The 258,731-nt window shown below is 51.0% G+C and overlaps 91 protein-coding genes across 91 annotated transcripts in view; 49 read left to right on the top strand and 42 right to left on the bottom strand.

Annotated features, from left to right (window-relative positions):
• BX661DRAFT_184284 (Muskelin N-terminus-domain-containing protein) overlaps positions 1–525 on the top strand; it is a 4,602-nt gene extending 4,077 nt beyond the window's left edge. Inside the window, exon 5 of the mRNA XM_051536445.1 lies at positions 1–525. This exon is cut by the window's left edge and continues 2,167 nt beyond it. Coding sequence (XP_051390773.1) covers positions 1–443 — 443 coding nt within the window. The 3' untranslated portion in view covers positions 444–525.
• Positions 526–527: 2 nt separating this feature from the next.
• On the bottom strand, positions 528–1,562 carry BX661DRAFT_184280 (Isoprenylcysteine carboxyl methyltransferase family-domain-containing protein). The gene has a single exon (XM_051536444.1). It carries the CDS (start codon positions 1,420–1,422, stop codon positions 565–567), a length of 858 nt encoding a protein of 285 aa, XP_051390772.1. The 5' UTR covers positions 1,423–1,562; the 3' UTR covers positions 528–564.
• Positions 1,563–2,032: 470 nt separating this feature from the next.
• BX661DRAFT_184279 (ribosomal protein S5 domain 2-type protein) lies at positions 2,033–3,105 on the top strand. The gene has a single exon (XM_051536443.1). The coding sequence runs from the start codon at positions 2,065–2,067 to the stop codon at positions 3,064–3,066; it is 1,002 nt and encodes a 333-aa protein (XP_051390771.1). The 5' UTR covers positions 2,033–2,064; the 3' UTR covers positions 3,067–3,105.
• A 41-nt stretch (positions 3,106–3,146) lies between these two features.
• BX661DRAFT_214219 (uncharacterized protein) lies at positions 3,147–4,049 on the bottom strand (the record flags this gene model as incomplete). Its single annotated transcript, XM_051538747.1, has 1 exon — positions 3,147–4,049. Exon 1 carries the CDS (start codon positions 3,999–4,001, stop codon positions 3,147–3,149), a length of 855 nt encoding a protein of 284 aa, XP_051390770.1. The 5' UTR covers positions 4,002–4,049.
• Positions 4,050–4,177: 128 nt separating this feature from the next.
• On the bottom strand, positions 4,178–5,374 carry BX661DRAFT_144299 (uncharacterized protein; the record flags this gene model as incomplete). The annotated part of the gene is made up of 1 exon (XM_051533038.1): positions 4,178–5,374. One exon carries the CDS (start codon positions 5,372–5,374, stop codon positions 4,178–4,180), a length of 1,197 nt encoding a protein of 398 aa, XP_051390769.1.
• A 7,689-nt stretch (positions 5,375–13,063) lies between these two features.
• Positions 13,064–14,062, top strand: BX661DRAFT_199136 (uncharacterized protein; the record flags this gene model as incomplete). The annotated part of the gene is made up of 2 exons (XM_051538301.1): positions 13,064–13,471; positions 13,565–14,062. 2 exons carry the CDS (start codon positions 13,064–13,066, stop codon positions 14,060–14,062), a joined length of 906 nt encoding a protein of 301 aa, XP_051390768.1.
• A 377-nt stretch (positions 14,063–14,439) lies between these two features.
• BX661DRAFT_184274 (glycoside hydrolase) lies at positions 14,440–18,060 on the bottom strand. The gene has a single exon (XM_051536442.1). The coding sequence runs from the start codon at positions 17,937–17,939 to the stop codon at positions 14,544–14,546; it is 3,396 nt and encodes a 1,131-aa protein (XP_051390767.1). The 5' UTR covers positions 17,940–18,060; the 3' UTR covers positions 14,440–14,543.
• Positions 18,061–18,438: 378 nt separating this feature from the next.
• On the bottom strand, positions 18,439–20,772 carry BX661DRAFT_199134 (uncharacterized protein; the record flags this gene model as incomplete). The annotated part of the gene is made up of 1 exon (XM_051538300.1): positions 18,439–20,772. One exon carries the CDS (start codon positions 20,770–20,772, stop codon positions 18,439–18,441), a length of 2,334 nt encoding a protein of 777 aa, XP_051390766.1.
• Positions 20,773–21,321: 549 nt separating this feature from the next.
• BX661DRAFT_199133 (thiamine diphosphate-binding protein) lies at positions 21,322–23,016 on the bottom strand (the record flags this gene model as incomplete). The annotated part of the gene is made up of 5 exons (XM_051538299.1): positions 21,322–22,017; positions 22,207–22,356; positions 22,573–22,653; positions 22,747–22,830; positions 22,912–23,016. 5 exons carry the CDS (start codon positions 23,014–23,016, stop codon positions 21,322–21,324), a joined length of 1,116 nt encoding a protein of 371 aa, XP_051390765.1.
• Positions 23,017–24,051: 1,035 nt separating this feature from the next.
• BX661DRAFT_35626 (uncharacterized protein) lies at positions 24,052–26,337 on the bottom strand. The gene is made up of 2 exons (XM_051539101.1): positions 26,300–26,337; positions 24,052–26,050 (listed from the first exon to the last, which is right to left on the bottom strand). The coding sequence occupies exon 2, from the start codon at positions 25,936–25,938 to the stop codon at positions 24,307–24,309; it is 1,632 nt and encodes a 543-aa protein (XP_051390764.1). The 5' UTR covers positions 25,939–26,050; positions 26,300–26,337; the 3' UTR covers positions 24,052–24,306.
• A 4,234-nt stretch (positions 26,338–30,571) lies between these two features.
• BX661DRAFT_184258 (uncharacterized protein) lies at positions 30,572–31,865 on the top strand. The gene has a single exon (XM_051536441.1). The coding sequence runs from the start codon at positions 30,666–30,668 to the stop codon at positions 31,803–31,805; it is 1,140 nt and encodes a 379-aa protein (XP_051390763.1). The 5' UTR covers positions 30,572–30,665; the 3' UTR covers positions 31,806–31,865.
• Positions 31,866–31,906: 41 nt separating this feature from the next.
• BX661DRAFT_206122 (uncharacterized protein) lies at positions 31,907–32,671 on the bottom strand (the record flags this gene model as incomplete). Its single annotated transcript, XM_051538614.1, has 3 exons — positions 32,128–32,671; positions 31,951–32,081; positions 31,907–31,923 (listed from the first exon to the last, which is right to left on the bottom strand). The coding sequence occupies exons 1-3, from the start codon at positions 32,595–32,597 to the stop codon at positions 31,907–31,909; spliced, it is 618 nt and encodes a 205-aa protein (XP_051390762.1). The 5' UTR covers positions 32,598–32,671.
• BX661DRAFT_184255 (uncharacterized protein) lies at positions 32,672–33,973 on the bottom strand. Its single transcript, XM_051536440.1, has one exon. The coding sequence runs from the start codon at positions 33,863–33,865 to the stop codon at positions 32,828–32,830; it is 1,038 nt and encodes a 345-aa protein (XP_051390761.1). The 5' UTR covers positions 33,866–33,973; the 3' UTR covers positions 32,672–32,827.
• On the bottom strand, positions 33,974–35,037 carry BX661DRAFT_184254 (PdxT/SNO family). The gene is made up of 2 exons (XM_051536439.1): positions 34,917–35,037; positions 33,974–34,771 (listed from the first exon to the last, which is right to left on the bottom strand). Exons 1-2 carry the CDS (start codon positions 34,945–34,947, stop codon positions 34,128–34,130), a joined length of 675 nt encoding a protein of 224 aa, XP_051390760.1. The 5' UTR covers positions 34,948–35,037; the 3' UTR covers positions 33,974–34,127.
• Positions 35,038–35,910: 873 nt separating this feature from the next.
• Positions 35,911–39,933, top strand: BX661DRAFT_184248 (uncharacterized protein). The gene is made up of 6 exons (XM_051536438.1): positions 35,911–36,297; positions 36,739–36,903; positions 37,066–37,079; positions 37,224–37,370; positions 38,089–38,412; positions 38,897–39,933. Exons 1-6 carry the CDS (start codon positions 36,224–36,226, stop codon positions 39,826–39,828), a joined length of 1,656 nt encoding a protein of 551 aa, XP_051390759.1. The 5' UTR covers positions 35,911–36,223; the 3' UTR covers positions 39,829–39,933.
• BX661DRAFT_184239 (Pre-mRNA splicing factor-domain-containing protein) lies at positions 39,934–40,970 on the bottom strand. Its single transcript, XM_051536437.1, has 2 exons — positions 40,122–40,970; positions 39,934–40,097 (listed from the first exon to the last, which is right to left on the bottom strand). Exons 1-2 carry the CDS (start codon positions 40,847–40,849, stop codon positions 39,965–39,967), a joined length of 861 nt encoding a protein of 286 aa, XP_051390758.1. The 5' UTR covers positions 40,850–40,970; the 3' UTR covers positions 39,934–39,964.
• A 24-nt stretch (positions 40,971–40,994) lies between these two features.
• Positions 40,995–41,642, top strand: BX661DRAFT_154506 (uncharacterized protein). Its single transcript, XM_051533261.1, has one exon. The coding sequence runs from the start codon at positions 41,233–41,235 to the stop codon at positions 41,560–41,562; it is 330 nt and encodes a 109-aa protein (XP_051390757.1). The 5' UTR covers positions 40,995–41,232; the 3' UTR covers positions 41,563–41,642.
• Positions 41,643–41,645: 3 nt separating this feature from the next.
• BX661DRAFT_184237 (uncharacterized protein) lies at positions 41,646–42,967 on the bottom strand. The gene has a single exon (XM_051536436.1). The coding sequence runs from the start codon at positions 42,837–42,839 to the stop codon at positions 41,670–41,672; it is 1,170 nt and encodes a 389-aa protein (XP_051390756.1). The 5' UTR covers positions 42,840–42,967; the 3' UTR covers positions 41,646–41,669.
• Positions 42,968–43,180: 213 nt separating this feature from the next.
• BX661DRAFT_184236 (uncharacterized protein) lies at positions 43,181–45,058 on the top strand. Its single transcript, XM_051536435.1, has one exon. It carries the CDS (start codon positions 43,333–43,335, stop codon positions 44,920–44,922), a length of 1,590 nt encoding a protein of 529 aa, XP_051390755.1. The 5' UTR covers positions 43,181–43,332; the 3' UTR covers positions 44,923–45,058.
• Positions 45,059–45,741: 683 nt separating this feature from the next.
• BX661DRAFT_144060 (protein pelota) lies at positions 45,742–46,932 on the top strand (the record flags this gene model as incomplete). Its single annotated transcript, XM_051533031.1, has 1 exon — positions 45,742–46,932. The coding sequence occupies one exon, from the start codon at positions 45,742–45,744 to the stop codon at positions 46,930–46,932; it is 1,191 nt and encodes a 396-aa protein (XP_051390754.1).
• A 685-nt stretch (positions 46,933–47,617) lies between these two features.
• On the bottom strand, positions 47,618–47,932 carry BX661DRAFT_128497 (cwf21 domain-containing protein; the record flags this gene model as incomplete). Its single annotated transcript, XM_051532508.1, has 1 exon — positions 47,618–47,932. A coding segment is annotated over one exon (315 nt), but the record flags the coding sequence as incomplete, so codon positions are not given.
• Positions 47,933–48,166: 234 nt separating this feature from the next.
• Positions 48,167–50,121, top strand: BX661DRAFT_184234 (acyl-CoA N-acyltransferase). The gene is made up of 2 exons (XM_051536434.1): positions 48,167–48,407; positions 48,542–50,121. The coding sequence occupies exons 1-2, from the start codon at positions 48,385–48,387 to the stop codon at positions 49,722–49,724; spliced, it is 1,206 nt and encodes a 401-aa protein (XP_051390752.1). The 5' UTR covers positions 48,167–48,384; the 3' UTR covers positions 49,725–50,121.
• A 171-nt stretch (positions 50,122–50,292) lies between these two features.
• On the top strand, positions 50,293–51,422 carry BX661DRAFT_199119 (uncharacterized protein; the record flags this gene model as incomplete). Its single annotated transcript, XM_051538298.1, has 2 exons — positions 50,293–50,590; positions 51,163–51,422. The coding sequence occupies 2 exons, from the start codon at positions 50,293–50,295 to the stop codon at positions 51,420–51,422; spliced, it is 558 nt and encodes a 185-aa protein (XP_051390751.1).
• Positions 51,423–52,343: 921 nt separating this feature from the next.
• Positions 52,344–54,710, bottom strand: BX661DRAFT_171792 (uncharacterized protein; the record flags this gene model as incomplete). Its single annotated transcript, XM_051533734.1, has 2 exons — positions 52,344–53,677; positions 54,521–54,710. 2 exons carry the CDS (start codon positions 54,708–54,710, stop codon positions 52,344–52,346), a joined length of 1,524 nt encoding a protein of 507 aa, XP_051390750.1.
• Positions 54,711–56,065: 1,355 nt separating this feature from the next.
• Positions 56,066–57,153, bottom strand: BX661DRAFT_184229 (uncharacterized protein). The gene has a single exon (XM_051536433.1). The coding sequence runs from the start codon at positions 57,033–57,035 to the stop codon at positions 56,106–56,108; it is 930 nt and encodes a 309-aa protein (XP_051390749.1). The 5' UTR covers positions 57,036–57,153; the 3' UTR covers positions 56,066–56,105.
• Positions 57,137–57,809, top strand: BX661DRAFT_184225 (uncharacterized protein). Its single transcript, XM_051536432.1, has one exon. The coding sequence runs from the start codon at positions 57,170–57,172 to the stop codon at positions 57,524–57,526; it is 357 nt and encodes a 118-aa protein (XP_051390748.1). The 5' UTR covers positions 57,137–57,169; the 3' UTR covers positions 57,527–57,809.
• Positions 57,810–57,822: 13 nt separating this feature from the next.
• On the bottom strand, positions 57,823–59,247 carry BX661DRAFT_184224 (Fibrillarin-domain-containing protein). Its single transcript, XM_051536431.1, has one exon. It carries the CDS (start codon positions 58,992–58,994, stop codon positions 57,987–57,989), a length of 1,008 nt encoding a protein of 335 aa, XP_051390747.1. The 5' UTR covers positions 58,995–59,247; the 3' UTR covers positions 57,823–57,986.
• Positions 59,248–59,754: 507 nt separating this feature from the next.
• BX661DRAFT_184223 (uncharacterized protein) lies at positions 59,755–61,068 on the top strand. Its single transcript, XM_051536430.1, has one exon. It carries the CDS (start codon positions 59,874–59,876, stop codon positions 60,921–60,923), a length of 1,050 nt encoding a protein of 349 aa, XP_051390746.1. The 5' UTR covers positions 59,755–59,873; the 3' UTR covers positions 60,924–61,068.
• A 277-nt stretch (positions 61,069–61,345) lies between these two features.
• BX661DRAFT_184222 (uncharacterized protein) lies at positions 61,346–63,844 on the top strand. Its single transcript, XM_051536429.1, has one exon. It carries the CDS (start codon positions 61,631–61,633, stop codon positions 63,707–63,709), a length of 2,079 nt encoding a protein of 692 aa, XP_051390745.1. The 5' UTR covers positions 61,346–61,630; the 3' UTR covers positions 63,710–63,844.
• BX661DRAFT_184220 (WD40-repeat-containing domain protein) lies at positions 63,844–65,173 on the top strand. The gene has a single exon (XM_051536428.1). The coding sequence runs from the start codon at positions 63,906–63,908 to the stop codon at positions 65,082–65,084; it is 1,179 nt and encodes a 392-aa protein (XP_051390744.1). The 5' UTR covers positions 63,844–63,905; the 3' UTR covers positions 65,085–65,173.
• On the bottom strand, positions 65,174–67,371 carry BX661DRAFT_154488 (kinase-like domain-containing protein). The gene is made up of 2 exons (XM_051533260.1): positions 66,861–67,371; positions 65,174–66,723 (listed from the first exon to the last, which is right to left on the bottom strand). Exons 1-2 carry the CDS (start codon positions 67,205–67,207, stop codon positions 65,202–65,204), a joined length of 1,869 nt encoding a protein of 622 aa, XP_051390743.1. The 5' UTR covers positions 67,208–67,371; the 3' UTR covers positions 65,174–65,201.
• A 1,169-nt stretch (positions 67,372–68,540) lies between these two features.
• BX661DRAFT_199111 (uncharacterized protein) lies at positions 68,541–70,496 on the bottom strand (the record flags this gene model as incomplete). The annotated part of the gene is made up of 1 exon (XM_051538297.1): positions 68,541–70,496. The coding sequence occupies one exon, from the start codon at positions 70,494–70,496 to the stop codon at positions 68,541–68,543; it is 1,956 nt and encodes a 651-aa protein (XP_051390742.1).
• Positions 70,497–73,368: 2,872 nt separating this feature from the next.
• On the top strand, positions 73,369–74,665 carry BX661DRAFT_35289 (uncharacterized protein). The gene is made up of 3 exons (XM_051539100.1): positions 73,369–73,604; positions 73,746–73,849; positions 74,051–74,665. The coding sequence occupies exons 1-3, from the start codon at positions 73,560–73,562 to the stop codon at positions 74,496–74,498; spliced, it is 597 nt and encodes a 198-aa protein (XP_051390741.1). The 5' UTR covers positions 73,369–73,559; the 3' UTR covers positions 74,499–74,665.
• BX661DRAFT_184217 (adenylylsulfate kinase) lies at positions 74,640–75,447 on the bottom strand. Its single transcript, XM_051536427.1, has one exon. It carries the CDS (start codon positions 75,343–75,345, stop codon positions 74,728–74,730), a length of 618 nt encoding a protein of 205 aa, XP_051390740.1. The 5' UTR covers positions 75,346–75,447; the 3' UTR covers positions 74,640–74,727.
• A 286-nt stretch (positions 75,448–75,733) lies between these two features.
• BX661DRAFT_154479 (putative nuclear condensin complex subunit Smc2) lies at positions 75,734–79,624 on the top strand. The gene is made up of 3 exons (XM_051533259.1): positions 75,734–75,973; positions 76,113–76,262; positions 76,381–79,624. The coding sequence occupies exons 1-3, from the start codon at positions 75,806–75,808 to the stop codon at positions 79,591–79,593; spliced, it is 3,531 nt and encodes a 1,176-aa protein (XP_051390739.1). The 5' UTR covers positions 75,734–75,805; the 3' UTR covers positions 79,594–79,624.
• A 2-nt stretch (positions 79,625–79,626) lies between these two features.
• Positions 79,627–82,898, bottom strand: BX661DRAFT_184215 (uncharacterized protein). The gene has a single exon (XM_051536426.1). It carries the CDS (start codon positions 82,802–82,804, stop codon positions 79,634–79,636), a length of 3,171 nt encoding a protein of 1,056 aa, XP_051390738.1. The 5' UTR covers positions 82,805–82,898; the 3' UTR covers positions 79,627–79,633.
• An 8,379-nt stretch (positions 82,899–91,277) lies between these two features.
• Positions 91,278–92,495, top strand: BX661DRAFT_133096 (kinase-like domain-containing protein; the record flags this gene model as incomplete). The annotated part of the gene is made up of 2 exons (XM_051532612.1): positions 91,278–91,768; positions 92,033–92,495. Coding segments are annotated over 2 exons (954 nt in total), but the record flags the coding sequence as incomplete, so codon positions are not given.
• A 4,837-nt stretch (positions 92,496–97,332) lies between these two features.
• On the bottom strand, positions 97,333–99,336 carry BX661DRAFT_184210 (ammonium transporter 1). Its single transcript, XM_051536425.1, has one exon. The coding sequence runs from the start codon at positions 98,882–98,884 to the stop codon at positions 97,454–97,456; it is 1,431 nt and encodes a 476-aa protein (XP_051390736.1). The 5' UTR covers positions 98,885–99,336; the 3' UTR covers positions 97,333–97,453.
• A 1,456-nt stretch (positions 99,337–100,792) lies between these two features.
• On the top strand, positions 100,793–102,218 carry BX661DRAFT_184207 (transcriptional regulator TACO1-like protein). The gene is made up of 2 exons (XM_051536424.1): positions 100,793–101,374; positions 101,518–102,218. The coding sequence occupies exons 1-2, from the start codon at positions 101,140–101,142 to the stop codon at positions 102,120–102,122; spliced, it is 840 nt and encodes a 279-aa protein (XP_051390735.1). The 5' UTR covers positions 100,793–101,139; the 3' UTR covers positions 102,123–102,218.
• Positions 102,219–102,688: 470 nt separating this feature from the next.
• BX661DRAFT_184204 (uncharacterized protein) lies at positions 102,689–103,696 on the bottom strand. Its single transcript, XM_051536423.1, has one exon. It carries the CDS (start codon positions 103,535–103,537, stop codon positions 102,923–102,925), a length of 615 nt encoding a protein of 204 aa, XP_051390734.1. The 5' UTR covers positions 103,538–103,696; the 3' UTR covers positions 102,689–102,922.
• A 473-nt stretch (positions 103,697–104,169) lies between these two features.
• Positions 104,170–105,971, top strand: BX661DRAFT_210269 (phosphatidylinositol N-acetylglucosaminyltransferase subunit C; the record flags this gene model as incomplete). The annotated part of the gene is made up of 2 exons (XM_051538716.1): positions 104,170–104,221; positions 105,023–105,971. The coding sequence occupies 2 exons, from the start codon at positions 104,170–104,172 to the stop codon at positions 105,913–105,915; spliced, it is 945 nt and encodes a 314-aa protein (XP_051390733.1). The 3' UTR covers positions 105,916–105,971.
• On the bottom strand, positions 105,972–107,725 carry BX661DRAFT_184202 (kinase-like domain-containing protein). Its single transcript, XM_051536422.1, has one exon. The coding sequence runs from the start codon at positions 107,348–107,350 to the stop codon at positions 106,028–106,030; it is 1,323 nt and encodes a 440-aa protein (XP_051390732.1). The 5' UTR covers positions 107,351–107,725; the 3' UTR covers positions 105,972–106,027.
• Positions 107,726–107,735: 10 nt separating this feature from the next.
• Positions 107,736–109,122, top strand: BX661DRAFT_184201 (thioredoxin-like protein). The gene has a single exon (XM_051536421.1). It carries the CDS (start codon positions 107,951–107,953, stop codon positions 108,959–108,961), a length of 1,011 nt encoding a protein of 336 aa, XP_051390731.1. The 5' UTR covers positions 107,736–107,950; the 3' UTR covers positions 108,962–109,122.
• Positions 109,123–109,511: 389 nt separating this feature from the next.
• BX661DRAFT_184200 (purine nucleoside phosphorylase-like protein) lies at positions 109,512–110,681 on the bottom strand. Its single transcript, XM_051536420.1, has one exon. It carries the CDS (start codon positions 110,513–110,515, stop codon positions 109,589–109,591), a length of 927 nt encoding a protein of 308 aa, XP_051390730.1. The 5' UTR covers positions 110,516–110,681; the 3' UTR covers positions 109,512–109,588.
• Positions 110,682–111,321: 640 nt separating this feature from the next.
• BX661DRAFT_171773 (tropomyosin) lies at positions 111,322–112,252 on the top strand (the record flags this gene model as incomplete). Its single annotated transcript, XM_051533733.1, has 3 exons — positions 111,322–111,339; positions 111,614–111,918; positions 112,090–112,252. 3 exons carry the CDS (start codon positions 111,322–111,324, stop codon positions 112,250–112,252), a joined length of 486 nt encoding a protein of 161 aa, XP_051390729.1.
• A 411-nt stretch (positions 112,253–112,663) lies between these two features.
• On the top strand, positions 112,664–113,266 carry BX661DRAFT_199097 (uncharacterized protein; the record flags this gene model as incomplete). The annotated part of the gene is made up of 1 exon (XM_051538296.1): positions 112,664–113,266. One exon carries the CDS (start codon positions 112,664–112,666, stop codon positions 113,264–113,266), a length of 603 nt encoding a protein of 200 aa, XP_051390728.1.
• A 6,977-nt stretch (positions 113,267–120,243) lies between these two features.
• On the top strand, positions 120,244–121,921 carry BX661DRAFT_184189 (uncharacterized protein). The gene has a single exon (XM_051536419.1). The coding sequence runs from the start codon at positions 120,339–120,341 to the stop codon at positions 121,863–121,865; it is 1,527 nt and encodes a 508-aa protein (XP_051390727.1). The 5' UTR covers positions 120,244–120,338; the 3' UTR covers positions 121,866–121,921.
• Positions 121,922–122,341: 420 nt separating this feature from the next.
• BX661DRAFT_184185 (kinase-like domain-containing protein) lies at positions 122,342–125,645 on the top strand. The gene is made up of 2 exons (XM_051536418.1): positions 122,342–122,924; positions 124,163–125,645. Exons 1-2 carry the CDS (start codon positions 122,377–122,379, stop codon positions 125,550–125,552), a joined length of 1,938 nt encoding a protein of 645 aa, XP_051390726.1. The 5' UTR covers positions 122,342–122,376; the 3' UTR covers positions 125,553–125,645.
• A 7,632-nt stretch (positions 125,646–133,277) lies between these two features.
• BX661DRAFT_35036 (uncharacterized protein) lies at positions 133,278–134,385 on the top strand. The gene is made up of 3 exons (XM_051539099.1): positions 133,278–133,735; positions 133,856–134,205; positions 134,296–134,385. Exons 1-3 carry the CDS (start codon positions 133,313–133,315, stop codon positions 134,330–134,332), a joined length of 810 nt encoding a protein of 269 aa, XP_051390725.1. The 5' UTR covers positions 133,278–133,312; the 3' UTR covers positions 134,333–134,385.
• A 95-nt stretch (positions 134,386–134,480) lies between these two features.
• Positions 134,481–137,384, bottom strand: BX661DRAFT_206088 (uncharacterized protein). The gene has a single exon (XM_051538613.1). The coding sequence runs from the start codon at positions 137,131–137,133 to the stop codon at positions 134,638–134,640; it is 2,496 nt and encodes an 831-aa protein (XP_051390724.1). The 5' UTR covers positions 137,134–137,384; the 3' UTR covers positions 134,481–134,637.
• Positions 137,385–137,820: 436 nt separating this feature from the next.
• On the top strand, positions 137,821–138,880 carry BX661DRAFT_184179 (mitochondrial substrate carrier family protein ancA). The gene has a single exon (XM_051536417.1). The coding sequence runs from the start codon at positions 137,885–137,887 to the stop codon at positions 138,800–138,802; it is 918 nt and encodes a 305-aa protein (XP_051390723.1). The 5' UTR covers positions 137,821–137,884; the 3' UTR covers positions 138,803–138,880.
• A 61-nt stretch (positions 138,881–138,941) lies between these two features.
• On the top strand, positions 138,942–140,715 carry BX661DRAFT_184178 (programmed cell death protein 2). The gene has a single exon (XM_051536416.1). It carries the CDS (start codon positions 139,036–139,038, stop codon positions 140,575–140,577), a length of 1,542 nt encoding a protein of 513 aa, XP_051390722.1. The 5' UTR covers positions 138,942–139,035; the 3' UTR covers positions 140,578–140,715.
• Positions 140,716–140,909: 194 nt separating this feature from the next.
• On the top strand, positions 140,910–141,899 carry BX661DRAFT_144117 (nucleotide-diphospho-sugar transferase; the record flags this gene model as incomplete). Its single annotated transcript, XM_051533033.1, has 1 exon — positions 140,910–141,899. One exon carries the CDS (start codon positions 140,910–140,912, stop codon positions 141,897–141,899), a length of 990 nt encoding a protein of 329 aa, XP_051390721.1.
• A 141-nt stretch (positions 141,900–142,040) lies between these two features.
• BX661DRAFT_35011 (HD phosphohydrolase domain-containing protein) lies at positions 142,041–143,735 on the top strand. Its single transcript, XM_051539098.1, has one exon. The coding sequence runs from the start codon at positions 142,181–142,183 to the stop codon at positions 143,693–143,695; it is 1,515 nt and encodes a 504-aa protein (XP_051390720.1). The 5' UTR covers positions 142,041–142,180; the 3' UTR covers positions 143,696–143,735.
• Positions 143,736–143,769: 34 nt separating this feature from the next.
• BX661DRAFT_184176 (translocation protein Sec62-domain-containing protein) lies at positions 143,770–144,865 on the bottom strand. Its single transcript, XM_051536415.1, has one exon. The coding sequence runs from the start codon at positions 144,592–144,594 to the stop codon at positions 143,869–143,871; it is 726 nt and encodes a 241-aa protein (XP_051390719.1). The 5' UTR covers positions 144,595–144,865; the 3' UTR covers positions 143,770–143,868.
• A 1,301-nt stretch (positions 144,866–146,166) lies between these two features.
• On the top strand, positions 146,167–147,356 carry BX661DRAFT_34997 (TEA/ATTS domain family-domain-containing protein). The gene is made up of 2 exons (XM_051539097.1): positions 146,167–146,560; positions 146,704–147,356. Exons 1-2 carry the CDS (start codon positions 146,434–146,436, stop codon positions 147,120–147,122), a joined length of 546 nt encoding a protein of 181 aa, XP_051390718.1. The 5' UTR covers positions 146,167–146,433; the 3' UTR covers positions 147,123–147,356.
• Positions 147,357–149,030: 1,674 nt separating this feature from the next.
• BX661DRAFT_184172 (clasp N terminal-domain-containing protein) lies at positions 149,031–154,100 on the top strand. The gene is made up of 10 exons (XM_051536414.1): positions 149,031–149,576; positions 149,739–151,006; positions 151,057–151,611; positions 151,646–151,765; positions 151,846–151,970; positions 152,008–153,032; positions 153,059–153,165; positions 153,207–153,464; positions 153,553–153,921; positions 154,003–154,100. Exons 1-10 carry the CDS (start codon positions 149,454–149,456, stop codon positions 154,028–154,030), a joined length of 3,978 nt encoding a protein of 1,325 aa, XP_051390717.1. The 5' UTR covers positions 149,031–149,453; the 3' UTR covers positions 154,031–154,100.
• A 1,468-nt stretch (positions 154,101–155,568) lies between these two features.
• Positions 155,569–158,273, bottom strand: BX661DRAFT_184170 (armadillo-type protein; the record flags this gene model as incomplete). The annotated part of the gene is given in 6 exon segments (XM_051536413.1): positions 155,569–155,667; positions 155,688–157,102; positions 157,118–157,157; positions 157,170–157,223; positions 157,573–157,677; positions 157,862–158,273. Coding segments are annotated over 6 exon segments (1,812 nt in total), but the record flags the coding sequence as incomplete, so codon positions are not given.
• A 5-nt stretch (positions 158,274–158,278) lies between these two features.
• Positions 158,279–160,414, bottom strand: BX661DRAFT_184168 (uncharacterized protein). Its single transcript, XM_051536412.1, is given in 3 exon segments — positions 158,279–158,538; positions 158,574–159,403; positions 159,421–160,414. 2 exon segments carry the CDS (start codon positions 160,085–160,087, stop codon positions 158,601–158,603), a joined length of 1,470 nt encoding a protein of 489 aa, XP_051390715.1. The 5' UTR covers positions 160,088–160,414; the 3' UTR covers positions 158,279–158,538; positions 158,574–158,600.
• Positions 160,415–161,203: 789 nt separating this feature from the next.
• BX661DRAFT_199084 (uncharacterized protein) lies at positions 161,204–173,988 on the top strand (the record flags this gene model as incomplete). The annotated part of the gene is made up of 21 exons (XM_051538295.1): positions 161,204–161,416; positions 161,582–162,106; positions 162,136–165,204; positions 165,228–165,357; positions 165,408–165,876; positions 165,918–167,281; positions 167,313–167,490; positions 167,523–168,386; positions 168,419–168,989; positions 169,019–169,242; positions 169,269–169,484; positions 169,519–169,947; positions 170,010–170,109; positions 170,148–170,435; positions 170,474–170,833; positions 170,899–171,834; positions 171,884–172,168; positions 172,195–172,223; positions 172,265–173,115; positions 173,175–173,380; positions 173,428–173,988. The coding sequence occupies 21 exons, from the start codon at positions 161,204–161,206 to the stop codon at positions 173,986–173,988; spliced, it is 11,868 nt and encodes a 3,955-aa protein (XP_051390714.1).
• A 171-nt stretch (positions 173,989–174,159) lies between these two features.
• BX661DRAFT_184162 (uncharacterized protein) lies at positions 174,160–175,761 on the top strand. The gene is given in 2 exon segments (XM_051536411.1): positions 174,160–175,469; positions 175,484–175,761. The coding sequence occupies 2 exon segments, from the start codon at positions 174,263–174,265 to the stop codon at positions 175,624–175,626; spliced, it is 1,350 nt and encodes a 449-aa protein (XP_051390713.1). The 5' UTR covers positions 174,160–174,262; the 3' UTR covers positions 175,627–175,761.
• A 1,842-nt stretch (positions 175,762–177,603) lies between these two features.
• Positions 177,604–178,236, top strand: BX661DRAFT_34808 (uncharacterized protein). Its single transcript, XM_051539096.1, has one exon. The coding sequence runs from the start codon at positions 177,703–177,705 to the stop codon at positions 178,183–178,185; it is 483 nt and encodes a 160-aa protein (XP_051390712.1). The 5' UTR covers positions 177,604–177,702; the 3' UTR covers positions 178,186–178,236.
• A 746-nt stretch (positions 178,237–178,982) lies between these two features.
• On the top strand, positions 178,983–180,669 carry BX661DRAFT_206075 (uncharacterized protein; the record flags this gene model as incomplete). The annotated part of the gene is made up of 2 exons (XM_051538612.1): positions 178,983–179,601; positions 179,996–180,669. The coding sequence occupies 2 exons, from the start codon at positions 178,983–178,985 to the stop codon at positions 180,490–180,492; spliced, it is 1,116 nt and encodes a 371-aa protein (XP_051390711.1). The 3' UTR covers positions 180,493–180,669.
• Positions 180,670–180,671: 2 nt separating this feature from the next.
• Positions 180,672–181,392, top strand: BX661DRAFT_184158 (Glyoxalase/Bleomycin resistance protein/Dihydroxybiphenyl dioxygenase). The gene has a single exon (XM_051536410.1). It carries the CDS (start codon positions 180,750–180,752, stop codon positions 181,278–181,280), a length of 531 nt encoding a protein of 176 aa, XP_051390710.1. The 5' UTR covers positions 180,672–180,749; the 3' UTR covers positions 181,281–181,392.
• BX661DRAFT_184157 (uncharacterized protein) lies at positions 181,393–183,142 on the top strand. The gene is made up of 3 exons (XM_051536409.1): positions 181,393–182,429; positions 182,480–182,506; positions 182,710–183,142. The coding sequence occupies exons 1-3, from the start codon at positions 181,725–181,727 to the stop codon at positions 183,043–183,045; spliced, it is 1,068 nt and encodes a 355-aa protein (XP_051390709.1). The 5' UTR covers positions 181,393–181,724; the 3' UTR covers positions 183,046–183,142.
• Positions 183,143–183,157: 15 nt separating this feature from the next.
• On the top strand, positions 183,158–184,126 carry BX661DRAFT_184155 (uncharacterized protein). Its single transcript, XM_051536408.1, has one exon. It carries the CDS (start codon positions 183,222–183,224, stop codon positions 183,735–183,737), a length of 516 nt encoding a protein of 171 aa, XP_051390708.1. The 5' UTR covers positions 183,158–183,221; the 3' UTR covers positions 183,738–184,126.
• On the top strand, positions 184,010–186,062 carry BX661DRAFT_194092 (kinase-like domain-containing protein; the record flags this gene model as incomplete). The annotated part of the gene is made up of 3 exons (XM_051537851.1): positions 184,010–184,044; positions 184,407–184,444; positions 184,945–186,062. 3 exons carry the CDS (start codon positions 184,010–184,012, stop codon positions 186,060–186,062), a joined length of 1,191 nt encoding a protein of 396 aa, XP_051390707.1.
• Positions 186,063–186,316: 254 nt separating this feature from the next.
• On the bottom strand, positions 186,317–187,889 carry BX661DRAFT_184150 (uncharacterized protein; the record flags this gene model as incomplete). The annotated part of the gene is given in 6 exon segments (XM_051536407.1): positions 186,317–186,701; positions 186,785–187,010; positions 187,067–187,153; positions 187,172–187,253; positions 187,280–187,392; positions 187,483–187,889. Coding segments are annotated over 6 exon segments (1,225 nt in total), but the record flags the coding sequence as incomplete, so codon positions are not given.
• An 826-nt stretch (positions 187,890–188,715) lies between these two features.
• Positions 188,716–190,761, top strand: BX661DRAFT_184147 (uncharacterized protein). Its single transcript, XM_051536406.1, has 5 exons — positions 188,716–189,011; positions 189,077–189,130; positions 189,265–189,404; positions 189,656–189,730; positions 189,938–190,761. The coding sequence occupies exons 1-5, from the start codon at positions 188,771–188,773 to the stop codon at positions 190,340–190,342; spliced, it is 915 nt and encodes a 304-aa protein (XP_051390705.1). The 5' UTR covers positions 188,716–188,770; the 3' UTR covers positions 190,343–190,761.
• A 1,827-nt stretch (positions 190,762–192,588) lies between these two features.
• Positions 192,589–192,962, top strand: BX661DRAFT_184144 (uncharacterized protein; the record flags this gene model as incomplete). The annotated part of the gene is made up of 1 exon (XM_051536405.1): positions 192,589–192,962. A coding segment is annotated over one exon (264 nt), but the record flags the coding sequence as incomplete, so codon positions are not given.
• A 541-nt stretch (positions 192,963–193,503) lies between these two features.
• On the top strand, positions 193,504–193,791 carry BX661DRAFT_126548 (velvet factor; the record flags this gene model as incomplete). The annotated part of the gene is made up of 1 exon (XM_051532469.1): positions 193,504–193,791. A coding segment is annotated over one exon (288 nt), but the record flags the coding sequence as incomplete, so codon positions are not given.
• Positions 193,792–194,818: 1,027 nt separating this feature from the next.
• On the bottom strand, positions 194,819–195,196 carry BX661DRAFT_171747 (uncharacterized protein; the record flags this gene model as incomplete). Its single annotated transcript, XM_051533732.1, has 1 exon — positions 194,819–195,196. One exon carries the CDS (start codon positions 195,194–195,196, stop codon positions 194,819–194,821), a length of 378 nt encoding a protein of 125 aa, XP_051390702.1.
• A 591-nt stretch (positions 195,197–195,787) lies between these two features.
• On the bottom strand, positions 195,788–196,731 carry BX661DRAFT_184139 (mitochondrial substrate carrier family protein ancA; the record flags this gene model as incomplete). Its single annotated transcript, XM_051536404.1, has 1 exon — positions 195,788–196,731. A coding segment is annotated over one exon (919 nt), but the record flags the coding sequence as incomplete, so codon positions are not given.
• Positions 196,732–197,371: 640 nt separating this feature from the next.
• BX661DRAFT_194090 (YDR353Wp-like protein) lies at positions 197,372–198,364 on the bottom strand (the record flags this gene model as incomplete). The annotated part of the gene is made up of 1 exon (XM_051537850.1): positions 197,372–198,364. One exon carries the CDS (start codon positions 198,362–198,364, stop codon positions 197,372–197,374), a length of 993 nt encoding a protein of 330 aa, XP_051390700.1.
• A 1,357-nt stretch (positions 198,365–199,721) lies between these two features.
• On the bottom strand, positions 199,722–200,811 carry BX661DRAFT_184134 (uncharacterized protein). The gene has a single exon (XM_051536403.1). The coding sequence runs from the start codon at positions 200,668–200,670 to the stop codon at positions 200,050–200,052; it is 621 nt and encodes a 206-aa protein (XP_051390699.1). The 5' UTR covers positions 200,671–200,811; the 3' UTR covers positions 199,722–200,049.
• A 484-nt stretch (positions 200,812–201,295) lies between these two features.
• BX661DRAFT_144056 (nucleotide-diphospho-sugar transferase) lies at positions 201,296–202,614 on the top strand (the record flags this gene model as incomplete). Its single annotated transcript, XM_051533029.1, has 2 exons — positions 201,296–201,681; positions 202,011–202,614. The coding sequence occupies 2 exons, from the start codon at positions 201,296–201,298 to the stop codon at positions 202,612–202,614; spliced, it is 990 nt and encodes a 329-aa protein (XP_051390698.1).
• Positions 202,615–216,790: 14,176 nt separating this feature from the next.
• Positions 216,791–218,855, bottom strand: BX661DRAFT_184123 (uncharacterized protein; the record flags this gene model as incomplete). Its single annotated transcript, XM_051536402.1, is given in 4 exon segments — positions 216,791–217,909; positions 217,924–217,969; positions 217,987–218,585; positions 218,853–218,855. The coding sequence occupies 4 exon segments, from the start codon at positions 218,853–218,855 to the stop codon at positions 216,914–216,916; spliced, it is 1,644 nt and encodes a 547-aa protein (XP_051390697.1). The 3' UTR covers positions 216,791–216,913.
• Positions 218,856–219,018: 163 nt separating this feature from the next.
• Positions 219,019–220,027, top strand: BX661DRAFT_199067 (uncharacterized protein; the record flags this gene model as incomplete). The annotated part of the gene is made up of 3 exons (XM_051538294.1): positions 219,019–219,398; positions 219,525–219,617; positions 219,667–220,027. The coding sequence occupies 3 exons, from the start codon at positions 219,019–219,021 to the stop codon at positions 220,025–220,027; spliced, it is 834 nt and encodes a 277-aa protein (XP_051390696.1).
• Positions 220,028–220,158: 131 nt separating this feature from the next.
• BX661DRAFT_199066 (HIT-like domain-containing protein) lies at positions 220,159–220,589 on the bottom strand (the record flags this gene model as incomplete). Its single annotated transcript, XM_051538293.1, has 2 exons — positions 220,159–220,332; positions 220,368–220,589. The coding sequence occupies 2 exons, from the start codon at positions 220,587–220,589 to the stop codon at positions 220,159–220,161; spliced, it is 396 nt and encodes a 131-aa protein (XP_051390695.1).
• Positions 220,590–220,676: 87 nt separating this feature from the next.
• On the bottom strand, positions 220,677–222,024 carry BX661DRAFT_184121 (uncharacterized protein). Its single transcript, XM_051536401.1, has 3 exons — positions 221,813–222,024; positions 221,189–221,549; positions 220,677–221,162 (listed from the first exon to the last, which is right to left on the bottom strand). The coding sequence occupies exons 1-3, from the start codon at positions 221,877–221,879 to the stop codon at positions 220,898–220,900; spliced, it is 693 nt and encodes a 230-aa protein (XP_051390694.1). The 5' UTR covers positions 221,880–222,024; the 3' UTR covers positions 220,677–220,897.
• Positions 222,025–222,292: 268 nt separating this feature from the next.
• BX661DRAFT_171740 (uncharacterized protein) lies at positions 222,293–224,296 on the bottom strand (the record flags this gene model as incomplete). Its single annotated transcript, XM_051533731.1, has 2 exons — positions 222,293–223,014; positions 223,237–224,296. The coding sequence occupies 2 exons, from the start codon at positions 224,294–224,296 to the stop codon at positions 222,293–222,295; spliced, it is 1,782 nt and encodes a 593-aa protein (XP_051390693.1).
• A 1,721-nt stretch (positions 224,297–226,017) lies between these two features.
• BX661DRAFT_199064 (cofactor of BRCA1-domain-containing protein) lies at positions 226,018–228,086 on the bottom strand (the record flags this gene model as incomplete). Its single annotated transcript, XM_051538292.1, has 2 exons — positions 226,018–226,671; positions 226,704–228,086. The coding sequence occupies 2 exons, from the start codon at positions 228,084–228,086 to the stop codon at positions 226,018–226,020; spliced, it is 2,037 nt and encodes a 678-aa protein (XP_051390692.1).
• A 305-nt stretch (positions 228,087–228,391) lies between these two features.
• BX661DRAFT_194087 (uncharacterized protein) lies at positions 228,392–229,435 on the bottom strand (the record flags this gene model as incomplete). The annotated part of the gene is made up of 1 exon (XM_051537849.1): positions 228,392–229,435. The coding sequence occupies one exon, from the start codon at positions 229,433–229,435 to the stop codon at positions 228,392–228,394; it is 1,044 nt and encodes a 347-aa protein (XP_051390691.1).
• A 701-nt stretch (positions 229,436–230,136) lies between these two features.
• On the bottom strand, positions 230,137–231,057 carry BX661DRAFT_144182 (Endonuclease/exonuclease/phosphatase; the record flags this gene model as incomplete). The annotated part of the gene is made up of 1 exon (XM_051533034.1): positions 230,137–231,057. One exon carries the CDS (start codon positions 231,055–231,057, stop codon positions 230,137–230,139), a length of 921 nt encoding a protein of 306 aa, XP_051390690.1.
• Positions 231,058–231,516: 459 nt separating this feature from the next.
• BX661DRAFT_206058 (uncharacterized protein) lies at positions 231,517–232,744 on the top strand (the record flags this gene model as incomplete). The annotated part of the gene is made up of 2 exons (XM_051538611.1): positions 231,517–232,153; positions 232,478–232,744. 2 exons carry the CDS (start codon positions 231,517–231,519, stop codon positions 232,690–232,692), a joined length of 852 nt encoding a protein of 283 aa, XP_051390689.1. The 3' UTR covers positions 232,693–232,744.
• A 7,532-nt stretch (positions 232,745–240,276) lies between these two features.
• BX661DRAFT_184109 (major facilitator superfamily domain-containing protein) lies at positions 240,277–242,282 on the bottom strand (the record flags this gene model as incomplete). Its single annotated transcript, XM_051536400.1, has 5 exons — positions 241,774–242,282; positions 241,648–241,744; positions 241,338–241,585; positions 241,105–241,308; positions 240,277–241,018 (listed from the first exon to the last, which is right to left on the bottom strand). Coding segments are annotated over exons 1-5 (1,318 nt in total), but the record flags the coding sequence as incomplete, so codon positions are not given.
• Positions 242,283–244,417: 2,135 nt separating this feature from the next.
• BX661DRAFT_171733 (ATP-dependent RNA helicase eIF4A) lies at positions 244,418–245,526 on the top strand (the record flags this gene model as incomplete). Its single annotated transcript, XM_051533730.1, is given in 2 exon segments — positions 244,418–244,544; positions 244,556–245,526. The coding sequence occupies 2 exon segments, from the start codon at positions 244,418–244,420 to the stop codon at positions 245,524–245,526; spliced, it is 1,098 nt and encodes a 365-aa protein (XP_051390687.1).
• Positions 245,527–248,662: 3,136 nt separating this feature from the next.
• Positions 248,663–249,628, top strand: BX661DRAFT_184104 (uncharacterized protein). The gene is made up of 2 exons (XM_051536399.1): positions 248,663–248,692; positions 248,717–249,628. Exons 1-2 carry the CDS (start codon positions 248,683–248,685, stop codon positions 249,457–249,459), a joined length of 753 nt encoding a protein of 250 aa, XP_051390686.1. The 5' UTR covers positions 248,663–248,682; the 3' UTR covers positions 249,460–249,628.
• An 840-nt stretch (positions 249,629–250,468) lies between these two features.
• Positions 250,469–252,542, top strand: BX661DRAFT_34507 (MCM2/3/5 family-domain-containing protein). The gene is made up of 2 exons (XM_051539094.1): positions 250,469–250,548; positions 250,603–252,542. Exon 2 carries the CDS (start codon positions 250,692–250,694, stop codon positions 252,447–252,449), a length of 1,758 nt encoding a protein of 585 aa, XP_051390685.1. The 5' UTR covers positions 250,469–250,548; positions 250,603–250,691; the 3' UTR covers positions 252,450–252,542.
• Positions 252,543–252,635: 93 nt separating this feature from the next.
• On the bottom strand, positions 252,636–256,574 carry BX661DRAFT_199055 (uncharacterized protein; the record flags this gene model as incomplete). Its single annotated transcript, XM_051538291.1, has 3 exons — positions 252,636–252,945; positions 252,989–253,065; positions 253,197–256,574. The coding sequence occupies 3 exons, from the start codon at positions 256,572–256,574 to the stop codon at positions 252,636–252,638; spliced, it is 3,765 nt and encodes a 1,254-aa protein (XP_051390684.1).
• A 245-nt stretch (positions 256,575–256,819) lies between these two features.
• BX661DRAFT_154419 (uncharacterized protein) lies at positions 256,820–257,866 on the top strand (the record flags this gene model as incomplete). The annotated part of the gene is made up of 3 exons (XM_051533258.1): positions 256,820–257,204; positions 257,302–257,390; positions 257,548–257,866. Coding segments are annotated over exons 1-3 (447 nt in total), but the record flags the coding sequence as incomplete, so codon positions are not given.
• Between the last annotated feature and the right edge of the window lie 865 nt (positions 257,867–258,731).

The following is a 258,731-nucleotide window of genomic DNA, read 5'->3' as shown; positions in this document are numbered from 1 at the left end:
CCAAGCGAGCGCCTTCACTGAACGCAGATACTGATGAGTCCATGGAGCACCAGAGCCAGCGACAAAGGATGGCAGTGACAGACGCCATGATGACAGCATCTACCTCGGGACCCTCGTCGTCCAAGGTTCCGCGGTTAGCACCTGAGCCTTCCTCGGTTGCGCCATGTACTGCTTTCACAAATAACACTACTCTTGCTCTAGAGTACTTGCAGCGCTTTGTGGCACCGCTGGTCAACCACAATGACCCCGCCGAGTGTCAGTCATTCCACGCGCTCAGCATCGCGCTTTTCCAGATAACCGCGAATGAGTACTCACGATCGTCTCCTGAAGCGCTGCGCAAGGCGCGGGGTGACGTTTTCGAAGCGTTGCTTGCGTACTTTTCTGAGCGCCAGCAGCAGCCGCCATCTCACCTGGATGAAGCAGTTGCAGTCATGCTCAACTAGACAGAACAATTGGGCTTTCTAATTTAATTTTTCATCTTTTTTATCTTATCCTTTAAATTAATATTACAAAAAGGCAAAAAAGATACAACCAGACATATATCGATGCGGCGAACAGCGCGGCTCACTTTTTTGTACTGGCGCTAGCTTTGCTTGAAGAAGCGCGTGCAGATATGGTTTTCGGCTTGGCAAACACCTGGAGAATCGGAATTAATGTTGAAGTCTGCTCCATGTACAGGGTGTATTTCTCGCCAAACAAAAACCTCAATGTGCGCTCTTCATACGCCACGCGCTTGCAGAAAAAGTAACTCAGTGCACCAGCAAACAAAATAGTTGACAGTGGGTTCTTGAGCATCAGCTGCAGGCCGACAGCCCACATGAAGAAGCCCACATATGACGGATGCCGCTCGTACTTGTATATGCCGTGAGTTATGAGCGTGTGGTCTTGCTCCCGGCGGTTAGCGATGTAATGGTTGAAGCTGGTCTTGGCCGTTATCATTGCCAGTGTCCGAATGAGCTGCCCAGCCACCGCAAATACCAGGCCAATAGCCGGGATCACACCGGGTGTCTTGCCGCCGCCTGCAAATAGCCAGCATTCAATCACATATTCCGCCAGCGACACTGCCAGTGCCACAGGATACAAACCCTCTCCGTCGGGAGAAAACATGAACGATTCCAGCTCCACGCGACTGGGATTGTACAGGGCCACACACATGTACTCAAGAACATGGTACAGCGGAACCAGCATACTGTATATGCCGAATATCCCTATATATGTCCAGCCGTTGTTCAAGGCAATGGTCAGCCCACATCCAAGGACTATTCCTAGTCCGCACGCTGTCAGCGCTATGTTGTGTCCTGAGTGTGTCTCGTACTCCATGGACACTACTGGTGTCCACCACTTTTCTGCGCATGCTGGCCGATTTCGCGATAGTCCGAGTTGTGACGCGAATTCTGCCTTGTCTTTTGTGTTTGCTGACATTCTGGGGGCCTGGAATATCGCTGCTGTTATTTTTTGGAAAATTAAATGTTGAATAGGAAGGAGAAAAATGGTTTACTTCCAATGTTAAATGTCCGAATTCAACAGGCAACAAAATTCAAAAACATTTGAGTTGTGAAAACATGAAAACAAATAAGGTTTTGTATTTTTTGTTTTACAGGGTTTTTGAGTTTGATTTTATCGGCCAAAAAAATTAAAAAAAAAATTTTGCGTATCCTCATCAGACCATGGTCTAAAAGATATATCAGTAAAAAATAAGAGTACGAAAAAGGACGCCTCCTTGGCTTTGCGCTTGGACGCGGGCTTGGGCTTGGGTGTGATCTTAGACTTGGATTTAGACTTGGACTTAATTTTCTACCTCTGGCGAAAGATGCCAATGCACTGTCAACCCACTTACCTTTTAACTAAATGTAAAGGTGTGTAAACACAATCTCTAAAGCTACCCAGCTGGTTGGAGATTTGTTATGATGATTCGATGATGCAGGTCAAACACGCGTGATTGGCACCCTTAATTATAATATCGATGCATCTGGCGGCGGTTCTCGGGGGGCATGCGTCGCCAGAACAGCGTGCAGACCATCATTTAGGTATTATTTAAACACAATTAATTAATATACGGACAACATGGAATTTAGCAGCGATGACAACAGACAGCGCCAGCAAGACGAGATCATGGCTCTGCAGGCCATATTCGGCGACTCATCGGTAGAGCTAGACCAAACGGCTGGACACAGCTCTTATTTGTTGCACGTACCACTGGACTGTATCGAGGCCCAGGCAGATATTCGCTTCCACTTACCGGCAACGTACCCGAGTGACGATCCGCCGATATTTGAATGGATCGGTGCAATCGACCTGAGGGCCAAGCACGGCGAGCAAACGCCCGGCTATATATATCCCATGAGACAGCTCGCACTCAGTGCCAGTATACACAGCAATATAGAGCAGGAGCTACACCGGATGTGGGACGAAGACATGTGCCGTGACGTGGTGGTATTTAGCTGGGTGGCATGGCTGGACGGCTATTTGTCCGAGCACTGGCCACAACCCTTGGACCCCATAGCATTGCCCAAAGAGGCGGAGCCCAAATCCACAAGCAATACTGGCACACCAGATGCCCAGGCAGTAAACGGCATTGATTTTAGCAAACCACTGGTGGCCAGTTCTCACGTTGTTATTAGTGGATCTAGTGTTCCAGAAATCTACACGGGGGCTGCGCTGGAGATGAAAAAGAGCGTTTTTGTTGCGCACGTTGCGCGGGTGAAGAGCGCCGAAGATGTGCAAAATGTGCATGATGCGCTTTTGCAGGATAGAAAAATTGCCCAGGCCACACACAACATCCTAGCTTACAGAATTCAGCTGGAAAATGGCTCTATTAGTCAGGATAACGATGATGACGGGGAGACGGCGGCTGGAAAGCGGCTGGGACACTTGCTGCAACTTTTGGAGGTTGTCAACGTGATGGTTGTGGTCACTCGGTGGTACGGTGGAACGCATTTAGGACCTGACCGGTTCAAGCTTATTAATAATGCGGCCCGACAGGCACTAGAAACAGGCGGCTTTATTTCCAACCAACCTAAGACCCCCGCTACGCAATCCAAACAGCGCGCCAGTAATAGCAGGTAGCTTGAGCAATTTATATATTTAAACTCGTTTTGCCAACCTAATTGTATTTGCAAATTTTGCTCAAATATTAATCATTTAGTTTAGTTTTCGTCGCTGTCCGAATCAGAACCGCTGTCAAATTCGCTCCACTTTGACTCTCTTGCATTATGTGGCTCCTTTGGCTGCGCTGCCGCAACCACTGTACTGTTGACAGCGGTTGGTGCATTTTGAATTTGAATGGTGCTTGCATTTGTGTTCTTTTGGGACAGCACTGACAGATCCTGGATGAGTGCTGGTGCGCCGACCTGCACTGACTTTGCAGATGGAATAGCGCGCGGTGCCTTGTTGTATGGTGCGTACCGCCCCGACCCTTCTGATATGGATTTTGGTTTAGATACAGACTGGGCAGCCTTGGAGGTAGGTAGGATGCTTGGCTTGCGAGTTTTGCTTAGTAAGTTTTCAGTCGCATCCCGATCTTGCTGGACTCGCCCAACGACAATACGATTCCCCTTGTCAACTCCGCGCTGAGGGTCCTGGCCATTGCTCCTATTACCACTATAATCATTATCCTCGAGATCGCTGCTGTCGCTGTCGATGTAATCGGCCCATTTGGACACTGATGAACCTATGCCCCTGTCAACTGGTTTCTGTGTGTGTGGTGATCTGGTTGTGCTGTCTGAGGGTGATCGCGCAATGGCTTGCTGCTGCTGCTGTAACTGGGTGAGTGCAATAGACATGGCATAATTCTTGGTTTCCTGCGCAACACCCCGATTCATGTTGAATTCCATGACAGCGGCACGGCAGTCCTTGGGCGCCGTCGATTCGAAGAACACTTGCTTGCGACTCTGCTTCAGCCCACATACCACGCACGCCCATTTCCCCGATTTCTTTTCTTGCTGACTTTGGAATTTTGCGCAGCAATCGCTGGCACAGCGCACGACCTGATAGTTTGGCATTAATTTGCTCTGATTTGAAGAGAGATGAGACGTTGCATAAAATGTTAAACCCAGCGTAGAAGAAAATGCGCAGCAAAAAAACATCATTATTAATATCTTGTCAAATCTACATTGCTATGGAAGGCGATTATGGCAAGTGGCTGTTGTCTACTTTTGGCCACACGGATCTCAAATGGTCAGACTGTGAGTAACGCGGACTGCTTTTTGCCGCGGGGATATACTACAAAACTGCTTGCAAACAGGCCAACCATGATGCTCAGCGACGTCTGAGCCATCTGAACCGCCAGCTGTGTGCTGGCCCCAGTTGTCGTCCCGCTAAACATCGACATAATGCCGCGGACACCAACACTACCAGGGACTAAAATCATCATTCCGGGCAGCATGATTGCGTAGGCGTTGTGCTTGAATATCTTGCTCCAAATGTTGGCTGCCAGCCCCAATACAAATGCAGATACAACAGGTCCGATGATCTGGAGATTTAGGTGAATGACAAGTGTCCAGAAAACCGCAAACATAGTGCCAGCAACGATGATGCACGCGTGCCACTGCCGCGGGTGAACGTTTATGAGCATGCAGATGGTGGATATGGCAATGGGGAATGTCAGCCACCACCACCACTGCGACACGGGCGAGCACACGGCTGTATTCATATCGGGCACGCGATTAGGTCTCGAAAAAATCTCGACAAAGATGTCGTTGCCAAGGCGGATGCCGAAAGCGATGACAAAGGCAATCATCAGCGCGTACGCCACGCGAGTGGTTCCCGCATTCATGTTGCGCGAGGCTAGCTCAATGATACCTGTTGTCAGAAGAAGGCCGGGCAAAAGCACAACTGTTGCTGATAGCGTCACCGCGCCAAAGCAAATCCACCGTTGAAAAACTGTGGCAAAGAAGCCGCACATGATGCTGACCATCACTTCAAACAAGTTTGTGAAGCCCTTGAGGCGGCTGGCCAGCAGATTGAGGCAGCCAGCGCCCAGCCCCAGAATAAACGCGGCCAGCGAGTCGACCCATGACCCACTAAATGCCAAAAGACACACTGACCACGAGGAGATGCCCCAAACAAGGAGCTGCCAGTACCAGGCAAACAGCGGCGGCGCGTTCATGATCTTGGTGAGCTGGCGGGTTCCCTCGCCAACGTCCATCTCGTTTTTACCGACTTTGCGGAACACCCGATCTGTTAGCTCTAGTCGGTGCATGTCATAGCCGTTGGGGCAGCGGATGATCTTGGTATCGGATGTGAATGTTGACGTGTCTTCAATCGAAATAAGCACAAGCCCGGGCATGGTCGTAAAAGTTGCCGAGATCTGGAGTCGGTGGGCCATGCGTGACAGATTATCTTCAAGGTGGTGGAGCGGTGCGCCATACTGCATCATCGATTGGGCTAAAAGGCAGATGAACCTCTGGTGAAGCAAAAGTCGGTGTATTCCATCCAAAAGCCTCGAGTGTTTATCGTTCAGCGCATCCTCTTCTGTTGGCATAAACTCACTAGCCGGTGTGGCCGCTGTAGCTGCTGTTGCAGCTGACATGTCGAGAAGGCTTTCCCTTTGTTTGAACCAACCAGTGAGATCGTTGATGCTGGGCGCCTGTGATGCCAATGGTGACCCAACCATAGACTGAAGTCCGGGCGCCGATAATGCATAGGGCAGAAACTGGGTCAGGTCCATGCCTACGAACGTATTCGAATTTGTTGCTCTGGCCAGAACGGTGCTGGGTCTCTGTGGCGAACTTGTAATATTATCGTCTGTTGAGGGGTATGCATGAGCCCCCACAAAACCAGCAATTGCTTCGCTTCTTGTCTGCGGGCCCTCAAAAGAAACAGCTCCGGGGGTCGAATGCGGCTGACAGGCCAGCGGGTCTGATTCTGCTCGAGGCTGCTCCGAGCCTGACAAATCGATTGAGCTCCTGCTTCTGGCACTGGAGTTGTTTCTACGGTAACGCAGGATTTTTGACCTTATAAACCGATTGCGAATTTGAGCGACCCTGTGGCCCCTGTTGGGTGTCTCATGGCTGTCAGGCTCTGTGTCTCGTATGGCCTTTTCGTTTCCTGCAGCCTGCTGTGCGGGGTACTTTTTTTTTTGCTTTTTCTCAAGCCGCTCACGCTGTTTATCAATGTCTGCGAGTTGTAGATAATGTGAGAGTAGGCCATGTCGCTCGGGCGCAGCGCTGCTCGGAGTACCAGTCTCTATGCTATGCTCAACCGCAGCAATATCCAGATGAATCTGAAGAGGCCGCTGCGGTTTAGTCGTAGTTGTTGCCAAAGCAGGTGTTTGTTGAATATTCTGGAGACCAGCGGCCAATTTGGTCAGATCGCGCTCCAGCGGCCCATGCTCTGAGATTGCCTCTAAAGTAGTCATGTTGTTCTGTTGATTTTGCTTATCGTTGTAACTATACTCCGACCCAAGATCATTTGAATAGCGTCGATCTGTGTTTTCATCGCCAGGTTGGCGGCGCTGTCGCTGCCTCGACCCGCGCATATGCAGCGTATCTGCATCCGTTTCTAGCGCCTCTTCGGTAAAATTACCCAAGCCACCCAGCGACAATCGGTTTTCTTTTGCATCTCGATTATCTGCAGTCATATTTTTGTGAGAAGGTAAAAAAAAATATTGTATTTTCTATTGAATAAAAATGTATCGGAGGCGTAAAGAACAATTAAAAATATTTGTGTTCTACCTTCGCGTGTTTATACGCTTTGAGGGCACGTTGGTAAAATTTTCTTAGCACAAAATTTATTTTTCAAACTCACAGTGTAGTTCTCCTTTTTATTCGATCGACAATTCCTACGCGAATTTTAGCGGTGCGCTAGTGGCTCCTGTGCCTTCAATCTGCATTTTCTCACGCTTTTTGCTCTGTTCTCGGAAATTTCTATTTGCTTTTCCATACCAATCATGAGACAACATTAAAACGACTCGGTTCAGGCAATACTTTTGTAAGCGAGCCAGACTGGCTATTTTGTATTGTCGTACATGGGTGATTTAAGCAAATGGCATCTAAATTCGTCATAGTTCATATTCGCAGCACGCACAGTTCACATATTTTGTTTTGGCCAACAAAAACAATAATAATAGAAAGTGATGGTATTACTGAAGCACATTGGTTTGTTTAGAGCGACCGTTACAAAAAATAGGAGTCAATTAGTTTGTGCGCCAGCTGTTAACCAGGCGGTGTTTCATAGATAATGCTGGTGCTAGTACCGGCCATACCTTTGGGATTGACATTCTCAATGTGACTAGACAAGTAGAACCATCAATTTTAGTTGTCCTTGGCAGAAGACGTAAATACACACTTATAATGTTTGCGTTTCATAAATAAAACCTTGCATTTTATATTTTTATATAAATCATTTTCAACGTTGGAGCAAAATTAACAAGGCCAGCAATACATTTTTAAAATTATTTGGGCAACCACACCCGAGTTTCAAAAGAGGAGTATTGAGTGTGCTTTCCACGGTTGATGTTAGAAGTGATTGCCAATTCATTTCCCCGCCACCGGTGGCCAGTGACGGAGGAATATAGAGTACCTATTAAAAAGTAACTATTGCAATTTTATTGCAGGCATATCGTATCATCGTATAGCAGCCGCCGAAGGCATCCTCAAGCTCCCTAGTGCTCTCGGGTGGCCCAGCCCAACAAAAGGACTCCAGTCAATCCCACAGCTATTAACATGACATGTACAACCAAAAAATTATAGATCTTCCAGCACCCCCACAACCTTGAATTGCTGCTTTGATTCTGGCGCCAGGGGAAGCTAAAGGCTTTCAGCCTAGCCAAGCAGCTTACCAAACCACAACTCAATAGAGCTGTGCATGTTGTGTACGGCCTTGCTCTTGCAAGGCAACAATTACGACGCCGCATATAGAACGCAGGAATCTTGCCCTACACCAGCCTCGCGTGATACTTGCGGCGCTTTCGTCAATCTCCACAAAAAGCAACACTCTCCGGTCCACTCGCAGCCCCAGCCGGCTGAGTGCTCGCGCATGGCCGGGTGCTTCCTTCGCTTCCACCCCCACTTAAAATAAGGGGCTTGGCTCCGGATGAAAACCATCACACAAAGCTGCTCAGGGCTGCCAAAGTGGACCATTGATATGTGATAAAAGGAAGCAGATCAACAACAATGACAGCGGCCAAGAAAGAGACAACACAAAACAGGAGACGAATGCGCAGCCCTAGTAGGCGCTGAGTGGCGCACATCAAACACAAAGTTGCCGGAAGCAGAGGACCACCCACTTCCACATTGACTCAGCAGGGGCCGGAAGCAGATTATAACACACTTTCTATTAAGCCCAGCAAGGGCCAGGCGCGTCGGATTTCTGAACAACGAGCAGTTCTACTGGACAACACAGCACAAATGCCACGAGGTCTAATACCGGGACAATGATGTGGGGTGCCAAAGGTTGTATAGTTGGTTGGTACATTTCATACGTTCTTTGTGCATTACCTTACGACACAGTTGTTGAAGTGAGAGACGATCATCAAATAAAAGGGAAAGTGAGGCAACCTGTGTGAGGAGAAGAAAAGAGAACAGAGAGAAAGATATGGCCAGGAACTGGTCGCCCCCTTTTTATAGCCCTCCTATTTCTGCTTTTTGGCGACCAGAAAATATTTATTCATTTTCCTTTTTTACATTATTTCTTTTCTTCTCGTATAGTGCGAAAAAACGCGCACGCGAAAATAAAGAACTGAATAACGCGTGATGCACACGAAAATGAATTGCTTTTTCCGCTCTCATTATAATTGCATTTAAAATTTTGTATTCGAATGAAGCAGCTCGGCTACAGACAAACAATGAGTATAATTTATTTCGTTGTAATTGTTTGGAGTGGTCCTTTTTTGCGCGCCAATATACCAGGGAAAGGGGTGTCTGCGTTTCCTAACATAACCTCGCCCAACGAAAAGTGCCGTTTCAAATATAAAGACAGTTAATAATAATTCACACTGGCTGTTAGAAAAAGGAAAAACCACCGCTCATCCTCACCAGAACAGAAACACATGCGGTACTTAAATACTTGCCATGTGCAGCCTCGCAGATGTGATAGTATATTTGCAGCCAGTGGAATTGTCTATGTGTCGACCACAATTACAGACATAATACACAGCAAACATGGAAAAAAGAAGTGAGCTTTTCGCGTGCACTTACCATCACTCATTGTTGATATTGGTTTTAATTGGCACACAGCAATACAATGCTCGAGTGCCAGCACAACTTTCTTAGATATAAACTGACCTTTGCGTTTTCTCGGTGGGCAACCAATGCTACAGCTAAAGTTCAATTAAATAAAACTGTTGTCAAGCACCAGTTAAAAAAGGTATATTTCCATTTTTTAGTGATTGAAGAGGCATGCAGTGTCGATCCATATATATTTGTATATTTGTATATTTTCACTTTTGATATCTACTCCCAACAAAAAACAAAGAGATGATAAAATTACATGGTATGTGGCTATGTAGATAGTGTAAAGTGTAAAGTGTATACAGAAGTACAGCCATTTGATTTATCTTTAGGATTCTTGATGCACAATAGGGCGGTATGCGTCGCTTTCAATCATGGGGTTAGTCTTTTTCTTTTTTTTGCTGCTTGACAAAATTGTTTAATTATTCAGTCCACAATACCAATGTGATCATAATAATCAGAGTATGGCCCGACACATCGTCATTGCCTGACAAATATACGTTGTCAATATTTTTTATAAAAATAAATCCAACGTGTTTTTGCTTTACGCGTAGGCCTAGTGCCGGCCATATATTCATTTATAATGTACATTGCGCACTTGGCAAAAAAACAAGGCTAACAACCTATCATGCATAAATATCATGGCTAGGCAAGCGGTGCCGTATAAAAAAATATATTTTCAGTCCATGCACCATGAAACGCGTAAAAAATATCTGTAGAGCATGGTAATTGGGTTTCTTCGCAGCATGCGCAGGGTTATACCGAGCTGGCAGTTCCAATAAGATAATCCGGCTCTGTTATTAAATTTGATGGGTTGGAGAATAATTAAGATTAAAAGAATTCCGCTTATGTTGAATATCAACAGGCAAACTGCAGCATTTACCGATCCAAAATTGCTGAATGTTGTGACATTAAATGGGATGGGATGGGATATTAAAGCGGGTTATCTTGAGACAAAATAGCTGCTGCTGTTCGATGCTCGTGGCCAACTGTGAAAATAAATAAATATTTGTTGGTGGAGCTGCTACACTTTTCACATTTTCTTCCTCAATTTTCCTTTCATGTTTAATAGTCAATAAAATAGTTATACTTACCCAAATTACTCAACTCACACGTACACACACAACACAACGCCCAACATTTTAACTAACAAAACAATATAAACGTTTAACACGCCCCTTCTAACACACACTTGCACACAAACGCACGTGCGCCTAATTCACATTTTAGCCCTTTTGCTCTTTTGCTCTCTCTTTTGCTCTCTTCTTTTTTATTGTATATTTTTATCTCGTATTTGCTTTTAAACTACACAATACCTTCCACCATAAGTCTTTTTATTTGCAGCAGGTCTGCCAGCTCTGCAGTTTCTCGCGTGTCATACAAGGCTTCGGTTCCGCCTGTGTACATAAAAACCAAGCAATCATCTGCTATCCGCTCGGAAAAACATAGAGCCAAGCCGTATATTCCCACCATAGCCGAATTGTTATCCACTTCTGTACCCAAATACTCCTTCTCTTGCATGCGCCGTGTTGTAACCACTGCGACCAACAGCATTATTGCAGAAAATACCAGCACTAAAAACTCGGGCAATCTTGCCACGGTTAGCAAGCCCAGTACCAAACGGCAGCACAGTAAAATAGCCAGCGTGGAGCCCGAGCAAAAACCTGCCAACCGTTGCCGCTGCTACCGTACAGCATCATCTGTATTGTCAAAAGCCCTTTCTGCATACCCAATTACTCCAAGCACACCTTCTCGCAAGCGTTAGTCTGTAGCTACAGTGGCAATTCCAACCATTAAGTCATATTCCTGGACGGGCGGTATGCCACAAGTCTCAAGTTCTTTACGCACAACGGAGCGCCAGTCTTTCATAGACTCTGCAGCTTCAAGCCAGGCTGGTCCTGTCCGAAGCAGCCGCCAGAGACTCGGGGCCATTGAAATAAAGGATAGTGTGAACGAATTGCTTGCTCCAGCCGAGAGAGCAAAAACACATTCGGTATCTTTTTAGTTAATTGTTTATTTTATCTTTAAATTCAAATTCAATTATTTTTTACAAATATATAATCTTCCTCCCAAAAGTGGAAATACATAGTACTATTCTGAATATAGCCGCTGAGCATATTGGCTTCCAAAATATATGCAAGTGAGAATTAATATGCAATGTACTCTTGATATCTACGAAAGCGTATCATTAACTATTTTACTTTTTCTGGTCCGGTATCTGCAAACACTCAAAACAATTAATTTTGATGAATAAGCAAAAGAACGTTGAAAATATAATAAAAAGACTCTCTCATTGCTCAATGCATGTGCTCACAATGGCAAGGCCCATATCTTCAGAACATGGTGGTTGTAGATCAAGCATAACAAAACAAACTGATATTAAACGTTTTTGCCGATGCTATTCCACCTGGGCCAATTTGTTATTCAAGTCCCAGGGCGGATAGTAAGAAAATACAGCCAAACAAGCAATGTTTGGTTTTTCTGACGACGATTGGTTGATCTGGTGCGTGCCAAATGGTTTGAATTTGGCCATCTTGTGAAATGGCTCTGTGGCTTTTTTGCTCCATGTCTTTTTTTAATACACAAAAGTCGTCCCCTGTGCAAACCGAAAAATACTGGCCCGTAGCAACTGCCTCCAGCTTTGGACCTTGCGCTCTTTCTTGGTTCCATATGACAAAAAGGGACCTAATGCAATACGCATCCATGTTTTCCCATCATTCTATTTTTAATCACGCACTCTTTTTTACCCTCTTACTCGTTTTTTCTCACTCGGTGCAAGCATTGTCAATGGCAAACAAAAAATAAGTTTTCAATTCGACCCCCCCTTGGTTTTACAGGATGTCGTCAACAATTGTTCAACTAAATACGGATATCAATGCCCTTCCGCGCTCCATCCGTGATAATTGTGGTGACGGAAACGGCCACAATTTTCTCGATGTTTCGGATGAAATATTCTTTTTTATCCATTATCTGTTTTGGTTTTTTATGTGCATGGATCTTGATGCGCAAATGAACCTTTTGCTACCATGATTGCTGTAGAACCACAGTGAAAAGGAAAGAAAACGCAACAATGGCTCAGAGCAATCCCGGCCTTTACCTTGGGAAAAAAATAGCAAATTTCTTTATTAGCCGACACGTAAAAATATGACTCTATTCTCCACGCCTTACTCGCACCGTTACCGCTGCCAAGACGAAGAAAAACATGCTGCTGCTACTTTGTTTTTTTTCCTGCATAGCCTAAACGTGAGCCTGACAAAAAAATTATTTTTACAGATAGCCACGATTATTTTGGCTGCAAAACCTATTCAGACTGATATTGAGCACACGTGGTCTTGCCCTCCAGCAACTATGGTTTGAAAAATATCGCAAAAGTGACTGCAGATCAATATGTGCATATATTGAAATATTGTGATGGATGTTAAATCCTGACAATTTCAAAGCCTTGATTTTCGGATATTGCCGATCCTCACACGTTAACTCGTGGGGGGGGAAACCTGCCTTCACGAAAAAGGGAAACAAACGTAACGAAAAAGCCCTCTTGAAGCTTCCACCCTGCTCCAGCCGAAACCAAATGGATGATCCGATAACATATGGTCCGTTTTTGTGAAGAGCAAGAGAACGCATATATTTTTGCACAGCTCAACCAGCGTAAAACAAAAGACGAGCAGATATTTAAATAACGCCTATTTCCCGCCCCTTCCAGCGTCTTTATTTTTTTCCTCTAACACCACTAGTTAACTTTTCCTCAACACCACCACGCATACTTTTCTCCACCAACACCAGCACCACCAACACCACCAATACCACCTTAGTACTTTGCCTTTTTATATTATTTTTATCTTTATTCTTATCATTCCTCTTTTATTATTCTTTTATTATTCATCTTGCTAACCATGCATTTCCGTATGAAGACCATCGCGCGCAAGATGTGCTCAGCCCTGCGGCAGGCCGCTACTACTCCTGCCACAGCAACACCTGTCGCGTCGACTACCTCAACCGCTGCATTGACCATCGCATCAACCACCACATCGACTGTGTCATGCACAACCAATGTGCTTCGCCGGGCCTGCCGCGCCGCGTTTAAGTTCAAGTCCAAGGCCGACAACGACAACAACAACAACAAATCCTCTCGCACAATCTACGAGCTCCAGCGCGCCCTTGCGGAAGAGCGCGCCGCCCGCTATGTGGCTGAGGCCACCCTGGATGAGGCTGAGGGCGCACTTTCCGAGCTGAGAATGGAATATGTGAGTCAATACGCGGCCTGCTTTGTGGCCGAAAGCAACCATGCAGAGACGGATGCTGTAAACTCAGCTCTCCGCGCTGATGTTGACGCGCCTCACGCGCAGCTAGATGCTTCTTGCCGCGAGACCGCTGGCATCTGCCGCGATACCTAGGCAAGGCTCAAGGAGCTGGAGGCTTTCCGCGCCCAGGAGGAGGCCGGCCGAGTTGCAACTGAGTCCGCTTGCGCCAGCATGGGCGTCGCGGTGGCAAATCTGGAGGCTGCTCTGAGCGCCGCCGATGCCGCGCATACCGAGTCAATGACCGCTTTTGCTGAGGCACTTGAGCTCCACATAAAGCTCGCAGATACGAGCCGCACTGCCAGCCAGCTTGCAGCCAAGAGCGGAATTGACCAGCAGCACCAGCTGGCCGACGTCAACGGGCAGTTGGACGCTACCAAGCAGACAAACGAGCTGCTTCAAGATCAGGTGCAGGAGCTGCAGCGCGGCGCCAAGAAGCACTTTCTGGATCTCGATGAAATCCACAGCGAGCTTCTGTGCCTGAGGAAGGCAGTGGCCAACTACCGCGTGGCCACGGCTGGTGGCCACCAGATGTGCATCTACTGCACTGCTACACTCGGTGCTGCCACTGCGAGCGAGCTGGTCAGGCGCTGAATCGACGCAGGCACGCACTTTTATCTATTCTTTCTTTTTTTCTTTTTTCTCTTTTTCGTTTCTAAAAATTCAAATAAAAATTGAATAATTGAAAATTAAACATGCGCAGCTGAAAAAAATCAAATACCACATTGCAGCAATTAAAAACTAGAGCTTAGACTTGTTAAATGTTGTCATTACTCCTTGTATTTATGCCATTGAACAGAATTTGAAGTATTTGCCAAAAAAAGAAAAAAGCCCGAGACAACATTGTTTTATACATTAAAATGATTGGACGACAATATAATAATACGTTTATTTGTATTATACGCTTGCAGTGATATGTTGCAAAAATATTTTTTAATACAGGAGAATCAATTAAAAAAGTTGACCTAGATTTATCTTTCAATTTTATACTAGCAAACCTCAAAGCCACCGTCCGCTTGATTAATTCAAAAAACCCCTCTCCAAATTCTGGCCGCAATATTGTATAAATTTATTATTAAAGTAACTCTATGCGAACATGAAGGCCGGCAATCAAATACGCCTGAAGCTTCTCGACAACGCCCTGGTCGACCATCACAACCGGCATTGTCACTGAATGTTGCTTCTTGATATCTGATTTGCGCCTTTGCGAGGAGGAAGAGACACAGCTAGAATCTACATGTTTGCATAAGCACATTTGCTCTTCATCACGCAAACTTTGCACCAACACTGGCCTCCTGCGCACACATTGGCCCAAAGTTGCACAATGGCTGTGGCCGTCATCTGCATCCCCCGCGTTCACCAGCAATGCTTTGGCACTTGCGCGCATTGCCTGAATGGCCTTCATCCACACTGTGCAGCCGCCGCCAGCGTGCACAGCAACTATTTTCCCCCGAACAAGCTTTTTCTCCCACGGCGTATACTCTTCACAGCCATACACCGCCGAGGAACTGAATAGATGGGGCATGACCAATGTCGTCGGGCGTGGCACAAGAGGCAGCGAGTATCTGCTGTACAACGATATCTCGGCAAACTCTGCCAACCGCCCCGAATACTCGCGTCTACGATGGGGGTGGTCCGAATTGGGGCGGTACTTGCTTTTAGCATTCTGCTCTTTTATATCGGCATTTGCCTTTGCCTTCGCGCTGATCTTAGTAGCAATGTCTTCCGGGATGCTTACAGGCGCCGGGCTATCAGTGCGGCTAAATAATTGTGCCCACGTGCGCTTGGTAGCATGGCTGGTGTCATTGTGAACGGGGACGGTGCGCACAAAGTCACGCAATGAGACATCCGTGCTGACCCGAACAACAACGTAATCGGTCATTACCTGGCCGGCTCCATTCGTAATAACCAGCTGCTGGTTTGGAGACAACGCGCCGTTTTTCCCGCCGCTTAGCTGGTCTGCTAAACTGTAGCCGCGGCGTTTTGGCTGCACGGTATCCTTGTATTTGTTTGGCAGCAGCGATGCTGTTGCAATCGGGTCAATGTCTTTGTGAAACTCGGTTGCCATATGCTGAGAACGAGCATTGGTCTCTTCGCTGTCCCACAGGTCCTTCAGCAGAGGCACTCCGTGGCGGGCTCTTGGTTGCGGTGGGATAATATGCGATGTGACTTCCCCGTTGACTGCACGAGAAAGCACAAACTCCATAAATGAAATCTGCCGTGTATTGGGAGTCAGCCACGTCTCCGCAAAAACCGGCGGATTGCGCAACCCCTGGGCATCCGCAAAGTGACCAGCCTGGTCCAAAGCCATGGCCATCCACCCGTTATGACGCTCTGAAAGGTACAGATTTGCTGACAAACTGCACATGCCGCCGTACTCCATGGCCATTTCCAGCGACAAATCAAGCACCGCCGTCCCGTTTATCGCATACTCAGAGTTGTGACCGCCGCTGACCAGCGTGTCGATGTTATAAAAGTCCGCGCGCAGGGGCATTGTACAAGCGCCCCGGTTAACAAGAAGCGCGGATAGATACTCTCTCTCCTCAATATCAGCCGGACTACGACCGGTAATTCCGTTTATCGCGCGGGATAGCTCTTGCATGGCGTACAGCTGCGCCAAGGGGCTCTGCAGATGTGGCTGGCTCCATTCAACAGCAAACTGTGCGGAGACGGGTTCGGCGCCGCTTGTTATTTTGGCCGACCCTGTCTTCACTATGTTCAGGGCCCGCGGAACCAAGCACTGCCGGCTCATGCGTGTGTGGGCTGCTGAATCAAAATTATCGGCATCGGAATCATCAGCCAACAAATCCGATGCTGTGAATTTTGGCAGCGCAAACATGTCGTCAGGGTGAACGGATTGCAGTTTTTGCCGGATATTTGTCGTGCGGTAGATCGACGGTTCCATTTTTCGTGGTGGGCGCTCTGAATGAAGTAGGCTTCGCCTACTGAATGTGGACTCTGACGGGTATTGAGCCAATGAGTTTCTGCCCACGGGCGAGAGAGGAAGAAGAACATGGCCCTCGGTTGTAAAGACAAAGTTACTGTGGTGTTTGTGAAGTGGGTTTTCCTCGTCGAACAGCAAAAATAGGTATTTTAGCGTCTCGCTGAGAAAAAAACTTTCCATGCGCTCCTCAAGCTGGCGGGTAAACACGCTTTGCATCGACGCGTAGCCACAAGAAGTGCGAAACAGCGCGTTTATGTCTGCAAGCACCATTTCGCCGATGTCCAAGTAAAAGGGGTCGTGGGTCGCCCGGTACAAAAAGTACGTGCTTTCTATGAACTCTGGTCTCAGCGGATAGAATGCAATGTCTGGCTCGCGCAAAAACAAGTTGAATCGCTCGGGCATAGCACGGAACCGCCGCCACAAATGGTAATACAGCATGTAGGCCGACTCTGCACTGTCAACGTCGCCGGCAAGTACCATGAGTCCCGGGAAGTATGCCGACAGCGAGTCAATCCACGTGCTGGTAACCTCGGCTGAGTGCATGTCAACGTTGAAAAACGCATAGCCGCCCATCGTGTCTCGAGCATGCTGCAACAGCGCGCTGTACGAGACCTCAAATGCTTGCAGGTACTGCTGGTCGCCAAAATATACGTAGCTCTTGAGCATGTACTCGTACAGAGAATCTATACCTGCGCTGACGCCGGCGACTGTTGACTCCCACTTTTGCTTCTCAAGATCGTATGTATTGCCAAACAAGTTTTTCTTTGACCGCTCGACCCACAGCTCGTTCAGTGCATGACGGGCCAGATCCTCGAATATGGTCTCGTTGGTCAGCCGGCTGAGCGTGCCAAATTCAAGGAGCAACGTGCCCACGCCAGCGGCACACGTGTTGGAGGTCTCGCCCTTGGGAAACCCATGCTTCAGGTTGGTCCTCGGGTATGGAATCCCAGTCGGCGACGCCTCAAATGCTGGCAACAGGCGATAGCCCAGGTCTCTAGCAAGCCGCAGCAGCTCGCCATTGTACGCGGTGCCGTTTCCGCCCTTGTCGTTATCCAAGCGCATGCCCAATGTGTCCTTCTCGTCGGTTGCAATAATGTGTGCGCTGAGCAGGCCGCCGAGCATTCTGATGGTGACTTCAAACACCTGGACATGGCTGTCAATATCAAAGTCCGGCAGAAATTGAATAGTTTTGGCAACCGCATTTGCAAACTCCTCCTTGTCTCCTAGAACCGCGAGCATGTCCAGTGTGTCGACCAGGGTCAGAAGGTAATCGCCCAGCACGTCGTTGATGTTGATGTTTTTAGGAACCATTCTGTCACGCCCCCGCCCCGTGCAAGTGATCGGGTTAAGCTCATCAAATGGAAAGGCGTGCTTCATATAGCCATTGTATGCGTGATAAAATGACTCCTTCGTTTGGTTCCTGAGTTCAAGTCGTCGTCTTTTCGTCATTCCGAGAGCTTGAATTGCGGGCGACAGGAGAAAGAGAATGCCCGATACTAGCAAAAGTGGCAATGTGTCAACAAGCATTGCATTCAAAAGGACAAAAATGTGAAAGTACAAATGAATATATTCTATTGAATTTAATTGAATTGGTGACAGAAAAGATATTTTAGTGCAAATTCAAAATGCAAAATGCACATGCAGTCCGAAGGCGCTGTCCGGCATTGTGGGAATTGTGTCGCAATTACTATTTCAAGGTATTTTAATCCCCGAAAAGCGTTGCAGCGCATTAAGAATAAAAGGCATACATATCCATTATCGCCGCCAACTTCATCGTCATCGTCATCAATCAAAAAAGCATCGGCGAGAATGGAAGCGAGTTGAGGAGACGCCAGTTCTTCAACAAAATTTTTAACTTTATTATTTTTCTCTTCGTATTTCAAAATTTTCTTCCTCTCTCAAACGAAAAAGAAGATGGAAACGAAAAATAAACTTGGAGCGAAGAAAAAACTACGAGAAAAATAGCGACGGCGATAATGCCAGCCACAGTGGGATACCAAAAACAAGAGCCAAAGTTGAAAAATCATTAAATTTGTTCCTCGACCATATTATCGACCATATTCTCGATCATTGAGTCGCGTCTCAGATTATCGAGTTGCTCGCGCTTGGCGGCGATCTCGTCGGCGGTCGCAGTGTAATCGTTGGCCGACGCAACCGGCACGGCGGTCTGCTTGTTGGCGATATCCTTCTTCACGGCCTTCTTGGCTGCTGTCTTGTCGATAGCAGCCGGTGCCGACTCCTGCACCTTTCCCTTGGTCTTGTCGCCCTTACTGCGCATATTCTCAATCTTTGTCTTGCTCGCCTGGACGCCCTTGCTGGCCGCGCCCTTGGCCGAGGTGAATGCCCTCTTGCTCTGGTTCATAACCATGGCCTGTGCCGCATCGCCATGCTTGGCCATTAGCTTGTCGCCCACGACTAGGTACTCGGTCAGTGACTTGGCAATGTTTTTTGCAATCAGCTTCTTGGCAATAGGCTTTATCAGCAGGATACCCAGGGTACTGCTAATGTTGTGCTTGTTCTCGCGCACGCGGAAGTCAAGGTCGTGCAACTTGACCTTGACATCGACAATATCCAGCTCGCGTGCTGCACGCGTACCCTTGTCGGCGGCAGCTTCGGCTGTAATACCATCCTTCATGGCGCGAGTGCTGCTGCCGCTGGTGGCCGAGGTCTTTTCGAGCGGCACGCGGGGCTTTTCGCTGTTGTGCAGCTTGCGCACCCGGATAACAATGTCCATACCACGGCCGCCTATGACCAAATCGGCGATGCCCTTCTCGGCTACTCTAGGCAAGCCCTTCTTCTTCTTGGCGTAGAACGCAACGCGCTTGGCCACGCAGTTCACTCCAGTGATGGTCAGGTAGAAGAACTGCTCGGCCTTGAAACCCTTGTGCGAGTGCATGGCCCGCGTGTCCTTGAGCATCCCGGCGCGAGGGTATATCTCACTGTGCATGTCAAAGCTCATGTGCTCGGGCACAAAGTGCTGCAGGTCGAGGACAATATTGTCAGCGGCAAACTCCATTTCGTCGTTCATGCCGGCCACGCGCGGCAGGGGCACGTAGCGAATTGTCTGCATCAAGATGGGCAGGTTGGCCATTAGGTCCTGGCGCAGGGCGCGGTAGTGCTCACGGCGCTCCTCGCTGTTCAGGTTGTTGCCAGCGATTGCGTGCATCAGGCCAACAACAGAGTCCTTGTAGTCAACAAGCACAGGGTTGCTCTGCACCGCTTGCATGTAGTGGTCCGCCTCGGTCGTCACAACGTCAACGTTCTCACGGTCCCTCTGCGTCAGCACATGGCGGCCCTTGTCCAGCAGATTCTGGCCGCGGCTCTCAAACTCCTCTGAGGTCAGCTTTTCCTCGTCAACGTTGATGGCCCAGTCGCCGAACGCCTTGGTGTCAGCAACCAGCTGCTCAACGTTTTCGTTGTCGCGGTACAGCACAGCCAGGGCGCCCAGGGCACCGAGCATTGGGCTAAGATCGTAGCCGTTTCCCAGGCGCTTAAACAGGTCCTCGGTGTGGGTGCGTGCGGAATGCAGGTCTTCGACTGCAGGGTGCGAATTTGCCTTTTCTTGCGCGGTATTCACGGCCCTGGCGCCCTTGCTGTACACACTGGTGTACAGAGAGTTGAGCGAGCGCAGTGACTTGAGAACATCATTGTTGTGGCGTACCTCAACAATCAGGTTGCGCACGCGGTCAATCAGCGGCTCAGACTCCTGCTCAGTGGGCTCCTTGTCCTGGATCGTGGCCCTGACCAGGCTTGTCAGGTCAGAGATGGCCTTACGGAAGGCTGATGAGGTGCTGATACCGCTGGCCAAAACCAAAAAATCCTTGCCTGCACTGTTGGCCATGTCCTTGGACTCCTCAGCGCTCTTTTTGACCTTGTTTTTCAGCTGCTGGCGGTCCTCGGCACTCTTCTTGCGCGCATTGTCGAGGCTCTTGACAATATGCTGCGCGTTCTCATTGCCGTTGACATCCTCAAACGCTCTGATGCCGCTTTTGGTTGAGCTCTCCAGGTTGTCAATGACCTTCTTGCCCTGGTAGGTGGTGGCGTACTCTCTCATTTTGTCAAAGTTGATGGTGTTGATGAGGTGGACCATCTGCGCGGTCGGCGGTAGGTCGCCATTCTTGATCATCGAGAGGAGCTGCAGGAGTGACTCCCTCTTCTGCACAGAGCTGTCAAACATGCTGAGAGCACGGCCGCGCGAGTCGTGGGTGCTGCGGTAGGTGTTGGCGAGCTCCTCAAAGCGAGCGCGAGTGGAGTCGGGTTTGAATTCCTCACTCAGTGGAACAAAAGTATCGCCGGGGCTGATGTCAGTCGAGATGGACGCACGCCTTGCAGCTCCTCTACTAAGATTGGGGGTCGACATGGACGAATAGAATAAAATAAAATAATGAAGTTACGAGTTTGATGTCTTGTTAAAAGATATTGTATATGTATAATATTGCTACTGATGTTGCGTAGAGGATTTGAAGAATAAAAATCTTTAAAAAGACATCTGCTGGAGAAACATTTGGCAAGTCAGAGTCTGCCTTATATATGTGCCCTGTTGTGTCTTGAAATTATCCACAAGTGTTTAAACCCTCGAATTTTTTTGCACGACAAACAAAACAAGCGGTGGAATCATTATCATCGATCTAGATCCATGACGCAACACAAGGGACGAGTTTATCAGAGTTTTTTAACTATATCATTGGGTTTATTTATTTGCATGTTGTGTGTGAGGCGCCGAATGCATATTATGCATCATCATCTGTTTACTGGGCACGCCCCGTTGATTCTGCTGCTGCCGCCTTCGTGGTATTTCAGCCTCAATCCATGCATTATTTATGATCGAAGATTTGATTGGTTTCAATCAGCTCATAGAAAAACTATTTTGTTTGTTTGTTTATCCAAAGCACACTAGTTTCCGGCAGTCTTACTCAATGTTGAGAACCCGCTTGACCTGCTTGTAGATGACCTCGGCATCGGGGAGGGCAAGGTTCTCGAGGTTGTGGGCATATGGCATGGGCACATCGGCGCCGGTGACTCTGCAGACGGGGGCATCCAGATGGTCAAAGGCCTCAGACTCCATGATCTGCGCCGAGATCTCGGAACCAACACCGAACTGAGGGAAGCCCTGCTCAACAGTCATCAGGTGGTTGGTCTTCTTGACCGACTTGATGATGGCGGCGAGATCCAGGGGGCGGATCGAGCGAAGGTTAATGACCTCGACGCTGATACCCTCCTTGGCCAGGAGCTCGGCTGCCTCGAGGGCAAAGCCAACGGGGCGCGAGTAGGTGGCGATGGTGATGTCAGTGCCCTCGCGGGCGATCTTGGCCTTGCCGAAGGGGACAACAAAGTCTTTGCTGGCTATTTCGGGGCTCGATGGGAAGCTGACACCGTACATGAGCTCGTTCTCCAGAACAACAACGGGGTTGGGGTCGCGGATGGCCGCCTTCATCAGGCCCTTGGCATCCTCAGCATCATAGGGGCTGACAACCTTTAGACCGGGGATCTGTCCGTACCACGAGGCGTAATCCTGCGAGTGCTGAGCGGCAACACCGGCGGCGGCGCCGTTAGGACCACGGAAAACGATGGGGCATTTGGCGAATCCACCCGACATGTAGTGCGTCTTGGCGCCAGAGTTGATGATTTGATCGATGGCCTATACTTTAAAATCAAAAGGTTGCACAGATATTTAGACGGTAATAAAATAAACATGCACATGTACTCAGATTATACACACGTATGTTGCAGACGGATCAAGTCAGCCTGCTACCAATGATGCTGGCGTAGTGTGTGTTGTATTGCTTATTCTTACCTGCATGGCAAAGTTGAAGGTCATGAACTCGCAGATGGGCTTAGTGCCGTGGAAGGCGGCGCCGATAGCGATACCAGCAAAACCCATCTCGGTAATAGGAGTGTCAACAACACGCTTGGGGCCGTACTTGTCCAAAAGACCCTTGGAAACCTACAAACAAAAGAAAAATGACAACAGTAAGGTAACGATGCATGAAAAGCCTTGAGTTAGCGCACTATTGAGATTCAATTCTCGACATTGTCCAGATTTCCTGGCAACATTATAAAAAAGCGTCCTAGTCAGCCCAGTTTATTTTCCTTCCTTTTTCAGTTACTGCTGCTTGTATGCAATTCGAATTCGGTAAATCCACACTCCCAGAAAACGTACCTTGTAAGCACCGTTGTACTGAGCAACCTCCTCACCGAGAAGCCAGACAGACTCGTCGCTCTCCATCTCCTCGTCAATGGCCTGGTTCAGAGCCTCGCGAACAGTAATCTATAGGAATGCCAATTCAAATGACCAGAATGCGCTTGATTAGCAAATAGTAACAAAAAACAAGACTTTGTCAATTTGTCGCCGCGTAGCGTGCAGTGTGCGCGCCTGTCTAAAGCGTGTGCTTGTCAGGGGGATCGCACACTTGGAAAGCTCAGTGCGCGACACATGCACAAATAAGAAAGCAAAGTAACAAAAAGTTTGGTCAAGTAGGATCCCTCGCTTTATACTTACGGACTCGCCAGCAGCGCTGGAGTTGTGGCGGACGGCACGCGGGGTGCAGGTGGCCAGGCGGGCCGCAAGGGGCTGTCTGAAAAAGGTCTTGAGCATGGCAGACATTGCAAAAATAAAAATGTATTCAATTGAAATTAGGCAATCAGTGTGTAAAAGAAAAAAGAAAAAAGAGAAAAAGAAAAGAAAAATTGATGCTTTGGGGATGCAAGCTCGGAACCTGGCTCAAAAAATAGTACCTGGAAGCACACATTCATTTTTTCATAAAATAAAATGATAATTTGCAGCGCCGTTTGCTCGGGTTTGCTTAAAATATTTTTTCTTGCTGTAACTGTTGTTGCGTTGCGCGTGGCTAGCCACAAGCAGCCGATTTGGCATCCGTTACATTGCTGTCGTTGGCAGGATAAATACCGACAAGGATAATTAAAGCGACACTCTGTGCACCAAAGTGGGTGCCTGACAGGCGGAAATTTAAACAAGAGAAAAAACCGCCACCTCACAGGATTTCAGCTTTCAGCCTTAAAAGCGGGGGATCAGATCAAAAAGGCACTTCACTCAATATCAAGGAACGCGCTGGGACAACAAAAAAATGAGAAGGCCAATTTTTGGCACAAATTTCAACTAATGTCACCACTTTTGGCGCCTAAGAAAGGAAAATCTAGGCATGAATGTGCGCGCGAGCAGTTAAAAAAACCCGGATATTTGGAAATCGCACAAACGCAAAACATCGGGTGTCATCGGCTGTGTCGTTGATGCGATCAGTCTGATTAATCCTGCTGCTGATTTGCTGGATTAGTTTTGAATAGATCTTGGCGTAGAGAAAAGACCAAAGCGGAAGGCACCCGCTGTGACTGGTCTGTGCGCGACTGTGAGCTTCTGTTGCTGGCATCAGACTTCCTCGTCAGCTGCCTTGTAATTTATTATAGTGCACGTAGTAGGCATTGCGAAAATCGTTTTGAGTTTGTCGCATGAAGACCACGTTTTATTTATTTGTCGGCTGCAAAGACCCGTGAGTGTGCACGCACAGATATTTGCGTATTTTTCCCAGCTTATCGATAAGAATGAAATACAAAAAACAGCAAAATTGCTATCTTCCTTCACTGAGCTAGCGGCTGATCACTCGGGATGACACATGCCGTTTTGAGAATCAAATATCTCCAAGTGTGCAAATGGCCAACGCTGAATACCAGCGCGTGAAAATATGTATGGATCCGATTCCAACCGACAAATGTAGATAAATTGGAAATTGTCGCCGCCATTCCTTCCAAACATTGCTCAATTGCGTGTCGCTTTCATGTGCAATGCAAGCAAAATTTGTTGGTGTAGTAGCGACATTCGATAAAGGAATTGTGGATGGAAGAAATACAATATTTGCTGGGCTTGTTCATATTTTGGAATTCAGCATAAAAGAAAGTTGACCTTCATTGAAGACGGGTCAGCAGGCAATGTTGACGATGCTGATGATGTCGACGATGATGAGGCAGCAAGCGGCCTAGACTGAGCATTGGATGTGGCCTCATCTGTTGACTCATCTGCCGACATATTGTAATATACAGATGTTGGCGTGGCTATAGCTATGTGCTGCTGGTCTAATGGCTCATCAGAAACAGCGTGCCCTAGAATCCTGCTGTGCGAGTGGAATGGGCTAAACTTGTCAAAAGTTTTTGGCTGATGTTGGTTAACCCGCGGCTGGTAATCGTGGTGGCAGTCTTGCGAACCCTCCTGAAAACCCTGGTCGTGGCACTGCATCTGCAGCGTGTGCTTATTCAATCCATGATGCTGTTTTGAACTTGTCTGTTTCCGCACCCCAGCGCTGGCGGTAAGTTGGCGAATGTACTTGGCGGCAGCCTCAAGAATCTCGAGCTTTTGGATTTTTCCAGGCTTGGACAGGCCTGGGACAATGTTTTGTAGCTCACTCAGCACGGAATTTGTACGCTCACGACGCCGTTTCTCGATGGCCGAGTGAGACACCTTACGTTTTATCTCCTTTTCCTCAGCAGTCAGCGGGCGGCCAGGTATTTGCATAAATCCGGAACCCTTGGGCGCTGTGGGCGAGGTGGATGTCGACAATGATAGCCTTCCGGGCCGCATGTACAGCGGCATCCCGGGCTCTCTGCTGTTATGAGCTGCTGCCGCTGCTGGACTGTGGTAGGCTTGACCTGCGCGTGGTGCTGGTGGATGTTGGTAATATCCGTTTTGATACTGGGGCATGGGTGTTGGCCCTGGGGGCAATGATTGCTGATGCTGCTGGTAATGCATTGGTGCTGAGTGCTTAGTGGAGTGTAGGGATTGAATGTCGGCGCGAGTCGGAGGGTTGTAATTAAACTTGGAGTTATTATAAGCAAAGTTGGTTTGCGGGGCAGTGTTTGAATTTCCGTTGCTGGCGCTGGACAATGTGCTTATCTGCTGCTGGGACTGCACAGAGGGCTGGCTGAAATACAACATCTTGTTATCAGTAAAGGCGGGCATGGGAGCGGCATTTAAGGCTGGGGCTGACTCTGAAGGGTGTTGTGGCATATTGTGGCAATACACCTGGCTGTTCTCAGAGACAGAAATAACGGAAGCTGATGAGGTAAAAGACTCAGCTGTGGAGGCAGCAGCAGAAGGGGGCTGGAAATAAAAGTAGCGACCGTGTTTGTGTTTGCGGAAATCTAGCAATGAGGTCTCAGGCAGGCCGGTGGTGTGGGGTGCACTTGAATGGGAATAATGGTGGTAAGGTGGCTGTCTGTGGTGCTGATGGCACTCCTTGACACTATGCGCGTGTACAGTGGCGGCTGCAACAGAGACAGGAGCGGCTGTGGGGTGTTGGATGTATGTTTGTTGCTCCTGGCTGTAGATTTTAATTTGCAGGCGTTGCTTGAGGCCAATTTCTTTGATGTCGCTAGCTGGTGTGCAAGTCCTGTGTTTCAATCCGCTGCCATTGACCACGCCATCTTTGTTTTTGATGCCTTGAGCATCAGTTGCGATAATGTGTTCCTCGAGCAGCGTTGTCTCTCTTTTTGGCGACTTTGCCTGATGCGGCCCCGGCATTTTGTGACGTAGCACGATTTGTCTTATTTGCGGCGAAAGCGTGTATTAAACTCGCAATCTAATATACTGGTGGCGTCAATAGTTCAGGCACTTGGTACTTGCAATAAAAAATCTAAAAGTTGAAATATCAGGGAAAAATTCTGAACGCGGAACGGAGAATAAGTAGTCACAAATGAGTTAGTGAGTAGCTGCAAGTGCATAACTAATAAGAATAATATAAAAAGTAAACAAGGAAAATGACAGGAACAAGGCGTTGCATTTGAAAAAATTGTCACATCTAGTCACAAATGCTTTTACTTTGGTTTGGACGCAAAACCCCGCCTGCCTGAATAGTCAAGTGCGCAAATTTAACAGCATTTACCTTTAAGGGAGAACTCCCTTTCGGACAATAATGCTAGGAAATGAGGCGGATTACGCTTGCTTCATTAATAATATATAGAATACGTACCAAAAAGTGAACAATAAAAAACGTTTAAAGTCTCGGTGCTTTGTAATCAGGACTTACGCCCAAGGATTTGGCTGGGGAAAATGTAATTTTTTGGACCAAGCTTCAAACAAAATAAGCCGAAGGTAGAGAAATATAATGCAGTGCGTATTTAAAAAACAGCAGCGAGGTTTTCACAAGTATATAAATGTTGCGTCTAATATTTTTATTTTTAAAAATCTTATACCGGATTATTACTTGGGAAAGTAAGGTGAGGACACGACAAAAATTGTAGAGGGAGGAGAAGACCAGGGAAACGGATCAAGTTAAAGTGCTGTTGACAAAAAAATAGACTGACATTTATAGAAAATCCCTCTCCAGCTAGTCTCCCCGCTTTAACGGCATGCATATCGTGCCATCAGAAATTCACACTTTCTTGTGCACAAAAAATCTCACTACTTTTCTACTGTTCCCCATTTGTAAAAACCCACCATTCAGGCATTTGAGGGGAGCTTCTTTTACTTGCTCCACGCATAAACACCTTGTATTTACGAATGCACTCTGAAAAGTGCGCCTTGCTGCCATATCCGCATCCCCCTTTTTGGAATTTTAAGTGGAAAAAAACCAAGAAATGATAAAATCCATGCATAGGCAAGGAATGGTGAATGAGTTTGACAGTGAATGTGGGGGGATTGTGTGCACAACCTCCCTCCGATACACAGGTTTTTACTTGCATTTTTGCTTGTAGATAAATGATCGACGGCCTTTATAAAGTTGGGTTTAAAATTTTTAATAAAAATGCACTCTTATTTTTATCGGCAGCTAATCTTTAACAAGAAAACCGATTCTTGCGACTCACTTGTTTGGGGAAGGGCAGGGTTTGCTTATTGATATTTCATAACTTGAATTGCTTCCGAATGCAGAAAATATTTTTTATTTTGTTTTGTTTCATTTGAGAATATTGTTTGTGGTCATTCTTACAATTAATGCAAATGAAAATGTGTTAATTTGAATTATATTAACAAGTATTTTGGCATGAGATTGAACATGAAGCGCATTGCGCACATTGTCAGCGCCATTTCTATTACTAAAAATGTTTATTTATGGCAAAGCATGTGGTAACAACCACCATATACATTGACACATACAAGTGGCCGCATTACAGTTTAAGTGTCTGCCGTTGTTAACTGCGATCGTTGGCATGAGGCAAAAAAATGCCAAATTAATTGTTTTGGCGCTACATATGACGCTCATACTTGTAGAATGCCTGTTTAGCCGCAAGTTCTTTACGGGTTATTAGGACGCATTTTTAATTTATACAAGGATGCACATTCTATATTGAATGCAACGGCGGCTTGTCCAGCGTCTTACTGACGAGGTAGAATTGACCGTCACAAATGTCATCCACTGCCATTATAGCGATATATTTTGGAAATGGAGAAAATGTAATTTTTTAAACCTATTTCTCAATCGCCCCATAGAGCCACGTTGTTTTTGCTGCAATGCGGTGGCTGAATGACAAGTGCACAGTGATTTATACAGCATAAACATTGACCAAATAGACGATAGCCTGTTACACCATTTTCACTGCCCACAGTGTGAAGATTTGAGTTGTTTAATGTCAAAGATTTTATGTTTTCCCCCCAATTTTTTGCTTGCCATTTAGCCAGGCTGCAAAAGGAAAGCATGTGATTTGCTTGCATTCACTTTATTCGATATATCGTTATTTGGCAGTTAGCGCACAGGTCAGCTTTTCTCTGCAATTATATTAACAGGTTATCTGCGGAGCATCGAAGGTATTGTCGTGGTACGTGTGCCGATCATCTTTAAAGGTGCGTCGATCTATCCAAAGACGACGTAATGCAGATCCGTTGGTTTTGCCTTTGTCAAATGTTTGTGCAAAACATTTCTGGATCATTATATCTCGTTTCTCAGTGGAAAAAATGGCCAAGTCATCACCATATTTTTAAGCTTTATTTGTAAAAATTAAGCTGGAAGGAACTAAGGGCTGCGCTTATCTATTCACCCTATTAATCTCACGTATAAACGCCAATGTAATTTTGCGTGCGACTCACGGGGATGGCAACATGGCTAATCACACAGTCTAAAAAAATCGAGGCCAAATGGAATTGGTCATTTCTAAAAAAAAGGGCTTCTTCCGCGTCCTTTCTTGCCCAGGCGTGAGAATGTATTTCCCCCTTAAAAATGTACACTCACACACATTAAAAGGATTTATATTTGAATATCGCACGCTGCATGAAGGCAGTTGCTAAAAAGGGTTATCAAAAAAATTGCACATGCGCGATCGACAGGCACCGCGCTAGATTGTTGTGAAAATTCTCCGAAAAAACCGTTTGTTTTGCCACACGTGTTTCTAGCAATATAATTTTAAAAAATTATGTGCCGACATCCTCCGACCAATTTGAAACACGCAAAACAGTTTTTTTTTGGGGAGGGGGGACTGTTTCGAATTACTTGTTTACCGCAGCTTGCAATCAATGTTTGACTGATTCAGCTGCAATGCGCCTGCTGCAGCATCGCGCGCGCGCAACCAGGCAATCCGAACCGCGATCGTTGTGTATGCACGCACCACCCTTATCGTTTGACTGGTTTCCAAGGCATTAATTGGCAATATGTGGGAATTAAAAAACTACTATACCATCATGGAATTAAGCTATGCGGGCTCAAATGCAGACTGTCGCCTGCCATATCCGCTTATCCCCTTCCTGCACTTTGACGCAAAGATATTCGGAATGCAAATGACAAAATGACATCTGTTTTAATTGGCGATAATTGCGTTGGGCAACCCACCAACGATTTGTGTCGTGAGAAAGGCAATGTAATTTCAAACAAGGCAAGTTGGCCTTATCGCTAATGCACATGTGCTTATGTGCGTGCGTCCCAGCAGAAAAGATATGAGCATGAAATAACATATATCAAACATTACTTTCGCAGTCACGCACAATATAACAAGGACACACACACACGCTGCGTCACAAGGGTGCATATTCCGGCTCGCATGCGGCAGCAGCAGCAGCAATAGAGATGTCGCCGCATACTAAGTGCTCGAAACAAGACACTTTTTTTTAGAAAAAGCAAAATGAGCGACGCTGCCCAATATGCAAATCGCGTCCTATGCATATCGCAGCACAAAAATGATTAAGGATATCGTATTTCCCGCCCTGTGCTGGTATGTGTACAGTAAAAAATTGCAACATTTGCCTGTATTTTTGCATATTGCACAAAATATATTGAAAATATAATGATGGAATACAATACCAGCTGTTCGACAAATAAAAAAAGCAAAAATATAAAGATAGGAAAGTAAAGCTAGTTTACACTAGAAAAAAAAAAAAGAAATATGCTCCGCGCCATTGTGATCACGTTGCCAAATAATGCCCAGATTGGCAATACCAAATGGAAGCTATCCATTAGGCCGGCTGTTTCGGAAACGCTATGCCTTTATCTCCATTTGTATTTCACTGCAAGTATAAGGGGGATGGATTTTCATACTAACCTGCCCGAAGTAGCGCCTTTTCAATAGTAAAAAATTTAGAATATGCCATGCTGCGACGGAAAGAGTTTTGTCATCTGTCCATCGCATGTGAAATGAGAATGACAGAAAACACAAAACAAAACATAACAAAAACTGAAAACTGAAAACTTGTCCATCGCCAAAAAAAAAACTGCCAGCGTTTTAACTGGTTTTTCTCCATATCAATTCCCAAAAGAAAATATTGATCTTTGCAGACAGACTGGCAATGCTGCCGGTTTTTTCTCCCACCATATTTCTCCGCAATGCGCACACGCCCTCTAAATCTCGCCACTCCCGATTTGCAAATCTGTTTTTAGACGTGCCCGACAAAGCATCTCCTCCCTCCCAACCCACACGCAGCAGCACATGTCACAGCTTTACAAAAACACCAAAATAATAGGATATAGTAAGAAACAAAGATAGCATCAGCACACTCAATTTTTTTTCGCTGTTTCCTTTTTGGCAATTTTTTTTGATGTCACGTTCGCAACAAGACGGGGTGCGTCCGTTACCACCAGCACCAACCAATGTACCTTAACGTTTAGTCAGAGAGTAAATACAAATCTTGTCCCTGTTACCGCTATTAATTTCCGAGCATGTGCAATTTTGCCCTTTTTACATATAAATGGGCAGATGAGCGGGATATTTTTTTAGGGAATTTGAAAACCTCTTTTTTTCCCCTCAACCTTCTACCTCTCGCAAATTATATATATATTTTTTTTACACAAGCTGACTATCATTTATACATATTTTTCTTTACAACTCAATATGACCGTTAGCAAAGGAAATATGCTTCCATTTGTTCCGGTTCAAGCTGGATCATGCCTTGCACCCGCTAATGCCCGGCCGCAGGCTTCTTCTCACAGCCCAACCAGCCACCCAAGCTATCACGGCGACTCATTCGCTGGATATTACAATATTGCGGCTAGTAGCATGTCGCCACTGACACCACATCAGCCCATTTATCTAGCCTATAATCTTCAAACCAGCCCAATTTTAACATCAAGCACACACCACCACTATAGCAGCGCCCCCTACAGACCCCACTTTCATCCATACATGGCCCCCACCGCCACGTCGGCTCAAATGGAGGCCAGCCCGTGGAATGACAGCAGCGTTATGGACAGTGGCTACCCATGCACAAGTCCAAAAGCTGCCGAGGAGCGTGAGCACAAGCGGCGTAAATCGCATTCTCAAATGGAGCGGCGGCGGCGCGAGCGCACAAATGCCGTTATAAATGATCTCAAGGCACTCATTCCATCGCTCCAGAACCGCGACAAGCCGCAAAAGCTTGAGGTTCTGGAGAAATGCGTCCAGTATATCAGAGAGCTCCAGTCAACGGCGAATTTCCCGTTGTCTTCTTTGAAGCGTCGAAGACATCGAGTTCAGTCGTTTGACAGTAAAGTTGAGCGTTTTGACCAGGAATCGGATGATGAGCGCAATAGCTGTACTTCTCACTACCTTACCTCGACATCACCCTTTCAGCGCCGCCGGCGTCTGTCAGTCACTGTGAAAAATTCTGCTTCTCTTTCTTCTCCTTTTTCTTCGATGCTGCCTTCGGGTGGTGGTGCTATTTGGTCGAGCACCATGCCGCTTTCAAATGCTCGTGCTGCAGGTGACAGGGTCGTTACTGCTATCGACGCAGTTAGCGCTGATACATGCACGGAGGACTGGGGTGCCTTTGGTCGGCAGCTGACCAGTAACAATCTTCCGGATCTTGCTGTGCATTCCGCTGCGTCGTCGTCTAATGCATCACCGATTAAATCCAATATCGTGCCATTCCACAGCCCCCTTCCCATGATTGGCTGCGATTCTGATTTCAAAAAACTCGCTAGTGCCAACACCACTGGCTTGTCGCGCCAGTCGTCTCCAGGTGGGAAGACATCCATTGATTTTCTGATTACTTGAACCAGTATTTGTAGATTTTTTTGTGCTTTGTATCAACTAAATGTAATATGTCCAAATTAATATTTGAAAATGCGTGTGCAGAATTTTTTTACTACTCCAGTTTATTCATCGGCCAGCCCTATAATTAAAGTACACTTATTGTGACCTTGTTTCTCACGAATGCGATTGATGTGGTCCAGCGTGTTGTTGACCAGTGCCCAGAGCCGCCCCATGCTAATGACATTGAACACACAGATACATTGAATGGTTAGTGTCAATTGCATCTTTAATTTTAATCTATATTTTGGCCAAGCATTTGTGCTCATTTGATCATGGTGCTTACCTCGATTCGTCGGCAACCGCGTCAAAGCCATCGATAAGCATGTAGTCTGGCGCCCAGACAGCATCAGTCACCGCCAGGCTACCGTTGGACTCGGGGGTCGCGTTCCATATCAGGAAATTGCTCTCTGAATACGTCCGTGTCTGTCGTTCCATGCCGCAATGCCACGCAGCAAATAGTGCTCGAAACATGTCTGGTGAAGTCACGTATTTTATCGAGATGCGATCCAACCCAGAGTGGTCAACAATTGGTTCGACACCAACGCTTTTCACCAGATGCTTTCGCGGCCGGCACTCGATGAATGTTATCTGTAGGTCTGAATTTTCGGCTGCTAGTGCTGCTGCTTTGACGAAAAGATGTCGGCTGATTTCACTGCTGCTGAGGCCGGACTCGACCTGAGCGTCCTTGACGTAGTCTGCAAAAAGAGCGTCTATATCCACACGATATCTCGGGGTACCTTGAGTATCCGGCATTATTTGTTTACAAAAAATTTGGAGGAAAATAGTTTATTAGACAGGTTAATTGGAATGTACAGAAAATGCGCAGCCACAAGCTGCGCCCCCCCCCCCATTCTTTGAAATTTTTCTGCTCATCTGGTGCCAAGAAGAGGGGCTTTCGTTTATGGAGAAATTACAAATGTTTGCTGCGCACTACTTCGATTTAAAAAATATTTGTATACATTTGCAGCTTCACTTCAAATGTATCAATAGAGCTTGACATAGTCCAGCGGCGAGTAGCTTGGCCATACCATTGTAACCGCGTCGATATAGTGGCACCCGTTGCTCAATGTGTGCAGCGTGGCCTCAATAATAAACCCGGGGCGCAAAAACTCGAGACTTTCGTATCCAAAGCGCAGCAAGATGGGTTCCTTATCCTCCTTGTCAGCCATCTTTTGGCGGTCAAAAATACGTACCAACACATGCACGTAATGCTGCCGCCCTGACGCGTCCTCGGCGCCCGCTGCGCCAACCGAATCAATGCGGATATCCAAGGGGCAGCTGCTTATGCACACCGCGTCCAAGGGCACAATATCATCAACGAGCTGGCGGGCCTCATCCAACGACATCTCGGACAAGCACTCTACATGGGCCTGGCTATTGAGCGTCTCTTCGGCTACCACCCACTTGGGCTTGTACATGTCAACGTGGGCATCGCGCAGCTGGCCAGCAAACAGCAAGCTGCACGCAGAGCTGAATTTGCCCGGAAGCTGCTCGGCCAGTGCACAGGATGCCGGCAGCTCATCCCGCGCGGTTTGCAAAATGCTATGCAGCTCCGGCATCTGGTCTGCTACCTCGTGTATGCCTGCGTCGGCCAGGGCATTCACCCATTGCTTGGCAATAACGACCATGCGCTCGGCGCCAGCGGTTCCAAACACGGGTGACTCGAGCAAGATTATGAATGAAAGCAGCCACTTGAGTCCCCACTGCATGTCAAAGGTGCCCAGCTGCGTGATCTGGTCCTGTCGAGCTTGGTACTTCATGCGCACATCATGAGTGATATCCTGCTCACCTGGCTGCCCGTACCTCTTCAGCTCTTTCTTTGTTGCTTGCCGCAGCAGAACGCTGACGTTTGCGACGTGTGATGCTATTTCTAGCATCTTCTTGTCCTGTGGGTTCTCCAGCTTTTTGTAAAAGGCATGTGTTGCCAAGTCCATGCGCAGCAGCAAGGATTCGTTAGAGAACATGCGCGTGTCGATTGGTGTGTCTCTGGACAGCGCCGGCCCTCCACTCCCAAAGCTCATTGTGGTCTGATTCAAAGTGTGAATTTCGAAGGGAAAAAAAGAAGCGTGAGAAATAAAATATGAAATGCGATTTTTTTTAAAATAAAAAAGAGAATAAAAATAAAAAAATCGGAAAACAAAAATAAAGATAAAAATAAAAAATAAACGCTGATTCAAATCATCACTCGTTCCATTTGATATTGTTTTTCAAGCATCATGATTCCAGATCAAGATGCACTTTTCCTGCCTTTGCTTGCCTTCTTTGCTGCTTTCAAAGACTAGCCTAGTTCTTGCCAAGTGCCATGCGCACAAAATACTGGTGCCACCGGTTGTCATCAGTGAGCTCAGGGTGGAAAGACGTGCCCAGCATCTGGCGGTACCTGACAGCTACCAGCAAGCCGTTCTCCGAGTCCTCTGTCTGCCCGTATCCCGGCGGCAACTGCACCAACGGCAGCACTTCAGGATCGTCCACAGACACAATAGCCGGCGCACGAATAAACACATACTCGAACGGGGCCCTATTGCCCTCCCCTTCCTGTGCGCCAATATCATCGAGGCAGGGCGAGCTGAGCTTGATCGTAAACGAATCCACCTGGCGCCCAAACTGATTGCGCGACACCGTCACTGGGAGTGCGTCAAGAAGCTGCTGTCCGCCCTTCTTCATGTGCGTGGCCTTTTTGGCCATCAGGATGAGCCCAGCACAGGTGCCCCATGTGGGCTTTGTGCGGGCAAATTCGCGCAGGTCGTCCAGAATACCACAGCGCTCGGCGATCAGCGCAATTGCTGTTGATTCGCCACCGGGGATGATCAGTGCATCGACGGTGCTCAGCTCCTCCTTGGTGCGCACCTCGACGATGTTGCCGATTTGCTCAACATTGCGCAGCGTGCTTAGTGCATGGATGTGCTCAACAAATGCCCCCTGAAGCGCTACAAGATGAGAATATCAATGTGGGTTTTTGTGACTGTTTGATTTTTTTTAATTCATATTGCGTCCCTTATCAAAAAAAGGAAGAAAAAGAAAGCCTCATATTGAATAAAAAGAAAAGAGACGATGTCATATCCGCTTGCTTACCGAGAACGCCGATCCGAAGTGTTTTGGTCATGTTGTGGAAGAAGAAAAAAAAAGAAAAAAGTGCGAATAATCACAGTTGAATTAATACGCAAAGATAAAGGAACTGAGGAGAGGAAGAGAAGAAAAAGAAGGCGAGTTTGAAGGCGATGGCGTCGAGTTCATTTCGTTTTATATCCGCTGCCGCCACTGCACGCGGCGCGGCGCGGTCAGTGTTCGCCCTTGCTGCGCCCAATGGCTTGTCATTTCTCATCCGCCCCGTCTTTTCTCATTAAGCGCGGTCCCCCCCCCCACCACCTCGCCTCGTCTTGAATAAAAGTTTTATGCACATGCCGCTCACGTCGCCGTCGATTCGCTTGGACACAAACCAGTTTGGCTGTGGCGACAAAGCTGGAAAGCGTCACTGTAGCGCAAACAGGTCTGGTGCCAATCACTGTGGTTTAAACTGGGAGTAAGCAATGCCTTGGTGACCAGTCATTACGCACACGCTGACAGCTGGAAAAAGCAGACTCAGCCACTTTATTTCTGACGGTGGCTTCCATATGTTCTGGGGGGGGGGTGTTTTTTTTGGTGTCCGTTATCCAGATCATTTAGAGTGCGGATTCTGTGAAGCGACAGGAAATGCTCTCGAGTACGCAAATGATCGTCAGAACGGGGGGAATATGATACCAGATGAGTTGCCGCTCCACAGCTCACAGTGAACATACCAATTTTATTTAAGCTGATATACCGGCTGAAGTGGTGTGAGCCATGCAAATCATTTTTTTACTTTGCAAAAAAAACAACAAAAAAACGCACTTTGACAATCTTGCTTCGGCACTTTTGTCCTCTGCTGGGCGCAGTTTGGTATGCACGCGAGGGCAAACAGAGATTTCACAAAAGGAACAAATTAGCGGTTTAGGCAGGTTGATAAAAAATATACAAAAAAGCACAATGCGCCAAATGTTGACAACCATGCGGTTCAGTTTTTCAATTTTTTTTGCTAAACAAAAAAATAGTTAAGAGACCTTCCATGTGGTCAATTTTTCAATTTTTCAATATCTCTCTTCTCTTTTTTTTTCCTTGTTTTTTCTCGTCATATTTTATTTACACTTTTATTTTACTCACGGCCATCAAGCTTGACGTGTTTTCTTTTTTTTTTGACGCTTATTTTTGGTTACTCGTTTAATTTTTCTTTGACGTCACACATATTTTCTCCACCTTTTTTTTTGGCTGACACGCACATACACGCATACCCCACCAACACACAGCACTATATTCCTCCGGCAGCAGCGGCAGCAGCATCAGTCGCGCTTGACCTTTACGCCAAAATGGCTTGCAAACTGAACGACCCGCAGATTTTTAAAGCCTACCAGCGGATTCTCGACAATGATGGCATCGACTGGTATGTTTACATCTCCGCACACAATGCAATTATGAACACTGCGGAGTGGCTTCGGGAGGGAGGGAGGGAAATCCACAAAATCCACAAAATCCACACAAAAAAACTCAAAAGCACAAACATTAACTTTTTTGAACTTGGCCGATTGAAAACAGCAGGATAAAAACAAGAAAAACAAAACAAATTCAATAATAAATCCCTGAGGCTGCTAAGCCACACTCTATTCTATTTTTCTTTGCACTTTGGAAAATTAGTATTCTATTCCATGCTGCAGTCCGCGATAGTGTTTGAATATGAGGCGGATTGCGTAGATTCCAATCGAACGATTTGAATGAGTATTCTTGCGGCTAACTCCAAACTCTATTGTTTTTTATTTACTAATTATGCACAGCCATTGCTCTTAACCATTTTATCCACTTTTTTGTTGTTGTTGTTGAAATCTAGGATGATAATTGGGTACGGCAAAACGCGCGACGTGTTGAGCCTGTACTCCGTGGGCGACGGCGGAGTTGTAGAGATGGCACTTTGTGTGCCTGACGAAATTGTTTTTGGCTTTCTGGTATTCGAGAGGACGAATGTGCTGGTCACCCATGTCTCCGAAAAAATTAGGTAAGCTTTTTACTGCTGATGTTTTTTTTCAATAGTTGCCCCATATCTTGGTGCGCTGCTCTCTAAATCATTTTTGAAGGGATGCTGTTCATTAACCTTAATTGTGCACTCCTTGCTACCCTGTGTTTTGCATATATCGATATGTGCCGGCCAAATGTATAGTGGAGTTCAACGAGGTAAGCCAAAAGAATGCATAGGTCGGACATTTGCCACAAAGCACAACTGCAACCACATGCCCATCGGCTAGCTATGTTATTCTTTAGATTTCTTTTTATCTAATATGGCTTTTGCTTTGTCCTTGACTTGATCAAACAATGTAGCTCGCGGACTTGCGCACAAAAGCACAGTTGCCGAGTTTCTTAACCGTCATGATATCACCATCAATACGACCAAGCCCACCGAGTTAACACCCGTTCTGCTGCGCAGCAAGGCCAGCCACTTGGTCAAAAAGTCGGTTCCCATGGTCAGTAAGTACTACAAAAACAACAACAAAAACAAAGTCAACGCTGCATCATGTTATTTTCTTTTTGAAAAAATTCAATTCGAGCATAACAAAATGCGCTCTCAGCGTGCGCTTGCTTTTTGTTTTGTTTATTTATTTATTTATTTATTTATTTATTTATTTGCTGTTATTTTTTTTCCAAAACAATCACGATTATGCGTGTGAATTTCTTTCACGAGCATATGTATCACCCTCCTTCCTCTATTTTCTCAAATAGAACAGAACAAATTTACTTCTCTCACGTTTTGGGAAGAAACGATTCTATGCTGAAAAAAAGGGTGTGCATCCATCTGGGTGTGATGTCAGAACATGTGTGAATAAAATAATTTTGTAAGGTTAGAGATCCCCCCCCCACCCCAAACGTTGATTTTCTGCAGACTACATTTAAATGTTCAACATAATAAATTTTTGCACATGTTTCCCTTGCTCTTGCTGCATCTCCCGAGTGAGGGCAATCCTTATTCTCTCTTTCGGTCTTATGTATTAATTGATGAGCACAAAGAAAAACAGAATGTTAAATTGGCATCCTGCTGCTGCTCTCTTCCCCACTTTTTTTCCCTCTCCTTTGCGCAACTATTTTTTTTTCTTCCACATTATCAAATTTATATATTTATTGCACAAAGCATTAACATTAACCAAAATGCCCGTTTTCAATCGATTTCGGGAACTCTTCTCCAAAGTAGCCAGGAGTCTCGGCCGCTCAGACTCTATTCGGCAACAGCAGCAACAGAGCAAGGTGCGGTCCACCATCTGGCACCGCCACTCGATGTCTATGAGCCACGCCCCCTCGTCATCTGTGACATCGCTGGCCAACAGCCCTCGCTCTCCCGGCAGCCCTGCCAGCCCCGCCAGCGAGGCAGACACAGATGACACACCGCTTAAGCCAAAGCCCCCAGCCATGGGCAGTGTTACGGAAGAAGGCAGCCAGCCGAATCCCGGCGAGCAAGTGGCTGTCTCCTCGGTTGTTTCCTCAGTAACTGGCTTGGATGCATTAAGCAACGAAGATGGTAAGTTTATTTTCCTATTTCCATCCGTTTTGAACTGTTGTCTTGCTTTTTGATTTTGCCCAAAAAAAATTTTGTGCGATGGTTTCTATATTTGTACTTGCGCATATGTGCATGTGGGGGAAGGCTTTGCTGCTTCTGAGTGAAGCCGCAACACTTCCAAGATTGTTTAATAAAGGTTTTTTTTAGCTTTATTAGCTGATATCCGGAAGTCGCTGGCGACTATTAATTAAGTGCTATCCCTAGATTGCTGCGCATATATTGGATATTTTACTCTTGTCCGAGTTTTCCGATTCTTACCAGACTTTGTTAAAGATGCGAGCATTCTTCATTTCTCCTTTTAATTACAAGTCTGTACTTCTTTTTTAAATACTTTTTGAAGCGCAATACCCCCGGGCCACCATGTATTCAATATTACCACACTTGGATATATTGCATTTTAAACACTATGATGCCGATTTCTTTCTCTCCCGAATTTGTTAATTAGTAGCATTCGCCCGCTCCAGAAATGCCGCTTCAACATCGCCTTGCAAAACCGCAGAGCCCACATACGAGTTGCCTCTCGGCATGCCACCCACGCCAAAATCATTGAACGGCGGCCTCTCTGATATCCAGGAGTACGACAACCTGAATCGAAGCAGCAGATACAGCCACAATGTGTTGATTGCGAACGAGTCAGCCATGCTCACTGAAATTGTAATCCCACACTACTCAGAATCAGAGCGCTCGCTGGCCTCAGATGCGATGATAAGCCCTATTTCTCCAATTTCGCCCTCGACATACGCCGGGAGCGGCAGCATGTGCAGCAAGAGGAGTGGTGCATTTTCGGACAGCGGCATATCCCCCACTGTCGGAACGGCTAGTCCCGCGAGGCCCACATACCACAGGTACAGCTTAAACTGCTCGCCCGACAGGCAGTCAACCAGTATCTCGAGCAAGCGCAAAAGTAGAGTCTGCATCGCCAGCTCGTTCAAAAAAATACCAGTGCCTGAGGTGGCCCAGTTAATGGAGGAGGTCAGTGAGCACCGCCGGAACACAGCAGAGCTCGCCCAGAGCTCGGGCTTAATGGGTGATAAGTTCTTCCGGTGCCTGCGCGGGTACACAAGCATCCAGGAGCCTTCCAATTCGTTCTGGAAGCGCCGGTATTTTGTCATTGCCGACGAAACATTGTTCATGTATACGAATGAGTGCTCACGCACGCCAACTGACTTTTGGCCCCTGAGTTCAATTGTGCGCGCACCGCGCAATGCCGAGGATGACGTGCTTATGGCGCACTCCTTGGCTATGGACTTTGGAGCCGGGGAGCACTTTTTGTATTTTGATAACGCTCAGATGCGGCAGGCTTTTGAGGGCGAAGTATTAACGTCCATTAGTGCCACTGCTGCCACTGCTGCTGCCGCTACCATCACTGCCAACTAATCCATTTCAATTGTTTTTTTTCTTCCCCCACTGCACTTTGCATGCTACTTTTTTTTTCTCATAGTCATAATTTTACAAAAGCCATATTTACAAAATTTCAGTATATTCATGTGGAATTATTGACAATAAAAATGATTCAATCTCTTGCTGGTGAGCGGGACCGCCGTGATCGATGGGATGGTGAGCGAGACCGATGCGAGCGCGACTTGTCGGACCGATGGCTGCGCTTATGGTGGTCTAGAGAGCTCTTGTGCTCAGAGTCACGGTGGCTTTTATGCTTGGAGTCTCGAGAGCTCTTATGCTCGAAGTCGCGAGAGCTCTTATGCTCGAAGTCGCGAGAGCTCTTATGCTCGGAGTCGCGAGAGCTCTTATGCTTGGAGTCGCGAGAACCTCTGTGACGTCGACCGCTATCCAAATCATTTAGCTCGCGTTCCCTGGAGCGCGATCTGCGCGCACTTTTGCTCTTCTTGTGTTCCTTGCGCTCCTTGTCGTCACTGCTTTGCTTCGATTTCTTCTTTTCAGAATCCCTGCTCACTGTCTGTTTCTGCCTTCCAAGCATCGCCTGAATGGCAGCCTGCTCGCGCCGTTTGATTTCCATCATCGGGTCCTCCATGCTCTTTGCAAGCGAGTCCTTGTCGCTATTAGCGTTTCTGTTGGAAAAAGCAAACAGCCCGCTTTTCCACTTTTCCTCCGGCACCGCTTTCTCCTCTTCCTTCTGCTTTAGCATAGTGCTCATGTCCTTTTTGCCCAACAGATACGCCTCCAAGTCTTCTTGGTTCTGCTGCTGCTGGTGTGCTGGCGCGTTGTACATCCACTCTAGCTTGTTAATTGCTTTCTTGTTCACTGTGGCATTTAGCATGTCCATTTCCTCACGCTGGCGCTCTTCGCGCAGCTCTTTTAAGATGTTTGCGGTTCGCCGGGCTTCGTCTTCGGCTTTGCGCTTCTCGTCAGCAACCCGCAGTTGGTTGGCCCGAGTCTGCGGATGCCACGACTTTTTCATGTTAAGGTCGCCGCTGCCCATTTTGTAAATAATATGCTGCTGCTGCTGCTGCTGTTGCTCTTGCGCTTATACAGTGATCTATATTATTTGGTGGGTTGTAAAACAAAAAAGTGTGAAATAAAGATAGTAAAATGGTAGCGTTTTTTCTCTCCTTTTTCTAATTCGCAACAAAATAATTTTTATAATTAATATAATTTTGTACGAGTTAAAGATCCTTGTGAGCCCTCTTCACGTGAACACGCGTTTGTCATTACATTTTTTTTGACAAGGCGTCGCCTTCTCACTGAATGAAATGGTATTCAAAACCTTTCAGTTCCGTATTGCTCAGTTCAATTTAGTTCAATTCAGTTCACTTTAATTTCACATTTCTTTGTATTACTTATAATTCCACATTACAGATTAGAATGGCGGAACAGGCAGACCTTTACAAGTACTTTGAGCCCACAGTGCAGCTCAACACACTGGCGTTGTCGAACATTCACACCTTGACGTCGTGGGGCGTCGGCACAGCAGCGGGCATTCTGGGTCTGACTGGGTGGAACGGGTTCATATTCTTCCTGATAAACTGGGTGGTCATATCAGGACTTGTGTTTTTTGTCAAGTGCAAGAGCAAGCCGTCGGTGTACTTCAAGTCGGGCTTCATGGATATTGCCGGATCGACCGTGATGAACACCTTGCTGTCGTATGTGCTCGTTTGGACGCTGATGCACGCGCTTGTGTATGTTTATGACTGAAATACACGCACTTTTTTGTTTTAAATATACCTCGCGACTTGGATTGATAGTACAAAAAAATATATATATATAGAAATAGGAGTTGGTCTATCTTTGTCAGCAAACGGTTACAGTGGATACTTGGTCGGCGGCCTGGGGCGCGTGGATCTGGCCTGTGCAACAAGGGCAGCAAATGAATCTGCATATTTTGACGTATGATCGGTGACCGCTCCGGGAGTGGCAGGAGGTGGGGCCCTGAAAGGCTCAGGCTGGCGAGCCATGGCATCCTCCCATGTGGCCAAACGCCGGAGCAATACGCTATGGGACAAGGGTGTCTCTGAGTCCGTGTTGGCCATATACATGTTGACCCACTCGACGTGGCGCGCCTGCATCTGGTGCTTGTCGCCTTTAGCTGGAACCCCCAGCTCGCGCAGGGTTCGCCGCAGCTTGGCCTCGCTGAGCAAACTGTAGGCCAGCTTGGTTGGTCGTGGCAGTGCAAATTTTGCCAACGTGCCTGTCAGTTGGAGCCTTGTTGCTGTTGGCCAGGCTGTTGACTCAGAAGCAGCAGCTGCTGGTGGGGGCTCATCTATGGACTTGCCGGAGAGGCATCGGTCTAGGTGCCAGTTGATTTTGGCCGAACGCACTTGGCTCTGGCAGTTAGGGCAAAGCACAGAGTTTTCGTGAGATGATCTTGTATGTGATTTGGGCGCACAGCGTCTGCTGCCGATAATATCACTGGGCATAAAGTCACTGTCCCCATCATTTTCCGTCGATGTTGGTGCTGTTGGCGTCATGCCAGAGTTTACTGTAGCAATTTCAAAGTCGCTCATGCTTCTCATCTGCTCAATATCGGATGAGGTCAGGTCAATGGCATTGTCAGTCCCCAATTGCTCATCGGAGGCCATTGTATCAACATCCATATTTTTCGCAGCACTCCTTGTTATGATCCGCGGACGCTTACGCTTTGCCTCCACCGGCTTGTGCGTATTTGCAGATCTGAGGGTGGACAAGAGCTGCGGCCGCCCGTGCTTGAATTCTCGCAAAAGACTGTCAACAAGCCGATTCGGGTGCAAATCGCCCTCGGTTGTCGATGCCCTGCACGAGGGACATTTGGTCTCTTGAGTCAAGCAGCGTCTCACGCAGAGTGAGCAGAACGTGTGGCCGCAGTTGGTGACTACCATGGGTGTGTCTAAGTACTCCTTGCACACGGGGCATCGTAGGAGCTGCTCGAGCTCGCGCAGGTGTGGGAAGTCTGCGGGCCAGTCGCTTGGGTCTTCGATATCGAGAAACGCATCCATAAAGGCTGTGAAGTATTGAAAGGGACTGTGCGAGCGAAATGCGAGGAATTCGCAGGTAAGGAGAGAGAATTAGAAGGAAAAAAAACAAGTTGGTAAAAATTTTTTATTTAAAAGATGGTTGCCTCTGCGGATGCAAATGTAGATGATGCATTTAATCGCACTGTTTGTGCGATCGTCTTGGCGTTCGTTTCGCGTGGCAGGCTGATCATGATCAATGTAGTGGCTGCAGATCAATTGATTATAAAGGGCAGAGTTTTAAAACTCGAGGGTGCGGGTTGAGGGGTTTGGGCCCTTCAGAGCCTTGATCGTGTCAGCCCACTTTTGAATTCAGTTATCTTTTTTTTCTGTTGTTAAAGTTCGCGCCTTTCTTTTTTGTTGTTCATTTTTTTCTTCCAATTCCACCACAGCAGAACATTTACCGCGCGAATTTATATTGTTGGACAGATTCTGCCAAATCAAAAACGCTTTTATTTTGCAACTACAAAGATTCAGAATGTTTGGACGTATCGCCTCACCGCTGACACGGCAGCTGCGGACTGCACAGCTCGCCAAGGCTTCAGCAGCAAACATGACTCCGCGCGCGTTGCAGCTGCTGCGGAGCCAGAATCTCAGCACCACTAGCCCGGCGATGATTCGCGTCAGAAATCCGTCAGAGAGCATTCCTGAGACACCTGAAAAGCCCGCTAGCGACGAGTCTTCCACAAGCGACAAGCAGTCAACAAATCAGGGTGATAGCATAGCTGCAGAGAAGCCCGAGGCAGCTGCCGAGTCGCAGGCCGAGCAGTTCAACGATGCCTCTGCAGCCAAGCAGAAGCCCTCGACGGCATCGCCATTCGGATTCTCATCGACGGGCAGCGGCATGGCCAGCGGAATTCTTGGCGAGGAGCCTGTCTCGGAGGATTCCCAGGCAAAGGATCATCAGCAGCACCGCGACGGCATGAGCGCGGCCGAGGCCAGGCGCGCACGCCGGCAGCGCGCAGACTTGCCCCCGCTGGAGGACGAGCCCAAGATCAAGGCTGCAAAGTATATTGGCACTGGTCTTGTTTTTGGCCTACTTATTGGTGGCATTGGGTACTACGGCCGCCCGTTCACTGCTGCGGATGCAGAGAAGGGCCTCAAGGACGACCCGGAGAAAAGCGCAGTGCAGCAGCTGTGGCACCGCGCGACCACACGTGCCGGCAATACGTTCTCCTTCCTCTCGGAGCCGGCGACCGAGAAGCTGCTGCCGGACCAAAACGAGTACACTATGCCCTACACGCTGGTCCTCTGCCTGGATGACATGCTGATCCACATGGACTGGACCAAGGAGTACGGATGGCGCATCGCCAAGCGCCCCGGATTGGACCACTTTTTGGCGTACATGGCCAGTATGTTTGAGGTTGTAGTTTTCTCGACGCAGCCCAGCCACAGCGGCATGACGGTGATGGAGCGGCTCGATCCGCTCGAGTACGCGCCGTACAGGCTGTACAAGGACCACATGCGCAACATTGACGGCAAGAACTACAAGGACCTGAGCACAATCAACCGCGACATGTCCAGAGTTATTATGATTGACATCAGCCCCGAGGCGTTCACCATGCAGCCTGACAACGGGCTTCTGGCCAGGCCCTTCCGCGGCGAGCCCAGCGACAACTGGATCAGTCAAATCACTGAGTTCCTCGAGTACATCCACATGATGGAGCCCAAGGATGTGCGGCCGTGGATCAAGACATACAAGGATAAGGACGCCGCTCAGGAGTTTGTGCGGTGGGAGGACTCGATCCGCCAGAAGTTGGTCGAGGACTGGGAGGAGAAGCGCAAGACCGCAGGCAGCTGGAAGTCCCTGGTCTTTGGCGGCGCCCCTGCGGATACTGAGAACCCGCCGCAGCCCGAGTTTGACCAGATGCGCAAGATGATGCGCGACAACTTTGAAATTCAGCACAAGGAGGTCTTGGCGATGATTGAGAAGGAGCGCCAGCAGAACGAGGAGGAGGTTAAGCGCCAGATGAAGGACATGACTCTGTGGAAGATGATGTCGCAGAGTCTTGGAAATGGGGCTGCGCCCGACGCTAACGCCGCTGTGACTGGGCAGCAGCAAAAGTAAAAAAAATAGAGAGACAATAGTATTGTTTTAAGAGCTTGGACAAAATTTATTAGTATTATTGAATTCATATAAAATTATTTATTGTTTTGGAGCGCAAAACTGCCTTCGTATTTGTTTGGTTAGTATTAAAAATAGGCCGAGAGAAAATCAACATAATAAAAAAGACTTCCCAGCAGTGGGTAGCGGGGCGTCAACAACCCGAAAAGCAGGGTGACTATTCAAAAAAAACCGGGCATGCAGTCGGCAGGGGGCAAAACAGGCCCAGAGAAGTGGCCTATGGCGGCTGACTGGATCACAGAGAGCTGTCGTCACTTTCTGTGGGAGTCTGTTCTGACAAGATCTCGGAGAGATGAAAGCGGAATGCAAAGCACAAGGAGGGCGACATTAAAGCGGCAAGGTAGCGCTGCAGTGCGTTGTTGTAGGTGGTGGCGAAACGGTTTCAGGACCAGCGTGTAGCATTGTAGGCTTCATCGTCAGGGGTCCAGGCCATATTAAAAATCAAGGACACCCACAGAGCCTTGATCTGATCAAATTTGTTGTTATAATGGTTAATTATCCCCTTTTCCATCAAAAAAGTATGAGAAAAAACTGACTCGCAACACAACCGTGTAAAACTTTTTTTATATTTTTGCAACACAAATAAAAACACGTGCCAGCGATGGCGACTGAGCTCATCCCCCAAAGTCACTCACTGCGCTAAAAAGGCACAGCCCTTTTGCCAATTTTGCTTCTTTTGTTTGTCCGCTCCTTTCCTCTTTCTCTTTTCTCTTAATATTAATTTTATCATAAATTCATTTCACTATATTTTATTTCTCCATTATGAAGCTAATTAAGCAGGACATCGAAAAGGACAACTCGGGGTATGTGCGCCTCTCGCCCGAGGAGCCCGAGGACATGTGGCATGTCTACAACCTCATCCAAAAGGGCGACCAGCTACAAGCATCAACTATACGTGGAATTAAAAGCGAAACCACCACGGGGTCCGTATCCACAGATCGCATACGGCTCAAATTGACTATTTCCATTGAAGACGTGTTTTTCGACGTCCAAGCGGGCGCCCTGCGCATCAATGGACGCAATATAGCCGAGAATAAGCACGTTGGAATTGGCCAATACCACACGCTGGATCTTGAGATGAACCAGCCGTTCACATTAAGCAAGTCCGAGTGGGACATGATTTCCTTACAGCGCGTCAAAGATGCTTGCGACATTACGCGCCAGGCAGACGTCGCGGCAGTTACTATGCAGGAGGGCTTGGCAGTCATCTGCCTGTTGACACAGTATATGACCGTGGTCAGACAACGGATTGAGGTTCCGATTCCACGTAAGCGCAGAGGATCGACGGAAAACTATGAGAAGGGCGTCCAGAGATTCTACGACCAGATATACCGGGCCATCAAGCAACACATCGACTTCAGCGTTGTCAAGGTTGTTATTCTGGGCAGTCCTGGATTTGTGCGCGAGCAGTTCTACGATTACATGCTGGCCCAGGCGGTGAAGACAGAGGATAAGGTGATTATGGAGAACAAGTCAAAGTTTTTGCTAGTGCACACATCCTCGGGCCACAAGGGCGCGCTAGAGGAGGTTATGCGCGACCCACAGATCAAGGCGCGACTGGCTGACACCAAGGCTACGCAGGAAGTCAAGGCAATGGACGAGTTCTACCAGATGCTCAATAACAAACCGGATCGCGCATTCTATGGCTACGAGGATGTGCGCAAGGCAGCAGAAAATGGCGCCATCAGGACATTGATGGTCACAGACGAGCTCTTCCGTGCCGCCGACGTCCAGACGAGGAGGAAATACATCCGGCTCGTTGAAGACGCAAAGGCAACAAGCGCGGACGTACTGGTCTTCTCCAGCCTCCACGTTTCTGGAGAGCAGTTGCAGCAGCTGACGGGCGTAGCCGCTATTCTCAATTTTCCACTGATTCTTGACTCTGACACTGAGTACAGCAGTGCCGAAGAGAGCGACCAAAAGGAATCCTTTGACGAGGAGTTGTGCATGTGAATTTTTTTATTTATTTATCCAATATGGCGTGTAATCGACGCAATATTTCAGATCAGTCTGTTGCGTCAGAGGCGAAAGACAAGCCCATATCCTCAATCTCGCCTGGTTCGCCGTCCTCGACGGGCCGGACCTGGCGCGTCGAAGGACCGTCCTCCTCCTTCATTTCACCCTCGCTCTCACTAGAGTTGCCACCACTGGTGTTTGCTTTGGCTGTATCTTTGATTTTTGATTGTGAAGATGCATGTTTGCTGCTGCTGTGCTTCTTGGGGCTGCGGAACCTGCCATTATCGCCATCTGAGCTCAAAAGTCCCTCACTGCTAGAGTCACTGTTCGACCCACTGCTGGAACTACTTGATCTGCTCGAGCTCCTTGACCGACGCCTAGTCCTGCGCGCCCTGCCTCTGTGATAACTGCGGATTCTATCACTTTCCAACCCGCTCTCGTCAGATCTGTTGGGTGACCTACTCCTCCTGCGACTCATCCGCTCCTTCTCTAAATATCTCTTCCGCTCCTTCTCCAAAAGACGCTTTTGGCGCCTGAGGTCCTGCAGCTCACGGTCAAACGCCGACCCCTCTACATAGCCATCCTCCACCCTCAGCGCCCTAGCCAGAACCTCGTTCTCCTTACCCTTGGCCTCTGCCAGTCTCTGTGTCTCAAATGATTTGATTTTCTTGCCACCCAAAAGATCCAGATTATCCAGGTTCTTGAGCAGCTGTTGCCGCAGCTCGTCTACGCGCTTGTCGGTTTCATCCTCGTCTAGGCCCTGAGCCTCAAGTTCATCCTGGAGCTTCAGGCACTTTATTTCCACTTGGCGCTTGCGCTCGTGCTCAAGAATACCCTTGTCTATGGGCTTGGTTTTGATGGGCCGGTCGCTTTCGTACTGGTGCATTCTTTGTGAGCTGCCGCCTGCCTGCCCTGGCCTCAGCGATGACGCGTTTCTAATTACGTGGCCGCTGGTGCCACTGCCGCGGGGAGTGTTCAGGCCGATTCCGTTGTACATCCTGTATCCGTATAATCGAGGGGTTTTTATGGCAAAGAAAAATAAATATTAAAATGCGCTGCGGCTGTATCTGGTAGGAATAAAAAATGCGCACGTCAGCGCGAAAACGAATATTCATGGGCCATTGCTGCGACAAAAGCGTGCGCTGTATGGTTTTACACGTGATTATAGCAAACACTGCAAAGTCTATTTTTGTCATTTTTCATTTTTTAGCAAAAAAAAATTGACTCAAGACCCGTTCTACTTATTTATATATTTTTGTTTGCCTATTTCTATTACTTCAATCCTAAAGCGAAATTTCTGCTCTTTTTCCTTCTCATTCTACTCCGAATCCCTTGCACTCTTCTACACACAACCTTCATTGGCTGCTGCTGCTGCTGGTTTCCTTTGCTTCTGCTTCTGCAAAAGACGGGCTGAGCAGCGCGGGAAAGGAAAGAAAATAAATATATGAAATGGTTAAACGGATAGCCAAGAGGTAAGTCAACCACAAACTTCTAAATAATGAGAAGGTACTCAGTTAAAGCGCTTTACAGCCACACTTGTTCTGTTCGTTACACTAACTATGGCGGCGGTTTATTTGTGTGCGCGTATATTTTTTCACAATTGTAGCGAACAGCCGCCTGTACATAGAAAAGCGACCAAAACGACAGCAATTACCAAAACAAAAACCAAAGCAATAACAAATGGCAATAAAAAGCAGACGGCTAGCTTGGATTCGGAGCCAAAACACAAGGGTGGGTCGCAGCTGGCCAGCGAGCCGACAGGCACAGCAGCAGAAACAGCGGTGTCAGCGGTAGCCAAAGAGGTCCAGCGGATAATAATAGGCAACTACAGCATTGCCGCCTGGTATGCGTCGCCATACCCCACCGAGTATAAGCAGGGGCCAGATCTCTACATATGCGAGCATTGCCTCAAATACATGCGATACCGGCGATCGCTCCTCACACACAAATGTGGGGACCCGTTCCCACGCGGACGGTTGGTGTATGAGGACACGGCCGCAGCACTGTACGAGGTGGACGGCAAGGAGCACATACTGTTTTGTCAGAACTTGTGTCTGTTGTCCAAGCTGTTCTTGGACCAAAAGACCATTTACTACGACATTGCCAGCTTTTTGTTTTACATTTTATTAGTCAAGCCGACGGCTGGCAAAAAGGGTCAGCAGCAGCAATTCAGCTTTGCTGGATATTTTTCTAAAGAAAAGGCCTCAGTCGATCAAAACAACCTCGCGTGTATCCTGGTGTTGCCTCCGTTCCGCGGCCAGGGCTATGGCCAGCTGCTGATAGAGCTGAGCTATGAGCTCACAAAGATGGAAGGCACGACCGGTGGGCCGGAGCAGCCATTGTCATCGCAGGGGTTTCACAGCTACCGGTCGTATTGGCGGCGCACCCTGATGCAAGCTCTTCTTGGCGAGCTGCCCTCGGTCGAAGAGTATTTGCGGCAAATTGCGCGTCCCCTGCAGCATCACTCGCATGGCTGGGAGAGCAACCAACGGATATTCTCGCTGGATCGGCTGGCACGGTTAACGGGGATTAGAATCGAGGATGTGCTATTTACACTGGATGACTTGGGATTGCTGCAGTTTTGGCGAGGTCGGCACATTGTTTGCATTGCCGACGAGACTATTCGCAAGATAGTCGCTGAGCGCCGCATACAGCTGGATCTGAGAATGGATCTGGACGGACTTCTGGTCGGCGCCGACACGAGTTCAGAGTCTGAACGGGAAATGAGTGTCGACGGCAGCGATGTTTCGGATAGCAATTCGGCAAACAATGCTGATGACAGCGACTAGGCGAACTAATGAATGAATGAACAAATTGGTACATTTTGTCGGACACTTTTAAAAATTAATATTTCTTTAACATTTGCATCTTTGCGTGTATGCGCAAGCATGCATGGGCGCTAAATATGACGTATGTTCGATTTTACTTCTTTTTTTTGTAAAGACAGCCGAGCCTTATATATGTGCAACTGTGGCAAAACATGTGTTAATAGCACAGTTGCCCCCTTTCCTATTTGAATAATAGGAAAAAGAAGGTTTTCTAAAATAAATAATTTTCTATTTACTGCCTGACTTTCTTTCTAGTATCGCAAAAAGAGCCTCAGTCATCCTCAAGTCTACTTGCAACAAAAAATTATATAATCATCTTCAAGAGACGTGACTGAACAAATTGTATTTTTTTCTAAATGTCAGCGTTTATTTTTATATTGTTATTAATTAGCATATTAAATACTTGTAGTCTAGTTTTTTTAAATAAGGATATACATTTATATATATATATCAACATGGGTTTATCAGCGTGACCAATTTTTGTTTTACATTTATCAGCGTAGCGACGTGCTGGCTTGTTGGCTCAAGGATGTATGCCAAGTACAAGACAAAACTCGGCAAAGGAGGTGAACGCAACAACCAGGGCAATGAGCTGGGCGCTGTGGTACGCAGCCGCAGTAGTTTGGATATCGACCTGCCGGTTTATTCGCCGCAGACTAAGCCCCCGGTCTACACTCAGGAAATCCAGCAGCCGTTGCCACCTAAATACCGCTTGTCCATGATACTGCCAATAGCCAATAAGTACAAATTTAATGACGGGTCTTTCAAGTATGAGCGCCCGTATAGACACACAATAGCGCTCCCGCTGCCTGTGGCCCATGTTCAGGGTCACTGACATTTTCTTTTAAAAATAATGTATGTGCCAACATTGGCATACAAGTTGTGTATATTTCAAACAAATAAATAAAAATATTCTTGCGTAGTTTCTCACCAACAATATTGAAATTATAATTAGCAGGGTGGATATGTTTTGTCAATTGCACTTTACTATTTTATTTGCTGTTTTTGTGCAAGTGCTAATTTTATTGTTGATTTATATAATTGGCGAGATGTTGGCTTGTGGGCGTGTGCAATGGAGCATAATGGTTGGATTATAAAAGAAAAATACAAAGAGCTGCAATGAAGTCATTTTATTTTATTTTTGCTTTTTACATTTTTAATAAAAAGAGCCGCAAAGCCTCTAGCAAAAAAAACAAAAAAAAAACAAGAAAGGATGCTAAATTACTGATTTAGTTGGGTTTTTTTAGCTGTTCCAACCTAATATTGTCTTGTCTTTTCAAATAATTACACTTTTCTATTTTCACTTTTCTATTTTTATTTACATTATATACGATGGCTCTATCGGTGGGAGGCATAGTCCTTACCTTCCTGGCAGTATTAGTTAGCGTGTGTGTCGCAGGGTACCTGGTAATTTTTTTCTACAAGAACCACAAGGAGAAGAAAAAGGCTCTCGAGACGCAGGAGTTAAGGAATTTGGCAATGAGGCATGAGAGCATAGAAATTGACCTGCCGGTTTACTCGCACGAAACCCGTGAGCCGGTGGCTGAAGGCTCAGAAATACTTCCTCCGCCGCCTGCGTATCGCTCAGATGTCGCTCTGAACATGTCGCGTATGGACTCAAAGGCGTTGGAGATTTGTGACACGCGGCCGGTATATTGATTGTGCAATGCTCATAACTTGCTAATATGTATAATAAATAACAAAGGCTGCAGTGAACCGCGCCGAGTCGCAAAAATAAATATATTAACATATAATACTTTCATGTATGTACATGTACATATTAAGTTCTGCTTTATTCATTTTTAATTTTATATAGAAACATTAATATAAAACAATTCAAAGACATGTGGGCAGCAAAACATTCAATCGGTCAGTCAGCCAGTCAGTCAGCCAAGTCAAAAAGGAGGAATGATGGCAGCAGGCTAAAAAAACGAGCACGGGTTAATAAAGGACAACTGCTTTGTGCATTTTTCTCTTTAGCCCTTCAATTTCTCTACATTATTTAAAGTTTCAATAAAACAATTTTATTTCGACATCTTTCTGCCTAAAAAGTAAAAGAAATAAAACAGTATATTCCCTGCCCTTATTTTTTATAATTTTTTATTTAATGAACCACTACAGTTTAAACAACACATGGTGCTAAACACGATCGAAGGGTTGCTATTATTCACAGGATTAGTACTGCTAGGCTGCCTAACTTGGCTCATAGTAGGCGTCTATTTCATGGCCAAACGCCGCAAAGAAACACAACTCGAGCAACTGTTGGAGTTGAACACTGACAGTCAAAGGTGCGACAGTATTGTCAGCGAACTGCCGCTTTATACGCCACGGGCAAAGTCGCCTGTGCGGTTTCCAAAAGTATATACGCCGCCGCCTTCATATCGCTCGTCCGTAGCGTTACCTGCGGCAAGTCCGTATTGGCTGCTGGACGGTCCCAGTGTAGGGTCGAGTCAGCATCGACACACAATATCGTTACCATCGCGCATAATTCCGAGAAACTAAGGGCATATGCATGCATTTGGGACTTTAGTTTAGTATATTAAATCAACGTGTAATATTAACAGTATTTAAAAATATAAATTAGGTCCTGCGAGACAGGACAGAATACAAGCTAGTATGCGTGGGGTGGGAAAATGACTCGTCAGATGACTTGAGCTGCGGAGACCCCACCGGCGACGCATACGGGGTAGGCAACGGCGTAACCTCGGCCGAAGCGGGAAATACAATAGGGCGGCGCAGGAAATTATGCAGCGCAGTGGGGTGCACCAGCGGACGACTCTCATCAACCGTGTGGATAACCACGCTCGCGCGCCTATCCCTAGGCGCATGCCCTACAGGGTCCTCATTAGCAGCCATCTCGTCGCTATGTACAGATACACTCGAGCTATCCGTGGGCGTAATACCTTCGGTTGATTCGGACAAAATCGAGGAAGAGGCGCGCGAGAGAGACTCGGAGATGGCCACGTCGTAGGTGGGTGGTCCGGGGTCGAGCGAGGACACGGCAATGCGCTGGTCCATTGCCGCATTAGCGTACGTGGGGAGCTCGGCGCATGGACCGTGCGCTGTGTCCAGGATCGTCGGCACTATGGAGATCGGCACGCTGACCCAGAGTGTGCGCGGACGGCCTTCGTTGTCGCGGAAATGGATGGAGAACTTAATCTTATGCGTGACTTCAATGTACGACGACAGATGGTCGCATTGCAGCCGCTTGGGGTCGGCGGGAATGGCCAGCTGCAGGTGCTCCTCGATGGCGTGCGTCAGGTCGACGCCGCTGCCAGTACGGGAAAATCCTGGGGATGGCGCCATTGACCGCCCGGCGACAACCACAGACTGCCGTCTGCCCAGTACGCTCTCCTCCAGCCTTTCATCACCTTTGGCCACAACCTCCACCGACGCTGCCACCCTTGACACAGTCTTCTCGGCCTCGCCCAAGGGTGTATGGCATCTGACATACTCCTTCAGCACAGCGCCGATCTTGATCAAGTGAATATGCTTGACCAGCGGCTGGAACGTAAAGTGCGCCTTCAGTTGATCTCCCGGCGTAAACGTGTCGGCGTCTGAAATTACCCGGAACTCGAGGTCATTCCGCCACCGGTTCTCAACGTCGATAGCGCCGGTGCCGAAGCTCCGGTCAATGTTCAAGTCGCGCTTCACTGAGAGCTCCTGTTGTGTGGAGAGATTTGCCATGATGCCTGTGCGCCGGAGCGTGGCTTTGAGCTGGTAGGATACTTTGGCGTACGGCAGAGTGATTGTCTCAGGCATATTGCCTGGGAAGACGACAGAGAAGGGGAATTCGTGACGGCCAGCTTCCCATGTCTCTGCCTTTCTCCCATCGCTGGTTGTGAAGAACGTCCATTTATGCGTGATTGGTGTGCTTTCGCGGTGGAACACTGTTGATGCAATGCCGTTGCTCTCTAAAAAAGGAAAGTGGCACAGCGTAAATGTTGATGTGGGTGTGAGTGTGTGTTCGTTATTAATAAATGCACAACAGTAAACAGATTTAGCAACAATGAAATTTTAACGCGGCATACAGACACTTTTTTTGGCATCTTGCATATGCTCAGGCAAAAGCAAAAACAATCTAAAAGAGATAGGTTGCCCATGCAGCCGAAATCTCGTGGCCAGAAAGACAAAGACAAATAAAAGGTGCTTTTTTGCTGCCAAAACGCGGGTGTGTGTGGGTGTGTAGGTACTATTAAAAACAAAGTAATTAATGTACCTACGGAACTGTGCAGATATAAACACGCATTTGCAAAAGGCGAAATGGACAAGCAAGCATACTCGTCGTACTGATTTTTTTGGAACAACCAAAGACAATCAAGGAGCTCTTTTGGTTTTTTTTTTCTTGAAGCATTGTGATTGTTCAAGGGTATTGGTAAAAGGTGATTTCGAAAAATATGAAGAGGCGCTCTGCATTAACAAAACCCACCCTTTCAAACAATTTGTTTTGCTGCGCAGTGCATCACCAAAAGGAAAAGAGGGCAGCAAAGGCAATGTTGTTTAAATCCGACAACGCCATATTAGGCGATAGAAAAAGGGGGTGGGAAAACAAAGTGATCACCGTTGCCCCTTTTGTTGCTGACGAAGAAAAAAACTTGAACCCAATATTGGGGCAAAGAAAATGAGAAGTTTTGCGAAAGAGACGACGAATAACACGTAATTGGATACGTCCACAAAAAAGATGAATCAAGGTTACAACAAAAAACGTGTGCTCAATACACACCATTGTCTACACGGTTTTTAAAGTTTGTACTTACGATATTCCCATTCAAGACGCTCATGGCCCTCAAGAACCACCTTGAGTCCCTTAACGCGAATCGGCTCTATCAGGTTCACGACCAGTCGTCCTGAGAAAAGCGTGCCTGGGGCGTCATCGATCATACCCCGCAGTACGATATCAGGCTGATCCAGTTCGAATTCTAGCCGGTTGCTGTTTCCTCTGGTCATTGTTGTAACAGACGGTATCGTAGTACAAATAATTGATTTAATATGACTAAGGTTATTGACTATAAAGTAACCAAATAAGAATATAAAAGTATAGGAGAGAATGGAAAAACGATTAAAGTTGCAAATGGCTTAAAAAATTTATTGGGTTGCTCGGATTCCAGACTCTATATATAAGTATTTCTGTTTGTGCTGGCCAGCCAGTCAGTCCTGTATAAGAAAAGGGCACTCTGCAATTAAATGAGGGGCGAAAGACAAAAAAAGGGATGATGGACGGCCTGTGCTTGCTGCCCCGCTAATGCAAATTTTTTATTTTTGGGGGGCGGTGGAGAAAGACAAAAAATGTTTCAAAGTGAAAATACCAAAAAAGTGGTGTCAAGAGTGTTGAATATGCAATTGGTTGGGATAAGCAAATAATAAAATTAAGTAAAACTAAGAAAAACGAGGGTAAATGGCAGAGGACGTCAGTATATGTACTGGAAGATAAAAACAAGATGTATAAAAAAATCCATAAAAATAAGGCACAAGGCGTAAAAAGAAAGTGGCGTTGTCATCAAAAAGTTTTTTGTGTGGTCATACTTTAATGCCACATTTATTGATTCTCCATTGAAAACACGGATGCCGCTTTTATTTCACCTAATACTAATAAAAAAGCAATAAAATTAAGATAAATTGGACATAAACAGAGCGACACAAAGTACAAGCACATGACAAGATTACAAAAATTGTGGAAAAGTGAGAAATTCTAAGAAAAATGACTTTTATTTTAGATTATATATTAAGGCCAAAAGATGGAGAGAGGTAAATGTGCGCGGCGAATTTATTTATTGCTTATCTCGAGAGTCTAGCTAGAATGTTAAAGTGGAAAATAACCGGAGGGGTGTGTGGTAGTGCAACCTAGAATCAATTTCATGCTTGGTGAATATGTGGGTGGAAAAATGACATAATTAAAGATCATTAGCGCAAAAGCGGCAAGATTAAAATATAATGACACATTGCTTTTGCAAATAAATGGCATTTATGCATTTTTTTTACTTTTAATTTTGATGTATAAATGTAGGTTTCTCAGCCACATGGTTGCTGTTTCAAGGAAGCAATAAAAAAGGATCATTCGCAGAAGAATAATGGCCAGGTCAGCAATGCCAAATACAATAAGGCACACATACAGACGCCTCGTTTCTATTAGCCACTCGCCACTCGCCACCTTTTATATAAACTCCCCCACTTATGCCATGCGTGCTGCACACTTCTTTTCAATAAAGGGTTTGCATAGAGAATATGTGGCTAAGACACCAGAGAAGACAAGGAAAAAAGTTTGTAAAATATTTGGATTAAAAATTGAATAAGAATACATAGTTTGGTAAATATATAGCAAAAATGTTCTTGAGAAAGGAGCTATTAGGCATCCCTTTGGTTCTCCCACTGGGTGACCTGCCACATGGGCACGACCCGCGGCGACACATGGTATGTTCTTTTTCCAAACAGTCTAATATCGCCATAGTCTGACCGACACACCTCATCAATGCTCCTCGACCTCCTCGGCACTTTTCTCTGCCCACCCTCTGCAGTCTCGGGAAACTCTGGCGCGCTGAGTCCTTGCACCAAAGATGCGAAGAACTTTTTCTTATGCTCCCACCACCCCAACCGGCGCACACCTCCGTCGCAAACGGGTGTTAATATACCACCACGGTTCCACGGGTGCTCATTCCAGTGCGCCTGCAAGTGCTCAAAGTGCTCAAAGGAGGCCCGGCACAGCGCAATAGGGCAGGTGTAGGTGTTGCGTATGGTTGGTTTACCATCCATCGTGGCCACACGAAAGTAGTCATGGCGCAGTTTGCGCTTCCCAAACGAATCGTTGGTCATGCTGTTGCGCGCCTGGGGACTGGCCGTCTGCCTAAAGGTGTCTATAGACGGGCTGCACGGCGGCCCCAGCGAATCTGTCATGCATTCCATCCCCACGCTATTGCGGTTAACGGCCGTGCGCATGGAAAACCCAGACATTATGCTTTGGGGCGAAGCGGGCGGCATCGGTGAGCGCGGGGAGTCCATCATATGCTCGTCTTTTAGGCGTATTATTTCGCCAATATCCAGTCCTGCCCGAAGATCTATCGGCCGGATCCATGGCTGGTCTACCCGCGTGATGACCAGCGGCTTTGTTGTCGACATGAGGGATGCTGAAAAGGGGTCCGTGCAGCTAGAGATGTTTCGTGGCTTGCGCATATGCCACAGTTTCCGGATAAGCGTCCCCGAACCGTCTGTGTCCATGGGTGTTTTTAGGTCAGTGTAGCTGGCTTTGGAAGCGCTGCGGCTTGGTAACGAGTTATACATTTTGGTGTTTTTTGTATAGGTTATTTGTAGGTTGCTTATGTTTTTTGTGCTTTTTGTGTTGGAATATATGAATAATAAAAAATGGTACGTAAAATGCAATGGAAAAATGAGAGAGAAGAGTAAACCGGGTGAAAATGTTTTATTGTGTATTTTGTCTTGCTTTTTTTGAAGTTTTTTACTCCTTTTTTCCTTCGGCGTTTCCTTCGGCGCTTCTCTCGCATTTTTCCTGCTACTCTCCTGTTCATCCGCGGGATTTTCTTGTAGCGCATTTTTTTATTCAGTCGATGTTCTTGTTTTCTTTTTGTTCTTCTTCTTCTGCAGCAGACATATGCAAACACAGATGTCGGGGTTTTCTGTTGCATTGTCAATTTGTACTACCATTGGTGGGGGGTAGAAAAATATGCGAGGAAATGGGCATTATCTATGTTTTTGTTGTTGTTTTCCACTTAGGACTTGAATTAAGAAAGCCACAATGTTGCTACCCTTTCTAGCTATCCATTCGATGTGATCGTTGAAAGCGAATTGAAAAGTATATTCGGAACTGGTGGTTTTGGTCTCAGAAAGGAAAAATAGCGAACACTTGGCGACATTTTCCTCCCCAATTTTGCATTGCTGCAAAAAAGTAAACATTTCCAAAAAAAAGTTTGCTAAGCGCAGGTGGCAGATGCAAGGTCTCGTTCACGTGCCTGCACAAGAAAATGGGCCGCAACCAGTCGGCTTGCCAATATATTATTTTTTCCTTCCCATTCACTGATTCAGTGATTTACTAAGATCAATCGCAAGCGAAACTGAGGGAAAAAACCGAAAGAGTAAAAATTTTTTGTAATGTGAAATTGAAGAAAAAAATAAAGTGGAAAAAGAGAAGAATTCAAAAATGATGTATAGAAACGCCAAAAAATAGTAAACAAAAGAATTGGCGTCTCGCCAACGAGAATCAGTTTTCAAATCATTTTAGTTGTCCGGGCGGTAGACACCGATAACCAGGGCGTGATCGCGCTCATAGGGCTCAAGGGTCAGCTGCTCCTTGGGCTTGATCTTCTCCTCCTGCAGCTTCTTGACCTCGCTGGCGAAGACCTTGGAGGCCTCGACGGTGGAGTCAATGCAGTTAGCCTTGATGGAAATAACAATGTGGCCGCTGTTCTTGAGGAACTGGTGCGCGTTGAGCGCAATGATGCGGGCCTGATCGGGCTGGGCAACATCAGCAAAAATGACGTCAACCATGGGCACAAGCATGCGGTACTTCTGGGGGTAGCGAGCATCCTCAACAATGGGCACAACGTTGGTACGCTTCTTGGCCATGTTGATCAGATCGCGGCCCGACCGGTGTGAGAACTCGACGGCGTAGACGGCACCCTCGGGGCCAACAATATCAGCAACGTGGGAGACGGTAGTGCCGGAGGCGGCACCCAGGTAAAGCACCTTCTTGCCGGGCGCAATGTGGATGTGGTCAACACCGCCAAGGATACCGGCAGCAATCTTGGAGCGGAAGGGGTTCCACACGCGGTACTCAACCTTAGTGCCATCGGGACCATCAACGGATATCCGCTTCTCGCCATAGACGGCCTCGCCAGGAACCAGGTTCTTGGTGACCAGCAGATCCTCCTTGCCGCGGGCAACAAAGATACCGGCATGACGATGGGGCTCAACAATAACCTTGGCTCCGCCACGGGCACCGCCGCGAGCGCCACCACGGCCTCCACGAGCACCACCACGACCACCACGGTCGCCGCCAAAGCCACCACGGCCTCCACCACGGCCGCCAAAGCCGCCGCGGGCACCGCCGCGACCACCACGGTCGCCGCCAAAGCCACCACGGCCTCCACCACGGCCGCCAAAGCCACCACGGTCACCACCAAAGCCACCACGGCCTCCGCCGCGACCACCGCCGAAACCACCGCGGGCACCACCACGACCACCACGGTCACCGCCGCCAAAACCACCACGCTGAGGGAAACCCATTTTGATTTATATGGAAATTTGATGTACTTGTGTTTAAAAAACAGAAAGGGAAAGTTAACAGGAGGGAAGCTTGTAATATAGTAAGATCGTGCTTGACTACAGTTATAAACTACCAACAAGAGCAACTAAAAAAAATAGTGAAAGTACAAAAAAATAAATATTATTATGAGACACAATGAAAATAAGAGAGAAGAAGTGGAGTAAATACAAGTCCAAGAAAATTTTCCTTTTGTTACTTTTTGCCCACCAGTCTGAAAAAAAATTATTGAAAACTTTTTTTTCTTTTTTTACGCTCTGAAATGAATGCTATTTTTCACACAGATCAATTGAGTAAAGTTTTTGTGAGGCCTCAAAAATTTTTTCTTGCGTGATTGAATTTCTAAATCACCATGATCTGATGATTGAGACATTGTTTTTGGATCAATTTTGAATTTTGTTGGTTTTGGCTCAATCCACTCTCGCCTCTTTCTTTATTTTTGTGTGTATCGCAGAACGGAACGGTTGGGGAGGAAATAATAACATATGTGTTTGTGCGAGCAAATATACAATTTAAAAATGTTGAGCGCCTCCACAAACAAATAAACAAATATACGTCGTGCGCAAGTGATCTTGTGTTTTTTGCTGTACCATGTTCAAGTTGTACAAAATAACAAACATATTGATAAAAAATATTGTGCCGCTACACATTCTTGGTTTAAATAGCACATGTTGCGCCCGGCACAGCAAAAAATAAAGTATAAAATTTAACGTATTTTCATCTTTATATTCAAAAAACACGACAAAATATCCTACATTTTTAACACAAATTGTTTCCACAAAACACATTCCAGATAGTTTTGTAATTATACCCGCCAAAATCTACAGCCAAATTTTACAACCATGATGCTTGGCGGACTTTTGGGCGGAGGCCTCATACCTTCACAAAACCTCTATGACCCAATATCGTCGCAGCGGATAGTCCTGCAACGCAATGCCAACTACGTACTGCGCGTGCGCGCAGGACCTGATATGCAGCACCTCGAGACTATAGACGTCAACTACGAGCGAACACCGATGCTGATCGACACGCCGCACTTCAAGGGCTATATTACCGTGCGCGTCTTTGGATTCAACGGACTCATGTCCGATCCATGCCACCCACCGCCCGCGCAGGCCGAGTACTTTGCCAACGGGTTCAGCCGCAAGGCCCTCTATTCAATCCAGGTTGTTGGCCAGTTTATAGGCCACGGGTTGACCGCCGATAATATAATGTTTGGCAATTATTTCGATCAACGTCTCCCGCTTCCGCCCTTCACGGGTCTTTTTGAGTGGTTCATGAGGCGCATGGACCGGACTCTTGTCCTGGACATGAAATCTGACACACCCTCGGCTACCAGCCCGCTGCTATCCACCGTGCAAAAGCTATCCTACTGGAAGAGCGACTTGCATGGCTCAGAGAGAGAGCAGGTTCCCGAGATAAACAACAAGATCATCCGCCAAATCCAGCCCATCGACGGCGCCTTTGACTCGGACGGTCGCGTAGCCGAGTACTTCCCCATCAAGGATACGTTGAACAAGGACAGCAAGAAACGCCGCCGACATTTTGAGAAATCCTCCCGCCGGCAGCGCTGGAAGATCAAACCCGATGAGACATATGCGTTTGATTTTTATTCGCCCTTCATTGATGTCAACCACCAGTGCGTTCGTATGCCTAATTCAGTCGTCGAGCCAATGCCATTTTTCAACGGCGATATGCCCTTGCGCTATGAGTGCCGCACGAGGGATAATCGCCGGACATTCTTTATTGTGCAGTTTGAGCTGATCCCGGCTTCGAGGACCCGACCACTCAGCTCGCTCCACCATGGCGATCGGCCCAGGCGCCAGTACCGCGACAGTGGCTATGAGAGAGAGATTCTTGATCCCCCTCCTCCGTATACTGAAGAGGCGTAGATTAGATCAGGCGCTTGCATGTGGGTGGCCGCGGAATGAGTTTTTTGCGTGTCTATCACTCACGTGTAAAAAAATAACAGTAAAAATAATCGGGAATACATTTTTTTAAAAATTCATGTGAATATCAATTTATCAATTAAAATAGTGCTGCCGGATCATCTGCTCCGAGAATCGGCAGCAGCAGCTGAAAGCGAGAGAATCCATTGCACCTTGCCAGCAATTTAAACATGAGGGCCAGGCATTGTTTCCATTATTGTGAGAGAAAAATAGGGTGGGGAAACGATTGGCAATCCGCATCGGCTATCTGTATCGTTTAAATATTGCATTTGTCAAGAATTTTCACAAGGCAAGAAAAAATAAAGCGATTGTGGAAGCGGTAAGATACGCAAGCACATGCTGCTACTTGTGGATAGGATAAATAAATAGCATTCGAATAACGGCGTAATCATTCAAATTTGGTCACTGAATATTTTCTATATCAACCCAATCTCTCCTGTCCCCTTTCTACTTCTCTCACTATTAATTTTTTTGTTTGTTTTCGTAAACTTTGCCCTTTTATACTCTTCAACTCTCAATACTCCCCCTCCTGTCCCCCAGACACAGAAACATACAGAAACACGTAAACCAACAAACCAACAACTGTAATTTTCTTTTTTTTCTCTATTCATCCATCCACATTCTCACATCCTTAATATTATCACTCGCTCATGTCTCCTCCAGCCAAAGAAACAAAGTCCTACCGCGTCCCCAACTCTGAGGTTCCGGGAAGCACGTATATTCTGCGCAACCACCTCACCAAGGACTCGCCTGAGATGCCGCCCCACCGCGAGGTGCTCCCCGACAATGTGCTCGGCATGCTGCAGTACTCCGCCAAAACTCACCCCAACGCCGATTTTCTCGGTCGGCGCGTGTACAACAAGGATGCAAACAAGTTTGGCGACTTCCAGTGGATGACGTACGGCGAGGCCTACGACCGGTCGCTAAAAATTGGCAGCGGACTCGTGCATTTAATGCAAAAGCACGTGCGCCCCGACTCAGATATAAGCGCTCTGACCAGGCTACCCATGGGCTTATATGCAATCAACCGGGTGGAGTGGGTGCTGGCGGATTACGCAGCAGTGTCGCAGAACTGGTACTCGGTCGCGCTGTACGATACGCTGGGCGCGGATTCAATCGAGTATATTCTCAATCACGCAGAAATTGAAATACTTGTGTGCTCCCTTGACAAGGTGCCCAAGATCCTCAAGCTGCGCGAGAAGCTGCCGAAGCTCAAGGTTGTTGTGTCGCTGGACAGCTTTGCGCCCGAGACAAGGGAAGAGTCCCTCCCGAGCCCGTTCAACACAAGCAGCGTCAGTGTGCTGATGCAGTGGGCGGACGCCATGGACATTGCGCTCTACGATCTGGCGGCCGTCGAGGCACTGGGCGCCGAGTCACCCGTGCACCCTCGCACGCCTAAGCCTGATGACATATTCTGTCTCTGCTACACATCGGGAACAACGGGCACACCTAAGGCGGCGATGATCCTGCACAGAAACATGGACTACGTGCAGCGCGTCGCGCCTTTCCTTATTCCGCTCAAGGGGATTCCTGTCGCCCTGGCGTACCTGCCCCTGGCACACATCTACGAGCGGTTTGTCGAGGTGTACATTATGTCTGCGGGCGGGCGTATTGGCATGTACTCGGGCAACATCCTCAATGTCGTCGACGATCTCCAGACGCTGCGTCCCAATGTTTTCACCAGCGTGCCGCGCCTACTCAACCGCATCTACGACCGCCTAGTAGCCGGCACTATCCATGCGCCAGGACTGACGGGCGTCATTGCGCGCAAGGCAGTGGCCGACAAGATGGCCAATTTGGAGGCTGGAAAGGGCAACACCCATATGTTTTGGGACCGCATACTGTTCCGCAAGATTGGCGCGTTACTGGGAGGCAACCTCGAGTTTGTGCTCACAGGCAGCGCGCCCATCGACAAGAACGTGCTGCAGTTTCTGCGCATTTGCTTCTGCTGTCTGGTCACCGAGGGCTGGGGCGCCACCGAGACCTGCGGTATGGGCGTTGTCAATGTCAGCACGGAGAACCAGGCTGGCCGTGTCGGTGTTCCGCAGCCCGCGATGGAGCTGAAACTTACAGATGTGCCCGACATGAACTACCTGTCGACGGACAAGCCTTTCCCACGCGGCGAAATGATGGTGCGCGGACCTTGCGTTTTTGGCGGATATTACAAGGACGCAAAAAAGACCGCCGAGACCATCCTTGAGGGAGGATGGCTATCCACGGGCGACATTGGGCAGATCAATACCGACGGCACGGTTTCCATCATTGACCGCAAGAAAAACATTTTCAAGCTGTCCCAGGGTGAGTATGTTGCTCCCGAGGCTCTTGAGAATATCTACGGGAAGGACAGTCTTGTGCAGCAGATGTTTGTCCATGGCGATTCGCTGCAGAGTTGCCTTGTCGGTGTTATTGTACCGGATCTAGAGACATTCGAGCCCTGGGCCAAAAATATTGCCAATATCAGCGGCCCTGCGGCTACGCCAGAGGCGCTTTGCGCTCATGCCGAGGTCAACCGTGCACTGCGCGATAGGCTGGCCGATGCTGGGCGCAAGGCCAAGCTACAGGGATACGAGATCCTTAAGGCTATCAAGCTCGACCACAGACCGTTTGATATTGAAAGTAACGGCATACTGACGCCGACCATGAAGTTGCGCCGCAATATTGCCGCAGACTACTACCGTCCAGATATTGACGCCATGTATGCGAGCATCACAGGCACTGCAAAAAAGTAATAAGTCCGTGTAAATGATATTATGTATACACGTGATGTATGCCATACTCGAATCCGCTTGTTGTATTTGCAGCTCAATAGTACATAAATAAAATCAATTATTTTTAAAATTAATATTATCCGACGTTGATCCGCGTTCGTACTCGTTCAATTCATCGTTCATCGGTCTTTTACTTTTTTTGTTGATAATATTAATAATGGCGCGCTTTCCAGTTTCACTTGTCGAAACCAGCTCGCAGGGCATTGTGGTCTTTGTGTCAGAGAACAACTTTTCAGTTGCCGACAGCGCGGGCAAAATAATTGCCTCGACATCCGAGTCCCAAGCCAACAGCAACAATGTGACCAAGATTTCCGGTCCCAGCGACGTCAACAGCAACCCAAGCGATACGACGATTCGCGCAGCCAGTTTTAGCCGCGACGGCCGGCTCTTTGCAATCTGCACGGCAGACAAGGGTATCATGATCTACGACACCAAGACATGGGCGGTGCAGCGCCAGCTCAAGACGGAGAAGCGCACTAATGCGATTTGCTTTGATCCACAGGGCGCCTTCCTTGTGACAGCTGATAAATTTGGCGACTCCTATCGCATCCCCACGGTGTCCGAGGGTCCTACGGAGATGCTCCTGGGCCATGTCTCCATCCTGTGCTCCCTCGGCTTCTCGTACGGATCCCCTACGTATGTACTTTCGTGCGATCGCGACGAAAAGCTGCGCGTGAGCAAGTACCCGAATGCATACAATATCGAGGCATTCGGTCTGGGTCACCGCGAGTTTGTCACCAGTGTGGCGACCGCTGAGTTTGCGCCTACTGTGGCTGTAACCGGATCCGGCGACGGCACTGTCAGACTGTGGCGTATTTCCACAGGTGAGCTCCTGCAGACCATTGAGCTTGCAGAGTACCTGCATGTGTATTACGAAAATGGCAAGGCTTTGTGCGGTGAGAACACATTCCATGATCGGTCGGCTGCCACCGAGCGCTACGGTGTGTTGAGGGTCAGAGCGGTCGAGGCTTTGGGTGCCTTTGTGGTGGCTGTGGAGAGGATCCCGGCGCTGCTTGTGTTGCCCATGGCGGAGAACAGTGGATTTGGCAGACCGATGGTCGTGGATTTGGAGGCGGTCCCGACGGATGTGGCTGCGCTCGGTGACCGTGTGATTGTGTCGTTTGTTACTCGTACGGACCAGGGCGCCCTGGTGACGGCTATCAAGAGGGACGGCGAGGCGTTTGGCGTGGATGGGGAGCTGGCTCGGGCGCTGGCAGAGAACATTGTGACTCGTGAGGCTGAGAGCGTGCCTGAGGTGCAGTCGATCTTTGTGTGGGGCAACAAGATGTTCTTGGAGCGTCCCCAAGAAGAGAACGAGGACGAGGATGCCGAGTAAACAGTGCTGAATGTCACCAAGCACGCACAAGTTGAAATAATGGTAAATGGAAATTTTTAATAGAATATGAAAGAAATATAGAAAAAAGAAAGATGGAGTTTTGCACATGTTAAAGTTCTAAGAGATGAAGCGGCGCTTGAGCAGCGTGGCCTCGCCCATGTTGAGTGAGAACAAGTTTCTGCCGTCCGAAGTTGTGGTCGCAGCCGCGGCGGCCAACAGGGCAGCCTGCTTGGCCGCGCGCGTCGTGACGCCATTATTTGACCGGTGCTTCTTGATGGGCATATCGAGCACGCGCGAGATGAGGTTGAGATCAGCCTCAGCGGCGTGCAAGTCAACAGGGCTTCCCAGCGTGGTACCCTGCCAGCAGTGGCGCTGCTGTATAGGTGTGGCTACAGCCTGAATGTTGACCCAGCCTGTGGCCAGGTTCTGCGTGCGTGGCGTCGGAGGCTCGCGCGGCCTGGTTTGACGAGTCGGGAAATTGGCGTTTAGTGGGCCGGGGCTCTTGATGCCGTGCTGGCCAAAGGCCTCTTCCCACACAGGTGTGCTGGCATAACGTTGGAAGGCCGACTCGTCGTCGCCGAGTCGCCGCATAGCGTATGCCAGGTCGTATGCGTGCTTCATTGTGTTGCGTGGCGAGAACTGGCCCTGGTGCAGCTGCTGGTTGTTGAGCATAACCTGGTTCAACACAGGCTGTCTGCCGAGCCCATTGAGCTGCGTCATGCGGTTGCGCCTCTTGTTGACCGATGACCGCGCGGCAGCCGCGACAGCTGCGTTGTCGTACATCTCGTCCAGACCCTCGACCACCCACGGGTGTCGCATAAAGTCCTGAATGGTGAAGCGGCGCGCGGGATCCAGTTCCAGAAGGTTGCGGATCAGGTTCTTGATCTGTGGGTTGACTTCATCCCACCACGGCGATAGGAACTCGTACTGGCCCAGTGCCACCTTGCGCGTCAGCACCTTGACGTCCTCGTCGTAGAACGGTGGGAAGCCGCACACCATTGCGTACAGCATGCAGCCGATGCCCCACATGTCGACGGACTTTGTATACAGCTCATCGCGCACGACCTCGGGCGCCGCGTACCCTGTTGTGCCACACGGCGTGTGCGTGGCCTGGTTCCACACAACCTTGCTCAGCCCAAAGTCAATTAGCTTGACGCGCCCAATGCCGCCGCCACCGACGCCCGGCACGAAAAGGCCCTCCTCGGCCTTGTCGCCCGTGTCGCCCTGCCTCTTCATCTCTTTTGTGCCTGTCGACACCACCGGGATAGGCTCAAACACCACGTTTTCCAGCTTCAGATCGCGCTGCACAATGCCGTTAGCGTGCAGGTACTGCACTGCTTCGGCTACTTGAATGATAACGTGGCGCACCAGCCGCTCACTGAGGTACGTGAGCTGCAGCACGCGGTCAAACAGCTCGCCACCCTCGGCGTACTCCATCACCAAGTAAAAGTAGTCGTGCGACTCGCAGAACCCGTGCAGCTTGATGATGCGCGGATGCCGCAGGCTGTCCATGATTGCTACCTCCTTATGGATGTTGGCTGTCTGCACTGCCGTCAACCCGGTCTTGCAGATCGCCTTGATGGCCACGTCCTCGCCCGTGGCGTTCTGCCGCGCGCGGTATACCTTGCTGAACGCGCCTCTATCATGAGTAGAAAAATTAAATGGCGTGTGAGGCGGTATTAAAATTAGTAAATAGCCAATATGTACGACATTTCTCACATTTATGTCACAATTAAATACAAGCAACTGCCCAACATTCAGCATTTTATAACTTACTCTCCGATCCTGCCCATCACTGTGTATCCTTCGATTGTTGGGAACCCGTTTCCGTCCGCGTCGCCCTTCGCATTGACTCCGGCATTTGAGTTGCGGCGCTGGCGCCCGGCTGCAGTATTCTGCTGCTGGCTGTCCTCCTCGTCACTGCTTTCCAGCGAATACATGGAATTTTTCAGCTCGCCAATAGATCTCCGCCGGCGCCCGTTGACGCCCGAAAAGCTGTTTGTTGTGCCCATCGTGTTGCTCAGTATTTCATGGTCCTCGATGCTCACAAGGACTGTCGCTCCGTTATCCATACCGATGCCCGGCTTGTTTGCATCGTTGCCTCTGCTTTTGAATATACCCATTATGTTAATTATTGTTGGTTTGGTCGAAGTGATATATTATGTGTGTTCGTGTATGTGTATGTTCGTGTTCGTGTTTGTTTATGTGCGATAATGAAGAAGAAAATGCCAAGTGCTCGAAAATAAAAAATGTAGAGAGAAAAAAGAAGCAATTTTATCAAAAGAAGATGCGAAAAAATAAGGGAGCAAAAACTCTCACCTTGCATATATACATTTGTTTTTTTTGCTTCACAGCGGCATCACATTTGATAATCACTTTGTAATGGTGTTTCACCTGCTTATTCCCAGACGAAGAAACAGGATAAAAAAATTATTTTTTAAATTGAGCAGAGCAAAAAAAACGCCTAATGTTATTCTTGGAAAATTTTCTTCTCTTGCTGTTTTGGAAAATAAAATTTTTTACAAAGGAATTCAGGGTAAATCCTAAATTTTCTATAAAGGAATCAGTTCCCTATATTATTTCCCTTTACACATTTCAGAGTTTGTAAGCTCGTTTTGTTTTGCTTTTTGCCTTTTGTTTTTTGTTTTTTGTTTTTTGCTTTTAGGGACCTTTTTTCCTTTTCTCACTCAGTCTGAGCGTCTTATCAGGATACCCTTGCTCTTTTCAATGTGTGCGTTTGTATTGTGTGCAATTTAAAAATAGAATTGGATTGCGAATTGATCTCATCATTTAAATTGATATTTCTGATTGGACATTAAAGACTAAATGCCGCATGAGCAACAACAATCGTCATTAATAATTACAATTACCAGATTAATAGCACATATACAAGGGCGGCACTATCGCCGGCAGCCTGCACAGGGTGGGAAAAAGTGAAAAGCCGCACAATAACCCAGTTCTAGTGCTCCAAGCGGATCGTCGAAAACTACGGCATCGAGCACCTGGCTATCAAAACAATTGAGCCCAGAGCAAACCTTGCACATGTTCGATTGCAAGGGTGCAACTTTGGAGGTCAAGAGCGAGCTCAGCACTATGTAAAAAAACTGTTAATGCTGCTCTCGAGAACGAACTCTAGAGATACGTGAAACGAATTTGCTTACGCAAAAAATCATTTTTCCTTTCGCCGGTGGTTCCCTTTGCGCTGTCATTACAGCTGACTTATTTTACCACCCCAAGTTCCTACAGCGCGGCGCTTATATTTTTCCTCTTGTTTAGGCGCCCAACGCTAGCCATTACGCGACAGTCATTTTGAGTTTTGACAATTCAGTAAAAATGCAGAAGAGAAAAACTGAGACCGACCGCTTGCAGTATCCGTATATTTGAAAATATTTGATATTTACAACACAAACCAGAGACACAAAATAAAAGATAAAATAAGAAAAAATGTATTGCCAACTAATTGGTATCTGACGGGTCGTTGGGCTTGGACTCTGAGGCATCACCAAACGTAAAGTACGTCGATATGTCGCCAAACTCTCCATCTTGCGCCTTTTGTCGTCTCGCCATCTGCGAGTCATCCCCGGCGTTTTCCGCCTCATAATGTTCTTTTTCAACCATATTTCTGGTGGGTGTTTTAGTTGCCACAGACTCTGACAGCTTCCCAGCACTCCTGCTCTCGGGTGAAGCAGTCTGGTATTGCTTCTGCTTCACGATATTTGCAACGTTCTGGTGCGGCGCCAAGAGGTACTCGGGCAACGACGGCGTTGGTTTGACTAAAAGGTGCGATTGCAAGGACAGTTGCTCCATTTGCTTGTTCGTGACTGTGTTGCTCCTGCTACTGGCAGAGGCGGTGTCGGCACTAAGGGGAGTGGCCGATTGCAATGCTGGATCGGCACCCGCAGAGTTGTTGATTCCCAGAAACCCGGCAGACGATATTCCTCCGTGCAAGTGCGGCTGGATCGTCGCAGGCTGAATCGTATGAGCAGTCCTGCTCGCCGCATGAGAGCGTACTGATGATGGCGGCTGGAGAGGAGCCATGATGGGAGTAGCAAATGAGCTAATCATGTTAAACATGTGTGGGTGGTGCGCCTGCATATGGTTGCTGCTTATATTGTAGTGCGGTGGCGGCGGTAGTGGCGGCATCCCGGCCATTGAGTATGGCTGATATCTGTGGATCGGGGATATTTGCAGCGATGCTCGACGCAATGCGTGCGCTCCGCCAGGTGTCAGGGACGATGATGCTGGGGAAAGCCTGGGCATCATATCAAAGTCGCCTCCTACCCTTGATGCCATACCCATCATCAACGAGCGACTCGCCGAGAATCCATGCTGGTCACCAGAAAACTGACTCTGCTGTTGCTGTGGCGCAAGGCCCATTTGGAACCCTCCACCAGCACCCATAGGCACGGCGCCGGCCGACAATGATGAGGACCCCATCGAACTCATCCCTGCTGCGCGAGACCCCGCCTCGGGACCATCCAGCGTAATATGGGGCAGCGAATACCGATGAGGCGGCGGCTTTGGCCGATTATGCATGGTTTCTTCAAGTACAGCCAGATCAACCGTCCAATACGCGCCCTTCCCGGGCTCGTTGACGGGCCTCGGAATGCGCACAAAAGTCTTATTAAGTGACAAATTGTGCCTGATAGAATTCTTCCACCCAGTGCCAGCAGTCTCAAAATAAGAATACTGCCCCATGACCCAGCTATATATCTCGCTGAGCGTCATTTGTTTGCGAGGGTTTTGGAGAATCGCAAACGTTATGAGCGTGGCGTACGAGTATGGCGGTTTTCCTGTGGTGCCTGGTTTTATGCTGATGGCGCCACTCAGGAGGAGTGCAATGTCGGAGAGATTGGAGCCGGATGTTGCTGCTACTGCCGCTTCTGCCGTTACTGGTGCTGCCGCATCGTTGTTGTTGTTGCTCGTGGGCGACGAGGCATCGACTGGTGAGGCAACTTCTTCAACTTTTGCTGTGGCCAAGGGCGCAGCTGGGGTTAACGCAGGTGCTCCCGCGGATGTTGCTGCCGTCGGTGTTGGTGTTGGCGTAGCGTGCAGTTGAAAATTATGTTGCTGCTGCTGGGATGTTATCGGCAACATGCACAGGTCAAAAGACTGACGCTGCATCCCGCCGCGTCCAAATGAGCTCGACCCGGGCTGCGACAAACCGTGCACAGGCGTCTGCGTAGAAAATATATCGTGGGCATTACTAGCGACCCCTGATAATGGATGTGGCCTCCACATCGTGGCATTAGTATTATCAGAAAACGCTCGCAACGATAAAGCAGGGGACGCAGCAAATGGGTTGGTAAATGAAGGGTATAGAGACCCTGGCACAGCACTATTGGTGTGGAACTCTCTGCTCTCTTCAATGCTGCTTGAGGGTTGCGACGATGATGAGGGCGTGTGATCCATGGCTGAGTGAATCGGTACAATTGGTGCTGTGTACAGAGCCCCGCTTGGGATCATCGGGCGTTCTCTGGTCGGGTGAAAAGGGGGGAAGTGTGGGGAATAAAAGGCTTGATAAGCACGAGCGCCAAAAAGAGGGAGCGTGCGTGTGCTTGTAGAGAGAGAAATAGAGAGAGTGAGATTGTGAAAGGGTTATAAGGTAAATGAGAACCGGTGGATGTTACTTATTCGTGGTACTATTACTAACGCGACTACGGCGACCACGGCTGCAACTATTGGTCAGTGGGATAATTACAAACAAAAAGAAATAATTGAAACGAGCATTGTTTGAACAGAGACAATAGAAAATTAATTAGTAACGTTGGTGTAAAGACGCACGTCGGCAACAAGGACAAAAATATTTGACATTAATGGAAAAGTAAATGAATGAATGTCAATTTGTTTTAACTGATAAAATGACATTAACAGAGCGAAATCATATCACATTGTTGGCCCCTCCTCCATGGCTTAAAATGGTAGTTTGCATCCAATCTTTCAAAAAGAAAGCAGAAATTACATTGCCCGGTTTAGAAACTTGCATTTTTCAACAAATTTTCAATATTCTGGGTGACCGCGTTAGCCAAAAATTAAAATAGAAAAGGAAGAACAGCACTGCAGAAATGATTGCCATGCACATCGACATTTAGCACTCTTCAAATGCGATTTGCGAGAAGCGAAAACTGGGCCAAGGCAGGGGAAATAAAAAATTTTCAAGGGAGCAAGGAATGTGCATCCAAAATTAAGGTGTTTCGTATTACAGCGAGGGATTGCAGCACAGGGAAAAAAAGTACCGGGTAGACATAAAAATACAAGGCTAATCATGCACGCACACTCGCAATACCAGGACAGAAACGGAAAGGGAAAAAAGAAAAATGCGGCAGCAGCACGCAAGCAGCTGCGGTTCATTTCAGGTTTTTTTATGTTGCTGCGAGAATAAAATAGCAATGAAAAATATAAACCTGTTTTTTCAATTATTGCGCTTTGTGTGCCTGTTGGTATCGCCGCAGCAGACAAGGCTGCTTTTAAAGTATGATGAAAAAGAGTGCGGGCCAAACATGGCAGTGACTAGCTGTAGCGTGCAGCCCAATGTACAATAACAGCGTGGTCTGCTGATAATTCGCAGCTCCAAGGCACAGGGTGCGAATACAAGCAATTATACAGAAAGAGACTGCTACTTGTATTGTAGATAATAGAAGGCAAACAAGGAAGGGTAGCACAATATGTTCGGGGAATGCAGCACTACTCATCCCACGCGGCAAAAATAAGCATATTGTCACCTGTGCTAAGGAAAAAATTGGCATTTTCACAAAAAATACGTACCTAGATTATTTGTATTCCGCAAGAGCAAGCGGAAAACAGCGCCGGGCGTCAAGCAGAGATATGTGCTGAGACGCAATTATACAAACGAGAGGCGGAAAAGAAAAAAAACTGAAGAAAAAACGCTGCAAAAAAATTGATGGCAAATGCAATTCTATTTGACTAATATAGATAGATTCCAAACAGGCGACTAATAGAGCAGTAATAAGCAAAAAGGGCAGCGCAATTGAAATTAGTCCAAAATGGAAAAGCTCTCCCGTATATCAATGTTTGGGTGATCTTGCGGGAGACTAGGGCGATATGATGAGAAGGAAATAAAGAAGACTAAAAAAATGTCTTTTTAGTAAGTAGAGAAAATATTGTAGCGGAAATGGTGCAGTGGAAAGGAAAGAACCGTCGTTGTGTGGCCAAGAAAACTCGAATCTAACTAAAATCCCAGTCTTGAATGTTTGAACTTATTTCCAGTCCGCTTTTCTTTTGAAATGAAACAAAAAACGCATACTCATCACTCCCGCCTCTTCGATAGCTCTCCCCCTTTCGCCCCTAGCAGAGAAGTACAAATAGTCTTCCCAATGGCCTGCATATTGACCAGCCCAAAAAAGAGTATTGGAATTACTATGTGAGGGATGCCTTGTCACCGTTCAAATCGCCTCATCCGCATCCACCCCACCCACGATATCCCGCGCCTCTTCTATCACAATCAAGCACGAGTACGCCACCAGCGGCGTATCCCATCGGAATATGGTGCGGGAAATAACATGAAATAACACGGGTGAGCAGGATTGCACTAAAAGCCGAGTTCAAAAATGAAAAATGGCTTATTACCCCAAGTTAATGCAAGGGGGCGCATTGGCTTGGCAGCAAAGCACGAGGAAAACGAAAGGCCAACTAACAGCTGCCGATCATGCATTAATGATGATGAGAAATATGAATTCTCCCGCCGCATGCTTGTTATTTCGATCGCGGCAGGGCCGCTGTTCATGCTTCACGCTCACAGCCAAACCCAAACCCAATATCGATAAATGTCGGCCGCGATCGCAAGGCATAAAGAGGCTTGGCCAAGCCTTCTTTTTCGCTTAGGTATCCAACATTTGGCCGCCCTATCCTGGCGAAAGAGATAAAAACCCATGCATGCTTGTTGCAAGGCCAAGACGGACGCGACATCATCCCAAAGAGAAAGTGCGAACTTAGGATTGTATTGACAAACAAGATTATCCACAAGTGCACTCAAGCAGTCATCAATATTCTCGATCAGGTCAATATGAACACACAGTATACCAATCTGTCGGAATATAGGGAATATCGTGGTTGTGCGTTTGTTTGTACGCATTGTCTGTTTCCACACGCGGGCGTTTAAAAGTAAAATATACTAGATCGCCAGATATCTGTAAGGCCGCCCCTGGTTACTGCGTTGCAAAAAGAGTAATATCAAACAAAGAGCGGTAGTACAAAATTGGCCTTTGGTCGCCAAGTCCATCTCTTCAAAAAATTCCAACTTGTTCTATTGAGCCGAGTCGGGTTTTCACTGGGCCTTTTTTTGGCGTAGTACATCGAGCCGACACAATTTTTTCGGCGCACAGAATTTATGTATATTTTTGAAGCTCCTGCCAACTACCACCACCAACACCGCGACTTTGTATTTTTCCACCTTTTTTGTTGGTTGAACGTTTTAGCATTCATTACTATTTTACTATACACACGCACACTAATCAAATGTCTGAAATCGAGAACCAGAACGCCGCCGCCACCGGGAACCAGGTAAGAATATGCATATGAATGTATTTGCATTCGTTGCAATTCACCGCGAACTGGTCACAATTTGACTGACCTTTGCAACTGTTCGACTCACACAGACATTCTCACTAATGCGCATTTGTCTGAATGCCATTTGTTTTTTAGGAGGAGATTGTCGATAGCCCCGACATTCACTTCGAGCCCATTGTCAAGCTTGAGGATGTTGTCGTCAAGACGCACGAGGAGGATGAGGAGCCCATCTTCAAGATGTAAGTTTACATTTATTAAAAAAAAACATGCACGCGCGCAAGCTACTGCGCACTGACTCTAGCGTCCAAACAAATGGTTTGGAATTCCAAAGTTTGCTACGGCTCTGTCATTCGAGTTTATATGAGCCAAAAAATAATACCTAATTCAAAAACCTATTTATATTAAGCCCTACTTTGCATCTGAATTTTGAAAACCATTAGGCGTTCCAAGCTGTTCCGCTTCGATTCTGAGGGCAGGGAGTGGAAGGAGCGCGGTACCGGAGATGTCAAGCTCCTTAAGCACAAAGAAACCGGCAAAATTCGCCTGCTGATGCGTCGCGACAAAACCCTCAAGGTCTGCGCCAACCACTACATCACCGATGACATGGTTCTGTCGCCTAACGTCGGCTCTGATCGCAGCTGGGTCTGGAACGTTGCTGCCGATTTCGTTGACGATGAGGTCGAGCGCCAGCTTCTGGCCATCCGCTTTGGTAACTCTGAGAACGCCAACAAGTTCAAGGAGGCTTTCGAGACTGCCCGCGAGAGCAACAAGAAGTTCGCTTCGGCTGAGGCTAAGGAGGAGTCCGATGCTGAGGAGTCCGATGCTGAAGAGTCTGACAGCGAGGAAGAGGCTGAGGAGGAGGCCAAGGTCAAGGAGAACAAGGACTAAGGTTTTGCATTTAGCATTTCCCTTTCCATTCTCTATCTTTTTACCTTGTCATTGAGTTTTTTATCCGTTATAAATACAAACAAATTTGGTTCCTTTGTTCTATTTGAATACATTGCTTGTTTTGCCATGTCCTATCTGGGCTATCTTTTAATTTAGATTCATCAAACACAAAAGATGACAGCATGTGTATATACTTAGCCATTATATTAAAATAAAAAACTTTATGACTCTAGATAAGCTGGTTGGCAACAAGGTACGCGAAAATCTGCTCGACAGCCTCGGCAATGCTCTTCTGGTCGGTGCGGATGTGAATCTCGGGGCTCTCAGGCGCCTCGTACGGGGCACTGATTCCAGTGAACTCCTTAATCTCGCCAGCGCGGGCCTTCTTGTACAGACCCTTGGGATCGCGCTCCTCGGCAACGCTGACTGGCACATCGGCAAACACCTCAACAAAGGGAATCCCAGCGTCCTGGTGCAACTTGCGGGCGCTGTCGCGGTCAGATCGGTAGGGCGAGATAAAGCTAGTGATGGCAATGGCGGAGGAGTCGGCAAAAAGCTTGCTGACCTCGGAAATACGGCGGATGTTCTCCGTGCGGTCCTCGGGGCTAAATCCAAGGTTCTTGTTCAGGCCAAAGCGGATGTTGTCGCCGTCCAGGCGGTAGGCATTAATACCCTTGTGCAGGAGGTGCTGCTCCAGGGCGCTGGCAATGGTGCTCTTTCCGGAGGCCGACAGACCGGTGAACCAGATCGTCAGACCCTTCTGTTTGAGCAGCTGGACGCGCTCGTTGCGGGAGACATCGCCGGCATGCCATGTGATGTTGGTGGAGATTGCAGTGCTGGAGGACATGTTTGTAAGTGAGGAGTAAATGTGGAGAGTATTAATAATTAAAGTGGCTTGTAAGAAAAAGATAAGGAATTCTTTAAAAATTCTTTGACTTTTTCATGGTCGGGAGCCTTGTACTTTAAGGCCTGGGGTGAACATTTGGTACCGGTTAGTGCGGGTTATCCTGGGATTTCATTGGCCAGTTATGACGAAATTTTTGTCGCCATTTTGTGTGTTGCTGCAGCTGTCGCAATATCATCGATATCGATCGCCACCACAAGAATCTGTTAAATTACTAATACTCACGTGTTAATTAATCCAATCCTTCTGATTTTGTGTCTATGATTAAAAATAAAGTAAACAGTCGATTTGTGTAGTTAATTGCTTCTTTTTTTTCGTTCTTTTTTGCTTCGCTCCAATTCGTCATTTTCTTGTTTGTTTGTTTTTTATTTATTCGCATTCTATTTATTTTTTGGTTATTTCAATGTTCGTCGAAGAGCTTATTCTCGACGGCTTCAAGTCGTACGCCGCGCGTACGCACATCACAGGTTGGGACCACGAGTTCAACGCCATTACCGGGCTGAACGGCTCGGGCAAATCCAACGTGCTCGATGCAATTTGCTTTGTGCTTGGCATTCGCAATTACAAGCTGGTAAGAATTAGGACTGCGCTACCCTTTTCTGGTGTACTTTGCACAAGAGAGAGTTATTTCTCAGCACTGCTTCTTTGACAACTGAACCCGATATATATATTTTTCAATTTTGTGACAACGCATTTTTATTGCTGAGTAGTTGCGCGCAAACAATCTCCAGGATCTCATATACAAGCGTGGCCAGGCGGGAATTACCAAGGCCTCGGTCACGGTGGTGTTTAGAAATGACGACCGGAAGACCAGCCCTTTGGGATACGAGGACTACAAGCATATTTCCTTGACGCGACAGGTAAGACACGGATACAATTATAGCACTCACGAAATTCACAACATAAAAAAGTTCAAAGTCTCAGCAGCTAACAGCAACAAAAAAGCGGCGCTTGCTCATCAACTTTCCGAACTTGTAGATTATGGTCGGCGGCAAAAACAAATACATGATCAACGGACACACAGCGCAGGAGCAAGCAGTGGCCAACATGCTGCAGTCAGTGCAACTGAGCATTAACAACCCGCATTTCTTGATCATGCAGGGAAAGATTACGCAAGTACTGAACATGCAGCCGCCCGAGATTCTGGCCATGATCGAGGAGGCCGCCGGCACGCGCATGTTTGAGGAGCGCAAGGACAAGGCGCAGAAGACTATGGCGAAGAAGGACAAAAAGACCGAGGAGATATCGGCCATCCTGGCTGAGGAAATCACACCAAAGCTGGACAAGCTGCGCCACGAGAAGCAGGCATACCTGGAGTACCAAAAGGTCGAGATTGAGCTTGACCGCCTGCGCCGCCTCACTGTCGCCTACGACTACACCAAGTGCGAAGAGTCAGTCAACAACGGCAGCACGTCGCTGGTCGAAAGCAGGTCGCGTTTGGAGCACATGACAGAGCAGCTAGAGACACTCAAGGGTGAGATTGCCAATATTGCTAAGAACAAGGTGCAGACGGAGGAGAAGCGCAAGGGCGAGATGATAAAGAACGGCGAGTTCAAGTCCCTGCAGGCGCAGGTCGATCAGCTGTCCAAGGAGCTTGTGAGGATTAAGACGCAAAGCGACCTGAAAGTGACATCGATCAAGGAGGAGCGCGCAACCAAGGCCAAGCTGCTCGAGTCCAAGAGCAAGTACGAGGGCGAGCTGGCCAAGCGCGCTCAGGACTTCCAAAATCAGGCGGCAAAGTACACCGAAGAGAAGCAGCTCTACGACGAGCACATCAAGGACGTTGGCCAGCTTGAGGAACTGTTGCAGTCGCTGACCACCGGTGTGGCCACCGACGAGGGCCGCGAGGGAGGTTTTATGCAACAGCTGCAGGAGGCCAAGAAGGAGGCCAGCGACGCGGCGACAGCCATCGAGCAGGCGAAGTTGCGCATGGGCCTGTTGAACGACGAGTCCAAGGATATCAACGCCAGCCTGAAGAAGGCGCTCAATGACAACTCGAACCTGCTGCAGGAGAAAAAGTCCTTCGAGGCGCACATTTCCAAGGTCAACCAGCGCATGAAGGGGCACGCTTTCAAGCCAGAGGTCAAGCGCGAGCTGGAGCAGAAGCGCGGCGAGGTGCTCGAGCAGCTCGAGTCGGTCGACGAACACCGGCGCAGCCTGGAGGCGCAGTTGAGCAACTTTGACTTCCAGTACCAGGACCCAGTACGCAACTTTGACCGCGGCAAGGTTAAAGGACTGGTGGCTTCGCTGATCAACATTGATGACAAGAACAAGTTTGCAGCCATTGCACTCGAGATCACTGCGGGCGGGCGCATTTATAATGTCATCGTCGACGATGACGACACTGGCTCGCTGCTGATCAAGAACGGCAGGCTCAAGCGGCGCGTCACGATCATCCCACTGAACAAGATTTCCGCGCAGCAGCTTGGCCAAGATGTCGTGAATTTTGCCAAAAACCTGGCCCCAGGAAAGGTTGACACGGCACTGTCCCTGGTTGGCTACCCATCGGAACTGGAGAAGGCCATGGCGTATGTGTTTGGATCGACGTTCGTCTGCAAGGATCCACAGACCGCAGAGCAGATGGCGTTCCACAAGAACATCCGCAAGAAGGCAGTCACGCTTGACGGCGATGTGTATGACCCGGCAGGCACGATGCAGGGCGGCTCCAAGCCGTCGAGCGCCGGCGTCCTCAACCGGCTGCAGGACCTCAAAAACGCGCGCATGGATCACGCCGAGCTGCACAAAGAACTTTCGGCCATCGAGGCCGAGCTGTCGGCTATCGACGAGCTGCGCGACGAGTTCTCACAGCTCTCGCGCGAGCTCGATCTGTCCAAACACAAGCTGTCCTTGGTCGAGCAGCAGCTTTCCTACAGCTCATATGCGCAGATGTCGTCGAGGCTGGAGGAAATTTCGAAGGAGTTGGCAGAGCAAGAAGCTGCGGTCCCCGAGGCGACCACGCGCCACGGCCTGGCTGCAGAGCGCGCGCGCAAGATTGAAAAAGAGATGGGCGAGTTCAGCCAGGACAAGGGCGGCAAGATCAAGCAGCTCAAGAAGCGGCTGGCAGCGCTGAAACAAGCGCTGCCACGCGCCGAGGAGCGTATGAAGGAGTGCCAGCGTGTGACGCAAGAAGTGACGCTCGAGAAGGAAGAGATCGAAAGCGAAATTGGGGACCTTGAGAAGCAGGCCGGAGACAGCGATGCGGCCATTGCGGCTCAGGAGGACGAGCGACAGGAGATCGAGGCCACGCTCGTACGCACCAAAGAGGAGTTGGACGTAAAGCAAGCCGCAGTCAGCCGACTCGGCAAAAAGCTCCTGGTATATGATAAAGAGATTGCAGAGCTGGACCAGCTGCATCGCAACAAGCAGACGGACCTTACGACAGTGCAGCTTGAGCGCGAGCAGTTGGCCCACGAGCTTGAGCGGTTTGAGTCGGCCCAAGGCAAGAACAAGCGCACGCTTGAAGCCCTTATGCGCGAGCACCCGTGGATTGTCGACCAGAAGCAGTCGTTTGGGCAGCCCGACACGCCGTACGACTTTGTCAAGAACAACCCTGTGCAGGCTAAGAACCAACTGCGCCATCTCGAGGACCAGTTCGCGTCGATGCGCAAGACGACAAACACCGCGGTTATGACAAACATCGAGAATGTTACCAAGCGCGAGGCCGTCCTCAAGCAGATGCTCAAGACCGTCATTCGCGACAAGCGCAAGATTGAGGAGACTATTTCGTCCCTGGACAAGTACAAGGTCGAGACGCTCGAGCGGACGTGGAAACTCGTCGACAAGGACTTTGGCGCCATTTTTGGCGAGCTGCTGCCCGGTAACACATCCAGGCTCGAAAAGCTTGAAGGTCAGCCGTTGTCGGCCGGTCTGGCCATCCGTGTCAACTTGGGTGGCGTGTGGAAACATAGCCTGACAGAACTCAGCGGTGGTCAGCGCTCGCTGATTGCGCTATCACTTATCATGTCACTGCTCCAATTCAAACCGGCGCCCATGTATATTCTTGACGAGATCGACGCGGCCCTCGACCCGTCGCACACACAGAACATCGGCCAGCTGTTCCGCACGCGCTTCAAGGGCTCGCAGTTCATCGTTGTGTCACTCAAGGAGGGCATGTTCAACAATGCCAATGTGGTCTTCCGCACGCGCTTCCGCAACGGAATATCAATGGTCGACCGCATTTCACACAATTAAAATTTTTTACATATCAAAATATTTGTTATCTATTTCTTGTTCAAATATATTTACCCCAGCTGGTAACGAATTTCTGCATCTCTGTCGACATGCGCTTGATGTGCGCGCGGTACGTGTTCATGCGCGTGCGCCGGATGCCCACGCGGTACAGATGCTGCTCCTGCTCCTGCTCCGCCAGCAGAGTCGATGCAGCAGCCTTGTCCAGCGCCGGTGGCTCAGCTTTACCCTGATGCACCCAGTCCCAAGTGACTATTGTCGACAGGTAACCAGCAGCCTCTGCGACGCGAGAGTGCCCACAGCGCTGAGGCTGCAGGCCAGAAAATTCAAGCGCTCCAAAGAGACCACTTTGGACTGCGTCCTGTACTGAGATGTCAGCAGGAGGCACGTCGGGCTGCTTGACGCCCTGCGCGGCCATCATGAGCTCGATACTGCCACTGCAACCGTCGGCCCGCACGGTAACCAGTCTATTAGTGGCTGAATCTCGCAAGTAGCGGTCAATCTCGGCGCACGTTTGCTGACTGGCAGAGTCGAAGCTGTCCGGTAGTACCGTGTCATTGTAGCGGGTGAGCACGTCAAAGTCGAGAAGCAGGTAGTTGACGTCGAGGCAGTTGTCGGTCATGGGTGCGACAAATGAGTACATGGGCTCTCGCAAGCACTCGTGCTGCGTCGGCGATTCGCTTGTGACAGCTCGGGCCAGCGAAAGCGTGTCCAGCGATTCTGCCACCGCGTTGAGCTGATCCAAATCCGACTGGGCCAGATGGCTGTGCCCTGGGGATCGGCCAGCATCGGGTGCACCATTGCCATGCTGGCTCTGGCTGGCCAGTGATGGCAGAGCGAGCACCGGCGGGACACTTACTCCTAATGATGGCCGATTGGCAGATGCAATGGGCTCAACTGTTCGAGCGTGCTGAGAAAATAACATGTTTTGCATAGCAGGAGCAAGAAGCGTCGTCTCCGTGCTTTGAGCCACTGGCGGAGGAGCATCAAAGGTCGGCGGCGGGTCGGGCCACAGGTGAAACCAGTTTCGGATGCAATCGGCAGGCTGCGCTGATGTGACGAGCTCCATCCAGAATCTGTACCGGGTGTCGGGCGTCTCTCCGGGTTCCAGCGGATTGAACAGCCACGTCAGCGTTCCGCCCAAATCCAAGTCCAAATTGATTCCTGTAGAGCTCAACGATGTGTCGTCACATGTCAGTGACTGCGGTAGGTTGGCCCGTCTGACAACGACCTCGAGCGCACACAGAATTCGATTGAGATCGCAGCCGGCGTCGCGGCACATGTGCGCCAGATCGGCCGGAGAGACCAGGGCTCCCTCTGCCAGACACAGCATAAAGCAGTACGGGACCAACAGGCTCTCGCTCGGCCGGGAAAATCGCAAGACGGAATGAAAGATGAGCGTCTCCCAGCGCACACACGCGGCTTCCGTGCATGTGAGTACAATTGGGCGGCGGCTCTTGAGCGCCAGCTGCTTGAGAGCTGGCCAGAGCCTGAGGTCTTGCTCGAACAGCACGTCGATCTGCTCAATCAGAATCAACATCTGGTTGACCCTGGTTGCCGCCTTGCCATCGGAGTTGCTGGTGGGCGCTGCAATCGTGTGGCTCAGTATTACATCCTCCAGTATTGCCAGCACGTCCTTACCGCTGCGTCTCTGCCCCGGGTGGATCTCGCACACCTCAAAGCCGCTCTCCTCGGCGCAGGCGTACACCGCTGCCGTCTTGCCCGAGCCCGACGGCCCTTCAAGCAAAATCACGTTGGCAAATGATTCTGTGTCGCTCGAGGTACCGTTGCTCCCCTGCCGCTGGTGTTTCATCAGCCTTCTGGATTTCTTATCGCGCATAGTGTTCAGCGTGCCGTCGCTCTGCGCCCATGCTATGACATCTTCCAACTCGTCCTTGCTCTTGATTTTCTTCTTGCGTCGCAATGGCTTTCGCGGCATAAAGTCATCGCTGCTGTCCGCATCATCTTTGCCACCGCCCATGAAATATGTGTATTCGGCATTAGCCTCGCTGTCGTCTTCGTCGCTCTCTATAGTGCGCCTGGAGACGCGCAAGGTTTTCGCAGACGACCTGTCAAAAAATATCATTTTTTCTGTTGGAGCTGCCCTTTCAGGAACTGGCAGCGCGCGCTTGAGCCGCATGCCTTCAATCCATGAGTGTAGCTGGAGAACCACGCGCCGGTTATCAAGCACTTCGCAGGCTCTTTTGGGGCGATAGCGCGAGGACAGCAACTGTGTATTGAGATTGCTCGCGTCCAAGGGTTCTGCTTGACCACAAAGAGCACTGAGAAAAGGCACGGCAAACTGAAAATGTGGCGGCACTCTCGGAAGATTAGCAGCGCCGCGCGTAAATTTGACCGATGCTGCCCTAATCGCCCTGTCTGCGGTTGAGCGCGAAGACAAATATGTTTGAAATTGGGTGCTGATGCGGCTGCTGAGTTCCTGTTGCCACTGCATACAGCCGCTGTCGATATTATCCTGGTGCTTGCTGCATGTAAGGTTTGCCAGCGACCTTTGGGCTGCCGCTATATCAATCGCATCGACTGAAAACCTACTGTTCTGTGCGCGGGCCACCGGCTCAAAGGGGACCTGTGCTGGAAGAGGGATGTGCGTGTACTCCGATGGATACGGCGCAGGGATGCCAATTGGGCGGAAAATTGGTCGCTGTGCCTTTTGTGCTCTGATCTCGGGTTTTGTGGACGCGGAAAACACAGAGACAAAGCTATCTTCTTTGCTGACTGTGTTCCTGCTAACACTCATCCGGCCATCGACAGCGGCAGTGATATCGACATTGTCACTGGGACTTTCTTCATGCTCGTCGTTGTCGTCGTCATTACTGGCACCGTCATCGACGCCATCATCATTCAACTCCAGCAATACTGGCACCTGGTCATTCAAGCGTTTTGTGCTGACCGCAAAGAACGAGTGTATTTTGGTCGACTGCGGGGCTATTTTTGGCTTGCGCCCGCGCTTCTCTCCACCCACAGACTGCCCAGCGGCGACCTTCTGCTTCTGGCGCTTGCGACGCTGGGCCTCTGTTTCAGCCGTTGTATCATCGGACTGCGTGTCATTGTCTCCACTACATGTGTGTGTTGCGTTTATGGCACGCTTGGTAGAGGGTGGCATGAAAAAGGGGTGCACTACAGTCGTGACCGGCACCCGGGCATCGATGCTAGCATCAGTCTGCATAGTTGTGCGACTATCGCCGTCTGACATTGCGGCTTGAAAAAATTGCAAAGAAAATTGAAATGGTTCAAAATAATGGAATGAAAATGCAGTTACTCGAAGAAAGGTGAGTTTGGCGACCCGTTTTCCGCTTTGATGTCAGAGTAAAGCCTGCCGCAGTTTGGGACCACGAGCCGCACGCGTTCCCCTTCTTTTTTTGCCCGACAGCGCGCTCGCGCAAACCAAAGTGCATGAATTAAAATGTAGCCAAATCGCATCGCTGATTTGATCAACGCCGATTATTCATCGCCCCATTTGAATGGATATATTGATTTAAAGCTGCTATGCGGCTCTGCGCATTGCAACTACGAAATCAAGTATATAGGGGAGTACAGCCCCGCCTCATTATTGTTTGGTATTCCAAAGGCAGAGAAGAGACCCCCTGAGCATTTTCAACACACTTCTGCTGCTGCTGGGTTTTCTTCCGCCGAGCCCGCAGCGACAGCGACAGCTAATTCAATAAAAAAGGATGACTTGACTATGCGCTTGGTTTTTTGACTCTGTCACAGAAATAGCTGTCGTTTGGGTCTTGAATGGATAGGTTTGTTCAGACTGTGCACTCAAGCTCAATATCTCCGCTGATTCTAGCCTCTAGATGGCCAATTAAAAGGGCTTGCTTTCCACTAAGATTGTCGCTCCCATTTACTTATATGCAATGGGGTTTTTAAATGGTTTTCATCACAACCGTGTGATGCAATACTCGAAATGTGACACGCGACCAAATCTGAGAACCAAACAATATGGCTTTTTTATTTCACAGCTTTGGGCCTGCAACTTGTCATGTGCGATTTATAAGTTGTTGAGTCCGTGACCCCTTTATATCCCTCCATTTTTTGCTTGCAGGCAAACAATGCGAGCAGTGTCACGCACACTTGGTTGTTCTCTCGCGTTTCAAAATTGTTTCGAAATAAGTGTTGGAAAAAAACGCGGGTGACCACTCTGGTGTCTATGAGCCCTGACCCTCTTCAACCTCTAAGCTTCAAACGGCCAAAGCAGGAAATGGCATCATCAAACTATTACGCAAAAAAGCGCTTTAGAGCTACGAAATTAAAAAGGCCCAGAGCAAATGTCTTTTTCCGCGTTCCTTATGCAAGGAGTGCCGATTTTCATGCAATTCTGGTCGTGAGTGTAATACCGAGTTGAATTTCGAAGAGGGCGATTTTGCACCAGTTTTGCCCAAATATTACTTACCTGGTTGCTTTATCTCTGCAACGTAATTGTTGTCACACCACTACCACCACCACTGTTGCCGCCGCCGCCGCCATCATCACCAGCATCTACCAATCAACTTTGTGATTTTTGTTTTTTGTTTTTTCGTCTTCCGTTATTTATTTTTCACATCTATACGCTGTATTTTTGGGGTTATTCTGTTTTGTCTCGATAGTTGGTTTTGGTATTCATTGTTGCTTTTCTTCTTCTACACACACAACACGACCACCCAACATTTTGACAAAATAATTTCTATAGTTCAAGGCCGGCCTTTATTTTTGTATTTTGTATTTTGTATTTTTTTACTTGTACTCGCACTTCTTACGGCTCCAAACCTTTCTCGTTTTATTGTTCGCTTCACATCTTCCCAGTTACTGAAGGGGCAATTAAAGATTTAAAAAAAAGTCAAAGCTTATTTTTGTCCAACAATCAAACATACGCACACACATATCCTTCGCACACACCCCACCCACCCTACCCAACATCTCGTGCAGCCAAAAATAGGCAGGCGTATTTTGCGCTGCGAGCATTTTAAAATTCTATTGGCCGTCACTGTTGCAAACATAACATGTGGTTCTAAACATCTCGGCTTTTTATAACATATTTCAAAAAGGGTAATTCTTTATATTCTTTATTATTTCTCTCGCACCACTTTTTTATTAATATTTTCGAATTTCTAAATTCCCAACACACGAACTCCATTGTCAAGCCATGAGCGACGCACCTCCAGCAACGCCAGTGGACAAAAACAAGCAGCGTCTGCGCAAAAATATCTTTGGATTCTTCAATATTTTCGGGTTCAACACCGAAACCAGCGACATAGAGTTCAGGGAAGACATTCCGCCAGATGCAAACATCGGAAGCGGTGATAGCGGCTCGAGCAATAGTGATGGAAGCCAGAACAACAGCCGACGCACAAGTATCAGCAGAGAGAACTGCGGAGAAGCAGCAAGCCAGCCTCACGGAAAGCAGCCTGAGCGCATTGCCAAGGGTTCTAAGGGCAGGGGCAACACGCCTGTGCTTGTAGCAGGTAAGTATTTGTCTTGTTGACTTTAATTACAGTCCAAATGGTGGGGACGGTTGGCAGGCGAAAATGTCCCCATGACCTGTTTTTGGCCATGGCTTGGGCACACACAAGTCCAGTTTGCTTGGTTTCAACATTTGGCTTTATGTTATTGATTTTGATTTTAAATCTAGGTTTACACTGCCAATTACGCTCTTCGCACTAATTAGCCAACACATGATTGTCAAAAATGACGAAAACATTACTCTTCCATTAGATGGAGTCGCTGGTAGTCACAGAGCGGCCCATGGTGCCGCAACTCAGCAGGCGACGGCTTGTGCGCCGTCAGGTGCATACCCCAGTGATGGTGTCGACACGACAGCCACACAGCCAATCAACATTGCTAGCAGGTGCGACAGCTTGTACAAAGAGGGTGGCAGCGTCGACACGGGGTCCGAGTTGTCGGGAAGCAACACATCGAAGATAACTCGCGGGGGATTGTCACAGCGGCTTCCTCAGCGCCAAGGGTCGCTGATCCGCACCTGCCCAATTCCCGAAAGACTGCGGATGCAGCTCATAGAACCGAATTTGGAATATCCAGAGTCCCAGTCTTCGACCATCACGCCCAACTCTGCCCGCATGCCGGTGGACTCGTCGCGCAAATCGTTTGAGTCGCATGTAAACAGACGCAGCACGGTCGGCGGTTCGAGCGGTAGAAACATCAGCCATGACTCGCGCCGCAACGTTACTGGTTTTGAAAACCCAGCGGGCTCGGGGGTTTTTTTGGCGGGCGATCCCCCTTTGCGCACAAAAACCCCCGATACAAGCGCAGCGCTGGCTCGCAGCAAGAGCTCGACGCACTCGTCTTGGTCGGCGGCGACCCCGGCATCTGAATTTGGCCCGGCTGTCAGTGACGATCCGCTGTCAGCTGTGTCATCGCACGTCGACTATGCCAGCCCCATGCATGGCTGGGACCACCACCGGCAGCAGCAGAATTATCAGCAGTCGCCGACCCCATTCAACCGAGGTGCGAAAAACAGGCGGTACAGCGTATTTGATCTTTCGTTTGCTAGCCAGCGGCCAGGAAACTCGCCCTCGACACAGCCCAACATTGCGCCGCTGACTCCCGATAGCAGCAGTAATCTCCGCAAAAGGTTATCTCGGAAGAGTACGACCGGTTCTGTAAACCCAGTTGAGGCTACTGTAGCCTCGGCGCGGCGTGGTCATAAAAGCAGTGCATCGAGTGCGCCCTTGACCCGGCCGCGACAAACATCACATTCGCAGGCTGCAATGTCATCTGCCGATAATCAAGGCTCAGCATCAGCTTATCCTATTGCCTTTGGTGAGACCTTATCGCCCGAGTTTATGACAATGTTCTCAAGTAGTAACAATGGGGCGGACGACGACGGCGATGATTTGCTGCAGGCCTCGGGGTCCCAGACACCAGGATCCGAGCGTAGCAGCATTATTGGCCGAAGCCATCAGCAGCGCCGCAGGCTGTTTTCCACGAACCACTACGACCAAGACTCGTCGTCAGGGCAGTCAACCCCCAACCAGATCTTGTTTACCAGGATGCAGCACAATTCGTTACGCAACATCAAGTTGAGTGGCACAGACAACATGACTGGTGCCAATGGCGCAGCCGCTACCATGTCCACATCTCAGCAGTCTGGCCGGACATGGCGTGGCCCAGCCTATGCCGACTATTCTCCGCAGCTCGTGCAGGAGGGAGATGGCGTGTATGCCGACAGCCCGCAGCCTGGATCTGATGCGGATGATCTGGATACCGCGTACTTGCGCATGTCGACATCTGTGCCGGATCTTTTGTTTATTCCCGTGGTCTCGTACGTTAGCGGCCAGAAGCGCACAATTAAGCGTCCAGACTACTCCTACGAGCGCATGCTCACGATCTCCCGCAATACAAAGGCACGGCGCTGGAAGCAGAGTAAGGGCAATGGCAATGGCAAGGGCGACATGGAGCAGGACGGAAACGGGTATTCGCAGCCCAATGCTAGCGCATTACCATCCCAGCTCCCCGGCCTCACGCGCAGAACCACTTCTAGTACCATCATCAGCCAGCTTGTCAGTGTTGGTCGCCGGGGATTCACACAGCAACAAGAGACCGAGTTACCAGAGGCAGCGTCCAAGAGGAGTCACGCCAAGACGCAGAATAGCGAGGGCTACCCTTCCAGCACCATTGTCTGGGTCGATTGGATTGACGAGATTCCGAGCCACTCGCGCTCAGCAGTGGTTCAACACGTCGTCTCTACGTGGAAAGGCATTCTGCGCAGTTGGCACAAAACTCACAGAGGTCGTGTGGGCTCATTTAACTGCCACCGCCGCGGCAGCTCGACAAGCCATGTTAGCAGAGACAGCAGCATTATGTCTAAGAGCCCCATCATGCTCTCGGCCCACAGCACGTTGAAAAACAACAGCTCAGTCGATTTTGGCACATATTCTCCGAGCAGCGTTCAGTGTGCGACTGTAATGATTGACCCATACCTGGCCGATCCGACGCACTTGCAGCGCAGAATTTCCGAGTCTGGCCGACATGCGTCTACAAGCAATGCCTTTTCTACAATTTACCAGATGGCGACTAGCAGCAGCTTGGGCAGTCCATCGGTTCCCAATAGTGCAGAGACTGTGGCCAACAGAAAGGCTGGCCCGGACGACGTCGGCAGCATACTCTCTCCATTAATGCCAAAACCCAGCACGCAGATGCCGCCGCCTCGGCAACAGCAACAGCAGCTTCAGGTTTTGGCGGCACCGCACCGGCGACTCAGCGTTATCAAGGGCCAAGAGTTGACCAGCCATCGGAATAGCGGCACATCAACGCCTCAATTGTTGCTGGTTTCTGGCGATAACTTCAATTGCGAGAGCCCAGAGTCCCCTGTAGGGTCCTCTGAACGGAGGCCTTGGATGATTGCCAAGCTCGACGATCCAAATGAAGCAGTTGAGCTTCTGTTGTCTTTCCAGCAGCGGCTGCGGGCGCGCCTGAGCAAAGCCAAAGCGGAGAGTGAGCAGGAGTTGGTGAAAATCATCCAGGACCTTAGTGAGTTTGTCGAAGAGGGTTTGAGCTACGTCAACGAGGATCTAAGTGGCGACAGCGACAGCTATAACGAGGACAGCATCACTTCAGATGCCGAGTACTCTGGTGATGAGCCCTATGCCTCGGACGAGAACGCTGTGCAGACACCTGGGCTGAATATTTCTGCTAGGCCATCTCCCCATCTGGCCGGCAACGTTGGAACTCATCAGAAACACATGTTGCATGCGCACCCGGGGGACCCAGCAGCAGCATGGGAGCTTAAGAGTATCAACAGACGGCTCCAGGACGTTCTCAGCTTGCATGGTGATAGCAGTGCGACTTATTTGCCGCACGTCAGGGGCAATCCAAACTCAGAATCTGGCAACCAGGCTCCAGCCTTGGGTTTGGCGAATGTAGAAGCTGCTCAAGGGGGCTTTGTAGAGCCTACTAGGAACAGTTTGACAATGCCGCAGTTACTGCGCCGGGTCACTCGCTCGCCTTCAATCCGCCGAACCACCTTTTTGCGCGCGTTGTCAGGTGAAGGCAACGGCCACTTTAATGCAGGGACCGCGAGCAAGAGTCCAGCTGGATCGCACCTTCATTTACCATCGGATTCCAATACTGATTCGCCTAGAGAGGTTGATACTGCTTGGGAATATAGCAACGGTGGATTAATGTTTGCAGATAATACTTGTGCACTCCGCAGACCAGCTACCGCCGAGTCGCCACTGTGCAGTGACTACTTTTCTAACAGTCCCAATGCGCCAGTCGGCGGGCTTCAGCTGACTCTGGGTGGTTCAACATTCCAATCATCAAGTGAGATGCCTTTCCCTTGTCTCAAGGCCGACATTTATTTGCACAATTTGGCAGCTACGAGCGGCAGTATATCTCCAGGCACTTTGGATTCACATAACACAGCGGGACGCCGTTGCAGCAGCATTCATCATAGTCTGAAAGAGCGAAGCTTGTCGCGGGCATCTGTATACTCGTCTAGCTCAAGCAAATCCATGCTGACAACGCCGCTGATTGCAGAGGACGAGTTCAAGCCTACACCGTTCCTTGCAGCCATCATGGATCTGGTCAGCATTATTGGACACGTGCTGGGCCTGTCGGCCGAAGACATGCTGCGCCCAATCTCAGGACAGCTGCTTGAAGAGGCGCTGGCACACGAGTTGGAAAACGGTGACGGTATCCCGGGGGAGGAACGCCAGCACATAAAGGAAATGCTGCCGACAGAATATTTGGCCCAGCGGCTGGATATATTGGGAAATATGTGGGAGCAGTCGCCATCAAAGCCCGCATCCCCGCCACTGACGGGGTCGAGCGCCAACGCTGAGACTTCTAAGCAGCAGCCCTGGCCGTGCCGCGGACTTTTTTTCCGCGCGCTGCTGGCCATCTCATTACTCAATCGGATTGTCATGTGGTACGTGGCAGTGGTGTCGACATACAGCGATAATATTGTAGAAGAGCTTGGCCGCAGATCAGGGCTAATGCCGGGCTCGAGCAGCAACAGCCAACACAAGGAGGGAGTCGCAAGAGCCAATGCGACGGAAGCTGGCGAACCGATGTCTGTTAGTCATAAACAGGTGCCCAGCGGGAGTCATATGTTACTAAGCGACTCGCCGAACGCACAGGCTCCATCGGTCATTTCGAGGGCGCAGTCGGCCGACAAGCGATACTTGTTGCCGCAAGACATTAGCGACAGTGTGACCGGCGAGGACCGCCAGAACACGTGGCAAGGCTACCAGGCCAGCCATCCGCCGCGCTGGTACGGGTCCACAGGTCCGCTGCAAAATACAACAGCCGTGGACAAGGGGCTAAACATGCTGCTCGAGGTGGGCCTGGACGAGAGAATCCGGTATATCAGCCCAACGTGCCGGCGGCTTCTGGACACCGACCCGACGTCTTTGATCGACCAGCAAGCAAAATTGATCTTTGGAGAGAACGACGTGCCGATCCTCCGCTCTGCTGTCGAACAGCTTTTGGCTGATGGAACCCGTACGGTGGAGATGAATGTGCAGCTGCAATCTCCGAATCTGACGCGCGCGACCATTGTTGAGGCAAAGGGCATGTTGATTTATGACAGACTGCGCAACAAGCCGAGCCACGTGCTCTGGGTCTTGCGTTATGTGTCGACGGTGTGGCCCTTGTCGCAGCGAGATGTGCCTGCAGACGACGCAGCCGAAGCGTGGTCCAAGAGCTTGCCTGGCGTGGCCGAGATTGACGAACCTCCCAAGTCGCCGTCACTAATGGAGACCATCACCTGTCGGATTTGCGACCGCGAGATCCCCGAGGCGTACTTCGAGGAGCACACGTGGCTTTGCGCGCAGTCGCACCGAGCAGCCATGGACGTTGAGCATCAGAATGACCGGCTCAGCGATATCAGGGCACAGATCCAGGCGTGGTACCCTGGATGCCACATCGAGGAGCTGGAGGATCTGACGCACGGTGGCACGGACGCCGATACTCTGCGCGGTCGCGCGCAACAAAAGGCAATTGATATTGGCAATCCAACGTGGCAAAAGTTATTGGACGAATCGAGCATTTCAACCCAGTCGATGGCGAAGATGTGTCTGCAAGCAATGGCGCTGGACGATGCAGATGCGGTGCCCAAGTGTGAATGGGGTGCTGGCAGGAGTGGCAAGGCCGACTTGACGGCCGACGTCGACTTTGTGCGGTCAAACGCCTGGGTTGAGGTGGCCAACTACAGGGTTCCGCAGCTGAGGTTTAGAGACCTTGCGCTGGAGGCCTTGGGCAAGACAATAGTTGCAACTATTGCCAACAAGCTGTCCGCCATCGACGACCTCCAGTACGCAATTGTTGAGTCATCTGAAGCTTACAGCAAATGGGTTCTTCCAGAGGACAGCCGGATGGCTCTGGACACGCCGGGTTTGCCTGGGTACCCAAGCTCTGGGCAGGCGACCGTCATGAGCGGTGGAGACACTGTGGTCAGGCAGACCGTTCCAAAGACAGATTCGGAGAGCGATTTGCAGCGCGCGTCAGCGTCGCCTTGGCCCGAAAATCAGAGTGAGCCTTTTCAAATGGGGCAGGCCTATGTGCAAAAGAATGTTTCCATTTCATCCAGACGGCAGGCGTCGATTTCAAGCAGCACGTCGTCGACAGCAATGGGGGCAGCGGTGCAGAAGGCATCGATGTCGTCGTCGTCAACTGCGGGACGCATGGGTCTGAGCGAAGGTAGCAGCGCCTTTTTGGCGACGCCAACCATGCCTTCGATAAACGACTTTACCCTGCTCAAACCGATCAGCAAGGGCGCATACGGATCGGTGTTTTTGGCAAAGAAGCGCACAACGGGGGATTACTATGCGATCAAGATCTTGAAGAAGGCAGACATGATTGCCAAGAACCAAATCAGCAACGTCAAGGCCGAGCGGGCAATAATGATGGCGCAGACGGGGTCGCCGTTTGTCGTGCGTCTTCTCTACACATTCCAGTCGCGAACGAACTTGTACCTTGTAATGGACTACCTAAATGGTGGAGACTGCGCGTCGCTGATAAAGACAATTGGCGCGCTCCCTCTGGATTGGGCGCGGCAGTACTTAGCCGAAGTGGTTTTGGGCATTGGGGATTTGCATGGGCGCAATGTTGTGCACCGCGACCTGAAGCCGGACAACCTGCTGATCGATTCTGAGGGGCATCTAAAGCTGACAGACTTTGGGCTATCCAAGCTTGGATTTCTCGGGCGCCGCGTCGACCAGTACGCACTGCATCCTGCGCAGGACGCACCATTATTGCCGTCAGATGTGGCGCTACACATTCCCAGCAGCTGCGTGTGGCAAGAGTATGTGGATATTCCTCGGGGCATGGCTGAGCTACAGGGCCAAGCCTCGGCACCAAGTAAGCGCATTGCAGAGCTCAAGGAGGTGCCGGGGTTGGCCAGTGCACATGCGGTGGTCAGTTCTATTGCCGATGCAAGTTCCAGCAACAGCAGCTCCAGCAATTTAACTTTGCCCGCGGCAAGCCAAGCGCAGCCACACAATCACGCTCTGGGCACGCCTGACTACATTGCTCCCGAGAGCATTTTGGGACTAGACTCGGGAAAGAGTGTCGACTGGTGGGCGCTCGGTGTTATCTGCTACGAGTTTCTATTTGGGATTCCACCGTTTCACGATGATACGCCAGAGATGGTCTTCCGTAACATCCTGTCTGCAGAGGTCGATTTTTACGACGAGCTTCGCGAGCAGCTTGCTCAGGAAGGTGGCGACGACGACAACGCCGTTCCCGAGATTACACCTGAAGCGCGCGACTTTATAACTCGACTGCTGTGTCGCGACCCACGGCGGCGGCTAGGATACGGGGGCGCAAGTGAGGTCAAGGCACATGCGTTTTTCTATGGTATCGACTGGACCACTTTGCTGGAGACACAGCCGGCGTTCGTGCCCCAGACTGAAAGCATGGAAGACACGGAATACTTTGACGCGCGAGGAGCCACATTGGACTTGGGCCCAGAGGCAGATTCCATTGCTGAGTGTGGGGCTGGCTCCATGAAAGAGACCATATCGCGATCGCTAGAGGAGCTATCTGTCGCGCCTGAAATTGGGCAGAGCGTGCCCCTGCGCCGCCAAAATACCGTTCCACTGCCACTGCCCAAGTCGCACGAATACATTATAAACGCCGCCGAGACTGCAGATAATACTAAACCGAAAAACACCGCGATAGACGAGAACCCCGAGTTTGGCACGTTCACTTTCAAAAATCTCCATGCACTGGAGAAAGCGAACATGGATGAGTTGTATAAGTTACGCCGCCGAAATACGATGCTGGACACTCCGTCGAGCCCCCTATATCATCCTGAAACGCGGTCGTCATTTGGGTACGGATCAAGCTCAGACATTCCAACCGTGCCCCCGCTGACCCGCCGAAATCGCTCACAGACGGAGCATAGTCCATTGCATTTTGAATTGCCGCCTTTTCAGCTTAGCAGTAGCACTGGTTGGCACGGTGCCCACGACTCAGGTCATTCCCAGTACCACCGCGGTAGCCTTCTTAACCCCGGCGCAAACGTCTCTTCTATTTCTTCGCACGACTCTCACAGCAGCAACCGCCAACCCTCACGCACCTCTGAATATTTCCCCGATGTTTCGCTTCCACCTACGCCCAGAAAGCAAGACCCAGCCGACATACTATTGCCGCCGTCGATGGGACACACATACTCAGCCAGCAAGGCCATTGTAGAACCGGAGATCAATAATGAATATCTGCAAAGCAAAGTGTGTTTGGTTGCTGATGATAACCCGGTGTGCTGCAAGATCATGGATATTGTGCTTCGCCGTCTACACTTGGATTGCATTGTTGTTCGCAATGGCGCCGAAGCCATTCGCTGCGCTATGGGACGCACTGTGTTTCGTGCTATATTTATGGATACGGGGATGCCAATTGTCGGCGGCGATGAAGCCACCCGCATGATAAAATCCACGTACAATGCCAACAAGGAAACACCTATCATTGGCATGGTCGTGTACGAGGGCGAAGCGACAGAAGCCCTTTACGACGGCACTATTGTCAAGCCTGTCACATTTGTTAATGTGAAAAAGTGTTTTTCAGTTCCAAATGAGTAGATTAAGTGCAATTGCTTTTGCTTTTGCTTGTGTATTTTTGTCAACATACATTTTGCAATATTGAATGGGAAATTACTTTATCTCAACTATTAAATGCTTTGTTTGCGTTTCCTTTGCATCATATCGACCACTTGTAAAAGTCTGCATTTTTTGCGCTGTCTTTAGTTATTAGTAATGCAACGGGAAAATCATTGGGCTAAGAACAAGTGGGAATTCAGCCAGATGTGGCTGCGTAGATGTATTCTAATTGACTACCATGCACAGCTTGACAAAAACGCGTTAAATGACAAGTGCAACTGGTATTTTATGCTATCCTGATTTATTTTTCTTCTATTATCTCACTAATCTCACGTACCGCTCACGTCGAAATTTAATACCCGCTCCATGCAACCAATGTACTGAAAACAGTGTTTAAACCAAATATAATAAATGCAAAAAACCGATGATGCTGGATGCAATATTTGTGCCATGTATCTGCTGTGCTATCCAAATGTCTAAAGGATATACTCGGGATCTGAAAGCGAGGTTTGCGATTAATATTATAGCGGCTAATGTTTGGCTCACATTTTTTATTTTCCTTGCTCCCTCCCACGACCCTCGGCGCGTAAAAACAGCTAAAGGCAAAAATAAAAAAGCCATCGGTCAATGTTGGAATAGTTGTAGTTTTTTATACTATTTTGTTGTGTTGTGTTGTGGGCATGTACTTGGGGTCATTAGAGAGTCTGGGAATACCTGCCATAGTTGCTGAACATTTTTTTAAATATGATTACCTCTGCTAACAAAATGGTTGCAGGCATAATAAAGAACAAGGTAATCTGACAGCAACTGTGGTAGATGCACTCAACTCACCCCGTTTGGACAATTTTTTTCCTGCTTGTTTGATTTTTTATTAGTTTATTACCAATTCTTTTATTTTATGCTGTGGGGCAAGTCAATCATTAAATTCAATTTTCAGATTAGCTCCTTCCATATCTTTTATTATTAGCACCCATTAAATATTTTCCATATATATTGGCAATATGCATATATCACAAGAGCTTCATATTGAATTTAATTTGCGTCAAGCATCCTAAAGATAAATCAAATGGCCGTACTTCTATATACACTTTACACTTTACACTTTACACTATCTACATATCCATATACCATGTAATTTTATCACCTCTTTGTTTTTTGTTGGGGGTAAATATCAAAAGTGAAAATATACAAATATATATGGATCGACACTGCATGCTTTTCAATCACTAAAAAATGAAAATGTAATTTTTTTAATTGGCGCTCGACAACAGTTTTATTTAATTGAACTTTACTTGCAGAATTTGTCGCTCACCGAGGAAACGCAAAGGTTGGTTTATATCTAAGAAAGTTGTGCTGGCACTCGGGCATTGTGTTGCTGTGTGCCAATTAGAACTAATACTGACAGCGAATGGTGGTAAGTGCACCCAAAAAGTTCGCCTCTTTTTTCTATGTTTGCTGTGTATTATGTCTGTAATTGTGGTCAACACACAGGCGACTCCACTGGCTGCAAATATACTATCACATCTGCGAGGCTGCACATGGCAAGTATTTAAGTACCGCATGTGTTTCTGTTCTGGTGAGGATGAGCGGTGGCTTTTCCTTTTTCTAACAGCCAATGTGAATTATTAACTTTATTATATTTGAAACAGCACTTTTCGTTAGGCGGGATTATGTTGGAAATGCAGACACCCCTTCCCCTGGCATATTGGCGCGCAAAAAAAGACCACTCCAAACAATTACAATGAAATAAATTATACTCATCGTTTGTCTGCAGCCGAGCTGCTTCATTCGAATACAACATTTTAAATGCAATTATAATGAGAGCGGAAAAAACAACCTGTTTTCGTGTGCATCACGCGGTATTCGGTTCTTTATTTTTGCGCACGCATTTTTCCGCACTATACAAGAAGAAAGGAAAAATGTAAAAAAAAATGAATAAATATTTTCTGGTCGCCAAAAAAGCAGAAATGAGAGGGCTATAAAAAGGGGGCGACCAGTTCCTGGCCATATCTTTCTCTCTCTGTTCTCTTTTCTTCTCCTCACACAGGTTGCCTCACTTTCCCTTTTATTTGATGACCGTCTCTCGCTTCAACAACTGTGTCGTAAGGTAATGCACAAAGAACGTATGAAATGTACCAACCAACTATACAACCTTTGGCACCCCACGTCATTGTCCCGGTATCAGACCTCATGGCATTCGTGCTGTGTTGTCCGGTAGAACTGCCCGTTGTTCAGACAGCCGACGCCCCCGGCCCTTGCTGAGCTTAATAGAAAGTGTGTTATAATCTGCTTCCGGCCCCTGCTGCGTCAATGTGGGGGCGGGTGGTCCTCTGCTTCCGGCAACTTTGTGTTTGATGTGCACCACTCAGCGCCTACTGGGGCTGCGCATCCGTTTCCTGTTTTGTGTTGTCCCTTTCTTGGCCGCTGTCATTGTTGTGGTTGATCTGCTTCCTTTCATCACATATCAATGGTCCACTTTGACGGCCCTGAACAGCTTTGTGTGATGGTCTTCATCTGGAGCCAAGCCCTTTATTTTAAGTGGGGGTGGAAGCAAAGGAAGCACCCGACCATGCACGAGCGCTCAGCCGGCTGGGGCTGCGAGTGGACCGGAGAGTGTTGCTTTTTTGTGGAGATTGACGAAAGCGCCGCAAGTATTACGCGGGGCTGGTGTAGGGCAACAGTCCTGCGTTCCGTATGCGGCGTCGTAGTTGTTGCCTTGCGAGAGCAAGGCCGTACACAACATGTACAACTCTATTGAGTTGTGGTTTGGTAAGCTGCTTGGCTAGGCTGAGAGCCTTCAGCTTCCCCCGGTGCCAGAATCGAAGCAGCAATTCAAGGTTGTGGGGGTGCTGGAAGGTCTATAATTTTTTGAATTGTTTTATAATCTCTATCCAGTACCTCCGGTGAGTAAAACGCCAAAACTAGAGAATAAAACCAATCCCCAGGTTTGAGAGGGTCGCGATGTTTTTGGTTGTGCATGTCATGTTAGTAGCTGTGGGATTGACTGGAGACCTTTTATTGGGCCGGGCCACCCGAGAGCACTAGGGAGCTTGAGGATGCCTTCGGCGGTTGCTATATGATGATACGATATGCCTGCAATAGAATTGCAAGAGTTACCTTTTAATAGATACTCTAAATTCCTCGTCACTGGCCACCGGTGGCGGGGAAAATGAATTGGCAATCAAATCTGACATCAACCGTGGAAAGCACACTCAATATTCCCCCTTTGAAACTCCGGATTTGCTCGGCCGAATAATTTTAAAAATGTATTGCTGGCCTTATAATGTTTGTATTCCGTAAAAATGGTTTACACTTTGCACATTTATTCAAATTATTATCAATGTTGGCAGTATTGCAAATACATTGTTGCCAATATTTAAAGCCGGGCTGCACATAACAAAATATTCTCCAACCACAACAACGAACAATGCATGTCATGTATGTAAGAAAGATTGGATGGTGTCAGCGATTATTTTTTTAAAATAAAATACCCTGTTTATATAAATAAATATTTTTCAAGATATTATAATTATCAAATGATCAAATTATATTTGTTAAAAATAGTGATTATAGTTTCAAGTCTATGGCGCTGGCAAAGCTTGTGTTTTTCGTATTGATATTCTGGCTTTTGATTATACTCAACAGCTGTGCCAAAAAAATTATGGCATGCGTTAAAGTGCGCTGATTAAAAATGGACGTATGTTTGTGTGAATGTATGAAATAATGAATTAAAATTACAGGTATAAAATCGATAGATGAAAATGTACAATGCACGTGTATAATGAGGCGTAAGCAAACTTGCTACTTCAGATTGCCCTCACAGAAGGTGTGGCAGTCAATAGACCCGACGACACAGACTCTTTGATCAGCGGCATGTCCTTGTGTGGATGCTTGATAGAGTCGGACTCTTGGAAGCTGCGCGCCTGCAAGCGGGGGCTCTGCGACTCGCTGTGCATTTGAGCAATCTCGTGCATAAAGTTGTAACCAGCCTCGCCAAGCTCAGTAAAGTCCAGTCCGTGTTCCTCGGCGTCGGGGTGGACGCGGAAGCGGAACAAAGGAATGTAGTTCATTATCTTGAGCACGATAAACGAGACAGTAAAGGACCAGGCCGCGCAGACGCTCAAGGCAGCCAGCTGAATGTACAACTGGCGGCCGTTTCCGTTGATTAGGCCACCGGCCGATGGAATGCCGTCGAGCTCAATGATGTTCTTGTCAGCAAAAACACCGGTCAGAAAAACTCCAAGAAGACCCCCAATGCCATGGACGGCAAATACGTCAATGCAGTCGTCGATACCCAGACGCAGGGCAAGGCCAATAGCGTAGTAGCAGCAGACGCCAGAGATTACGCCCATGGGAATGGCCGCCCAGGTGGCCACGTAGCTGGCTGCGGGCGTCACGCACACCATGCCGGCCACAGCGCCCGAGCAAAAGTGAAAGCTTGAAAACTTGTGCTCCACACGGAAGGCCAGACCGAGCCAGACCAACCCGGCAACAGCACCGGCCAGTATGGTGGTCATAAAGGCGATGCCAGCACGTCCTGACACTAGCGACGCAGCACCAGCGTTAAATCCAAACCAGCCAAACAGGAGGAAAGCGAAGCCCAAAATGATGTTGAGATAATTGTGCGGGTGCCACTTCTCCTCGCCAAATCCGCGGCGCTCGCCGAGCACAAAGTAAAAAGCCAGTGCCGCAAAGCCTGACGCTATCTCAACGGCGCAGCCGCCGGCAAAGTCCAGCACACCCATTTTGCACAGCCAGCCGTTGGGCGCCCAAACCCAGTAGGCAATGGGGTCGTACACGAGCGTCGTCCAGATGAACGTATAGACAATAGTCGGCAGCACGCGAATCCGCTCAGCTGCACCGCCAATCGCCAGTCCTGGTGTCAAAGCAGCAAACATGCACTGGTAGATGGCAAACACGATTCCGGGTACTGTTGGTGCGTTTGGGTGCGGTTTATAGTTGACATCCAAGAACAACCAGTGTGAGAGGTTGCCAATAAAAGGGTTTGTCGATGTCTCCGAAAGAGCGAGCGAGTAGCCCCAGATCACCCACTGTAATGTGACGACAGCCAGCGCCAACATGCACATGAACACTAGTGACAGGGCATTTTTGCTACGGACCATGCCGCTGTAAAAGTAGCCGAGACCCGGGATCATCATAAACACGAGCGCTGTGGATGCAATCATCCACACTGTTGTGCCCATGTCGATGTTGTCGACGCTAGTTGTGGATGCCATTTTTGTGAAAAATAAAAAAATGTGAGAAATACAACGGACAAAAAACAAGAAAAAAACGTGTGATTGCGCGTGCGTGCTTATTTGTATGGAGGCAGTGTGGCTAATATAAATATACAATATTGATTTGATCGCCAGTAGTAACCTTAAAAATATTAAAATATATGAGAGATGGTGCTAATGATATGATCAGAAAAAAAGAAAGAAAAAGAAAAAAGAAGGCCGTGCGATGAAGGGAAATTAGGAAATGTGTAGAAAAAATAGAAAAGGGTAACACAGGCTGTAATGACAGCTAATAGACTCGGTTAACTGCACGCAAATAATGTCGTTATTCTCTACAGCAGCTGGTAATAAATTATAAAAGCAAAAAGCATGTGTGCAGTCCTCACATGGGGGCGACTGGTTGTTTTTATATACAGGCGGAATAGACAGCGCAGTGACTGGGCTAAAAAAAATACAACACAAAAAACGCTGCGTCCGCGGATATGATCTTTTTGAGATGTTGGCACAAGCGTACACAAAATGACAATCATCCATCATCCACCCGACACAAGCAAAGATTCGCCGTATCCCCCTATTTTTTCGGGAGCGGCATTCTCAATCGAGAGCTCATCAGAGGCATAAGAGTGGACAGACCAGGAGGAAATACAGTTTACCAAATCGGAGCGGTTGGCGACTGTGCAAATCCCCTTATTTTCCTGGGGAGGAATAGGCCACTAATTAATAAGCACCCACTCCGCTACTATGTGCGAGCAAAAATAACCCAACCAGCTCTCCTATCGGTAACAATCGCAATACTGAAAAATTCCCTGGCCTTCGATCGAACGTACTTATCGCAGTCGCATCAAAAAACATCTATTGGCCAGAATGTGTCCATAGAGGCAAAAGTAAAGGCAATGTGCTAATCGATGGCGGCGCGGGCAAAAGATAATAAAAGCGCACTGTTCCTCTTTTTTGCTTCTTGATTGTGGTTGCTGCGTCATAATGCCGCATGTTTTATCAGCAGCAGCGCGTAAGCCGCACGGGCACCACCCACCCCTTTCACCCAGCAACCGCAAGCGAGAAATAGTGACTGATGGCGCCTGATAAACGACGCCGCTGGTTTGTGCCCTCCTCCCCCTCCCCCCCCTCCCTCTCTCCCTCTTATTCTCCACATCCGCATGGAAATATCACGGTCAGGCAGATTTCCAATCGAGGATATGAGCGCAGCGAGGCGTGGGGGTGGCGAGAATCACGATGTTATTATTTTCGGGCGTATCCGGATGCAATTAGTGGAAATGTGCACAACACCCAATATCCAAGGACAGCGTAATTTGTATTTGTACATGCAGGACGGTCTGGAGGCGTGTGCTTTGCTTTTTAGCTGTAAATGCCAAATACTTTTTTGGCGTACTTTTGGTCTGTGGTACCCGTGCGGAATAATTATTTGTCCTCAAATTGACATACAGGCCGACTTTGTTCCGAGTGGCAAGTGCGCACAACCCCTTCATAATTGGCGTCCAAAAGTCCAAAAACAAAGCATAAGGATGGACATTGCGCACCTTTTACGAAGTCCAGTGGTGGTCCAAGCGCATATTAAAAAAACATAAAATTTATGCGCTAATTCAAGCCGACCCCTCGCGTGTTGGCGCTGTTGAGCCTGGAGCCTCTACAAGCAAGCAAGCACATTTCATATCGATTTTATATTTTGCCTCACGTATTTTTGGCAGTGCCATCGATAGCAAGATGAAAATGCACACTCCGTAAACGCGCGTGCACCTACAGTATCGCTTCCCATCACGACCATTTTTTCTATTGAGCTTGTTCTATTAGTGCTTCTTTTCAGAGATTCTCTGGCTTTGTTAAAAAAGCTGAAGAATTGACAACTTGCATACGTAATTTATATGCCCGGCAACTGAGTTGAATGTGACTGCCTATTTTTATTATTCCGAACCACTTTCTGCGGCTGACATCTGAATTGCTAGGCAATCCAACAACCCTGTCATCGATAAACGCACTCTGAGTCCCATTATCGGATTTACCATCGTCTCGCCTCTCTGCATCGCACAATATTGGATTAAATCACCACGAGAAACTCTGGCACGTTCCAATCTCCCGTCTCTTTTTATTTTTTATTTTTCCAAAGCTCCACGCCCTGTGCTTATATTAGCATTTGTATTTTTCGCACACTCTCGTTTTCATTAGTGTAGATCAACTTGCGTTATACAAAGGCGATTGTCCAAAGGGAAATCAGATACACTGGTCGAACTCTGCATAAAATGGAGCTGCTGACATCGATGATATCTGTACTCCGGCATGGCTCCTCGGCCTTTGGTGCCGTAGCCCCAGCAACATCAGTCGGCGGCGGGCGGCTGGCCGCTTGTCTGCTGATGCCGAAAAGGCATTCTGGGCACAGCAGGTGGGCCAAAATACGCCATTCCAAGGGCGCCGCGGACGTGAAGAAGGGCCAGATATTTGCGTCCATTTCAAAGGAGATCCTAGCCGCGACAAAAGGTAAAAAAAGATAAGCGGAGTGAATGTTTTTATATGAATATCATAACTTTATCCTTATCTTTTGTGGACCCAAAATGGCTCACTAATATGTTCTCCCCTGATTCGTTTGTCGTGTCAGGGTGTCCTTTTATTCTTTTGCGTAGAGGGCGGCACGGATATGAAGTTCAATCTGCGCCTTGCTGCTGCTATCAAACAGGCCAAGCAGGCAGACATGCCCAAGGAAAACGTTGAGCGTGCGATCAAGCGCGCGGCATCCAAAGAGTACTCAAACGCAGAAAGCGTCGTGTACGAGGGGCTGGGTCCCCATGGCATTGCTTTCATGATCGAGTGTCTGACGGACAACAAAAACCGCGCAGTCAAGGCCCTGCGCAACAAGTTCAATCGCATGGAAGGGTCAATGACCTCCGTCGGATACATGTTTGAGATGAAGGGATGTATTTGGTTCACAGCGGGCGAGACTGGCGATTCGGAGGATATCATGTTTGAGAAGGCAATCGAGGCGGGTGCGGAGGATATTGCAGAGCTGGGGGATGGCAGGTTTGAGGTCACTTGCGAGTTTAATAAGCTTAGGGTTGTGACCCAGCAACTGAGCGAGTCCTCGGGGTACACGATAGAGCGCATGGCTGGTGCGTACATATCTACGACATCGGTGGATGTGAATGAAGAGCAGGCCCAAGAGCTGCTTGCAATCATCGACGATCTTGAGGAGCTAGATGATGTTGTCAAGGTATACAGCAACATGGCTTAGTTTCTCTCATTAGTTTTTTTTATCTTACAATCATATTTTACTTGTTACTAATGTTTAATTTTTTTTATACATTTATTAGATATTTCAAACAATAAAAAATATACTATACAATACACACAAAATTCGCTCTTGTTTGTCGGATATTAGTCAACACATCCACGAATAAATCAAACCTATACTAATAATATCATAAGCAAAAAAAAGACAAAAAACAATGACGTTTAGTGGCAAGTGTATCAAAACAACCAACAGTTTGTAGTTTAAACTCATAAAGCAAAAGGTACTTTTAGGTAAAGGTCAGTGATAATGCACTTTCATCTCCAGAAGACGATAATCGATTCTAAGTATTTCGTCCTACAGAACAGGTCTGTGTATTGTTCATCATGCCTAAAAAGTACTCTTGCAGTAAAAATATATAATTCAAATTTAAAAATAATACATACCTTATCGCAAAACACACAAACTAAGAATACAACATAAACAAATAAACAAAAGACGGAGATAAGAAAAGTGAAGACGAAAGAGGGCTTTATAGCAAGCTGTCGCAGGGATTTTATACCCCATGCCCGACTTGCCAACCGAGGAAGAAAAAAAGTTGCATCAAGCTGAATCCACATCCCAACGAGAAAAATTTTTCCATCAGCGATCAAGTAAAAAAATAAAGGTATAATAAAATTCCACGATCAAATCATGGTAATCAAATAGGAGCCATTTGTGATCACGCCATCGGCTAGAATAATTCAAGTTTTGACTGCAAAGCTCAACCTTTACATATATATTTGTACAATTGTCTACATCTTTCACATTTCTAACAAAAGCGTCAACTCAAGGCACCCAGTCGAGTTGCGCCGGCTGTGTCTCCGAGGGCGAACAGGTATGATGGATGCGGTAGATAAGGCCGGCACGCTGGTTAAATTGGCATCAGCAATAATGTCAATTGGAAGCAATGACAGCACTGGCGGAGATGTAATAACCCTTCTTCTCGAGCTCCGCTGACTAATCGACAGCCGCGCAATCATTGGCCGATGCATCCGGTTATAAATGATGTTTTCAGCCTGATCCAGTATGCCCAGAGGCGTGTTGTTGATAGGCACTCGCAGGCCGTATTCGAGCGCCTTGATGTGGAGGGTTTGGAGGGCTGGGCAGGTCCTTTTGTTTGCTGGGAGCACCCCTGTTTGCGCGTTGTTGCGCCGCGAAAAAGAGGTCATGGTGTTTGTGCATGTGGGCTGTTGCTCGGAAATGTTTTCCTTTTGGCTGGTTGCTGTGAGCACTCGTCTTTTCCTTGGCGGGGCTGCTGCGCTTGGCTGGCTGAGCGGTTCGAGGATGCTTCTTCTGCGCTTAAGGCTTGGGGCGTTTGTTCGTAGCGTATTTTCTCCGAGTGAGTTGTGCGAAAAAAAGGAGCTGGCTGAAGACATGTTGGTTTTTTTGTGAATATAAAAATACCGGGTAAAAACGACAGAATTGGTGGAAAATGTTGATGAGTATAGAAGAAAAAAGCAACCCTGCCTAAAAATGTCGAAACTTTTTTATGAGAGCACTGCTTCTTCTATCGTGCGGGCAGCAGGGCGTAATGCTAATAAATAACGGATGAAGCAAACAAGCAATCCAAACATTTTTATTGCAAATTCTCTGGGCATGGTCAGTGTGCAGAATATTTAAACATTACTGCGCTGGACAAAATGCGCCAGTATGGAGGCCTCATATCTAGGTTTTTTTGACTGCGAGGGCAAAAAAGTGGAAAATGCAAAAACAAAAATCTCAGATCGGTTTGTATGTATGCGCGTATGTGGGGGAGGGGGCAGAATAAAAATGGTGCCAAAATGAAAATGACAGTCATCCAAAATAGTTGCATGTAGCAGCAGGAAGCAGCAAGCCACATTGTGGCCAACAGTTTCAAGACTGTAAATTACGCAATTTGCGAATGCACAGATTGAGTGGGTGAGTAACGCGGGATTGCCTAGGTACATACATGCACCGAGGTAGAAGGGGTAAAGAAAACACGAAACGAACACGTATTGAAGGCGGGTACTAGTTGGACTGCATCAAAATGGCAATTCGCAGAATGCGTTTGGCAAAAAATAGCAAAGATCACAGTGCAAGTAAAAAATAAATGGCTGGGAGATTGTAATCCGTTGCACATTCCGTCGCACATTATTTGTTTTACGGTCCTAATAATGCTTTCCTCGGGTAAGCCAGGTGATTCTCGCAATGTGAAGAATGGGCAACTCTCCTAAGATGCAAAGAAGCAGTCCGCTTTCAACATATTTCCAGCTACCCAATGGCACTTTGACATTTGGGTTTAGAAAATACACAACCAAATCGCATCATGCCCGTGATGGTGCTCATCAATTTAGGTGTTGAAAGTATATCAATCATTGCTGTCGTCACCATCACCAACACTAATTTCTTGTGATTTGATGCGTGAATCTGTAGAGGTCGATAGATTAGCAATGATGCCACAAAGCATCAAATGTATTTAGCATAAACATGTTTGAGCTTACCAAGCCAAGTCTTGGGAGACGCACATCTTTTTAGTATTCACATGCATTTCACTTCTTTTATTTTTTTGCATTCGGTCTCTTCAATTCCAATTCCAATTTTCTTTTCACAATTCGCCTACTTTTTTCAGTAAAGGCAAGCAACGCGGAAGGCAATGAAGATAGTGCCGACGCGGATAGGTGTGTCGTTCCTCAGTCGGCGGCGCGAAACTTCCGCCTCCCCTGCCACCAGCACCAGCACCAGCACCAACACAAACAATACACCAGCACAACTGCACCTCGGCAATGGCCCAAGCGGGCGCAGCAGCACGCTGGTCCCGGAGGCGCACGCGGGAGCAGACGCTACATGTTGGCCGGGGCTGTATCTACCGACGTCGGCCTTGGCGTCCGATGGCACAACAGGTGGGCGGCCAACGGGTGTGCGTGGGCGGCGACCCTGGCGCAAGCTGCTGTACATAAAACAGGAGTACCCGGATGACTATGTTGATGAGACGTTTCTCATGGAGCTGCAGAAGAACACCAACGTGAGGATGTACGACTACTCGACAGTCGTCATGCAGACGGCCGTAGTCACGCAGCACATATCGAGCATCATGGTGTTCATCGCAGTGTTCATCAGCCTGTACCGCGGCAGCCTCACAGGCCAGGTGCTCCTGTGGTGCTCGTCGGTATCCACACTATTCGGGTTTGTGTTCTGGGATCTGCTGAACATGTACCTGCGCACGCCCGAGCAGCGCATAGTCCGGTTCAAGCTGATCAAGGGCGCGGTGCTGTTTGCGCTGCTGCTCTTTGGCCTGTCGCCGATCCTGCGCACGCTGACGGAAGATACGAGCAGCGACACGATCTGGGCAATGACCGTCATCTTTTTTTGCGTTAACCTGGCATTCCACGACTACAGTACGGGCAATCTGACCAACATCCGTTTTCCGGGCAGTGTGTCTCTCAACGCCGCCGTATTGGGCAGTGTGTTGCTGGCGTCGCAGCTGAATAGCAACCTGAGCGTGTTTGCGTTTCTTGCGTTTGCGCTCAAGTGGTTTGCGCTGTTTCCGATTTTCAGGCGGTACCTTAAGCGCATTTCGGCGGCAGCGTCCATGGCCATGGCGATTGTGCTTGCGTTGATCGCAGCAGCGATGTTCTTGTATATTTCGCGCGCTATCGCCATGCTGCACGTGTTCATTACGCTGTTCATTACGTTTGGCTGCCCACTGTGGCTGATCTGGGTCCAGCGGTACAAGAACGAGATGCACGGGCCCTGGGACGAGGCACGGCCGATTGTCCACCACTACTACCTCTAAGCCCCACTGCCTTTTTAATGTACTTGACAATACCTAATTATCACATATATTTGAGCATATTTTCATTTTCATTCCACTAAACGTCACACTGCAATATTAAAAAAAGATCAGCTCAGTTCATCTCCACATCGCCAGCTAGCTCCCGCTCCAGCGCCGCAGCATCGCTGGCGCTCATCAATCCAGACTCGTCGATAAACTGCTGGTGCTGCGCTGCCGTTCCCGGCTCGTAGCTGTCGTCGACCGACCGGTACTCGCGCGCGCGGGCAAACCCATCATTGGCGGGTATAGCGTTCGGATCAGCATAGCCATCCATATAGTCGGATATCTCTGCGGCGGCGTCGTTGGTCTCCTGGACAGCCTGGCGCTTAAAATCAATGACCTCGTCGATGATCATGCGCTTAACGTCGGGCATCGAGGTGACGGCCTCAAAGGACATATCGCAGGCCACTGGGCACGACACCTCATCATCCGGGTTGTGGTATGCCTTGAGATACGGGTGGGCAAGCACCTCTTCAACGGTAATGCGGGTGCTCGGGTCAAAGTCCAGCAGCTTCTCGAGCAGGTCCAGCGCCAGGGGCGTGGCGCCCGGGAAGATGCGCTCCCAGGGAACTTTGGGCATGTACGGCAGCGAGCGAATGTACATCTGGGCGCGCTCGCTGCCAATTCGCGACAGCGTGGCGTCGTCGGGAGTGCCAAGAATCTGCAGGATCTGGTTGAGCTGGTCAACGTAGTCACGGCCCTTGAATAGCGGCTTGCTGCCCAGGAGTTCGGCAAAAATACACCCCACAGACCAGATGTCGATGGCCTTGGTGTACGAGAGGAACGAGAGCATGATTTCAGGTGCGCGGTACCAGCGGGTGGCCACGTACTCGGTCATAAAGCCGATGTTGCCCTCGGGGGTCTCAGCCAGCCCGCGTGCCAGGCCAAAATCGCAGATCCGCAGCGAGCAGTTTGCGTTGACCAGCAGGTTGCTGGGCTTGAGGTCACGGTGCAGGACACCGGCCGAGTGAATGTACTTTAGGCCGCGGCAGATCTGGTACAGGAAGTACTGGAAGTGGGGGTCCGTCAGCGGCTGGCCGGACTTGATGATCAGCTGGAGGTCGGCCTCCATCAGCTCCTGTATCAGGTAGATCTCGTTGAAATCCGGGCTGTTGGTCACGTCAATGTCCAGCAGCGAGATGATGTTCTCGTGGCCGCTGAAGTGGCGCATTAATTTGATTTCTCGCAACGACCGCTTCGCCAGTACCTCCTTCTCGCCGACGCGCGACACCTTTTTGATGGCGACATGCTGCCCGGTCTCGATGTGTTCGGCCTCGCAGACTAGGCCGTAGGCGCCCTGGCCGACGTCACGCACGATTTTATAGGCGCTGTCCAGCGAGGGCGGCAGGCGCATGCGGCTCTGGCCGCTTCCTGAGGTTGCAGGCTGCTGAGACATGTGTGCAGTGTGGTGTGGTGTATGGTATGGGGATGTGGCTGGGCAAGCTGACGCAAGGCTCTTTTGTTGTTGTCGTCGTCGCTCGAATGTGTCGCTGGTGCGTCCGGAGTTTAAACCTTAAAGTGTGACAGAGCGAGTATAAGCAGCAAAAATAAGGAGCCAAAACAATAAGCGGACAAAGGGAGAGAAATGGCTTGCTTTGGTCAACTATTTTGAGCACAGAACAAATTGCCACCAAACTCGAGGAGTCGGGCGGAAGCCGAAACAAAAAAAGCAAACAAGCGGAGTGGGGTGGGGGTGTGAAAAAAGAGCGCATGAGCACAGAGCAAACATGCGCACCATCGTCGACCAGCTTGTATGCTTTGTGCGCTGCCTCACCTTGCCTTGCTTTTGTTTTTTATTATTACTTTCCCGTGTATTTTTAACATTTTTATCTGTCGCTCAATTGCTATTTTTGTCTGTTTATTGCTGCTCAAGCAAGCACAATTCAACAGACCTCTTCTTTTTTCCTTCTATTTTTGTAATTCCAGGGAAACTCGCCCTTACTGGCCACTCGTCCAGCCTTGACATTGCATTCAGAGCGAGAAAAAAAACGCAGAAATGGGGCTGTCCAAAGCGCTTTACCGGCGCCGAGTCCTAGTTATACTTGTGCTAGCACTCTTTGCACTGTTCCTGCTATTCAGGCGCAGCGAGCCGGCCACCGCCGCTGACAACCAGCCGGTACATATGGAAGCAGCCAAGAAAATGCAAGTGGCAAACCTAAATGAGGTGCCCCTCAGGGACGGGTTCATCAAGGACCCGACAGAGTACTTTGTGCAGTCGACGCTGCGGGACAACCATGTGGTGATTTTCAGCAAGCCCGAGTGCCCACACTGCCGGGCGGCAAAGGCGCTCTTGCAGTGGTATCGCGACCAGCGGGGGCTCCGGTATATTGTCATTGAGATGAGTAGTGAGAAGGATCTCCAAGGCATTCGGCAGGCGCTGAAGAGCCTGTACCAGCGCACGACGTTCCCCAGTATTTTTATTGATGTGCAATGTGTTGGCGGGAACGAGGAGCTGCAGCAGCTTGAGGGTAGTGGCCAACTGGCACAGATGCTGACAGATAAGGGGTTGCTCACGGCACTGCTTGCCGACCGTCCTGCCAACGCTGCTGCTGCGCCTGAAGCTGCAGCAAAGGATAAGGTAAAGGTGGTTGAGCCTGTGAATGAGCCTGTGAAGACGCCAGCCAACGAGCCAGCGAACCAAGCCATGCAACAGGAGGAACAGGCGCAGAAGCCAGCGCCCTCGGCGGCAGAACGCAAGGTGCGCACGCTGATCAAGAAGCACCGCGTGATGGTGTTTTCCAAGACGTACTGCCCGTACTCACGGCGCGCCAAGCAGCTGCTGTCGCAGTACCACGACGGGCGCGGGCTGGAGTTCACCGTGCTGGAGGCTGACTTGGAGGCGGATCCAATGGAGATTAAGGCCGCGCTGGGCGCAGTCTCCGGCCACTTTACGTTCCCGAACGTTTTTGTTGATGGAAAGAGCATTGGCGGCAGCGATGATCTTGCGGCGATCCACGCCAACGGCGAGCTGGCCCTGCTGCTGAAGGAAAAGAGTCTGATCGTGTAGATTAAAACTCGCTGATCAGATCGGCTCTACTAGAGCTTTTTCCCCTGAAAAAAAGGCGGCTCACGCAAAGTTTTTTTTTTCCATTTTTCCTCTCCGCCCTGCAATCTCGTCAAAATGAAAATCAAGAGTTTGTTTGCCAAGCTTCTTCTCTCTTCTTGCTAAAATTATTTTCTATTTTTTATATAGCTGTTTGAATAGTGTGGTAATGTGATAAATTGTAAGTTTTTGTTTTGCGTTCTTTATTATTCTTGCGACTTTGACCGCAACCTTGATGATGAAGCCTTAATATTTTTTGCACGTCAGTCAGATTGCTCGGTCCGTCATTTATGGCGGATTGGGCCAAGTGCTGAAATTTTGACCGTATATTTTCTGAAAGAAACACAACTATAAAAAATAGATGTGTATATGTTGTTTTGCAGCTTGTCTTTTTTAGACGATAGTTCGATTTTTACTAATTCTTCTTAAATCCTGTAACTCTTTGAACAACGCGCTGTAGGAATTATTGGTACGACAAGCAGATCCGAGATATGCGTAGTGATGTGTAGTCTGTATTTTATATCGTATTGTAATTGTAAATAAAAATATACTATTTAATACACACCCTCAAAATGAAAATAATTAAATTGATCAAATGTCCCTGATAATGCTCCGTACAAACTCCTGGATGACAGGGGTGCGCGCGGCAGCAGCAGCCATGACCTCCTCATGGTGCGGGAACTGCTCTGCAACAGTAACCAGGGGCTGGCCAGCAAGCTCTGCAGCCACAACATCGAGAGAGCTGGGCTCCCTGCGGTCAACGCACTTATTGGTGACCAGTGACATGGCCAGAACCTCCATGCCACAATGCTTGGCCACTACAGCCTCAGGCACAGTGCTCATGCCCGCAAGATCAGCGCCTAGCGTCTTCAGCGCGCGCAGCTCGGCGCGAGACTCAAAGCACGGGCCGTAGCACCATGCGTAAACGCCCTCATGCACGCGGAACCCCTTGTCCTCGCGCAAACTGGGGTTGGTCAAGTAGATGCGCGCGGCGATATTGCGCAGGCGCGGTGTGTACAGGTCCGAGATAGATGGGAAGCGCAGGCCGAATTCTTCAATGTTAGCGCCGATCAGGGCGTTGGCACCGGCAATGCCCGGCAGCGACAGGTGGTCGGCGATCAACGTCACATCGCCGACCTCGTAGTTGGGGTTGATGCCGCCGGCGGCATTCGTCACCAGCAGGACACTCACACCCAGGAGGTGCATGACGCGTACCGGGAACGTCGCCTGTTGCACGGTGTATCCCTCGTAGCAGTGGAACCGGCCCTGCATGCACACCACGCGCTTGCCCGCCAGGTCGCCAAAGACGAGCTGGCCTGGGTGGCCCTCCACAGTGCTGCGCACAAAGCCCGGGATCTCGTCGTACTTGACCACTGCCTTGGTACGCTCAAATGTTTCGGCCAGGCAGCTCAGCCCGCTGCCGCAGATGATTCCAATTTCGGGCTGGAAGCCGTTGATCCGAGTCTTGATGTATTCAGCCGACTGTACGTATGTCTTGTACGGAATCTGGTTCGCCATATTGTGGATACTATTTATTTTTTAGTGCGAGGATAATGCTATGGAGTGGGTTGTAAAACAGGAATTTGAAAAGAGAAAAGAGAGTTGTAGTAGTGATAATGAGAGCGCCCAGCCTGCTGGAATATATACGTAGTGGTAGTTACTTTTTTTATGCTACAGGGCTCGAGAGTTTTCAACTGCTTGCACACGATCCTCCTCCCTCTCTGATAAACAAAAGCGATGGTTCCCACAGTCCAACTGCTGGAAAACCTGTGATCACGCAAGCAGTCATTTTTGTGCTGTGATAATTCCTGCATTTGTACTTTGGTCAGGAGACGCAGCATACCAAGCCATAAGAAAAAGCAATAAATATGCTTGAACCGAGTCGAGAAGTGAACCATCCCCATGCCAAAACATCAAAATCCAGGAACTGGGATTACTTTTTGCACAAACAACAACAAACTTGCGCTGGTGCAAAAAATAGAACAAGGCGGAGTTTTCCCCTATTCCTAGAGATTTCCCCAGTCTGCTGTTTTAGTGCAAAAAACAAGAGTGCTGGTCGTTTTGCGCCTCGCGGCTGTCAAAACACCAGCAGATTGGATGAAAACAATGACAAAGAATAGACGACAGGCAAAAATGCAACAGCATTGGCAAAGAAGCAAAAGGAACTAGGAGCAGCTTGCCACACTTTTATATAACCATTCGCTTATTCTATTTGTCTCCTTTATTTTGTTCACATACCCTAGCACCCTTCTTTTCTACTCTTTTCTACTCTACATACCCTTTATTTCTCTTTTTAATACACATTTACATTTCCAACTACAAATATGGACAAGGCCCGCGAGGTACGTATTATTTTTCAAACCCTTCAAGAACTTTTTTGTCTTTGTGACAGTAGCGGTTGCCTCCCGAATCGCCAGAAATGCTTATTTTAGCGACTGGTGGCGCCACTCGCAGTTAAAGCAGACACTTTTGCATGACGACCAAAGATTGCAATTCCAAACTCCATCTGCAACACTGACCAATGTTTATGCTTTTATTCCCATTCGACTAAACTCTGTATTGCATTCGTGTTGTCGCACATTCCGCTTGCACCCTCCATCTTTTTCCCCTGTGTAGAAGATCAACGCATACCGTGCCGAGGCTGAGGCCGCCAACGAGCGCGCCGAGGCGGCCGACCAGCAGCTGAAGCTAGTTCTTGCCCAGCAGACCGAGCGCGAGCAGGAACTAATTTCGCTCCAGAACCGCGTCCAGCTGCTCGAGGAGGAGGCCGATAAGCGGGATGCCCAGCTTGCCGAGGCCAAGCAGATCCAGCAGGACAACGCTGCCACGCTCAACCAGAGCGACATTGTGCTGAAGAACGCCAACACTCAGGAGGAGAGGATTGACAACCTTGAGATTCAGCTGCGCGAGGCCATAAAAAAGTACGATTCTGCACATGACGCCTCGGCTGATACGCCTTCTGCATATGCTATTTGTATTGGTGTCTTTAACTGGATTACAAATGTTTGCTTATTTATTGTATGGGGGTTTATACTAAGTTTTATCTTTTTTATTTGTTTTTTTTTTTATTTTTGATATTTTTGATAATGTAGCACCCAGGAGCTCGACCTTCTTAACGAGGGCCTGCAGCGCAAGCTCACCCAGAAGGAGAAGGACGTGGAGACCGCCGAGACCGAGTACGAGACGCTGAAGGAGACTTACACTGCCCTCAAGAACGAGTTCGAGGAGGCCATGAGGTCGCTGGACGAGATGTAAATCGGTTTGTTTTTTTCATTCTCATTTTAATACAAACCAAAAAAGTTTTTTTTTTGTGGAATATAAAATGTACTTTTCTTCTGCTCATATATTGAGAATAAAGTGAAGCAAATTGCCAAGTTATAAGGAGTACTTCCTGGCACGGCTGGTGCTGTTGACAAAGTTTAGAGCCATTCAGGTGCACCAGTAGTACTATCAGTAAAATTAAAAAACATTGCGACTTGTCGCGCTGCCCATACTCGGCTTGTCGCCCGCAAAAATACAAAGTTAAAAATTGGCTTGCCGCTTTGGTAGCCCAGGGGCTAGTTTCTATTGGCAGGCTCTTTTAACGTCAACACCAACATCATCACTTTATTGAAATCACCCACACATACATCCACAGATTCACACATCCACACATCCACACGAGCCATGGACGACTCAAACATTGTCGAGCTGGAAATGCTGCGGCGGCAGCTCCAGCAACTGCACGAATCATTCACAGTGGTCATTGACGAAACACGGCCAACACCAGACAACCCAAACCTGGTGTCATGGCCGGACCTTCTGAGCAAATTCAACATTCTGGCGGCCAAATACGCAGTGCTCAACCAGGCAGTCAGCAAAAAGCACGCGGCGCTGCTCAAGGAAATGTCAGTGGCGCCCAAGACGCGACCGGGCAGCATCCACGAGCAGAATATCATCTCGGTGCTGCTGCGCACAAAATTGGCGCCCGAGATTGAACAGGAGGAGGAGCTTATCTGGGCGCAGGTCGAGGCCGAGTCGCAGCAGGACAAGCGGCTGGATTGGGCGGCGCGGGCCGAGAAGCATGAGTCGCTGGCGGTTGCCGCGCTCAACACATTTATTGAGCATCGGAGGGGACATGCAAAGACCGTGGCTGGGCTGGTCAAGCAGAGGATGGACGAGGCGGAGGGCGGGCTTGATGCGTCGGCGAAGGAGGCGGTTGGCAGCAGCGACTCGAAGGTTGCGCTGGAGGACGTTCTTGCGTTCATGTCCTCCGGAATTGAGATTTGAGATGGGTGTTGCACTGGTCACAAGCACAAACACAAATATATGTACTGGCCTTATTTTTTGTTTTATTTGTTTTTCAGTCCTTCTTTGTCGCGCTTGGCTGCGGGATGACATGGGGAGCAGGCCACCTGCAGCCATACGACAATTTAGTGAGAAAAGCATTTTTAATGCAAAAAAATATGCAATGCAGCGCAGTGCACTACGCTAAGAATAAGCAAAACAAAAATAGGCAGATGCGTGCTTTCAAGCTGCATCTTTGCATCGGTGTCTACGTCTATGTTCAGGATTTGCCCTACTGGTGAGCTGTTTTGGTTCCAGCACTAGACACCAAGAAAAATGCACATTCAGTGTTGTTGTCCGATCCATCGCTTTGTTGTGCAGTTCGCTTTTTGCGTTTATTAATTGTACCTGTTTGTGTATGTTTGCGTGTTCGTGAGGGGAAGTGAGGTTGCAGAAAGAAATCTGATGAACATGACACTGCGATAAAAGTGTGCTTGCGCAAATAAAAAATTCTGCTCCAGAAAAGGAAACCCAAAGGCAGAAAATATGTACAAATTGAGACGATAAAATATTCCGCTTGGGTTAAATCCTGGCCCTTCTTTCTTTTCGTTTTTTTTTACCCAACTTGTTATAATTTTGTTGCACTTTATATTTTTTCCACTGATAATTCCCTTTCACTATATTTTTTTGTATTTTGTTGTTATTTTTTTACTTGGTTGAAGAGACGAAAGCAACAGCGCAAAATACAAACAACTCAAGGACGTCCGATCTTAATTATCTTTTATTCGGAGGATTCGCCCTGTTATTGTTTCCACTTGTTTCTGGTACGTTTCTTTTGTTTACAATACCAATAGTATTGATGCCCATTTGTGCATAAACATATTTATACCAACTGTGAGCAAAAAGGCAGCAAAGGACTTTTGTTATTACAAAAGAAAAAAACTTGAATTTCGAGCATTTTGAAAAGTCCATGTCGGCCCTTGCCTCTCTTGGAACCAACATGACGGCAACGATGTCAGGGATATGCGCAGTGAAACCGGAATCCCCCATATCCCCTCTCCACCTCACTTTTCAATGACTCGTTGTTACTGGTCTTTACGCAATTCTTCCCCCATTTTGAAGTGCTGGATTTGGAGTAGTAACTTTTAAAATAAAGTCTCAAACATGTTTGCCCCTTTCTCTCCTCTACTTTATGCTTAGTCTCATGACTCTACGCTGAAACTTCCAAACATTCCTTCAAAGCGGGTATTGCTCGCGCATTTAATCCTGCTTTTAGCATCCCATTAGCAAAAACTAGACGTGAAAGAAAGAGGGAGTTGGTGATTTGTTTGTCTGTTTGCTTTAATTTTTTTCAACCCTTTGTGTTTTTTATTTTCATTCCCATCAATTATTTTTTGCTTTGCATACATTTGCGTGTATTTTTCTTTTACATCAATTATTAAACTTGTTTGTAGCTTATCCACCACACATAGCAAACAACCGTAGCAAATACCCCATACCATTATTTTACTTTAATTAAACGACACCGATCGCAATGGACACGGTTATCGATCAGGCAACCATCGACGAGCTACCGTTTGTGTACCAGGTGCGCATACGAGACATCGAGCAAGAGTACAAGGACGGCGATATCACGCAAAAGGGATTGGCCAAGCGGATGGCACAGTTGATGCAAGAGTATCAGTCCAGTACAGACAATGTGCGGAACTCGATATTGGCCGCCGGGTACGACGAAGACGTGCTGCCGGGTGCTAGAAAAATGCAGTTCGACTCACCCGGCAATGGCAGCAGTGGCAGCAGCACAGTTGACAGTGGCGTAAACCCAAAGCCTGGTGCGCACAGAAGCAGGGGAGCGGCAGACGCAGTTGTTGGTGTGCGCAGCGGGTCGACAAAGGCCAACTACGACGCGCGCAAGTCTACGGCCATGGGATTTAAAAAGCCCGGAATCAACTTTGAAGCCCTGCTGGATGACTTTAGCAGCAGCAGCAACAACAACAATAACGGCAGTGGCATGGACGACTATGGCGACGATATGCACCTGTCCCACCAGCAGCAACGGCAAAAGCTGAGTGTAGAGACAGGGTATTCGCGCGAGGAAAGCGGGCCGCTGTCTCCGCAGTTTGGATTCAGTCTGGGGTCGCCGATGCACTCGATGCCACCAATGCCCACAGTTGCGCGGAGACAGCAGAACGCAGGCTATGGCGGCGAGAACAGCGGTGATTTCGACGAGATGACGTCTGGGCGCGCATACGACGTGCTCAGCGACATGATGGATCCCTATACCGCGCTGTCATCGCAGAACAACCAGGAGCTGTACTCGGACAACAGCAGCAGCAACAGCATCCTGGACGAGATCAGCGACCTGGAGCCCACAGGGTACATGGCGGATATGGTCGGCGCGCAGAGTACGACACAGCACCCGCATGAGCTGACTGGACAAGATAGGATGGCAGAAGTGGCTGTTGGCAGCGCACTGGCGCATGCACAGAGGGATTTTAGGCCGGAGCCGATCCAAATTGCAGCGGACCGGGGCAACGTGCAGCTGCCGTCTCGCTTGGGAGCACCCAGCATGCCATCAGCGTCTCAGCTGCTCACTCCCGATACGCCGACCGTAGGCTTGTTCATCCACCACGGCATTGATCCGCAGGCAGCCGCAAGAGCGGCGCCAATGCAGGAAAAAAGACCGGTGCCGGTGCCACACATGCCCTTTAGCGCTGCGGCTGCGGAAACCTTCTTGTCGCCGGTGTCGGGCACGCACGAGACACACGAGTTTGACGCAGAGGAAGAGGAGATGTACGCGTCGTTACGGCAGCAGAAACAGCAACAGCGGCCACATTCGGCAAGAAGCAGTGTGCTGGCGGATACTGGGGCGGCCAGCACCATTCGCGGCGGCACGATCACGCTCAAAGACATGGTTTTGGCTGACACTGGCTTTGGTAGCGATAAAGGAAGCGCAGCAGTAGCGGCGGCGGTGGCAGCGGCAGCGGCAACATTTCCTGAACCGCCGGTCTCTCCGGGGCGGGTCACTAGCCACTTGCAGCAGCTTAAGCGCAACAGCATACAAAGCGCGGCGTTCGGCGGCGGGCTTCAGGTTGTCAACAGCAACGACAAGTTACGTGAGGTGGCGTTCCCCGTCTTGGACGAGGTTGATACTGTGGAGCAAGCGCAGCAGATGCAAAAGTCAGTTGCCGCACGCGCTGTGTCTCGGCGGCCGACATATGGCACGCGCTCTGCAGGGTGGAACGCGGTGGCGGCTAAAAATGCGGCGCGCATATCGTACTATGAAGCAGAGCACGAGTCTGAGCTTGAGGTCCCTGCCAACTTCGACATGATGATGCTGGCGGCCGAGCAGATGCAGATTGCCGGGCCGGTCGAGTCAGAAGGGGGCCGCCAGCAGATGGGCGCCAACAACCGTCAGTCACTGCAGTACACGTTTGAGGAGTCAGCGGCAATGTCGATGGATGCGCAGACGTACCTTGAGATGACTGCGCCGGCAGAACAGGTTCCCATGCTGGCCGAAGAGGACCCGGATATGGCGACCAGGGGACACACGAGCTATTTGTACGAGGGCCCGCTGGTGTACGAGGACTGGGATGCGAGCATGCAGGCTGGCGGCGAAAATGGGGCGGCAGAGCACCAGATGGTGGCTGCGCCCGAGGGTGGGTACATGGAGACGATTGTCGAGGGTAACTATCTGCAGCCGACAAGCCAATCTCAGTCCGACTATCAGCAACAGCAGCAGCAACAGCAGCAGCAACAGAAGCAGCAGCAGTCGGCACAGCCACCGGTTCAGCACCAGTACCACGGACCACCCGCCGAGGACGAATTTGGCAGTATCGGGGCGTTCATCAGCCCGCACACGATCCCAGCTGAGGCGCACTCAGCCAAGCTTAAGCACCTGATGGAGTCGTTCAGTAGCCTGGCAGCGATCCTGCGGCACCGGGCGCGCAGCTCATCGCAGAGCATTGCGTACTCGTGCGTGGACACCAAGGGCAAAGAGATCGGGTCATGGACATGGAGCGGGCTGCACACACGCGCGCTGCAAATCGTTGCACTTCTGCGGCACAAGGGCGTGTGCGCGCCGGGCTCTCGCGTGGCGCTGGTGTACCGCAAATACGAGATGCTGGACTTTGTCGGCAGCCTGTTCGGGTGCTTCTACGCCGGCATGTGTGCTGTGCCGGTGGTCGCCGGCGACTCGTACGCGGAGCTGGCGCACGTGCTCAACTCGACAGGCGCGGCGCTGGTGCTCACGACCGAGCTTAACACGCGCGCGCTCAACAAGGACTTGGCGCAGAACAACGTCGGCCCCGGCTGGCCCAGCGCCGTGGCGTGGGTGCGCACCGATCAGCTCGGCGGCCACGTTCTGTCAGCAGTCGGCGCTGGTAACGTGTCGGCGCAGCACGTCGCGCGGCCGGCGACAGCAGCAGGATCGGCAGCGGACCATGGCGACGAGAGCATCGACCGGCTCACGAGCGGCGATGTCGCGTACATCGAGTTTAGCAAGAGTCCCAACGGCGAGCTGAAGGGCGTGCAGGTGACGCACGGCGAGATCATGCAGCAGAGCGCTGTGTGGATGATGAGCACAGGCATGCTGGACATTGGCCGCAAGTACAAGCACCGCGTCGAGCTGCAGCAGGACAGCGGCGAGACAACCGACTATGCGCTGGCGCTGGACGACGAGAGCCAAAGCCAGAGCCAGAGCCAGAGCCAGAGCCAGAGCCGGAGCCAGAGCCAGAGCCAGAGCCAGAGCCAGAGCCCGAGCCACGGGCGGTCGCCGCAGCTGCCCATGCTGAGCGTGTCGCACACCGAGCCGCTGGACCTGCTAGACCAGCCGATGCCGTCGCCGACGCAGTCGTCAAAGCACCGCTGGGGCAGCGGCGGCGGGTTCCTTGACCGGCTGCGTAGCGCCGGGTCGCTGCCGCGCATACGGCGCGGGTCGCGGGCGCGCGACTCGGCGAGCATCGTGTCGAGCGAGGGCACGGGCAGGGACGCCGACGCCATCAGCATGCGCACGCGCGCGGCGTCGAACCTGTCGACGCTGGGGCGCGAGATCATCTCGGCGCCCAGGCCGCTGCAGGCCCCGCCGCCGGCAGCCCAGGCCGAAGCCGCGCCGCCGCAGGACACGGCGTCGGTCGCGGTCTTCGAGGACGTCGTCGTCACGTACGTCGAGCCGCGGCAGCACCTGGGGCTGGTGTACGGCGTGCTGGGCGGGTGCTACGGCGGGCACCAGACGGTGTACGCCAGCAGCGCGGTGTGCGACACAGCCGGCGCGTACATCAACGTGCTGACGCGGTACTGCGCGACGGTGGCGGCCGGCGACTACACCGGGCTGCAGGCGGTGCTGTCGGCGGCGACCGACGAGCCGGCGTCGATCGGCGCGTTCAGCAAGAAAATCGCGCCCAACCTGGGGCGGCTGCGGCTGCTGCTCGTCGACACGCTGTTCGTCGACGGCGCATTCCACGCGGCGTTCAACCGCAGCGTGCTGCACCCGTTCGGCTGCCCGTACCGCGCGATCGAGGACACCGAGGGCCACGCGGTGGTGACGGCCGTGTGCACGCTGGCCGAGCACGGCAGCCGGCTGCTGGCCATGCACGACTGCCTGCAGGCCGAGGCGGCCACGGCTGCGGGCGACGGGCTCGTGCTGGACCGCGCGGCGCTGCGGCTCAACCGCATCGAGCTGTGCGCCGGCGGCGAGCCGGGCGCCGAGCGCGTCGGCACGGTACGCGTGCAGGCGTTCGGGCGGCCGGCGGCCGGCGCGGCGGTGGCGGTGGTCGACCCCGAGACGCGCGAGCTGTGCGCCGGCGACGCGGTCGGCGAGCTGTGGGTGTCCAGCGCCGGCGGCGCGTTCTGGGGGCTGCCCAAGCTCAGCGCCAGCATCTTTGCGGCGCGCTTCACCAGCGGCGGCGGCGCGCGCGCCAGCAGCGGCGCGTTCCTGCGCACGGGGCTGATGGGTGCGGCGGTCGGCGGCCGCGTGCTGGTGTTCGGGTTCTACGAGGACCGCATCCGCGCGCTGGCGCTGGGCGGCGACGGCGGGCCGGCGCTGTCGTTCCACTACGCGGCCGACATCAACGCCACGGTGCGGCGGCTGCTCCCGCAGGTCGGCGAGTGCGCGGCGTTCGAGATGTACGCCAACGACACGCACCTGGCCGTGGTGGCGGCCGAGGTGCGCAGCGGGTCGGGGCTGCACGCGCCGCTGGCCGACGAGATCCACGCCGTGCTGCGCGCGCGCCACGGGCTCAGCGCGTTCGCCGTGGCGCTGTGCCCGGCCGGCGCCCTGCCGCGCGCGTTCCAGTACGGCAAGCGCGCGGTCAACGCGCAGCTGTGCCGCCACCAGTTCGAGAGCGGCCGCGTCGGCTGCAGCTTCGTGCGCGTAGCGACAGCCGGGCTGTTCCTCAACCTGCCGCCGCCGGCCGCGCTGGCCGCCGGCCGGCTGCCGCCGCTCGCGCGCTGGACGCAGCAGACCAGCCTCGAGCCGCCGCCGCCGCCGGTCGACGAGCGCTCGGGCGCCGACCTGGGCGCGTTCGCCACCATCGCCGAGCTGCTGGCGTGGCGCGGCGCCGCGACGCCCGACGCGCCGGCGTACGTGCAGCTGGACGCGCGCGCGCGCGCCACGCGGCCCGTGGCCTTTGCGCAGCTGGCGGCGCGCGTGGCGGCCGCCGCCACGCTGCTGCTGGACAAGCGCCGCGTGCGCGCCGGCGACCACGTGCTGGTGGCGCTGGCGCCGGGCGTCGACTTTGTGGTGGCCGTGCACGCCAGCCTGGCGGTCGGCGCCGTGCCGATCGTCGTGGCGCCGCCCGACGCCGCGCGGCTGGCCGAGGACCTGCCGCCGCTGCTGGCGGCCGTGCGCGAGTTCCGCGTGGCGGCCGTGCTGGTCGACGCGGCCGGCGACGCGGTCTTCCGCGGCAAGGCGCTGGACGCGGCGCTGCGCGTGCCGGCGCTGCGCGCGCTGCTGGGCGGCCAGCGCATGCCGCCGGCGCTGGCGCTGGACCGCGCGCCGGCGACCAGGAGCGTGCTGGGGCGCGGCGCGCTGCGCTTCGACTCGGCGTGGGCGCAGGCGCAGCGGTCGGCGCTGGTGATGCTGTTCGCCGGCGCGCAGGCGTCGACGCCGCGCTTCGTGGGCTTCTCGCACGCGGCGCTGCTGCGGTTCTGCGCGCAGCAGAAGGCCGACTTCCAGATGCGGCCGCAGCTGCCGCTGGTGGCGTCGGTGCGGTCGTACAGCGGCTACGGGCTGCTGCACTGCGCGTTCCTGGGCGTCTACGTCGGGTGCGCGACGCTGGTGGTGCCGCCGCCGGTGTTCTTTGCGGCGCCGCTGGTGTGGTTCGACCTGGTGCAGCGCCACGGCGTCAAGGACGCCTTCGCCACGCTGCCGATGCTGCAGCACGCGATGAGCGCGCTGGCCGCCGCGCCGCCGCCGCGCGGTGCGCTCAGCCTGGCGTGCGTGCGCAACCTGATCGTCGCCACCGACGAGCGCATCGACCCGGCCGCGTGCGCACAGATCCGCGACTTCTTCGCGCCGTTCGGGCTGGACGCGCGCGCCATCAACCCGCTGTACGCCACGCAGATGAACGCCTGCATCAGCACGCGCGCGTACCTGGGCGTGCCGCCGCTGACGCTGCGCTTGGACCCGCACGCGCTGCGCCGCGCACGCGTCGTGGCCGTTGCCGCTGACGCCGCCGCCGACGCCGACGGCATGGCCGCCGGGCTGCTGGTGCTGCAGGACTCGGGCAAGGTGTCGGGCAGCACCATGGTGGCCATCGTCGACCCGGCCACGCGCATGCCGCTGCCGGCCGGCGCCATCGGCGAGGTGTGGGTGTGCAGCCAGAGCAACGCGCTCAACCGCCGCACGCCGCTGCCTGGGCTTTCGAGCGGCGCCGTGGCGATGCCGATGCCGATGCCGGCCGCTGACGAAGCCGCCACCGGCTTCCTGGCCACGTCGCGCGACTGCGAGTTTGTGCGCACCGGCGACCTGGGCTTCCTGTATCTGCAGCCGGCCGACGAGGCTGCGGGCAGCGCCCCGCCCGAGCCGTACCTGTTTGTGGCCGGCAAGATGGATGCCACGTTCACCGTCGACGGGTACATGTACTTCTACGCCGACATTGAGCGCGCCGTCGAGGACCCGGCCGAAGACATCCTCCCGGACAGCTGCGTGGTGTTCCAGACCACGTTTCCGCCGCTGGCTAATGCAGACTCGTCCGCCTCTGCCGCCAGCTCCAATTCGCTGCGCCTGGTCGCCGTCATCATGATGCGCCAGATGCCCACTGCCGACTCGTTCCTGCCCAACATCGCCTGCCTGGCCTTCAGCAGCGTGCTGGACCGCCACCAGGTGCTGCTCGACGAGATTGTCTTTGTGCCGCGCGATGCGCTGCCCCGCTCGCGCATTGCCGAGAGGCGCCGCCGCACTGTGCGCGGCATGTACGAGTCGGCCAAGCTCAATGCCTTTGTGAGCTTCCCCATTTTGAACGCCACCACCACCACGTTGCCCTCGGGCGTGTCGAACCCAAACAACCGCCTGTCGTTCATGGGTCCAGCCAGCCTGAACATTTCTAGTTCGTTGATGCAGCAGCAGCAGCAGCATCAGCAGCAGCATCAGCAGCAACGCTAATCCTGTGTATTTTTATTTTTATTTACATCTCGATCAGCCTTTTCGCATCATCGTCGGTCGGTGTCAATGCCGCCCTCATTGTTTGCGTTATTTTATTTCTTTTAGCCTTTCCAAACAACATAAAATATAATTCCTTTTTTTTTTTGCTCTTTTATTTTGTTCCTGTTCTAATCCTTTTTTTTATTTGTACTTGCTAAATCAACAAACTATAAATTCTGTTATTTACTTTTTATTTCTCCCATGTCTTGGCTACGCCCCAGTAAGTACTGCCACCGCCACCGCCACCACTATGTTATTGTGGCAACGACCAAGACGCAACACAATAATTTATATAAAAAAAATTAATTTCTAATTTCTCCTCCAATAACTCAATCATCCCATCGTTATTATGTGCACAACTCATTACCCGCAAAATATAGAAAACAACTCGTCTGCGGCTAGCTCCAAAGACTCTGTTCCGGCAAACCAGCCCTTGTCCGGAACTGCGTCTGGCTCGGGCTTTTTTAATTCTATGAGACAACAGCAGGCCCCTCCACAACAGCAGCAGCAGCAGCAGCAGCAAATAGCCAGCTCCATCCGCGGCGGAATCCCGCAGTACCCCGGTCCCAACGCCGCTCAGCACTCTGCATACTCCCAGCAGCAGCAACAGCTGTTTGCATCCATGTCTATCGACAATACCCACAGCGTCAATAGCTCCGGATCATCAATGCGCTCTCCCTCAGCCGCGTCCAACCAAAGCATCAACACAGATCCCTCCCAGCAACAGCAACAACAACAGCAGCAGCAGCAGCAGGGTATGGCTACCAATGGCCTGCCCAGTGCCAACCAGAACCCTGCCTCATCGGTCAAGCGTTCCGGCATTCTGGTCATCCGCGTTATGGAGGCGCGCAATCTGGTTTACCCGCCTGGGTCTCAGCAGCTGATGGCTCGCTACGCTCCTTACAAAAACGAAGCCCATCAGCGTCCATATGCTGTTGTCGAGTTTGACAAGAACGAAGCTGTTGTTACCAGTCTTGGTGGTGACATGCAAAATCCTATTTGGAAATACCGTGTCAGTTTGTAAGTTTTTTCACCTTCTCTCTATTCTCCCTGTTATGTTTCCTTTTTTCTCACATCCCCCCTTTTACCCCCTCCTCCTTGTTTCTTTTTCAATTTTTGCTTTCTTTGTCTGTCTCTCTGTCTGTCTGTCTGTCTGTCTATCTATGTCTGATATGCTGTATTGCCGATCCCAAAGTTGTTTATTCTTGTTTTATTTTATACGCTTTTGCATTTTTGCATTTTTATCTTTCTTTGCCACTATTGCATGCTGCTCTGCTCTGTTTTTTTTCTTGGTTAATATCAAGAGACAGACAATGAATGTTATTTTGAATGATGTTTACCCGCATCACACGTCTCTCACTCACTCACTCACTCACTCACTCTTCAGACTCTGCACATATTGTTGCACTTTTTGATGTGGTTTTTTTGTTCATGTCATCTTTATTGTTGTTGTCATAAACAACCCCCCCCCACACACACACACATGATATAGAGTCCTCGTTGCTCATCCTCAACGCCACTACTAACAAAGTAAATCCACATCTCGTGCACATGTTCATGTTCATGTTCATGTCCATATTCATGCATGGTGGGTTGGGCAATACTAGGTTTTTGTTTTAAAATCCTAACTCATCAAAACACATGTCAATCTGAAGAAAAATAAGCTGAGCTTTAAACTTGAGTGCAGTCTGTTTGTATATTTCCCTCTCTCTCTATTCATGCCACAACCATCTAACAACAAAACACCTGTTGTTGTAGTTGCAATGCTGCATATCCCATTTGCATCCGCTCTCAGCTATCTGACCACAACACTTGCAGATCTTCATTTTGCTTTTTCGCTGTACAGCTTAGTATGAGCCAATTAAAGACCCAGACTACAAATGATCTGCATCCAATTTGTGTTTTGTGTTTTTGTGTTTTTGGGCTCTCCCTCTCCGCATCCTTAATGTCTCTCATATCCCTATAAAAAACGACCTTCATTACAAAAATACTCGACCATTCACTCTGCGCGCCTTATTTGTTCGCAACTCCCGAAACAGGTTTACATACCTGCCTGATCCCTCTCAATCGCACTCGCACTCGCACTTGCACTCTCTCGTGGATATACCTTGTTCTTTGGTTGGGAATTCCTGCGATTCCAAGCAGATCGCCCAAATACTGGATCACATTAACACCAGATCAACTCTTTTTTCTTAAAAAAAAAACTAATCCTAATAACTAAATTTACCTGCTCAATCATTATTCTCATTTGCCTGTAGTGATGTCTCGCGCACAAGTCCTGTGATGGTCTCACTCTACCAGCGCACGGCCGAGCTGCAGCACCAGCGCACCCCCCAGACCCGCGGCTTCCAGAGGTTTGGAAACGGAAACAGCACCAACGCTGCCAATGGTCAAGGACGCACCACACAGCAGCAGCAGGTGCAGCCTACCAACAGCGGTCAGTCCCAGGCCATCACCACGGGCGCCATCTTCCTGGGCGCCGTGCAGATCATGCCCGATTTTGCCGACAACCGCCTCTATGACGACTGGATCCCGCTGCTGGGCGGCGCCGGAAACTCTGGCCACATTCGCGTCCAGTACTGCTTCAACAAGAAGGACTCGACCCCCCTCAACATTGAGCAATTCGACCTACTCAAGGTCATCGGCAAGGGCAGCTTCGGAAAGGTCATGCAGGTGCGCAAGCGCGACACCAACCGCATCTACGCAATGAAGATTCTGAGCAAGTCAAAGATTGTCATGCGCTCCGAGGTTGCCCACACTCTGGCCGAGCGCAACGTGCTTGCCAAAATCAACCATCCCTTCATTGTGCCCCTCAAATTCTCGTTCCAGACACCCGAGAAGCTGTACCTCGTCCTGGCTTTCATCACTGGTGGCGAGCTCTTCCATCACCTGCAACGCGAGGGCCGCTTTGACCAGCACCGCAGTCGCTTCTACGCCGCCGAGCTACTCAGCGCCCTCGACTGCCTGCATTCGTACAACGTTATCTACCGCGATCTCAAGCCCGAGAACATTCTTCTGGACTACAGCGGCCACATTGCGCTGTGTGACTTTGGACTGTGCAAGCTGAACATGGGCGATAACGAGACAACAAACACGTTCTGCGGCACCCCTGAGTACCTGGCCCCCGAGCTTCTGCAGGGCCGCGGCTACACGAAGACCGTCGACTGGTGGACCTTTGGCGTGCTGCTCTACGAGATGATGACTGGCCTGCCGCCCTTTTACGACGAGAACGTCAATGAGATGTACCGGCGCATTCTCGAGGACGAGCTTGTTTTCCCCGAGGACATGGGTAACCGCGCAAAGTCGCTGCTGCGTGGCCTACTCCAGCGTGACCCGCGCCGCCGCCTGGGCAACAATGGCGCTGCCGAGATCAAGGAGCAGCCGTTCTTTGCCGAGATCAACTGGGACTATCTGATTGGCAAGCAATACGAGCCGCCATTCAAGCCCAGCGTGGCGTCGGCTAACGATACCAGTAACTTTGACGAGGAGTTCACTGCTGAGCCTCCCAAGGACTCGTACATCGCTGACTCGAACCTTTCGGAGACTGTTCAGGAACAGTTTGTCGGATTCACTTATGATGGCAGTGGCGGCGCCATGTCACTTGCACAGAGCATGACCATGAACAATATTGATAATTACCGCAACTAGATTCAAATTTTTAATATTTCAATATTAGCACCATTAATTGTTGCATTCTTTTATTTCAAAAACATTTTTTAATTAATTTTTTATACAATTCTCTTTTGAAATGTCTAGACTCGAAAAAAAAATGTCTCACTCGTGTCCAGTCTACATAAACACAAAAAAAAATTCTTTTGTTTTGTGTGGATCAAGCATTTTTATTTTATTTGTTGCGTAACATTATCCTCTTTTATTTCATTTTTGGATAAAAACATTTTTAAAAAAAAAACATGTTTAAAAGACACAGTATCAAGCAGTCTAACGAATGGCAACTATCGCCAAACCACCCGATATTGGACCTAAGCGATATTGATCCGTTGCCAGCGACATTCGGAAGCATCGACTCATTGCCACTGGACCACCAAATCCCCGTCCAACAAGTATTTATCCAAAAGCTGCAAGAATCAACTGTAGATAATCGCCGGATATACCTGAACTGGTTCAACTCTAAACTTCTTGCAGGAGTTCGTCTAAAGGGATTCATGAATTTCACAGGTAAGTAATATTTTATATTTTATATTTTATATTTCATTGTTGTTATGAGTATATATTTTCGTTGTACTAAAGTAATACAGAATTGTTGTTCTTTTTTGATATATGGATAGAAAAGTGTAAACCTAATGAGATGGTCTGGGTGTACGCTCGGTTTCACGAAGTGGCATTCAGTATGCTCAGCACTGCGTTTGTCAACGAGGTCGACTATCTAAACTGTAAGTTAAAATAAAAAATAAAAAAGTTATTGACAAAACAATAAATAAAACAGACATCAACTGAAATAATTAAATATTAAATATCAGCTATTTTGTGTATATGTAGCACTTCCAGAGAGATTCCTATCGCCCACCAACCCCGCCATGGCAGACCTCTGGGTGCCCCTAATGTGCTTACACAAGACCATCGAGCTCCTTCCAAGACTAATATCCACAGGATGGCACAAGACCGAGATCGAAAACATACTGATTATTCTGCTCGACCATGGAAACCACCAGGATGTGCGCATGCTTGGGCTCTACACCCTGTGCATTTACATTGTCGCTATGAATGGGAATTACTCTGACAGGACGATTGATCTGTTTACGAACGCTATTTGTCTTCGTGCTTTTTCTTATGTTGACAGGCCAGGGGCGTCCCAGGTAGTTGGTCAGATTATGAGCGCTATTGCTGGCGGTATTGATATTCCTGGAATCGGGTGTGGCCAAAAGGCGATAATAGGTAAGAAGTTGGTCCAATACGTGTGCAAAAGAGAGAGAGAGAGAGAGAATGTGTGTGTGTGTGTGTGCGACATACCTTTATATTTATGAAATAATATGGAAATCAATCAATAACCAATTACCAATATTAACATTTATTTCTGTCTATATTTAACAACAACAAAAACAACTGTTTAGGGTTTCAAAATGGTCGCGCTAGCATTTGCCCTGTTCTCCTGGATACCGCGAACCCGATAAGCCCACAGGGAATCATGTCGCTGCGCATGATTAAAGACGTCCTTGGTCTTATCATGTACTTGGCCAGCCTTATCCCCGAACCACAGGCAGCATACGTCGAGTACATTGGCCTTGGCTTTATCTACAAGCACAACAGGCCGTTCCACTTTCTCAAGCAAAGGGTCAGGGATTCCAATGAGTTACCGCTATTTGCTCCCATGTTTGCGCTGAACCATGCCGAGGTGCAAGCATCCCTCACAAATCTTTATCAATTGTTTCGCAAGGCATATTTGTCGTGGATTTTTCCATATGAATACGGTAAATTCAACCAACATTTAAAAAAGAGTCCAAAAAAACAACTCTGACAAACAACATGATGTGTGTAAGTATCCTGTATATAACATATAATTTACTAACCAAAAACCCTTCATTGGGTTTTTTTGTCTTTTGTATCGAGTAGATGTGCCGAAAAACAAGAATGTGCGCCAGATCCCCGTGATGGGTCTGCGAGTGTTTATCAACTTTATGACCGAGTGCATGGTTTCGCGGCAACCACACATGCTCTTAGAAAAGGAGTTCTGCATGCCCAACATCAACAGCCGCCTACCAGCCTTTAGCAACAAAACAGCAGCGCTGGACGAATCAACCATGGACGACAAGCTGGCCACCGGGCTCGAGACCATGTCAACCCGCGCATACGGTGTGCTCCGCCACATTATTCTCGACACCGATCTCAAGTCCACATACTTTTTTATTGACGTTCTGCGGCTTTCGCTCCAAGCCATGCCGAATATAGTCAATAACGGACCAGGAAAGGACTCGCATGAGTATACGGAGCTTTTGCAGACTAGTTATGAAAACTGTCTTGGCGTGCTGACGGTTGTGCGTATGTGGCTGGCTAGCAGCGAAGAATATCGGCCTGTTCGCTTGTTTAGTGACGAAGCCGGCGATGCGGGGACGCTTCTCGCTGTAATTTCTGACTGCATGGATTACGTGTACACCTTCTTGGACTGGCTGGTCGACGATGTTAAATGGGACGAGAAAAAGGTAAATATATATATATATATATATTTGTGTGTGCTCCTATTTGTAGCTGAACAACTTTTGGCACGAACAAGCAAAAAAAGAAAAGAAATACAGAAGCTGGGAGAGGGGGGGCAATACGTTAATATGCCAAAGTGCCATTACATTTCCAATTTTACTAACATTCTACATTTTGTTTTCTTTTATTGCGTTTTACATTTTAGCTCGTATTGCTTTACAACACACTCTTGATCCACCGGGCGGTATTGCGCCTCTACCGCCACCAACTGCCGAGAGAAGTTAAGCGGGGATTTTTGGAGACACTGCAGGGCATAGCAATAATGTTCTTATCAAAAAAGCCGTACAAGGAGAGCGATGCTAGCGACACCCACTCGTACCCAAGCCGAGCGTTGACAATGATTATTGAGGTACGTAAAAACGACATTTAAAAAATATTTTTTTCAAAGCTTGCTTGTTTTTGCATCGTTGAACTGACATTGTGTGTTTTTTATTTATTTATTTATTCACAACTGTCAAGTTTAGTGCCTGATCTCCGGATGGTTCATCCTGGGCGAGATGCCAACTCTGGTTACCAACAGGTGCCACGAGCTATACAACACCACAACCGTCTGGGTGAGCCATCTATACGTGTGGTGCAATGTCCTCCGCGCGCTGACAATTGCACGCGGGCGGCATATTCTCCAGGTCGATGAGCGCACGCTGATACAGGAGAGCAAGTTTTCGGGCCAGCGTCAGCGTAGAGGGATGAACAGGGTTGACGCGTACCTAAATGAGTTACAGAACCCCAAATACCACTTGGATGTCGACACTTCGCACGACATATTCGAGACAGCGACTCCGTTTAGCATTATATCGAATCTTTCGTGGGACAGCATGCGCAAGGTGTTTTCTCGCATCCAGTGCTCAGCAGAAGAGGTCAAAGGTTTTCGAAAAACATGCCAGCAGCAGCATGGACATATAAACGACTATCTTCAGCCGGGCATTTCTAGCGACAAGCGGCGCCCAGCTGTGCTCAAGCAGAACCGCAGTGTTTACACACACGTGATTTTTTCATTGCCAAGAAATCTGCAGCACATTGGCTCCGCACTGCCCAAAGATTTGATGGCAAAGGCACGCCAGAACAACATCGAGCCCGCGCGAGTGTTCAGGAAGACGCCTGATTTCCTGTCTCTCAGGGACAGTGGCAGTGGCGGTGGGGGTGGGATGCACCCAATGCTACACAATGCCGACGGTATACTCCAGCACTCATCTAGCTCTGGCGGCATAAACGGGCACTTCGAAACAATTTCGCCGCCGGCGTCGAGCAACGTCTGGCGCAAAATCACGTCTCCGTTCCGCAGGAGGAAAAGCATTTTGAACTCCAGAGACACTTCGCTCCAAGGCAGCCCTCCAGCCCACATTAACCAACGCGGGGGGACTGACATTTCGCAGGAAGGGTCGCTAAAACGAATTTCGTCTTGCAATCCCGACGCTGTACACACATTTGACAACACGAGCGACAGGCAGACTATAGGCGCGTTGAGCACTGATCAGAGCAGCAGGGGATCTGAGAGGCTGGAGGCTGTGTCATCGATGCATATGCAATACAGGGAGCCACCCAAAAAGGCAATCGGGCCGGCGGATTTTGCCGACAACACGACTGATAAGGCGACTATGCGCAAGCTAGCGCAATTGCACAAGACCCTACCTCGCACCGCAGACATTGTTTTACAAAAGAGTGAAATCATCATTTCCAATGGCAATGTAAGTGTGAACGATTCATTATTGTTGTTTGTAATGAGCGCCATTCCATTGCACATATGTATTCTTGGACATGTCTTTTTGTATTATTTGCTGACAATGTGTTTTTATGCTGAATTTTTTTGCACAAATAGGCTGCAGCTGAACTTATCGATAACATGATGGTGCGCATTTGGCAATCTGAGGCTGTGTGGGTTGACTTTCACATCAGCGAGTTCGTCCTCGAGCAAAACAACCCCGTTAAGGACTTGCAGAAAATATGGCTCGACTGGATCGGTCTGTTGGGCACGCCGTCCAACGCGGAACTCGCCAAAAGCAGGATTATCCTCCGTGGTCTAGTTGGCTCGTGGGACGAGTATAGAGCAGTTCTTGATTGCTCTCGATACACTCCAGACAACGACGACGTGCTTTTAAGCACATCGTGGTGGGTAGCAGAAATGGCCACGAGCTTTAGCATTGACGACGAGCGAGGGCGCACTGCACAAACCGCCATTTTCAGAATGGGCTGCCGCTGTTCTGACCACATCAACAGCCGGATATTATTCTTGCGATCCCGCTTTCTACAAACTGCACTGATCACCCTTTCGCCGCTAGCCAAGGGCATGGATATCAACATTGGCCAGGTCCAAGTGTTCCTAGTCGAGTGTCAGCTTCTTCTGTCCCTAGGCATTTCAGGGTCGCGGATGCTGCTGCTGGCCCTGGATAAGGGTCTTCGGCGCTTGCTTCTAGAGGTTGACTCTTACCAAGGCGAGTTATCTGAGCCGGCTATCCTGGGCGCAGTGACCATGCTGACATCTATAAGCACGCTTTTGAGTGTCGGTCGTGTGCTCAACGCCAACCACAAAAACGTAAAAATCCGGGCTCTAACAGACTCAAATACCGCGGAGCCGACAGAGCCAGCGGGAGGGGCAGAGATGCTGGCGGGCGTTGTTCCAAACATTGAGCGCACGGAGTATCCGATCATCCACGAAGTTCCGGGGGTCCGCCAGTATCATGTCGAGTGGGAAAAGGGCGGACCAATATTTGGCAGGACGTGCGAGACATTATGGCGGCTTCTACTCAGCCCTAGGTCTTTGACGAATTTCAGCCAAAAATGCAAAGCGACCGTCGAGTACTCTGCAATCTCTGGATTAGCGCTGATAGGCTTTACTGAACTTAAAATATCCGATAAGCGGTAAGTCAACGTATATGTTTTGTGTGTATGTGTTATTGACATTTCTAAAACTACTTTGCTAACCAAAGTATACAATGTTGTAAGTTTTTATTTTATCACTCCTCTCACACAATTATTTGTAGGCTGCAAAACGACATGGTTATCGACAACTGTTTGACTGCTATCTCCAGTCGCCTATTCTCTACAGACCTGGAAATTGTGCGCATGGCAATTTGCGGCCTGTGCTTGTATATTATCGGACACCCGGACATGATGAGGCTAGTGGGTGTGGTAAGTTGTTGCGACATTTCATATTGCATATCAATACAATATGTTATGATAATCAGATTAAAAAATCAAAAAGGTTATAAATCAGTTAACTGACACTCTTTGCTCAAACCAACAACCATCTCGCGTGCAAACATTAACCTGTAGGTTCGAGTCAGGACATTTGTCATGAGGCTCATGTACGCCATAGTCGAACATTTTGACAGATTCTCAGATAATATAACCACGGATGGCGGTAAGTATTGTCAAAATTGTCTGCACCCATATGACGCAAGTAATGCGTGCTTCTCAGACTAACATACTAACAGCCTCGCAATTTTGACCAATAATTTAATGATGCTTATACTTGTAGCTCTTGTAATACGAGAGATGGTCCTCATGCTCAAAACGATGCTGATAAAGACGCCAGAGCTGATTACGCGCGCCGATACGTTTGTCGAAGGGGCAGACGGCACCAGCATCCGCGATTTCTTAGTCGAAAAAATAATACGCAGTTGTGCGCACCCAATGTCGCCGGAGTCAGCATGTGGCCACAAGTACAACCATGAGCTAAGTGGCACCGAATCAGCCGGTAAATTATTTCTCTCTCTTCAGCCATCGAAATACGAGTCGCCGCCGCAATGTTTGCTAGACACGTTTCAGAACATGCCCGAGGATGACGAGTATGCCAAGAGCACCGCCATTGACTCTATAAAGGTAAGCTTTAATGTGCATAAACCAATGTTGTTAGAGCTTTGGTTTAAATAAGCATGCACTAGCGCAAGAATGAACTACATTGTTAAAGTTGTTTATATTTTGTAATACGATGTAGCAAATTGGCGAGGTGCTATACATAAGCTTGCTGCTTTTCTTCGACGAAGATGACAGATACCGACACCTGGGCGCTCAGTATAGGTAATTTTGCGAATACATGGATGAGCAATAATGCTTGTAAATAACTTTACATATTTACAGAGCATGTTTTTTGCAACTTTGAACCAAACCACTAAAAGTGCAGATTATTGTTATTCTTGTTTTGCATAAATTCCTAAGAAACCCACTATGTAGCGACTTTAAGCAGACACACATTGATCCCTACGTGGGTGAGCGCTTTGACAACAGCCATACATTATTTTATTCACACGGAAACAACATTATCACCATTTACAGGGAGCCAGGGACCGAGAGTAAGCACTATTCTCATTTTAAAATGATGTTTGGTTTACAAAAATATGTATGATTATGCGTGGCTGACATATTTATTAACTTGTTATTAAGCTTTAAATACGCGCACTTCTTTTTTACACACACAAAATACATATAGATTGTCGCAGTACAACTCGCTATTGCGCCGGACAAAGCGCTGTGAGATTTTATTTTGCCAGCGAGAGCCGCGTCCTGGAAACAAAAGACAGGTGCGACTCATATGTTCTCACGGCACCATGCCCTCAGATAAACGACGGAGATGACATATATGTTAAAGACGACACTCGCAGACCATTGAAGGTTATAAGGTAAAGAAATATCAATATAAAAAAATCAACCATGATTCCGATTGACCAATGCATGAAACACAAACATACCAGCCATTTGCTGAACCCGACATCCCTCCCTAATCAATGATTGAATGGAGATAGCACACTGTCTACAAGCAAACTGCTCAGCGAGAAGATTCGCTTCAAAAGTACCCACGGTGTCGATATCATGGCCCCAGAAGATGCTGAGATCGTCAACACTAGCGTGCTAAAGCCGGATGACTATAAAATTATCAACAAGATCGAGGCATTTATCGACAAGGAAGCGCAGGCATGCGAATCGTTACACAGCGCTAGTGGTCTGGAACCCAGTAATTTATTTGACTGCAGCTCTAACCAAAAAGCCAGCTCGATTATCAGCCATGGGGGAAAAGGAGAAGCGAGCACGATTGACAGCCTGGCCAATGACATCGACCAGTTAAAGTAAGCTTTGAAAATGTGTCTGGAAAGTGTTGTTTATTGGTCACAAGCAGTTTACGCCACATCTAACAAATTTATTTCCAAAAATGTTACATTCGCAACTCAACTGTATCGGATTTTTACCTTTGTAGCCCGCTAAAGATGCGTATGTTCTGCAACATTATCCAGCACAAGGTTGACTTTGACTCGCAGAAAAACAGCCTCAACTACTTTCTCCCACTGGTAAAGTCCGAGGCGCTGTACCGGGACATTGACGCGCTGGACCGGATACACGCAAACGAAACCATAAAAATTGCGATTATATACGTTGGGCCGGGGCAGTGGACGGAGGCAGAGATTTTGTCAAACTCTTTGGAAGATACGAGCCTGTCGTACAGAAGCTTTGTAAGTGGTCTGGGTTGGCGAATCGACTTGAAAAAGTTTACTGGATTCACAGGAAAGCTCGAGGCAGACGGTTCAGACGGCGCAACGTGTCCCTACTATTCTGGACAGGGGCTCGACGTTGTATTCCACGAGGTTGTTTCTATGCCCACAGACACCAGCGACCCACGCCAGATAAAAAAGGTAAGCCAAATTGTTTTTCCATCGGGCATTAAGCGAATTTCAACTGAATGTCAAATTATTGCATAAAATTGGCAGGAACCATGGCTAAAAACTTGTTTATATTATCATTGCTACACTTAGAAACGGCACATTGGAAACAACCACGTCCACATCATATGGAACGAAAGCCACCACAACTACAGACCCGAGACGATCAGCGGGGATTTTGGAAACGTCCAGATCCAAATTCGCCCGCTGGAGGTCGGCGAGTACGGAATTTTGGTGTATTGCGAGCCACAAATCAAGCCGTTTGGTCCTCTTATCAACGGAATGGTTGTCTCGACTGACGCGCTTCCGGATGCAGTGCGTACAACCGCCATCAACGGGTATCGGCACACTATGCAAGTCTACTTCAAGGCATTCTCCCACCCTTACGCAGTCCGCCAGCAGAGTATAAATCGCATTGTTGAAAGGCATATCGACCAGTCATGGTAAGCACACTAAAAAAGGTTATCTAAAATACGTATGATTGTTTGCCAATACTAATACTAATATTTGTCTTTTTAACTGCACATATTTAGGTTGGATTCGATGCCCACAAACAAAAAAAGAATATGAACTAGGATAGTCTCCTGTCTTTAGTTTCTACTCAAAATGTGTTTTTATTATTAAGTTGTCAATCTTACAACCAACATTGTATTTGTCCACGTGCATGAAGACGTGGAACAAGGCGCACATGCACGTGTAAGTGTACTTTTACATCTATGTCTATGTATATTTGGATTGAAAATATAATAAAATGCAATGATACCAAAATTTGTTACGCACAGAGCGTTTATCGAATGGCATAGCCATGCAAACGCATGACCTGAACATGGTTGTTTGTGTGCTAAAAACCTGCCAAGCTTGGAGCTGGCGTCGCTTTAGCCAACATAGAACAAAACCTGCTTGCCCTTTGACTTGTTGCGTGGCTGCCTGCGATCTCCAGAGCCCTGCTGCGACGAGCTGGCACTCGATTGCTCATCCGATGCACTCCAGGCAGAGGAGGCGTTAGGATTGAGTGGCGCTATTTTGACTCTGGCCACCGAGGGGGGTGGGAGGTCGGGGAACAGAGAGCTTTCGGCTCTTGGGGGTTTTGCAGCTCTCTGGGATCCACTGCCACCAGAAGTATTTGCAGTCTGTATAAATTTGCCCGTGTATGAGTTGTGGCTGGGGCTAGCCAGCGAAGGGCTGATATTCATTCTGGATACCATTGGATTGATGGACGGCGTGCTCGAGCTTGATCCCAACGATGGGAATGTCGTAGACGATAGCGGCGCAGTTGAGGACGCGCGCTTAGACTCATATACCGAAACTTCGGCTCTGGAGCGAGGCGAAGACGCTGTAGGTGATGTTGTTGAGGCCTGTGTAGGCTTGGTCCATCCAGCACGGCTTGCACCGCCACCACCGCTGCTGCCAGCCGCTTGTTTAATGACCAAAACGCGCGCAGTAGAGCCATTTGCCGACAAGCCCCCCGATTTCGTGCCGGAGCCAGTCAACGGAGTGAGCGCAGGGAACTGCTGCTGTTTTATGCGGTGCTCGCCTAAGGCCTTCAGCAGCCTTTCCTTCTGATTTGCTTCTGGAAGAAGGCTGGACACAGCCTTTACTGTCTTTTGGATCATCTCCTTGGCGTTCCTTCCGGGGACAGTCAGGAACAGAAGCCAGCAGTTTTGGACATAGTCCTCGGCAGAAACCTGGTTGTTCTTGTACTGCGTCGTCAGCTGGCGGAAACGCGAAACAGGCTGATCGCGGTGACTGAGGTATGCGGAGACACGCTGCAGCAGCTCTTGGTGAGAGGCTATGGTCTCCTCGCTGATCGCAGTGATGGTAGGGTCTCTTGCCCTGCCTCCTGCTGACTCGGACAACCGGCCAAACGCTGTCGGTGCGCGATTGCGCATGGAGCCGGAGTCAGTTCCCAGAGTGGGCCAGAGCGTGCTGGCTTCTGGCTCTGGCTCAGGTGACGTGGGCCTGGAGACTGGCGCCGACATAATGCGGCTATAGCTGTTAGACACTGGCTGCAACTGTGTCCGCGTCTGCGTCTGCGCCTGCGCCTGGGGCTGGATCTCGGAAACATGGCCAAATCCACTGGGCCGTTGGCGACCGGAAATGCTGACGCCGGTGGCGTCAGGCCCGTTTACGGCCATTGCGCTGGGGCCGCGCTGCTCTGTGTTCTGCCGCGACTTGTTTTTGTTCCTGCTGCCGCTGCCAGAGGCAACGCCAGAGTTAGAACTTTGCCCAAAGCCGCTGGCATTTGCGTTGCTGCCGCTGCTGCCGCCCTGCTGCGTGGACGTCTGGAAGTTGACGTTGATGTGTTTCGCGTCACGCCGCGCCCTTTGGCCGACAATGGATCTACTGTGTTCCTCCAGATCATGGCTCTGCAGGTCAATGTCGTTCTCAAAAACAACAAACTTCTTCTCGAGGCATTCAGGCTTTTTGCAAGGGAAGTGGTCGCGGTTAAAGTGCTCTTCCAGCGTGTTGTAGTTGGCAAAGTACACATGTCTGCCAACGCCACTGCGCGTGCAAATAAAACACTGCTCGTGCTTCTTGCGACAGTGCTCAAAAAGCTGGTCGTTGTCGTAAAAGGCGATGTGGCAGAACTGGCATTCTGGATGGCCAGTAAACCCGATCCCGTCGCCACGGGCAAAGTGGATTCGCAGCTGCGCCTTTGTAAACAGCCTGTGCTCGTGGGCAAACGCCATTTTGTTCTTCAGGCACAAATCGCAGAACTGCATCACGTGTTTCTTGCGCGTGTGGTCCTTGAGGCCCCTCCATCCTTCTGCGTCGGCGTACTCGCACTGGGTGTGCGGGCAGTTGAACTGCAGTGTGTGCATAGTATCATCGTACGCCTCTTTGCAATCGAATTTGATGCCCAAGCTTTTGTCAATGTATGGCAGCGGCGCCTTTAGCAGCTCTTCGTACGGAGTCTCGACTTCCCGCGTGTAAACAACCGACTCGAGCTCAGTTTTGCAGTACGGGCAGGCCTTAGACTTGAACAGTGCGCGAAGGCGGAGGTTGCATAGGGAGCAGGTCCGGTGGCCGCACTCTCCCACAGCATAATATTTCACATTATCTGCGCAAATGAAACAGACGACCTCATCGCTGTTATCCTCAGCTTGCTTCTCGTTGGCCTTGCTGGGCGCTTCAGCTTTCAAGCGCGCATCAGACCCTGTGCTGTTGATGCGGGACCTGTTGGAGTCGCCATTTTGGCCATTTGCTGTGCCTTGGCGCGGATGGAACGACGGCGCGGTTTTGTTGATACGCCCACGCCCCGACTGTCTGGCACGTGGAGAGTTTGTTCGAGCCTGGGCATTGTTCTCGCTGTCTCTAGCCGGAGAATTGTTAGATTTCGCATTGTGCGCGGGTCCTTCGGGGGTCGACATTGCTTGGTGGAGCGGCGGTGGGCGGTGAACGGGCAGCGGCGGAAAAAAAATACTGTTGGTGTTATAAAAATGGATAGGGTATAGCAGAGCCAAAGTTCTAAAAAGAGAGAAAAATAGCTGTTGTTTTTTGTTTTTTGTTTTTTATTTAGGTTTTGGTGATCAGCGAGATAAATGACAAATGGGAAGCTCGGTTGAAAGAAAAAACAAAGTTGAATTGAGGCAACTTAAAAATGCCAATGGGCTCTTTTTTTATCGCTGAACTTTGCTTAGCTAAAAAGGGCCGCAGTCTTTGTGGCAACTTTGCATGGTATATGGTATGCCTTTTTTCTTCTGTGATTGTGGCCGCAAGCAAGCAGAGAAAATGCCCAAACATTCCGACCAGCATCACTGTTCTCCGAATGGAGCCGCGGCTCAGTTGCGCACCTCCGCTACCCACCTGCCAGTCACAAAGATAGAAGAAACCAAAAAAAACAGTCGCAGGGACAGGCAGGTGCTGAAAAAAACATTTTTGCAATACCGTGAGATCCCAATAAAAATGTTGGGGGTGATCAAATCACAGAATTAGTGACTGCTGCCTGAGTGTTATCAGCTTGCAACTAAAATTTTTTGATGTTTTGCTTTTCCGAAAAACGAGAGCACATAAGATTGGGGTGAAGAATGTTTTCACCCTTTTTCTTTTTTCCTTTCCACTTTATCTTGCACTATTTTCACGATTATATAAATCTTTCTTTAGGAAAAGCTTCAGGACAAAATGGCCGATACCAAGAACTCTAACAGCCAGGTGCTTGGCTTTGTTGCCGACCTCGCCGCCGGTGGCATCTCCGCTGGTGTCTCCAAGACCATTGTTGCCCCCATTGAGCGCGTCAAGCTGCTGCTCCAGGTCCAGGCCTCGTCTGACCAGATCACCGCTGACAAGCGCTACAAGGGCATCATGGACGCCTTCCGCCGTATCCCCGCCGAGCAGGGTGTTGGCTCGTTCTGGCGCGGTAACATGTCGAACGTCATCCGCTACTTCCCCACGCAGGCGCTCAACTTTGCCTTCAAGGACAAGTACAAGGCTATGTTCCCCAAGTACAGCCCCAAGACCGACTTCTGGAAGTTCTTCGGTGCCAACATGGCGTCGGGCGGTATGGCTGGTGCCACCTCCCTGATGTTTGTCTACCCCCTTGACTTTGCGCGTACCCGCATGGCCGTCGATATCGGCACTGGCGCCAACCGCCAGTTCACCGGTCTCGGTAACTGCATCTCCACTATCTACAAGAAGGACGGCATGGGCGGTCTGTACCAGGGCTTCGGCATGTCCGTTGTTGGTATCATTGTCTACCGTGCCGCTTACTTCGGTGGTTACGATACCCTCAAGCAGGTTGTCTTCGGCAACAACAAGAACCCCAACTTCTTTGCCTCGTGGTTGGTTGCCCAGACCGTCACTGTTGTCGCTGGTCTTATCTCCTACCCCTTCGATACCATCCGTCGTCGCCTCATGATGCAGTCTGGCCGTGCCGTCAAGCTGTACACTGGCCCCGTTGACTGCCTGCGCAAGCTGTACGCTGAGGCCGGCATCAAGGTCTTCTTCCACGGTGGTCTCTCCAACATCATCCGCGGTACCGGTGGTGCTCTGGTTCTTGTCTTCTACGACAAGCTCCAGGAGTGGATGGGTCTCAAGAAGTAAGCGAACTTTTAGCCATACCATTTTTTTAAAGTTTGAAAATTTTTTGTTTAAATATTCTGCTTGAAAATTCACATAAAAATTATTTGTTTGCTGAAAGGAAAATACATGCTTGAGAAAATGCTTTTTCTTTTTTTCCGTTCAAAATTTTTCCAACTTTTTCCAACTTTTTCGTGGCTCTTGAATTTAATTGTACTTGACGCGGTCAGACTCAAATACGATCTTGAAACATCAACATGAAGAGCCAGCAGACTGAAACTAAGGCCCAGGCAGCCATGATGCTTGGCTACTCGGACGGACCCATGGAGGCAGCCGATGACAGCAATCCGTTTGCGTGCAAGCTGGGTGGACGGCCACTGTGGTTAGACTCAACATCTGCAATCCCGGACTGGTCAGCAGCCATGTGTGGACACTGCGGCAGCAGCATGATCATGCTAGTGCAGGCATACGTGCCGCTGAACGACTCCGCGTACGACCGAGTGATCTACGTGTGGGCCTGCAACCAGCGCGCGTGCACAGGCAAGACCGGGGCGGCCAAGGCGGTGCGCGGTCATTTGCTCAACAAAGAGTATGCGCTAAAGCTGGTTAAGCGCCAGCGCGACACATCGGCCAAGAAGAAGGAAAAGTTGGTGCTGGCAGCAGCAGCGACAAAACCTGCGCCTGCCGCGAAGCTCGACTTTGGCAGTGTCTGGCGCACGGGTGGATTTGGGTCAGCAGGATCTGAAACAAGTGCATTTGGCAGCTCGTCAGAGTCGTCGCTGTTCTCAGGACCGCTTTTTGGAGGTCAAGCATCACAGTCTGACTTGTTGAGCTTCTCTTTCATGGGCAAAGCCGAGAAACAGCCGGCGTCAAACAAGCAAACAGAGACAGCAGAGACAACGGAAGAGCCGGACGAACTGGGCGAAGTATTGGATACACAGCTCGAGCAGCTGGCCATTTCGTCCGAGCCAGATGAACAGGTGAAGCGGGTCGAATGGCCAGAGACGGCTGCTCACGTGCCGGCACAGTATCTAGAGTTTGACAACGAGAAGCTGAGTGACAGGAAGATCGAAGAGCGATACAGGGCCGAGATTGAGCAGGCCATGGAGCTGGCCGCAGAATCAGCCTGCTCGCGGGGTAAGAAGGCAGCAGCATCAGCAGCTGCTGCTGGCGGCGGCGGCGGCGACGAGTGGTCAGACGAAAAATACGAGCGCTCAGCGCAGCCAAAGGGCACCGACGCAGGCTTTGAACGGTTTGTATGCGTAACATCTCAGAATCCCGAACAAGTGATGCGCTACCAATTTTGCGGTGAGCCGCTGCTGTACACCAAGCAAGACGCAGTCGCTCAGCAGCTGGGTATCCAGGCTGATGATGCCAACGATAGCGATGAGAGCGATGGTGATGTGGATGACGGGGATGCCGTAGACTTGGTGCCGAGGCTGCGCCGGCGTGGGTACTCGGCAGAGAATCTGCCTCGCTGCGAGCACTGTGGAGGGCGGCGGGTGTTTGAGTGCCAGCTGATGCCAGCGCTTCTTTTAGTATTGCCGCTGGCTGCGCACGCTAAGCCTTGGACTGGTGGCAATGGCGGCGCGCGGCTAGTCGGTGGGCAGCTGCTGCATACCGTTGACCTGGGCTTGGAGTTTGGCACGCTTCTGGTGTTTGTTTGTGAGAACGACTGCCACGGCGGTCGCACCGGTACCGGATACCTTGGCAAGAGTGCCGCGTCTATGGACCGATACGTCCCAGCCGCATACTACGAGGAACTTGTCCTTGTGCAGCTGGAAAACCACCAGTATTGAGCCACGGCTGGCCGTGAGTACCCCCGTGCCCTGACCCATCAGCAGCGCACGCACTCCCAGCGCTCACACAGTTAAGACAATTAAAATACAAGCTCGATTTGACAAGTGCCACACGACTTTTTGTCTTTTCAACTCCTTCATTATTTTTCCTGCTGCGTATTTTTGTGTGTAGCGTCTGTCTCTTCGTGAAATAAATGACATTTAAATTCGCAGCGCTCAATCTGTTTATAGGCCTGCTGCTGGCCCTGCTCATGCGGCAGTCTGGCAACATGTCTGCATTGGCACCAACCCTCGCACATCGCGCTGTGACAGCCGACAGCATCGATGCAGACATGTACTTGCCGCACGTGGCCAAACCAGTGCGTGCAGCGTTTGTCGTGCTCGTGCGCAATTCGGAGCTCGTTGGAATGAAGAAAGCAATGCGGCAAATAGAGGACCGCTTCAACGGCAAGTTCAACTACCCATATGTGTTTTTGAACGACGTGCCCTTTACCGATGAGTTCAAGGCTGAAACGACAGCAATGACCAAGGCTAACGTCACATTCGGCGAGGTGCCGCAGGAGCACTGGTCGTACCCAGAGTGGATCAACCAGACATATGCGGGCGAGTGTCGACAGCAGATGCAGGAACAGGGTGTGTTCTACGCGCTGAGCGAGAGCTACCGTCACATGTGCCGCTTCAACAGCGGCTTCTTTTTCCGGCACCCGCTGCTCGACGATATTGACTACTACTGGCGCATTGAGCCCGACGTCGAGTATTCATGCGATATTGACTATGACCCCTTTTTGCTTATGCAGCGCAAGGGCATCAAGTACGGCTACACGATCGCGCTGCACGAGTACCCAGAGACCATCCCGACGCTGTGGGACACGGCCAAGGCCTTTGTGAAGAGCAATCCTGGTTTCGTGCGCCACCTCGCCGGCTACTCGTGGCTATCGAACGACGGTGGCGAGACATACAATGGCTGCCACTTTTGGTCCAACTTTGAGATCGGGTCACTTGCGTTCTTCCGTTCTCCCGAGTACCTGGCCTACTTTGACTATTTGGACCGCGCCGGCGGCTTCTTCTACGAGCGCTGGGGTGATGCACCTGTGCATGCGATTGCGGCCGCGCTGATGTTGCAGAAGGAAGAAGTGCACTGGTTTGAAGACATTGGCTACTACCACAACCCGTGGTCTAACTGCCCGTTGAGCCCAGAATCGCGTTTGCGCTGTCATTGCGATCCCACCAAAAGCGCTGTCCACCACTACTGGGCATCGTGTACCCAGAAATGGCTGGCACTGCCTGATAATAACACGACTCTTCTGGCAGGCGTCGAATAACAACGTTTAACAGGTTTGATGCTGTGATGCTGATGTTTTGGCAAACCTCCTTCATCTTTAAACGTGGTCATCATCAACAGGGGTTCTTTGATAAATATATACCTCCGCATTTTCATTTTCATTTTCACACACACATGCATGCATACGTATATATATATATGTAATTTTGCGTGGGTGTCTTGTGGTGGTCTCAGCTGTCTCATTTAATTTACTTATCTTTTGCTTTCACTTTTCACTTTTCGCTTTCATTTCCCCTTTTCCTTTATAATATCTTACGAGCAATGAGTGCACAACAGCATCTATTACGTAGAAACTTCTCCCAGCACAGCGACCTTGACTTTGGTGCGGCCAGCAACCTGGACAGGACCAAGTACATTAACGACCCCATCCACGGCTACATCAACCTGAGTGAAACTGCACTGCAATTCATAGACACTCCGCAGTTCCAGCGCTTGCGGTACCTGAAGCAGCTCGGCACATCGTACCACGTCTTTCCCGGAGCCAGCCATAATCGATTCGAGCATTGCATCGGCACGTCTTACTTGGCTGGCAAAGTGGTCCAGGGGTTTGCGCAACACCAGCCGGAGCTGGAGATCAACGAGCGCGATATTCGCTGTGTCACGCTAGCCGGCCTTTGCCATGATCTGGGACACGGCCCCTTCAGCCACGTCTTTGACAACGCGTTCATCCCGCGCGTGTGCCCCGATGTTGTGTGGTCGCACGAGAAGGGCTCCGAGATGATGCTGCACCACACCATCGACGAAAACAACATTGACATTGACGAGTCCGACATTTCATTTATCAAGCAGCTGATTATAGGATCTACTGCGCGTGTTCCCGGCGAAAAGATGTTTCTCTTTGACATTGTGGCTAACAAACGCAATGGCGTTGACGTGGACAAGTTTGACTACATTCAGCGAGACTGCTACAACGTGGGCGTCAAGAGCAGCTATGACTTTTCGCGGCTGATGCTTAACTCGCGTGTCATTGACGACGAGATCTGCTACAACCACAAGGAGACATACAATTTAACTGAAATGTTCCACACCCGCTACAGCTTGCACAAGCGCCTATACAGCCACCACGCTGCCAAGGCCATCTCGCTTATGATTGTGGATGCCATGATAATCGCCAACCCTGTCCTCAAGATATCAGACGCCATTCGCGACCCCCGGCTGTACCAGGATCTCACTGACGATATATTGCGCGACATCGAGCGCTCTCGCGACCCAGAGCTCCAGCCGGCCCGCAACATTATCTCGCGCATCCATACTCGTGATCTGTACAAATTTGTCGACGAGTTTATCCTCCCGGCAGACCTCGACTCGTTAGCCAACAGCAACAACATAAATGAGGCCGCCATTGTTGGACTGCGCGCCGATGGCGACGACTTTGTCGAGCGGGACGTGCTGATAAACTTTTGCCGCATCCACTACGGCATGCACAAGGAGAACCCAGTCGACCACGTCGGCTTTTACTCAAAGTACAACGTTTTCGAGAAGCTGTCCATTTCCAGTGAGTTTATCAGCATGTGCGCCCCGCAAAAGTACGAAGAATGCATTGTGCGCATCTTCACCCGCACGCCCAGCAAGCGCAAGCAGATTCAAAGGGCGTCGCGCAAACTGATGGCCAACTTCAGCCAGCGCATTAGGAGCGTCAACTCGTCCAACTCGCCGGTACGTGCAGCCGTGTCGCCGTCAAACATCAAGCCCAACGTCGGACTGACACTGCCCGACAATATGGCTGATTTCTCGACCAAGAAGTGCTGTCTCGATTTTACCAAGCATAAGTGCTGATCACCCCTCTCCTCGAGTTCCAATGAACTGGTAGTATTATGATTCATTGATTTTGATTTTGTTTGATGCGGACATATTGATATTTAGAAATCTTTGCAAAAAAGAATATAAAATACTCAAAACCCCATGTTGCAGTAGCAATAGTATTTGACCTCAGCTCATGCACATGGCACCTAGTCAATCTTCTTTTGATCGACCCCGGGTCCTGAATCTGCAGCATTTCCAGATGGGCCCGGTCCGCCTGCCTTCCCGCTCAAAACAGCATCCTTTGGAACTTCCCAACCGTATAACGGAACAAAGCTCTCGAAGAATCCCACGTCCTCAAAAAGATTGGGGAATATCCACAGGCCCTGCGGTGCGGCGACAAGCGATATGATGTAGACGATTAGGCGCACAATGGCAGTGGCAAACAGCAGGCCAATGAGTCCAAGCGCCAACATGGACAGGTACCAAGTGCCATTCCGCAGCACCGACGGCCACAGCGGGAACATGACTCCAGCCAGGACGACGGCTACAACACCGATTCCGCCAAGAATGACAAACATCTGCGACCCCTCGTACAGCCAGGCGTAATAAGCCTCTTCTTCGTAATTCTGCATTGGGTTTACGCGCAGCTGCCGAGATCCATCGCCGACTCTGTCACAGCGCACAATGAGCTGGAAGTCGAGCAGCTCCTGTACCCAATCGATTGCCTCCTCTTGCGACGACACCTTGGGATTCTTGCCGTCCTCTGCTTTGGTCAGCGCGTTGACCGCGCTCTTTCCTTTAAAAAACTGCACACGGCGCCCATTGAGCACACCCTCGCGTGCACGCAGCCCGGATTTCGAAGGGTTGTAAAGATATCCCGCAAAGCTCATAAGCTCCTTTGAGGGGCTCTCGGTGACTGTGTTATCTGCCATTTTTGCTCCGCTAGTTTGTTAAAATGTTGTAAAAGGGAATGGTATGAGGCGCTCAACAAATTAATGTCGAAAAGGTAATTTGTCTGTGCGTATGTTTGTATGTATGCGTGTGCGTGTGTGTGGGAGAAAATGTTAACCAAGACAAGTTTTATTAGAGTAAATGTAAATGTCAGAACAAGGGTCGTCTACTAAAGTGAACAATTAAAAATAAATCAGATGCAAACAAAAAATATAAAAATGAAATGAGCTTGGCAGCTTTTTTTTGGTGGGGGTTTTAATTTTCTCCAAGCGATGAACAATTGAAAACGATATAATAATATGCACCGCGTGAAAAGAATCGACCGATACATCAGCCAATGGTCATCACCCAGCAAATTGCGCTTAAAAATACAAACTGCAGTTCGAGCTGCATGATTTTATCCACCGCGGCTCAGGGTCCACAGATGTCACATGATCATATTTTGAACAGAGAAGACATGTAGATCACAAACCGTGCAGGGTGCTAAAACTTTACAGGCCAAAACCGATATATTTGGCATGGCTGCCAAGTCCACTTTGACACGTTTGCCCTACTCTAATCTGGGGTTTGGAAAACGTTGTTGATCTGCCTACTGTCTCGTCATATAGTGTTATGAAATATGCAAACGTTTTGCACTGGCCGATAGCATTCTTTCTTCTCCCAAGCTCACACACTTGAGAATTCCTGAATGCTTGTGGTTTTCCAATTGGATGACTGCTACAGAAGTAACATTTTATTGCAGTTTTCACACCCCCAACTTGTCCTATTATCATTTGCAATCCAGGGACTGCTTTGACATAATTACGCAACTCTCGGCGTTGTCCATGCGGGGAGCGAGTTTTATTTATCAAAAATTGCTGGCGCATTCGTCAACACCAAACTGCTTTGCAGTTGTCATCGCGCAGTAGTATTTCCCAAGGCACGCTTTTCAGGGTGCAGGTTCGCGAAATCCTTAAATTATTAGAATTGCGCGCATCTCAAAGAATAACATAAACACTAACAGCCAACACGCTTACCGCTAAAGAAGGAAAATAATGTAAACGATCTTTTGTTCGCGTGGCGATTTACTACTCTTAATTTTCATATATACGAGCATTGCCGCCTTGCAAAAAAAACTATGCTGTTTTCCTTGTCGTGTGCTGTATTTCCTCCTCTTATTTTTCCTCTTCCTCCCTCCCCTTTCCTCCTTACGCCGTCTGATATTTCCCGGCTATACTTTTTATTTTCAATATTTAGTATATCTACCTTTTTAATTTTAATGTACTTTTTACGTGTAGAGATTTAATTACCACTCCATTATTGTCCGCCATTCGACTTCCCCTTTCTTACCTCTAGCTTATTATTATAATCACGATACCATCGATCACACAATTAGATATTTAAAGATTCTTTAGTTTTAGCTCGCAATTCTCTATAACTTTCTTATTTCTTCCTCGTTAACTCATTAACTCGCTCTCTCACGACAAGTTCCAACACGCTTCACATTTTGGCATTTTACCCGTATTGAAATTGTCCGCCGATCAAAATACACAGACATATAATCACATTTGGCCCTTTCAATAACTTCCATAGTCATATCGCCATTACGATTTAGTGAGCAGTCCACAATTTGTAGCCGCTATCTGTGTCTGACTCGATTGCAGCTAGTATCTCTAAATTATCTTTATACCCATTCGTTTAAACCTATACAGCACACATTCAGTATTACCATATTATTAAACTCACGCCCAGCCACAATCCACAATATCCCTCCCTCTATACAAGCGCGTATCTCGACACCTTCATACTCTATATTACAAAAAAACATTACAATTTACTCAATGGACGCAAAAACTGTGCGTGCACTGTTGGCCGATCTAGACGTCGAGAGTTATCACTCGGCCACAGTTGAAGTGCTAACTGACGAAGAGGTCTGGCCGCCAGAGATCGAGGACTCGTTTTTAAAAGGTAAATATCGCAATGTCGCTTCCTGCCACAGTTAAAATGCGCGCGTACATGCTATTATCAACATCAAATAAATTAAAAAATTCACACATTAAGATAACCTGCATATTTATAATATTATCCGGCTTGCCTACTTGTTTCTATAGCGGCACATCTATTTGCAACAGTCGGCCAGCGGAAGTACCAACTCGATCCAAAGATGCCAAACTCCCGTACCACCGAGCTTTCTGGTAGGAACGACATTATCTCGCGGTACATTTTCATGATGACCGGCAGATTCCGCGCCCGCAAGCAGGTGTCTTCTCATATCCAGGTATGGGCGCACTGCAAGCGGGCTCCTAGCAGCCATAACATGAATCTGACACGTTCTTGGAATTGCAGACGCTGTTCAGGGAGCACTACACAAGAACATCCACTGGGTTCCAGGGCTCGACAAAGAAGAAGTCCGGCGAGTAGTGTCCACCAGCAACGTCGACGCGCTCAAAAAGCTTTCTCCCAATGGCAGCTGCTCGCTTGGAATCGGCAACGGCGCTGTCCGGCAGCTGTCACTAAACGTCCCATTTAATGAGCGCAAGCATGCTCTCCCAAGCCCCCTGAGCAACCGTCCAAGCGGGCCAGAAGAGTGGTTTCAGAGCTGCCACACTCATCGCTGGATTCACTGGTCAGCGGCAGCACCGGATTTTCTCCGCAGCCATTCGGTGGAAACACAGAGCTGCCCCTGTGGGCGTCCGCCAGCCATGAGCAAGCTTTTGAGCAGCTGCCCTTGCTATCTGGCTCACATTTGACTCCGCACTCGATGCTCCAGCCACAGACGCCGGTGAGCATGTGCGGGTCAATGCTCATGCCGCCCACATTCAGCATAGGCCTGAGTCCGTCCCATCCTCACCACATGTATAACTTTCCACCCGGGCTAGTTCCAACGAGTGCGTCTGGTCCCAGTTTGACGGTGGCAGACATAGCAGCGCTGGCCAGTCTTGAAGACTCATTTGGCAGCCCAATGATCTATCCCTCAGAGTGCATTCCCACTATGAGCACACCAATGTCGGGCTCGTTTGTAACTGGAATTCCGGGTGGAATGTTTCTGTAAACTCGAACATTGCGCTGCCAGGGTCGCCGGGGAGCATGTCGGCATTTGCCACAGCTGTCAACACTGACAATTCAAGCCACTATCTCAACCAACCGTTCAGCATTGCGCAGATTGATCCGTCGACTGCAGCCGTGCTTTCTGCAGACAGCAGCCAGGATTTTGCCCATGTATTTGGCAAGTATTACGATGACGTAAGTAATGCCAGCAGCTCCAATTTGCAATTTTTAGCCAGCGAGCACACAGGCATAGATATTTCCTCTGCATTTGCTGTTGACGACCACACATTGCCATGGGCCAGAGCACTGGCTCACTCGAGCAGCAGGATCACCAATTTTGAAAGCACGGGCGTCAGCGCTGCAGCGGTTGATTCAATTGCACACATCTCGCACTTATCTCAGTCAGACAATGGTTCTGCATTAGAATATTCAGAGACAAAGCCGGTGCTGGTATTGTTGCCCAAAGACTACGCTCCCCCAGTTGCACAGCCACTGGCAACTTCTGAATCCGGAGCAGCGCAGTTTGAAACAAAGACGGCCAAGTCGAAGACTAAGTCAAAGCCCAAGCCCAAAATCAAGCCGAGCCCAAGGACGCGCTAAAAGCAGCACAGTCTTCTCAGCCACTGGTTTGCCCAGGCGCTCGTATTATGCTGCGTTGGACACCACAAGTGCGGCTTCTCGGATGTTGATGCTTATGCTGATGCTGCTGCTGCTGCTGCTGTGAGTGCAAAGCATAAAAGTGGCGACGGATACCGCGAGTTTTTCAAATACATCCAAAGCAACCCGTCAAGTGCACAAAGCATGTACTCTGTAGGGCAAGATAGGATACAACTACCGCAGGATATGGCAGCAGCCCGCCGCCGCAGCCGTCATTGCTGCAGTTACATGGCATGCCGATGTCAATGCCGGTGCCAATGGACTCGCATTATGCCGTCGCTTGTTCTGCCGCTGACGCCATTGCTGTCGAGACCACCGAAGCGGTTTACCCCTATACACTGCCAACAGACATTGGCTGCAGCGAAGGCTCGGTTGTCGACTGGATAAACAGCCTGCGAGGCATGTTGGAGGCCAACGGAATCGACCCCAGCCTGCTTCCAGAAGACGGAAGCAGTAATACATTGGCATTCCCAAGTGGCGAATTTGGGGGCAGCAGTATCAGTGGCAGCATTGATATTGGCAGCGACAGCTTGTTTTCCATGCTTTACAACTACTTGGCTCATCAAGCTAAAGGCCGCTACTGCACGCAGGTGCTCATATTTTCTATAAGCGGTTATGCAGAATTCAATTAATGTTTAATTTTAATTAATTAATTGCAATCTTAAGCCAAAAAAGTCCTAAAAGGGACCCTTCCAGCTATTTTCTTTGCCGCCTTTGGCTTACACATATTTCCTTCTTCCAACCAACTTGTTTTTTATTTTTAACGTCTTAATTTTTATCTGCCTTTGCATTTTGCGTTATTATATTTTCTATACACCACTGCGCCCTTTTTTATACCCAAAGACACGGCCACTAGAAAGAGCACGCTACCATACGTCTGGGTGGTAATATTAAACTATATTTGCCCAAACCAAGGACGGGAAATATACGCAAGAACGATAATTGAGTGCGCAAAGCAGCAGCCACTGCATTCCCAGTAATTCAAACACTATTTTCAAAGTAGAAGCAGCACGAACAACGTCACTATACGGGTTTTTGGTCACCTCATACAAGACGCACGCTTCCCACGCTCCACGCTCCCCCGGCGCATAGACGTGCCACTGCATTACTACTCCTATTATTAAACACTCACTCGCACGCTTTCGCACATACCTAAATGTCCGAGACATTGGACCAGCTGCACCGCTCACTGCAAAACATCCAGACACTCAGCCTGGATAAGAAGGTTGCAGTGCTCGAGCGACTACAGGAATGCCTGGCGCAAGGGACAACAGGGTCGGTGAGTAAACTAAGATGCCCACACACTTTTCTTTCAGTCGCACTCCTATTCTACGCGCTTGCTGATGCATCTGCAGAGCCAACATGAATTGTCGCAACAAAATCACTAATATTTGTACCATGTTTCTGCGTATTATGTGCCTTTGCATTCCCAGTGCTGTAGACCAAAGCTGTTGAGGGGATTTTCGCCATTCTTGCACCCATCCTCGGGTCGTCGCAGGTCATTGCGTGCCAGGCGGCACTTGCGTGTATCCAGCCCCTCGTTGAGCTCATCACGCGCGACTCCAATTTGCAGGCCACAAAGGCGCTGCTTCATTTTATTTTGCCTCAGTTACTCGATAGGCTTGGCGATGGACGGCTGGCCGTGCGCGCATTGACACTCACGACGCTCACATCAATGTGGCTTGAACTGAACAGCATGCAAAGTCGCAAGTCATCCTTGGATCAGCCGCCGTCGCCGACGCGGTCCAGCAGCTCCAGTTACAGCATGCTTGGCAGCTCACTTCCCAAATTCACTACGCCATTTAAATCGCGGATCACCAAACCTCGCGTGCCATCCTCGCCATTGTCCCAATGGAATGCGGCTGCCACCTTTGAGCGCGATGTGCAGACGCAGGGCTTCGAGCACAAGATATGGCGCGTGCGAGAGATGGCTCTTGAGTGGCTTCACTGCTGCGTTGAAGAGCACCCCCACTTTCCGGCATCCCACTACATTAGCTGCGCCTTTGGGTTGTTAGACGATACCCAGGAAGCCGTGCGATTTTCTAGCAAGCGGGCGCTGAACATGATCTATCACTCGCGGCCAGAGCTCCAGGGCGAGATTATTGCGCGTGTGCGGGTATTGGAGCACCAGCGCCCCACATTAATGTCTGCAATCACTGATCCCAAGGGCGAGCTGGCTACAATGGCTGCGTCACCGTATGGAGGCATGCGTAGCGGGTCGCGTCTGGGAAATGTGCATATCTCCCGTCCGGGATCGCGACTTTCGAGTTCACGCATGGACTCGCGCGTTCCTCCGCCGCTCCCATCACAGCCGGTGCCGCCATTGCCTCCACCATCGCAGTTTTCAGCCAATGGCGCGTTCCGAACCAGCAACTACCGCAGCATGTCCCAACAAGGACTTCGTCCCGGATCGAGTATTGGGAATACTGGGTCGCTCTCGCCCGTACGGCCTAGTCAGCAGAATAATCAACACAATCAACAGCAGCCCTATCACAACTTGTCCTTGCAGCATGGTCTGGTGGGTCCATCATCTGTGGGTGCCAATGCAGGATCGTATTCGCCCTCGTACCCGTATTCAACCCCGAGCCCGCCGCCCATGCAGACGCCAAACGCCATGTCAGCTGCGACTAACCGGTGTCCATCGAGCATGCTCAACCCGCGCCGGCCCTTGCGGAGGCAGCCGTCACTAGCCCAGCTTTCTGAGATTTTGTGCCGTGCCCAAATGTGCCGGCCGACGTCAAGGTGCATAATGTCTTTAGTAAACAAGGCCTGTCATCAGAATTTGCCCTTAACGCGGGCTTTTTTGCTGGGCGCGAGTCTGAGGACAACTGGGTGCAGCGCGAGCGAGCCACCACTTTGTATCGCGGGATTGTGTGGGGAAACGCAGCAATCGAATTCCACGAAGACCTGGTTGCCAACCTGAAGGAGCACCTACATGAAATACTCAAGGCGGTCAGTAGCCTGAGGACCTCGATGTCATTATGCGCCATGCGCTTGTGCGAGGACATTGCAATGCGACTAGGGCCTCACGCCGCTGCCATGTTTGATCCTATTTCAGATGCGCTGCTCAAACAGTGTTCCCAGACCAAGCGGATTGGCGCTCAAAAGGCAGCAAAGTCGCTTGAGGTGGTCTTCCAGCATTTTCCGCTGCGTGCAAAGGCCGTCGACTCCCTGCGCCAGCGAATGTCCGACAAGAGCGCAGTGCTCAGGTCGGTGATGGTCACCACCTGTATTAGCATTCTAGCCAGCCATGAGAAGAATCTCGAATCGTCAGACCGCCGCACTGTCGAGATCATGACAACGATGGGGAGATCGTCAAGCTCGGCGTGACTGATGCGCAGCCAGCAGTAGAGAGTCATCGCGGGAGCTGTTTTGGGAACTGCACAATGTATCAGAAATCCACGGGAAAAAGCTACTGTCCTCGTTCCCAGATAGCACTCGCACCATGCTGCTGCGCGACAAGGCCAAGTATGTGCGCGAGGACAATCCAACCACCCGCGCAATATAATCCAAGACGATCGGCCAATTTCAGCTGCCGCTGTGCTTAGGACCCCTTCCAACTCGAGCGCGCGGCAGTCTGGGATGCGTCCCAGCTTCAATAGCATGCGAGGGTCGCCTACTCCCAACCCGATGATTTCGCTTGCTTCGGCCGCGGCCCACAATGCCTTCCCGCGTCAGCGCGTCCTAGTTTCTCTAGCGATGCTGACGAGGCGATGGATACGGCCAGCCGTCGGATCTCCGACAGTCGATGGTGCTTGATGAGAGAAGAACTCCGAAAATAGTTGACCAGATTGCTGTTGCTGACAAAAACACCGACGGGAGCAATGATGTGCAGATGGATGAGGGTGAAGATGAGGATGATTCATTCGTGTTTGGGGGGCCCAGCATCCAAAGTCACCAGTACGTTCGCAGACGCGTCCATGGGCTCAGGACACCCGTGCAGGCGCGCATGTCCTTGGGGCTAATCGACTTTAACCAAGTAGATATGGGAACCTCGCTTCTCGAGATGGACACACCGCCTCGAGACCCGCTCATAACCGCCAACCTGGACGCGGGTACCAATGCAGGTGTGGACGCGGGTGTGAGCGCAGATTCTGGCACTGGTGCCAGTGCAAATATGGACATGGGTATGGATATGGACATGGACATGGACATGGACATAGAAACGGATACAGACGACGCAAGGACTATCGTGGCAGCTGGAGAGACAGATGTTGCAGCAGAGGTGGTTAGTCGTATGACGCCCGTTGGCCAAGCTGCAAGTGACTCTCAGTTTGACAACCAAGAGGCGGTGCAGACCACTGCTCAAATGTCTGTTGTTGGACTCATGGATCACAACGTTGTACCACTTAGCTTCATCCAAGCGCTGACGGTGGCGCCAAACACAGGACACGCCTCTAGCCAGTACAGCACGCCGCAGCCAGCAAGGACTCCAGCTGTCGATTTCATGCGCATGGACGAACACGGCAATGAAATGCACTCGACGGACATGGCAGAACACGTCGCATCGCGCCAGTCTAGCGACTCAGGCTTAGCAGAGACAGCACACGGTCACTTTTTGACTCCAGAGCGGACACCGCTGATGACCCCGTCGCCTCAAAATGAGTACCGAAATTCCAGCGCCGCTTTAATTGCGGCGTATGCCAATCAGACAGCCACTCCGCGCACGCAAACAGCAAGATACTGGTATGGCCCTGTGGATCCGGTGATGTCTGTCACAATGCCTCGGCCGACTGTGGCCCATCACCAGTGCCAGCAGAGACTCCGCTGCGGCTGAACAAAATTGACATGTATCTGAAGCGCCTTACCGAAAACTGCGACGTTGATGAGTCTATTTTTCGCAGCCTGGCGCGGTTTGCCAAAGAAGGGTCAGGGAACTCGTGGGTTGGGACGGAAGCCGGAGGGTCAGGCTATCTGGACCGCTTCTACGGGCGTGCCTGGGCTGGCTGCAGAACCCTACTGAAACCCGCAACACTGTGTTCGTGAAGGATAGCTGCTTCGATGTCTTGCGTGTGCTGGTGCACCGCAAGTCGCAGTACTTTACTTTGGATACAGCCAGGCTGCTGCTGCTCGAGGTGGTGCGCAACCGGTTTGTAGACTCGACAATTCTCAGCGGAACCGCAGAAGACGCCTACTACGATATGACAACCCAACTCGATGCAGACCTGTGCTTCGAGTTGGCCGAGGATTTTTCCAGCGGGCACCCCTGCCATCACTGGCGCAGGATAACAGCGTCTCTCGTTCGGGATACGCAGTTTGCTGGAACCTCAGGTCCAAACGCTGCCCAGCATGGACCCCATGGGCGTGTTTAAAATGGACAACGCGCTGGCTGTGGTCTTTGAGTTTGTCGCCGAGGTGGTAAAACGGCTGTCGTCGCCAGAGATGATCAACACACAGGAGCTGGACAAGTTTATACCGTACTCGACAGCTTGCGTCAACCACCCGCGGAACCAGGTGCGCAATGCGGCGTTGGCGCCAATCGCCGCGGTGCACAAGAAGCTCGGCGGTGCAGATACTGAGCTGGAAGAGCTGCTGCTGCGTGCCAACGCCAGGCAGCTGGCCGCATCGACTAACCCGCTGGCCAAATACATTGGGAAATACATCGCCCAGAGATGCGCAGGCTTGTATGGATATACTGCTCAAAACCTCAGGACAAGTAACCCTCTTTTTGAGAGTTTGGGATAAAGCGCCTCCATTTCAATTAGGTTGTTGCCCGACCCTGTCTTTCGCTGAGGTTAGCGAATGTAACTTCAAAGAACAAATAAATAATATAATTTTTATTCATTTCTCATATCAAGGTGGCGCGGCTATTACTGCCTGACTTCTCGATTGAATATACAAAGGTAAAGTTACATTTCGTAATCATTGGTTTCTCAATAAGGTCGAGAGAAGTCAGCATTACCCATTAGCTTCGCTTGCTGATTACTCAGACAGCTAATCAAGAATGTGTTCAAACAGCCTTGTGGGAATAAGTGAGGCGTTAACCACCAGAATACGGAAAAATATGTGGGGAAATAAAATTGGTTACTGAGACGTATCCTCAATTATGTGCATATTTGTCCCAGTCATCTTTTGTCCCTGATCGCGTGAACCGAGCAGGAATCTCCAATCCCTCGCCGAAGCAGTTGAAGATGTGCATATGTTGAAGGCTGCAGCAATATCTTTGTTCCAAATGCGCCGTCTGATTTCAGGGACTATTTCTTCTGTTGGCTGCGTATCCAGTTTTTTTGGATAATCACCCTGCCCCTTGAACCGTTGACGCCCTCGCGGTCACTACAAATGGTGCTTTTTCGTTTTTTTTTCGACTGCGCCCCCCTTGGCCCAATTGAAAGCATTATCATGCACCTATTTTTGTTTTAATGCGCAGAGCCGCATAGCAGGTTTGAATCAATAAATACACGTTCAGATACCTCCCAGACCCGTTTTGTTCAGCATGCGGGTTAGAAAAAGCAAATTTGTGGTTAACTTGCTGAACAAAGCTGTTAAAAAGGCTTAATAATAATCAAAAAAGAAAACGTGAGTGGGATATATATGAGAAAGCTCTGCTTACGCCGACGCCCGCTTGACCATCTCGCGGGCCCAGCGAGACACTTCGCGAATCGAAGAGCCGCGCGGGTTGGCGCGGCCTTCCTTGATCAGGTCCTGAATCCAATCGGCACGCACGTAGTCGCGAATTCCACCATTAGCAAACGCATCTGCCAGATCACCCAGCAGGCCAATCATCGCCTTAGTGACATCCTCGGACCTTGTCTGGTCAGAGTACACAACATTCATAAAGTTCAGGATGTTTTGGACTTGAGGCAAGATAAGCTGGGCCTTGCCGTCGGACTTGAGGCCCTGGACAATGCCAACAAATGCCTCAAATATGCCGACGCGCAGCTGGTTGTTGTAGTCAATGGTGTCGTAGTCGCTGGCCTGGGTGTTGGCGCTCAGGTTGCACGCCGACATAAGCACGCCGAAGGAGACCTCAAGGTAGCTCTCGAAGCGACCGCCAATTGCTAGTGCAATGTCACCAAAGCAGGACAGGATTCCGGGCTTGACGTCGCGGTGGAGCACGTCCGACTCGAGGTCCTGCAGCAAGATGGTCATGAACTGGTCGCAGTACTGCGCCGCGTCCCGGCCCAGGCTGCGGCAGATGTCACCGATCAGGCCAACCGAAATTGAGCAGAGCTGGTACTCCTCGTGGTTATGTAGGGCGGTGTAGAGGAAAGGTGCAAATGTCTCGAGGTAGCGAGAGAAGTCGCTCTCGAGCGCTGTGATCAGGCCCCGACCAGCAGGAAGGAGTCCTCGGCAACAACCGACATCTTGCTGCTGGTGTTGAGAAGCTGCAGCACGCTGGTCATAATGCGATCGGCGATCTCTGAGACTGTCTGCCCAGGGTGCGAGTGACATTGGTTAGCACGTTGAGCAGGTTTGACTGTAGCTCGCTCAGAGCCACGCGGTCGTCAGTGCCGACAACCTGGCTGGCATTGGCAATGGTGGTGTCGAGCCTGTCTAGGATGGCAAGACCAAGCTTTGCGATGGTCGGGAACGTGTCCTTGGTTCCAGTGCTCGCAAGCGTCGCCATAGTCTCATAGGCTGATGTGCGCGAGTTGTTCTCATTGACGTTGGTCTCAGTGCTGCGCATGAGGGTCGAAATAATGCCCTCAAAGTACTGGGACAAAGGGTAAGTCACAGCATCGTTGCCGCCGAGCTGCTCGGTCAAGTTCATAATTGCCCAGCAGCAGTTGGCCACAATGCGCGGGTTATCCTCGAGGCCCGCGACCAGGGCGCTGATAAGGTTGTGCAAGTGCACGTCGAGCTGAATGCAGTCAATCAGCACGTCGCACACGCGACCAAGGGTCCACGCGGCCGAGTCCTTGACCTGCAGGACCTGGTCCTTGACCATCTCGATCAGCACGGGAAGTGCTTGCGATACCAGCGGGGTGAGCACATTGGGGTCTGGACCCTCGAGAATCGATCCGAAGGACATGACTGCGGCTTCGCGACAGTGCCAGTCAGGGCTCCGGATGTTCTGCTCAACAAAGGGAATGACAGGCGCAACAATGTCGTTGCCGATGGTCTGGGCGAGCAGCGACAGGCAGGTGGCGGCGGCCATGGACACGTTCCACTCATCCTCGTCGGCATCCTCATCCTGCTTGGTCAGGAGGAAGAGCAAGGTGGGCAGGACTTGGGGCAGGGCGGTCTTGGCAAATTGGAAGTTGGTGCGGTCAAAGGGCCGGCCGCTTTCGTTGGCATCCTCTTCTTCAAGTTGTAGCTCGATCTCCTCGTCGCAAACGGTCGACCAGAACTCAATCGCCTGCAAGGAGATCTTCTCCTCCTCATGGTTCATGCCCATGGCGGTCAGACCGTACAGCGCCTTTTCCATGTAAAAGCCCATCTTGTCGTAGTAGAGCTGCATTATGCGGACCAGGCACTCGAAGGCAGCGGCCTTGACGTTGGTGCTGGGGCTCTGGGTGGCCTCGCAGACCGTCTGCATAATCACGTTGCGCTCGCCCTCGTTCTCAAAGTTTTGGCGCACAAACTCGAGCGAGTTGTACAGGGCTGTAATGGCAGCGTAGCGGACATCCTGGCTGGGCTCTTCAGCGTTGGCACCCTGGATGACAGCAGTGAGAATTGTGTTGCTCTGAGTGGCCAAAATCTCGGGATCAATAGTCTCGCAGATAAAACCAATGGTCTGCAGGCTCGAAATCTTCAGATTGGTGTTGGGAGTCGAAATATTCTGCAACAGCGTGTTGACGACATCGGTCCACTGGCCCTGGGGGAGTTCGATGGCAGTGATGGCAGCGATTGTCTGTGCCGCAGCTGTCGTGGCCTGACGATTTTCTGAGCCCAAGGTGATCAGAGTTCCCTGCTTGATCTGGCTACGGACGGCCTCGTCAATCTGGAGCCATCTCTGGGCATGCTGCATCTGGCGTGTCTCATCCTAAGAGTGGTTGCAAGGGGAAAAACATGGCCAGCAAGATTAAATATAGGTGCAAAAGAAAAACTCAGAGACACATAGGCTGCGAGTTGGTGTTTTGTGTTTTCTTTATTGTATTCATGACCAGCAACGATCATGCAAAAAAACAGAAACCAATCCATCACGCACTCGCCACATACATCATGGGTGCAGACGGCAACAGTGGCGAGTAGCAGTGCCCACACATTTTTTAGCAAGGGCGCTGCTGCATGCAAGTAAAGTGTAACAAACATAAAGCGCAATGAATGGCCCTTTATTGCCCAAAATAAAAATGCGGTGAAATTCCAAAATAAAAAGTTGCTTTGTTACGTACCTTTGCGGAAAGTGAATTCTTCAGCGCGATACCAGCGGCCGAGCGGATGGGTGCTTGACCAGCCTCGTTGGCGAGCTCCTGGGTCAGTGAGAGCAAATACTGGACCTACACAAAACAAATAGAGGTAAAGAATGAGCCAGCCGGAATTCAGTTATAAATGCAAGCAGTACGGTGAAAATGCACATTGTTAAAAAACCAGTTGACATTGCATTTTTGGATTTTCATAATCAACAGCAAATGCAAAAGTAAAAAACAATGTGCAACGGAATTTGCCGAATGTGAAGCTTACAAAGTTCTCGCTCTCGGCGCTCTCCAGAGCGTGGGTGGCTTGCTCGCGAATGCGGGCATCCGGCGAAAGAGTGCCGCCAAGAATGTCAGAAAAATTCATTTTTCTTCTGTTGTATCGGGGGGAATCAGCAAGTTTTGCTTGGAATGTGGTTTATTTTTTGTTTCTACTTGGATTTTATTCGTGCCTGTCAAGCAAATTGGTGCTGTCGAGAGAATAGCGTAATAATGAACGACAACAATAAAAAGAAAAGAATGCGGAGTTGATTTGTGTTTCCGATTTGTGGTGCGCTTGGGGCAAATAAATAATTGAATTTGGCGAATTCTGCAAAAAAGAAAATATATAAAAGTGTTGAAAATATGGTTGGGAAAAAAACCAGAGAAAACTGAATTCACATTCAGCTTGTTGACTGACCACGGCTTTTTTGTTGTAGCAGCCACAGCGAGAGAGCTACTATAAGCTGCTTCCTTTTGGGCCTTTTGTAAAAAAAAATTTGCGCGCCAATTTATAGAAAGCGTGCACGCGTGATGGAGGCCCAAAACGATTTTCTACGCTACGCTGCGGGGAAGGAAAGATTGCTGCGGCTCGATTCAGCTCGAATCGAAGCAAACTTTGGCACTGCAATTTGCATGGATGGACGGTCGTGCCTGCTGCGGAGAAGCAAAGCAAAGCAAAGCAAAGCAAAGCAAAGCAAAGCAAAGCAAAGCAAAGAAAAGTAAATATTCCTTATATATTGTTTGAACTATTTCCAGACTTTGGGCGATGTCATGAGCTCCTTGTAAGATTCCTCGACACAGCGCTTGATCTCGGCGTATGAGACAACCAAGCACGACTTTTCATCGCGGGACATGAGCATGACCTTTTCGGTCGATCCTGCGTCGAGCTTGTTGAGATTACCAATCACGTGAGCCATGTCTGTCACGGGCCTGCCGTTTTCGTTGACCAGGTGGAACACGTAGTCGCGGAAGAGCTTGATGAGGTATCGGTCGCCAGTCTCTGACCACTCGGGGTCCATGCTGTTGTCCGCTCGCTCGGTGACAAAGTTCATTTTGCACATCAGCCGCGCCAGCCGCCCGTTGGACATCTCCAGCCTGATGTTGCTGTGAAGCAAGTCGGCCTCACGGCGCACGGCATCGAGCTCGGCAAACACCCGCGATCCGGCCAGGCGCAGAATGTCGTCGATGGCAATCACCGGGGTCAGGCGGCCGTTGAGATAGCTAAGCAGCTCTTTAAAGTCAGTTGAAAAGCTGACGCCCGGAATCAACACCGGCGCCTGCCCTGCTATGCTGACAATGTTTTCGGGATTCACGCCCAGGATAACGTTAAGAATCTGACCAATCGCGTGCAGGTCGCCCTGCTGGGAGGCGTCAATGTTGACTCTGTCTCGTAGCGACAGCACGTCAGCCAGCCCGCACGTGTTAAGATAGATCCTGTTAGCTGGGGAGAGAATGACGGTCGACACCGACAATGTGTGCACGGCCAGACCAGCGGAATGCACGGCCCTCAGTGCCGAAGTCAGCTGCAGGACAATGCTCCAGAGGAAGGCTCGGACACCAACGTACGGCTATCGACAACTTTGACCTTCAAAGATGATGCTAGCGGCTTGTAGTCGCGCACAATAATCAGCGAGCTGTCGCCAAACGCGCGAGTGGTAAAGGCCTCATGTACTTGAGCGATGCTTGGATTCTGCACCAGTTTCCATTTGTCAACTTCGCCGAGAGCTGCTTGGTTTGCCGCATGCGCGCTGGTTATGCGGTGCAGAGTGTAGTGGCGGCCGTCAACAATGGACTGTGCCTTCATTGCTTGCACCTTGATGGACCCCGAGGCATCAAAGATATCGACTGTCTCGAGCGGGCTCAGCGAGTGGTATTTGTGAATTTGAAATGGCAGACCCGATTCCACCACTTCATTTTCTGTATGTAGCTCCGTGACTAGTAGCCTCCGAAGGTTCTCGTCAATTGCAAAGTGTCCGATCGGCTTCATAAATGTCGTCTGGCTGGTGCCCTGTGGCAGCGTCATGACAAAGTCGTCCTCGACGCCCATACTGTTCCTGTCGCTGCTGCTTGCGGCGGCTGGGCTGTCGTCCAAGGATGCCTTTGTGAATGCAGTCGTGAGCTGTGTTGCGACCTGGCCAACCTTTTTGGGAAGTGTCTGACCAGTCCGTTGTGCATCCTGCTGCTGCTGCTTCTGATGCCGAGGAGTGAATGCGGGTGCGATCTTCAATGGCATACTGTTTCCAGGGCCAATTTTGGACTGCGATCCGGGTGACAAGAGCCCAACAATACTCTGCTGCGTTTTGGCTGGCGATGGCTGAAAAGCTGGCGACGACGCCCTGAGCTTTGTCGGTGTCTGCGCCCTCAATGCTGGCGACTGGGGCTTCTACATATAAAAACCACCCCACCCAAAAAATGGATTTGCGCAGCGAATGCTTCAGTAATAATTAAAATTGCAGTGCCCAAAAGAGCTCGACAAACCATTCAAAGAATTCAAAGCGAGTTCATGCTTTGCTTACATCGACCGGACCGAGGATATCTGCGCCGCTGCCGCCTTGGGCTGTTCGTTGCTGATATTTTTCTTGGACATGTCCTATCGGTGTGTGTTGGAGTAATGAGGAGCAGGCTGTTGATGAGTCCGGTGCTTTCTCGGTGGTAAAATCTGAGAAATTTTAAAAATATAATAATTTGTGAGAGCAATTAAATGCAAATTACAATTGATTTCTTTTCGTGAAGCTAAAAGTTAGAAAGAGACGGACGGCGCGAAGCTTGACTAGTTTTGATGAGAGAAAACAGATCCATTGGGCGAGATATAAAACAAGTAAAGACAAAACCAAAGCTGATGAATAAGATTGGTCTACCACGCCACCTTGCCCATTGCCAAACAATAAAAAAAAACTACAATCACGTGCTGTTTATAAGCTACTATGGGGCCAAATTTTTCTGGGCAACGGCTGAGCGCTGCAACTATTTCAACTTTTTTTTTGCGAGACGGGCAATTCCATTCAAGCGCATGTTTCAGCAACAGACCGCAGGACCACTGCTTGAGTGCTGTCTACTTTTCTTTTCTTTTTCAGTTTCTAGCTTATTAAAAGTTTGCTTTATTATTATTTTTCATTTTCATTACCCTCATTGCTTTATCGTTTCAATTCACTCAACAGTTCGAAACACAACAAACTAGGATCGTTTGCATATTTTCACGCTCGTCGAGAAACCCACTCAGCTCTCTGCGCTCCTCCACGGTTTCAAAGCATACACACGCGTTCGCAAGGAGCAACCCAGCAGACACTCCCCCCTCATTGTTGCGTGCTTTGTTCTGCATAGACAGCAACTCTACACTTTGGCAGCCAAAATGGCAATTACAAACTTTGAAGTATATGCAACGCGTTTGCGCGACGAGAGGCTGGATGTCAAGCTCAAACAAACAATTGCCCACGAGCTATGCGAGTCCTTGGAGTTTTTCCAGCTCCAGGACTACACACGGTTTGTGGCCATACTGTGGCCAGTCATTCGTGATCTGTTGCTCAAGACGCCGCCGGTGTTCGTCAGCTCAGCGCCCGAGCAGGTACGTGCTTACGAGAAAACTACTGCAAATTGGCACTCCAATCAAAATTTTGAAACACAGCTTTGAATTCAACTCAACTCAAACCAAAACTCAAACTTTGATTTTTTGCTTCTCATTATTACCTGTCTATAGAAGCTGCGCTCGACGCTGCTAGACGTCATACAGCGTATTCCACACAGCGAGGTGTTTAGGCCCGTGGTGCTGGAGGTGGTCACCACTCTGCTAGCTCTGGTGAAGACCGAAAATGAGGAGAACGCCGTCGTGTGCCTAAAGATTATATACGAGCTACACCGCATGTATCGCCAACTGCTCGATGGAATCGCTTTGCCGTTTCTCGATTTGGCGGCCGAAATCTACCGCAACGCCGATCAGATGCTCAAGGTCATGGACAGCCTTGACACACCAGCGCCGCTGTCCACGCCCAACGTCAATTTAATGTCTCCCAGCGCCATGTCGCCGGGCCCAGACATGGGAGACGTGTCGACAAAAAACTTGAGTAAAGCCACATCATCGTTCAAAGTGTTGACCGAAATACCAATTATTGTCGTCTCGATCATCCAGGCGAACCGCCGCCACGCCGACCCGTTCGTGACCAACATACTGCCGCTAATCCTGCACATGCTCGAGCTGAACCCAAGGGACTCATTGGGCATCCTGAGACTGCGCAAAGCCAAAACCAGCACTGGCGCAGTGCCCATTCTGACCTGATAACCGCGCAGTCAAAGACGCTGTCGTTTCTGGCCTTTTTTGCTCGCGGATTCACGCCACTGCTGATTCCATTTCAGGACCGAATCGCGAATCTGACACTGCAGCTTCTGTGCCTGTGCCCGGCTGAGGCGACCGCCACGCGCAAGGAGATTTTGATTGCCACCCGCCACATTGTATCGACCGACATCCGCAAGGCCTTTTTGCCGATCGCGGACAAATTCCTCGACATGCAGGTCCTGGTCGGGTCAGGCCTGGCCAGCCAGTGCATACTCAAGCCATTTGCGTTTAGCATGCTTGCCGACCTGATTCACCACATCCGTCTTGATCTTTCTCCCAGCCAGCTCACGCGGATGATCGACTTTTACGCCGGGTGCATGCACGACCAGTCGCTGAGCTCTGGCGTCCACACGATGTGTGCCAAGCTGCTGCACAACATTACCGAACGAATCATGCTTCTCCCCGACAAGCGCCACGCCCGCATTCTGCTGCTGACCATCTTAAAGACATTCACGTCCTCGTTTGCGGCCATCGGCAACCAGGCAGCGGCAGCGATCAGCGACATCAAGTCCGGAGGCGTGCACGCCGAGGAGAAGATTTATGGCGTTAATGAGCTGATCCGCACAAACGCGTTCGAACAGGGTGATAATATCAAGGAGCTCCGCTTCCTGCTGCGCAGCCTGGTCACCGGCTGCAAGAACGTTATCTACGGGCTCAAACGCTGCGACTCGATGCTCGCAGTGGGTATGGATCCGCGTGCTCAGTCTACCAAGGCCGAAGGTGCAGAGGCCGAAGGCACAACAGATGCCTCCGGCGCCAGTATATCCATTTTTTCGGCAGCGTCCACGCAGGAGGCCCAGCTACTGGGCTTTGAGCTTGATCTTTTGTCGTCACTGTTCCGCGAGGGGCTGCGCGCCTGCCGCATCCACGACATTGAGCGGATTCGCAGCGAGGTCGCAGCGAGTGCCGCCCAAGACAGCGTCGCTGATGTCGATGACGACGGCGACGGCGAGGCAACACGGTCCCCTGCTTTGTCGCGCGAGGCCCAGATCAAGCTTGTCGATCGCGAGGGTAAGGAGCAGATTGAGCACTTTGCAAATCTGTTCATCAACCTCGATCCGGCTGTCTTCCATGAGCTGTTCACGTCGCAGTTCGACTACGCGTTCCAGGCGATGATCGACCACTGCGCGGCCATATCGAGCGTCCAGGTGTTTGTGGCGTCGGACCCCAATTCGCCGGCCTTTATCTCCATCATGCTGCGCTACCTGTGCGACCGGCTGGATCTGCTCGGGTCAGACGACGAGGCGCTCACAAGCACAATGCTGCATCTGTTCAAGATCGCATTCCTGGCGCTAGCGCTCTACCCTGAGGCAAACGAGCCGGTGCTGCAGCCGTACGTCCAGACCATTATCAACTCGGCGCTGACCATATCCAAAGCCGCTAAGCGCCCCAAGAACTACTTTTTGCTTTTGCGCGCCCTGTTCCGCAGCATCGGCGGTGGCCGCTACGAGACTCTGTACAAGGAGGTGTTCCCTGTGCTGCAGAACCTGCTTGAGACCCTTAATAGTGCGCTCGGGTTCACCAAGCTGGCGTCGTCGATGCAGGAGCTGTTTGTCGAGATTTGCCTGACTGTGCCCGTGCGACTCAGCGTTTTGCTCCCCTATCTATCGCTGCTGATGAAGCCGCTCGTGTTCGCACTTGAATCTGGCCCCGAGTTGGTGAGCCAGGGCCTGCGGACACTGGAGCTGTGCATCGACAATCTCACGCGCGAGTTCTTGGACCCCATTTTGACACCCGTCATGGATGAGATTATGTCGTCGCTGTGGCTGCATTTGCGGCTCCCATCCAGCGCCTCGACACACGCACCCGTGGCCGCGCGCATTCTGGGAAAGCTGGGCGGACGCAATCGCCACATGCTCCTGACACGATTCCCAGTTGAGTCTGGCGAGCAGCTTGACTCCGGCATTGGCTCGGGCACCAGCGAAGACAAGCTCTCTGTCTCGATGACATTCGAGGGGCTCCCGAGGCTGGTCTCGATGCCGCTGATGGATGCGGTCATGTTTTCGGTCAAGGTGCTCGAAGACCGTGTGTCGACCAAGCAGCTAGAGCTCGCACGTAAGGATGCGGTGGAGTTTATTATGGCCTGTTCCAGGTACACACTCGTGCTTCCCTTTGTCACCGACAGCCAGGCTGACAGCGCGCTTGAAGACGCCAAGAGCTACAGCCGGCAGCTTATCGCGCTGACGTCCGACCCGCTTGCGTTGAAGCGCTTGGCCAACATTTCCTCGCCCACCGCGCAGGGCAGCCAGATCTTGGAGCGCATAATTGCGTCGTGCCCCTCGGTCGGCGACACCTTCAAGGCAGGTACGCCCATTGTCACCAACGAGGCTGCCTTGACCGCGAGCAATGCCACGCTGAGTGAGTTGTGCTCTGACTCTGTAGTCGCCAGCAAGAGCATGCCAATCAGCCACAGCGGCCTAATGCACGTCATTTGGGCGCTCAGCTTGGCCAGCGTGCATAGCGATGCCGCCCGGGAACTACTGCTGTCCATCATTGCCATCGGCGTTCGGCAGCACATCATACAATGTGTTGAGGCCGTGTCGCCAGAGCCGGATTCTGTGCAGCAGGACGCAAAGACTCACGCGATGTCGCTTGCCAGTGCTGTTCCCGAGATCATCTCGCGCGTTCTGGTCTCGCGCTCGAGGCGTCTACGCGCCATGGGAACGCTGATGCTACGGCACTTTTACACTACGCTGCGCGAGCTGCTATCTAAAAAGGCCTCTCTCGTTGGCCAGCTACCAGCAATGCAGACCATCGTCTCCGACCTGTGCGCAGCCTGCTACGACCCTGCCATTGATACCAAACATAGTGGATGCGTTGGAATTGCCTTTATCGTTGAGGAGCTCGACCTAGGGCGCACTTGGCTAGCTGAAAACCTGCTTGAGCTCAGCAAGGCGCTCTTGTTCACCCTAAAGGACACTCACTCTAACGTTATACCAAGCACGAACCCCGCCGAGTCGTCCGCTACTCTCATGCGGATTATCAAGCAGGCGTTTCCGCCGACATATTTGCGCCACCGGACGGTGATGGAGCGGACACCTTGGAGATGGACTGCGAAGACGGCTCTGTCAATAATGGTGTTACCAGCGACGTGCTCATGTCTGACAGCGAACCCGGCCAGGAGAGCAACCTCGATGCAACCTTTGCTGCCCCTAAGATTGGCCCCCTACGACAAGGTCCTTTGCCGAGCTTCCGACTACGTTGGCCAGCGATGCTATGGTGATAGATGGTGAGGTAGAAGGCGCCACCCCAACTCCCACGAGTGCGATTGCTTTTGAAAAGTCAGACAATGCGAGCACCATGGGCGCGAACGGTGCGATTGACAGAAGCAGCGGCACACCCGATCCTAACAGCAAATTCGCCAGCGGAGACCGTACACACGCACCTGACACGGAACAAGTAGCAGCTGATGGCAGCGCCGCTCCCTCTTCTGCAGTCTCTGTTTCTACTCCTGCTCCTGCTCCTGCCGAGATGCCCGATGCTGATATTGCAATTGACAACGACTTGACTAAATCTGCCGCAGATGCTGGCGAGGAGCCAGTATCCGGCGCTGCCGATGCCGACGCTGCTGCCTCTGAGGCCGATGCGGTGGACAAGAGCAGACAAGAGGGGATGGCTGCTGCCACCCAACGGGCCATGCTGGCGTTCAAGCGACTTTTGGCGCGCCTTTCGCCTGACAACAACCGGCTGCTAAAGTCTTCCTGGCGCTGATCACCAAGGAGCTGGCCAACCCGAGCAACGAGGTCAGAGACGCAGCAAAGGCGTGCTTGGACATTTTGGTCGATGTCACCGGCTGCAGTGTCACCGCGCTGCTTCTCCCATCTCGCGATCGCCTGCTGATACCAATATTCGGGAAACCCCTGCGTGCGCTGCCGCACAACATGCAGATCGGAAATATCGACGCAATCACGTACTGCCTGTCGCTTGATCCGCCGTTCCTTGAGATCAATGAGGAGCTTCTGCGTCTGTTGTCTGAGGCGCTGGCTCTGGCAGACGCCGAGGACCAAGCGCTGGTCAATCATCCAGCACAGGTTCGCACAAACACCATGTCGCTGACGCACCTCCGGCATGTGTGCATCCGCATGCTGACTTCGGCAATGGTGCGCCCCGAGTTTGCCGACGCCAAGAACACGCCGACTCGCGCGCGCATAATATCGGTATTTTTTAAATCTCTTTACCACAAGTCGGTCGAGGTTGTCGACGCAGCAAACGATGGTCTGAAGCAGGTACTCTTGCAGCAGCAAAAACTGCCCCGAGATCTGCTGCAGACTGGGCTCCGGCCGATCCTGTTGAACCTGTCAGATTACAAACGGTTGACTGTTGCAAGCCTCGATGGCCTGGCGCGGCTACTCCAGCTGCTGACAAACTATTTCAAGGTCGAGGTTGGGCGCAAGCTGCTGGACCACATGCAACAGTGGGCCAACCCACACCTGCTGCAGGCCGCGTCCGAAAAATCTATCGAGGACATGAACGAGATCAAAATTTTGGTTGCCATCCTGCAGGTCTTTCACCTGCTGCCGTCGACGGCGGGCGTTCTCCTGGACGACCTAGTTGGCTCGGTTGTCAATTTAGAGGTCCATCTGTGTCGCAGGGAGTCCAGTCCTTTTAGGAAGCCGCTGTTCAAGTTCCTCAACCGCTACCCCACCGAGTCTGTGGTTTACTTTGTTGAGCGAATCGAGAGCACTCACTACGCGCGCATTTTTGTGCACGCGCTGAGCAGTTCGGAGTGCAGCCCGTTGCGCGAAGCGCTTATGTCTCAGACACCGTTGCTGGTGAACATTTTGCGCGAGTTTTGTATACACGCCGAGGCGAGTAGCAACGCCAATGGCAGCAGCACCAGCAGCAGTGTCGATGCTGCGGTGGATGCCATGGCGGTAGACTCGGAGGGCGCACCGAACGCTGCTGGTTTGCCAACCAGGCAGCCGCCAGCCTATAGCGACGCTGTTTCAAAGCGGCTGTATATCGCCATGGAGGCGGCAACCATGATCCATGCATGCCTCGAGTTCCAGCCGCTCTGGCTGGAAGAGCGTAGCGACCTTTTGCAGACGCTTTTTGCGACGTGGACCGCTTCCACCTCGCTGGGGGTGGCCCCGACCAGTCGTCGCGCCTGGCCAAACCAGTGCTGGTCGAGCACTTGGTGCATTGCCTTTTACTGGCCACGCGCGCGATGGGCAATCCACCGGCCATTTTATTCAGGCTACTGATGTTGCTGGGCGCAGCTCGAGCGTCATCGATGTGTCGTTTGTCTTCAAGTATGTGTGGGACAGCCTTATAGTGCGGTGGCCGATTTCCAAGCGCCGCGAGATTCTGTCGCGTTCTTGGTCCGACTGGCCGACATGAGCACATCCGACGAGTCAAATGCCATTCTGCTTCAGCACTTGATCAACCCGATGGTAGCCACAGTCTTTACACTGCCGGACATTGCACTGACCGAGAGCGCCAGTGACACCGGCAGTAGTGGGCATGATGGCAGCAGCGCCACTGCGCTTTCCAGCACCCCGCGCCCGCCGCTGACGCAGGAGCAGCGCGGCATTGAGCTATTGCGTGCGCCTGTCATAGCGATGTTCAACCAGCGCGTGTGGGCAGTGCACATGCCCAATGGCGCGCAGGCTTTGCTCGTCAAGCGGGCGTCGGTGCGGCTGGAGCTGGTTCAACTGTCATCCATTCTCATCCGGCATGCCGCCAGTGCCGTGAACGACATTCGCAAGGACATCATCAAGTTTGGGTGGAACTACATTCGCAACGACGACATCATGATCAAGAACGCCTCGTACGTGCTGGTGGCACAGTTCATCGCCGCATTCGATACACCATCGAAAATCATTCTCCAAGCGTACAGTTCGTTGCTGAAAGCGCACCACGTGGAAAGCCGATTCTTAGTTCGACAGGCACTGGACATACTGCTGCCAGTGCTGCCCATCAGATTGCCGCCTACTGCTCAGCAGGGCAATTCCGGAGAGAGCGGCAACGGTGCCGCCGCCGGACCGCCTGCGTGGGTGGTTCTGGCAAAGCGCATTCTGATTGAAAATAGCGCATCGTTGGCGCATACGACGCATGTGTATCAGCTCATTGCGGGGCATCCGTCGATATTCTTCCCGTACCGAACGCAGTTTGCGTCAAATCTGGTGGGCATCTTGCAAAAGATGTGCCTGACGCACAGCGCGACCTCAGAGACCAGGACGCTTGCGCTGGATATCATGGACCTGTTCTCAAGTGGGACGCCATGCTGGACAATAGAAAGGACGCCGAGACTGTGCCGGCCGGCGAGGCAGACACCGGCAGCAAGCCCGGCGTCAATGCCAATGGCAGTGCTAACACTAGCACTAGTACGCCAGTGCTGGTGCCAGCAGCATCAGTAGATTTACTGATGTCGGAATCGCGGCGCGAGACCATAGTCGGGCTACTTCTTCGAATGTTGTGCCTTGTGTTCGACTTTGCTTTGAAATCGAACTTGGGCCCACGTGCTCTTGAGCTTCTGACACAGTACTTGGACTCGAACAAGTGGCCGACAATGCACCTGCGGTTGACATTCTTTGAGCGGTCGATGCAGCAGATCGAGGCGCAGGGCATGAACCAGCAGCTGGTGCTGCACATTCTGACTGTGCTGTCCGTGGTGACCAACCAGATGCAGCCAATATGGTTTGAAGAGTACTTTGGCGTGCTGGTTGGCATCGTGCGCAAGTGCATGACGGTCGACAACGGGCAAGTCCAGAAGATAGTCGCATCGATATTGCGGCAGCTGTACGAGCAGGCAGCGGCCAACGAGCGCCTTGGAAGCTCGCCGATAGTGGCCGATCTCAAGGCCCACGTCGAGACGGTGATTGGAAGAATCTGCAGGACAACACAAATATATACGGCACGCTGCTGACGCTGCACGCCATTGGCGAGCACACAGGCGAGCAGCTCTTCTCGCACATCCCACAACTGATGAAGTTTGTCCAGAGATACACGAAAGAGCACAACTCGCACTCGGCGTCAGGGTCGCAGGCCGCGTCGGGGGCGCAGCAGGGAACCGGGACTGCCCCACCTTCTTTGCAGCCGTCGACGTCGGCGTCATCGCAGTGGGTCTGGGCAGCGATGGCGCGAGTAATGTGGCTACGAGGGTGGCAAACACCAGCGCGGATATCCTCCAGCTCGTGGCAAGCAGCGCCGGTCAGATCCCGCTAACTGTGGAAGCACTGGTCAAGGGGGAAACGCCACTGGACATTTTACTAATGCTGCTACTTTTGCTGCGCGACCACATATCACGACTGGGCGACCAACGGCGCAGCTTCCTGACACATATCATACAGCTCATCGAGCGGTCCAGCGACGCAGCACTGCTGCACGTTATCTAGCAATGGTGCGCGAGTGGGTACTGGACCCGCAGGAGGTATTCCCGACGATCAAGGAGAAGGCGATGCTAATGTCGTCATGATGAGCTTTGTCCATGGATCGGCATCTGCGAGCGACAACGCCAGCCGGGCGAGCGTCCGTGCAGGTGCAGGCTCCGACACAGATGGTGGAGACCCGTTTGCACTGCTCGAACGCAAGTATCTTGGTCTGGTTCTGGAGGTATACAACGACGTGCGGTTCACGCGGTCGGAGATGACCATGCGGCTCGAACAGGCGTTTTTGTCCGGAATGCAAAGCGAAGACAGCGAGATGCGCGGGAGGTTTCTGGCCACGTTCGACGCCAACATGCCTGGGGCGCTGTCAGTGCGCCTGAACTACCTGCTGGAGACCCAAAACTGGGAGAGCGTGTCATCAACATTCTGGCTGCAGCAGTGCCTGCCATTGGTATTTGCGGCGGCCCACCAGCAGGCTGAACTGCGCTCATTCACGACAGCAGGCAGGCACAGCGGAAGCAGCGGAGGCAGACAAGGGAGCCAATGGACATTGATTTGAAGGCAGATTCAGATGCGGGCGCTGCAACCGTTGGCAGCATTGTTCGCCCGCTTTCACGCCTGGTTTTGCTGACACGCAGTTTGCGTACAGGATGTGGGTCACGCTATTCCCGCTACTATGGCAAGGCCTCGGGCCCAAAGACCAGCACGATTTGACTAGCGGCGTCATTCGGTTGCTCGCGAAGCCGTATCACCAGGCACAGACTGGGATGCGACCCAACGTGATCCAGGCGATTCTCGACGCGTTTTGCGAATGTCAACCGGCACCGCGTCTGCCGCCGCAGTTGCTACGGTATCTTGGCCAGACGTACTGCGCATGGTACCCAGCGCTGTCACTGCTCGAAACGAAGCTGCTCGAACGACGGGAGGTTGAGCAGCAATTTTCGACCGCGCGACGGGTGTTGAGTTGGGCGCATTTGATGCGCTGACCGAGCTATACTCGGCGCTGGCAGCGCGGCACTACTTCTACGGCGCCTGGAAGAGACATTGTCAGTACCGCGAGTCGCACATTGCGCTGGCATACGAGCAGCTAGACGACTGGGCCGGCGCGCAGGCCGCGTACGAGCGCGCGCAGACCAAGGCGCGTGCAGGTGTGCTGCCATTCTCAGAGTCCGAGTATTGCCTTTGGGAGACGCGGTGGGTTGAGGCGACTAAGCGGCTGCAGAACTGGGACATGCTGCTTGACCTGGGTCTCCACGAGTCGCTGCCGGAGATCGAGCTGGACGCCGGCTGGCGCGTGTGGGACTGGGCCGAGCGCAATTCGCAGGTGCGACAGCTGCTCAAAGCCGCGCCACCCGAGTTCGCGGCAGCCCGCGCGCGCGCTTCTTTGAGACGTTCTTGACTCTGGCGCGCGGCTCGGGCGCCGGCACGGGAACCGGCTCCAAGACGGCGGACTTTCAGCGCATGTGCAAAGAGGGCATCCGCGCATGCTTGCAGCAGTGGAATGAGCTGCCAGGGGTAGGCACCCCGTCGCACATCTCGCTACTGCACATGTTCCAGCTCATGGTTGAGCTGGGCGACGCAAGCAACATCTACGCCAGCCTGGCGGCGACCAAGGCTGACAATCTCGAATCGAAATCGGGAGACCTGAAGTCTGTTTTGCAAACGTGGCGAGAGCGGCTGCCCAACAACAGCGACCCAATCAATGTGTGGAGCGACCTTGTAGCCTGGCGCCAGCACGTCTTCAAGGCCATCAACGACGTGTATGTGCCCTTTATCTCGCAGCAGCAGCAAAAGGCAGCTGTCATTGAGGATGTCGAAGGCGATTCGTCATCGGTGGCTGCTGCGGCCAAGCCCGCACCAAAGACAAAGGGCACTCGCAAGGCCGGGGACAGCGAGCCAGACTCTACCACCAAGGATGATTCGGGTGCCGGTGCTAATGGCGGAAGCGTCGCCACAAAGCCACAGCCTGCCGGCGCTATTTCTGGTTCTGGTTCTGGTTCTGGTTCTGGTCCTGGCACCAGTGCTGCTACCACCGCCGCGGCCGCTGCTGCCGCCGCTTCTGCTGTTGCCGCCGGCAGCACTCCCAGCGGCAACAACAACTCAGTGCTCACATCGTACGCCTACCGCGGATACCACGAGATGGCGTGGATCATCAACCGGTTTGCACACGTAGCGCGGCTGCACGGGCTGGTTGATGTGTGTATTGGGTCGCTGACGCGCATCTACACGCTGCCCAACATCGAGATCCAGGAGGCGTTCCTCAAGCTGCGCGAGCAAGCCAAGTGCTACTACCACCGGCCGCATGAGCTGCAGAGCGGGTTGGATGTGATCAGCAACACAAACCTGATGTACTTTTCGACGGGCAAAAGGCGAGTTCTTCACGCTCAAGGGCCAGTTCTTGGCAAAGCTGGGCAAGCTTGACGAGGCCAACCATGCGTTCGCGACGGGAATCCAGTTCGACCTGGGGTCACCCAAGGCGTGGGCGGCATGGGGGCGGTACAACGACGAGCGTTTCTGCAGCAACATGCCCGACACCACTGGTGCAGTCAACGCTATCAGCTGCTATATGCAGGCGGCAGGCCTGTGCAAGCGGCCACGCGTGCGGCGATACCTGGCCCGCACGCTGTGGTTGCTGAGCCAGGACGATGCAGCGGGAAATGTGTGCGCGGCTTCGACGCGTACAAGAGCGAGATGCCCACCTGGTACTGGATTGCGTTTGTTGCGCAACTCCTGAGCGGCTGGACGCGGCGTACAGCCGGCAGGCACAGCAGATTTTGTTGCGCATCGCCAAGCAGTACCCGCAGGCGCTGCACTACGCGCTGCGCACAGCCCGCGAGGAGGCGGTTGTGGCCCGGCAGCGGCAGGCGGGCGAGGTGGCAGCACCAGCGGCGGCTGCGGCGGCAGCACCCTCGCTGGCCGCAGACGAGCTGATGGCCAAGCTCAAAACAGCGCACCCGCTGCTGACGCTGTCGATGGAGACAATGATCAACCAGATTGTGCACCGGCTCAAGCCGTGCCCCGAGGAAGACATCTACCGCCTTGTCCACGCGCTGCTGGGCGATGGGCTGCAGCAGCTACACGCGGGCGGCGCAACGCCAGTTGACACAATTGTCGCCAACACATGCCGCGTGGCGCTGAGTCTACCGGCCGGTGGCATCAAGGCGCGGTTCGAGCGCGACTTTGGCGCGGTGCGTGGCATGGACTTGTGCGCGTACGTTACGCGGCTGTACCAGTGGCAGCAGATGCTGCGGCGCGCCATCCGGCGGCGGCCGCGCGCGCTGATGCTTAGCCTGTTCAGCCCGTTTTTGGTGGAGTTTGAGCAGCAGAAGTTCGAGGATGTCGAAGTGCCGGGCCAGTACCTGCGCCTGTCGGACACAGGCGACGACTTTGTGCGCATCGAGCGCTTCATGCCGGCGCTGGCCGTCGTGCTGCGCAATGGCAGCGTGGCGCGCACACTGGCGGTCCGCGGGTCCGATGGCAGCGTCATCCACTTTGCCGTGCAGCACTTCACATCACGCCACAACCACCAGGAGGAGCGCTGGGCGCAGCTGTACCGCAACCTCGATGTGGCCGCCGAGCAGGACCGCGACGCGTGGGTGCAACGGCGTCTGGCCCTGCACCTGCCGACCATTGTGTCGCTCGCCCCACATATCCGCCTTGTGCAGGAGCGCCCGACGCGTTCACGCTGCAAGACGTCTACGACACGTCGTGCGCGCGTACCGGTATCGCCGAGATCGCTCCGGCGCTGTACCACACGGCGCGCATGCGCGAGCTGGCACCGTCCGACGAGGCCGCTACCGCTGCCGCTGCTGCCGGGCTGTTTGAACACATCTGTCAGCATATGGTGTCGCCGTCACTACTTGCTGATGACGTGCGCCGCCACACCGCGTCCCCATGGACTACTGGCTGTACCGAGAGAACTTTTCGTTCCAGGTGGCCGTCTCCATTGCGCTGACGTACATCATTGCCAGCGCACAGCGCACGCCTGCCAAGCTGGCCATCTCGCGCGCGTCCGGCAACATCAGCCTGGCTGAGCTTGTGCCAATGCAGGCGACGCCTGGCCTGATTCACAGCGCTGAGCCTGTCCCCTTCCGTCTCACGCCGGCCATCCAGGCTTTTGTCACCGAGCTGGGGCTTGAGGGCATCCTGCCGTTTGCCGTACACAAGGTTGTGCAGCGCCTGGCCGAACGCGAGCACCTGCTGCGCGACTTCCTCGATCTGTATGTGCGCGACGAGCTGATCCACATGCCATCGGTGCGTGCGCTGGCTGCCGTCAACCCCGCCGCGCTGGCAGAGATGTGCGACCGCAACGTCAAGCTCATTGTCCACCGCGCCGCGCAGCTGGCCGAGATTCTGCCACCCAAGGATGTGCAAGACAAGGAGCTGTCGCCGATGCAGCCGCTGATCCACCTGATGGCGCAGGCCGTGGCGCCCGCCAACCTGGCCCAGATGGACTACGTGTGGATGCCATGGCTGTGATTTGATTTGATATAATATGATATGATCCGCCGTATCCAATGCCAAGCGCCTGTGCTCGTGACCTCCGCGGGTATTTGTGAACGCGGAGTGATGATCGCCGCAAATGAAAAGGGGGGTTGCATTGTTATTTGATCTTTTCAACCTTCTACTTCCTACTTTCTCAAATTCTACCATTCAATATTTTAGTTTAAAAGTAATAATTTTTCACAATTATATTTTTTCTTTTTCCCTATTTACTTATATCTTCATTAATTCACGTCTTGTTCGTTCAATTATGCTCAGCTACGCCGCTGCCGGCCGCTTGCGCATCATAGCAGCCGATTCTACACGTCTCGGTCTGAACCACATTTCAAAAGCCGCCTATCACCATCACTCTCACCATGGCAAGCCCTTGCACGGCGGCAACAGCAAGTGGGTCATGCGCCTGATGAACTACCTGCGCACAGGCTTCAGCGCGTTTGCCAGCGGTGGCCGTGTTGCGCCTATCAAAGCAACCACCGCTGCAGGCCGCCTCTTTGCAAAAACTTCTGCCGCCCGTCTCGGCGCGCGGCCTCATCTGCGCACGTTGTACCAGCGTCTCTTGTATCAAACTCGCCTGACTCCCCGCGATACATCTCGCATAGCCAGTCGCGCCATCGGGTTTGGCCGCTGGGCCTTTGGTAGCGGCGGCAAGTGGTCGCCCTATTTGCGGACAGTTTCGCAGGCCATGCGCAGCCTGTCAGGTCCAAATAACATTGCATCGGCACGCGTGGTTATGGCCCAGCTCCAGCGCCAGGCCCTGGTTGTCGGCAGTCTTTCCCAGCAGCGCCGCGACTATGCTGCCGTATCACCGCTTGCGTATGGAACTCGGATCAGTATGCCCTTTTCGAAGACCCAACCCACAGCAGCCGCCACTAGACTCGCGGCCAAGAACACAACTACATCGGGGATATCTCCCGCAGCTTCTGGCGAAAATGCGGAAAGCAACGCCAGCGTTGACTACCAGCAAGAGCAGAAGCTGCACCTGGTCGCCCAGGCCGCCCAAGAGGCAGCCATCCCGATTGAGCAGTGCGTGACAATCACTATACCATACTCGATCATGGCGTCGAGCCAACCGCCGTATTCGGTTCACCAGCAGCCCTCTGAATTGGCTCCCCTGGCCAACGTCGCTCAGCTCATTGCTGATGTCCAGCGCATCCAGCAGCGCCACACGCTCTTACTGTCTCGTTTGACCGAGCGCCTGGCCGGGACTGGGTGGAACGTTCAGTACCATCATGTGGCCACACCGACGGAGAGCCTGCGGATCGCCCTGCCCCCATTGTCTGGAATCAACACTGCTGCTGCCCTCGAGGCTCTATTGTGCGACTGGGGCTTTGACACGTCGCTTTTTGCCGCCACTATCCGAGACCCGCTCGTGCCGCTGCCCGCTGCCACCGCTGCCGTCACTGCGCCAAATGCTGCCTGCAATGCCAAAAGCAGCAGCAGCAGCACCATGAAAGCTCGTACAACTCTGAAGACATTGACTCGCGCTTGTTTTCTCTCATTGTTGACCAAGTGGTCGATCCCGAGGAGGCGTACCGCGAGGACGTGCGCGACTTTTTGACTCAAATCGAGCAGATGCCCCGCCTGTCGCACAGACGGCTGTATGGCGGGTGCTGATATGCCTGCTGCGCAGCAGCAGCAATTACCCCGACTCTGGTCCCAACACACAGTGTGTGCTCCCTTTACATGTAGAACGACATGCTGTACATATATATCCATTTTTAAATTCGATTACAAAATAAAAAGTTGCTCTGTTCAAAAATACGTGTCACTCGGCTTGTCGAAAAAATTGTGACTGCGGATAGCCTCTGGCAAATACTCCTGCTCGACTGGCTCTTCATAGTCAGGATTGTACTTGTACCCGTCGCCGTAGCCCATTCCCTGCATCATGCGTGTTGGTGCATTGCGGATATGCATTGGCACGGGCCACGGATTCTCTGCTGCCACAAATGCCTTAACGTTTTTGAACGCCTTGTATGACTCGACACTTTTTGGCGCCCTGGCGAGATACACTACGCAGTGCGCCAGTATTGTGTCGCACTCGGGCATGCCAATGACCTGGCATGCCTGGAGTGTCGCCATAGCAAGTGGCAGCGCGCTGTTGTCAGCTAGCCCGATATCCTCCGATGCCATTCTGACCAGACGCCGCGCGACATACATGGGGTCGTCGCCGCCCTGTAGCATCCGCCCAAGCCAGTATAAAGCCGCGTTATCGTCGCTGCCGCGCACGCTCTTGTGCAGAGCCGAAATCAGGTCGTAGTGCTCATCTTCCCCGTATGTAACATGTGTTCGCTGGAGTGCGCGCCGGATGCAGTCCAGATCGAGATTTGTGCCCGCTTGCAAAGAGTTCATTGCCAAGTCCACGATGTTGATTGCCACACGCGCATCGCCGTTGCTGATGCTGGATATGTACTTGGAAATAGCATCATCCAGTCCTAGCACCTCCAGCCCAAGATCCTGCTGTTTGAGCTGCGCGGCCCGAACGGCGATCGATGCAATATCCTTGTCTGAAAGTGCTTCAAGCCGGAATACCCGGCAGCGGCTCAGCAGAGCGCCGTTCAGCTTAAACGATGGGTTTTCAGTCGTTGCGCCAATAAGCACAATCTGACCGCGCTCGAGATATGGCAAAAATATGTCCTGCTGCGCTTTGTTGAAGCGGTGGATCTCATCGATAAACACAATTGTGCGCTTGTTTGTCAGCCGGTTCAAGTTCCCGGCCTCCTCAATGGCCTTTTTCACATCGACCGTATTTTGTGTGACTGCACTCATCTCTTTAAAGGCCGCGCTAGTCTTGTGAGCTATGATGCGGGCCAGCGTCGTCTTGCCCAGCCCCGGGCCGCCCCAAAATATGCATGAACTCATCCTGTCGCTCTCGATGAGTATTCGCAGAATGCCGCCAGGGCCACCAGCTCGCTCTGGCCAACAAATGAGTCCAACGTTAGAGGTCGCAGGCGCTCAGCCAGTGGAGCTTGGTGTTTTGGATTCTCTTCGCTGAATCAGCAGTTTCCGACAGGTCAGGGTGGCTCCTCTGCTGCGCTAAAGGGGCAGGGTTGTGACTGCGGACGGCTCGCTGCTGCTGTCAAAACTAGGCCTCGCCTTTTTGGTTGATGGAAACATTATAGATGGTGTGCTACTCTTCTGCCGGCTGCTGGGGCTGGCCATGAACATTGTGCGCTTGTTTCCAGCTGAGGATGGCGGCGGCGGCGGCAACTTGCTAGCGTTGGGCGTAGCGTGGTCTTGGCTGATGCTGGCGCCCTTGCACCGCGGTCCATATGGTCGCTCGCATACCATTCGGGCACTAGCTTGTCGCATATAGGGCATGAAACCAGACTACTGGTGGTCGACATGAGGCGACAAATGCAAAAATAAAATGGGAAATTGGGAAGATAGAGGGTATCAATCAGAGTCGCCTTGTGCAGGGCAGTTTTGCGCTCCAAACCTGCGATGGAGCTGACTAAACAAACACCTGCGCAGTTCCTTGGAAGTGCCCAAATAAATTTAAGAAATTAAACGTTGATTTTTAAAGTTTAAAGGTGCTGATTTGCGTTCCGCGTCTCACGCCTTACGCCTTTGCTTGTATTTTTATGCGTGTTCTTCTGTCTTTGCTTCCCCTGTTTGTTTAGAATTCAATTTATATACACTTAATTTACGCACTGTACTATCATAAAAAAAGGAGTAGACTCTGTCCTTCAAATGAATTACTCTTTGGTCGCGACCACGAGTGATACTATACGCGTCTGGGACTTTGGCATATCTGAGCTCAAGCAGCAGCCAGCTGGCTCATCCTACCTCCATGGACGTCGAAAAACCACCGAGCTGTCTGCCGACATAGGATCGAGCAAACAAGGCGACCGAGCTTCTGTATTGATGAAAGCGACGCATACTGCTAATGAGACTTCTGGGATTATAGACGGCATATCGTGTGTTTCGTGGGCAGCCAGCGGCAGCTCGTTTGTTGTTGGCGGCAAAGGAAACGTCATTCGCCAATATAGCAAGGAAGGGGAGTCGCTCCAGGACATAAACCTTGGCGACAAAGGAGGGCGCGCCAGCACAATGGATATTGTGGCGGTCCAACACTACGGCCCCACTCAAAGTCGCTATTTGTCGCTAACAACACCACTAGGCAAGTGCGACACTGGGACTTTGTCAAAAACGACTACGGCAGCGAGTGTCTGAAGCATACGAGCGATATCTCCTGCATGGCTGTCAACACAAAGAGAAAGCTGGTTGTTTCTGCAACTTCCCAGGGCGGTGAGATAGCCGTATACAACATGCTGCTCAAGACTCGCTCGATTTGCGATCGGCCACCCACAGAGCACTGACGTGTGTTGACATATCCTCGGGACTTCGGTCGCAGATTGTCGTTGGCACCGAGGACGGTCTTTTGCAGCTTTTTGAAAATACGCGCGCTGGGGCTGCACCAGTAAAGACGTACTCGCACATACACGCAGCACCCCTGCGCGGTATTGCCTTTCACCCGATCAACAACTCGAGCATCGTGACGTTGGTCTGGACGGCCGCATTGTGATCACAGACAGTAACAATTATGCCTCGGGCAGAGGCGGCGGCAGTGGCGCTATGGATATTGCAGTGGGGTCTCCTCTAACATGCTTGTCGAGTTGCCATGACCCATTTTTCATTGGGACCGGGACCATTGATGGTGAAGCCCTTCTCTATGACATACGCACCCCACAAAGCCATTGTGGAGGGGCTCTGTCGGTGCACAGCGCGCTGTGGTCAGCATTGGCCTTTCGCAGGGCGAGACAGTGGGAAAGGGTGATTTATCGCAGCCATTTCAGAGTTCAGAGGACACAACACCAAACCAGTGGAAGTCTCGGGCAACCAGCCGCAGCGTCAGCGTCCGCAGTGGACATGCTAGCTCTGACGAAGACGCCACGGATATATTTGGAGTCGATAGCAGACAAGCTGCATCATCCAGGGTTAGCACCGCCGGCAATGTGTGCGATAACAATATGCCTCCGCCTGCCGCCACGGGTGGGATCTCCAGGAGAACCAGCAGATTTCTTCCACCTCAGCATCCCAGCATTGGGCGCTATCGCTCGGCGCTGGCAGAGTACCAGTCCAATCAGCCAGCCAAAAGCAGCGCGTCAAAAGTCAGGCCCAAGAATCCATACTCACCTATAGTTCCCGTGAAGAGGCCGCTGCCCGAGGATGACGGGCTGTTTGCTGACGAGAACATGTCCATCATGCGCGACGATCGCTCGTTCATGGACTTACTGTCCCCGACAAAGCTAGAGAGCACTGCCTACGACTCTAAAAGCGCCGTTATAGAGTCCGGCCGCAGAGACATTCTATCTTCCTTGTCTCGCGCAAGTGGCACTGCAGCATTGGAAGTTGAATCTCGTGTCCGCCAGTCTCTACTGCCTGTAGAGACCAGGAGTGAGGTGCAAAGCACAGGCAACATTGGCGCTGGCAGGCACTCTAGCTTCAGCCGGACTGATTACGAGCGCGACTCTGCCAAACCGCAACCGAGGGAGCCATTCGAAAGAAGCATGGCAGCCGCTAGCGAGAGCCTGGAGCCCTCGCCAATCGCACAGCCGCTGCAGTCGGATCGCAGCTCTATGGATCTAGGTCGCATGATGTTGGGGACTCGATGATGGAGATGTTCACGCCAGAGCGCAAGAAAAGCAGAGTACTGCACCCGTGGCCGGTTCTTTTTCTTTTGTCCGCGGGGACCCGTCCAGCTCAATTCCACGCGACATTGTTTCACAACTGTTCAGCAAGCACAGCACTCCTCTGGATGTTGAACCCCGGCACAGCCTGCCTGGAGAGGCCAAATCCTTGACGTCAGTTTCGGCCTCGGCATATAATTTTGCCTCCAGCCAGCAGGTGCAGAGCTTAGGGAGCCAGCTGTGAAGAGCAGACCTCGTCTAGACGACCGGCCCGACCAAGAGAAGCTTGCTAGCAGTTGCGAGCCGCCAGCTGCTGTGGCGTTTAAATCTCCCAATAGGCTGCTAATAGGCAGGCCTGTCCGCCACTCTCCGGCCAAGCACCGCTCGTCTCAGCTGTTCGAAAACCTGCAAAGGCACCGTGCCAACGCCAACGCCAACGCCAAAGGCTGCTTTTGCAGTGCAAACTGAGACTGCTCTGCCGCCAGATACGGCGACTGCGGCAGTACGGGCACCAGCTGCCAGCACGGCAGGCTTGGGCTCGATCAGCAGCAGCGTCCTCCAGAACCTGCTATCCGACGCGCTGGCGCCCCTGCGTGAGCAAATAAGCGGCGAGATCCGCAACCTGCACCTCGATATGATTCGGCAGAACTTCGTGTACCAAGAACAAATTGATGCGCTGCGGCAAGAGTGTAATGAGGCCAAGGTACTGCGGCAAGAGATGGAGCAGCTCCGGCGCGAGAACGAACAGCTCAAGCGCTACGTCCCTTTCTACAACTTTGTTGAAGATGGCAATGCCCGGCCCGCCAAACCCAACAACGATAGAGTTCCTGACGCTGCCCGCCCTGTCTGAAGCGAGAGGACAAAAAAGGGAAGTGCATATTTTTCGGCACGAGGATGAGATGCTTTTTTAATTGGCAAGATAACCTTCTCTTCTCACGCTCGGGTTGTCCGCGATTCCTTATCGCAGCCGTCGCCATATCGCCTGCTGCATTTTCGGTGATCAAGTGCATGCAACCTTTTCCTTTCTGTGTTTTTTTGCTTTGAAACATAACCCAATATTTTTCTACTTTTTTCTCAAGTTCCACAGTCGCAGCCAACCAATATAAAATGCTCTGCAAATTGTACCGTCGCCTGTCGCCACTGGCGCAAGCATCGTCGACCCTGACCTCGCTCAGCGCGCGGCGCACCTTTGTGACCAACGCTACCAAGGAATCGGCGGCCTGGAAGCTGGGACGCCTGAACCATGTGGCCATCGCGGTGCCGGATATGGACCAGGCGACCTTGTTCTGGCGGGACGTTATGCAGGCGGACAGGGTCAGCGAGAGTGTGGCGATGCCTGAGCATGGTGTGTACACAGTATTTGTCGAGCTGGGGAACACAAAGATCGAGCTGCTCCACCCACATGGCGAAAAGAGCCCTATCGCTGGGTTCCTGGCCAAAAACAAGAACGGTGGAATCCACCATATCTGCCTCGATGTGCCGGATATTAAGGCGGCAATCGCCTCCCTAAAGGAAAACGGAGTCCGCGCGCTCAGCGAGGAGCCCAAGATCGGCGCACACAATCTCCCGGTTGTCTTCTTGCACCCAAAGGACTGCGGCGGCGTGCTGGTTGAGCTGGAGGAGCACAAAAAGCACTGACCAATCAGATGCAGGTGGTGTGACGTAGCACTGTTTTGCAAAGGATGCAAAGGCAGCCAAAAGGCCAGCGGGCGCATTTTAAATTTGTTTTCCTTCTTTTCCTTCGTTGCCTAGAATATTATTTTCCAGCTGATTCGGTTTCTTTTACCTCTCATTTTCTTTGGCATTTATTTACACTTTACTCTATTCACCTGCGCATTCTGAACGAATTGTCAGCTTGTGCTTTTTGTTTTTTTGCAGCAACAGTTGTTCGGCGCATTAGAAAGCAAGGGGCTCCCGTGCACAGCGATTACCACAACGGCCGACTACCGGCATAACGACAAACACGCACTGGTTCCGCTGTTGCAGTGCGGCACATATAATGCTCTGGCCAGCTTTTGCCCGCAAGCCAAAAGCCGCAGACCACATAAAAACGCACACTCGCCCACCAGCCGCCCCGCGGGCATGCACATGGCGCCGAACGCCGCTGTAGTGTCCTCCTCGCCGGAGCTGGACTGCTTGAGGCCGAGCAAGCCTTTATCTAACTTGCAAGGTGGTGCCAGCGCGTCGGATGCCGCGGCGATGTTAGAAACGCTCTCATCCTCGAGCGCGTGGGCAGCGGCGGTGGTGGTCCCCAAAGAAAGGAGGCCGTGGAACCAGGTTTTGCGGCGTATGGTTCAGCGCTCACGAGCGGCCCACGACCCGCTGATGTCGCCATCAACGAAGGACTTTGATTCATTTGCACACTCTGTTGCCAGGCGCGCGGAATGTGGCCTTTTAGAAAGCATTGGCGATGCCATAGCGTCGCCGCTGCCTCGCTCGGAAACACACATGGTTGGCGTGAAGGCAGATTGCGACTTAGAAGTCCAGGGTGAAGGTACCGCCCAAGGCGACTCGCGTAGCTTTTACGCGCCACAGCTGTTTTCTGGGAAGATGGACGAATCAGGCGATGTGGCTGACCCTGCATTGTGCGACTCGAACGTATGCAGGCTAGCAATCTCGGAACCTAGTCGCAGCCGTGCTGTGCCGCTAGCCATTCCCAACATTGCTGTGCCTACGCGCCTGGGAGATAATTTGGTTATCATGTCATGCAGCCATAATGAAATTGCGATATCCGAGACAGGGAGCAGCCCGGCGTCTAGCATTGCCCTGGGCCCGCTGTTGCTGCGCGTACAATCAAAATGATACGGCACCGTATACTGGCGTGTGAAACCCTTGAGGGCATCTCTGTGCAATATGGTATACAAGTATGTTTTTAAAACCCAGGTTCTCTGGGGCTACTGCATCTTGTGTTATTTTATGGCATTGTTTGTTCGGCGCAGGTTAGCCGTAACCAAACACTATTTTATACTTTGTTCTTTGCGTGTGTACTGCTTTTGCATGCGCATCGAGAATCCGACCTACTGTGATACTGATACTGTTGTGCTCTTTGGTTCCCTGAGACTTGTAGATTTCGCAACTGAAGCGCCTGAATCGGATTTGGAATTCCAGCGATATTGCCACCCGCGACTACCTGTACATCCCCTTGCGGATGTGCTCGCCAAAGTTTTCTGTCGCGTATATTGAGTATGCCAATGCTGCACACCAGCCAGAGATGGAGATACGCCACGGCCCTGGCATAAGTACCCCATACATTGATCTCATAGAGGTAGCGCTGGATCCAGCGCCCTGTCCCTCACCTCCAGACCACCCGTCAGGACCAGTGCATCTGCATCCAGCTCGCAAGCAGTGGTGGCCTCTTGTCACCTACGAGAGTATCCAGCGGCATTTTTCGTTTGTCATGTAACACTACTTATATTTGTTTTGTCCATAATTGTTTTAATAATACTCAATACTACAATTGTTTTTTACGAAAACTCTGCTTGGCTTGCAAACAACTCGTGTTTATTATATTTATATCCTATTACAACTTTTTTTTGCGCAACATCGTACTTTTTTACTTGTAGCCACGTTATTAACACCATGGAGCTTCCTAATGTCGGGGAAAATTGCGCTGTCGAAGGATGCGGGCACCTTGACTTTTTGCCTGTAAAGTGCGGCTTCTGTGACCAGCACTACTGCTCGAAGCACGGGAACGCGGATGCACACGCCTGCCCGAGCGCGCCTCCGCCAAGCACAAGCACAACGCATATTACCGAAGATATGAGTAACGTGCCTGTTTCGACATATACGCGCCCTGCGAGAACGGGGCCAAAAGACATCCGAACAGAGTCCAAAAATACATTGACAGACAAGCAGCTGGCTGCTCTGGAAGCATTGAGAAAGGGCACTTGCGCTCGCTCCGACAAAACAAGTACCCAACCTATGAAAAAGCCCCGCATATCACCTCAAGCCGAGCTAAGAATTCTCAAGATGAATGCAGAGGGCACCTCCAGCATAGCCGCGGATAGCCGACTATACCTGCGCGTGCAGTGGGAAGCAAAGACCATACAGGTCTTTATCAACAAGGTATGTTTAGCCAACCCAATGTCACTTTGACAGCATTCCATTTGCCTTTTATCGCACATGTGCTGACATTGGTATCGATCACACATTTGACGTACTGCAACGATATAGAACTCGGTTATCGGAAATGCTGCTGGCCGGTTTGCCCAGAAACTCGGCGCAAGCATGCTTCCAGGCAACATTTATCGGCTCCAGGTTGCTGGTGCTGGCGAGTCGCTTCCGTCAAACAAGCAGTTCAGCGAGCTCCTCGAAGCAGCTGCGCATTACAATGGGTTGCTTTACAACGGATGCACTTTAGAATTGATATGCTCACTCGGAAGCTCGCCATGATTGACATCATGTTACACTCGATTGATTGGTTTGAATAGACAAATATTCAGAATAGACAAGCATCCTCAGACACCACGCATATAAATATTACAATGCAATTTAGTTTTATTGGCACACAGATACACGCAAATTAATTGCATGCGGGTGTTATAGTCGGTTTGGTGTACGAAGTTTCTATGAAGTGCGCTGGCAGCCTCGGTCCCACTAAACTTGCGACACAGTGTGGCGGATCGGATCGTTTTGCCATTGCCAACGATCAACATGCACTATGTGCGTGAGTATATATATACACATGGCAGCAGCGCAAATTGTTTATTATTAAACAGAGACCACAATACAAAAACCAGCGTCACCAACCCCCTTCATTTCAAGAGGCAGCACTGGTTGCCAATCGAACGCACATGTTGATAGTAATTTTTGCCAGCCAATCATATCAACATAATGGATGCATGCCTTTTTCTGCGTTTCGGCTCATGGTGAGTAAAAGCTCTTTTTTTCTCTCTTTCTCTTTCTCTTTCTCTTTCTTTTTTCATTCACTCATTCGCTCATTCGCTCATTCGTTCATTCAGACACATACCCTCTTTTATTTCATTTATTGCGTGCTTCTTTGCACTCGTTTTGTTTTCACTATTGACAACTCAACATTTGAAATGGGCCGACCAGGCGCTGCAAAAACGGTACGTGCTATTATCAACATTAGCATTTTGCGGCCGACTCCAATGAGCAACAACCTTGCCTATTTTTTTCTCGTGAAATACGCTCGGCCATTACTAACCTGCCTTTGTTGACTGTTGACGGCCCTCGGGTGTCTTTTTCTGCTGTTGTGATGTACATATTTTGTAGCAGGAGGTAGATACTCTCGCCTCAAACATTGGCACAATGAAGCTGGGAATGAGGGTGGCCACCTCAGCATCCTCTTTAAACAGCGAAGACTCTTTGCGGCAGACATCCAGCAGCCAGCGCTATTGCAATACAGTTGATAATAGTACAGTGAGCACCGATGCTACTAGAGTCGCGGGCAGCCACAGCTTATCAAGCGGGGACGCGGCAAACAGGCTGGGCTCTAGCACTTCCCGCAGCGCGCAGCAGCACGCCACCGCTCCCAATCGCCCGGGTAACTACGCGGGCGGCAGGGATGGCAGCGACGATGGCGATGGCGATGGCGATGACAATGCAAGTGCTAGCACGGGAGGCAATGACAGGAGCAACAGCAGCAGCCGCCACTGGAGCCTGTCAGACTTTGATATTGGCCGCATCCTAGGCAAGGGAAAGTTTGGGCGCGCGTACCTTGCTCGTGAGAAGAACACTGGCTTTATATGCGCCCTCAAAGTGATGTTTAAGGCTGAGCTCCAGGAGAGCAAGATTGAGAAACAGCTCAGGCGCGAAGTGGAGATTCAAACACACCTTCGGCACCCTCACATCCTCCGCCTTTACGGCTACTTTCACGACGAGAAGCGCGTGTACTTGATCCTGGAGTATGCGTCGGAAGGCGAGATGTACAAGCTTTTGCAAAAGCAAAAGACCTTTTCCGAGCCTGTTGCGGCAAAATATATTGCGCAGATGGCCAGCGCACTCGAGTATTTGCACGCCAAGCATGTCATCCACCGGGATATCAAGCCCGAGAACCTTTTGCTCAATGCCAACGGTGACCTGAAAATTGCCGACTTTGGGTGGTCAGTCCACGCGCCAAACTCGCGGAGGCGCACCCTCTGCGGAACGCTGGACTATCTGCCGCCAGAGATGGTTGAGGGCCGCGATCACAACGCATCGGTGGATCTGTGGAGCCTCGGCGTGCTCATGTACGAGTTCCTTGTGGGTGTACCGCCGTTTGAGGACATCAATAGCCACAAGGCGACGTATAGGCGCATAGCCAAGGTCGATCTGCATGTCCCGCCCTACGTTTCCCGGCATGCGTCCGACCTGATAACACGCCTACTTCAGTACGACGGCGCCGATCGCCTGCCGCTCGACGAGGTCCTAAAGCACCCGTGGATTCTGAAGCATATTCCCAACCCGCGAGCGATCTGAGGCATACACTCTGGGTGGTTTTTTAGTATCTGCCATGTGTTTTTTAGTCAGCCCTTTCTCTTTATTTTCCTTTTTTTTCTTTATTATCTATTTACATTTCACTTTGGCAATTTACAAAAATGCAATTGTCAGAGCACATACCCAGCTTCGTTTGCATCGAGGATCTCGTACGCCAGTATTTTGCCATCCAAATACGTCGCGAATAAGGTCATTGGGCCGATATGCCCACGCCAACCGGGTGCCGATACACAGACAACCGTAGAGCTGGCCGTTATTAAGTTCTTCTGGAAGATGGTGCAAAACATCCATACGATACTTTGCGCCCTGGCCGTCGGCAGACTCCAGCGTCTGCACGCCAATGATTGCGACTGTGCCTGAAAACGAGCCAACCACTGCTATGGACATGTCGGGGATCCATTCGAGAAATGAAATTCTGTCAAAAACCACTGCCCCCCTACTTAGTGGCCAGGATTCTCGGTAAAGTGCGTTTTTGATCCTTGCAACAACGGCTTCCTGGGCTTGGGCCGAAGGGTCGATGAGCAGCACGTCTCTTTCAGTGCAGCAAAAGAGTAGTGGTGATGCCATGTGTGGTGATTCGCCCTCAGGTACCATGTGCTCTTTCGGCTGAAATGATATGTCCTGGCGCTATCAGTGTTGCACTCTGCGCTGGGGCTGGGCGTTCTGCCTGTGTGTCCATTCTGTATATCGCCTGCGTGGTCGACAAGTAATTCTGAAATTAGCGCAGTGGCGTTTATGGACAGCATTAAGCCGCCATTGGTATCGCCACTCGATTGGACATATTCGTCGGTTGAATTGGTCCCCGCGCGCCCTTCAAACTCATCAGACTCATCAGACTCGTCGGACTCATCGGGCTCATCGGGCTCATCGGCCTCGTCGGCCTCGTCGGACTCATCAAACTCGTCAGACTTATCAGACTCTGCAGATCTGCTATCGTGCAATTCCCCAGCAAGTGCGCTGGCATAAAATAAAATGGATAGACAAACCGCACTGCCCAGCACCATTGGCTGTATCTGAACGCAAAAGCCAGCTGCCTGCTGCGCAGGGACCAGACCCGGATGGTCGAATCAATACTGGCTGATGCAATGTACTTGCCACCTGCCGAAAATGCAATGTGTGGAACATTTTGGGTATGCCCTTCGAGTTGAAAGCCCTCCGCCAACAGCTGGTGGTCTCGCTATTGTCGTTAGCCATATCACCTCTGGCACCACCGACATTCAAGCGATAGACATCAATGACATGCGCATTGGAGCTGGTGGCAACAGTGTTCGTTGTGCTATGGATAGAACATCCCCAAGTTGATATCTGCCCACTACATATATGTTGACACACGATTAATAGCGATGTGCACGATTGGTATCAACTTGACTCTGATAAACACACATTTAGTGAGATATCTTACTGGTGATCCCAAACAACCGAGAATTCGCCTTCCAGCGCCCATGCAATCGACCTTCCGCTGTCGTAGACTGCAATGACTGTCTCGCGGCCGCCCAACACATCTAGAGATATGGCGTTTATCTTGTCGTCATATATTGGGTCTGGGTATGCCAATTTTTGCCTAAATGTCGGAATGCGTCCATAATGTCCAATGTCGAATATCGATACGTGCCTGTCTATGGCCACAGCTACAAGTGAATTCTGCGACGACACAGCTGTCAGGTTGAGCCGCCATGGTGTGGCATTCTGGTCCTCAAACAGCCTCCCTGTATACAGATGGCGGGCGACGAGCATTTCCAGTAATTTGGTATGGTATGGTTTAATAGGTTAGTATGAAATTAAATTAAATAATATTCTATCAAGCAAAAACGCTAAATGTGTGCTGTCAACTCCTCATCAGGGCCAGCAACCCAGCATGTGTACCTGGCCTGTGAGACTTGCGCATATTACAATCTTGTGGGTGCTGGCTGCGTGACAAAGTTTTCCACGTGAGTGGGCTTTAGTTTTTAGCTTTTTACTTATTTTTATATCTCGCGCAATGGATCTACTTTCTCTCTTTTCCACATGAGTGGGTCGCACAAAGCGTCAAGCGGTCTGTTGTGGTCAATCGGACCAAACCTGTTTTTTCGTTGTTGTTTTTTGGCCAGCTGCCTGGGTTTGTCTTTGCTTCGAGTTGCATCTTTTTTGTCGTTAATTTTCATTTTCATTTCTTCTTTTTCTTATTAGTTTTGCCTAAACTTTTTTATTACACAGGAGACCGCGTCTTCCCTGTTGTCACAGTTACACATTCTAAATCAGCAGAACGGCAGTGCCGGTGGTAGCAGCATAGCAAACGCTTTTTCGCTTTCCGTTTTTTACAATTCCTTATTGTTTGCATGCTGACGAGGGTGTGCCTTTCCAAACACTATTCCAATACTCTCTATTATTTTTTAACTGCAAAATAACAAGCACTACCATTCAGGAGTAGCTGACCACCTACACTTTGGGCTTTAAAAGTGCGGAGTTTAAAGCGACCAACACAGTACAATTCGTTTATTATTTCTTTATTTTTATTTCCCTCTCTCTCGTTTATTATTATTAGCATAATGGGGTCGTTCTTTTCTATGTTGCGCGGTAGCTCGGCGGCCATTCGACTGGTGCTGCGAGAAACTCCAGAGACGCAGAACCAACGGCACGCTTTTCAAAGCAATTCACTGACTTTATTCTTAATCTTGGAGGTAAGAAAGCAGCATAATTCCATTTGTTGCTGAATGCAAAGACCATGCACCAAGCTGTATACAGTTGTGCTTGGACCAGTATTGTACACACTAACAAACTATTTGCGTTTATGCACACTCGCAACCCTTGGTTTTCTGGTGTGCATTTTTTTCTGTGTTTATATTTTAGACCTGCGCAACATCGAGTACATACAGGAAAACTTTCCCGAAGGCTACAACATGCTGCTGACAGGGCATGGGCTGATACAGGACATCCGCGACTACCAGGGCGGCGGTGAAGAGATCCGAGTGGCTATCTCGCAGCCAACAGAGGAGAACGAAGAGGCGGCATGGAGAAAGATATGCCCCTCTGCGCGCTGCTGCTGAAGTGCTTCGAGTACGCGCAGGATATTGGTACGTGGCCATTTTTTGCATTAAGCAGAACCTGACAAACATTATGTTTTCTCTTGGGAATATGCGTGTCTGTATTTTGTGTGTGTCTGGATGCTATTACTGAACCTTATCGAATTTGTATGCTCTTGGTGTAGACAGGATCATACCCACTATCTTGGAAGAGCTGTGCACCCAGGTCAGCGACCAGGATCTGGGAAAGACTGACAGAAACCGTGGTCTGGCGCGTCTTTTGGCTGACCTAATGCAGAACGCGTTCACTTTCGACGCTTTGAAGGTAAGTTTAGAGGCATGTCCACTGCAAATTGCACACGCCGGAACACAAGGAGATATGAGTGGTAAAATGCGGACGCTGCTGGCGGATAAATTGGCACAAAGCACAACAGTTCTGCTAATAGTCCTCCGTTTTTATTTTTTATTCTACTGGAATTGCTACTGCTGCCTATGCTTGCGCTTGCGCTTGCGCCTGCACTTGTGCCTTTCTATTTTTACATTTTCCAAACCTTGTTTGCAAGAGGGTGATTGTAGGCGTCGATCCCAGCAATCCAAAACGACCTGTCGTATTACCGTCGCACGCACGCCCGCATGGCAAAGTCCCAAGATGTAAGTGCATTAGAAACGGGTGTGAGCCATAGCCTGTACATTTTTACGTTTCTTTCAGCGTTGGTGTTGGTCTTGGTGTTGGTGTTGATTTTAGTGCTGATGTTGACTTTGGGCTTTGTGTCAACTAATCGATTGTGTTTTGGATACGGCCACGCCTGTCTATCTGTATGTGTGTCTGTTTTTTTTCTGTCTTTTTGGCACATGTAGGAAAATATTGCGCGCAACGTCATCCCGCAGGACGTCTCCAACCAAATGTCGCTGTTCTATGCGTACCACAACCCCATGGTCAAGGCGGTAGTTGACTCGGCTAGCCAATTTGCCAAGAGCTCGAGAACCGAGGCACTTGTGCTCAACAGCCTATCGACGCTGGCAGCGGGCAGCTTCAATACGCTCAAGCAGAGCAAGGCGGACAGCCCTGAGAGCGAGCAGCTGTGTGTATTTGTCCTGGTCACATGCTGTGTTCTGTACGACTGGATCTCGCCTGAGGGCATCTCCAACCCGCAATCGACCATCGACATAAAGGCCGTCGCAGACACGGTTAGCGGTCGCAAGCTGGTGGATACCACGACTGCCGACAACGTGCTCCGGTCCAACTGCAGGACATACCGCTAGACTGGATGTGTGAATTGCCAATCGGGGCCGGGCACGCGTGGGGGGAAGAAACTGGAGGCGGCGGAATTAATTAATAACACAGCCATAGCAGCCTATCTGCCTGCCTATCTGTCTGCAAAGACAGGCCCTCTGTCGACTGCGGTGGATGGACTCTGGCAGTAACACCTTTAAATCTGTAGTCCGGTTCATCTCGGAGGCCGGCTGGTCTCTGGCCCTCCCACCTACTCGTCAATGTTACTCTTATTTGTGCCGCCGGCTGACTGTGTCCGTTTAGTCTGATCCCTCGCTGTCTCCGACCAATTCCCGCACTTGTCTACTTGCATTCTGGCGTCTTCACATTTTCACAGCCAATTTGTTCAGTTTTTTTACTTCACCCTCGCCATATTCTTCTCGTATCTAATGCTTTAATTGATCCCCATTTACTTTTACAAATCCACATGCATGCACCCAGCCAGTTGGTGGTGGCTGTCAAGCAGTGATGTTTTCTACTTTTAAATCAGTAATAGTGGGCATTTGTTCGGCACAACCTCCTGTGCAGCGCAATCTACATTACAATACCAACATCCCCATTTTTCTTGCGCAGCAACAACAGGCAGTAACAGATATGGAGTTCAATTTTTTGGTTATACAGACTGCTTTATAAAACTGCAACTTGCTGGTAGATCTACTAGGCACCATTCGAATACACTGTGGAGCTGCCAAAGAAAAGATGTAAAAAAATATTAATGACCACAACAAAGAGGGGACAATGGCGTACGCAATGGGGAGGGAAATCTCGATTGTGTTTGCTTTACCAATGTATCACATTGGCCAACATTTGCAATTGGCAGTGATGCAGCCAAAAATACCCCCAAAAAGCAGCAAACACACAATGGCAACAACGTCAACAATTGCAATCAAAGGCGCTCCAGCCACTGTGTAAAACCGTTGTGTCAGCTTTAATGTGCGAGAATGCAATGTTAGGCCCCGAAAAATGGAAAGAAAAATATATACACATGGTGTGAGTGTATCGTCTGCAGACCCGGAAAAAGAAGAACAAAGAGGTGGAAATCGAGATTTAGGACGAAAATCTACCAAAGAGACGCAAAAAGAAAGTCTGTCGGATCCTGCTGTATGCAGAAAATCAAGGCGAAGCCATGCAAGGCAGGCCAAATATGGAAAGTTTGGTTGGTTGGACAATGGAACTGAGGGCTGGTAACGCGACAGAGAGAGCCATGTAGTTGCGCCAGAACTGGCGACAACGGCGACAACAACGACAACGGCGGCAGTTGCGCAGTGGCGGCAGTTGGCGGCAGTTGGCGCGCCCTTCTGCCAACTAACTCGCCTCTGGCTGGCTTGTTGACTGACGGTGACTGCTTGCCTGTCTGCCATCTCCTTGTTGTCTCAGCCCCAGTTTTTTTAGGCTGATGAGCAGCTCAGAATGGCACACATAATCAAAAAGGAAGTGCCAGGACAGCCAGAGGCGGCTTTTAATTCGCTGACCAGCAACCTGCAGAAAAAACGTGTCCTTTTATTTTTTTGCAGGATTTTGCAGGTCATCGCCAACCCGAAAAAAGTGTATTTTTTGTATCTCTCTCAAATTCGAAATTCAATTCGCACTTTAATTGCTCGAGCACCCACGCCTCTCTTAGCCTTTTTTCTTTTCTCAGTTTTTTAAAGATATTTGCATTATATATCACGAAACTGTGTGTACAGTCACCTCTTTTTCTCTTCTTTTCTCAGTTTTTTATTATTTATTGCGTCGCCTTTAATTCAAAGTCCGCGCCATTTCACTGCTAATTCGCCACCAATTCACTGCCAAGCCACGCACGCTCTCTCGCTTGAACACACGCGCAAACGGGCACATAGGCACAAAAGCCTTTCACACACACACATAATTAGGGATACGGGCGCTGCCTTGGAGCTCAGCACCCATGGAGAACACAGTTCACTTTGGTACTGTTCAGCAAAGCTTGAACAACAGACGGCAAATGTAGGTCGAGCACCATTTTTTCTGCAAGAGACTTTTCTATTTATCATATTATGCTTCTCTCTTTTTTGCTTCTATCTGCCTATATTTTACTGTCTTAACCCGACGCCAGCCTGCAGCATCAGTACCGTGGCCCGCTCGCGTATTCCTCCATCATCGCACCATCAACCATTTGACTAAAGAACTAACTAACCGCTTGCAATACTGACGGCCGCATTTTATTATGTATTTTTCTCGCTTCTTTATTTTGCATGTAAAAATGCTTTTTGACATGTAGCGAACACTCACTGGTTCTGCGGCAGGAACCCAACCGCTCACGAATGTGTGGAATTGGCGAAAAAGGTAAGACACCCGAATTTACAGCACTAATTGTTAGCCATGTGCCTGGGGGAGTTTTTTCTTCTGTTTTATTGTTGGCTCACCTTTTGCTTGCGTTTGTGACACTCGGGCAGGGCGCCACGCTAGAGAAAAGGAAGCCTCGCTCCCTCCTTTCTTCAAGCAAGGTTGGCTTGGCTATGGCAGCGGAGTTGCTGCATCTGCATCTGCCTTCACCCCCGGCCTCTGCCTGGTGGTAACGCTGCGCATTGCGCGCTCTGCGCACCAAACATGCAATCTAATCACAGATCAAGCAGGCTTTTGATTTGGCGTTGCAGATGCCACGCCCTTGCCCAAGCCTTGCATATTTACACATTTGTGCATTTGTTCATTTTTTTGCTGATTTGCGCATTTGTTCGTTTTCGCCCTTTCGTTCGCTGCCTGCTGTGTGCTGCATCACTAATAATAAACCACAAGGCTCCCGCCACTTGCATTCTTGTTCTTTTGATAGCAGACCGGCGACCAGTCGACCCGCCGCCGATAATTCAGCTGCATGTCAGCGACCCGACAACGGCAAACAATAGGTAAGCAGGCACGCTTGGCGGCTATACGCGCACACGCTGGTGGCAAGCTGACCCTTGATCCGCGGTGAGTGTGCCCGTGCAATGAGCGCGTCCGTGCAATGAATGCGCTCGTGCTGCTGGCAATTGAACACTTCACTAACCCAATGACTCATCCTGCTTGGGCTCTGTATTTCTTGTGGACTTTGTGGCGTAGGGTGTATCTGCACAACCCGTACTACTTTATGTACGCGACACTGATGGACGAGCGGGGCGAGCGCGAGCTGAACACGCTGAGCGACAAAAAGGCGCGAACGATGACAGGATCGGTGGTGGCGTCGCTGGCGCATCTCAAGGACGTCAACGGCAATGACGGCGCGTTCTTCGTGTTCCCCGATCTGTCAGTGCGCTGCGAGGGCGTGTACCGGCTGAAGTTTTCGTTGTTTGAAATTGTGGGCAATCAGGTATTCTTTTGCAAGTCGATCACGTCGACGATGTTCACAGTGTACTCGGCCAAAAAGTTTCCGGGCATGGACGAGTCCACGCGGCTGACCAAGCTGTTTGCCGAGCAGGGCCTTAAGATTCGCGTGCGGAAGGAGCAAAAGTCAGTGCGACCAAAGGGAAACCGTTCGAGGCTGGTGTCAACAGCCATGCACTCTGACGCGGCCTCACCATCGCACATGTCGCCGTGGGGCGCATCAGCCGCCGCGCCATTCGCGCAGCACCACGATCACCACGATCCGCGCGATTACCATGATTATCACGATCCGCGCGACCACGATTACCATGACCCGCACGACCACCGGCTGCAGCCCCAGATGCTGCCCCAAATGCACCCGCAGGTGCGGCCGCGCCGCCTAGCGCCTGGGGCAGCACACACATGCGCCAGGCGCTGGACCCTGCACGCGCGGCCCTGTCACAGTCGCCGCAGCCGGCGCGCTATCAAGGCCATGGCCACTACCAGCCGCCGCTCCATGACTCGCTGCGGAAGCCGCTGCCCAGCTACTCGCACCCGGCGTCGAGCTCGATATCATCGCCGAACCCGGTCAGCATGGTCGCTTCGGCGCCGCAGGCGCTCCAGCCGCACGCCCATGCGCAGGCGCTGCCGCCGCCGCCGCCGTCGCAGCTGCACCACGGCCAGCCACCCACCGACTACTTTGAGGCCCCGTACCCGCAGATGCTGCCGCCGGCCCATACGTTCCCCGCATACCGGCCGCTGCACATGGCTGAGGATGGCCGCCCGCCGTTGCAGCAGCAGCAGCAGCACTTTGGCCAGCACCGCCCGTGGAGTCCTCATCACCGCGCGCAGGTGCAGAGTCACCACAGCCCGGCACACGCTGCCACCAGCTTTGTCAGTGAATCACGCTACAGCCCATACACACGCCAGCCCGACGCCGTGCGAGACCCGCGCCATCGCATGTCGCCCAGCGTGCGCATCAGCTCTACGGTTGTGCCGCCCGCCCAAGATGCCGCGCAGCAGCAGCACTACTACCACCACCCACCCGCCACCAGCAGCGCCCGCTGCATTTTTCGGTTGTCACTTCGTCGTCAGCTCCAGAGACCCCGAGCGCGTCGACGCTGGCGCCAGCCGCCGCAGTTGCGCACGCCCATACCAGCCGGCTCGCCGTCGACTCAGCCCGCCCTACCGGGCCCAGCCTCCGCAACAGCAACAGCAACAGCACCAGAACCAGCGCCAGCACCAGCAACAGCACCAGCAACAGCACCAGCAACAGCACCAGCAACAGCACCAGCAACAGCACCAGCACCAGCACCAGCACCAGCAACACCAACAGCACCAACACCAACAGCAGAGCGCCACAGGGACGCCTCCTCCCTCGTCACCGGAGCCGCTGTCTGCACCGCTGCTCGTCCACCGCGGAGAGCCCTGTGCACGCATGCCACGCCACGCGCTGCCGTCGTCGGCGTCAGCGCCACCCTAGCCAAGCCGCACACTTTACTGCCAAGCATTGCATTGGCGCCCCCACCGCCCCAGCCCCAGCAGCGGCGCATTGCTGTGCACAACCTATTGATATCGGACAACTCGTCGCCCGAGCAGATGAGCAAGGCGTCACCGTAGCTTTTGGCTGCAGCCCTTGGCTTGGGGCTTTGCTTTCTGCGCAATTAAGGCTCTGCCGCTGCCGCTGCCTCTTCCCCCTCCCACCATATCGCATACACACACAAACTCACATACACATCATTTGCGCACCTAGCTTACTTATGAATAAAATATTTATCTTGCTCCTTGTGACTCCACATTAAATGAAGTGCTGCCAACGCCAATCTTTTGAGCAGAGACTGGCATGGCAGTGCTGGATCACCCGACCAAAGCTGCTGGGTTCTCTCGTAACCTACAGGACAGCCGCAACATCAGTCTGTTTCTACATAAATAAATATCTATCAATTTACCTATAATTGGAAGGATACTTATATCATTTCTTAAACCACTTCTTCAAGGTCGTAACGTAGCAAGCCTCTCATTCCTTATTTCCAGACCATCTTGTCGATGACGCAATAATATGTGCAACTTGCATCTTTTAAAGTTTTGGAACAATTTTTTCTGCATTGATCATTGAGAGGAAGATAAAAATGAAAGTGATGACTAAAAATGGTATGGCTAAAAGTTCGCCTACTTCTTGAGACCCATCCACTCCTGGAGCTTGTCGTAGAAGACAAGAACCAGAGCACCACCGGTACCGCGGATGATGTTGGAGAGACCACCGTGGAAGAAAACCTTGATGCCAGCCTCAGCGTACAGCTTGCGCAGGCAGTCAACGGGGCCAGTGTACAACTTGACAGCACGGCCGGACTGCATCATGAGGCGACGACGGATAGTATCGAAGGGGTAGGAGATAAGACCAGCGATAACAGTGACGGCCTGAGCAACCATCCACGAGGCAAAGAGGCTGGGGTTCCTGTTGTTGCCGAAGACAACCTGCTTGATGGTATCGTAACCACCGAAGTAGGCGGCACGGTAGACAATGATACCAACAACGGACATGCCGAAGCCCTGGTACAGACCGCCCATGCCGTCCTTCTTGTAGATAGTGGAGATGCAGTTACCGAGACCGGTGAACTGGCGGTTGGCGCCAGTGCCGATATCGACGGCCATGCGGGTACGCGCAAAGTCGAGGGGGTAGACAAACATCAGGGAGGTGGCACCAGCCATACTGCCCGATGCCATGTTGGCACCGAAGAACTTCCAGAAGTCGGTATTGGGGCTGTATTTGGGGAACATACCCTTGTACTTGTCCCAGAAGGCAAAGTTGAGCACCTGCATGGGGAAGTAGCGGATGACGTTCGACATGTTACCGCGCCAGAACGAGCCAACACCCTGCTCGGCGGGGATACGGCGGAAGGCGTCCATGATGCCCTTGTAGCGCTTGTCAGCGGCGATCTGGTCAGATGAGGCCTGGACCTGGAGCAGCAGCTTGACGCGCTCGATGGGGGCAATAATGGTACTGGAGACACCAGCGAGGATGCCACCAGCGGCGAGGTTGGCAACAAAGCCGATCACCTGTCTGTTAGAGTTATTGGCATCAGCCATTGTTTCTGCAGCTCTTATAGTATTACTACAGTGCAAAAAATTGAAGAATGACTAGAAAACTGAAGAGAAAGCGACCGAGGGCGCGAGGAGCTGCCAAAAACAATCGAGGCTTTAAAGTGCCACAAGGAGAGCAGCCATGCACAGCTCGATGAACATCATCTTTGTTGCTACTGTGTAAACAGTGCCTTTTTATCGCCCTAGTCAGATAAATATAAAAATGAGGAGAAATTCTGGACAGCGCCGCCAATGGGTGGGCAGGTGAGCAGAATACAAAGAAATGTTGGGGCAATCCGTTCCACACCCAGAACACTGGCCAGAAAGCGCATTTTCCGTCGTTCTTTCCAACATGACTTTTATCATTGTTTGCTTGCACAGGAAGCGTGACTGCTTGAAATTGATATCGAAATTGGTATCGAAATCGCGCTTTGATTTCACAGAAGCAGCAAAACCTGATGCCCGCAACTAAAGTGAATATAGGACAAGCCAGCCCAGGGGCTGCAGCGTGTTGCTACCGATAGGCGGTGACCGATGGACCACCGATGTAAAAAATTATTGTCCAGTTGGCTGACAATGCAGTCAGTACAAGCAATTGAATAAAAATGACTGCAATTTGGAAGTAAAAATAACATAAGCTTTTGTATTTAGAGCTTGCTCGCATTCTCGTGGGCCTGTGCCTCAAGGTCCTCGAGGTACTTCTCGGCATCGAGCGCGGCCATGCAGCCAGAGCCAGCGGCAGTGATTGCCTGGCGGTATCGCTTGTCATGGACGTCGCCGGCAGCAAAGACACCCTTGATCTTGGTCAGTGATGTGCCGGGCGTGACGAGCAGGTAGCCAGTCTCATCAGTGTCGAGCTGGCTGGCAAGGAAGGCAGTGTTCGGCGTGTGGCCGATCGCGTAGAACAGGCCCGAAACCTCGAGGTCGCGGGTCTCGCCAGTCTTGGCGTCCTTGAGCTCGACATGGGTAAGCACCTTTCCGTTGCCCTTTGCCTCCGTGACATGGGTATTCCACAGCACAGTGATCTTCGGGTGGTTCTCCGCACGCTTGGCCATAATGTCGGATGCACGGAAGGCGTCGCGGCGGACGGCGATGTACACATGGCTGGCGTACTTGGTCAAGAAGGTCGCCTCCTCGCAGGCGCTGTCACCACCGCCGATGACGACAAGTGGCTTGTTGCGAAAGATGGGTGCAGCGCCGTCGCACACCGCGCAGGCCGACATGCCCCGCTGCCAGTACTGCTCTTCGCCGTTAATGTTAAGGCGCTTGGCTGTGGCGCCGGTGGCAATAATTAGCGCATCGCACGTATCGGGCTCATCGCTCTCGGCATCGGCGTCCTCGCGCCACAGCTTGAACGGCCGCTCCGACAGATCAACACGCGAGATGGTCTCGGTGATAATCTCGGTGCCGAAGCGCTCCGACTGCTCGCGGAGCTTGTCTGTGAGCTCGGAGCCTGTGATGCCCTCGGGGAATCCTGGGAAGTTCTCAACTTCGGTCGTCGTTGTAAGCTGACCGCCAGGGGCGACACCACCGGCCATCATGCCCTCAAACAGCACCGGCTGCAGGTTGGCGCGCGCTGCGTAGATGGCGGCTGTGTGGCCGGCGGGGCCCGACCCGATGATTGTGACTTTGGAGTGCATTTTTGAAACTGGAGTGTGTCTGGCGAGCAAAAACGATGTGTGTTCTTGTGTTAAAATAGAGCGACAGAGCAGGCTGCGAAAAAGCATATATTTGGTTGAAAATAAAGAAGAGTTGCTACAGTCTGCGCAAAATCCGGCTTTCTGCACTTGTCTTTTATACTGCTGCAGAACGGAATGCGCCCAAGAGCGAGGTGACAATTACAAATCGGTTTCAAGATTTGGGCGCGCGCGGCTATTTTACCCATTCCTGAGGCCAGCCAATCACCAGACTCCCCTACTCCTCGTCGTATTTGTAACATCGGCCAATTTTTGCCTTTGGTACTTTGCAGCAAAACAAACGGGTAGCTAGCTATAAAAAGGCATACAGAGTGAAAAGCCAAGCAAAATAAAAGGCCAAGCAAAGGCCCAGTCAAAATGAGTAGGGATTACACGCACCTGTATAGACACATAATTTTTTCTGGACACAGCCTGACCGAGAGCACGAATGTGCCCTGGGCTGATCTGTAGATTATGGATTTATTCTGTCACCCCGGGCTGACCTGTGGTTAGCAGCGCAACATGAATCAATGCCAGCGCGCATTGCTGACTCTGGAACTACTGATGCAAGGTACAGCTGGCAGCCTTAGCTTTCTCTGGGCATTTGTGCCTTGGACACACAGATTTGGCTGTTTCTCGTTGGGATGCTCTAAAAGTGACATGTCGCCGTAACATGATGTGCACTGCTTGTATGCTTGGGTACTGGTACTTGTGATAGTACTGATGCTGGATTCAAAGCAACTTTGCCATATTCATTATAACAACTGTCAGCACCCAGCTTGCCTCCAGTACCACTGCCATTGCCATTGCCACAATCATCGCGGTTTTCTTCTGCACATTCGTTGATGGTTTCGAGAATTGGGAGTGCACTTGGCCGTGCGTGTCCGTTTCTTGCCGGCGACCAGCTCCTTGCATGTGTTGGTGTCCTTGGTATGTGCCCGAATAAAGGTTTAGACAAGCACCTGCCTATCCTAATACCCGCGACACTGGCAGCATTTGAGTTTGTACCAGCGGCAACATCATGGCATGATCTGGGAACACTTATTTGTGACTCCAGGTTTAAAACAGCAACAGAGTGCATAATGGCTTGCATTTGGCGGGAGATGGGCCGTGTCTTTCTCATAATCGCCGTTGATTTGGATCTGTGTGTGTGCAGGTAGTGGGCGTGTGAAAAATTAAAGTAAGGCATTTTGACGGAAAGGGTGGTATATTAATTTTAAAAAAATAGTTATATGAAAGAGCATCGCAACAAAATAGATTGTGTATGGTGAACAGTGCTCGCAAAATAAAAAGCAGCATCAACAAGAAAACTCAACATTTCGCCCTGCAGCGACAAAGTCAACCTTTGTAGACTAATGCTTTACTTACTAGCTTTTCTCGCTCAACATTTGTAAATAAAACTTTTTACATTCTGTTGCGCACTTTGATACTCCAAGTAATTATGGTCGTTTATTTGATTTTTAATTGCAATCTGGTGTAGTAATGATAAGTACATTTGTTTAAAAATACATATAGAAATACATGATATGTTGGAGGCAAGCGCATGCAGTGCTATACGCGTTTTGGTTTGGTTTGGTTTGGTTTGTATTTTTGGGCTTCTGAAATTCAGACGCCTTGCCTTTGTCCGCATCTACATATCTGTGTGATTATCAGATCAGAAACTGCCCCGACAACATGAGGTTCCTCATGCGCGAGTCAGGACGGCTGGGAGGATCCTCGTTTGTGCGAATTTCTTCAAGGAACTTGGGCTGGAGTTGAGGCTGTTGGTTGCTCGAAAGCGCAGGATCCTTAGCAGTGCGCAGGCCCTGCTGGACACCAGCTGACTCGCCTGGCTTGAGAGTAGCGCTGTTAGCTGCAGTCCACTTGTATTCGGGAGACGGGTGATCTTGTACTTTCTGCGTGTGCGATGGAGCTGTGGGCGTAGCGGTGGGGGCGGCAGCAGTGGATGCAGTTGAAAAGCGACGGAAGAGCCCGATTCCAGAAAAGGCAGACGAGGCTGTAGTGTCAGGAAGCGAATTTGCACTGGCCGCTGAATAGCCTGCAGATGGCGAGAGCCCGTTTCTTTCGGGGTCCGTTTGGATGCGGCTGCCTTCGGGCGGAGACATTCCAAATAGCGACTGGGTCCAGCCACCGAACGAGCTGCGGCGATTCGACTGCGAGGGGGGCTGCTGCCGAGCAGTAGAAATAGGGATTGGTTGAGGAGCTGTAGGTGCTACTGCACTGCGCGTGTTAGCATTGTTGCTGCCAGCGCTGGTACCGAATGGTGCCATGATTTGTTCCTTTGCTTATTATATTTTTGGTTTTTTGAAATAGTGGTGCGTTTTGGCTTTGGCAGCGGTTGTGTACAAAAATAAAATAATAGAAGGCAGTAAAATAGTAGTAAAGTGGGGAAGGGAAAGAGAAAAGTGTTACTTTAACGGGAGCGAATGCAAAAAACATGCATATTTTGTTTTGTTTGTTCCGCTGTTTTTCTGCTAGGAAGTGTTTCTGTGCTATGGCAAGTGACGTTGCCAAAAAAGACCACGTGCACATAATGCCAATATGCATCATGTACTGTGCGTAGAGGCGGAGCTCGCACAGCGCCATCGACTCAATGGCTAGATAAATTCGGATTGGCATACCGATGCACCCAATAATCGAGCAAGTAGCTATTGCTTTGACCAGTCGCGCGGCCAAACTGACTGCCCAGCTGACCATGCCGTAGTGCGCACATCTTATATTTATACTTAATTTTATTCCACAGCACAGCACAGAATCATGGCACCAAAACACAAACATAGGCAATCCAACTCCCAACAATATCCCAATGTAATACGCGTGATCCTGCTGTTGGTAGTGCTTGCCGCGTCAGTGCTTTACCTGGTCAAGCCACCACTGCCCATCGAGAAAGTGCGCATGCTCACATACACACCTGATCAGATCCGCGACTCGCGGCTTAAGCCGGGAAATACTGGTCTGGTATTGCCAGTACGCGCAGCATTTGTCATCCTGGTGCGCAACAGCGAGCTGCACCAGCTGCGCGCGACCATTCGGCAGCTAGAGGATCAGTTCAACGCACGGCACAGGTACCCGTATGTGTTTCTTAACGACAAACCTTTCACCGAAGAGTTCAAGCGCGCCATGGAGTGGGTCACAAGTGGTGATTGCCACTTTGGGCTGGTACCCTACGAGCACTGGTCAATGCCGCCCTGGATCGATCGCGTGCGCGCAAAGTGGGCCATGACCATGATGGGCAGCCGGGTTCCGTACGGCGATAGCGAGAGCTACCGCAAGATGTGCAGGTATGTGCCCAACATGTTGATTGGCATGTGTGTTATATGGCCTGTGGGCTGTGCGCGCACAAATAATCAAAAGCATTTCTCACGCGCAATTACACATATGTGCGTCTATTCATCTCATATTACATATGACATATGTAATCCACCACTGCTTATACAAAGAAAACGATGATACAGGTCCAACGCAGATGTGATGCATATACACACCCTTCTTTTTTGACATACAATGCAATCTCAGCAATTGTTTATATCGTGCATTGCACAATGCGTGTGTATGCCGGCCTCCACTAATTGCCTGTACGTGTGCTTCTATCTATACTGCTTAATTTTAGGTACGAGTCTGGTTTTTTTTTCCGGCACCCGCTGCTCGATGGTTTTGACTACTACTGGCGCGTCGAGCCCGGCGTCGAGTTCACTTGCAGCATCCCCTACGATCCATTCAAATTTATGGTCGACAACAACAAGAGCTATGGTTTCGCCATCTCACTTCGCGAGATCCCAGTCACTGTGAAGAGCCTGTGGAAGACCACCAATGCTTTCCGTGCTGCGTACCCCGACTACACTGCACCCAATAACATGCTGCGCTGGGTGACTGCCCCCGACGGTGACTACAACATGTGTCATTTCTGGTCGAACTTTGAGATTGCTTCCCTCGCTTTTCTTCGCAGCCCCCAGTACACTGCCTACTTTGACTTTCTTGACCGTGCGGGTGGCTTTTTTCTTGAGCGCTGGGGTGATGCGCCCATTCATTCGCTGGCCGTAGCTATGTTCCTCAACAAGTCGCAGGTCCATTACTTTGACATTGGATACTACCACAGCCCGTTTCAGAACTGCCCGACAGATCCGCACTTCAACGCGCAGCACTGCTTTTGCAACTCCAACCACTCAATGATATACAACGAGGACTCGTGCACGAATGACTGGCTTGCCCTGTAGCTGCGCCAGCCCAGGAAACTGAATTTACGCGAGCACTTGGAAGATAAATGTTTGGTATTTATAACTCAAATCTTCAACCGATATACTATAATTTGTTGATCAGCTATCAAACCAAGTTGCGCAGTAGTGCAGAGAGGGCAGTGACAACTTTTACGTTGATAATATTCCACCTACACAGTCGTCTGTCCTCAATCCTTACTTCCATCAAGTAGGTAAATAGTTTTGCTGATATATCGGGATACCAGAAGGGGGACAACATTCTTTGCGCCCAACCATGTTTACTGCATTATTATTTTTAAAATAGTATCAAGCTTAATAGCTGGCGATTGTGCATTCAAATTTGTGTTTATGTGTGGGGGGACGATTATATGACGTGAAATATTGGCAGACTATTAAGCATCACACTGTATCTCTATTTTTAAGCAGATTGGATATGTTAAAAATAGACTCTTTTTGGCGTTGCTCTTGCGCAAAATTCCTTGCTGTGCCTCCACATTTCCGCATGCACTTAGTTAATATTGGCATGCAGCTATCCTGCTACCACTGCTTTTTATCATTTATATGGAGGATGTCATGATAAAAATATGACATAGCGCAGCATTGGGTCCATGAATTATTAGTAATTGCAAGACAAGAATAGCAACGCTGATATTTCATTTCACAGCTTATTGCTTGTCTGGCGGCAAGATATCTGCTCAAATATCCATTAATAAGCCAACAATGCCGCTCACTGTGGTTGTGGTGTACTAGTTAATCGATCTGGCCATCACGCATCAACATTGGCAGTTTTTTTGGCATTCATACCATTTACATTATATTATTCCCATTAATTGACAGATGCCTTTTCGCCGGCATATTTTCTTATTATATATCTCATTATTTTTATTTTGCTTTTTTATCAATAACTTGCATAGCACACACCGGGCACCCCCTCAGTGATAGTTACCATGGTCTATCATTTTATTAAAGGCCATGCCTACATTGCCCTTACCATTTTTATATTCGCGTCAGTGGGCGTTACAGCTCCAGTACACATTGTGCTTCCCGATATTGTCACGCTCCAAGGCGGAAACACCATCACGCTCTATGCTCCGCCACTGCTCTCTCCCAGCACAACACAATCATGGGATTCTGTCAACGACGCAGTCATCTCTATTGACCAAGATATGCTTTTGCACAGTCTTATATCTTCAAATGTGGTGCTTCCAGGACATAAAGCAACCAATGTGCCACCCAACATACACATGCCTGCCATAGCCTACAACCACAGCAAAAACCTCAAGGTTGTCGCCCAGCTTTTAGACGATCTATATGATAATGACGATGATAATTTTTCTAGCTCGTCGAGTAGCTGGGAAAGCATATCAGTGACAAACAAGCAGTTCAGCACAGCACCAGTACACACAATGCCAAGCAACATCAGCACTACCATGCCAACTGACAATGCGACAGCAGCCACTGCTACCAGATTACCTCTAAAAACTACACCCACTACATCTGCTCTGCCAAATATTTCACCCAAAACTCTGACTAGAGTCTTCAACACTAGCCACACCAATACGGCGGAGATTGCCATTGTCACAGAGATGGGAAGCTCAAAGCCAGAAGCAGAGCTGGCAACCTTGACACACATAGCTGTTCGCACAACACCTATACCAACGTCGTCCATATTGTCTTCTAATGAGTCTGTCACCACCACCACACCTGCAAACAAATCCATGACAGCCACTTCATCTACATTACTAATGTCAACTGCTCCCAGCAGCACTCACAAGACCCTTAGCACTTCTATCACAGCCATGTCTATCTTATCTGATACATCTAATACTACCACTTTGTTCAGCTCATCCAGCTCATCCAGCTCATCCAGCTCATCTCGTTCATTCCATTCATCCAGCTCATCCAACCCATCCAGCTCATCTGGTGTGTCTTCTGCAATAGATTCCAAAAAAGGGGACCCACTTGACGATATCATCTCACTGCTATCTGAAATGACTATGACAACCCAGGATATGCTGCCAGCAACTACCATATCTACATCCTCAACTGTCTCACTGTCAGTATTGGTAGAATCTACATCCACACCCATTTCCCAGCCCTCTTTATCAACAATTACGTCTGGCACACCACTGTCCACTGCTGTGCAGATCACTCTCAAGGAATCAGATTCTTTTGATATGGTAATATCTAGTATTATCAGTTCAGCATCTACCAAATCCAGTTTGACTATGCAGGAACAGTCAGCCAGCGAAATACCCACTTCAAGTGCACCTAGTCCCACATCCACAATGACATCCACATTTTCAGATGCAACCACTAGCATCATCACTACATCCACTGCATCCAGCCTGTTTGAAGATATTACAACTGCTAAGACTTCCTCAGAGCCAGCTTCTAGTATTCCCGAAACCAATACCACAGTTTCCAGCAAGTCAGTGACGCCTTCAGTTTCTGACAGTACCATGCTGACAAACTCAAAACCACCACCCAGCAGCTCATTATCAAGTTTCTCACTCTACTCAAGCTCCAGTGGAATGCCTGACACCTTAAATACAAGCACAAAGCCGACATCCACTGGTCTATTCAGCTTATTTGGCTCAGGATCCACTGTCAATGTGCCTTCTAGCTGGTCAACATCCTCATTACCAGTTGTAAACAGCCAAACTTTGCATTGGACAAAATCGTCTAGCTGGGTTGTTTTTGACTCGGCATCATCAACTATGTTGTCGGCAACATTGTCAGCATCATCTCTGGGTACTGAAACACCACTGGTATGGACAGCCCACTCTTCAACACATTCAGTGCAGTCTATGCAGTTTATAGGTTCACTGGCTATGGTGTATCCATTCACAACGTCAATTCCTTTGATGATGGGCTCTATCGGATTTGGTATGACTCCTGCTCTCCAATTCCCATTGTCATTCCCCACATCTGTCACAGCATCATCTTTGGTATCCAGTGAAAAGGACCTTCCATTGTGGGCTACCACACACATTTCCACATCCACATCCACATCCACATCCACATCCACATCCACATCCACAAGCCTATCAAGCACTGACGTTGCCATTATGCCCTCAACCAGTTCGTTATATGATGGTAGTATGTCCATGGAGCTTATCATAGCTAGTTCTACTGCCACTTTAGATTTGACAGCCTCAAGTGAGCCCCAACCAGCTGACACCCAAACATCCTCAAATGCATTTTGGTCGGCAAGCTTTGATGCAAGCTCTGGCTCTATCACCAGTAACCAAGCCATCACTGACCAGATTGTTTCATTCTCTACACATATCACCAGCCCCCTGACACTCCAGTCTGACGACATATTTGCCATAGTTATCAGTCACATTCGTGTACCCGCTGAAGTCCCAACTAGTACTATTATATCTGCTATTTCCAGTGATAGCAGCACATCTGCCTCTTCTAGTACTTGGGGATGGCCTGCCAGCCTGGCTGTAAAGGAGATGTTTGAGATTTCCGAACCAACTGCAACTGGAGAGTCCTCTGATACACTGGTATGGCACCTGGCAAAACGCTCAATGCATTTGGTTGACAACCAAGGTGCAGAGAAGACCAGGCAGTCAATGGGTGTGTTGCTTGAGGCTTCCAGGTCAGCTCACTCTCTGCTCTCAGTGATGCGAGATATTGATACTCATTCTGATTATGCATCACCTATCCGCCAGGCCCAAATCAGTGTCATTCACTCTGCACTTAGACATCATCTTGTTTATCCAGATGAAACCATTCTTGAAGGATATGAGCTCCAAAGCCATCCAACATTCTCCAATGATATTGATGGTGAAACTACTACATGTGACACTGACACACCAACACCCACAGCCACAGCTAGTACTACCACTATCAGCGCCCCAGTTGCTGCTCCAGTAATGTCTGTGACTACTATCATGCAAGCATTTAATGTCCTACCCACACCAGAGAGTATACCAACTGTGACAACCTTAGACTTGGCACCAGTACCAGTACCAGCTCTAGCACCACCCCCAACGTCATCACAAGCTCAAACTCTATCTTCTGCACTGGTGGCTATTTCAACTGCAACTGCAACAGATATGGCAACAATAACAGCAATGTCAACTGCAACCACAACAGCAACTAAAGCAACACCAATAGCAATTGAATGCCCAACAACTATGTTATTAACACCATTAACTACGATAACCACAGTCTCAGAGGTGTCAACCCTCACACTGGGTAAAAACAATGGCACCCCAACGTCAATATCAATAGTGACCACATCATCCACAGCATCAGCTACAGCAGTCACAGCAGAACCATAATTGTCCATGCAATCAATCACTATAATCACATTAATAAGCACAATCATAAACCCAACAACTTTGACCAGCCTACTATCTAGAGTATTATTGGCTAAAATTTTCTTATATTATATATATGTTATCTTTAACAAATCAAAATATTAATTTTACAAAATTTCATATACTCATGGCTTGGTATTATATAATAATATTTGAATAATAAATATTAAGTATATGTTGGTCGCAGATGTTGTGCTCTATAAAAATGTGGGTCTAAATCGATATATTCAAGTCTTAAAAATTACTTAACTGAAAAAGGGGGCAGTGCTGTGTGGGCAGCGCTGTAAACATCATGGTGTTCCTTGATGTCAGCCAGCAATAACAGAAGTGTGTATAGTGGCCATGAGGGCGATCTTGATTCTTGAAAAGGGAAGATAGTGGCTTGAAATTTGTGTTGGGCACCACATCACTCCCTACAAGACCAGTCGCTAATATTGTCCCAGAACTCCTGAATCAGATCCAGTGAGTCAAAGTTGCTTGTCGGCTCCCAGGTGCTGTCGCCATCAAGCCAGTCAACTAAGTAGCGGATACCACCATGTGTGTTCTTGTGCCTGGTGATGGCTAACACCTTGGCATGAGTCTCATCAAGGTCGGGTGCTGATGCAAGAGGAATAAGCTGTGACGTCGTATAATTGCGCAGCAGTGGTTCATGTGTCATGTCTTCCAATTTGTAGGTGCCAGGTGCTACTACAGCGACAATGCAGTGAGGACCAGTATGCTTGGCCTCAAGTTTGTGCATGCGCTTGCTGTGGATAAGGACTGCTGCTCCAACCTCAAACTCCATTATCTTGTGCCTGTTCTTGAATTGTGCAATTTGCTTGTCATTGGTGACAGCTGTGTGCTGTGCCACTGTTGTAAAGAGAGTGCCTCGCATGCTGAGTGCACGTTCATGTAGCTGCTCGATCTGTTCAGTGGTTGCCTCCACATCCAGCAGCTCTTCATCAGTGTGGTCGGCAAGCATGTTTGGCTCACGCCCAAACATGGCAAAGAAAGGCGTAAAACCATGATGTGACATCAATTATTGCAATGTCACGTGACAATTGCAATTGGGAATTTGCGATTGTTTGAAATTGTGATTGTTTACGATCGCGATTTCTATTTTCACGGGCGATAGTTTCGAATAGATAAGCGGAGCTCTTTAAGCTCCCTTATAGTGGATTTTTAATAAAATTAGTTAGTACGAATAAGTTTTATTACATGTAAGGTGCTTGGCAATTCAATTAACAAACTTGCCACCATTGTCTGACTGAATGATCTTGGGGAAGCCAAGCTTTCCGAAAATGTGCGTCCAGAGTGCTGCAATGGTCTTAGCTTGCTTGTCTGGGATAGCCTCTAAATACACAAATCGTGTGTGAATGTCAATCAACACATGTAGGTAATTGTTGCCATTGCTGGATGTCGGGAATGGTCCTGCCAGGTCGACAGCAACATGTTGGAATGGTGTATCCGATGAAATGGTCTGCAGTTGATGGTGCATAACTGGTGTGTTGTTGTGCTGCTGACAGACAACACAAGTGGCAATGTAGTTGGCAATATCCCTGTGCATACCTGGCCAAGTGTGACCAGCAGCATGTAATGCACCTGCGACAGCTTTAATGCCAAAGTGCCCCTGCAGGTGTTGCTTCTTGACCAGGTTGATGCGCTGGGTGGGGTCATTGATTAATACTTGCAAGGCATGCGCGGCTGCAACCGGCATGTCTTCACCCCCCACAAGTGCATTGTACACACGAGAGAGATGGTCAGGGAGGATGTTGTCAACTCCTGGGCAATGCACAACTGCAAAATCGTAGGATGAATGCTCCTCAAACCAGCCGATCAACATGGTATTCAGATGATCCTGGGAGTACATGTTGATCAGCGCCTTGTGATCTGTAAAAAGCATGAAGTGCCGACTGTAAAGGTATTGATGGAAGCTGCATAGTGCATAAACAATTCCCAGCAGCTCATGCTTGGTAGCCGAATAATTATGCTCAGCGCAGTTGAGCGAACGTGAGACACATGAGAGATAATGATAAACACCATTTGCATCCACCTGGTAGAGCACTGCACCGATGCTAGTGTTGGACGCATCTGTTGCCACTTGGAAAGGCAGATCATCATTAGGGAATGACAGTGAAAGCACATGTGCAATGGCCTGTTGCAGATCACCCAGTGCTTCTGTGTGCCTATCCGTCCAGGCTGCAGTGAGGTTGTCTGCATTGCAAAGTGCGTCGAGTGGTGCTGTGACCATGGACATAATTGGTATATGCTTGTACAGATAGTTTGCAACGCCTAGGATATGCTGAAGCTCCTTAATCGTGTATGGGATGGTCCATGATTCCACCTGCACTAGGCGCTCTGGATCCATTTGTTTGCCGCTTGGTGTGATCATGAAACCTAACAGCCGAATATGTGCTGACATAAAATGGCACTTGCCAGAATTCACAACAAGGCAGTTTGCCATGAGAATTTGCAGCACCTGCACAACATATTTTCTGTGCTCCTCAACTGACCGTGAGTAGATGACAATGTCGTCGATGTAGCAGAGCGCGAATGGCATGCGCCCAAAGAGTTGCTGCATCACACGTTGGAAAACTGATGGCAGTGTCTTCAGACCAAATGGTGCCCGGCAGAACACATACTGTGTGTTATTCCATGTAAACGCCGTTTTGTACTGGTCCTCTGGTGCTATGGGAAACCAGTAGAATGCTGACTTGAGGTCGATTGTCGAAAAGACAGTTGCACCTGCAAGCATGGCAAAGATGTCGCTGATCAGCAGGATGGGATAAAGATCTGGCTCCAAAATGGCATTCAGCTGCCTAAAATCATGGCAAATTCGATGGAGTGTTTTATTACTGCTGGAATCCTTCTTCAGAATTGGGAACATCAGTGTGTTAAACACTGACAGCATTGGCACAGTCTTAATAATGCTCATCTCGAGCCACTCAGTGATCTGTGCGTCAACAACAGGGTGCACTGCATTGGCCAAAGGGTATTGTCGTTTGAATACAGTCTTCCCCGGCTGTGTGGGCAGGTGCACAAGTGCCTCTGGAACTGGATAGGCTGCGTCTGCCAGAGTAACTTGATTTGCAGCAAGCAGTGGTTTAATCACAGGCATTAATTCTGCACGTGGACCGTCAAAAGTGGTGTTGCACTCATCGTGTATGAGTGATGGTATTGGCGTCTTTATAATCACTGTTGGTGCAAAGGCATCAACGAGCTTGAAAGGCACATTGGCCAACTGTATACCAATCCGTGCAAACAGCAGGCGTCCAATGGTGATCTGGTATTTCGCGCTTGAAGGGGCAACAAAGCATAAAACCATCTCATCCATTTGGCCACACTGCAGGCACAGTGGCACCGTCATCCTGTCGACCAGGGATGGCTTCTCGCCAAAACTGGTGACCTGTAGCATGGCTGGTAGGGTTGCAATCCCATGGTGTGCTACAAACTCTTGGCAGAGGAGCATTGTGTCAGCCCCACTGTCAATCAACGCCATTGTGACCTGCCCATTGATGTACGTGTTGGAATTCTGTTCTTGGTGAAACTCCATCTTGACGGAATTCCGTCTTGCATACTATAAGATGATTGCAAGACCAGAAGTTTCTAAAGTATCCTTCTCTTTTATTTACCTTTCTTATCTTCACTCGCTGTCTCCTATATAAGAGACAGCTTTCCTCAGTCTCTTCACTTTCTTTCTTCAACTTAGAACTTTATCTTTTTCTTTCTTTTAAATATAACTTGCAAACCTTCTCTTTGCTCAGCTTTGCTCGTTTTTCTCAGATTAAGAGTCTTATCTCTCTCTCTATCTCTCTCTCTCTTTCTTATCTCTTCTTTTTCTCTCTCTCTCTCTATCTCTTAACTCTATTTCTCTATTTCTCTTTTTCTCTCTTTCTCTTTAGATATTTTATTATCAATCCTTTTATTTTTATACTTCAACCTTGACCATTTTTTGTTGTTGTTGTTCCCATGTCGTCGGATAAGCTCCAATTTGATGGGCACAACATGCCCTATCGCCTGTGGGCCTCTAAGGTGCACAACCTTCTGTATGCCAAGGACTGTCATAAAGCTGTGGCTGGCAACCTGGCTACCCATGATGCAAATCGATTCAAGGTCTTTACTCCTGCTAATGCCATCAAGAATGGGAGGGCTGCAAGCATTACCATGGATGCAATTTCTGACTCTCTGGCTGCCCGCTTTACTGAAAGCACAGCCTTTGAGATGTGGGCCACACTTAACACCACATTTGACATCAGGACTACAAATGTTCTTATCAGTGAGCTGCGTGAGCTTCTGAACACTGCCATGGCATCTGGTGACAACCCTGTGGAGTACTGGGTTGAGTCAGAGAGCAAGTGAAACCTGTTCCCCCACCTGGACCTCGATCTCAAGACCATTAGTCCACTTGTGCGCCTTGCTGGCCTCTCTGAGGAGTACAGTTCTGTCAGGGACAAATTCTCCAATGTCTCACCTACCAAGCTCAAGACTGCTGATATTCTTGCAGCTATCAAGGATGCTTTTACACTGCGCCAAGCTGCTGCATCTACTCACACTAAGGCCAGTGGCTACACCATCTCAGCTTCTTCCTCACTGCTCTGTCAGCTCTGTGACAAGCCTGGTCACATTGCCAAGCACTGCCCCTCAGTTGGACATGATACTACTGACTCAGCATCAGGCAGCAAGGGCCCTTCCAGGTCTGTTTTCATAGGTGGACTTTCTCACCTGGTTGCTGGCTCAAGCATATCTGCTCAGCCTTTGCTCAGCAACCCATCTGCCTGGATGCTGGACTCTGGTGCTATGGCCAACACAACACCACACAGAGAGGATTTTGTCAGCTACTCACCCTGCTCAGGAGACATCATGGGCATGTCTGGTGCAGTTGCCAAGATCTGTGGTATTGGCCAAGTCAGTGTTGGTGACAGTGACAGCAACTTTGTAGTATGCAATGTTCACCATGTGCCCAAGTCAGTGATGAACATGCTGTCAGTCAGCAACATCTTGCAGCATGGGCTGGATGTGCTCTTTTCCGAAAATCGTGCATTTGTGTACAAGGATGGTGAAGCAATCATGGCAGCAGACTTTGAAGATGGTCTTTACTACATAGTCCCTGACACCTGCTATGACAAGCATCGACTGGCCAGAGCCCCAAAGCTGGTCTCAGCTGCAAGCATCCCATCTTCTGCCACTGTGCTGCCAACAAGCAAGCTGTCAAGAAAGTCTATCTCTGCCCTGGATGCTCATGTGCGGTTTGGGCATGCATCTGCACCCTACATCAAGCATGCAGCCGATACTCTTGGTCTGGAACTGGTGGGATCTGTAGACAAGCACTGTGAAGTGTGCTCTGTTGCCAAGCCAGCTGAGAAGCCACACAATGGCCACCTGCCACGAGCCAAGGCACCTCTTGAAGTGGCTTACTCTGATGTTGGTGTTGTGACTCATCCATCTGCTGAGCGCAGCAAGTACTTTGTCACCTTCATAGATGACTACTCCCGCAGTGTGCTTGTGTATCTCATGGGGCGCAAATCAGAAGTCACTGACAGATTCAAGCTGTATGTGGCCAAGATGGAGCGCCAGCTGGATGCCAAGGTCAAGACATTGCATTCTGACAATGGTGGTGAATACATCAACGGAGATATGAAGGCATTCTGTGAGGCCAATGGCATCTGCCAGGTTACCAGCTCCCCCCACACACCCCAGCAGAATGGTGTAGCTGAACAATACAATCGCACCCTGGTAGAGATGGCCAATGCCATGCTGCTGCAGTCTGGCGTCCCTCTTTGTCTATGGGCTTTTGCCATTGTGCATGCTAACTGGGTGCTCAACTGTCTGCCCAAGCATGCTCTTGGCATGAGCACACCTTTTGAGAAGCTGGACAGTGCCAGCAACATTGCCAACATCCATCCATTTGGCTGTCTGGTCTGGAGTGAGTACCCTCCTGAGCTGCGTTCTAAGTTTGGCGAGCATGCCCAGAAGTGTGTGTACCTGGGAACCAAGGATGGCAAGGCACTGCTGTATTGCATAGACACTGGCCATGTTCTACACACCTCAAGAGCCAAGTTTGTGGATGCAGAATTTCCATTCTACAATGAAAGTGCACCCTCTGTACCATTCTACTTCCATGAGTCAGACATGACTGACATGCCCACACAGCATGGCCCCATACACATAGCAGATCTGTTTGATGAAGATGACGACCTGCATCTGGCACAGCTGCAAGAGGAGGACAAGTGGAGGCATGTTCAGGAGAGGCGTCAGAGAAACAGCAGAATAATACAGTCTATCATATGTGGCAGCAACGACAGCAACAGTGAGTCTGAGTTTACTGATGCCTCATTTGTCACTGCCCATGAGGAGCACAGTCCTAGCTCGACACCCCAGCACACTCCAGTTCGCCATTCTTCAGCCACAGCCACAAGTACAGGAACAGCAACAGCAGAAACAGTACACCAACCACTGAGCCACTAGGCAGAGAGTCCTTTTCTGGGCATCCATCATCTCTGTCAAGTCGCAGTTCTCAAGACACTACCAGCACCAGTGTCAACATCCACAGACACCAGCCAACCAACCCATCTCCCTTGAGGCTATCGTCTACTGCTGCCAGAGCTACTGACCCAGTAACACCCATGCTCAGCCGTCGCTCAGCAGCCTCAGCAGCCTCAGCACGAATCACTGACATTGCTGCTCATGAGCAAGGCACTCTCACCACCAGAAACAGCCAGCCTACAACAGACTGGTGGCAAGTGGATGACAGAGTGCAGGCCGACAGCACCAGCATGCTCAACCATGATGTCGACTATGACTATAACAGCAACAGCTATGATGACGACCAAGATGCTCTGGTACAGAGCAATGGTGCCCTTTTCTGCGGTGTGGCTGTATCAGGCCCCACATCCTACATCCAGGCCATGCGCTCAGAGGAGGCACCCTTGTGGAAGGCTGCAATCAAAAGCGAGTTGGCATATATTGCTGAGAATGAGGTGTTTGAGCTTGTCCCACGCTCATCCTCAATCTGCCCTCTGAGCACACACTGGGTATTTGTTGTCAAGCAAGGCTCAGATGACAAGCCACCATTGTACAAGGGCCGCCTGGTAGTCAGAGGCTTTGAGCAGCACCCTGGGATTGATTACTATGATGTGTTTGCACCTGTGGTAACCTACAAGTCTATTCATATAGTCATAGCACTTGCAGCCTATCATGGCTGGCTGCTGCACTCCATGGACGTCAAGACTGCCTTCCTGCATGGTGACCTGGAAGAAGACATATATGTCGAGATTCCTGATGGCATGACTGGTGACCGGACCAAGAGTGTTCTCAAGCTACGCTGCTCCCTATATGGTTTGAAGCAGGCACCACGCACTTGGAATCGTCGCCTGAATACTTTCCTTTGTGGCAGCCTTGGATTCCAGTGCAGCAATGCCGACCCAGGTGTCTACTGGCTTAAGAGTGGCTCTGCAACATGCATTTTGACGACCTATGTTGACGACTTGCTGCTGGCTGCATCTGATGACAACATCCTGGCCAAGGTCAAAACTGCCCTGTCTGCTGAGTTCTCAATGAAGGATCTGAGTATGTGCAGCACAATCCTGAGCATCAATGTGCATCACATGTCTAATGGCATCAAGATCAACCAGGTTGCTGCCATCCAGAACCTAGTCAGCAAGTATGGCCTTGAGGAAGCCAATAATGTTGATCTGCCCATTTCTGCTTCTGCCAAGCTTGGAGAGACTGCCCCACACCTTGCCAAGTGCAATGCCACTGAATACCGCTCAATTGTTGGCTCCCTGCAGTACCTGGCCATGGTCACTCGGCCTGACATTGCTCTGGTCACCTCTGTGCTTGCATCATTCAACCAAAAACCACTGATGAAACACATGGGTGCTGCCAAGCGAGTACTCAAGTATCTGAAGACCACCTGCAACATGGCCATTCACTATCGTCGGTCTGAACACCTCAACCTAGTTGGGTACAGTGATGCTTCATTTGGACTGTGTACTGTGGAAGCCATGGTAATTGGCTATGTATTCACTCTGGCAGGAGGAGCAGTTGCTTGGAAGTCAAAGAAACGTGCTCTTGGCTTGCCACCTCAATCCACAGTTGAAGCTGAGACCATTGCCCTGACCTCTGCTGTCCGTGAGCTCATGTGGCTACAAGACCTGCTGTGTGACATCCATGTACATGTTGACCCTGCCACCATCTTCTGTGACAATGAGGGCACTATCAACAATACACGCACTGGTGCTGTGACTGATGCCAACAAGTACTACAAGTCTACTCTGCAACTTCCTCATGCTGCACTATCTCAGCAAGTATCCTTCTCTTTTATTTACCTTTCTTATCTTCACTCGCTGTCTCCTATATAAGAGACAGCTTTCCTCAGTCTCTTCACTTTCTTTCTTTAGCTTAGAACTTTATCTTTTTCTTCCTTTTAAATATAACTTGCAAACCTTCTCTTTGCTCAGCTTTGCTCGTTTTTCACACATTCAGATTCATATTTATTATAACCAGCACAAGTCTTCATTACAATTTGTGAGCTTGGAGGCCTAGTGTAATAAGACTTATCACTATTAAATATATTTCTATCAAAAATCCACTATACAGGAGCTTAAAAGCATTGCTTATCAATTCAAAACAATCACAATTTCAAAACAACTGCATATGTCACGTGATATTGTAATAATTGATGTTACAACTATGGCCACTCGATGAGTTTGATTTTAGACTAGTTGACGTTCACACCAACTGTGACATCAATTATTGCGATGTCATGTGACAATCGCAATTGGGAAATTGCGATTGTTTGAAATTGTGATTGTTTACGATCGCGATTTCTATTTTCACAGGCGATAGTTTGGAATAGATAAGCGGAGCTCTTTAAGCTCCCTTATAGTGGATTTTTAATAAAAATTAGTTAGTATGAATAAGTTTTTATTACACCAACCATATCAAACCATGTCATAGTCAGGTTCATTGTCTCTTGGAGCTCTACATGGAAGCCACCCATCAGTGTCAGGTCATCAGCATATGGGACTGCCAAAATCCTGACTGCTTCAATTCCCAGCTTCTCTGTGTGACACCAGAAATGGGAGTCGAGTCACGTGATAGCGCAGACATGTGAAATATGTTGATATTTTACGCATACAGTGAATTCTGAATAGTGAGCTCTTAGCTTTTTTGTAGTCTCATCTTAATTAATATATATTATAACTAGCCAAATTCGCATTACACTCTGGGTACAATATGCACTCTTGGTAAACCCGGGTAAGGAGTGGGTCATAGGCACTCTATCCACAATAGTGGGGACAGCACACCACCCTGTACCAACTTATATTGCTGCATAAAAGGCATTGGTGCACCATTTGCTGTAACCACCTCGATCTCCCTATTCTGGCATAGCTGCATTACCAGGTCGACTATCTGCAGTAGAATCGCCAATCATTACAGCAAGAGGCTTAATAGACATGGTCACATACCATCACATTCCTCTGTCACATCCAACAGCAGGAGATCCAGCAGCTTTTTGGTTGCAACCCGCAGCTCTGCCTGCCACTGCAGTACCATGTCCAAGTCCGTCGCCCTCTTGTCTGGCTAGAGGCACATGTTCATGTTGGTCAGTATGTCAACAAGCACCTTCTAGAGCTTGGATGTTAGGATAATCATTAGCAGTTTGTGCGATACCTAAAGAAAAAAATAGATCTATTAAGTGAGATATAAAACAAGTAGAAGACAAAAACTGAAGTTGGTGACTGATACTGAATGTCTACTGTGCCACTTTGCTCGTCATGGGCTCTATTTCAGACATGTTCAATGATACGCACACTGGTGCCATGACTTGAGTTAACCATAGCACATTAATATCATAGTTAGGTTCATCTCTATCGAAAAGTATTCAATTTCCAAAACACAAAAATGAAAATCAATCTACAGATTACAAGTATTGTAGAATGTACCAAGATAAAGACTGACACCGTACAGTATTCTGCCGTTTATGTGCGAGATTCAGTCTCGGATACCAGAAGGCGCCACAACTGAGTGACAAATACAGCAGAGTCATCGACAAGGACCATCTCTAGCTCCTCGGCAAGACTGGCCGGGGGTTTGTGCTCGGCGATATGGGCGATCACAAAGTCTGCCAACTCGTCGACAGACCCGTCATCTGTCTCGGCACCAAGATAATTTGAAAGCTGCTTCCGAACGGCAGGCGCTATTGTGACTTGTATCAATGTATCGTCCACAAGCTCCCATTTGACTGGCCACTCAAACAATACATTTCGGCTCATAGGGACGCCGTGCAGCAGAGTCTCGGGTGCCTCTGACGATTGAACACTGGTCTGCAACACATTATCATTGGCCAAATTTAAAGTAGGCATGTCAATGTCTGGGCTAGTACTTGCTGCTTCGAGGCTTTGCAAGCAAACATTTTCTTCCTCAGATGTACGACGATACTTTCTAGGCTTGTCCTGCTCCTGCTCCCGATCTTGCTGTTCCTTTTCCTGTCTACGCCGATCATCTTCGTCAAAGCTAAGCTCCTTTGTACGCACCGTCTTGCGATGATGCCACCATCTCTCATGGTCCCTATAGTAGTCGTGGTCGCGCATACTCTCCTCGTAACTGTCATCCCACTTTGGCAGCAGCGCCGACATTGCGTCCCTAGCGCGCTGCCTATCATCAATGCGGTCCAGCTCGCGCAAAGCATTGCGCTCTATCCGGCCCTCGCGGTCCACTTGCTCGCCACCCAACTTGTGCTCACGCTCTGTGGCAGCCACAATGTAGCGCTGGTCGCGATGCTGTCTAACCTGCTCTCTCTCCCACGCCTCCTCAAGCTCCAGCAAAAATGGCTGCTGGTTGTCAGACGCGGTTGCTTCGCCAACACTTCCGCTGCCACTACTGAAATTTGCACTAGACTCAGGCTCGCTAGTTTTTCTAGGCTTGAGCGTTGAATGAGCCTCGTCAGCCGACCCAACCCCCATACGCGGGTGTGTCTGCGCATTGTTACAAGCAGCGTATCTGCCGACCCCCCTTCGCTGCCCGCCTCAAGTTCGCTAATCGCAGTAGCTACTAGTTGCATTGCAGCAGATTCGTTTTCTTTCGTCGCTGCTCCTGGCCATCAGTCAGGGCGGCGTGTGATCTCAGGTCCACAAGCATTCGGTTGTCAATCTTGATCGACAGCAACTCAGGCTTGCCAGCCACGGTCGCACTAGGAAGCACCCAGCCTCCCTTCTTGAGTCCACCGTCACTGGATAGAACGCGCAGGGCGCATGCGGCATCTTTCATGCTTTCAAACTCACAGAACCCAAAAGATAGCGGCTGCTCATCGGCGTCGCGCGCGCGCCTCCAGCTCTTGACACGCCCGCACGCCCGCAGAACTTTCTCCACCCACTCGTCATCAACGATGCTACTAATCCCACCGATGTATGCAATAACAAGCTGCTGCGCCTCAAAGCGAGAGCGCGTTGTTGGCTCCAACGCAGCCGGGTTCCGATTGTCAGACTCTAACTTTTGCGGCGCTGGAGGCCCGAATGGGTTAATTATAGGCAAAGGCGTCGCCAGTATGCCCGGTGGAAACGGCGGAGGCCCTCTCGGGTGCCGATAACTATCCTGTTGACGCCTCCTGTTGCTAGCAAATGGCGTCGTATCTCCTTGGGTGCTGTCATAGCTCTCCAAGGAGGCGGATTATACGGGGGCATGTCGATTCTGTATCTTAGATGTAGTTGCTGATATCCGCGCGTGGTATGAAAAACAACAAGTGATGGGTGTGCAAATTCCAATAATATTTGATGTAAAAAAGATGTGATTGCTAAAAGTTGTTCTAAGTGCTCGCAAAAATTTTTAGTCGCTGAAAATTCGAGGAGAGCGAATCGTGGGTTTTGTCAACGGCCATATTTAACCAGTCTATGGTTTTTATCACATGGCAAATAAATCCACCATGGAAACGCTCAATTTTTGAAATTCAAATTGTGCATGTCCATTCGCATTCAAATGCTCTTTTTTCTTTCTTTCTTTCTTCAATTTTTTTACTTTTGCCTTGCCATGTGCATTTGTTCTGCTCGAGCTTGAATTTGGAACTTTAAAATACACTAAATTATTAATAATGTCGGCGGACAGCCACACACTTTTTCCCCTGCCGCGCACAGGGTCCGGAAGCTGGCGCACATACTGGATGCAACGACGAGATAATGGTGACGCCCAAACACACTGTCCGGACATTGTGAGCGAAGCGGAGAAGCTGTTTGGCATGTCTCACGGGACTGGCACATATCCAAGATATGACAGTAACGGTGCCTACGTGGATAACGCGTGCGATTTCACGACTCTGCGGGGACTTCAGAATAACGAGCGGGCCCAGAGCATAGCCCAGAGCGCGCCAAGCAAGATTGACAAGCACAACCAGAGCGAGGTTCTGGGAATGCTGGATCATGCACTCGCGCTCGACCCGCAATGTGTGACCGCCCTCCAACACAGGGCAAACCTGTAAGTGCATTATTTTGGTTAGCTGAGGATCCAATCAGCTTGACAAACACCCGCTTTAACAATTTTGTCTTTTATCTGATCGACTGCAAAATTTCTTAGGTACATTCGCTTGGAGCGGTTTTCAAGAGCAAAATCGGATATTAGCAAGCTAATCGAAATACACCATTGCGCCGGCGAAGGTGAGGGTGCCGACGCCGATTCATTGTCTTTAGCTATCGAGTCGCTGAATAGGCTATTGAGAAAACAATCGGGTGCTGCGAATGCAAAGCAGGAGCGCCGGTCTTCGACAGCAGAAGGGCGGTGGGAAAGAAGATTGTCGGCGTCGCCGCCGTCTGGCCCTATGCGGTCACGATGTGACGCTGGCCACTCAGGCTCTCGCTCCTGTCGACTTTGTCGCAATTTGGAAGAGCATTGCGATTCTAGTCGTTGGGAACGCAACCGTAGGCCTGAGCGTCACAGTCATGGGACACACAAGAGCGCTGTGGCAGCAGGGACAAAGGTCAAACCCGGCGCATCTAACAGCATACTTGCAACGGCAGCAGCGACGGCGACAGTCATCTGCCGCGCCATGGTGGTTCTGGAAGAAGCAACGAAAGTGCTGCGCCAAGGGCGGCTCGTCCGCATGCTAGAGCGCGGCCAATATCTAGGCGTTTACATTTACACAGTTTTAATTACATCGAAATACTGCGACAGCACAGATGCGGGGAAAGATGTGAAATCATATTTATTAAATATCGGCGCTGCTGTCGCTCGCAAAAGGCTACACCACGTTTTTGATGTCCTTAAGTTTCAGGCTACCCGCGAGTTCCTTCAGCCTTTCAAAGTCGGCTTTCTTGGTAGGCCAGCCGATGGCCAGGCCCTCCTCCTCATTGGGCTTTGGGATGATGTGGAAGTGAACATGGGGGACCTCCTGGTGCGCCAGCCTGCCGTTGTTCTGTAGAATGTTTAGTTGTCTGCACCAAGAGCCACAGCGATCTTCTTTGCCACAGGCATTGCATCAGCCAAAAACTCATCGGGGAGCTCGTGCATCTTCTCAGCATGGTACTTTGGGATTACCAGTGCATGTCCCTCGGACAAAGGTCCGATGTCGAGGAAGGCAAAGCTGTGGGCGGTCTCGTGGATTTTGAACGATGGGATTTCGCTTCTGATAATTTTGCAAAAAAGGCACTCGGCAGCTAGCTTGGATGCCATGTTGGTCTTCGTTGGGTGTGAGACAAAGGTTGAAATAGTTTTGTGCGCGACGGTGAGCCCTGTCAATTCCTTGCGTTAAAGAAAACAGGAAAAGTAAAAAAGATGACCAAAAATTTGAATAATAATAATAGTAATTCCAAACAAAAATAAAGAAAAAAGAAAAGAAAAGCGTAATTTTTCTGTTGTCTGTTGAGAATATTATATTCCCTTCATTGTATTTTTGGCGGGCTTTGGAGCACAAAGAAATGCGATGAAACGAAAGAGACCCCCTAAACCCATAAACAAACTGCTGGATCTTGGGGGCTCGTCTATAGTGAGGTGTCCTTTTCGCCTGGTGCTGTGCTGGCGGCTCTTTGTTTGTCCAGCGGGCTGCCGCTGCCGCTGGCAGTTCCAGGCTGGTATGGTGTTGCTGTTATTGTCGTTTCTGCCTCTGCCTCTGCTGCTGTCGCTCGATTTGGAACCGACACTGAGTCCAAACCCGAAACAGGGCTCTGACTCTGCTTTTGCTTCTCCAAATACTTTTTCCGCGCTTCCATCAGCATAAACTCTTTGCGCTTGCGCAGAATATCAGACCTCTTGTCAGAGTCGGATTCCCAAACTTTGGTGGTGCCGGCGCAAGGGGATCTGCGCCAGCGTCCTTCGAGACTTGCAGCCTGTTTACAAGCGGCGATTGAGCGGCGTTCAAGACAACACCCCCAGTCGATGAGATGGTGCTGCTGCTGCCCGCCGCCGCGATTACACCCGCCTGTTGCCCTCTGGTAAATACATTTGCATTGGTTGCTGCGCCGCCTAGTGCCTCGGCCTGCTGCTCGGCAGGGGTTGCTGCTGGTAGAGGCAGAGTCCCACCATTGCGCAGAATGTTATCGCTGGTGACGACTGGTGACCCTGTCCGAGCCAAATCCGCGCGGATGGCCGCTCCGGTATGTCTGGGAACATTGCCTGAATCGTCTGCAAGTGCTCCTGGCGCACAACGTGCAAGCGCCTCTGCATCCTGGCACTGCCGCCCTGCGCCTGCTCGTGGCCCCTGGCCTACATCTCAAGCGCGGTATTCCAAAGAGCTAGTGTTATTAGCGTCCAAGTATAATTAAGCGCAAAGCGCGCGTAACTCTTGCAAAAAAGACAGTACAAATGCCACGTCTAGCTACCCAAGCAGAAGCAAAAGCAAAAGTAGAAAAATGGCAACACAGTTCTTGTTATGAATTCAATAGCTGGCAATTTCTTACCTAGCAGCCAGCGGAGCACCAAAAAAACAAGTCCCAGCGCTATGAAGAATGTGACACTGTCGTTCATTGCCAGTTACGCGCAATGTGTAAAATCCCGAGGGTTTCTTTTTATTTTTTCGTTGCCGCAGCCTTGGATGCGCAGTGTGAAAATTGACAAGAATGCGGTGAACGCGAAAAAAGGAGCAAAAATTAAATTAAAGTGAGAGAGAAAGACAAAGCAAAAGCTAAGAAATATGATTTTAAGCCACGCATGGGGATATCCAACAACTACAACAGGATTTTTTGGCGTGCGTGGGTGCTTGCATACGTAGACAGAGTAATCGAGAATAGCAAGCACGCTCAAACAGAACAAGCCGATTCTTCCTGTTAGGCGGTTTGTTTCGAAAACACAAATTTGTATGATAAAATGATATTGTCAGCTAAAAAACAGAAAAATTGAACGACTTATGCGATGTGTATATCCAAAAGTACCGATGCGCTTTAGAAGAGGTTGATATCATCGTAATCGCCATACGCGGAGGAGCCATTAGTATCAACGACAATGGTGGGCGACGCGTTAATAGACAGGCTGACTTCGCCGAGCAGGTTCGGAAGAACACCATCGCCGTTCTTGTTCGGCTTGATGTTGGCGTTGATATTCAGAGGCGCAGCAATGCTGGCAAAGATACCTCTGAGAAGACCATTGATGTCACGGCGGTAAAGCTCGTCTACTTGGGTTGGCTCGGGGCTGTTGATACGCGCGACAACGGTGGGTGACGCCTCAATAGACAGACTGACTTCACCGAGCAGGTTCGGAAGAACACCATCGCCGTTCTTGTTCGGCTTGATGTTGGCGTTAACATTCAGGGGCAAAACAACACTGGCAATAACATTGCCCAGATCGGCAAGGATGTCGCGGCGCAAAAGTCCATTGCTACCACTTTCTTCAGAGCCGCCAAGCTGAATACTGGCAGTGGGCGTCGCTGCAATGGCCAAGCTGATGTCACCGAGCAGGTTCTCAACAACACCGTCGCCATTCTCGTTGGAATCAACAATGGCATCGATGCTTACAGGTGCATTAGCATTGATGCGGAGCACGCCGAGCGTGTCGTCCAAAAGATTACGACGGAAAAGGCCACCGCTGCCGGATTCGCCGGAGCCACCAAGCTGAATGCTGGCTGTGGGAGTCGCGGCAATGGCCAAGCTGATGTCACCGAGCAGTTCTCAACAACACCGTCGCCATTCTCGTTGGAATCAACAATGGCGTCGATGCTACAGGTGCATTAGCATTGATGCGGAGCACGCCGAGCGTGTCGTCCAAAAGATTACGACGGAAAAGGCCACCGCTGCCGGATTCGTCAGAGTCGCCAAGTTTAATGTTGACGGTGGGGACGCAGTAATAGCCAGGCTAATGTCGCCAAGCAGCTGCTCAAGGAGACCGTCACCATCCTCGTCGGCATTAAGCTCGCCGTTGACGTTCAAAGGCACAACAGCGCTGAGATGGAGAACACCGAGAAGTCTGTCAATGAGGTTGCGGCGCATAAGCCCACTAGCATTAGACTCATCAGAACCATCGATATTCGCAACAATGGTGGGCGATGCCTCTGCGGCAAAGTTGATATCGCCGAGCAATTGCGCAAGAATGCTGTCGACATCATCGCTGGACTCAACACTACCATTGGCATTCACAGGCAGGGCGACACTGGCAACAACTTGGCCAACATCCAAGATCTCGCGGCGCAGGAAGCCATGGTTACTGTCACCATCCTTGGGCTCAGAAATGCCAATTCCAGAGTTGACGGGTAGTCTGATGCGAGCGACAATTGTGTCGAAAAGGCTGTAGAGCAGCGAGTTCGAGCCGAGATCTTTGGTAGTCGCGTCGGAAATAATGTCCTTTTCAGTTGTGCGCTTTTGGAGCACAGCGTTAGTCTTGATAACCTTTTCAGCGATTTCCTGAGGAAGGCGCACAAGAATGTAGGATTCACCGTTGGCTTCAAACACAACGGCGCCATTGCCCTGGACAAGGCTTCCAACAGTGCCCTGGTCAATATCGCGCTTATTACTGGTGTACCCACGGAAGCTCTGGGTAGGAGTGGGAGTGGGAGCGGGTTTAATCCGTGAGGAAATTGAAGAGGGGTCAACCTGCGCTGCAGGGTTGGCGGGAACGGCGGTACCAGGGAGGCCAGGCGGCGAGCTGGCAATGTAGGCAGGAACGGGTGCGGGTGCGGGCATCCAGGGTTTGGGGGTAGTACCAGTAGAGGACAACACAGCTGCAGGCGTCGGCGTGGGAGGAACCGGCAAGTATCTAGTCTTGATGACAATGGGGAGATAGGTGATTGACACGGGCTGGACTATGGTCCACGTGGCAGGGGGGACCTGAGGGGCGCGGGTCCAAATGCCAGTCACTGGTGCAGGAACGTTCGGAGCAGAGCTGGCTGCGTAGTTGACGCTAGCCATGGCTGCGGCAGCGTATGCGAGTGCGTAAATGGAGTTGGTGACCTTCATATTGAATAGCGTGCCTTTTTTGTTGGTAAGGAGGAAGATAAGTGAGTAGTATATTGACACAGATGCGTAGTCTCTAAAGCGCGATTGAGACTAGTGGTGAGAAGTGCGAGAGCGTGAGGCGTTGTAAAATTTGAAAGAAGGGTAGGCCGGTGGAGAGAGGAATAGAGAGAACGATACTTTCAAGGTATAGGTAAAGCAGGGTGGATGGTGGTTTGTATGTTGATCGAAGGGATTGTGGTTAGGAAGTAGTTGAATCTATCGGCGATGGAGGATCTAGATGGACTATTTAAAGGGTGCGGATTGCACTGGCAGTTGCCAATTGCAAATGTTTATTTGTGTGTAGGACGTGATACCAGGGCTCGGCACTCCATTCACTAGCCAAAGCACACACGCACACAAAATGGTCATTACTAGCGCAAACATCTTTACAGAATTAATTAGGGAATGTTTGCGTAGGTGTTGTTTACACAACAAGGAAACTGGCTGTGCAATGGCAATATGCAACGGTGGCAGCTCCCTTGCGCACCCAGCGGTGCCACATGTCCTGTGTCCTTACAGGTAACGTTGATTAGGCTAATAAAAACATTCGCAATGCTGCCGGGAATGGCCGTAGTTACAGATAGTACACATCACCAGATGCAAGCGAGCGGCAACGTTTTTTAAGAGGCAAAACCGTTTGAGGATCGCAGTAGTGCTGTTGGAAAATGTCGTTGGAATGGTATACATTTTCATCCACAGACAACTGTGAAAGTGCTAATAGCAGTCACGCTTAGATTTGTGAGCAGATCGGTGGCACTTTTCGCCGAGAAAATTGCAGTTTTAAAGGATGCCTCGATTGATCTGATCTGTACTAATAAAGACAGCCGTATAAACATTTGTGGCAAAGATAGTAAGGGAAACAGGAAAAACACGCTTTGATTTGCCAACATGAAATAAAGTTTGGTAACAGTGAACAACTAACGTAAAAAATAAATTAAAAGATTGTAATAGTAGTTGTAGTTGTAGTTGTAGTTGTAGAGCCGGACGCACAAACATTTTCACACGCGCATAATTTTAAAACCTGTCATTTTCTTATACGATATCATCTGTTTACGAAATAACTTCTCGTCACTTATCACACAAACGATTATTAAATAACCACTAGTTTGGTAACCTGAATAATAATTTAATTCAAAAATATTACATACGTGTACAACCATATCAATATATCAATATCTTGAATGAAAATATAAAAATAAATAAATAATATGCTTGCTATGTGCACTATAGAATATTTACTTATTAAGAAGGAAAGGAAGGATATAATAATAGACTAAATTGATTTTTTTGACAATTGAGCTAGACCAGTACCATGTTATGACTGGCACCAAAGCACGATCAACTTCAAATTTGCCTCTTAATTCCATAATCACTTTACACCACTCGCTAAATCCCATCTGTCATCTCTCGCGGCCATTTGCCGCATGTGAAGAGCTGATTTGGCGGCAAATATTAAAAACCCCATGTCGCAGAAAAAAGATATTGTCAAAATTCCTATAACTATCCAATAAGAAATGGTCAGCTGGAGTTTCTACTGCTCATATCAAATTTGTACAATATCGCAATGGTTGTTGTGGTATAGAAGCAGGCTGGGGCGTAAAATGTATATCGGACTCTGGGCTGCAACAAAATACGCAAAATTTGCACTGGATTAACAAACATTGAATTGTAAATAAAAAGGGCTAGCTAGATAAAAACTTTGACACGTTGGGGCTGTTGGCATGGGATATGCGGTATTTGAACGCCTGCTCTGGACATGCAGCCGCCAGCCTTCGGTAATGCTCCTTCAGGCTGCCGCTATACAATGGGTCAACGGCAAAGTGCGCTGCCGCGCGCTCTGCAAACTCAAATATAAAGCATACAGCGTTCTCCTTGTTCCCAAGCGCTGATCCCGGTCCAAATGGAGACATGCCATTCGACATGGAAGCGTCTTTGGACCCGCCGTTGTACTCGGCAGACAAAACATTTGCGCAGTGCGTCAAGAACACGATTGCCTGCTCGTGGCACACGTGGCGGACACGCGCAGTCTGGTCAAGGAAGCGCACAAAGGGAGTCGTAAACATTCCGACACCGCTATCCGCGGCTGTGACGCCGCAACCAGTCTCTTGAGCCACACTGTTGAGAATGGCGGCGGCCACACCCTTGGTATCCCTGGCGCGCGAGACCAGGCTTTGAACAAAAGCATCAATTTCGAATGCAAACATCCGCCTTTCCAGCTCTACAGTAGGCGGCATAAGCGTGTTGGCAGGGTGCAGGCTCGGTTCGGAAGAACGGTTCATGTCCTGTTGGGAAAGACCAAGGAATCTGGGCAGCGCGTTTACAATGACAGGCAGCCACTGGTTGAGCATGCCCAGGTCTAGGCTGCGACGCGCTTGAGTAGGTAGACATAGAGCACCTGGCGTGCGGGCTCATTACTCGCTAATATTTCCAAATCATTGTCTGTTGGCTGCGTCTCGATTGCCTCAATTGATTCGGTTGGATCTGTGTCTGGAGTTGGGCTAAAATCACCCAGCTGGTCCAGGAGAGCATGTCTGTTTGTGCCACCACCCTGGTTGCGTGCCCGAAAGATGCGGTCGCGGCTCTGCGACATTTTTATAAACAATATCATTCTGTTAAAGAACACGCGCTTCATATTACGGTCAATCTTTGGGAACTGGGCCTGGGCGCTTGAAATCAAAGCCAGCGCATTGAGCCCAATCGCCATCACTAGCGTCGGCCAGATAAGCTCAGAGTACAGCGCGCTGACTTCCGAGTTGGGGGCAATCTTCTCAAGGAGAGCCAGGATGTACTGCGCCAAAACATGACGGGTGTAGGGGTTGCTGAAAATAAGGGCAATCTCGCCGTAGGGCGCGCTGTCCTTGTCGATTGCATCAAAGCACCTTTGCAGTTCCACGACACGCTCGGCATCCAATTCTTGTTTGAGTATGCACGCATCCAGGGTCCACGCAAGATTGTGACACATGTCGTCCCTGACAATCTCTGATGCGTTGTTCTCGTGCATGGCCATGACGAGGTCGTGGCGCAGGGTGCCCAGCGCAGGGTCATTGGTGCGCAGCAGTTCCTCGCGAACCAGCCCCAGGCACAGCATGTACAGCTGCAAATCACCGGCAACTGCGTGGGCAATTTCCTTGAAGGCCGGGTGTTCGCGGCGCTTCCTGGTGTATGTCTTGACGTGAGGGCCTGTTATTTCGCGCAACATCTCGGCCAGATCTGCACAAATGGCGTAGGTCCTAATCAGAGGCAGCATGTGCTGTCTGAAGAGCGCGTTATCGTGCCTCCAAAGCTCTTGCTTCACCCCAACGCTGCAGCCAGAATAGAGATCGGCATTGCTTGTGATCATATCGCGGATGTCAGCAGGGATCATGGTGGGCTGCTTGGCCAGGAGAAGCAGTGGGAGGTGCTGCAGGCGTTTAAACCCAAGGTACGGTTTAATTTGATTCAAAAGGTCTATGTGCTTATCCAGCGGGAGGTCGGCACCCTGAATCTGGCTCTGGGCAGCAAGAAGGGCTGACTCAAGCGCAGCTTTGTGGATGCTCCATCGGGTATAGCCCAGCGAATCGAGAAGTCTGTATATTGCGCCTGCTGCTGGTATATTGAGGCCGTTCTCTGAGCCAAACTCGGCGATTGCTTGCTTTGGCTTGCCTAGGCTCATCATGCGCTTAATCTCCTCTCCTCCAGCAGAGCCAACCAGATACTGCATCTGCGTCTGCGTCTGCTGGTGCTGCGGAATGTTGTTGCTTGGGCCAATCATAGTCGGGACAGTGGTTAGTATGCCGCTAAAAGACAGATAAAAAGGATAAGGACGGCAGGTGCACATTCAACAAAGAGTGAAACTAAAGTCTGCAACTTTAATTTTCCGCATTTAAAGCAAACTGTGGCCAGAAATTAGAGACCATCCAATTGATTAGGTTCGCATATTTAGACTATGGGCATTTCACATGACTGTGCTTACGAGAATTTGAAGGGTTAGAAAACAATAAATAAAAATATATATTTGCCTGTCGCACGCATGCCGCTTGTCATGCACAAGAATCACAGGCTGGATTCGCACAGATCTTACTGGTTGTAGCCCTCAGGATTGGCAACCTGCCAGCGCCACAGGTCGGTGCACATCTTTGTGAGATCGCGGGAGACCTTGAAACCAAGTACCTCGTTGGCCTTCTTAGGATCGCAGACAATGGTGTCAATGTCGCCGGAGCGGCGGGGGTCAACCACATAGGGAATCTTGTGGCCACAGGCAATGGACATGGCGTCGATCATTTCCAGCACCGACTGGCCGGCGCCAGAGCCAAGATTAAAGACCTCGTAGCCGTGGTTCCCGGTCAGCCTCTCGAGGGCAATAACGTGGGCCTCGGCCAGATCCATCACATGGATGTAGTCCCGCACACCTGTGCCGTCACGAGTATTGTAGTCATTGCCAAAGACGTGCACATTGTCGAGCTTGCCAATGGCAACCTGCGAAACGTACGGCATCAGATTGTTGGGAATCTGGCAGGGGTCCTCGCCCATGGTCCCGGACTCATGCGCGCCAGTAGGGTTGAAGTATCTCAGCATGATTGCATTCCAGCCAGATTCAGCACCGACAACATCGCGAATGATGCTCTCCATGTAGAGCTTGGTGCGGCCATAGGGGCTGGTGCAGCCAAGCTCACTATCCTCGCGGAACGGCCGGCCGTCGGGATCAGACTTGTACACAGTCGCCGAGGATGAAAAGACAATGTCTTTAACGCCAAACTCGATCATGAGGTCCATCAGGTTGAGGGTGCCGGTGATGTTGTTGCGGTAGTAGGCCAGCGGAACGCGCACCGACTCGCCAACAGCCTTGAGGGCAGCAAAGTGGATGACACTGGAGAAGTTGTACTGCTTGAAGACAGCGCGCAGATCGTCAATGTTTGCCAGGTCGACATTGTGGAAGGGCAGGCTCTCCTCGTTCAATCCAGCGAGTTTTTCGATGCGGCGCAGGGGCTCTTCACAACTGTTGCTGAGGTTGTCGACGACTACGACCTTGTGGCCCTGGTTGATGAGCTCAAGGACAGTGTGGGAGCCGATGAAGCCGGAGCCACCGGTGACGAGGACATGGGAAGTGCAGCTGGTAGGCATTTCGAGTTGTGATGCGCTGTGTGTCGTGGATGTTTGAATACAAGCGAGCGAGCGAGCGAGCGAAAGGGGAAGAGAAAAATAAATGACACGTTGAATATGCAAAAGGAAGACCCAGTCTAATAATAGAGCAATATACGAGGCAGTGTTTGTATGTGTGAAGGAAAGAATGCAGCTTCGCGCAGTGATGTTGCGCCATCGACCCCAAACGTGCAAACGGTGATTTTGCTGCAAGCGCTGGTTTTATCTTGGATTCTTGCTCAAAGTCACTGAAATCATCCGCATTCCGGAATGGCGCTCGGCCAATAGCACGTGCTTGGCAGTTGACGGTTGGCGGTTGGCGCTGATGTAGGAGAGCAAATGTGTGGATTGCAGCCAATGAGGGGGCACGCGCTGCCCGAGTCCAGCGCGCCCAATCCTTATCAGTGAGTCCAGCGAGTGCACGTGCGGGAGAGGCGTATGAAAGCACGCATACGCACACGCACACGCATACGCGTCGATGGATATGGATATGGGGTTTGCGCTATTCCCGCGATAACCAATAAGATTTTCATGACAATAATGCCAGTATGATGCAATTTCCACATTAGGATAAGTAAATGCACGCATTTGCTTTCATCAAAGCTTTTATTGCAGCACAGTGACGTGCGTGTGAAAGTACTATTGGATTCAGCACTCGACCTGCGCATGTACAGAGGGGCTGGTTACTCGATTAGGGGTTGTCCTTCGGATTCAGCGGCTGTCGCGTCGCCGGCGTCGTCGCCGGCGGCCCTCTTCAAGAGCAACACAACTGGGACGTGGTCACTCGCGCCGTAGCACTGGTTGCGGACGATGACGTCGCTGACGCGGGACAGCAGCGGCTGCGAGACAACAAAATAGTCCAGACGCCAGCCAACAGCGTTGGCACGAGCGTTGGCGCGGTAGCCAAAGTACGTGTACCCCTCGGCACGCGCGTCCGGGTACAAGTGCCGGAACGCGTCGACGCGCGGGGCATCGCTGCCTTGGAGGATGGCGGAGAAGCTGTTGCGCTCCTCGATTGTGAATCCAGCTGATCTCTTGTTGGTATCGGGTCGCGCCAAGTCAATCGGGTGGTGCGCAACATTTAGGTCGCCGGCATAGACAACCGGCTTAGTTGCCTCGAGCACTGCCAGATACTCTCTCATGGCAGCATCCCATTTGAGCCGCCGGTCCAGCCGAACCAGCTTCTCGCCGGCATTGGGCACATAGCAGGCCACCAGGTGGAACGACCCAAATTGCAGCGTAATCGTGCGCCCCTCAGTGTCGAAATCACCATCGCCCAGCCCGTACTTGACGTGCGCCGGCTTGATCTTGGAGAACACCGCCGTCCCCGAGTACCCCTTCTTAGTTTTGCTGCAGTTCCAGTACTGGTATGGAAACACCTTCTTGCTCACCAGAAACGCTAGCGGCTGGTTTGCCTTTGTCTCCTGCAGACAGATCATGTCCGGATCCTCGGCCGCGAGATATTCCTTGAACCCCTTTTTGCTCGCTGCTGAGAGCGAGTTGACGTTGTATGTCACCACCTTGTAGCAATCAGCAGGCGCTGCCGCTAAAAAGCTGTAATCCGTCGGCATCGTTTTGTTGGTGGGTACGGCTTTGCCAGACATTGTCCTTTTAACCGACGATGCCTCCGCATCGCTGTTGCTGCCACTGTCAACCTCCTCGATACGCCGCTTGCTTGCTGCCATCTGTGCGTGCTTCACTATACGAATGCTGGTCTTATATTGTCTGCTGGCGCGAAATATGCCCTGATAGAGCACCAGTCTCTTTGATAAAGCACGAAACAACTTGCGCTGCGACTCTTGTCGAAAATAAGCCAAATAATGTGTAAACAAAAATGTTTAATTAGCGAGTTCTGAAGCCAAGAAGCAATTCATCGTCGATAAAATATGAGGGCAGCTTTTACCACATCAACACCAACCCCAACTCACGCACTGTATGTATACGAATGCACTCTTTTTTATTTTCTAAAATTTTTGCATTTATAATCCTCTTTTCTTTTTTCTCTTTCTAATTTCTCTACTCCGACCACATTTGAACTAGCTGTGCAATTTGAAGAGCACATCATGGGTGACCGCAATGCTGCTCCGAGGGGTACATACAGGGCTGATTTTCGGGACAAGGAGGTCCGACCAACAAGGGTCTTTAGCGCTGATAATACCAACAGCACGGATGTTGGCGACGCGCTGCAAGGCAGCCCGATGCCAGGTCTGGCGTACGGCGGCTGGGCCGGCCAGGCAATGATGGGCGTGGGTGTGGGCGTGGGCACAAATGGGTTTGCTGGCTCTGGACCGGTCCACAGAAGCGTGTCGCGGCGGAGTTCAGTCGTGAGCACCACCAGCGCAAGCTTTTTCGACCGCTCGTTTTTCTCTACCCCCGAGTCCCGCATTATCGATCACGGAAAGAAGACAACTTTGGCATATGCAACACTAATGCTCAACATTTACAACAACATCTCGCTTGACCTCAAGACAGCAACAGATGCCAACCGCAAAGTCGTCGTGCAGACCGTAGCAAGCAAAAATAAGGCGACCCAGCTTGTGCCCGACCTCAGTCGGGTGCACGCCGACATTGAGGATGCCATTAACACCACTGTTGCTATTGGCCAGATTGCAGAGTTTGAAAGCATCAAGGAACTTTTGTGCCATTCGCTTCAGGTGTTTGAGGACATCAAGCTGGCCAGCAGTGAGGAGCAGGAGAACGGTAATGCCTGACTGCGGGAAGGCATTTGCACACACGCGTGCATTATCTTTCTTTCTTTCTCACTCACTCACTCACTCACTCACTCATTCACTCACTCTTTCTGCTGAGAGGGGCCATATCTGCCAACCCATATATGGGCCACTTTGTGTGCATGTGGCCAGAGACGCGACAACTATCAGACATCTCGCCGCGGGCTGGGGCCGAGCCAACACATCTCATTTACGCGCCTTTGTCTTGATTTATTTTCACCTGTCCCCCCCCCACAACAGAGTTATCGCGCCAATGTCAATGGAAGCAGCAGCAATACTAGCAACACTGCCACAGAAGCATCGGCCGGCAGCCAAACCCCGGAGGCCGCGGAGTTCCAGGACTGTCTCTCGTGCAGGCTAGTCGGCGCCGGCGCCTTGCTCGGTGTGGCCGGATACGCGCTTCACGCTCGCTCAGAGCTGGACCCGCTGCGGTTTGCAGCGCGGCGCAGAGGCCTGCTAGGACTTGGCCTGGCCTTTGCTGGCGTAGCCGCGTATCGGCTGGGCATGTAGCCGCGTTGCTTTGGTAGCAGTTTATTTTTCTTCCAATAGCGAGTATACATGCATATAAATATACATTTATAAATTAAAAACAACACATTGGAAATCAAGAAACTACACTGAAATTGAATAGGCATGCCCCTAGTCAGCCCAGACTGCCAATTCAATTCACGCCAGCGGCTGCGACGACTGCGGCGTGGTGCGCGCATCGGCCGGATGGATGCTCTTGGCAACGGCAGACAGAATCTCGACGATCTGTGGCGAGCGGCGCGTAAAGTCGTGGCTCCAGAAGGCGTAGTACGGGTTGCGCAGCAGCTCAATCAGCGTCACCAGCAGCCCCCACGGGAACGGGCGGTTGACCAGAATACGCTCGATCAGCACGCGCGCAATACACTCGCGCACACGCTCGTCGGACTTTGAAAACAGTGCCAGGATCATGCGCGAGCACAGGTACGTGTGGGCCGACGGGAAGCGCAGCTGGTTGGCAATGGCGCTGACCAACAAGTAGCTACCCTCAGCATCGCTGTCGCCAAGAACTGCGCGCAGCAGCTCCAGCGCCACGCGCTGTGCAGAGTCGCGTGCCGCAGCCTCCTTGATGCGCGTAATCATCACCACCATGTGAAGCACAAACGCGTTGATACGCGCAACGCTGTAGCCTTTGGTCGACGAGTCGGTGCCCGGAGCCGCTTCAGTCCGCGCCAGCACCGCGGCCACGACGGTCTTGGCAAAGTCGGCGGGCTTCTGCGATGCCAGGAAGCGTTCCAGGCCGTGCCAATGCTGCCGTGGTCCAGCGCGCGCACATAGTCGAAGGGGATGTTCGGGCTGCGCGCGACATCGGGCAGCAGGTCGATCTTGAGGTTCGGCGTCAGCGGCTCGGGCAGCCGCATGTCGCGTGGGTATGCGCTGAGCAGCAGATTACGCAGCTGCACGCAGCCGACCGGGATGGCGTCGCACAGGCTTAGCGCGTAATCGGCCAAAAACTCGGGGAAGTCGTGCAACACGACAAGCACGACGCACACCATGCCGCGGTACAACAGCTTCAGCGACTCGCCGACCTGGCCGCTGGCGATAAACGGCTCGAGGAACCGCAGCTGGGCCTCGAAAAGCGCCGCCGCCAGCCCCCAGCACTGCTTGTCGGCCATGAGCCGCGGGAAGAAGTAGCGGTGTGACACGAGCATCAGCCACACAAAGTTGAATCCGGGCACTGACGCCGGCGCCAGAAGCAGCAGCGCCTCGCCGAACAGCGCGATGACGTCGCTGACCACCTGTGGCGAGCACCATGTCGCTTGGGCGTGTGCCGCCGCGTTGAGCTCGTACAGCACACTACACAGCAGCCGGAAATATGCGCGCTGGTGCACGACAAACAGCTCCGGCGTGGTCGCATGCGAGTGTGTAATCGTCAGCGTGACGCTGGACAGGAACATGCGCATCGGCTGCAGCACGTCAGTTTGTGCGTCTGCTGGGCCCAGTTTGGTCAAGTAGACAACCAGCCGCACCAGCGCGTCGGCGACCTGGTACCCCGTAGCTGTGGCTGTGGTCGTGGCCGTGGTTGCCGCCTGGTCATAAAACGCAATTGCTGCCTCGACGCACGCGCGGAAGAAAGCCGCTGCCACACCGGTGTCCTGGAGTGGCACCTGTTGGCGAAGCTGCCGCACAAGCGTTGTCAACTCGGTTTCACCAGCCGCCGGGTGGTCGTAGACGCGCGTCCATTCAGCAGAATGTTTTGGTAGCTGGCCGTCTCCTGCACCCGCGGCGACATCACTGAGGAGGCGGGCGCGGAGGCTGCCGACAGTGGGACTGCAGCTGGGCCGCCCGAAGGCAGAGGTGGTTGGTGCTGTTGCTGTTGCTGATTTTGTTGCTGCTGTTGCACTGACTCTGTGCGCGCGGATAAGGCGGATGCCGATGCCTGGGTGGCCACCGGCGTTTTGGACTCGATCTGCTGATGCTGCTGTTGCTGCTGCTGCTGAACATCCTCTAGCAGCTGCGTGACAACAGGTGGCGCCCTGCCGCTCTGCGCGAGTTTGACAAACAGTTGGATTGTCTTTGCAAACGACCGCAGCGTCGCCGGCAGCGCCTGGTTGAGCACCGCTTTGCGCACGAGCCGCGCTGCAAAATCGATGGCCGCCGGGCGGTTGGCGTCCACGAGCCTGCTCAGCTGGTCGTCCTCGTCCTCAACGGACACCAGCCCCTCGTTGATCAGCGCGATGGTAACCGGAACGTTGTGCTTGCGCTCGTCGTCTGCAAACGCCAGCCACGCCTTTACCTCCTTGCCAACCGGAGCAGACATGTCGCACATCCGTGCCAGCAGCAGCACGTACAGATCAATACCAAGTCCGGTCTCGGCGCGGTACAAGTAGTTGACCAGCGCCTGCGCAAAGTCCATTGCCGTCTCGTCCGGACTGACCGAATGCGCCACAAGCACAATGATGTCGCGCGCGTAGAGGCACGCGTCATGCTGCGACGGCAGCTGCGAGAGCGATATGTTGGGGCCGGCCGCGGAGACGACATTGTCCAGGTCGCCGATGATCGAGATAAACCGCTCGAAGCACTGCGCTGCGCTGAACTTGGCCGCATCGTCGCCGGTCGCCGCCGTACCGCCAAAGTCTGCCTGCGTAAGTGCAGCGTCTCCGGCAGCGGCGGCAACGGGTGCCATCCCTGGCGCTGCGGCTGCGCTGCCGATCTGGCTGAAAAAGTGCGGTATCTGCGTAAAGTCCTCGTATATGCGCAAATGTCCCGGCTGCAGCCCGTTGAGCCGCACCTTCAGCACGTCGGGGAAATCCTGCGGGTACACCAGCCGACTGAACTGCGCCATGTCGTAAAACGGCTGCCCTGTACGCTCGCGCGTGCGCCTGCGCGAGACGATCGACTCACTGAGGATCGCTTCGATCTGCATTGACGCACGCTCAATCGACTCCTTCTCCGCAATAGCGCACGCCAGGTCAAGGTTGTCGGCTACCAGCCCCACGGCAATCGTGTTGGCCGACTTTTCGGGTACCGAGTGGCCAATCAGCAGCTCGCAGTTGTCTGGTACAGCTTGCTCTTCAGCTGTTCGCGGCACAGGCTGACGGCCAGCGCCCCCGCCAGCCCGCGCGCCATAACCTGCGCCGCGCGGTGCACGTTCTCCTCGTTGGGCTCGCCACAAAAGTCCTTCTGGATGGTATCGCGCGTGCAGCTCACCGCACAAAGATCGACCGCGCGACGTGGATCGGAATGATCTCACGAATCATGCGCTCCGTCAGCATGTAGAACATCTTCTTGATCGTTGGCTGCTGCACAAACAGCGGCTCGGCCGCCTGCAACGAAGCGTGCTGCGTCAGCACTCCCAGAATGTCCACTGAAATGTCGCTGCCACTCAGAACCGGCATCTGCATCTGAATTTGCATCTGCGCTGCGCTTGCCGCATACCCGGTGCTGTCGCCAATCCTAGTCGCACTGCCGCCTCTAATTGACGCGTGTGCCAGCTCGGCACCCAGGGCATCCATGTCACGGCGCCGGGCCGCAGCCGCTGCGCGACTAGCCAGAACAGACGATGGCTCAATCTCTTTGACGTCCAGATTCAGCGCCTTGCAAAGAACCTCGATCTCAAACGTCAAGTTGAGCTTGAGATTGGCTGTGACATACAACTCTGACAGGACGCGCATGATGCTCATTAGCCACGGGTTAGGCGGGTGGAAGATCGTCGAGCGCGCCGCCTGCTCGACAACCTTGCAAACGAACGGGATTGCCACAATCAGCCGGCTGCTGTCGTAGCCCTCGCACAAAAGCTCCTTGAACGACACGTGCTCGCGCAGGATTGGCTGGTTCCGAGCCAGTGTCATACCGCCAAGCCACGCGCCCAGATTCTTCAGGTCGCCGCGGTCGCGCGAGCTGCTGATCGTCGATTCAGAATTGAGGAGTCGCCCAATGCTCACCAGCGTCTCGCGCAAAATGCACTTAGTCAGTAGCGGCCTGTGAGCGCATCGATGAACTGCAGGTACAGCGCGTGGTAGTTGGGCTCCTGGCTGGCACGCTTAACGACAATATCCTGGCTGAACCACACAAAGTGCTGCGGGAGCAGCACTTGTCCACCTCGGCAGTCTTTTCGACGAGGTGTTGGCCGCCAGGTTGTTGACCGCAAACTGAATCTTGTCCTTGGCCTCCTCGGACGGCTCTGCAAACAGCATGTCGAGAGCGGGAAGTGGCGGCGGCCTGACGCTGCGGAACAGAGGCCCCGCAGAGGCCACGGCAGGCGAGGTGTCTTGCGAGTGCGTACCGCCGCTAATGTCAACGCTGATGCCGGCAAGGGCGTGGCCATGCCCGCACGGTCTAGCGCACCGACACCAGAGCCAGCGCCAGAGCCCGGCTTGCCGCTGCGCTGAGGCAGCGCACTGCCGACAATGGACTGCACCAGCCGGACCACTGGCGAGCTGCCGCTCTGGCGGAACGCCGGGATCTGGGAGATCGCCGTGCAAAATACAGGCAGCTGTTCGATCCTGGCCTGGCACGCCTGCAGCGCTGTCATGCCAAAGTGGAACGACTTTGACGTCGGCGCCGCCTGGAGCGCTCTAACCAGCATGTCCAGAATTGCTGGCTCGCTGGACGGCGACAGCATGTGCCGCTGGATCAGTGTGCCGACCAGCTGACCCGTAATCGACAACTCCTTGTCCGGGTAGTTGTCGAAAAACGCAAACTCTTCGAGCGGGTACTGGATGACGTGTGCATAGGTCTTGCGCATCTGCAGCCGCAGCGAGTCGTGCAGGTCCTCGAGTACGTCGACCATCCGGTCCACCGACAGTTCGCCACGGTAAAGCCGCAGAAACAGGCTTTCAGCCTCCTTCTCGATGCGGCCCTCATCGGTCCCGTGCTCGTTCTCAGTGCGCTCCAGCTCGCTGGCCAGCTCCAGGAACTGCGCGTACAGCGCCTTGAGGTTGGCTGCGTTGTTGGGCGACATAGTCGTGCTGCCAAGCGCCTTGAACATGATGGTCAGCTCACCAGACGAGTACGCTGCGAGCCCGGTGTCCTCTCCGCGCTGCCGCGCTGCCTCGAGCTGCAATTTGGCGTGCAAAATCTCCAGTGACGCGTGCAGCATGTCGTTGCCCAGCTCTGCCAGCAGCCCTGGGAACCAGGATTCGAATGCCAGGTACCCACGCCGCGAGGCAAACACGGCCAGTTCGACAACAAAGTCAAGCATCACAATGTCCTCGCGCTTGGGCATTAGAAGCATCTCGTTAAGCACACCCAGCTCGAGCACCACGCCCAGAATGGGCCGTGCGTATGACGCGTCCTTGCGCTGCAGATTACAGAAAAACGCTATCATCACCTTCTTCTCAAAAATGCGGAAGAGCTCGAAAAAAAGCGCACTGTGCGCGAGCTCACGCTTGAGGAAGCGCGCGACGCTGTGCTGCAGCAGTGCCTGCAGGCGCGGGTGCTGCACCTTGAGCCGGGCCAGTCCCAGCGTGATAAGCACGGGCTCTTGGGACATACCGTAATCGAGCAACGCCCGCGCGTCCTCGCCGGCCTTGCCGTCGAGCAGGTGCGAGATTATCAGGATTAGCGACAGCGAGTTCCATGGTGACGCGACTATGCGGGTAAACTCTGCGTGGTGGACCTGGTATAGAGTCTCGAGGGATCGGATATAACTGCGGGCATGTGTTTATCGAGAAGATGAGGTGCAAGCGCCGCCGCACGCAAGGCGTGGCGCAAGAAGGAGACCTGCGCCTGGGGGTCAGGCCAGATCTCGTACATAAACGAGAATGGGAATGGGCGGTTTTGCCCGGCAGTGGCGGCGAGAAATACGTTAACTATAAATAATGCGCCTGACTCCTGCTGGGCTCCAAGGTCCGAGTACGGCACCCTGTAGATTACGTCCTCCCAACCGATGTTTGGGTAAAAGCGGTTGACTCCCTGGGCAAAGTCCTTGGCGCTCCATGCGCTGTCCTGCCCGGCCTGCGAAGCGATCGAGGCGATGGCCTTGGCCACTTCCTCGACAGTCAAAGTGCTATTGGTGGCGTCACTGCTGCTGTTCTGTCTCTTTGCATTTGTTGAATCATTCCCGAAATGATATCGGCGACAGGGCATGAGGCCCTGCGTGCAAAATCTGCTCGGCAAGTCCCATTTTCGTACGAGATGTGTTTGTGTTGTCTGGTCCTGAAAGGCGCACACCGATGTGTGGCACGATATCTGATATGTGTGGGAGCGTGTCCTCGGTGGAATTCCTAGCTTGGTCGTCTCTTCAGAAATGCGCGCCAGATATGATGGTAAAAACAACTGGGCCTGGCGAGATAGTTCAGAGGATGAGGAGTCGGAGAGCGCGAGTAAAACTGCTAATGATGTCCAATAATTGTCTTGTGTAAATGAGAGCGCGCGTTCGACTGAATGCTTGTCGATAATTTCCAATAGGGCGCGATAACTGGCCTTGATATTTGGTCTTCCGATGTAATAACTAGTGCCTGTACGATTAGGCACACTGATGTGGTTCTGTCGCAAGCTGAAGCTAGAATGCCCTGAATAGCTGCCTCGACAATGATAGGATCTGCGGTTACCAGCTGCTTTGTTGCTGGTTGTTGAGTATACCGTGCACAAGAAAAAGGCTGCGTAAAAAGCTAGAAAGTATTGTGGGCCTTGCTGGCGAATTAACTATTTCAAAGTAATAAGACGGATAGATTGGGGTGTTGCTCAACAGCGATTAGTCAATTTGTCGCAGACAAAAAAGAGGTGCACGAGAAAGTGCATTATTGTGATTGTGACATTGCACAAAAAAATTAGCGGGCTTTTTTTGTGCAATGGAGGGAAATTGTACTTGCCTGTTAACACGCTGAGTGCAATCGTCAATATTTTTGGCGGTTAATGCGGAGGTGATGTTGAATACAAGTTCGCTCGTGTCGCAATTAGTTGGAGAGCCTAGAGAAACCGATTGAGACTCTACTTTGAAAACAAAAAGGTCGGATGATGCAAATTGAATAAATAATCGATTAGCATTCAAGAGTTGTACAAATAAATAATAATAAAAATGCTTAATTCAGGACAACGAAGACTCCAGTAAATAAAATGAAGAGCTTGTATGTGTGTTGTTTATATATTTGCATATTTCCAGCCGTACCCATCGCAATGCCTCTTTAAAATTGGAGTGGAATGCGAGCAAGCAATGTCTACTTGTGGTGAAGCTTGTCGAACACGTCGAATCCTTCTTATAAATGAGCGCGTTTGATGTGCGTGTTATGATAGTTAGGTTAAATTGGTGTTCGCGCGCTTACCCTGTAGAGAAAATGCTATAAAGTAAGAGGAAAAGAAAGTCAATGCAATCGCAAATATTGAATGGAAAAAAATAAAGAAGCAAAACGTAAAAGCAGAGAGGATGTGAAATTATAAAAAAAATGTCTTTTCTTTGTCGCACGCGGCGGATTATGAAAGATGCACCCAGCAGGATTGACCGCCACGACTCAGCATAGCATAACCATCAAATGCGAGTCGAACCGAAAATATGTTTTGCTTTGATGAATTTCATATCAGATCAGATGGAATTATTTTATATTGTTGTAAAAGTTGTGCGAGTAATGCTGCACCATGTTTTGTTGTAGTTACTACATTGGTCTTGCGATCGGCACGCTTGCCACCTACGCAACATAAACACTTGGCCCAGTTTGTCGTCGTTGTCGTCTTTAGTCTTTTCAAACTGGCCAAAATGCTTCCCACACTCCTCACGCCCAACAACAACCAGCACCAGCACACAACAGAAAATGACTCCGATTAGGATGCCCTGAATGCGACCGTAGTTTGGAACCTCTTCGCCGTCGCGCAGCTCTGGAAGTGGGTTCTTTTCGCCCAGAGTTGCCTCCATTTGGCTTGCGCTGGCCGATATCAGGTTCCCCAGTTGGTACGCCAAGCCAGGGAATGTTGCGCGGAATCCCTCGGGCGAGATTTCGCTGAGATATACGGGGATGACGCCCCAGGCGCCCTGGACACAAAGCTGCATAAAAAAGGCACCGACCAGCAATTGGCCAAACTTGCTTGGCAGTATCCACAACGGGATAAAGCATATGCCACAAAGCGCACAAATGGCAATGGTTCTGCGGCGGCCCAGGTATTCCGATGTGTATCCAAAGAACATGCCACCGACAATAGCGCCAATGTTGCCAACAACCGTGCCAATAGTTGCCTGCTTGGGTGTGAATCCGTGCTGCTTTTTGAGAAATGTTGGGTACAGGTCCTGGCTGCCGTGCGAAAGAAAGTTCATTGCAGCCATGAGGACAGTCGCGTATATACAGCGCAACCAGTGCCTCTTCAGCATGGCAATGGCAATCTGGTAGTAGTGCTTTGAACTGTCTTTTTGCACCTGGCGGTCTTGCTTCCACACGTCAGTCTCTTTGAGGAAATATGTCAAGGCAATTGTGATAAAGGCAGGTATGGTTGAGATCCAGTATATGCCCGCCAGCCAAGGCTCGGGACAATTGCAAAGTAAAACATTGCAGCCACGAGGCTGCCCACAGCATAGCCCTGCTGGAGTATGCCTGAAAATATGCCTCGACTTTTAACCGGAAGTGTCTCCATTGCCAGCGAGTTTCCCAGGCCCCACTCCCCACCCATCAGGATGCCATATATGGCGCGCAGACCAATGAATGTCGGAAGGTTTTGCGAAAATCCTGATGCGAGCTCTATCACTGTAACAAAAACAGATTTACCATCAATGGGATGCGCCGGCCATACCTGTCAGCAATAACGCCGAATACAAGCGCTCCGATTGGGCGCAACATAAGGGTCACTGTAATTGCCGATGTGATGTCGGATGGTTTTTTGCCAAAGCTCGTGGCCAGCTCTGTGGTGGTCATGGCCACACAGAAAAAGTCAATGGCGTCGACCATCCACCCGAGAAACGCCACGGAGAATGTGTATGCCTGCCGAGGTGTCAGCTTAAGCAAGTGGACGGGTTCTTAGGCGCGTTGCTGGGGTCAGGCCGCTTAAACATCTCTAGCATGTTTTCAAGAATGCCACCATATTTTTTGTCCTGACGGTCTGCAGCCAACAAGGATTCAAGGGCATGGCTGTTATTAGTAACCATGGGCGTATTTTGATTGGGGCTGACGTCTATCTCGTTCGTATTGGTGGGTTATGGTTGACGCTCGGTGTTTGCATACTATTCGCCATGCACGGACAATTGCAAGCTATGTGCCCTGTTGACTAACAAAAAATTGGCAAAAAAAGTATTGATGAATCTCGTACAAAATAATGATATTCAAATTGCACGCCGAAAAGTGACTTTTATATTCGAGTTGGAATGCAAGTAAACAGTACTTTCCAAGCGCAAGTAAACAATGCCCAAAGCTATAGGTATGCTCCAAATTATAGATACTTGGGTGTGTGCTGTTTGGCTTATATCTACTGCATTTTACTGCCAACAAGACTCAAGTTTGCAGCCACCATTTTTCAATGTTGCGGCTGCCATCTTTGTTCCCTTGTTTGAATTTGCTTTATATCAGAATTGAGCGACTTGTGCTAACGTGATAATCAAAATATATACATGTATTAACTTGTCGACACCACTCATCACATCGGTGGCGGGCAAGGCGTCTGAATACAACCGATTTCAATCCTTCCACTGTTTGATATACAATTAGCGGATATAAAAAGTAAGCAAACTATTTGTCAAATGCATATGGAGCACAAAATGTTGCAATCGCAACGTTATCTGGCACCTGTCGAAAAGAAAAAACAAAATAAACGGCGACTGCGGCGCAGCGAGAAAATGTGCAACGCCCATAGTTACATATTTATGTCACCATGGCTACACACGCATATGTCAGCTGGCCCGTTTATCCAAAGTCGTTGTAATGTGCATGTATTACTCCGCTTTCCAACTATTTTTTTTGCTATTCGCATTGTAACCACAAGCATGGAGTTTGTGCACCAGCATCTCTTGCAAATTGTAAAGGACATGTACCAAAATGGCAGCCACAGCGACCAGCATTACGTTCAACGAGCGCTGCTGCCGGGTTTTCAGAGTGGTCAGTGGCTGGTTTAGAGGACGTGTACATTTTGCTAGGGCAAGCGCATACCCAGTCGGCAATGCAGCTGGTTGACCGCGGCGTCACCTGTCTGGTCAGCGACATGCGCAGCCTGTTCAGAGTTTGTCGGTCCGACTTATCAGAACAAGACATGTGCTTTTGCGTTCTTCCGGGCCGCTTCTGCAGCGTGTGCTCGACATCAGAGGCGCAGGGTTTCAGAGGCAGCGGTTGCTACCAGATGGTAAGATTACAAGGATATCTTTTCGTTTAGGCATTGGAATTTCTAGACTGCAGACCATGTAGACACACATCTATATATTCTATTATGCCTGTTAAACACTGCTTGTTGTGTTGTTACTGTGTTGTAGGGCGCAGCAGTTCCCTGTGTGCACATCACAGCGGCGCTGCTTGCTGTTGCGCAGTCGCGGCACAGGATTGAGGAAATGCCGCCGCACGAGCTGGCCTCGCGCTGTTCAGCATCACATGATCGGTAATCAGCGATCAGAAAGATCAGCGAGATTGAATTGGCAAAGAAAATTTTTATTTTTATTTTTTTTGCTGGGGAGGGAGGGCATGCGTGCAAGCATGCGTGTGGGGGAGGGGAGCAGCACATTGTTGCAGCTTTGTGCTTGGATTTTTTTGTTGGGGCAGAGATGCAGGCCAATTCCAATGTCTAGTGCAGAGGCGGATGAGTTTGGCGTGTGGATTTTGCACAACATAGCCTGGCTTTGCGCAAAAGTCACTCGCCATTGGCAAAAGAAGGCACGGGCATCAAACTACATCCATTGTAAACGGCAGACATAAACAGGCATAAACAGGCAGCAGGCACCAAAATGGCAGCGCTTTGAAAGAGGGCAGTCAGCCGAACGGAGAGAGTAGTAGATAGAGGGTTCAAGCTTTCACCGGCTCCGCTCTCTTCTTTCTTTTCTAAACCGAAACTCTTTATTATTAGTCGTTTATTAAACACTTCGTTTCTCCAATTTCGTATTTTATTCTCTGTTTTTAACCGAGGTAACGAAATTTGCAATCAGCCGTCTGAATCCAGCTCCAGCGTATACTTAAAAGAGTAAAAAATCCAAGTTTGAATCCGAAAATGGCCGAGTAAGTATTCCTTTATCCACCCATTTCTCTCGCTCGCTTGCGCTATGTGTGTGTGCGTGTGGTGTGTTTTTTTGGACCTTGATCACAGCCGTTTGTGAGCATGGTGCCACAGAACAGCTACGCTCTACAGTGTAGTGTATAGTGCAGTGCAATGCGGCCTATCTCCGTCGTTGCGCTCGCTTGTTTATTTGTTTTTGATATCTTGTAAACATGTGTGCGAGCAGCAAGCGCAGCCGGGTGCCACAGTGGCGAGCTGTTGTGGCAGCGCTTCTCGCTTGTAATTACCGACACTTGCTATTCTTTTTTGCCGTCTTTTCTTAGCCCGACACCCAGCGTATTTTTCGCTACAGCAATGGCTCTTCCAGTACCGCTTTTTGCTACTTCTGCGATTCTCCTTTGCTATCAAAGCCTATTTTTTGCAGTGTGTGTATGCTTTTACTTTGCACGCCACTACTGTGTTTTATACGGCGGCTAAGCACGCGTTTCTTTGTCTACCCAGCACTATTTTACTTATTGTACTCGCTTGCTAATACTCCTCATTGCCGCGCTTTCTTTGCACAATGCACGCATTAATCTGCATATCTCTGTAGCACTTTCACCGAGATCAATGATAAGGATATCGAGACTACCTTCAACGAGGTTGTTGACAACTTGATGACATGAACCTGGACGACAACCTGCTGCGCGGTATCTACGCCTACGGTTTTGAGCGCCCCTCTGCCATTCAGCAGCGCGCCATTGTCCCCGTTCTCAAGGGCCACGATGTTATTGCCCAGGCCCAGTCGGGTACCGGTAAGACCGCCACCTTCTCGATCTCGATCTGCAGAAGATTGACGTCAGCATCCCCAAGACCCAGGCCCTTGTCCTGGCCCCCACTCGCGAGCTGGCTCAGCAGATCAAGATGGTTATGGAGAACCTCGGTGAGTTCCGCAAGGTCAAAGTCCACCCTTGCATCGGTGGAACCCGCATTTCCGATGACCAGAAGGCTTTCAGCGAAGGTGCCCACATTGTTGTCGGCACCCCAGGCCGCGTGTTCGACATGATGAACCGCGAGATCTTCGACCCCTCGTCGATCCGGATCTTTGCCCTCGATGAGGCTGACGAGATGCTGTCGCGTGGTTTCAAGGACCAGATCCACAACGTCTTCCTGAAGCTTCCCACTGAGGTCCAAGTTGTGCTGCTCAGCGCCACCATGCCCCAGGAAGTTCTTGAGGTCACCACGCAGTTCATGCGCGATCCCGTCCGTATCCTGGTCAAGCGCGATGAGCTGACCCTTGAGGGTATCAAGCAGTTCTACATCTCGGTCGAGCGCGAGGATTTCAAGTACGACACCCTTGCCGATCTGTACGAGACTGTCAGCATCACGCAGGCCGTCATTTTCTGCAACACCCGCAGAAAGGTTGACTTCCTGACCGAGAAGCTGCGCCAGGCCGCCTTCACTGTCTCGGCCATGCACGGTGACATGGAGCAGGGCCAGCGCGAAACCATCATGAAGGAGTTCCGCTCGGGCTCCTCGCGCATTCTGATCACCACCGATCTGCTTGCCCGTGGTATTGACGTGCAGCAGGTGTCGCTTGTTATCAATTACGATCTGCCCACCAACCGCGAGAACTACATCCACCGCATCGGTCGTGGTGGTCGTTTCGGTCGCAAGGGTATCGCGATCAACTTTGTCACGGCTGAGGATGTTCCCGTCATGCAGGAGATTGAGCAGTACTACAACACCCAGATCGACGAGATGCCCGGAAACATTGCCTCCCTCTTCTAAATTGAGTGCGCGTGTGCCCTGTTGTGCATAGTCTGTCTGTGTTTTTTAACACGTTTGGACAGGAAAATAAAATCGAGTTTTTTCCGTTAAGTTTTGGATGTATAAGAAAATTTGATAATTTTGTTTTGTTGTTTTAATTCTCAGACGAGAGAGTGGGGCCTGTGTTTGAACCTGGAACGCAATGGGCGCCTATTGCGTCGAGACATCTTAGGCATCGGATGCCAATATCAAATCCAAATACCAAATACCAAATCCAAATACCAGATCCTCCCCACCTTCCCCTTCCTTTTAATGTGGAATGGGTTAATCTGTGCATCGGAACGCGGGAAATGTTGTATGTTCGCATAGGATCACAATGACATGTCACCTTGTGAGCAGCATGTCAGTTAGTCTTGGATGGGGCTTGTAACTCAACAAGCTATATACGAGCACATGTGTGACCCAGCTTATTGTTTTCATCAGTGAAGATCAGGAGCGCTTCACGCCCATATGTGTGCGTTTTTTTTGCGTTGCGCCACTCATTATTGCCGCGCTGCCAAGTACATCTCGGCTTAAAGGGGGAATGTTGGTCTTCCTTTTCTCTTTTCTTTGTGTGTTTCATAAATTTTCTTTTTGGCATAGCGTCACAGGTGAAAGCACTCGCTTTATATACTTTGCATACTTTCTTTACTTCTCGCTCTTCTCCACCCACATTACTCTTAACATAGTTATAACCCCTCTCTCACTTCTTTAATACCATCCACTCATCCACCCGCCATCAACTGCGCAGACTTTAAACACGGGCTGTCAACTCTAAGCTTTTGAAACTAGCACAATCTATTTATTTCTATTTACAATTCGCACATTTGGTCTCGCACACTGCATACTTATACTTATTATCTAAGCTGCAGCATCTACAGGACACACTCTCACACCTCACACCAGCCCACTTGGCCGGCAGTCCTATATCAAGTTGGTTTTTTCTTTTTCTTTTTCAAGAATTTTGCTCATATTCTTTTATTCTTTGGCGTTGTCAACATTGCAATGAACAGCCCTACAACAGACGCAGTTCCTTCTGCACCTTCATCGAAGACGCCCACTACGGGCATGGCACCCGGCTCCAGACACTTTGGCTTTTTGAATAGCCCTGCTTTTGCCGCTGGCATGGACAGATTTAGGCAGCATTATGGACAGGATCCAGAGTGCAAAATAACGGAAGGATATACGTTTTTGGGCCTGCACAAGGCGAACTTTAGCGGCAGCAGCAACACCCAGCAGCAGCAACAGCATCAGTCCAATAGGGTTACATCAGGGTCCGCGGGAAGGGCCCATGTCAATCTCGACGTTTCGCCTGCGCACAGCAGCTCATCACAGCCTCAGCAGCAGACGCTACGGGCGGTGAAGAGCGCACACGATATTTCTCGTGGAGGTCGGCTGCCACCCCACGCAGTAGCTGCAGCAAATGTAGCAGTAGTAAGCGGTGGTAGTGCAGCATCATCGGCCGCTGCACACATTCCTCATAGCGGGCAGCTCGATAGCGAGTCCACCCTCGACCACCTGCTGAGCTACATAGAAAAGAGCCCATCGGTAGCGCCACATACAGTGCGCGCCACCAGCACCCTTGCACCACCACTATCATCGCTAGCGACAGCAACAACAACAGCATCGTCAGCAGAGCCAGTGCCTATTTATAATTATCAAAAGACTGTAGTCATGCCGCAGTCCCAGAGCCGCGCCAACGGCTGGGACTGCTCGTTGGCCGATAATCAGAAACTCGTGCTTCCAGACGTTGAGATACTGATGGCACGCTACTCGGCCCTGACCAAGATGAGGGCACGCGCAGAGCAGCGCAAGCAGCAAAGAGCCAAAGCAAAGGCCGAAGCGGTGGCAGCGACGAAGGCCAAGGCGGCAGCAGAGGCAGCGGCAGAGCAAAAGGCAAAGGCAGCTACCAGAGCTAAGGCAAAGGCCGAAGCAGATGCCGAGGCTGAGGCTGCAGTTAAAAGAAAGGCTGGTGCAGTAGCCAAGAGGAGGTTTGAAGCAGCTGCTAGAGTCAAGGCGGAGGCAGCAGCGGCGTCGGCGGTAGTCAAGGCCGAGGCAGAAGCTGTGACCAAGAGAAAGGCTGAGGCAGCGACCATGAGGAGGGTTGAGGCGGATGCCATTAGCAATTCTGAGGTGACGGCAGCAGCAACAGCTAGGAGCAAGACTGAGGCTGCGGCAGTGCCGGCAGCCAAGAGCAGGGCCGAACCAGTAGCCAGGAGCAGGGCCGAACTAGCACCTAGGAGCAGGGCCGATTTGGAACCCAGGGGCAAGGTCGAACCATCATCGAGGACAAAGGCTGATCCAGCGCCAAGGACAAAGGCTGAGCCAGCACCCAGGAGCAGGGCCGAGGCGGTGTTTAGAAGAAGGGTCAGTGATGCTGCCGCAGCTGCGGGCGGCGAAGCCCAGGAAGGCAGCAGGCTGAGCCGTGGTCTCGCCACCAAGAGCAATGTTAACATTTCTGTTTCTGGCGCGGACGACCGACGCAGCAGGAAATACGAGTTGGCTGGCGACGCCAAAAAAAGTTATGCAAGCGACAGCGACGGAGGGCACGATCCTACGGTGCTTAAAGGAGAGTCCAGGGCCGACTTTGAGCAGTCTAGGAAGAGGCCATCGTCAAGTGTCATTTTCCAGATCCGGATTCCAAAGAAGTCCCGGGTCAGTGATGCCGATGTCACTCCCACTGGGTCTTCGCCCAAGCGGAGGGCAGACGAAGCAGGGATTGTGGTCGATGGGGAGGAGTCGGCAAGCACCCAGAAGGCAAAGTTAGCTCGCAAGTCTGCTGCCTCAGTAAACAGCAGGGAGCTGCGGCGGCTAGCAACAGCAGTAGAAGCTCTGCCATCACCTGAGCCTCGCCCAGTGTCTCCAACCACGCTCCCAGTGCAGGCACGGTCTCCGCCAGCTCGGGAAGTGGAGAGACGGTCGAGTCGTGACGACAGGAGCAGAGCGAAGGGCATGCTGGAGCGCGAGCCTCGTGCGGCGCGGCCCTCACCGTCACGATCCAGATCGCGGTCGGTTTTGCGGCAATCGCAGTCCCAGTCGCAGTCGCAGTCGCAGTCGCAGTCGCAGCAAGGGGTGCTGCAGTCTTTAGCTACGCCCACGTCGATAACAGCACAACATCTGCCACCAGTGTCGGCGTCGATGCCGATGCCGATGCCGATGCCGATGCCGATGCCTATGCCTATGCCTATGCCGATGCTGGCAGCCAGCAGATTTAGCAACATTACGGCAGGGCTGTCGACGTCGCAGATCGACAGCTTGCGGAAGCAGTCGCGGCAGCTCGAAGACAGCATGCGGCTGCTCAAGCACATTGGCGATGCTGAGCGGACGGTCGGGGGCAAGGTGGCGCTGGAGGTCGTGTACTACCTCGAGGCCCTGACATGCGGCATGGAGGACTTTTGGATCCGGCGGGCGTTCACCTCGTCGGCGGACACGCTCAAGAACCTACTGACGATGCGGAACATCTGCGAGTACGTGTACAAGAAGTGCGACAGCCAAAATTTCCTCATTATTCGCGGGTGCGCGGCGATGATCTCGGCGTGCGTGTACTACCAGCTGACGTCGATATCGTTCGAGCTGGCACGGGAGGCGCAGGACGCTGACGGCGTCAGCAAAGCGGTTGGCGACGCGTCGCAGTACTTTAGCGAGATGGATGCATACGATCAGTGGAGCTGCCGGCTGCTGGGCGCAGCCACGATCTCGCAGCAGCTGCCGCAGCTCTGGCAGCGGTGTCAGGAAAGCAGCGGGCGGTTGGGCGCGTTTGAGGTGCGTTCGGATCTGTACACCGAGAACTGGCCGTCGGTCGCGTACCCGGTGGGCGCGTCGTCGAATCCGCTCGACGTGGCAAGCTTTGTGCGGCAGGTCGGGCGCGAGTGGCTGGGCCGGGCGGGGCTGGCGCTGCGCATACAGGGCCACTGATGGAGTGCGCGGGGTTTGCGTTAATATTATATGGTAAATATATATGGTGATGCGAGTCACTTTTTAATTTTAGTATTGGCATTTTGCAGTGTTTCGAAGGCGGGCAGTTGAACACGCATACATGCTTTAAAATTTTTTATCGTAAACAGAAAAATAAAACAAGGCTTGGAGTAAACGCGAGAGTTTTTCTTGTGCATGAGTGGATGGATGGTAAACAACAATAATAACACTTTTTTCTTTAGCTGTTTCAACCGTTTTCTCTTCCCTCCCACCTTAATTGTTTTTTTTACTTTGTCTTTTTTCTAGTTTCTTGTTCTTTCATTTTTCGATTCCTTAATTCAGTGCATTGCGTTTGTGGTGACAATAATTGCAATATTCGAAAGCCGATATTCAGCCAGCGCCTTTCAACAGCAAGCAACCAAGCGAGCAAGCAACCAAGCAACCAAGCGAGCAAGCAGCCAAGCAAGCAGCCAAGCAGCCAAGCACCAAGCAGGCGGTATATCTATCCCACAACAAGGATTACATTAAAGACAGTCAGTCACAAGCATGAGCGCATTGTCGGCTATCCGGTCAGTCGTCGACTACGACAGCGAGGTGGGCAAGATCTCACAGTTCCTCGAAAAGTTTGTCGACGCCGGCGCAAAGAAGATGGATGCAGAGATGGACACGGAGCTTGAGCCAGCAGAGCCCAGGCACACGTACATGGACGCACTGCAGCTGGTGGCGGACCGCGCAGCGGACGCAGTGGCAATCCGGCTGGACGACGTGCGGGCGTTCGAGGTGCAGAGCAGCGGGGCACACCCGGCATTCACGTTTGCGTCGTCGCTGGCATTTCGCATCGAGCACAACGCCAAGTGCTACGTGGAGCTGTTTAGCCGCGCGATCGATGCGCTGATGCCCGAGGCGGCCACCAGCGCCATGCAGGACGCGGACGCCGACGTACTGGACGTGATCTTCCAAGCGCGGCGCGACCGCGACAGGCGCGACCGCGAGGCGCTAGCAGCGGGCGCAGGCAGCGAGCAGGGCGGCGGCACCGGTGCAGCCGAGTCGTTCCCGGCGGTGCTGACGCGGCGGTACACGGTGCGGTTCGTGGCGCGCGTGGCAGCGCCGGTGCTGGCGGTGCGTGACGTCGGCGCGCGGCAGATCGGGCAGCTGGTGACGGTGCGCGGCATCGTGACGCGCGTGTCGGACGTGCGGCCGGCGATGGTGGTGGCAGCGTACCTGTGCGACGCATGCGGGTGCGAGTGTTCCAGGAGGTCAAGACGCGGCAGTTCACGCCGCTGGCGCAGTGCCAGAGTGCGCGGTGCGCGGCCAACCGCTCGCGCGGCAAGCTGCACCGGCAGACGCGCGGGTCGCGGTTCCTGCGGTTCCAGGAGGTCAAGGTGCAGGAGATGACCGACCAGGTGCCGATGGGCGACATCCCGCGCACGCTGACGGTGCACTGCTACGAGGGCGCCGTGCGCCGGCTCAACCCCGGCGACGTTGCGCACATTGCCGGTGTCTTCCTGCCGCAGCCGTACACGGGCTTCCGTGCGCTGCGCGCCGGGCTGCTCGCCGACACGCTGGTCGAGGCGCACGACGTGCGGCCGCTCAAGCGCCGCTACGACCAGCTGGCGCGCGAGCTGACGCCCGAGCTGTACATGCAGCTGGCCGAGCTGAGCCGCGACGCCGACGCGTACGGCCGCGTGGCGCGCGCCGTGGCGCCCGAGATCTTCGGGCACGACGACGTCAAGAAGGCACTGCTGCTGCTGCTGGTGGGCGCGCCGGCCAAGCGCACGCGCGACGGCATGGCCATCCGCGGCGACATCAACGTGTGCCTTATGGGCGACCCGGGCGTGGCCAAGTCGCAGCTGCTGCGCTTCGTGGCCAAGGCGGCGCCGCGCGGCGTGTACACGACGGGCCGCGGGTCGTCGGGCGTGGGGCTGACGGCGGCCGTCATGCGCGATGCTGTCAGCGGCGAGATGGTGCTGGAGGGCGGCGCGCTGGTGCTGGCCGACAACGGCATTTGCGCCATCGACGAGTTCGACAAGATGGACGAGGGCGACCGCACGGCCATCCACGAGGTCATGGAGCAGCAGACGATCTCGATCTCCAAGGCCGGCATCACGACGACGCTCAACGCGCGCACGTCGATCCTGGCGGCCGCCAACCCGGCGCGCAGCCGCTACAACCCGCGCATGACGCCCGAGGAGAACATCAACCTGCCGGCCGCGCTGCTCAGCCGCTTCGACGTGCTGTTCCTGATGCTGGACCGCCCCAGCCACGACGACGACCTGCAGCTGGCGCGCCACGTGGCGTACGTGCACGCGCACGGCCGCCACCCGCCACGCGAGGGCAGCGAGATCAGCGTTGATCTGCTGCGCCACTTTGTGGCCGCCGCGCGCGCGCGCGACCCGGTGCTGCCGCGCGCAGTGGCCGACTACGTGGTGGGCGCGTACGTGCAGCTGCGGCAGCAGTACAAGGCGGGGCTGCAGGCGCGGGCGAGCGGCGGGCCCAGCGGCGGGCCCCGCGCCTCGGGCCCGGCCTCGGCACGCTCCAACATCGGCAACACCACGCCGCGCACGCTGCTGGCCATCCTGCGCCTGGCGCAGGCCCACGCGCGCGTGCGCGGCGCCGTGGCCGTGGCCACCGAGGACGTCGACGAGGGCCTGCGCCTGATGGACGCGGCGCACGTGACGCTGGACGCGCAGCCGGCGGGCGGGCAGCACGGGCTGTTCGGTGAGCGCGGCGCGGCGCGGGCGGACGCGGTGTCGGCCATCTTCGCCCTGATGGTGCGGCTGGCGCGCACGGCCGCGGTGGCCAGCGGCAGCCTGCAGCTGCTGCAGCTGGCGTACGGCGACGTGCTCGACCGCGTGCGCGACGCCGGCTACTCGGAGGCCGACCTCAGCCGCTGCGTCACGCAGTACGAGGACATCAACGTTCTGCAGGTGAACCTGACGCGCACGCGGATCACGTTTGTGGACGCGAGCGCGGTGCAGGCGGCGCAGTGAGGGCGAGAGGGAGCGGGGGGGGAGCGAGGGCGAGGGCGAGGGCGAGCGAGAGAGGGCCCGAGGTAGCAGAAGGCTGCCGGGGCAGTGGATATCCCAAAGCAGCTCTCGGTTTTAGGCTTAATTTATTATTTTAATTAATCTGTTGTCACATCCATCACCTATCCAATCGCCTATTTAATCACCTGCTCAATCGCCCATTCTATCGCCCGCGCAATCCTCTTCGACCAGCTCGGCCGTCACCGTCACCACCTTGGCGTTGTCCGTGTCCTTCTCCTCGTGCACGACAAACTGGCCGCTCACCGGCCCGGCGCCAGGCCTGCGCGCAGGCGCGGGCCCGACGGCGCGCGGCACCACGGCCACCGGGATGCTCGCGTCGCCGTCGGGCGGCAGCGTGACGATCAGCCGCGAGTCGCCGGCCAGCCGCTCGATGAGGCCGGCGGCGGGCGCGGCATTGGCGCCGGCCACAGCCCCGGCCCGGCCCGGCACCGGCCGCAGGCTCGGCGCCGGGGCCGCGCAGCTTCGCCAGCTTGGCGCGGTACTTGTCGACCTTCTCGGGGCGGTTCTTGCGCTCGGCGATCTTGACCTTCTGCTCCAGCGCCTCGATCTTCTCCTCGGTCTCGCGGTCCAGCACCCGCGGCGCGGCGCCGTGCGCAACGGCCACATCGGCCGGGAACACGGCGTCCAGCACAAAGCCGCAGCCTGGCGGCGGGCCAGCGCGCCAGGCTCGTCGGGCAGCAGCGGGCGCACGACGAGGCGGCGCGTCTTGGCGGTCATGTTCTTGACGACCAGCAGCTGCAGGTCGCTGCTGCGGCGGCCGGGCTCGGCGCACGGCTGCGGTGCAAAGCGCAGCCCCAGTGTCTTGATGTAGAACTTTGTGGGGCGGCGCACCACGGCCTTGAGCGTCGCGGTGCGCGCGCCCTGCGGGTCGACCACGTTGGCGATGGAGATCTGCTCGTTGTAGACGCCGGTCAGCGACGGGCTGAACACAAAGCCGATCTTGCGGCTGTCGAAGGCGCGCACGACGCCGTAGCGGTTGCTGTCGACGAAGCGGATGTCGCCCGACGCTATCGACCCGGTCTTGCGGATGGCGTACATCAGCGCGTCCTCGGCGCGGTTCTGGATCACCAGGTACTTGCTGCAGGCCTCGTCGACCTGCATGTTGCCGACGTTGATGCTCTTCTGGCCGATCTCCAGCTCCGAGCGCCGCAGCGACGCCTGGAGCAGGAAGCGCCGCACCGGCAGCTGGTACGATGAGCCCAGGCTGGCGATCGCGCCGGCCGGCGGCGCCGCCGCGCGCGCGCTGGTGAACGGCAGCAGGCTGGCCGGGCGGTTGACCAGCGTGAAGTACAGGTTGGCGTCGAGCCGCAGCGCGCTGTCGTCGGGCGCCGCGTCCGGGCACAGCATGACGACCACCGGCACCTTGGCCGCCGCCGGCAGGGTTAGCCGCGCGGCTGGCCGCAGGAAGCCGGCCTCGACCAGCAGCCCGACGTAGTTGCGCAGGTCGACCTGGCGCCGCACGTACTCGTCCTCGGCGCCGGCCGACGCGAATAGCGTCTGCGGCACCATGTCCAGGTGCTGCGTGATCTCGTCAAGGATGCGGTGCGCGCGCGCGATGGTGGCGGCGACGGAGGGCTCGGCGGAGCCTGGCTTGGGGGCAGGCCCCGCCGCAGCAGGCGGCAGCCCGTCGCGGATGCGCACCACGGCTGCTGCGGCTGGCCGCGGGCGCGCCGCCACGGGGCCCTGTGCCACGGCGGCGTCGAGGTAGCCGACGGGCGACTTGGGCGCAGCGGCACGCGCAAACGGCACCAGGCACACGTGGCGGCGCTCGACGGCCTTGTCGACGAACATGTCGGGCGCCAGCGAGTGCAGGCGGCGCGCGCCCTCGTCGGCGTCGTCCTGCCTGGGCGGCTGGCGCTCGCGGAAGCGCTCCAGCGTGCTGTGCATCTCGGCCTGGCGCTCCAGCTGCGGCAGGCGCTGCGCAACTGCGCGCGCGGCGGCCGCGTCGTCCAGCCGCACAGGCGTGTAGGCGGTGATGCTGCGCGCGTCGCTGGGCGCCAGCTCCAGCGCCACCGGGCACGCGCACAGGTTGGCCAGCGCAATGCGGCGCACGGCGCGCGCGCGCAGCGGCACGGCGCCAAAGTCGACGAAGTTCTGCTCGCAGCCGTCGACCAGCGTGCGGTAGAACACGTTGTGGAACGCCATGCGCCGCTGGTCGACGTGCTCGCTGCGCACGTCGACGACGCTGTCGTTGGCGCGGCTGTGCACGTTGCGCACGATGATCTGCTTGCGGTACCGCGCGTTGACGCGCCGCGGGTAGATGTCGACGCGCACGCGCACGCTCTGGCGCGGCGCCACGACGATCGGCGCGCGCGTGCAGTTGATGACCTTGGAGTCCACCGCGCACACGACCGTCGCGGCCACCGGCGACGGGTTCTCGACCGTCAGGTACAGCGACTGCAGCGTGCCGACGTCGACCGCGCCAAAGTCCAGCACGCCGGGCGTCACGCGCACGACCGGCGTGCACATGGCCACGGCGCACGGCAGCGACAGCCGCTCGGCCTGCGCACCGCCCGCTGTGCACTCGCAGAACAGCGTGAACGACTGCCGCACGAACTGCCCGGCCGCGCCGCCCGCGCCGCCGCCCATCAGCGACAGCGCCACCGTGCGCACCGCGCCAGGCTTGATCGACACCTCGTCCAGCAGCGCGGCCGAGTGGCTCTGCGCCTGGCTCGGCGCCTGGCTTTGGGCCTGTGTTTGCACCGAAGCGCGCCGCCCGCTGCCGGCCGCCTCGCTGCCCGCCGACGCAGACTCGTCGGCGTCGGCGTCGGCGTCAGACCCGGCCGCGCCGGCCGCCGCTGTCGAGCCCTCACCTGCCGATGCCTCGCCCGCCGACGCCTCACCCGCCGAAACCTCAACCGCAGCCGCCCCGTCGCGCACGCGCACGGACAGCCCGCCCACGTTGCCCTCGACGCGGAACCGCACCGTCACCGGCGCGTCGCCGACGTTCTTGAGCGACACGTCGCGCCGGTACCATACGCCGCTCGTGCACTCGCCAAAGTCGATGTCGCCGGCGCTTAGCAGCTCGACGCGCCGGGGCGTGGCGCGCTGGCTGGCGCGCGCGCGGAACACCCAGTGCCGCGTGCTGCGCGCGTCGTTGGCGTTCAAAAACGCAAAGCGGCACAGGAACTCGCCCACGGCCTGCGGCGTGTACCGCACGACGATCGGCACGCAGCAGCCGGCGCCCAGAGTGCCGCCAATGGGCACGGCGGGCCAAGCCATTTCACCGTCAGCCCCCTGGCCCTGGCCCTGGCCCTGGCCCTGGCCCTGGCCCTGCACCTGCAGCGCCGTGCCCAGCGCCGCCGCGTCCGTCGTCTCAACCACGGCCACGGACCACTCAAGCGCAATCGCCGACGCGTTGCGCACCTGCAACACGCGCTCGTACACGCGCCCGACCACGCAGTCGTCCAGGTACACCCGCGACGTGGCCGGCTCCATCTCCAGCACCGACTGGCAGAAGCTGCCGCGCACGTGCGCTTCGAGACCATCGCCTGCCGCGCGCACGCTCACCAGCCCACTGCATTCAACGAACCCGTGCGTACGCGCCCCCTCGTCGGCCCTGGCACTCTCCGAGGCTGCTGCCGCTGCCCCCACTGCCGCCCCCGCATCATCGGCTGCGCACAGAACCAGCACAGCCTCGGCCGTCTGGCCTGCCGCCAGCGCCAACATCATCTGCTGCCCATCGTGCATCAGGTTCAGCACCTCGCTGAACTCGCGCTGCGCCGCCGGGCTGCACACCACACGCAGCTCACCTGTGCCGTCCGCCAGCTCGCACGAGACGTATGATGCCCGCTGCTGCGCCGATACTGCGCTCCAGTTTGCGTTCTGTTGCTGCACCCAGATCGACCCTGCACCGCCGCTGGTGACGTCAACCACAACATCCAGCTGCCGCCCGCTGTCGTTGCTGATCCAGAACGGCACCACCGTGCTGAGCCCGTTGAGGTACATCTGGTCCACATGCGTGCGCTGCCCCAGCCCGCGCACTGAAAACAGCCCCTGTGCCGACCGCTCCCGGATCTGGTAGTTGCCTGGCTGCTGCGCCAGAACGTCTGTCTCTTGAGATTCCATGTGCGACGAGCATACAGCCTGCCTATATATATGTGTGTGTTTATATGCAAGTGTTTGGCAGTAATTTTTGAGGTTTGCGGTAGCTAAATTAAGAAGGCGCTTCCGTCACTTCCAAGGGAAAGTATGAATTTTGCCGTTGTTTATTTTCGAGTATAGATATAATATAATATATAAAATATAAATGATAGTAAGGTGAAAGTGAAAACAAGCAAGCAGCCTGCAATGATTTTTTTTTACCCCTCTCTCCCCGCCATTTTACTGCTGTAGAAAATAGAAAATAACAAATTTTCAAGCTGTGCTCCTCTCCCTGTTTCGATAGTATTTCATTCATTTTTTCTTTCTTCTGCGCCGTGCAATTTACCCGCTCTCAAATTTCAAACTCTTTTTCTGTTTTTTTTTTTTCTTCTTTTCTTTGCACCCTGCATTCCTTTCTTTTGTTATTTATTTTTTGTAATCTCAGCCAACCCTTACTTACCTCTCCTCCCTTATTTTGCCTTTTCGTCTTTTTCAATTCCAAACCACCGCACTCAACATTCAACACTCACCACCACACGCCGCTGCTGCCGCCGTCGTCGTCGCTCTTAAATTCATATGAGCCAAGAGGATATTGCCGACGGCTTTGTCCACTGGGTACGTATCACGAAACACTGCAACACTGCAACGCTGCAACACCGCAGTCTAAATCCTCAATGCCAAAACCATTAACCAAGCAAATTTGTAATTGTAGGTTGGCACATTTAATGCCCTGAGCAAACCCGTCACCCAACTCAGCGACCTGACAGATGGAATCGCCCTCTTTGAAATTTGCGCAGAAATGTAAGCCCCACAGCCAAACCAAGCCAAACCATGTTCTCCGCTTGTTTGTTTGGGCATTTTTGAATTTGTATGAACAAACAAACAAAGACGAAACCATACCCCCCCTGATATTCTCACATGTGCTTCCCCCACCCGCTTGCTCAATTCAATGCTGTAGTGACCGCCAATGGTTCAAATCCATACGATCGGCCGATATCGGTGACAACTGGGTCCTGAAGATGAACAATCTCAAAAAACTGTACAAGCTCGTCACCCAGTACTACGAGGACGTTCTCGGCTACCCTGCCTCAAATCTGGACGAGCCAAACCTCTCCGCCATCGCCAAAAACGAAGACCCCGAGGAGCTGCTCAAGCTCTGCCACCTGATCCTCACTCTGGCCGTCCAGTGCGAGCGCAACCAGGTCTACATAGGCAAAATCATGTCGCTCGGAGAGGACGACCAGCGTTGTCTGATGGTCTCCATCGAGTCTGTTCTTGCCCAGCTCGGGAGTGCCGAGCCCGACGCCGAGCTCGACTCCCAGGACGTCGACATGATGGATGTCCACCGCGACAACGATGGCGTCGACCCCGTCTCTCGCCTGCAGGCCGAGCTGCTAAAGTCTTACGCCGAAAAGGACGAGCTGGAGAGATCCGCCCAGGACCTCAACATCGAACACAAGGTTGTCCGGGACAAGTACGAGGAGATGCTGGTCCTCAACGAGGAGCTCAAGATGCGCATGGAAGACCTTGAAAAGTCCATGGCCAGGGCGGACAAGTCCGGCCGCACTGACTTTCTGCTGCGCACCGAGATCGAGAACCTGAAACACGACCTGGAAAAGGCGGACATGCGCTCCCAGGACGCCGAGCGCGTCAACAAGGAGCAGGCCGCGTCCCTTGCCGACATGGCCCGGCGCCTCGCCGAAAACAGCGACGCCAAGGATGAGGTCGTGCGCCTGCGCGACCAGCTCCAAGAGTTCAAGCACGCTGCTGACCGGCTGGCCAAATCGGAGCACGTCATTGAAAAGTACAAGAAAAAACTCGAGGAGAGTACCGACCTGCGCCGCCAGGTGCGCGCCCTCGAGGAGCAGCTCGCCCACGCGCACGACCGCTCGCGCCAAATCGAGGACGAGTTCCGCAAGGTCAACCAGCTCCGCCCCACCATGGACAACTACCGCGACGAGTACGCCCAGCTCGAGAGCCGCCACAACATGGCTGTTATCGAGCTTTCGCAGGCCATGGAGCGCCTGCACAACTTCGAGGACGAGAGGCAGCGCCTGCACCGCGACAAGCTGCACGACCAGGAAACCATCGCCGCTCTGGAGGAGTCGCTGCGCGAGATGGAGTTCGGCGGTGCCGCTTCCG

This window comes from Kickxella alabastrina, assembly GCF_025024165.1.
Source record: "Kickxella alabastrina strain RSA 675 chromosome Unknown BX661scaffold_15, whole genome shotgun sequence".
In the NCBI taxonomy this organism is placed as follows: domain Eukaryota; kingdom Fungi; phylum Kickxellomycota; class Kickxellomycetes; order Kickxellales; family Kickxellaceae; genus Kickxella; species Kickxella alabastrina.
Note: the sequence above shows the minus strand (reverse complement) of the source record. Positions and strands in the feature narration are given on the sequence as shown.

Excerpts from the sequence above, each read along its gene's own strand:
- BX661DRAFT_184280 (XM_051536444.1), bottom strand. The coding sequence starts at position 1,422 with ATGTCAGCAAACACAAAAGACAAGGCAGAATTCGCGTCACAACTCGGA.
- BX661DRAFT_184279 (XM_051536443.1), top strand. The coding sequence starts at position 2,065 with ATGGAATTTAGCAGCGATGACAACAGACAGCGCCAGCAAGACGAGATC.
- BX661DRAFT_184274 (XM_051536442.1), bottom strand. The coding sequence starts at position 17,939 with ATGCTTGTTGACACATTGCCACTTTTGCTAGTATCGGGCATTCTCTTT.
- BX661DRAFT_35626 (XM_051539101.1), bottom strand. The coding sequence starts at position 25,938 with ATGCCGGGGCCGCATCAGGCAAAGTCGCCAAAAAGAGAGACAACGCTG.
- BX661DRAFT_184258 (XM_051536441.1), top strand. The coding sequence starts at position 30,666 with ATGACCGTTAGCAAAGGAAATATGCTTCCATTTGTTCCGGTTCAAGCT.
- BX661DRAFT_184255 (XM_051536440.1), bottom strand. The coding sequence starts at position 33,865 with ATGAGCTTTGGGAGTGGAGGGCCGGCGCTGTCCAGAGACACACCAATC.
- BX661DRAFT_184254 (XM_051536439.1), bottom strand. The coding sequence starts at position 34,947 with ATGACCAAAACACTTCGGATCGGCGTTCTCG. Across the intron at positions 34,772-34,916 it reads ACTTCGGATCGGCGTTCTCG|CGCTTCAGGGGGCATTTGTT; the intron begins GTAAGCAAGCGG and ends CTCATCTTGTAG.
- BX661DRAFT_184248 (XM_051536438.1), top strand. The coding sequence starts at position 36,224 with ATGGCTTGCAAACTGAACGACCCGCAGATTTTTAAAGCCTACCAGCGG. Across the intron at positions 36,298-36,738 it reads GACAATGATGGCATCGACTG|GATGATAATTGGGTACGGCA; the intron begins GTATGTTTACAT and ends GTTGAAATCTAG. Across the intron at positions 37,371-38,088 it reads AAAGTCGGTTCCCATGGTCA|CCAGGAGTCTCGGCCGCTCA; the intron begins GTAAGTACTACA and ends TCTCCAAAGTAG.
- BX661DRAFT_184239 (XM_051536437.1), bottom strand. The coding sequence starts at position 40,849 with ATGGGCAGCGGCGACCTTAACATGAAAAAGTCGTGGCATCCGCAGACT. Across the intron at positions 40,098-40,121 it reads CGCGACTTCGAGCATAAGAG|CCACCGTGACTCTGAGCACA; the intron begins CTCTCGAGACTC and ends CAAGCATAAAAG.
- BX661DRAFT_154506 (XM_051533261.1), top strand. The coding sequence starts at position 41,233 with ATGGCGGAACAGGCAGACCTTTACAAGTACTTTGAGCCCACAGTGCAG.
- BX661DRAFT_184237 (XM_051536436.1), bottom strand. The coding sequence starts at position 42,839 with ATGGATGCGTTTCTCGATATCGAAGACCCAAGCGACTGGCCCGCAGAC.
- BX661DRAFT_184236 (XM_051536435.1), top strand. The coding sequence starts at position 43,333 with ATGTTTGGACGTATCGCCTCACCGCTGACACGGCAGCTGCGGACTGCA.
- BX661DRAFT_184234 (XM_051536434.1), top strand. The coding sequence starts at position 48,385 with ATGGTTAAACGGATAGCCAAGAG. Across the intron at positions 48,408-48,541 it reads GTTAAACGGATAGCCAAGAG|CGAACAGCCGCCTGTACATA; the intron begins GTAAGTCAACCA and ends TCACAATTGTAG.
- BX661DRAFT_184229 (XM_051536433.1), bottom strand. The coding sequence starts at position 57,035 with ATGTATAACTCGTTACCAAGCCGCAGCGCTTCCAAAGCCAGCTACACT.
- BX661DRAFT_184225 (XM_051536432.1), top strand. The coding sequence starts at position 57,170 with ATGTTTTATTGTGTATTTTGTCTTGCTTTTTTTGAAGTTTTTTACTCC.
- BX661DRAFT_184224 (XM_051536431.1), bottom strand. The coding sequence starts at position 58,994 with ATGGGTTTCCCTCAGCGTGGTGGTTTTGGCGGCGGTGACCGTGGTGGT.
- BX661DRAFT_184223 (XM_051536430.1), top strand. The coding sequence starts at position 59,874 with ATGATGCTTGGCGGACTTTTGGGCGGAGGCCTCATACCTTCACAAAAC.
- BX661DRAFT_184222 (XM_051536429.1), top strand. The coding sequence starts at position 61,631 with ATGTCTCCTCCAGCCAAAGAAACAAAGTCCTACCGCGTCCCCAACTCT.
- BX661DRAFT_184220 (XM_051536428.1), top strand. The coding sequence starts at position 63,906 with ATGGCGCGCTTTCCAGTTTCACTTGTCGAAACCAGCTCGCAGGGCATT.
- BX661DRAFT_154488 (XM_051533260.1), bottom strand. The coding sequence starts at position 67,207 with ATGGGTATATTCAAAAGCAGAGGCAACGATGCAAACAAGCCGGGCATC. Across the intron at positions 66,724-66,860 it reads GTGATGGGCAGGATCGGAGA|AGGCGCGTTCAGCAAGGTAT; the intron begins GTAAGTTATAAA and ends TACTCATGATAG.
- BX661DRAFT_35289 (XM_051539100.1), top strand. The coding sequence starts at position 73,560 with ATGTCTGAAATCGAGAACCAGAACGCCGCCGCCACCGGGAACCAG. Across the intron at positions 73,605-73,745 it reads CCGCCGCCACCGGGAACCAG|GAGGAGATTGTCGATAGCCC; the intron begins GTAAGAATATGC and ends TTTGTTTTTTAG. Across the intron at positions 73,850-74,050 it reads GAGGAGCCCATCTTCAAGAT|GCGTTCCAAGCTGTTCCGCT; the intron begins GTAAGTTTACAT and ends GAAAACCATTAG.
- BX661DRAFT_184217 (XM_051536427.1), bottom strand. The coding sequence starts at position 75,345 with ATGTCCTCCAGCACTGCAATCTCCACCAACATCACATGGCATGCCGGC.
- BX661DRAFT_154479 (XM_051533259.1), top strand. The coding sequence starts at position 75,806 with ATGTTCGTCGAAGAGCTTATTCTCGACGGCTTCAAGTCGTACGCCGCG. Across the intron at positions 75,974-76,112 it reads GCATTCGCAATTACAAGCTG|TTGCGCGCAAACAATCTCCA; the intron begins GTAAGAATTAGG and ends ATTGCTGAGTAG. Across the intron at positions 76,263-76,380 it reads ATATTTCCTTGACGCGACAG|ATTATGGTCGGCGGCAAAAA; the intron begins GTAAGACACGGA and ends CCGAACTTGTAG.
- BX661DRAFT_184215 (XM_051536426.1), bottom strand. The coding sequence starts at position 82,804 with ATGTCAGACGGCGATAGTCGCACAACTATGCAGACTGATGCTAGCATC.
- BX661DRAFT_184210 (XM_051536425.1), bottom strand. The coding sequence starts at position 98,884 with ATGGCATCCACAACTAGCGTCGACAACATCGACATGGGCACAACAGTG.
- BX661DRAFT_184207 (XM_051536424.1), top strand. The coding sequence starts at position 101,140 with ATGGAGCTGCTGACATCGATGATATCTGTACTCCGGCATGGCTCCTCG. Across the intron at positions 101,375-101,517 it reads GATCCTAGCCGCGACAAAAG|AGGGCGGCACGGATATGAAG; the intron begins GTAAAAAAAGAT and ends TCTTTTGCGTAG.
- BX661DRAFT_184204 (XM_051536423.1), bottom strand. The coding sequence starts at position 103,537 with ATGTCTTCAGCCAGCTCCTTTTTTTCGCACAACTCACTCGGAGAAAAT.
- BX661DRAFT_184202 (XM_051536422.1), bottom strand. The coding sequence starts at position 107,350 with ATGTCTCAGCAGCCTGCAACCTCAGGAAGCGGCCAGAGCCGCATGCGC.
- BX661DRAFT_184201 (XM_051536421.1), top strand. The coding sequence starts at position 107,951 with ATGGGGCTGTCCAAAGCGCTTTACCGGCGCCGAGTCCTAGTTATACTT.
- BX661DRAFT_184200 (XM_051536420.1), bottom strand. The coding sequence starts at position 110,515 with ATGGCGAACCAGATTCCGTACAAGACATACGTACAGTCGGCTGAATAC.
- BX661DRAFT_184189 (XM_051536419.1), top strand. The coding sequence starts at position 120,339 with ATGCTGTTCGCCGGCGCGCAGGCGTCGACGCCGCGCTTCGTGGGCTTC.
- BX661DRAFT_184185 (XM_051536418.1), top strand. The coding sequence starts at position 122,377 with ATGAGACAACAGCAGGCCCCTCCACAACAGCAGCAGCAGCAGCAGCAG. Across the intron at positions 122,925-124,162 it reads TGGAAATACCGTGTCAGTTT|TGATGTCTCGCGCACAAGTC; the intron begins GTAAGTTTTTTC and ends ATTTGCCTGTAG.
- BX661DRAFT_35036 (XM_051539099.1), top strand. The coding sequence starts at position 133,313 with ATGCGTATGTTCTGCAACATTATCCAGCACAAGGTTGACTTTGACTCG. Across the intron at positions 133,736-133,855 it reads ACCCACGCCAGATAAAAAAG|AAACGGCACATTGGAAACAA; the intron begins GTAAGCCAAATT and ends TGCTACACTTAG. Across the intron at positions 134,206-134,295 it reads AGGCATATCGACCAGTCATG|GTTGGATTCGATGCCCACAA; the intron begins GTAAGCACACTA and ends GCACATATTTAG.
- BX661DRAFT_206088 (XM_051538613.1), bottom strand. The coding sequence starts at position 137,133 with ATGTCGACCCCCGAAGGACCCGCGCACAATGCGAAATCTAACAATTCT.
- BX661DRAFT_184179 (XM_051536417.1), top strand. The coding sequence starts at position 137,885 with ATGGCCGATACCAAGAACTCTAACAGCCAGGTGCTTGGCTTTGTTGCC.
- BX661DRAFT_184178 (XM_051536416.1), top strand. The coding sequence starts at position 139,036 with ATGAAGAGCCAGCAGACTGAAACTAAGGCCCAGGCAGCCATGATGCTT.
- BX661DRAFT_35011 (XM_051539098.1), top strand. The coding sequence starts at position 142,181 with ATGAGTGCACAACAGCATCTATTACGTAGAAACTTCTCCCAGCACAGC.
- BX661DRAFT_184176 (XM_051536415.1), bottom strand. The coding sequence starts at position 144,594 with ATGGCAGATAACACAGTCACCGAGAGCCCCTCAAAGGAGCTTATGAGC.
- BX661DRAFT_34997 (XM_051539097.1), top strand. The coding sequence starts at position 146,434 with ATGGACGCAAAAACTGTGCGTGCACTGTTGGCCGATCTAGACGTCGAG. Across the intron at positions 146,561-146,703 it reads CGAGGACTCGTTTTTAAAAG|CGGCACATCTATTTGCAACA; the intron begins GTAAATATCGCA and ends TTGTTTCTATAG.
- BX661DRAFT_184172 (XM_051536414.1), top strand. The coding sequence starts at position 149,454 with ATGTCCGAGACATTGGACCAGCTGCACCGCTCACTGCAAAACATCCAG. Across the intron at positions 151,612-151,645 it reads ATGACAACGATGGGGAGATC|TAGAGAGTCATCGCGGGAGC; the intron begins GTCAAGCTCGGC and ends CGCAGCCAGCAG. Across the intron at positions 153,166-153,206 it reads GCGCGGTTTGCCAAAGAAGG|GCTATCTGGACCGCTTCTAC; the intron begins GTCAGGGAACTC and ends CCGGAGGGTCAG.
- BX661DRAFT_184168 (XM_051536412.1), bottom strand. The coding sequence starts at position 160,087 with ATGCCATTGAAGATCGCACCCGCATTCACTCCTCGGCATCAGAAGCAG.
- BX661DRAFT_184162 (XM_051536411.1), top strand. The coding sequence starts at position 174,263 with ATGCTCAGCTACGCCGCTGCCGGCCGCTTGCGCATCATAGCAGCCGAT.
- BX661DRAFT_34808 (XM_051539096.1), top strand. The coding sequence starts at position 177,703 with ATGAATTACTCTTTGGTCGCGACCACGAGTGATACTATACGCGTCTGG.
- BX661DRAFT_184158 (XM_051536410.1), top strand. The coding sequence starts at position 180,750 with ATGCTCTGCAAATTGTACCGTCGCCTGTCGCCACTGGCGCAAGCATCG.
- BX661DRAFT_184157 (XM_051536409.1), top strand. The coding sequence starts at position 181,725 with ATGCACATGGCGCCGAACGCCGCTGTAGTGTCCTCCTCGCCGGAGCTG. Across the intron at positions 182,430-182,479 it reads TGGGCCCGCTGTTGCTGCGC|GGCATCTCTGTGCAATATGG; the intron begins GTACAATCAAAA and ends GAAACCCTTGAG. Across the intron at positions 182,507-182,709 it reads CTGTGCAATATGGTATACAA|ATTTCGCAACTGAAGCGCCT; the intron begins GTATGTTTTTAA and ends TGAGACTTGTAG.
- BX661DRAFT_184155 (XM_051536408.1), top strand. The coding sequence starts at position 183,222 with ATGGAGCTTCCTAATGTCGGGGAAAATTGCGCTGTCGAAGGATGCGGG.
- BX661DRAFT_184147 (XM_051536406.1), top strand. The coding sequence starts at position 188,771 with ATGCAAAGACCATGCACCAAGCTGTATACAGTTGTGCTTGGACCAGTA. Across the intron at positions 189,012-189,076 it reads CCGCGACTACCAGGGCGGCG|ATATGCCCCTCTGCGCGCTG; the intron begins GTGAAGAGATCC and ends GCATGGAGAAAG. Across the intron at positions 189,131-189,264 it reads CGAGTACGCGCAGGATATTG|ACAGGATCATACCCACTATC; the intron begins GTACGTGGCCAT and ends CTCTTGGTGTAG.
- BX661DRAFT_184134 (XM_051536403.1), bottom strand. The coding sequence starts at position 200,670 with ATGGCACCATTCGGTACCAGCGCTGGCAGCAACAATGCTAACACGCGC.
- BX661DRAFT_184121 (XM_051536401.1), bottom strand. The coding sequence starts at position 221,879 with ATGAACGACAGTGTCACATTCTTCATAGCGCTGGGACTTGTTTTTTTG. Across the intron at positions 221,550-221,812 it reads GGTGCTCCGCTGGCTGCTAG|GAGCACTTGCAGACGATTCA; the intron begins GTAAGAAATTGC and ends GTTGTGCGCCAG. Across the intron at positions 221,163-221,188 it reads CTTGCGCCGGCACCACCAAA|GTCTGATATTCTGCGCAAGC; the intron begins GTTTGGGAATCC and ends CTCTGACAAGAG.
- BX661DRAFT_34507 (XM_051539094.1), top strand. The coding sequence starts at position 250,692 with ATGCGGGTGCGAGTGTTCCAGGAGGTCAAGACGCGGCAGTTCACGCCG.